Source organism: Excalfactoria chinensis, chromosome 1 (genome assembly GCF_039878825.1).
Source record: "Excalfactoria chinensis isolate bCotChi1 chromosome 1, bCotChi1.hap2, whole genome shotgun sequence".
Classification (NCBI taxonomy): Eukaryota; Metazoa; Chordata; class Aves; order Galliformes; family Phasianidae; genus Excalfactoria; species Excalfactoria chinensis.
In genome coordinates this window covers 13,498,790-13,753,088 of record NC_092825.1, presented here as the reverse complement: position 1 = coordinate 13,753,088, position 254,299 = coordinate 13,498,790, and the positions used below count along the sequence as shown (strand labels likewise).

The 254,299-nt window shown below is 43.0% G+C and overlaps 5 protein-coding genes across 9 annotated transcripts; 3 read left to right on the top strand and 2 right to left on the bottom strand.

Moving 5' to 3' along the window:
• Positions 1-43,044: 43,044 nt before the first annotated feature.
• On the top strand, positions 43,045-107,701 carry LRRK2 (leucine rich repeat kinase 2). 4 transcript variants are annotated; one of them, XM_072326632.1, is made up of 51 exons: positions 43,045-43,401; positions 43,480-43,565; positions 47,618-47,724; positions 51,270-51,358; positions 53,124-53,258; positions 54,869-55,003; positions 57,753-57,884; positions 60,097-60,216; positions 61,338-61,462; positions 62,060-62,139; positions 63,043-63,149; positions 64,231-64,360; positions 65,357-65,481; positions 67,434-67,564; positions 68,780-68,924; positions 69,230-69,369; positions 70,661-70,789; positions 70,887-71,057; positions 72,628-72,883; positions 73,095-73,283; positions 74,862-74,983; positions 75,332-75,401; positions 75,824-76,044; positions 76,507-76,757; positions 78,044-78,192; positions 79,173-79,266; positions 80,288-80,474; positions 80,903-81,084; positions 81,600-81,829; positions 82,840-82,967; positions 84,099-84,317; positions 86,283-86,484; positions 87,104-87,192; positions 88,338-88,525; positions 89,256-89,410; positions 90,298-90,444; positions 90,597-90,788; positions 91,554-91,700; positions 92,019-92,119; positions 92,271-92,461; positions 93,121-93,281; positions 94,067-94,237; positions 95,822-95,922; positions 96,702-96,896; positions 97,990-98,183; positions 98,480-98,552; positions 99,365-99,549; positions 100,661-100,813; positions 101,531-101,739; positions 104,556-104,630; positions 106,271-107,701. In XM_072326632.1, exons 1-51 carry the CDS (start codon positions 43,245-43,247, stop codon positions 106,390-106,392), a joined length of 7,593 nt encoding a protein of 2,530 aa, XP_072182733.1. In that variant the 5' UTR covers positions 43,045-43,244; the 3' UTR covers positions 106,393-107,701. The 4 variants fall into 4 exon arrangements, with proteins under 4 accessions (XP_072182733.1, XP_072182734.1, XP_072182732.1 ...); XM_072326633.1 differs by lacking the exon at positions 70,887-71,057; XM_072326631.1 differs by having other exon boundaries at positions 43,045-43,565.
• Positions 107,702-113,348: 5,647 nt separating this feature from the next.
• On the bottom strand, positions 113,349-132,866 carry ERGIC2 (ERGIC and golgi 2). Of its 2 annotated transcripts, none has more exons than XM_072357920.1 (14): positions 132,744-132,866; positions 131,009-131,154; positions 128,248-128,356; positions 126,402-126,448; positions 125,543-125,613; positions 124,203-124,243; positions 123,043-123,144; positions 121,863-121,958; positions 121,191-121,246; positions 120,135-120,233; positions 118,832-118,929; positions 116,513-116,675; positions 115,520-115,599; positions 113,349-114,813 (listed from the first exon to the last, which is right to left on the bottom strand). In XM_072357920.1, the coding sequence occupies exons 2-14, from the start codon at positions 131,112-131,114 to the stop codon at positions 114,748-114,750; spliced, it is 1,134 nt and encodes a 377-aa protein (XP_072214021.1). In that variant the 5' UTR covers positions 131,115-131,154; positions 132,744-132,866; the 3' UTR covers positions 113,349-114,747. The 2 variants fall into 2 exon arrangements, with proteins under 2 accessions (XP_072214021.1, XP_072214012.1); XM_072357911.1 differs by having other exon boundaries at positions 132,634-132,773.
• A 1,190-nt stretch (positions 132,867-134,056) lies between these two features.
• LAMB4 (laminin subunit beta 4) lies at positions 134,057-186,668 on the top strand. Its single transcript, XM_072326535.1, is given in 33 exon segments — positions 134,057-134,156; positions 143,455-143,612; positions 146,330-146,465; positions 146,929-147,002; positions 147,782-147,970; positions 148,448-148,511; positions 149,016-149,230; positions 154,278-154,398; positions 155,032-155,220; positions 156,303-156,482; positions 157,092-157,201; positions 158,196-158,275; positions 159,330-159,480; positions 161,237-161,422; positions 162,827-162,948; positions 163,423-163,543; positions 164,465-164,642; positions 166,486-166,629; positions 167,525-167,756; positions 168,748-168,905; positions 169,680-169,904; positions 171,605-171,825; positions 173,014-173,110; positions 174,236-174,611; positions 175,088-175,248; positions 178,210-178,415; positions 179,017-179,181; positions 181,042-181,186; positions 183,012-183,219; positions 183,524-183,662; positions 183,887-184,063; positions 185,086-185,239; positions 186,483-186,668. Coding segments are annotated over 33 exon segments (5,322 nt in total). The 3' UTR covers positions 186,623-186,668.
• A 2,936-nt stretch (positions 186,669-189,604) lies between these two features.
• Positions 189,605-238,370, top strand: LAMB1 (laminin subunit beta 1). Its single transcript, XM_072326534.1, has 33 exons — positions 189,605-189,787; positions 189,928-190,097; positions 191,423-191,558; positions 193,417-193,490; positions 195,073-195,261; positions 195,352-195,415; positions 196,665-196,867; positions 198,045-198,165; positions 198,335-198,523; positions 198,884-199,063; positions 199,465-199,577; positions 200,457-200,536; positions 202,207-202,342; positions 204,466-204,624; positions 211,281-211,408; positions 211,909-212,032; positions 212,500-212,704; positions 212,841-212,984; positions 213,073-213,304; positions 214,359-214,522; positions 214,651-214,875; positions 215,572-215,789; positions 216,489-216,585; positions 225,038-225,407; positions 226,983-227,167; positions 228,354-228,595; positions 230,473-230,676; positions 231,057-231,201; positions 231,939-232,146; positions 232,346-232,487; positions 233,282-233,458; positions 234,632-234,791; positions 235,667-238,370. Exons 1-33 carry the CDS (start codon positions 189,751-189,753, stop codon positions 235,801-235,803), a joined length of 5,358 nt encoding a protein of 1,785 aa, XP_072182635.1. The 5' UTR covers positions 189,605-189,750; the 3' UTR covers positions 235,804-238,370.
• Positions 238,371-238,490: 120 nt separating this feature from the next.
• Positions 238,491-251,217, bottom strand: DLD (dihydrolipoamide dehydrogenase). Its single transcript, XM_072326536.1, has 14 exons — positions 251,096-251,217; positions 250,751-250,826; positions 249,483-249,562; positions 247,558-247,626; positions 245,079-245,148; positions 244,615-244,715; positions 244,146-244,289; positions 243,884-243,985; positions 242,744-242,934; positions 241,855-242,025; positions 241,299-241,488; positions 240,745-240,882; positions 239,593-239,682; positions 238,491-239,492 (listed from the first exon to the last, which is right to left on the bottom strand). The coding sequence occupies exons 1-14, from the start codon at positions 251,132-251,134 to the stop codon at positions 239,427-239,429; spliced, it is 1,527 nt and encodes a 508-aa protein (XP_072182637.1). The 5' UTR covers positions 251,135-251,217; the 3' UTR covers positions 238,491-239,426.
• Positions 251,218-254,299: the final 3,082 nt, after the last annotated feature.

Genomic DNA, 254,299 nt, shown 5'->3' with positions numbered 1-254,299 from the left:
GTGCTCGGGAAGAGCGTGAAGGGGGAGATTTCCTCTCAGTCGGCACGGCGGGACGGCGGGCCCTCACGGCGGATCGGCGGCAGAACGGCGCCTCCTGCCGGCGGTGCCCGAAGTGCGAGCGGGAAAGGTCCCGTCAGGGTGAGAGCGCCCGCGGGGCCTCAGCGCCCTCAGTGGCGTTAACTCAGCCCTCCTGCCCGCCTCACTGCTGGGGTGCTGCCCGTCAGCCCAACCGGGAGATGGAAAACGATGGCAATTCGTTGGGTCGCGGCTGTTCTCAGCCCATACGTAGCACTAGCCTCGGGGATTAAAACATTAGGAGGGGAGCGTGAAGTCCAAAGGATGCGCAGAGCCTTTTGCCTCTGTGTCAGAGCATCCTGCGAAACGCTGATGTGCTGTGCTCAGGTGATGCCGACTAAAATGGGTTGTAATAAAGCCATGTAGTGATTGCAGCGACAGCTGCGGCACTGGATGGTTAAATATAGTTCAGCTTCCATGTCTGAGAAGCCTCAACCAGGTAAAAATTGAACATGTTAGCGCCCAGTTGTTTTTAATTGAGATTTGGATATGATGATGTCACTGGTACAAGGGCACTCCTTATTGCTTTCAGCCGTAGCACCAAGCCCAGCACTCAGGCAGGATCCAGGCAAACCGCTCACGTTGTATCACTGGGAATGAGGCTGTGCTGCAAGAAGCTGTCCCCTCAGGCCCAAGGCTCTCTGGGAGCAGGCTGGCTCACATCTCCAAAAGGCCATCAGCAGAGAGATCCGCAATGTTCCAGAAGCCTCCCGACTCACCCAGGAAACACAGCGCTCACTGCTTTCATATGGAGGCCTCAGTAACAAATGTGGGACACAGCGCATTAAACAGAAGACAGTCACAGTAAATCCCCAGCCGGCAAGGAATAGTTACGCAGAATATTGTCACAGCAGCTGGCTGTCACAAAAACAACCTGTCTTTTTAACAGCCACCTCAGAAGCCGGAGACATTCTGTGTGCTATAGTTAATGCAGACTCAGGAGAGCTAACAAAAAGCTTTTCTTCCACGGCAGGCCCAACACAATCAAAACCAGATGTATTTCTTCTCAGATCATGCTGTCAGGATTATCTCTTAAAAGCATTCCCTGAAGAAGCACAACAAAGAGAAGTTCAGATGCAGGATATACTACACCAAAGACCGACTGCATGAGAAAGAGAGAGGATTTGTTTGGCTTTTGTATAGATCTTCATTATTGTGGTCGTCTCTCCGTAGTACCTGGATTTCATGGTAACAGCTGCCTTATCAAGGATTTTACAGTAATGTGTGGGGGTCAGATCCGCAGAAGGATCGGGGTGCCTCTTAGGTGTGTTATTATTCCAGGAGAGTTTAATGTTTAATTGCAAGACTTTAAGATTCACTGCACTGGCTCATTCTGTCCTGCAAGGTCTGTTTGCAGAATATGGTCTGCAAGTCCATATTGTGAAGTAGATCAGAGGACCCGTCCAGCTTTAACAAATTCAGCTTTGTACATTCCAGCATAGAGCAGGAATGATTACAGGGCTGTACTGCTTATATAAGGTTAATACATGGCACACCTCAGATGTCTTCCAAAAAGCTACTGAGAGCTTTGTGTGTATGCACAGACCTCCCCCAGGCCTGAGTATCTGGGAGTTAGATCCCATCTCAGTGTTTATTGGCACTTGAAAGCAGGTGGATTGATGCCTAAATCTCTTGGCTGTTTCAGTCTGGCCAAGATGCACAGCAAGATGCGGGTTTATTGTTTTATAGGTGAAAGCCAAATGGCCTCACATGGGAAATGGGAGACCCAAATCACAGATTCGTTATCCTTCCAATTCCTGCTTTCTGTTTTCTTTCATATATACAGGACCTGATTACAACCAACGCCAGTAGCTGAACAAAAGTCACCGTTCATATACACAAAAGCTCTCCTCCACTGGACTCCTTTACATGGAACTGTAACTTCTTTCTCTCTTGATGTGCAGGGTGACTTTAAAGCCAGTTATTTACCTTCTACCTTGGTTATCTGAATCTGTAAACTAGGGCAACACTACTGACATCCTCTGTAAAACCCATTCAAAGTTGAAGTGCAATGATTTGATTAATAAGGAATCTACTGAATGTATTAGGAAGAAACCGTGTGTTTAATCCTACTGGTCAAGTGTTATAGATAATTTACTTAGCAAGTAGAAAAGTTACAGTATTAGCACTGATGATGGTGCAAGAAGCTGACCAAATGGTGTGGTGAGCAGGACTAAGGAAGTCATCCTGCCCCTGTACTCGGCATTGGTGAGGCCTCACCTCGAGTACTGTGTCCAGTTTTGGGCACCTCAGCACAAGAAAGATATGGAAGTACTGGAGCAGGTCCAGAGAAGGGCAAAGAGGCTTGTGAAGGGCTTGGAGAATCAGCCCTATGAGGAGAGGCTAAGGAAGCTGGGGCTGTTTAGTCTGAGGAAGAGGAGGCTGAGGGGAGACCTTATTGCCGTCTTCCAGTACCTGAAAGGTTCTTACAGTGAGAGTGGGGCAGGTCTCTTCTCACTACTGACTTGTGACAGGACGAGGGGAAATGGCCTCAAGTTGCACCAGGGCAAGTTTAGGTTGGATATTAGAAAGAACTTCTTTACAGAAAGGGTGGTTAGGTACTGGAATGGGCTCCCCAGGGAGGTGGTTGAATCACCATCCCTGGATGTGTTTAAGAGCCGTTTGGATGTGGTACTCAGGGATATGATTTAGCAGAGGGTTGTTGTTGTGGTGTTGTTTCGTGGTTGTTTTTTAAGAGATAGGCTACTGGTTAGGCTGCGGTTGGACTTGATGATCTTCAAGGTCTTTTCCAACCTGAGTAATTCTATGATTCTATGATTCTATATGGTGTGGTGGCACATTCCTTACCCAATAGGCAGAGCTGGCTGCAGTACAGCTGAGGCTGCAGAAGACTTCACACCACAAGCTGTTCTAATTTCATGTAACTTCAGCAAAGTCATCATCTGCGCTCACATTTTGCATAACTGCTCTCTCTTTCATTCTAAATATAGATTTATAAATACATAAACCTCAACAAATCCACTTCAGACCCATTGAAAACGCAACTGTAAGAATCACGTGTTTTTTCTGGAGTTACATTTTCTGTCTATTTTTGCAGTCTCCAGCTTTTCCGTGCGTTACAGCAGGACTGGATTTTTGGCAGGAGAACGGCTCCTTTCTGCCTTTAGCTGTCAAAAGAAAGATCCAGCAAGCTCTGCCTGAAAGTCCCTAATAGAGTGGGCAGCACGATGTGCAGCAGTGTGCCTCCAAGTCCTAGCGAGCTCTGCCTGCATCTGCAGCTACGTGCACCAGCCTCCCTGCAGGCATCCAGGGCTGAGATATGGCACTGCTTTAAAAAACATGGCCCTGCATGTACTGAAAGTAAGGGGCAGTACAAAATGGAGGCTTCTACTATTGTATCATTTGGGGATTTTGACATCCACGCGCCTGAAAAGATGGTTTAGCAGGTTACAGCCCTTATGAAGTCAGTTGTACCCTATAAAAGTTGTAACTGCTTAGTTGTAACATCTGGCCACATCAAAAATCAAGGTGTTGGCACAACGCTACCCACAAGATGCCAGGGGAACAACTGCTCTTGATACACTGTATTTTCAAACAAATAGGTGTCAGCGCTGAATGGTTTGACTGCCAAGGAGAGACCTCTCTGAGCACTGCGGATGGCTGGAGAAGAACAGCTGCTCCCCAGCCAGCCTTCCTCTAGGGATCAGATCATAACCACAGTAATCCATAGAAGATCATAGTTCGTGGGAAAGACACATGCAGGGGGAAGAGAACCATGTGCAAAATATCCACTTTATTAAAACAAACAAAACCAAAGAAAACCCAACAACAACAAAGGAAAGCAAATAAATAGGAAAGGCTTTTAGGCTTATGCATGACTTCATGCTATTCTGCATTCCTAGAGGAGCGATGGCTGACCCAGCATGAGTTCACTGCTTTATAAGCCCTCATCAAAGTAAAATCTAACCTTCAAATTAAAGTCTCAAGAAGTGGAAGCCATATGTTTCAAGTGGCAGGTTAAAAGCTGTCTTTGCTGTCAGCCCTGACGTTGCAGTGCCACCGAGCAGAACACCAGACAGAATTGCTTTATCTGAGGTTTGCAAATGAAGCTGAAAGCAGACGGGGAGGAATTCAGCGGTTGTTTCAGTGAGCTGGTCGTACCCTCTGGATCTGACAGATGGTGAAGCAGTTAAAACTTGTGGTGCTTTTTGTTGTTGTTTGGGATGAGGCTTTTTCTTTGAGGGGAGGGAAGGGGGGGGGGGGGTGCAGAACTGCAGTGGGGGATAAGCAGGTTTGAAAAGGAAAGAGAACTACATGAGTTCCTTGTACAAAGGCGAATTACACATGGAGAGCGCCTAAAGGGGGCTGATATGAGGCTGGACATCATCCTGACACAGGAAAGATGAAAGCCAGCACTTCCCATGGCAGCATAGGAAACAGGCTGCAGCAGGAGCAGGCTGGGACTTTCATCTGCCGTCTTGCTTATTTCTTTCTGCATCTCTACTTCAAAAGTCCTATTTCCACCACAGTAGAGCGGTATCTTTTTGAATCTATCGCTCTGATTTGTTGGACTGGCACTATTCAAATCTGCCATCCGTCCTCTATGAAAGGCTGTGTGGAACTCCCTTTAGAAAGGTCATCCATTTCCCTGACAGGCATCACACCTGCCACAGTGATCATTTTAAATGTGAAATTAAACGCCCATGAAAATCACATTAATAACAATTATTGACTCCTTCAAAGCAACTGATAGCGAATATATGTTAATCTCACAGGAAGGTTAATGCTGTCAGTGGGAAGTGTTGAGCAGCCTCTGATATTCACTACAAAATGATGCCATGAGTCTTTAAAAAGCCTCTGTGAGCTTAGCTGTGACTCTTGCTTAAATGTGACGCTACCCAGGGGCCAGGGACACACCTGGGAGGTGCTTCTGACTCGGTGGCTGGGTGAATGAGGAGGAGTGGGAGTTAAACACACAAGGTCTCTCTCTGGTGACCTTTAAAGGTATTATCAGTCAGTTTTCAACTAATTATGGAAAAACTGTGCACCTGCTTCTCTCTACCGCAACAAATTATGTGCCTGGATAAAGCATATTTGATACCATCCCATTTTTTTCTTGCATTATAAAGCAGGCATTAAGAGGCTTCCCTCAGGTGTCTGTGTGCCAATAACGCACAGGGCGCAAGCAATTAAGGGGCACAGCTGCAGGGTCTCTGTGGTCATTGAGACTTTGTGGGGTGCTGCACAACACTGGAATGTAGCTGTGGGTAGATGCAAGATGTTTAGGAAGGATGGGCAGAGAAGAGGAAGGGAGAGTCATGCTTTACTTTAAGGACCTCCTTGACTATGCAGTACCCTGGTATCAAACTGGAAACGTGCCTGCTGGGAGCTTCATTGTCAAGATCAGAGCGAGGAGGAACCTGGGGATGGTGAGTTGGTGTGCTCCTGACAAACCAGAAGCAATTGATGCTTTCTGCAAACTAAGCATCTCCTGCTTATCAGCCCTTGTCCCCACCTGGGAATCAGTCAACAGCTTATCTGCTGGAAAAGCAGCATCAGGCAGGCAATCCAGGAGGTTCTTGGCTTGTGCTGGTGACATTTTCCTAATACAACAGCTCACACATGAACTATCTATCCCCTTGTGCTGGGACACAGGGAATTTCAGCTGACAGCCCTTTTGGCTAAGCAAGGACCATTCCAAGGAGCTAAAATACGAGTGAGGAATACGCAAGAAGCAGAAGTGGGAGGGAAGAGCAGTGCTTAAGCACTTAGTGGCAAGATCAGAGTGGCTGAAGTCCAGCTGGAAACACATTCTCATGGTGGAGAAAAGCTCATGAGTACCTGATGGCACCCGTGCTGTGCTTCCCTGCATCTGTCATTCGTGCAGGGAGCCTTGGTGCAGGTAACCTGGAGAGACTGCAGTGTGAAGAACCATGCAGTGCAGGGAACTGAGCTGCTGCAGCAGCCCCTGGCAACTGACACACGGGGCTGATTGTGCAGCAGGGAAGCTGTCCTATTTCTGTTCTACGCAGACAACCTGGGCTCAGTGGTCACAAGCTTGCTCTTTGTTATCTTAGGGACATTTATCTGGAGGAGAGAAGGAGCGCCCTGGATAAAGACATGGCTTTGCTCGCCACATGAATGGTGGTTGTTCGGCACCACAGGTGTGTGTGGTGCTCACGGTGCCAGGCCCAGACTGGAGGATGGCACAAGGAAGAGAAGAACCTCAACAGGTGCAGCCATGCTCCTATTGCCAGGAACAGGGTCCCTGGATCAACCCATCCCCAGCCATTTCCAGGCTCTGTCTTGGATCTACTTGCTTTGCTCCAAAACGGAGGCTGGGGTGAATTGAAAGTTAGGCACTTGAGCCTATCAGAAATAAGTGCTCGAGTCTGCTCACTAGCACTGTTTCATTCTGCAGAGCAGAAGGCCTTCTCAGCTGGCCATGCACATCTGCTTCCATGCTTAAAGCAGATGGTGTGAAAGCCTACCTTGGAGTAGGCAACTGGGCATGTTGCCTGTACTAAAGCATTTACTACAGAAAACAGTTATGTCCCTGAGAGGCACAGCCTCGTTATACAGACATGAATGCGAGGTCTCGGCTTACAGCAAACAACATATGGTATTGTCAGTGGAGAAATAAAGCGATACGTATTTAATGTATTAACGTGTTAATTTAAAATACATGAGGTAGTAAAGATGATTTGGTATTCGGTCTCACTCTAAGACATTAGCAGTGCAGTTCTGGATACCTGCACTTTCCAGCTCTGACAGTGACACATTCAGGCGGCTTTCAGTGCAGTTACCACAGGAATGGCACGAACCTGCCGCTAATTGATAGTGCAGGTGGTCTGAAGGCATCCTGAGGAAACACAGCCGAAGAGGTCACATGGAGGTATGTAAACGTAAGGGCCTGGGGAGGTAACACATTTAAGGACTGCATTTTGAGTAGTGCAATTGGAGTCAGTCTTCACAAGAGCACCTTGATGGGACGCTATAAACAGATTAAGAAAGTACAAAAGGTTTTGCTTGCTGAAACTCAGGCTTACAAGAAGCAAAAACTGGAGAAGGGAAAAATTAGAATCAAATTAATAAATAGGCTTGTGGGCTTTTAGAAACACTGAAGATGAAGATTAGAGATGGGGGGAAAAGGACATAGAGAATAATCACATAGAAGCCCGAGCTTTAGATGTTCCTTTCACCTGGGCTGGACAAGGTCAGGAGGTCAGAAAGCAGGAACATTCAAGGCAAAAAATCTGAATAACAATGACGTTTGAAGACAAAAAACCAACCAGCCCTGCTTGTGGTACAGTCTCTATCTGTGTACTGAAACTGGCATTGCTTTAAAATTCCAGCTGCCTTTGTCTGTAGTGTGACGGTGAAGCAGCGCATCGCAGAGCTTCCAGGTGGCCATTTGCTAACACAGACTTCTTCTGAAGCAGGAGACAGACCGTGCTCTTGGAGTGGCACCTATAAGTCCAGTAGATGGGCAGCAGGCCCAGCCTGTGAGCATGCAGCAGAACCCTCCCTCCTGGGCATCACTGGCACTTCCACCAACCCCTTGCAGCTGGAAGGGGGCAGGGAGGCCAGTTGCTGCTCTCCCTACACAAATGACTTCACTGACAACATGGTTTCTCTTGCTCCTCCAAGCAACACTCTGTATAGAAACCAATGTTTTGACAAGTACTCTCACAACAGGAAAATTACTCAGCATCTCAGTGATCCTTCCATCTTCCCCAGTAATCTTGCTATGTATATTACATTGCGCTTTGGGGCCAACAGAGCCTCAGAACAATGTTAGGATTCTGAGCAAACAGTGATATTAGTCGATCAGATCCTGCCCTGGAAATTCAGATTTAGACAAAACCAGATAGTGAAAATGGAGCTGGTACAAAATGTGAGCAGAGTTAGATGTTGTGTTTGATGCACAGTCATTCTTATTCCCCACCAAGGAAAAAGAGAGGAAAGTAGGTAGGCTGTGAGATGGAATATTTCTTATAGACATGCTGGTTCCTCAAATTTGGTCATAAAAGGGAACAGGGAAGTGAGGCGGGTCACTACAGTGTCCCAAATTACACTGGAACTTTCTTTAGTACTAATAATACATCAGCGTCTGTCATTTAAAATTGCTTCATCAGTCATTGCTTTGGGAGTTATGTGAAAGGACAAAACATTTTTGTCACAAAATTCCTGTAACCAGTTGCAAAATAGGGAACTCCTACAGTCATCAAAGAAAGCGTCTGAGATTTAAAGCAAGAGAGGAGATGAGAAGTTCGACCATCCACCTATCAGCAATATTTCCCACTAACCCGTGTCCCTCAGTACAACCTCTGAATGTTTCTTGAGCACCTCCAGGGATGGTGACTCCACCACCTCCCTGGGCAGCCTGTGCCAGTGCCTCACTACACTCTTGGATAAGTATTTCCTAATATCCAACCTGAATCTCCTCTGGCACAACTTGAGCCTATTCCCTCTAGTCCTATTGCTAGTTACATAGGAGAAGAGGCCAACATAAATAGACCTTCTAAAACAGATGATGGATTTGTTTGCAGGTCCTACATGTGAGCAATGTTCTTTCCTCAGGGGCATTACCCCCCAGTACCACCAAACCTCTGAGTATTCAGTAGCACCACCACGCACTGGTGTGTTCCACTTGCACCACTGTTTGGCCCACAGCCTTCCATTTCATTACACTAATGTAAACTACTAAATTCAAAACAACTTCATATAGGAAATAAAAGCTCTTTTATATTAGTAAGGCATGCCTGAAGATGGTAGCAGTTGGGCCTCAAATTTTCCTGTGCCAGCAGAATCATCTATTAATTCCTTCTTATTCAGACATTAAGAATGCTGTGTCCCCAGACTGTCTGTACTCAATGAAAGCAAAACATTTCCATAGTATAATATGCTATCTTCATTTCAAGCAGCAAAATGCCACACCACATGTGTTCTGATGCATTAATTTATCATAGGGGCTAATCCTTAAAAAAATCCAATCAAGAAGTCTCAATAGTTTTAAGGAATTCTACTTAAATGTATAAATAGATAGCAGGTACAAATGAGCCTGAACCTTTAGTTAACAAGAAAAAGGCTCTGTACTTTTAAGTGAAGCTTGTAAATGTTAAACAGTACTCCTGCAAACAGTAACAAACATAATGCCAGGACTGAGAGAGGAGGCAGTGGCAGTGAACTGGGGACTTCTTTTGCAATACATGTAGTACATTCCTCTGGCTGCAGGGCTGGGTGGGACCTTCCTGGCTTTCCTAACTATGGTCAGTTGATGAAAGCACCAACCGATTTCTCTAGGATGACCTGAAATCATTTTTACTGTTCTGATCTGTCTGAACCTGTTTACTGGTCTAAAATCCATCATTGAAGTTCACCTGGCCAGTATTTTTTAATTCACCACTATTTTTTATATCAAACAAGACTGTCTCAATGAAAGTCGATCTCTTTTGGGATCTGCTCTACCTGAATGAAATGACACAGCCAAAATAGAAACCCAATTCTCCTCCAGCATCCCGGGCTACAGAAAGAAACACAGAAGTGTCAGCAGTTTTATCATCTAAATTCTACCAACTGTTTCATTACAATTCTTGTACATGGAAGCTGCTTTAGACCCCATAGGCTGCACTCCAACACCTGGAAAACAGCAACACTGATTTGGAGAAAAGCCATTACAGAGCTTAGACTGCATGAGGTGATATTCCTTCTATCTAATAATATTGGCACTAACATTATTCTGATTCTCAACAACAACATTTTTCTTCCTAGGTTAGTACAAGAATGCGATGCTACAACTGCTGTCATATCAGCATCTGTCGATCCCTTATGGAGATTTTGACTTGAAAGGGAAAACTAACCAAATTTATGCCAGTTGTTTATAGATTATTAGTAATTAAAAAGCATTAAATGATGATTAAATATTGCAGAGTATAAAGAGTGAGAAGTGTTGAGTAACAAGAAATACCACAAGATTTCTGACATGCTGCTATATATAACAGCTTTGGAATATAAAGCCCTGAGCCATTCAAGCCATGGACAATCACAGGAGCCACTGGCAGATGTGATGGTGAATGGAGCAGCCTTACTTGCAGGACTTGTTGGCTGTAGCCAGGTGAGACAACACTGCTTGTTCCAATTTCCTCTCACAGAACAAAGGATGGAACAAAACAATCTTTTATAAAGCTGCCTGATCTCATTTGCACCAGACAGTGTAAACTTATTGGTTTGCACTTATTGGCTTGCACTGATCAGCAAACTTAGCTCACGTGTGGAAACCCCCATCTTCCAAATCACAGACCCTGGAAACCTCACCTCAAAGCTATCATGTTTTGTCTCAACACTGAGGTTTGTCACTCCTCATTCGCACAAGTAAGCATTTATACAACATCATCAGTCACCTTCACAGCTGAAGAGAACACACTTCTTATATTACATAGTGGAAGATTTATTTGACAGTGTCTAATATGTTTTTCTGGCTGTAATTGTGGGCGATGACACAGCTTTTATTCAATGCACATGGGTATCTTTCTCCATGAATACACATTTTTCTTCATAACTTACATTTATGGCTAAAGATAACGTGTAGGAATTAGGGCAATGAAAACAAACTGAAGTAAGCACAGCAATACGGATAGGTGCCATAAATAGGGCAGGTAGCAACAGACTTACAAGTTTGGCTTTGAAAGTAATTCAATACTCTCTAACTCAAAGGAGACCCATATTACACGCTGTCCTTTACCCCTCAACTCACTCAGTACAGCTGCTGAGGCTGCTGGGCTTGGGACAAGGTTTGCTGCGTGTTTGCACAAAATAGAACATTCCCATGCAGTTGCTAAAATTATCATGAGGACTGAAAGGAAATGGCAGTTAACAGCTTACAGTTGCACAAATGCTTAACAGAATTATGTGCAATGCAAAAAAGACACTTCCAAAGCCCAGCGCATCTCCCCTGGTGGACAAACACCCATTATAAACTGAGGAGTTGTAAGAGCTTCTTAAGGAAAAGGCAGTGTTAGTCCTTATGCTTAGATCTTTTGTTGATAGCAGCCTTCCCCATCTTCACTCCTCTTCCTCTCTCTTTCTTAATACACAATCTAAAACATTTTGTATTTGAAGTACAGTGTAATACCAAGCATTGCACTTACACTGAAGTCAGCAGGGTGATCTTCCAGACAGCCAGTACACAAAGACTCTTCAGCACATAACAAGTATTCAGACATCAGAGAACTCTACCCACAGGATAGAAAGAAAAGGATCTTTGTGGTACATAAAGCCAATTTCTAACCTCCTAAGGCAGGTTTTACAGCGTGTTCAGAAGGTAGAGAGATCTGGATCTTGCAGACAAGCAGAGGAATACAAATCGTAAGACTCATTTCTATAGTATGGCCAAGTAGTTTCTAACTCCCTACTGACAATGGCTGCTTATCAGATGTCTCAAGCAAGGCGATTTCACAAACTCCTTCTGTCTGAATCTCATTCTTTCCAGCTACTTGGAGTAAGCACTTTGCTGACCTTACAGTACACATACTCCCTCTTTTAAACCGTGCTCTGCTTCTCACAGGGAGTTACTAGTGACATTTAGTCCTTGTCAGCCTCCTGCTGTAGATGCAACATCTTCCATGGATCCGAATGCTGCCTTGTGCCTTTCCTTTGCAGTACTTCTGCCTCAAGAAGCAACTTCACAGCCATACAAAGGGCCACAGAGAAAGCACCCACCTTGCCAGTACATCAAAGACAGTGGTCAGACTTTCCTGTCCCTGTGCAATGCTGGAGGAACAGCTGAGATGGAGACCGAAAATTGAACCCTTTCGGATTTTTTTTAGTGTGGGATGTAAAAGAGATGTGGGCCGTTGGGTCTAATAGCTCATTCAGATGGGCAGCAAGCAGAAGCATTTAAGCCGTTAGCAGTGGGCAGCCATGTTTTGATCAGCCACAGACAACTCGTGCTCCTCATCATTAGGATAAGAATGAAGTACAAGTTCTGCAAGTGTTGGAGGCCATGACCAAGGTACCTGTCATCAACTTCAGCAATTTTATTCTACTGTCAGTTGCTACAAACATATTTCACCAGCATATTTTGTGCAGACCCACATGATTAATACCCTCTTTCAGTCAGACAGCCAGTACCTGCATGAGCTCTACAGAGCAACACGAGTTCCTCAGCCTGACATTTGGCTTGACTGTGCAAAAGGTTACACCTGTTCAGAGAAAGTGGCCTCAGCTCTTTATTTCCCCGTGGAAATAAAGACCAAAGTCATAACTTGCAATTAATTCTGTATTGACTTTCTGAAAACCCATGGAGCCAGCAGCCTCTTCAGCACCACTATGACAGCTGCTTCTTAGGAAGGAATAAAACAGAGTTAACAGCAGCACCTGGTAGCTGCCCTTACTTCAGCACATTTCTGTTGGAGACGGCAAACAGAGGCCCAGGCAACATTTCTGAATGGACTTTAAAGTCCATCCCAACCAAAACCACTCCATGACTCTGCAGCTCTGGGAATAAGATGTTTTTCTAAATGAGATGCTTTCCTTTGTGGGTAAAGTTAATAAAAATCTTGCAGAAGTGACTGAGTAGGTTTCAGTTTCTGGTCACGAAAACTATTTCAGCCTGACAGTTTCAAAAGAAACCGGTATTAAAAGTGAATTGCTAATGCAGAAGACAGCCTGTGAGGCAAAGGAATTAAACATTTCATGAAAGAAAATGTGAAAAATCAAAATAAGCTGTGGGAGCCAATGTGCAGTCAAATCTTCATTGCTAGGGATGGGAAATCTCCCTCCTTCACAGCAGTGTGAGCTGCCTCTGGGCAAGAGCTGTCACAAACGGGATTTGGGGGAGACTTATTTCCCCCAAGACTGAGCCGGGATAACCATTTTACGTGGGAAGGTTTTATTAGCCAGCATCAAGGCAGGGTGTGGGCAGCAGGGGTGGCCTCTGTGAACAGAGCTCAGCGCTGCCCTGTACCAGATCAGAGAACAGCTCCAGCTATTCCAAAGGGACCTGCTGCTGCCAGAGCTGAGCCATGAGCAATGCCGGTAGTGCCTCTGGGAGAGCAGATTTAGGAAAAGCTAAAACAACACCAGGAAGCATCTGGGAGAGAGGATGAGGAAATGTGAGAGAAGCAGCCCTGCAGCCACCAAGGACAGTGCAGGAAGAGGACAGAAGGTTCTCCTGGCACAGAGAGGGGGAGTTGCCACCCGGGAGGACAATGCTGGAGCAGTTCCTGAAGGGTGGGTCTCGTGGTACTGAGCTGTGCTGGAGCAGTTATTGAAGAGCTACAGCCTGTGGGAAGCACGTGTGGGTTATTTTGGGAAGGATGGCATCCCACTGGAGAGACCTCACATGGATAATGGAGGAGTGGCAGAGATGAATCATGAACTGACCACAGCCTCCATTCCCCTGCACCACGCAGTAGGAAGGAGGTAGAAGAACTGAAATCAAAGCTGAGACTGGGAAGAAGTTGTTTGCACCTCACAGAGTGCTGATACAATTTGTCTTTGAACTGAGAAGGACAAGAAAGTGAGAGAGCCCTCACCTCAAGAGCCATTTGCAGCCCCACACCTCAGGAAGCAATCAGCAAAGTTGGGGAAGGAACACGGAAGGACCACTAAGATGATGAAAGGGAGACGTCAGCTGCCTTGCAAGAAGAACCAAAAATGCTACGGAGGCAGATGAACAAAGATTACAAAACTGCAAAGGTGGAGAAAAAAAGTCAAATGCAGAACTTACCCACCAAATTCCTCAAGCAGAACTACAGACTGCTTCCTGAACACAACAGGAGCATCCAATGAACAGGCAAAGTCTTTGCTGGTGCAAAGCCTGAGGATGGAACTGAGATGTTCCTACCAGAAGCTAATTCCTGTTTCACCATACAGCCAACTTCAGGTACTCAACAAAGAAAACCACTGTAGGGAGAGGGGTGCAGGCTCAGCAAAGAGCAGGATTTGGGGGTAATTATGTATTTGACTTGTGCAGGACACTGAAAGCTGGCGAGGGCATAAAACCCATGGAAAGGCAAAATAGCTTCTTTATGTACAGCCTCATTACTTGGGGTTGGTTTCAAAATGGCCACACAAACAGCGTAAAGCATGCTGACTAGTGACGTACTCAGGAATTTTCTGCTAGTTATTTCAAATACACAAAACAAATGATTTGTAAAACAATAAAACAAGGATATGAACTCTCCTTGCACACAAAACCTCTTTTCCAATAGTCTCAGGTCCTCCCATGTACTGTTCTACTTCAGCAGAACCTTGTTTGCCAAACAAGCAGCAGCGATATATTCAACATGACAACAGTGCTTGTGATTCTGTGATTCAGGGTTATTTGTGTACTGCATCAAGGTAGATAGAAAGTCCACAAGTAGTTGCTTATGGCTTTCTTAATCTCAGTAGTTTTGAAATGTTAAATATATTAAGAAAGTTAGACTGTGTAACAAGAGAAACGGACTAAGCTGACACCCAGGGCTGCTTAGGCTCATCTAGACAAATCAGCAATGAAAGATCTGTTCATCTCAATGTAAAGTATGTTGCAGCAGTAACACCCCAAATGTACAACTTGGCATTGCCCCCTCCCCACCTCACTACTCTGTAATCCATTTCTCTTCAACCTCTTTTAGGTATGAGCAAGCCGCTGACATGATCTTTCAACCTGGTGTACTCCTTTTGGGTTTTCAGCAAAGATTTAATTTATGAACAAGTGGAGCTATGTGTTCTTCTATGTAAGCCCATGCACAGGTGTCCTCCAAAGAGTCATTTTCCCTTATGTTGTTCAGCTGTGATTTTTGTTTTGTTTATTTTGAAATGTTCTCCAATTCCTATTTTCAGTAGTTGATTCCCCTTTTTCAGCCTTGGTAGCCACAGGTCCCAGGTTACCAACCCCAAGTAATGAGGCAGTACATAAAGAAGCTATTTTGCCTTTCCCTTTCCATGTGATCCTGCCATTTTCCCCTGGTTGAACCACAGATTATGCCCAGAAGCTATGCTTAGTATTCTGAGTCTGGTGCTCATTTGCCTCATGATTAGCTCAGCCTAATGTAGCCATATTTGCAAGTTTATAAGGCCAGCACATCCTCAGATGCATCTCCTTTGCCTAGAGACTTGTCTAGCCTTTAAATGGCTTTTCATCCAAATTTAGAGTGACAGGGATGTGTTTACAAACATATATTACATTTTATGTGGAACTGGACTTGTATTTCACTCTCTGGTAATGTTTATCAATTACTAACTTTTATAAATACTATAAAACATACATGACATAAAAGGTAGTAAAAATAGAGGCAAAGACAGACAAAGTTAATCTCCAAAATAAAATGTAAAGTAATAGGACTCAGATCTTTAACCTGAACTTATTATTTCCATTCAGATTACTTAGTATCAGCTACTACTTGAAGATACTGTTTTCTGTCGTTGCTAAGGTGGCCACAACTGGAAACTCACTTTTGGTGAGGATGTTACTAAGTAGTGCTGAAGGGAAGGGAGCTTAGTCACTCTCAGAACTACATGGAACAATGGAGATTAAAAACTCTGTGTTTCCCCTTAAGCTCACTGCCAGACAGAAAGGCTAGCTTTATTGTTGGCTTGTCCGAGCAGAGCATGAGGAAAAGGTCATAGTAAGTGAACCAAGAGGTGCACCCAAGTCCTGACAGAGCAACGCTTGAACTGACAAACAGTCCAGTTCTCAGTAATTCAATATGGAGTGCTATAGGCTTTCCAAATACACATTTACTTGATAGTATGATGGCAAGTCAGTAAGTGTTTCATCTTCCACAAAGTTTTGTGGTAATGAAATTCTCAGTTAAAGCAGTAATTTTATACTTACAGTATTATTACATGCACTACTATAGTACTGTCACATGCTAGATGTTGCCTTTCAGAAAGCATCAAGGCTTTAATTCACATGGCATTTAAAAATAGCAGAAATAAACTAAGAGTTTAAAGCTACAGATATGGCCATGCAAAAAAGCAAACAGCTTAAGAATTCTAGTAGAATTCTTAAGAATTCTCATTTTCAGTGAGAAAATGACCAGCTTTTTGGAAGCCAAAGTGGCAAACTGAAGAAGTCTGGGAAAAAAAGCATTTTTCATTGCCTGCTTTTTGATGAACAGGAATTTTGCATGCAGCAGAAACTTTTTCCATCTTAATCCAGAGCAGGTTAGTACAAGGGTAAAGAACCATTGCCTAATTAAGCCTGGAAGATAATTTTTAGCTTACTTTCACACTTGTGGTATACCAGCTCACATGGGCAATGCTTAACATGAGAGAGCACTTAAGATTTTCACCTGTGGATGTTAAATGTTCTTCTGCCACTGACAGACAGTTTAGAACAATTTCATCTCTCCAGAGAATACAATTGGAAAATAAGTTTTCCATAACCAAGAAAATATATGACAAAGTTATGCCACAAGTTAATGGAGACGGGTCTACTCACACACCTTGATTTTGTGCATTTGTGCCTTTCAGTGGTTTAGAAAGGCTCAAAGTAGCAAAGCAGCTCAACAGTTGAAAGAAAAGCACATGAAATACAAATAGTGACAGGGTAACTTAGCAGCTCTTTCTTACGTAAGTACCTTTCTACCAGTTCTCCATCTATCACAACAATTCAGAATGAATATAATTCACCAAGAGAAGAAGAGTTGGGTGCTGTCTGTTCAACTTGGAAGAAAAGACTACAATAGGGATGTTTGCACAGCTGTAACTCACAGGACCTTGAAATGAACTGTATGAGTCCTACCCAAATGTGCTAGAAACAGTATGTATGAAAGGGAACAGGATGGAGGAAGGAAGGAAAGAACTGGAACCTGAATGCGCTCATTTACAGTTTTGGTTTTCCGTAATTGTTTCTCTTTTTAACACTAGAGTAGGATGCTGAAAATAAGTTACAGTAAGTTTGTGACAAGGTGATTATATCTAATTGGATTATTCATGATTAGCGATACATGAGCAGCAGCAACTATAAGCATGATAAACCTGATTAATAACAAATGTCATCCTCTGAACTCTAACAGTGTGATTCATTTAGCCAACAAGATCAGAGGTGAGCAAGAGATTGTAACTGAAACAATCAAAAATGATTATAAGTGACCATTGATGATTTGAATTTGGTCTGATAAGAATAGCATTTACACAGCATCCAAAACACTGTTAGTGAAATTTTGCAATTACAAATTTACCTGAAATAAATGCTGTATTTCAGAATGTAATATATTGTATTAATGTATTATAAATAACTTGCTGCTCTCCATCCAACAAAGTCTCATGCAGAACTGTGGGCTTCACTATCAGAGATCTAATATGGCAGGCAGCTAAAGCCCCATCAGTGTGTGTATTTCACATATATCCCCAGATCAGACTTCAAATCGATGGCAAAACACCTCAAAGGGAGATGTAGCATTCCTACCAATACCAAATAACCCCTCAGTCTAAATACGACAGATATATCATCTGCAAGTATGGGAGACTTCCACAACAGAAGATTGATCTTTAAATTCATTTCCATTCACTTAATCAAAAGCCACACCTGTAAATGGATTCATTGACAAGAAACATTTCAAGCTGCAGTGGTCAGAAAGCTCAGGCTTCTGAGGAAATAGAAAAGGTCCTACATAAATGCAAACAGGGGTGCTTGAAGATGTCCAAAGTTCGGAACACTGTGATCGTATCCATTGGTACCTTTTAAAGCAGTCAGCATGAAACTGCAATTCAAACAGGAAGTTTATAAAACTATCCAGAAGTGTGACAGCTTCAGGCTTCAGAGAACCAGAAATTCAACGCATGTTTGAGATGTATGGTTCCAATTTCAACTCCGATTGATCTTTGCGTCGGATAAAATTATTGCAGCCCAACTGGCATCTTACAAAAGTGATTTCCAGCTCAGTTCAGAAATATCTCTCAGTTCATTCAACCAAACTGATTGTTCTCTTCCATACAAATTGTGCAATTGGTAATGATGAAGATGCTATCATCCGCTCATTGCTCAGGCAGCATTCTTTCTGTGCTCTGCATCTTATTAAAATCTGCCTTTTAGCCCTGGCAGGACAAATAAGGCTTGTCTGGTAGATAATTTCATAGCCAGCAAAGGAAAAATTCATTTAAGGAAACAGATAAAAATGATCACCTGCTATTCTCTTAGTTTTGTGTTGGTACAAGCTGTGCAGATTTGTACCAGGACTCAACCTGTCTGCTTCTGACCAAATGAGATTTAAGAGCTCCTGTTATAAACTGAGAGTTTCCTCCATTAATGGAACAGTAGGAAGGAAGCTGAAAACATATCCTGACATGCTCAGTACTGAATCAGCATCTGAACAGAAAGGCTGCAGATTTTACATTCTTTTAACCCTACCAGCAGCAAGGGGACCCACAACTTCACAGCACTCCTGGTGGAAGTCTGCAGCTCTCTATTCAGTGAGGCTCAGCACCTCCCTCAGTATAATTCATATGCCATCCTTGCAACTATCAAAATAACTTTTTCTTTTATTTCAAATAAAGGTTGGAAATGCAGAACTACTTCCAAAACTGAAAACCTCCTACTCTTCCACACGAAAACAAATTACAGTTGATCATCTGAAAATACCATAAATTAAAGCATTAAGAAGCATCTTTTCTTCCTCTTGAATTTCCTTCAGTGTCTGATGAAATGGGCTTAAAATCAAAGCTACTTGCCTATTAGCCAGCCCTTTTATCTGTGATAGATCTGTTTTATTATAGACTAATTTGGCAACTAAAGGAATCCTACTTGAACATACATGGACATAAACTGTATTGTCAGACAGAAGCACATCTTGGAGATGAACACGTTCAATATACCATCTCTGCAGTAACTTGCAGAGCAGATGCTTCCTCTTATTGCTGGGTTTGATTCCATTCATCAGTTTCTCATTCTTTACCTTCCTGAGTGAGCAGTGTTTTATTGCAGCAACCTGCTCCCAGATGGTGGTGGTGCTTCTTCATCAGGAAGAAAGTTAAGAGGCTCTAAAAATGATTTGCCTGCCTCAGCGCCATCAGCACAGTCCTTTCAACGTGCAAACTGCCCAAGTGATCTGTGATGCCAAGTCTATAATGAGCTGAAATGAAAGCCAAACTTTATCCCATACACAACAGGCCGTCAACACCAGGTGCTGCAACACACTTGTCAGCAGGTACTCTATAGTATGTTTTGTTACTGCACTGAGTCAACTCGCTCATCAAGAGCCCCAGATCTTCTGTTCTCTCAAGGATGAAATAATTGCGTGCGTTCCAAAACTGCTCTCACAAAAACAGGGAAGTAGAACAGCATAGCTCAGGATGAGAAACTCACAGTGAAAATATTGAAGCAATACACTTATCGACCTAGGCGTTCCCAGTTTGCACCTACAAGGAGACAAAACCACAGTCAATACTTCTGAGAAGCTAAATGTTTCCAAATATCATCTTAGTTTCCTAAGGCTGAATACCTGTACCATATTATCAGTCAGAATATCCAACAGAGATTTTTTTTTAATCAAGCTCAAGGATGGTTCATCTGGCAAACATTGAGTTTCACCTGTTTGAAGTTCATGTGCTACTTAACCAAGATGTGATTTTGCATCAAATCAAAAGCAATTGCTGCTGCCTTATGGTAATATGGCTGGAGTTATTAATGACCTGTCCCCATCCTTAGACAAGGAAAAGGTAGGACTTTCCAAACTGAACTTGTGGTTACGCTTTGACTGTGCTACATGAAACTTAAATCTATAAAGACTTCAGCACTGACATTTGCTGTTGCTATTACCAAACTTTTACTTCCATAGCATCTTCAAGCCTTCCATATAGTAAAATTTTGCTTTAGAAAGCATTTCAGAGTCTTAGAAGAAAAGCTACTATAAAATGAAGTGGATTCAAACATTTACTTTTCAATTGGCTTTACTGCCATACAAAGCTTAGGCTCTAATTACAATTAATTGGCTACTATTCCTTACAGTACACGTTTGTTCTGAAAAGGTAAACTGAAAAATAATTACACACACTGATGTGTGATTTTAAGGTCTCATCATGAAAATGTGAAGGCTGTTGCAGCCCTCCTGTCTTTCCGACTCTAATAAAGCAAACAAAGCAAGGATACTAAAATCTGCTTATACATTCATCTTTCAAAGGTGTGAAGATTAGAAGGAAAAAAAAAAGGAATGGCTCATAAGGGAAAGCTTTCCAGTTATTTTCCAATTAAAATCCCAGCCCTGAAACAGTGCTCACCTTATATAATGAGAACATTAAGGCAAGCTGTTAATTACTTTTTGTTTCTGTGAAAATAGCAAGATATTTTGAGCTTAATCAGAACAGCTCCTCCAACAGGATCATTCCAATGGCACCAGGAGGATCTCTAATTGTTCCCAAAAAGGGGCAAATTACCACATAATTACTGTATAGGTATTCCTGGTTTACTGGGATTGTTAATGTACATGTCATATATCAAAGGTATGAAATATTCCCATAGCAAAGAGACATACAGTTTATTGCTAGATTTGAATATATATATATATATATATAAAAAGTTAAAGAGAACAAATGTGATAATTACTGATTATTACGTGCAGCTTGAGGAGGGCAGTTCGGTCAGGAATTGCTTAACTTTTAACCTGTCCTGCATCAAGGTAACACCTTCCTCCTTCTTTACTGAGAGTTCTTGGTTCGTTTGACAAACATACAAGAACTGAAGCTCAGCTATACCCAGGAGACAATGTCACAGCTATGCTACTCCAGTAGTCCTATAAACACCTGACTAAGAGAAGCCGGCCCTCTATGCCAAGCAAGGCCTTCTTCACACACCTCTGAGACAGTGGATATCCTCCAAAACTCTTACAGCCTATAGATTTCCTGCTGGTGGGCCTGGCTATACAGAGTCTGGAAAGACTTGGCCATCCTCTGTGAAGTCAGGAAGGAGTTAATACATACCAATGGAGGATGCAAATGTTTGCTTTGCCAGCTGAGCTCCCCCATGGCAGCAGCACTAGCAGAGCTGAAGAAGCACAGTTCTTTAAAGAAAGATTTCAAATGTACCAGATGATTAGGGCAATGAACAAGAGCTGTAGGGAGGGACTTAAAATCACTTTGTGGTTCCAGTGCTGTCATATAAAACTGAATTTAAGGAGAGGAACGCTAAAGGGAGCTGTCTGCAGGCAGGTCAAAGGATAACACTGAGAATATAAACAGAATAAAGCTGTAAAAGGACAGTCTGCATCCATCTGTCTGAACAGATTTCTGTGCTGAGTGTGGTTTTGGCAGGTAATAGAGATTAGAGAGCACAGAAGGGGACTCTGGTATCAAAACCCCTTCTCTGAGCCTAAAGCTGCACTTGAACTCTGCTGATGAGCAGAAGAGGATGTCCTTTCCTTCCAGCATGTCACTGCACTGCTCTTTGAAATCCAACATGCTGCAGCTGGCAGCACCACACTTCCTGCATACAAATCTAGCTAAATAACCCGGCTGTGTGAGTTTTCTATGCCAGCTACCACTTCTTCTCCATGCTGACTACATCTGTGTTCAGTAACAGGTGGGGCCACTACCTGTTGTACTACCAATGTTCCTTAACTCCAACATCAGTTTCTGCATTATCACCACACAGACCCACTGCAACTGCTCAGCACCAGCACAACTTGCCACGTGCCTCTCACTTTCAACAAATACCAATAATCTGATACAGCTTCAGCCATAGAACAGAACAAATAGTTTCAGTTGGAAGGGACCCACAAGGATCATCGAGACCAACTATCAAACCATCCGGGACTGACTCAAAATTAAAACATGTCCTTGAAAGGACAACTACCCCTCTACAAAGCCATGGTAGTCAACATAGCCCTGTAGGTGTGCCACGTTGCTTTTTTATTAGCATTTTCATGAATCACTCAGTTTAACTTCTATAAGGCCATAATTTTGTATTGAAGATGGAGCATTACTTATTAAGTAGCTGCTGAATTCTGGCACTGACTGGATCATACCCACCAATCTGCCCTATGCAAAGCGACTGCAATTCCCACATCTTTCAAATAATACTGAAAAATATATATGTAATTAAATTCTGACCCATAATTGCTAGGAGTCTGGATATCTTCAGACTCTCTCTTTTGTATAGCAGACAAGGAACACTGTAAGTTATTACAAACTTGTATTTCATACTTATAACTTCTTTTCCTCTGCTTTTCCTGACTGTGGTGTCCACTGTCATATCGCCAAACTGCTGGCTATTTCCATCTTGCTTTTGTGTCTCCACTGTCATATCTGAGTAACGCTGATTTTGATATAAATATCTTCCCTGTTGAAAAATCAGTGAGTTAACAAAATATAGGTAGAGACTGAGAGCTGCAGCTGAATGGCACACACAGGAAAAGCAGGATAGAAAAAAGAAACCCTTTTTAAATCCCATCCTTAGTCAGAGACATTGCTCACCCATCAGTACGGAAAACATTAGCCCCTCAAGGATTTGCTCCCTACATAGGCATTACAATCTCTCCAGTGAGGCTGCACGTACCTCTACTAAAGAGTATGTCCAAGATATATAGAATAATTGAAGGGAAATAGCTGTATATTCCTAACTTTGTGAAAGCAGTAGGATCTGTTCAGCTGACTGTCTGTAACCAGCCATTAGCTCTGGAGAAGAGGCAATAAGCAGAGCACGTCCACATGAAATCATTAACAAACCACAAAGCTACCGTATGCCATCTATACTATTCTTGTCTAGGTGGAGAATTAGCCCTGCTAGGAAAAATCCTGAACATTTTCTATAAATAACACTGAATCTCCTGGAAGCAAGGATCAGAAAAAGGCTGCGAGGGCTGAACCACTCATTCTGAATTCAGCTGCAGACACATTTCACACAGAGACAGAGGCTTCTGTAATAAATAAATCTATCAGCTTTTTGTACTGATATGCTGCAATAGAAATGGGCATAAAAGCCTAAGTATAATTGATACTATCAGCATTTCAGATCACAAAGGTGCTTTGGGCTTAGTCAGCTATGCAATTAATATCTCCCCATCCCCCCAGATGAATACAAGAGTGGAGAATGACAGAAAGGATCAATGAGCAAAAGGCATGGGGTTTGGTGACAGAAGGGATCACAGAATGAACAAAACAGGGTTTTAGCACTTGCACATAAGCAAGGAAGCTCATACAACATACCATTATGGAATGACCCCCCCAAGCACTTTCTAGGAAGTCTGCAGGCTGGGGTGCCTCTCTGAAATGTCTGCACATGCAGCATGGGGAATAAACAAGATGAGTTAGAGATGCATATGCAGTTGTAGATCTGTGGTCCTTTGTGGATTACAGAGAAATGGCAGGACGGCTCCAATAACTGGAGCATAGCAATAGAGGGATATAGGTTTTTAAGGGAGGAGATGTTACGTCCCAAGTCAGGAAAGCTAAAGTCCAGCTGGAACTGTATGTAGCAAGAGATACCAAAGGCAATGAAAAGAGCTTCTCTAAAGATCTAGGTGGCAAAAGGAAGACTAGGGAAAATGCGTACCCACAGCCCAAAGAGACAGGGACTTCATTGCCAATGACAGAGAAAAAGCCAAGGTGCCGAATGCCTTCTTTGCCTCAGTCTTCACTGGCAGGACTTGCCTCAGGAATCCCAGGTCCCAGAAAAAAAAGTTCAGATGCTTATCAGTGACTATAAATACCAGAAGAGAGGCTGCAGGACAGTGAAAGGACAAGAGACAATGGGCTCAAATGCAAACACAGGAGGTGATGTCTGAACATTGAGAAAATTATTATTATTATTTCTCTTCTTTAATACTGTGTGATTAGTCTGGCACAGGTCACCCAGAGAGCCTGTGGAGTCTCCCTTGTTAGATATATTTAAAAGCTGCCAGGCCCTAGTGAGCCAGCTTCAGGTGCTAGGAGTGACCTACCTAGAGGAGGTCCAGATGACCTCTAGAGGTCCCTTCCAACCCCAGCAAGTCTAAGATACCCTATATCTTTGGTTCCCAAGCTGCTTTGGAGTTATGGAGCTATCAGGACTGCCTATTCTAGTTCTACCTTTCATTTCCTCAGCTGCACAGATACTTCAGGACAAGCTTCCCCCCCAGCATCTGCCCAGCAGATGACATTAAATCTTCGAGTGCCAGGTGATAGCACCCCACACAAGCAAATAGAAACAGACTGCTGGACACCAAGGTCAGATTTGAGTAGTTCAAGCCTCAGCACTGCTTGCAGGAATCAGCATCTCAGGGACTTCTCAAGGCAAAAGTGAATCTTGGACTCTGTAGTCATATTTTGCTCCCATGAATAAATCCAGTCACCTTTGGAAACCAAGTAAATCCTCAGCATCCACAATATCCTGTGATGTTCTGCAGCCAAACAGCACGATATAAAAAAAATATATACTTTGGTCTTTCTTTTTTGAACCCTCTACTGGCTAGTTTTGCTATTTTGCACTAATTCTTACACAGAAAAAAGATAAAACAAGTTCCCTATGCAGTTTGTACCACTCACAGCTTTATCCACATACAACCCAGACTCCTTTATTTTCCAAGAAGAGAAAGTATGGATTCATTGAATCATTGGTTCATTGAATCCTCATACAAGGAATCATTCAATTCATTCCATTCCTTGATCATTATCAGAAAACCAGTCACTTTTCCAGTGCCACTATGTTCTCCTTGAGAGGGAAGGATCAATTATAAAATGCTCCAGATGCCAGCATACCACAGATTATACATTAACATAATCATTCAGTGATGAACGGTTCAATGAAAGAGGACGAGTAAAGGATGTTGCTGAGAGAGGATGATGTTAATTGCATCTACTAAGCCTCACAATTGAGCATGATGGCTTTAGAACTATGAATAAGCCTGGGAAAAGCAACATTCTCCATAAGGCAGTGAAAAGGACTCTTGTGACAGAAACAGCTGCAAAGAGAGGAACAAGCAGCATCTACAGAATGTGCTTTAACCATTCATGAGATCATTCACTGCCACAGGGCTGATGTGCAAGACCACGGAAATAAAGTACAGCTACAATATTCAGTGACTTTTCCAGTGTGTGTACAAGAAAGTGTGAAAGATTTCTATGATTCTATGAACATACGAAGACTGAGGGTATTTCTGCTCCCCCCATGCAGAAGAAAAATATATTAGTCCTTTTTCATCAAGACAGGTGCATCAAACAAGGGACCAAGAAGTTTTATTATCAGTTACTCATCATTTTCACAAACAGGAAGGCAAAAACACCTCCAGATTTTCAGGAGTACATCCACAAAACCTCCCTGACTGTACCACAGCACACGGTCATGTGTTACACGCAGAAATGCTGGCTACTCTTGTCACAGTAGATTTGCTTAACATGACTATGAGAAAAAATGCTCTGTTTGTATAAGAATTCCACATTCTTTATATTTTCAGACTGTTACCTTCATCAGTTCTATATTTTCACCGTTTGCCAAAGAAACTGAAGCCTAAAAATCAGCATGTTAGCACAGAACAGCACCAGCAGCAAGATTTTCATGCTAACTATCTCCAAAAGAACTGCATATAAATCAGAAGGTAAATTTACCAGCAAGAAATGCAGACCTGACAGCAAATACATGATGCATGAAACTCCTCCAAAGAAATAATGATGTTAATTTGCTAAAGATGCTCCATACATTACAGCAATAACAGGAAGCAATACATTGTTTTCTAAGCAAGGCCCACATTTTAGCCTTAGTTAACATTTTCATGTCTAAAGCAAGAAGTGGAATACAAAAAGGAAGGTCTCCAAACAGAGCTACGCTTAAAACAAAACCTCACGTTAACCTGTGTGACATTTACCAAGGAAGTGAAAAAAACAATGCAAGACTGAACAAGAAATACAAGGATCACTGCAGAGAGCTCAGTGAAGCTAAGGAACGAGGATGAATTACATCAGCCTTCTTGTTGGCCTTCTCTTCTCTAATGAGATCGTGTGGATATACTCATCTAGCACATTTTAAGAACCAGCAGTGAAATATTCAGTTAGAACATTAAAAAGCAACAATGTTAATTTTGTCATCAAATCAAACTTCATTCGATATTTCTCTAGATCACAGAATTATCAAGGTTGGAAAAGACCTAGAAGATCATCTAGTCCAACCATTACCAATACTTCCCAGCTAAGATTCCTAGCAGTCTGACAGAAACAATGATAATGGCAAACTAGCATCAATACTTTACTAAACAACTCTTACAGCCCTGGATTATTAGAACTTTGTACTTGAATTCCATGCTTATTCTTTGTATGCATTTGAGTCAACTTAGTGAGTACGTGGTTAGTATATTTTTTTCTATATTATTATTACACATTATTTGGATAATCTTAAATGCTGGTTCAGTGTTTACACACACAATTATTGCTCTAAATAGGTTTCACTTGCAGCAAAGACATCTGTTAGACACTGATGCATTCCCAACAAGTCAAGGTATATATTTTCCAGGTTTAAAACAGAAGTGAATCTTTGAGGACTAGAACAGTGAGAGACTTGAGTGAGGCAACAAATGTCTCATTGCTGCAGAACCTGCGTTCTGGCTGCAGGACTAAAGCCACCCCCCTCTCCATTCAGTGTCTTATGAGCTACACAAGAGAAAAGGGGCAAGATCCAAGTCATTTATTTCATGTCAATGCCCAGAGCTCTCAGGAATAACCAGTTTACAGGATAGAACACCTTATATGTCTCAGGAGTCATTATGAAATCACCTCAACACAGACAGCATTTCTAAACCACATTGTAGGGTAGAGATGGGGAGAATCCGTGCCCAGAGTTTAATTTTGACTACTCTCTTTTACCTACTTTCCAAACAAAAATTAGGGTCAGTACAGGAAAAAAATAAATCCCCTCTTCTCCATCGTGCTTTCTACACCATTCCTGGTCATGTGCCAAGGTCATAAGAGAACACTATTAAGGGTAGACAGGTATTTGCCAAGACACATAGGTATACAGCCAAGGGCCTGGCAGAGTGCTCAGAGGACCACTCAACACCATTCCCGTGACAAAAAAAGTGTTTGGTTTCTTGTATTTAAAGAAAGTGTGAAGCTACGATACACAAACCGAACGTAGCATCAAATCAGCCAGCAAGTAATATCAAAACAGCAAGAACATTTGCAAGTGTTGACACAAGCACGTTGGCACAAGAAGAAGCAACTGAAAGGGTACGACTTCTCTAAGGGCTGTGCATCTGTCAGAAGGTCACTTCTTGACTTTCACTGAGTCATAGCACAGTAGCCAAGCACAGATACATAGAAGGGAAACTGTGCTGTGCATAGCATACACAGTGGCAGTGTAAAAGTGCTGTCCTCAGGACAAAAGATCTAATAACAAACAACCCCGAGCTACATCTCAGCTACATCTGGTCTAGCCTTTGAAAACTTTGGGACAAAGAGGGGCAGACTCACATCCTGCAAGAGAAACTCTCCTTCCACTCACTGAAGGGGCCTCTCAGTGACCTAATAGGTTTGGAACCTCCACCACAGAGGACACGAGTCAGAAGCCATGTATCCATAGGGGGACACAATTCATCTCAGGATGTGAAGAAGTATGCATACAGTGTTGCTATAAATCTTCATATAGTTACAAATAAAGGTCTTAACCTGATATTCAGATCCAACTACTGCAGTATATTTTGTCATCTTTTTGCCAGGGCAAATGACTGCCTGCAGCTTGACTCGGATGATGATGTACCTGTACCTACTTAACACTGACAGTCAATTAAAAAAAAACCAAACACTTCACCTGTGGTAGGTCACAAAAATCAAGCTGAATTCTAAGAAGCTACTAAAGACTAACAGGAAAACGGACAATACTTACGTATGCCATGATCCAGATCTGGATCTATCTTCCATGCTCTATAAGTATTCCGCTTTTTATACTTAATATTCAAAGTTTTCCATTTGCACCAGAGCGATGAAAAAGACAGCTAATTACAGTTCCTTAAATTAAACTAGCTCTGTAACAGACATTTTGGAGGAGCTGGCCTTGCTACAAAATGCTTCAGTCTCACTTTATGACTCCATTCAAAGCCAAAAATGAAGTGTAATTGCACAGTAAAAACCTTGAACAATATCCAGACAGAAACAGAAAACAGGATATGCCAAAATTGGTCAAATCCAAAACCTTCCAGCACACACATTCCAAAATAGCTCAAAGCACTTTTTTTTTTTTAAGCCCCAAAATGATTAAATCAAAGCATAATCAATCAAATAAGAACAAGACTTATATATAGCCATTTCCGACCAACGTGATTAGAAGCCGAAAAGGGAAGCTATAACAACAATAAAGGGAATTTTAACTTCATTTCAACAGCAGCAAGCAATATTGTTACATAAAGAAATAACCTTCCAATAAAATCTTCTCAGCTGGCAAGTACTGAAATTAATTCTCAGCTTCAAATATTCCTTAATCATGGTCAATCCGGAGACATATCACATTCAATCCACTGTTTAGTGAATTACAACTACAAGAAGTTGCACAAAAACAAAATAAGGTTCTAAATTGATTCAAGAAGCCAAAGATATCAGCCTTCCTACCAAGAATGACCAACTTCAGCAGGGCACAAAATATTATTTGGAAGCCTATAACAGACTGATAAGAAATGCCGTTCAGCAAGACTGGAACAAGAAAATTGTCGCTTGGCTGCTGACCCTGAAACTCAGATGACAAGCACAGAACTATACAGAATTGAGAAATTACATAGAAATCTTTGACTATAACAAGTGGAATTAAGACTGCTAGTAGCTGCTGCATCCATGTAAAACTGAATGCTGTTTTGCCCCAGAAATTTCATCAATATTTTTGTAGCTTATTAAAACATCAGTTGTTTCCTGCTTCACTGATATGTTGAAGAGTTATGTGACTAATTTATACTTCTAGGCTCAAAATCTTTGTTCGTGCTCATTTTGATCTGGTTTTAGTCATAAAACAAAGAGTACCCAAAATTGCATGGATTGGGCAGATGTTCTTCTGTGCATGAGTGCTATGAGTTGAGAAATGAAATGCAAATAACTAATGAAGGACCAAGAACTTTTAACCTACAATTAAGGAGTGAGATTATCCTACTGTGAGGACAGGAATGAATTCCTTTATTGGAGCATATACGTATGCAATTTGGTTTTAGCAAATGAGCTGTAACAGAGGAACAGACATTTTGTTGTGGAAGAACACAGTGAAGCAGCTGCCACATGCAGTGTGCTCTCCAGGATCAGACTAAATTTATTCTGGGAATCAAAAAAAGAGATACTATCTACGAGTATTTATAAAGGTTTATCTTACAGGAAGTACAGCAGCTCACGAACATACTGACTACACAGTGTAGTGCTCTAAGGCTATAACATGATGGAAAGTACAGCAATAATAACAGCAAATGAGAACAAACCCAAATACAGCAGTGGTGGCTACAAAATCAAAGAAAGAAAAACTGCTTACCTTTGTAAGGCCTCTGATAGGTAGGGATCTCCAGCAAGATACACTTGTCTCCACTGCCAGCCCTTAAATGAGGTCTGGAAAGGGGTGGATGCTGGTCTCACCCGTTCTGGTCACTCAGGTGCATTGCATACACCTGAGCTTGCATGGGTTAGCCCTGCCTTTCCACCAGGTGCTCTATTACTGTTTCAGGCAGTTCTGCTACAACAGGAAATTCTGGAATAGTCCTGCAGTTCATAAGCATTCCTTATTCCTGTCGCTATTTTCCAAATCGTGCATCTAAACGTGGGTTAATTTTAGCTTGGGGACAGCATTCATCAGCGGGTTGTTGCCATATACCAACAAGAATGAGCAGTGCTTCACAAAGACCTTAAGAATTTACAGTCTTCTTGTAAAGTATATTTTCAGGATGCAAATCTCAGTTTCTACTGTGGAGGAAGAAGAACCTTGGAGCTGCTGAAAATGAGTAATTGATACCTTGCATTGAACAACTACAAAGCCTTCAGGGAAATCACCAAGCTTTGAAGAGTACCTGAAGTCCATGAGTCTTTCACATTAGACTCCCTTATAGCTGCGCAAGCAGATAAAACCAGCTGAGACATAATATTGTTAAACCCAGAAGCTGTGACTGAGAAATGAAATGCTATAGTTTATGTTTTGTGGGACTACTGGCTGACTACCCAAGAGACAAGAACATCACTGAAGTTTTTTGTTGTTTTTGTGGTTTGTTTTTCAACAACTAGATACCTTTTGTAACCACCGCAGTTTAAAGACACTGTCAGCATCAAAGGCGAGGATTAATTTGTTTAAGTTCAAAGTAACATCTCAGCCTACAGCAGTTTTCACGATTTTCAGGCATTTTCCAGTGCACAAAGCTAAAGACAAAACCTAGGTTTGCTTTTTCTAAAGCAGGCTTAGGTGGTGGCAAATCTCTACATTCTCCTACTGTTTAAGGGCAGCTGCATCATAGATTGGGTTGGGAGGGACCTTAAATATTATTGAGCTTGCTGTCTAGGAAGGATCACTGGAAGCAAGCATGCCAAATTCAAGCCAAATCTTCTTTGAGGAACAAAAAACAGAACTAAATAACTAAAGAACAGAGACTAGCTCCACACACAACCAGTCCCTGATGACAAATGTTGTTCAGTGATTGAAGTGAATGACAAATCAGTTCTGAGATAGTTTTGTTATTCTGACAGCACTGAGTAAAACAATAAAGATATCACAGACATTTTCTTTACACTCGTGTTAAAAACTGTACTAAGTAAAACTGTACTGCTTCATTTCCAGAGTTGAAATGCTGTCCACTGATGTGGTAGGAAGACTGCCAGAAAGCTGACCACTGCTAGCTTTGAGAACACTGATAAATGCCCATTACAGAAAGCAGCTGTGCTACTGGAAGCACTCGGTGCTGTACCCTGAGCCAAAAGCTTTTCTTCCTCATGAGCACTTTGATACATTTACCCTTTTTGGAAAGAGGCAAAAGCATGGAAGAACTGGCAAAAAAGGGAACGATCGCTATTTAACTAACCTTGTGGCTTTCATCTTAAAGCTAATGTAATGTAGCGCCACAACAAGAAGTATAGAACTACATAGGTGTGCAGCATTTATGGACTCAGTATCATATGCTTATTGAGCATCACATTATACTGCTCAGTGCATTGACTGAATTGATTTAAACTGTTTTCTGCTAAGCACAATATAGTTTCAACACGACCATCAGTTACGCACACTAACTGGAAGTGTCCTGCTGACTTAAAACACTTAAAGACAGATCTATCACAGTATTTGACAGTGCCATTATCAGAAAGTTGTTTCAGTACTGTGGAGCAGTCAAATCTCATCAGCCATCACTACTGGGAGCAGCAGTGGGATGGCAGGCACTTGGCCAGGCTGACCGAGGGAGGGGAACAGTGCTACCGCAGGATGTGACAGCAGAGCACAATCCTCTCTCCATGCAGGCTCCCAGAAGAGGTCCTGCCTTGGGAAGGCACCAGTTGTGCCTTCTGCATGCTGTCTGTAAAAGACAACAGGAAGCAAGCATGCCAAATGCAAGCCAGAGATGTTTTGGGCAGTAGGAGGAGTGCTCAGAGGGACAAAAGACTGGACTAAGGAATAAAGATCAGAAGGTTTTCCATTGTACCATCAGACTTCTGCTCTAACCCAAACTGTGCAACAGTGAGCACGGTTGGTCTCTGCTGAGAAGGTCATAACACAACCACCATCTATCTCCAATAAACTCTGTGGTGTATGGAGCATCAGCTCACCTTGAAGTCACTCCTGATATGATACATGACATTTCACAGGCCTTGAATACATTCAATTCACTAGTGACAGAAATGTAACTTTTTGCTATTGGTATATAAAAACATTCACAGTGCTGTTACTCCAATAACATAAGATGAACTCAATATCTAGGTCACTCTGTATAGCCTCTGGCATGTTCACACATTATAATCATGGTTAAGATTTCAGAATTTGCTTGTAATTAAAATAAGTCAATTTGGAAAACACTGACAATCCACATTAAGCCACAGAGAACGTACAGCACCCATCTTTGTAGAAAAAGACAGATGTCAATTTATGCTTCTGAAAACTGCAGACCAGTTAAAACAGAAGAACATTCCCACTCACTCACTTTGTTTTACCCTGATTTACCACTGGTGTCACAAATTAAGAACTACAGAAGTCACGTAAGATTAAAATATTGCTTGATTTTAGCAGCACGCAGTTAAACAGAATCTTGCAAAATACATAGTTGGTGCAATTGGGAAGAATATTCGGACAGTAAAATTGATTGAGACTAGATCTGTTCCAATAATCATGAGTAAATGGCACTGTGCAGTGACAGTAGTTTGGAGGACTTAAAACATTCTGTTTCCCAAGCAAATTAAGTTGGCACTTGTCTTGATGCCTTACAGCTGTCATTGCTGACACAGGTTACTCCAAGTACAACCAATGTTTTAAAGCAAGTGCTTGGTTAACTAAGAGCATTACCAACTTGTACTCCTTTATTTTATTTTGAGAATGTTAGGCTCGTGGGTTTTTTCCACCCACTTTCAAAGAGGGAATATAAACAACTCATTTAGAGTCACGGCCTTTCTGCAAACTGAACTACAGAATTTAAACTACTTCAGTATTAGCAGTTCTGCTATTACCTTTGAGTTATTTAACATAGCATCAGAATGCTTGGAGAGACATAGGAGCTCTCTCTGCCTAATTGGCAATCATTTTAGCCACTCACAAATCTGGTGAGTGACTCTTAGAGTAGTTTGAGTGATTAAAACTTCTGAATTATGCTCTTGTAATGAAAAAGCATCTGATTTATAAGGAGTGCAAAAATATGTACAGTACAACTCAGGAAGATCTAAAAAAGTATCTGTATTAACCTTAAAAAGATTTTTCCACTTTGTATGATTGGTTTTGTAATAGTTGGCAAATCCAATCAAGCAAGTTTGTTATTAACTGCAAAATGTATCTTGTGCAGATGTTGAACCCACACAGATAATCACCTATGCAAGAGCTAGGAAGCTTCATCCTTACTAAGAACAACAGATCAATTCAACACCACACAGACAGATATGGAGATGGGAAAAATTATGTAGCTGGATTACGACCTCCATTGGTTCTGCATTCTTAAACTATGCTTCAGGGACTTAAACTGTTGTGTTCCTTTCTTTATTCGTACTCCTTAAAAACTAATGGCAGACAAATTACAGCTAAAAAGACCCATAAAAATTAAATTGGAAAAGGGAGACAAAGATTTAGACACAAGCAAAGTGTTTTGTACATGATCCTGTAAACCTAATGGTGCTGTATTAAATCCAGTTAAGAAAAAAGCACATAAAAATGAAATAAAAATGAATTAAGCAAAAATAAGCAGTGCTACCAAGGTAAGACAGTGTTGGCATCCAACTAGTGAGCAATTTCTGCATGCATGCATTGTAGCATAGCTGAGGTGGTCTGGGAAAGCAGCATAAGGAGAGGGGGTATATTGGATAATATTAAGTAAGCCAATGGCTCACATTTCCTACTACATCCATGTTTGATATATTTCAGCCATTTGAGAGTATTAATTCTTCCCAGCTCTTAACTTTCATGCAACCCTTCAGTGTGGACCCAGCACACAATTAGGCCTGCAAATACTAGTCCCAAGTTTTCAAAGCTCAAACTTCTTCCATATGAAGGGTTGAAGTACCACCATGTCATCCAGATGAAAAGCTGGCAATAGCCACCAGACAACAATACAACCACTTGAAAAGTTATTCCTCGGAGAAAAGATGTCCATCTTCCCTTGAAATCTTGCAGTTTTATTTCTTTTATGCCAGAAAACCGTTCAGCAGGAAAATTATATAAAGTACTACACTAGTCTGACTGTTCTATTAACAGAAAGAGCTAGAGATGCATAGTGGTACATGGCAAAGCAGTGCACCCCAAAGGACAACAGAAGGGAAAAGCATCTGGGAGAAAAGCTTGAATTTCAGGGGAGCAGAGGACAGGAATTTCAGACAAATCTGTATTTTCTCGAGAGAGACCAGAGGAAAGCATAGTTTCATGAAGACAAAAAGGATCAGATTCTATACTGCTGTAAGTACACCCACCACTAGGTGTCACTCCAATTTCAGATATACATGCACAAATCTCACCCTCATTATACTTAACCTAATCCACGAAAATATTCGGCGATTCTAATAACTACCAGTCTCTTCTGAAACATGCAGACGAAGCACTCTTAAGCTTCCTTTACAGAACAAACCAAATGATATTTGCACAGAAATTGTATCCTTAACTATATGGCACCTTGATGGCTAAAAATGATGAGCTGAAAAGCCCATCTTTTAGGCTGTGGCAGGATACCTGGACCCGCTACTGTTTACTGTTTTCATTAGCACCGCAGAGTCCCTGCTGACTACGAGATAAAAGCAGATGAATCATTTATCAGTACCTTGTCCAGGAGACAATCAATTAACTATCATATCATTTCTGAACAGGCCCTGTCTGGGCACCTTCTGTCTTTGAAGCTAACACCATCCCTGTCCAATCACAAAACTTAATAGACAGAACAGTGATGTAACACTGGGAAAGGTATTTATTCAAAACATTATGCCTTCAGTGATAAACATGAATGGGCTTTTAAAATCAGACTTCAGAAAAAGAAAATACGGTCATAAAGTCTGCCATAACTAATTCTTCATTTCTCATTAATATACGATGAGAGGAAATCAAATGTGGAAAAATGGACCCAAGACTGCACTTGGTCAGAAAGAGCTTGCATAGATTCCACAGCTAATAGCTAATGAAGCCTCTGAAGGCTCACCGGCAATGTAAAGCACTGCAAATAAGGAAACAGGAGGGAAGGAAGGTAAAAACACAAGAAACAGCCCAAACAGAAGAACAACATGTTTTAGAGGATCATCCTCACTTTCAGCAAGGAATAAAACAGCCTAATACCTTTCCTTGCACACAGCCTCCCTCTCATGTCAAAAAAGATGAAGCTTCAGTTCTGAGCATACTTAATTCACACTGCAACACAGCCGTTTTACAGCTGAGCCTCTGCCTGTCTGCATTTCCTCTAAATAAGAATTCCTCTTCCTTTGGAAGCCCCTTTGAAGCCTCACCCCAAGTGAAACTCAAGGCTTTGTCTCTCTTCTCACCTTAACCCCAAACCAGAGCATCCCAGCAATGTTCCTTCAGATGATCCTCAGTTTTCTGAACTTCTATCCCATAAACCACTGAGAGGAGTTGAAACAAAGATCAGTTACAATAGGCTCAAACCTATCACAGAGTCATAGAATGACCCGGGTTGGAAGGGACCTCAAGAATCATGAAGTTCCAACCCCCCTGCCTAGCAGGGTCACCAAACTTCCACATTTACAAGATCAGGTTGCCCAGGACCCCATCCAACCTGACCTTGATAATTTCTTTCATGCAGGAAGTTCCTGTATGGTTCAGTGCACCCTTCATGACATTACACAAATTCTGAGAAAGTATGACTTTATTACACACTGGGTGACAAGGCCATAGGAATTGTTACATTAAATCAGAAAACTCTAATTTAGAGTTACAGCCTACGGTCAACATGAAATTCTGCTTCAGAGAAAAGAGCAGAAAGTCTTGAGAGAGATTTATGGCAAAATCGATTCAAGATTTATTCCACAAGGCACATATCTTCAGGTTTTGGAACAGCCTTAACCATTTCAGCTCTGAGAGTTTTGAGGAATATCTTGTATTCCTTGAACTCCACTACAATTTAGTACTGTAAAGCAAGCACTAAGTCCTACAGCATCACTAGGATATTGTGAAGTCGTCATTTACTTCTATTCATATTATATATGTGTAAGCCTTGAGTAATGGCTGTACTCAAGTAGCTGAATATAGGTTTAATGCAGAGAAATAGGAGACAGCGCTGCTCACAGACTTATGCAAAGGATCGTTTGATATTCAGAATAATTTAAAAATGAATACAGTCTGGAAGAACATATACATTTTTGTTTGGTAGATTCAAGCTTGACTACAAGAGTCTTTGCTCATCTTCATCTTTGTTCCGGGCTTTGTTCTGTCACAAATCCCTGTCCAAAAGTTTGACTCCAAGAAACACACCATCATGCTAAGATAATTCCTTGGTGCTTTGGTAGGGCACATGCTGATTACTGCTTATGACTCCACCGCCATCAATACCTAAGCCACACCTCAGCCCATACTGACTCAGGGAACCAAACTCATGGATGGTTCCAAACACCAACCAGTTTAGCTTCATTGTACATATTTACATTACTATTCCAGTATCGGTCTGCCCTGAAGGAATATATTGCTCTGCAGTGTAATTTGTCTTGTATACCTCTACTAGACCAGTGCTGTGCACCCAACAATTTCCCAGGGTGCATTTGGGTATCCAGCAAGAGCACATTTATCACCTCCCTTTGAAAGGTGGTAGCTCTGAGAGAATGAGATGGTGCACACAGGTCACAGCCCTGACATGCCCTTTGCATGTAACCACATCAGAGCTGCAGACACACTACAGCTTCCAGCAGTCCTCCAAAAGGATCCTGGACAATCTCAAGTCTCACCACACCTACATGACATGTCACAGGGGCCAGGCATGACACATTTGTACGTACTACTACAAAACATTAGTAACAATCTAGATGAAACAGCAACCAGAAATTATATGCAGGAATCATATCTTCGTGCCCTCCTGTGTACACAGTAACCCATGTAGACCTCTGCAGATTCACAGCTGATACAGAAATCAGAGTATTCCTTAGTCACAGAACCACAGAATCACTCAGGTTGGAAAAGAGCTTAAAGATCATTGAGTCCAACCATGACCTAACCATACTACCCTAACAGCCCTCTGCTAAATCATGTCCCTGAGCACCACATCCAAATGGTTTTTAAGCACATCCAGGGATGGTGACTCAACCACCTCCCTGGGGAGCCCATTCCAGTGCTTAACAACCCCTTCTGTAAAGAAGTTTTTCCTGATATCCAACCTAAACTTTTCCTGGTGCAACTTGAGGCCATTTCCCCTTGTCCTGTCACCTATCACCAGTGAGAAGAAACCAGCCCCACTCTCACTGTAAGAACCTTTCAGGTACTGAAAGAGAGCAATAAGGTCTCCCTTCAGCCTCATTTTCCCCAGACTAAACAGCCCCAGTTCCCTCAGCCTCTTCTCACAGGGCATGTTCTCCAAGCCCTTCACAAGCCTTGTTGCCCTTCTTCGGACCTAGTCATTTCAGTGTGGCTGCCCAAGACCAGTTATCTGGTTTTACTGATAAAAGATGAGTTAAGGAAATCAGGATTTCTTGAGCAACAAGGCAGAGGCTGAAAATTCATCATGCATATACTCCGTAACTGTTTAAACAGACTTGAAGATTCTGTTGTCTGTGTGGGTTTGTTGTTTTTTTGTTTGTTTCAAACTCCCTGCACAGCACTGTGGTCTCACAAGAACAGAAGCACTGGCAATAACAAATACATTGGTTGAAGCAAATAAGCCTCACACCAGCTATGTCTCACAAACACAATGCTAAAACATCAAGTGGTAAAGCATTACAACTGCAGGTGCCCCTGGTTGTACAGCCAAGTATCACGGTGCACTGAACAGATTTGTTCAAGAAAAAGGAGCTTTCAGAATCTTGGTTAATGCTCCCAGAGTTTGACACTGGGATCCAGAAGACATCTAGTAGCTGACTTAGGATGAGCCACTTCCCTGTAAAATATCTTTTTCCCCACAACTAAGATGGTCCTTGCAAGTCTCAGCGCAGTTAATCTACTATATTGGCAATATGATTTCCGCAGGCATTATGCAGTACTCGATGGGGAAAGAATACTGTTATATTCTACACCAGTCAGGTGGTTCCAAGTTTAGGGAAATGGCTGCATGGATTTAGTGACACCATTTTCTGTTTGCCTGCATTGGACATTACATTTCTCCAGTATATACTCTTCCCCTCACAGTATTTGGAAGTTTCCTCTCAGCTATTTAACTGTCAAGTCCATCTTCCCAGACTTATGACACTAAGCTGCTATCACTGCTTCTGCTGACACCTAGGAGAGATAAGAACCAGGAAAGCACAAGGTCTGCGAGCAGATGAAATAAGGTCTGTGAACTTGTCAGGCTACAGTGAAAACCAATATAGAGCATGCAGATTACATAACACTCTGCTTCTTCAGGCCCACAGCTTCTGGGACACCCTGACAAAACTAGCAAGTTGCAAACATCATTACAAATACAGGGGCAGAAAAGTCAGACCAGATAGAAAGCCAGGTACTCCTATTTCTCACTGTTCTCTTTCTCCAGAGAGAGTGAGGGAGGCAATAAACAAGGAGAGAGGCCACCAAACCAAATACATAGAAAGGTACATACCAGTACAGGCTGGGGGAAGACCTGCTGGAGAGGAGCTCTGCTGAGAGGGACCTGGGCGTCCTGGTGGACAACAGGTTGGCCATGAGCCAGCAGTGTGCCCTTGTAGCCAAAAAGGCCAATGACATACTGGGGTGCATTAAAAAGAGCGTAGCCAGCAGGTCAAGGGAGGTGATCCTCCCCCTCTACTCTGCCCTGGTGAGGCCTCATCTGGAATTCTGTGTCCAGTTCTGGGCTCCCCAGTACAAAAAAGACAGGGATCTCTTGGAAAGAGTCCAGCGGAGGGCCACAAAGATGGTGAAGGGCCTGGAGCGTCTCCCCTATGAGGAGAGACTTAGGGAACTGGGTCTGTTTAGCCTTGAGAAAAGAAGGCTGAGAGGGGACTTGATCCAGGTTTATAAATACCTGGGGTGTGGGAGCTATAGTGACGAGGCTGGTCTTTTTTCAGTAGTGCGTGGGGACAGGACTAGGGGAAATGGGCTGAAACTTCAGCATAGGAAGTTCCGCACGAATGTGCACAAGAACTTCTTTACGGTGAGGGTGACGGAGCACTGGAACAGGCTGCCCAGGGAGGTGGTGGAGTCTCCTTCTCTGGAGATATTCAAGACCCACCTGGACGCCTACCTGTGCGACGTGGTGTAGGGAGCCTGCTTTGGCAGGGGGGTTGGACTCGATGATCTCTAGAGGTCCCTTCCAACCCCTATAATTCTGTGATTCTGTGGCTGAAATCAGCTACTTTACCCATGTATGGTGACTCTATACACAGGCCCTGGTGGGCAGAAATGCTTCTCTGCTAAATGTAACAAACTGCACTGGCTGAGAAGGGAAGCACAGAGGCAGGCTCTCAGAAGGTACAGGCAAAAGTTGGCATGGTGTTACATGGAGGTTGAAGCCTCATCCACCACAACACCAGAGGAACAGAGAACAGCTCCTGTAAAGACAAAAAAAAAAGCACATGAGAAATGGGCCAACATTTAAGTCTGTCTTAATGGCTGTGCTCACACTGCCATGTCCATCTTGCCACTGAAACAAAATGAGGAAGAAGCCAGAGTATTATTTCCCATTACACATGTAACATCTCAGATTTAATTGGTCCAGGAGTATGCCCCCAACACACACACACAGGGTTTGGGTCATCACAGCCCATTTTACAACACAAATGAGATTTAAGTTCAACTGCAAGAAAATTCTCTTCAGCAGTCTAGTCTTCCCTGTCGCGGTTATGGCTTCACCTACAAACAGAATAAGGAAATAACTACTTGCTTCTTACAGGAAATTAACCCTCTGACAAAGGGCAGGCTATAAATATTTGTGTTATATTTAGAAGGATCTACATCTTCACTGGTTAAGTTTTTTCTCAGCAATGTGGCAGCCACTCCTCAGGCATCCTATTACACAATTCCACATCAAACCCTGGATCAATCAGTCTTTCAGCCACATCCATGCACTGCCCAGAAATGAAATCTGTCCAGCAAACACCTGGATTCCACCTGAATGGTCTCTCTGCCAGACACGCTACCAATGAGACCACTGCAAGCGCCCTCCCTAAAGATCTCTAGACTCCCATGGCCAGTGGCACAAAGTTAAAAAATGGAGGTTACTAATAGAGGTGACAAATAAGAAGAAAGACTTCCTGATGTACATGAATCAAAAACACAACAATCAAAGCCAAAGACAAACACTCACATTGCCTTCTATTTTCTCTAAAAGACAAATCTCATTCTTCAGTATGATATTTCACATAGTTCTGCGTTGCCCTCGTGTTCATAAGCTACAGAAGGAAAGAAGTAGGGTGACCTAAAATTGTAATCATCCCATTGATACCACAATCCCCAGTCAGAGCAAGACTGTCACACCTCCACTGCTCTCTGACACCATGCATTTTCTTTTTCCACTTGTGATATGGGACTATGAAATTTGGAAGTTGAGATCTGTTTCTACACACTGCAAGAGAAATTTATCAGTCTCTGCATTAATATATTGTTATGTCATTATATCTGTCTAGATGGTCACACTCTAGAGATAATACATCACTTAATGAGTGTTAGTGGTCCCATCTGAGAGGGTAAATACACAGTAGTACAGACAGAGCAGTGAGTCGTCAGTCTCATTAAAAACAAAAAGGAGAAATAACTCTTGTACACCCAAAGCACACAGCCTCAACAAAAAGCCAGGTGCTAAACAAACAATCCCAATGTCATTAAAAAACACTTAAGGAAACAAGTGCTTGGAAGTGAAAATCATTTGGAATTTAGGGAGTGCCAGAGGAGCTGGTGGAGGGGTAGAGTGACAACATACACAACTAGGGCACGTTGAAGAACCGAATCTGAGATCTCCTAAGAAACAGACAAAACTTCTGAAGTATAAATCAAGACTACATTTTAGCTTTGGTATCTGCTTTCTCTTTTCATTTACCTAATAATTGAGACTGAGGTTTGCTAAACCACTGAAAGTTGTTTGAAGCAGAGTTGACCAGAAAAGAACTGATGCAGATAAGGCTCTTAAATGCATAAGAGCAGAGATTCAACGCATGCATGCAGACTGCATCCAAGACATGAGAATTTATTTCCTTAAATCCACTGACACTCCAGTACGTAACTTATCCCAGTGCATCCTTATACAAACTGCAATGTAAGGAAATCCAGAGCAGCAGCACAGCCAGAAGGAAGTTCAACTGAATTTACAAAGCAGACACAAAATCACCTTCGGTATTTGAAAGTTGTATTAACATGATTTTATCAGTATCATTGGTTATAACTTGTAACTGCAGAGATTCTAAAGCTTACAGGTGATATTTCTGACCATTCTTAATGCTTGAATTAATGGTTTTGCAGTGAGGAAGAACTTCTTATGAGTGAAACCAATCCATTTACTTCAACTTATTTCTGTTTCAGTCCAGATGTAATGAATTCCACACATCTCAAACTATTAGTCACTATTTCATAAGGCTACCTCACATTTTGTTTCCCAGCGCTTTAGAGAGGGAGATACTACCAGCTCATCACTCAACAAACTGAGCCCTAATTAGCAGACTGTAATTGGGATGCCGAGACAATAGTTTCTTTGTGCAGATGATGAGGGCAGCAATGTCTGAGCCTTTCAGGACAAATACACCAGTATCAAGAGTGTTCAGAGGCACCAGCAAACACAGTTGCTTAGAGCTTATTTTGAGAAACTAATGACCTGTAAATCAGCTGTTCAATCAACATCACACTTCTCTATCAATCAAACACCATAACCTGAGCACAAGCTTCAAGCAAATCCATACTCCTACCATGAACTACCATGAACTGCCAAACTGCACTTCCGATTTAACAATTTAATTATTCCCTTAATTAATACTCAAAGTGCATACAACTCCTCCATGTAACATACACAACTTGTACCGCTTTTCTGAAGGTTGTTTACAAAGGTGCTCAGCAGGCTGCTGCCCACATTCCGCTCCCTCAGAAAAGCCGCTGAGGTGCCGGAAGCATTGCCAGATTACAGGAAGATTGCATCAACCACAAGTGAAGCAATGCATGCTCAGGGCAGGAGAACCTTCTTATCTCAGAACAGCAAACTCTCACTGCACAGCTTAGAGTGAAATTTTACTTCTACGGGCAACAAAGGTTTCTTTTAAGCAAACCCACAGACCTAACCAAGCCCACGGGGCCAAAACACTTGGCAAGCACATGCCTTCCTTGGCCAAGGTTAACCTGCTCCTCCAGGCCCTCTGCATCACCTCAGCTGCCTCATGGCAGCCTCACCTTTCAGGAAAGGCCACAGCTCCTGCCCCACCTTCCACTAAGATTCACTGAATTGCAAGGGTTGGAAGAGACCTCTAGAAGTCATTGAGTTCAAGCCCCTGCTAAAGCAGGTTCCCTACAGTAAGCTGCACAGGAAAGCATCCAAGTGGGCTTTGAAATCTCCAGATAAGGACAACACAAGGATAACACAAGCTCTGCATGCAGTCTGTGCCAGTGCTCCCTCACAATGAAGAAATTCTTCCCCACGTTTGCATAAAACCTTCTGCATCCCAATTTGTGCCCATTGCTTGCTGCCCCATCTCTGGCCACCACTGACAAGAGCCTGCCCACATCCACTTGATTCCAGCCCTTTAGATATTTCTAAATGTTGATCAGATCCCTTCCTGGTCTCTTCCAAGTTGAACAGCTCCAGGTCTCAGCTTTTCTTTGTAAGGGAAACACTCCAGGCCCACAGTACCTCTGTGACCCCTTGCTGGACACCCTCTTTCTCACACTGCGGAGTCCAGAACTGGACTCAGCACTCCAGCTATGGCCCCAGCAAGGCAGAACAGAGGGGGATCACCTCCCACAACCCGCTGGACACACTCTTTTTATTGCACTCCTAGAAATCACTGGTCTTTTTGACCACAAAGGCACACTGCTAGCTCATGGTCAACCATGGTCCAGCAGAACACCCAAGTCCTTCCACACAGAGCCCTAGAAAAGGACATTCCCAAACACCGCATCACACGAAGAGGTACTGAGTGGGCTCTGGGCTCCTTCTTCTTCCCTGTTGTGTAAGATACCACATAACAACCCTCACACGACCCTCTGCCACCACCGCGCCCTCCAGGCAGGAGGCAGGGGCGGGATGAGGGGCGGAACCCGGTGCTGCCGCTCTGCCATTCTATTGGACGCTCGTGTTGTCAATCACTGAAAAGAGCGGGCCGCCAGCGTGCGGGCCCTCGAGGGAGCCCCCTACTGGCGACAGCGCCGCTCCCTCCTCACCTCCTTCCTTCCCTCCCTCCCTCCCAGCCGCGGGGTTTGGCCGCGGCCGTGTACCCGGAGCGCGGGGCGGGCGGCGGGAGGGGCGGCCCAAAATAGCCGGGTGAGGCCGGGTGACGCCGCGCGGCCCTGCGAACGCGGCGGGACGGGTCCGCGTCGTTTGCTCTCCGTCCCCACGGGCCGCGTCTGATGGGGTGAGGCGCCCGTCGCGGGGGACGACGACGCGGCCATGGCCAGCGGCTGCCCCTGGGAACGAGCGGCGGCGGGAGAGGAGGAGGCGCTGAGGAAGCTGCTCGTCCGGCTCCGCAACGTCCAGGAGAGGAAGCGGCCGGAGACTCTGGTGCAGACGCTGAGCGACATGCTGGAGTTGGCGGCCCGGCAGAGCGGTAAGGGGCGGCCGCTGCCCGCCTGCCCTCCCGCTCCCGCTCCGCCGGGCCTTAACGCAGCTCTCCGTGTCCCCGTAGCTCCGCGGCTGTTCGGAGGCTGCAACGCCCACGTGCCCCTGCTGCTGGTGCTCGACCTGTACGCGGGAGCGGCCGGCGTGCAGCAGGTAATGGAGCGCTCCTCCTGTCACCGGGCGCGAGGAGCGCTGTGAGGGCGGCGGGGCGCCGAGTCTGCAGGGTCTGTGGGCGCTTCTCGGGCTTATCGTGGAGGCGTTGAATGCGTTGGGTTGGAAAGGACCTCAAAGCCCACCAGTCCCACTCATTGCCGTGGGCTGGATGCTCCCCACCAGCTCAGGCTGCCCAGGGCCCCATCCAACCCAGCCTCCAGGGATGGGGCACCACAGCTCTATGGGCAGCTGTGCCAGGGCCTCACTGCCCCCTGAGTAAAACATTTCTTCCTAACATCTAATTTACATCTCCCTTCATTTGATTTAAAACCACTTCTTGTCCCTCATGTAGAAAGTTGTTCCTCTTCTTGTTAATAAGCTCCCCTTAACTACTGGAAGGCCCACAGTAAGGTCTCCCCAGAGCCATCTCCAGGTTGAACAGCCCCAGCTCCCCCAGCCAGTCCACAGGAGAGGTGCTGCAGCCGTCTGATCAGCTTCTGCTTCTGCTTCTGCTTGGCTGCTCCTACAAGTGTTACCCCATGTAAACAAGGGTTGCCACTTGACCATCTTGGTGCTGAGCTCACAGTGCTGCTGCTGGGCCCATCCCATGAAGTGCAGGCGTGTATTGAGCTCCTGACTATGCTGTGCCCAGAGAGCATTTACAAACTCCAGATGTGTGCGACTCACTCTCTTTGTGTATTAAATACATTGGTATGGTTACAAGATTTCTGGCATCCTTTACTTGCTCCCAGTTCACAAAACAAGTCATTCTGCATATGCCTCTTAAATAATACTGTTGTGTAAGTTGTTGGGGTTTTTTTTAACTTCATAGACCTTAGCTAGTGATCAGAGCATAAAATTCAGATTAAAATATGAAAGGTTCTCTGAAGACTGAATGCTTGTGCGGAGTCTGAAGTTTTAATTTGTTTTACTGTGGAACTGTCAGGTTGCTAGGAAATAAAGAAGGATAAAGCAGCAATATTTTGTTTTTCAGGATGAAGCATATTAGATATGTCACTATTTACAAAACCGCTGCTGAGGAGTTCAGGCAAGGAAGTGAAAAACATGAGAAAGAAGCACAGCCAGGAGCAGATCTGAGAGGGCTGCATGAGGCTCTTAAGAATCCCATTAAAAAGATCATTTAGTTTTCATTTTAATAGTGGTATAAATCTCAACTTAATTTTAGTCCAGAGCTTTAAGATGACTTCTTTGCATTACTCCATTGTACTCAGGCATCACAACAAAGCTCAGAGGCAGTGCAGAGCTCCAATCTGCACAAAATGCCATGGGTGGCTCTTCCTTCACGTTCTGTTATAGTATTTGCGAACACCCACAGTGTCTCAGCAGAGTGCTGCTTTCCTTGCTGCACCCACCACAGCTCACTGCAACCTTTGTGAATACAAAATCTTATGGCAGCAGTGAGCCCCAGTTTCAGTGTAGTCTCTTCATACTGCTAATGAATTTTCATTGAATAAATTGATTGACCCTTTTTTTGCTTTTGGCATTGTGATATAACTGACTCGCATAACAGAGTAAGCACAATGAGAGCCATATCTGAAATGAGGATTTTCTTTGCCATCCCATACTCACCGAGTTGCAAAGCACTGTATGTTGTTGCTGTTCCACTGGCTTGTACAGAGTCAGTTTGCTTAACAGCTCAATATTTCAGGTGTCAGTGCAAGTCAGGCTGTGGGCATAAGCCTTACGGCTCCTTTATAAGTAGAAAGAGACTGAGCTGTAAGGTCAATACCATCATGAAGTAAAATAGACATCTTTTAAGTGAACATGGCAGTTTCATTGTGCAGTTACTGGCTAACACTGACTGCAGTGGGTTAGAAACTGTGGATCAGAGTTTGTACGCACTTGAGGAAAGAGCAGTCAGCAGAGCTTTATTGTGTCACACAGAAGAGTGTGAGCTAATGTCATATAAATTCATTGCATGCTAGAAATGAAAAGGACTTGATTTAAAAATAACAGAGTTTCAGTGCTGCTATCAGCTGTCTGTATGTGTCGAGGCCGCTCAGATGCTTTTAAGAACATCTTTGTGTTCTGTGCCTTTTTCCATTCCCTGTAACCTTTGGTGTTTCTGTTATTTAAAAAATCCCTGCTTGCTTATGTAACTGTAAGTTGATAATAAGCTCTTTGTTATCTCAGGCTGTGATTTTAATATTGTAAAACTGACCGCATATCAGTGGGTCACATGTTTGCTTCTGACTTCCCTGGCTCCACAGTCCTTACAAATGTTTGGCACACTTGGAGTCACAATAATCCAAGCAGAAGTGATCAATAGAAATATCAGTATCAGAGACCATTTTAGTACAGAAGTTACTTCTGTAAAGTCATTGTGCTAATTTTCATTGGGTTCTAAGCTTAGCAATTACTATGGCAGAAAATGGTATTTCAGAATCTTTTTTCAGTAGAATACAGGGTATCCATTAATGGTCACCTCTGCAATGTATTTGCCTTGCAGATTTGATATTTGTTGCTTTGAACAAGGAAAATGAGATGATATATAGCCCCATACTGGGGAGCTTTGGTGGTCGCTAAGACTATTCTTCAGAAGTTGATTGAGACTGTCACGCAGCCTAGACTAATTGTCCTCACTGTCCACAGTAATTGGTTTACACTTTAACACAGAGCAAGTCAGCTCACTGCCTAAGCAGGGGAAGATCATGACAACTGACTCATGGTTAAGCTCAAATTGCAAGTTTGAGTTGAAGAGTTAAATCAGCTTAAGATATTTGGCTCTGCAAATACACACTACAACAAAAGCAAAGCTACTGCAGACAGCGTGAACGTGGTGCCTGTGACCTATGAAGTATTCTCAGAATCCTCTTGCCTTGGGAGCTACATCACCTTTTTCATAGACATGCCAAAGCAGTCATGAAAGCTGCCAAGTTTGTAGTCTATGCTGCTCGTGTCTCTTGTCTTTCATGCTGCAGGATTAGAGATCACAGAATCTCTATGAACTCTGCAGTTACACTCCACAGAAAAGGCCTCTTACTTTCCATTTTTTGGTAGCTGTCTTGTCTTGACCTTGTCTTGCCTTTATATAACTCTTCTGCTGAAATCTGGTTTAATTGTGCGTATTGTTTTTGAGCTATACCTAAATTATAGCATCACGGGTTGGAAGGGACCCCAAGGATCATCGTGTTCCAAACCCCCTGCCACAGGGATTGTTATCTTCTGTTTAAACCCTATTTATACAGCACACAGTTCTACTTCCACTTTTTGTTCTTTTTTTCTTTTCTTTTTTTTTTTTTTTGACATGACCAGGAATGCTTTGTTTCCATTTCTATATGTAAAATCCATTCTATCTTGAACTTTTGACCTTTTTCAGCTCTCCTCTTCCAGTACAGCAGGGTTTTCTTGTTCATCAGCTAATCTTTTTTTTCGCATGGATTTTTCTCAGTGCTATCATCCGCATGTTCAGTTTTATCAGCTTGAAGGCTGATACGCCCAGCGTGCTGTCATAATGATAAAGACCATTGTTCCAGTATCAGGGAACAGGGAACAGATTTCTCCAACATGGACAACCAGAGAGGAGCATTTTTTTCAGTTTATTTATCTTGTTGATTTTCAGCATTATTTTTTGATATTTGAAAGTCCAGGCACTTGACTTAGAGTGACAGTTTCCAAAAATGAATACATCTTTTGTCCTCATCATTTGCAATTAAGCATCAAATTCTTATGGCGAGTGCTGTGCTTCAGTGAAGCTGGAACAGCTGCAATAGTCCAGTGATCTTTAGAGGCCCATGATGGAATACTATGGATCTCCTGTCTTTTTTCTCTCTAAGCATCTCTTATGTGTGTGTTCACTAGCCTCAAGGTGGTGTGTTGCTCCAGGTGATGCACTGTGAATCATTAGCATGTTTTACTTTCACCTCTTGATTTTTTGTGTCCTTTGTCTTGTCTAGTGTTAATTAATTATCTCTCATTTAGCTAGGTATCTTTTCAGAACATGTATCTTCTGAAAGCTGGGGTATTAAAACACAACACTGGGGTTCCAAATGGAGTATCTATTCTACAATAGCTGTATTTTTATTTTACAGATGGGTTGGTCACTTCTTTGCAAACTGATAGAAATTTGTCCAAGCACTCTACAGAACATTGCTCTTAAGGATGTTGGGAAGGACTGGGAAGTACTGGGTGTTCACCAGTAAGTATGTTGTATGCAAAGAGTCTTTCAAAATGTTTTATATCATGGTAGCGTAAATATGCAATAAAGTGTATTTATGTAAAGTTATTACATCAGCTTCTATATAAAGACTTTTATGGATTTCTTTAGGTTTTACAATAAATGACTCGCACAAGCAGGGGTCTTGTCTGTCTGTGTGCATAAATTAACTGATGGGGGGAATAAAGAAAACTGAGCCTCATCTCTGGGATGTGCCCAGTGATAGGATGCATTAGGCACAAATTGAAATAGAGAAAATTCCTCTTAAACATTAAAAAACCCAATCAGTTATTTTTTTAATACTTTGAGATTGATGAGACACTGAAAAGGGTTGCCCAGAGAGGCTGTAAAGTTCTAAGCCTTGGAGATATTCAGAACCTGACTGTCCATGGCTCTGCACAATCAGCTATAATCGATCCTGTGCCAGGGAGAGGAGCTGAATTAAGAGATCTTCTGAGGTCCTTGCCAATTGCAGTGATTCTGGGATGCTGTGGCTGTGAAGATGTTTTATTTTAATAGACAGTATCACCTGGGCAGTTTTGTGTATGTGTTATTCACAAGTATGATGTGTTATATCCACAAGTCTCAAGTGGTATAAATCAAGACAGGGTGTTTCTTGCACCTGATCATAGTTGTCTGAAAATAAAGTATTTAAAGTAGTCACCTCAACTACCTGTGAAGTCAAAGGACACAGTTACCTTCAGAGGATGATTCTTTCCATCGTTGCAATGAGCAATGCTAAAGCAAGGCATGCTTGATTTGAACACGCCCATATCTCTCCATTGTCTGCTGAGGGAGCCTAACCAAAAGTGGTTGTGTTTAGATGGCACGAAGACTGGCAAAGGTTAACTGAAGTTGTTCCGTGACAGAGATGCAAGTATAATACAAACAGGAGAGAAGGGCTTGGTTTGGTGTTCTCTCCCTTTGACAGGTTGCCTTGTTCAAGGCAGATAATGCCATTAAGGAGCTACAGCCCTATGACTCTACGAGTAAATCTTTCTCTGCTTTTACAATCTTCACCATATCCTTCCTTAGAAAGGCTGCTATTGTTATGTCACTTACATGAACTTGTGGTATGTCTGTTGTGGTTTGTTTTTTTTTTAATGGTGGCTAGAGTACAAAGTCAGCAGGGGCATGAACTGCCTTGTTTTTGTTAGAAAGCATATGGGATTTTTTGTTGCTTTTCATGAACAATAAATAACTGAGGTGAAGCTGTACCAGCTAGTTGAGATTTCTTCATGAGGCTTGTTAATTAAATGATTCTGGGTGGTACAGTAACTCTAATGATACTGTTAATCTCTTGGTCCTTAGAAAATTACTCTGGTTTCCAGCTGCTGGAAATGTCATCTGAGATAAAGACATTGCAATATGTAAAAGAGTACAAATTAATAAAACAAAGGAAATGGCATAAAAGCAATAATTTACCACCAGTCCACCAATGTCCAGCCTGTCCGCAAGCAACAGCAACCCTTGGCAAACTTCCCCCAGTATTATTGCTGAACATGACATTACATGGTGTGGGGTATCTCTTTGGTCAGTTCAGGAGAGCTGTTTTGGCTGCATTCCTTCCCACTGTACTGTCCACAGCTGAGTACCAAGCAAGGAGGTAATGAAATCTTCATGCTACTGTTTCCACGTGGGTACGCATGTACACTCATGTCTGCAAATTGACAATGAAGTGCATTGGGAATGCCTAAGACTAGAACATTTTAATCAGGAGGTTAAGGAACCACATTTATGAGTGTTAGTTACTCTACCAGCTTGATTAGGGTGGCTCCTTGTTTTTGTTGATTCATCCCCCAGATACTGAGTCTGTCCATTAGAGCTGTATGCTTGGCCAAGAATTTGCTTCAGGACTCAAGTGCCAGTATCCAAAGTGTGCATACAGAAACTTCAGGGAGGAATCTGTTTAGAGTTTGAAGTGGGGGGGGAAAAAAGAAAGAAGGAAAGAAGGAAAGAAGGAAAGAAGGAAAGAAGAAGAAAGAAAGAAAGAAAGAAAGAAAGAAAGAAAGAAAGAAAGAAAGAAAGAAAGAAAGAAAGAAAGAAAGAAAGAAAGAAAGAAAGAAAGAAAGAAAGAAAGAAAGAAAGAAAGAAAGAAAGAAAGAAAGAGAAAGAGAGAGAGAGAAAGAGAGAGAGAGGAGAGGAAGAGAGGAAGAGAGAAAGAAAGAAAAAGAAAGAAAGAAAGAAAGAAAGAAAGAAAGAAAGAAAGAAAGAAAGAAAGAAAGAAAGAAAGAAAGAAGAGAGAGAGAGAGAGAGGGAGAGGGAGGGAGGGAGGGGGGGAGGAAGGAAGGAAGGAAGGAAGGAAGGAAGGAAGGAAGGAAGGAAGGAAGGAAGGAAGGAAGGAAGGAAGGAAGGAAGGAAGGAAGGAAGGAAGGAAGGAAGGAAGAAAGAAAGAAAGAAAGAAAGAAAGAAAGAAAGAAAGAAAGAAAGAAAGAAAGAAAGAAAGAAAGAAAGAAAGAAAGAAAGAAAGAAAGAAAGAAGCATCTGCATTTAGTTGGATTTTATTTTCCATTCTTAAGATAATCCACACCATATTTTTTCTAGCCCTCTTCTGTGTACCTTGATCATCACAGCTACTGCAGTAGCTCTCCAAAAGAGGAGAGATTTATGTTAGCAACATCATAGTATGGTGAGAAAAGAAATAAAACTTTTAATAAAAAATAAATTTTAAACATTAAGAAATAAATACGAAGAGGAAATCCTGGTGTCTAAGATTAGGCATTAACAAGGCACACAACATCATCATTATTCGACATATGGCCCACTGCTTTATCTTTGATACCTTACCTGAGAACTGACCTATTAATTTCTTCTTGGCTTTTCTTTGCATTCATCGGTATTGTCTAGAGCTTTACAATCTTGTTTATGGAGGAGTTATTACAGATTTGAGGTCACCATCTTAGTAAGCGATGTTAGAAGCATCAACTTATGCTTAGGTCCCTAATATGATACATGCTCTGGATTTTTCAGATTGACTACCATTGCTTGACTCTCTTAGTGTTTAAGAATTCAACTTTATTTGATTCGACTTGCAACATGTCAGAGGTTAATATTTGTGAATTTTAAGTTGGCTCAGCCAGAAAGGAGAGTCTACAATTGCCAGTCTGTGAAACACTTGGTAGTGATTTGTCCAGCGTCACATAAGTGCTGTAGAACAGAGCTTTGGATAGGGTAGAATTCTGCAGGATGCTGTTCAGATCCCTTAGCTGAGAAATAACAAATCCTTCATCATTCACTGCAACTTCACCCTTGCAACAAACAGAACGCTGCCATACCATCTGCAACCTGCTGCACCCCACGGCCCTGCTTTCTGTAGGATAATTCTGTTCTGGGTAACACTTGTCTCCTGTAGAATGAATAGAAGTATACACACTTAATTAACAGTTAAATGACTTCAAAAACTGCAACTGTTCTTGTTTGTTGTTGTTGTTTGTTTTTTAATTAACTTTGATTTTAAAAGTATGTTGGTAGTTCTTTATCTATAACTCTTCCCTTTTTTGTTTTTTTGTTTGTTTTTTAATTTTTAGGCAAATTCTTAAAATGCTCACAGTCCACAAAGGAAATGTAAATCTCTCAGTAATAGGACTAAAAGCATTAAATCTACTCCTGATGTCAGGTATTGTCTGTTTATTTTCCTACTTTCTCTGAGCCTTTAAAACACAGAACTGTGATTCTGAATTGTGTGACCGTATGCTTTGCCCTGGTTTGTCTGTTTTACTCTCCAAAGTCATTTGTACTCATATGCAAAGTAATAACAGTACTGTTTTACACCTTTTTTGAACTAGGCAGAAAGGAATCTTCTAATTGCAAGGCCATGAAGAACATGGCTGATTAATTTTGCCAGCTTGTTATTAGCATAGGCACAAATACTTGCTGTATAATTAAGTTAAATAAGTAAGAGCTTATTCTTAGCGAAGTATAAACTTGGTGGCAGTCTGACTTGATTCCTTTAGTACTGGTTTGTAGACTTGAACGGAATAAAATCACCTCTGCTGTATTTGTTATTCTGCCCTGCAGAGACCTAATCTTACCAAATACTGAGACCTTTTTTTCACAGTCCTAAGCTGTTGAAATTAAAGAGTGACTGCAAGGGAGGCATTCTGCTAGCTTTATTCACGGTAGCATATAAAACTAAATTATTGTTCCACTGATTTTAGAAAACATTAGAATCAGCCTAGTTTACAGAATAAAGACTAGACTTTATTTTTGGTACTTAAAGCTCATCTGGCTGTCCAGTTTTCTGCTAGAAGCAGCAGAATGAGACAGGCACATTCGGAAAATGCTGAATGCTATTGATTAGTCTATTTTTAAGATCGTTACCTCATGAATCTGATTTCCTCTTCCTTTTAATTATAGACTTAAACTCTCATTCCAACTATCTTAATTCAGAAAAATATTTCAAATTGTACCTTGTCACGTTGTCAGAGAAGGCTGCTAGTATTCTTTCCATCTCTAAGCCCAAAAACGTGAATTGCACTCTAGCTGGAAGTGATCAGCCACAATGACCAAGGGAGTTGGGTTTGTTCAGCCTGGAGAAGAGACGGTTGCGGGGTGACCTCATTGCAGCCTTTCAGTACCTGAAGGGAACTTACTCCCAGGAGGGGAGTAAACTCTTCGAAAGGGCTGATAATAGCAGGACTAGGGGAAATGGTTTTAAGTTAAAAGAGGGAAGATTTAGGTTGGATGTTAGGGGGAAGTTCTTTACTAGGAGAGTGGTTAGGTCCTGGAACAGGCTGCCCAGGGAGGTTGTTAATGCCCCATCCTTGGAGGTGTTCAAGACCAGGTTGGACAGGGCTCTGGGCAACCTGATCTAGTAAAGGCATATGTTTGGTGGCCCTGCTAGGCAGGGGGGTTGGAACTACATGATCCTTGAGGTCCCTTCCAACCCGGGTCATTCTGTGGTTCTGTGATTCTGTGAGTGCAAATAGAATTTCATGATGCAGATGGGCAAATGTTATGGTTCACCCTATTTTCTTTGCTCTGTAAATGTATTCCAGCCCTCTTTATTGCAGCAATTTTATTTGTCAGTGAGATTCTTCAGCTTGAAAGAAGTGTCTTCTTGAACTGGTTAATTTTCTACCAGTTTAGCAAGTTGAACTGGCTCATTGAGAGGTCTGACAAGTGCCAGTGCAAAGTGAGAGCAAGAGTATGGAGGGGAAACTATCTTCTTTGCCAGTAATGTTTTAGAACATACCGATTGTATTCTAAAATATGACCTTAAGAAATAGCAGCCTCTTCTGTTCTACAAAAACCTGGATTGGAGCCACCTGAGTGCATTTTAGGGGCAGAATTAAAGACTTTGGGATTGTAATGGTTAAGTACAGTGCTTCAGTAAACATGTTGAGAATGCATCAGCTCAACATATAATCTCTTCTATTTAGATGTAATTGCTTTCCTGCTCCTGGAGGAAGAAGTGGATGTGTTTTCCTTGGTATTTAATGCCATGCACACCTTCCCTAAAAATGAAGAGATCCAGCAACATGGATGTAAAGCATTATACAAGCTTTTTGAAAAAGGTATTTGTATCTTGTGTGTTATTAAGTTAGAAAAATTTATAGGTTGGGAAGGAACTGCAGTTACCTATTTAACTGAAAAAAAAGAGGATTCTTACATTTCAGATTAAGTGTATTAAACGTGTTCTTTGAAATAGTTAGAAAACAGGTTTTCTAGGCAGCATTTCTGAGTTAGATAAATGAGTATGAAAAGTGTTGCTGCATTTCTAACTGATGGGATTCAAAGTTAGGAACAATGGAACAAAGAGCAGTGACATTTGATTTTAATTCTCAACAAGCAAGGCCGCTTATTTAAAGACTGGTAAATGTTAGGTTGCCAGGAAAGTGTGAACAAATCTAAAAACAATCAAATCTATGCACTTTAGAAGACACATCCTTCTGCTTTTGATCCTGATAGTACTGAACATTAAGTATATATCAGTGCATACTGTACGTATCTGTTCTGCCTTTCTTTGAAGGAATTATGTCACTATGTATTTCATTTCCACAAAGTTTTTAGGAACTGCATATGTGTTATGGCCAGCAATGCCATCGTTGTAAGCAGTTTTTCTTTGTATTGAGCTTCTTGCTTAAAAATTAATATTGAGAAATACTACTGCTACAATTGCTGTACTTTTTTGCTTCAAAGACATCCAGTTCTTCATCAAAAGAGACATCCAAAGGTCTCCAGTTCTTCAGATCTCTTCTTTCTGACATCATTTTATGTTGCTTCTTTTTCTAGGTCTTTCTCCCACGTGTGTGCCTGGAACTATTTTCTGCTTTTCTTTCCCTCTTTTACTCTCCCAAAATACCTTCACCCTGCCATTCTTTTTTCTTCAGACTCCATGGATGCTTCAACTTCTTAGATTTTCTGTGCATGCTTTTTGTAATAAGTGCTTGATTCCTACAGATCTACAAACTTCTGGTTATGGAGCTACATACCTTCTTCTCAGTGGTAGTAGTAATACAAGTTCCCTGACTGCCCCTGGCTACTTTAACCTGACTTTCAGATACCTTCTCAGTTATCATAACGTGAATGTTTGTACCTTTATCACAAAACTGATTCAGAAAATGTTTCTGCTAAGAAAAATTAAAGCATGGGGTTTGTTCTCCACCTGGATCACTGCACAAACTGGTTCACTGCATAAACTGGTTCACTGCACAACTGCAGTTGTGTTAGCAGAAATGATAGGGAGCACTTAGGGAAAAACCTTAACCTGTTATTACAATGAAGGTAAGATATTATTAGAGCATGGTTGTAGTCTTTATGGAAAGAACTCCATTATCAAAAAAGTTGATAATTGAAATAAAGTCATGGAGTATATGAAATGACATTCCATCGCCATTTTCACTGTATTCCATTACTTACATTCTGTCTTGGGGAGGAACACCTGAACTTTGTTCTCTGAAAAGGACTGAAAGGCAATTTTGCAAATTAATCATAGGAAAGCATTTAGAAGCCAGAACTCAGTTACAGAAAATGTAGTCTAGAAAAAGCTCCTAGTAAAGTGGCTCAGTTTTTGTAAAAGGAATCTTAATTGAGGAGAATGGAGAGTACGGGTATGGAGTATCTTGTATCAGAATATGAATTATTTCCTTAAAACATACTGTCTTTCTTTTCCTTTTTAATTTAGTTCCAGAAGAGCAGCTGACTGAATTTGTTGAAAGCAAAGATCATATGATCATACTGGAAGTATTTAAAGAGTTTCCAGAGAAAGAAGAGGTGATTCTTCCTGCACTTTATTCATTACATTCCTTAGCTGGCCCAAGTAAGTGCTTTATTGAAAACCATTCTTCCCATATCTTTCATCAACTCGCCTCAGTGCCTGGTAATCTTTCAGTGACAGTGAAGAAAATAAACTTCCATGTCTTTCCAGAGATAAACTGATGTTAATGCCTCAAAAATGGTGACTCATTTTGCCAGAGGGTACAGCTTTGCAGTGAGAATTGGTTGGGAGCTGTCAGGCAAATCACTTGTTTGTTTTCTGTGGGAAATACTGACTTGTGATTTTTAACAAGACTTTTTCCTTCTCAGCCATTCTTATAGTAATTAAATCCCCCATAATGAACATTTCTTCTGCTCAGAATAGGTGGTAACTAAGATACTTATCATAGGGGTTAAATTTCAAGTGCTCTGCCTTTTAAAAATGATTGAATAATAAGATTTGTTTACTGACCAGATGTATATTCAGTGAGTATATGTAGCCTGTAAAAAACATTGCTGGTAGAGGCTATTCCACAGGGGAAGCTTTCCCAGTGCAAGCCAGGCCTCAGAAATGGTTTTTGGCTCAAGCACCCCTCTGAACATTCAGTGATGTCTGCAATGAGGAACACGGATAGCACTGCACACATTGTGGATTCTCGCGGTGCTTTGTGCATCCTGTCCATTTGTATAGGAAGCATTCTGGCCCAGAGAATGCCATAGAACAGGAACTAGGCTGTAGTTTCCCACATTTCGTCAGACTCTGAGCTGTTTAGTTTCTCATTCACAAGCTTTTTGCTTTTCCAGTTTGTGTTTAAAAATTAAGCATTCCTTAAGCCAGAAATAATTGTTCGTTAACCCAGAAGATATTGCCATTTACTAAGGAATAGGGTGCCAAATTTTAAGGACTTTTAAAAGAAATAATTACTTAGACAAAGCGTAACGGTTCCAAGAGGAGGCCATGACAATGATTTGGTTCAAGGTAGGTGTTCTTTTTAGAGTTAGCACTTTTAATTTTTGATGTGAAGGAGTGAAAATAGGGGAAAAAAAAGATAGCTTGTGCATGAATATGCAAAGCAAGGGTACTTAGGCCAGCGTTCATACTCTTGCGCTATCATATTGCACATTACGTGCACGTTGGAGGAGCCACCTTGGAGAAAATTATGCAGTACACACACAAGCTTTGTTTCAGCTCATATGTCATGAAAAATGGAATGGTGGCTGTTTGTTCAAGTGCAGTCCAAGTACTCTGTCTAATCTCAGTCATCTTGGCTGAATGAGAAATTGCTTTACTGCCAGCTGTTCACCAAAGTCTGTAGGGAAGTGATGCATCACATGAGTTTTGCCATTTAAATGTTAGTCATTGGCAGAGGAATGTATTGGCATACATTCTGCATGAATGTATGCAAGAACTTCTTTACCGAAGTGACGGAGCACTGGAACAGGCTGCCCCGGGGGGTTGTGGAGTCTCCTTCTCTGGAGGTGATTCAAGACCTGCCTGGATGCCTGCCTGTGTGACCTGGTGTAGGGAACCTGCTTTGGATGGAGGGTTGGACTCAATGATCTCTGGAGGTCCCTTCCAACCCTTATGATTCTGTGATTCTGTGATCTGTCCAGGCTTCTCCTATATTTAATGGGGAGAAACAGGCACCTCCAGTGGGAATTTTACCTCAGGCTAACAGAGGTACCTGTTATTCCCTGAATTATGGACTGCTCAGATCTCCTTGTCAGTTTCTGTGTTATCCTTGATGTCCAAATTTTGGTGGTTAAGATTAGATGAGACACATTCCCTCTCCTTTTCTCTAGCTGGTCCTGGGAAATGGGGTCTCACTGTGTATGTAGCGCTGCTTTGATCTTGCAGGATGTAAATATGCAGTTAATTATGCTTTCTCTGTAGTCAACAATTTTGGGGCCAGGATTTTGTCCAAGATTATCTACTGCAAGGTTTCTTTCATGCACGGTGTTTTTAGTTACTGCAATGCTATTTTGTTTTTGATTACTAAATGCAAGATTGCTGTCCTCGATAGAAAAGGGTGCATTCCATCGTTTTACTGGGTGGTTTGACTGTCCCATTGATTTATCTGACCTGCATAATGAACTGTAAATAGGGTGAAGTGAGTGAGCCCTGGCACTTGTTACCCAGTGAGGCTGTGGAATCCCTGTCCTTGGAGATATTCAGAAACCATTTGGTCATGGTTCTGGCTCAGGGTGATCCTCCTTGATCAGAGGGGTTGTTTCAGTTGACCTCAGAGGTCCTTTCAATCTCAACCATTATTTGATTCTGTGAAATACAGAATTTGAACTGACTTCCAAAATATTATAGGAACATTAGGTGAATATTTCTATGCCCTCAATACGTAACAATCATTTTGTAGAACTGATTTGAACCAAATTCAGACTTGGTAACTTTCACTCTAAAAACGAAAGAGGAACATGGTTAAAACAAATAAATGACATCTATTAGAAAAGAGAATTCTAGATTGTTTCCCAGCTGTGTGCCCCGTGAAATATTTATCATAATACTGTAATAATATTGAACTTGTATTATAAATCTGTTCCTCTTTAAGACATACAAATGGTTACTGTCCATGAAAGTTAATATGGACTCTGAACTTAATGAATTATTTCCAAGTGTTGAAAGTCATTAATGCTTTCTACAGCAAGACTAAGAAAAAAAATGCCACCCTCTTCTCAAATTGCAAGCAAAAACTGAAACACAACAACTGTTTTCTAAATCTATATAATGAAAGTCTATTACAACAGAATTACTGGGGTTTTTTTCTCTTAAGAAGTAACTTTTGTTTCTTTTTCTTTAGCCAGCAATGTTGAAGTGCTCATGTCTGGAAATGTTCGCTGCTACAATGTTATAGTAGAGATGATGAAAAATTTCCCCAATAGCGAAACTGTTCAGGAAGTGTGTTGCTGCTTGTTGCATAAGCTTACTTTGGGTAAGTTCACAGTTTGTATTTTTTGTCAGCTCAGTCCGACTGTGTAAGAATCGGAATTACTGATGTCTACTGTTAAAGCCAACTAGAGCTACTCTGTATTTCTAACAATAGAAAGGTGTTGAGGTCACACGGTAACAGTCAGTTTGGAGTCTTTTGGTGTTAAATGTTAGTAGCAATGGCAGATGCTGCCCAAAAAGCTTAGAGAGTAAGGAGGAGTTAGCAGATCAGTAGATGTCCCATTCTATATAACATTATTATAGAATGGTAGAAAAATCCTTCTAGGTCTATTTTTTGAAGTGGTAGTGCTGGATGTGTGCGAACTTGCTGCTGCTATGGAATGAGAAGCGATCGCCAGGGCTGTGTTTTTCCTCCAATGTTCAAAAGACCTGCACTGCATTCATTCCTGCTCACTTGTAGTGCCCCTGCCTGCAGCCATGAGAGAAGCAGTTTGCTGGAGTTCCCTTGGCTTTGGTACTTTGTTCATCTCAGCTAACAAGTGCTGGTGTCACATCAAGCAAAATAATAGTGATGTCTAAATGGCATTTGATATACCTCTTTTCAGCTCTGTGCTATCTCTTGCTGTTGTAGTAAGCTGATCTGAGCAGTTGCTGAGGATTATGTAATAAGAAGTTCAAATGAAAATAAAAATGTTTTTCTCTCTGCTGTTTTAAAAAAGACTGTGAGTAGCAGCTGGAGTAGCCTGTGCTGCATGGCAGGTTTCTCATCACTCAGCCAAGGTCTTTCTCATGAGTTAGACTTCCCACTTCTTGCAGGTGGTGGCCTGAAGCTGCTTCAGATGCCGGTAGCACTGCACAAATCCTGTTAATCAAATCAATCTCATCCCATCACCATCTGTTTCCTCTCCTTCATGCAGATATTGTACAGAATACAGATAAAACTTGGGTGCAACCCAGACCAACTTCCACTTCCCCCTCCAGAAAGCCAAATAAACATTTAAAGAAAGCGTGGTGGCTTCTGAGGTGGTATTTGCAGCTCTTTGGCAACAGGTGATGTTACCCTTGAGCAGCTTCCTGTACAAGGCTAACTGAATGGTAACAGAGCATTTATGGGGACACAGCAACGTTGTTGACATGCTATGATCCTGACCTATGTGCAACCAACCTGATTTCATGGCATCTGTCAGCCTGGAACATGCATTTGTCACGAGTAATAGTGGCAGTTAAACAGCCACGAGATCTGTTACTTCTTCTTTCAGCTTAGCAGATGCCTTTCCTCTTGATAAGCTGTCACTCTGGGAGGGATATGGGAAGAGGTGTCCACAGCAGCAGGCAGTGAGGGAAACAAGAGTGAAGTTGGTAGGTTGTCCTTCCTGCCAATCACATGAGACTGGTAAAGAAGTGAGGTTAGCTTTTCTTGTGCATGTAATTCCATTTTTGAAGCTCAAATACAGGTATTTCTCAAGTACTTGAGAAACACTGATGCAGAATTGAATTTCACCTTTCATGCTGCTAGTATGATTCTCATTGTTACAAACTATAGTTAAAATTAAATATCAAAATAGAAACCATAGTTATTGAGCTGTATTTTATCAAGTGGGTGTTGCTGTATTATGCGTAAATAGAGAAGTTATTTTATTTTATTTTATTTTATTTTATTTTATTTTATTTTATTTTATTTTATTTTTCTTACTTTCATTTGTAGAATTCCTTGTATTCAACATTCAATATGTACCATACACCTTGTGATGAAAGCTGTGCTTTAAATACATTTATCATTAAAAGCTAGTTTTTCTACTGTTTATGATGTATGTGTTCTGGATTTACAAGTGTACATTTGATCTATTTCACAAGGACAAAATCAGAAGGAAAGGCAGGGTTAAAACACTCTCTTGGCAGGGTAAATGAAATCATTGCAGGAATTCAAGACCATGATTGCTTTTGCTTCCTGTCAGGAAGTCTGCAAATGATACATAGACTGTATCCTTCTTATTTTGCTGACAGCATATATTTCATTTTGCATTAAACCTCATTCTTTGTATTAAGAAAACATCACAAAGAACTTAGATCCCAGTTGTTTTTTTTTTCTATGTTGTATTCTTTCCTCATATAAAATAATGGTATGTGAATAACCCTAAAAATACTTCGAGTGTTTGGTATACACAGTTTTTGCATTATGTGTTGAGAAAATATGCTAAATGTATTTAAAACTAGTTATGTGTTTATGTTCACTTAATATCCTCATCTACTTTCAGGAAACTTTTTCAATATCCTTGTGTTACATAAGGTTCCAGAAGTCATTGTGAAGGCTGTGAAAACGTATTCTGAAAATGCAAAGTTACAGGCTGCAGCCCTCAGTTGTTTAGCTCTTCTCAGTGAGTAAATTCATTTCTAAATACATAAATACATTACTTAATTAGGAAACAGGGAGATCAGTGTTTTAATGTTTATTATTTAATTTACTGTTGTTCTTAATTCCGTTTCTGTAATGTGAAAGCCTCAAATAAGACAGCTTTGATTTTCTGCATGCTTAGTTAAGGTTTATTTTGTTAATATGATAGGATGACATTCTTGTGTTCATGCCATATTGCCAAATGTTCAGAGCTGGGAAGTCACACTGAGAGATACTAACAGGGCAACCTACTTGTTCATAGACAAACATTGTGTAATTCCTACTTAATAACAAAATTCTAGAAACCACGATGCTAACTTGATGCCATGTTTGCCATGCACAGCAGTGCTCATATTGTGCCACTGCAACACTAAATCAGAGCTTGTGCTTGATTTCTGAAATGAATTAAAATGCTTAAACTTTTCCTTGAATCCCAGTTGCTATTTTTAAACGGAAGTTAGCCATCCAGTGGCAAAACGCTGATCCTCTTAGTCATTGAGAAATACAGAAGTCACTAGAAATGCTGTGTAACAATCCTCAAAAAAGCAAATGTTAGAAATCATCACACAATCCAGTAAGCTTCAAGTAATGTAGTCAGCATTGGTACATTTTTTCTAAAATGCTGAAAATCACAGGTATAAAATGATTTATTTTCCATTTTTTTTGCACTTTGTGGGACCAAATATTTCTCAATTTGTGCTTTTAAATGGCCTCAGTCTTCAGAGTGAAGGTGGCTCTGTGATAGGTGGTTACGTGCAGTTAAATTTTATGTGTGTGTTGCTCTGTTTGTAAATACGTAATATAGCATAACATGTATGTGCAGGTCTTCTCAGAACCTCAACCTTGACTGATATGTAATTACCTAATTACAGATACACTAAAGTACTACCTCAGAAAATTTTTGATTCCCTTTATAGCCCTAAAGACATTTTTCAATTCTGTCACAGAATTTATGTCAAAAGACTTTCCCTTCCCTAGAAAAGCATTAATACAACTAACTTTCCTACATAGACAATGTGAGTAGTTCTATGACTACAGGAGGATTAAGACGTAAATGTTTTGTCTTTACATTAAGAATTGATTGCAAATATCTTGTATTTCAAGCTGAAACGATATTCTTAAACCGAGACTTAGAGGAAAGAAAAGAAGAGGAGGAGGAAGAGAAATTGTGCTGGTTGGAAGCATGTTACAGAGCATTAGAACTGCACCGGAAAAATACAGATGTACTGGTGAGTATTTCTGAATAATAGGGGTTTGGAAAGACTGCCTTACTCATTAAATAAGATGTTTAGGAACAAAGTTATCTCCCCTGTATCCTCAAACAAGCAAGGCCTCAGAGGCTGGATCAGCTTATAGGAAAAAATCTTTCTGTTTTTGCCGTTCTTACCTTTGTTCACCTCAGCCAGTTGCAGTTGCTCTTTTGGATCAAATGTAGTTAAGTGGTTGAGAATTACTACCTGGAATCTTGGTCATATAAACACCTGTTGGCAGCAAAACACAGACCCATCAGAAGAAGACTTAATGTTGATCTAAAATGAATCTCAAAATAAAAGTCAGATAGTGAGAGTTTGACACATGCTTGTAGCTCTGGCCTACCCCAACTGGCAAGGAATGTGCCAGTCAGTACTTTGTTGTATTTCTACATAAAGCCATTTGTATCTTTTTATGGAATTGTAGAATGATTTGGGTTGGATCATCTAGTTCCAACACCCCTGCTATAGGCATAGAATGAAAAACACTCCACCTATTTGGAGTTTTTTAGATTTTATTTTGTTATTCTTAAAACTTATTTCTTTAATCCTTTTGCCTCCTCTTGTCTTCTTTAGGAGGCTGCATGCTGGGCTTTGAAAAACCTGTTTCTTTATCAACGCAGTCTTCATGAGAAAATTGGAGATGGAGATAATCAGTCAGTGTTAATATTTTTATTTCTTTTAGAAAAAAAAAAAGCCTACTATTACACCACTTGAGGGGTCTCATGTTCCAAATTATTTTTATTTTCTTACTTGTTTTATAATACATGATGAAATGCATGGCAATCAACATGGAAAATTTATTTCTCATCAAGTATGCTAACCTCTACTCAAGCCAAATTGCTAGTGTTTTAATAAAGGATCAGAACACAGTCTGATAGAACTAATTTGTACTGTTCGCAAGAAACCTCTTCAGTTGCAACAAGAATAGGGAGTATTAAAGATGTAGGAGTGGAAAATATAGAGAAGATTAGGATATGTTGTGTGCCCCGGTGGCACAGTGGTAGAAGTGCCCCTTGCAACACCAGAGGTCCGGGTTCGAATCCCCCCTGTGGTGCAAGTGGTAGAAGTGCCACTCTGCTACATAGGAGGCTCAAATCCTGGGAGTTGGACTCAATGATCTCTAAGGTCCCTTCCAACTCGCACGATACTGTGATACTGTGATATGAGTATGGAAAAGCAGTGCACGTTCTCCCACAAGTCAGATGAAAGGGCATGGCAGGGGGAATGCTGCTCATCAGGGAGAATATAGGCATGCGTAAGACTTCCATTTCACTTATACTTTTTCTCAGAGTTTCTTCTAATATTAATCATTCCAAAGTTGATAAGTCTGTTTTTTCACTCCTTTCTGCACCTGAAATTACTTGGAAGTCATGATGCAAAATGAATTCAGCGAGATTCAGAGTAGGGTAGTACACACAGTTTGCAAAGCTGTTGCTATGGAAAATCATGAGAAGACAATCTAAAAACTTGCTTTTGTTGCTTAGTGCATTTTTAGCACTCAACTACAGTTGTGCTGTAATATGGTCAATGTATACTGATTTATTTGTCTGTGAAAGGTTGCCCATAGATAGAGCAGTGATGCTGTCCATGCTGATGCACTCCTCCTCAAAAGAAGTGTTTCAGGCAGCAGCTAGTACCTTGGCAGTTTTGTCACAACAGAATGGTAAGGGAATTTAACTATCTTTGCTTCCTATTTCCACTTAAAAGTATTGCTGTGGTATTGAAGAGTGTTTAAAGCGTGGTATTGTTTGAATACAGTGTTCAAATTGATTAGAATATTATTTTGTGTTTTAGTGTAACTTCGTGTTGTGTTCAGTAGGAAATGTATATCTTGCTATGAAAAGTTGCTGTTAGCTAGTATTTAGGAGTCTTATGTGGAATTAAAGAGGTCATTGTTAGCTAACGTGTTGCAATTGCAAGACAATATGAAGAGAGGCTCACCTCTTTGTATGCTTGTTTAAGTATTTGTCATGTTCAAATTTCATCAGCAGTATTTGTTGAAACTCACATGAGTAACCATTGCTGACAATATTTTCTTGCTTCATACAGGGGATTTGAGCAGTCTTGTTGACTTCAGTGAATCAAATCATGTGTAGAAACCTGAGCATATGCATAACAATTTTCAAGATCATTTCAGCTGTGATTATGTCCCCTAACTTGGTTTCCTAACTTTTCAATTTGTGGACCCCCTCAAAATTTTTCAGTGGAGATGTGGACCTCTGGGTAGAGTATTTAAGCCTGCAGACAGTTGGCCTTCTTTTGTTAGATACCACTGACATGGTTATGGACCTCAAGTGGTTTCTAGACTGCACATTGAAAACCACTGACTAGATAGGAAGATAAACACTAACAGTTAATTACCATTCTCTAGGTGAGAAACCATTGTTTTATTGCTGAGTTTCTGAGCCACCTAATATAACATTGTAACAATGAAGAGTTTTGTTATTTAAATAAAAGTAAAGCAATATATTTTCCTTCCTTTAAGTTAACTTTGTGCAAGTAAAGATGGCAGATGTATTTAAACTTATTACTCATCTCAGGGACTGTAATGTTTTTAATTAAGATATGCAAATTGAATTAGGCTTCAGCTTGAATCATTTCCCATTCCAAATGACAGTTCTATAGCATGTATGATTTTGAGGAAGAAAAATCAAAAAGGAAAAAGTTAGAAATTGTGATGTTTTTGAGATCTCTACAGAGAGTGAGAGACTTGCTTATGTGAGGCTTGCTGTTGTGTGTTGTAGTAAATATCAGGAAGACACTTTTGGCTAAAGGAATACACATGAATGTTTTGGATATAATGAGGAAACACCCACATTCTCCTGAAGTGGCTGAAAGCGCCTGCAGAATTCTGAATCATGTTTTTGAAGGAAGGTAATGTACTGAGAAATAACACGACCGCTTCCAAAGTGAAGGTCTGCTGCAAAGAAATGCACTGCTGTAATTGATCACATTTAGTTTATTATCTAGTTCATAGATGTTAGAAATGACAAGGCTGACACTGAATCACATCTAGCCTCTCTTGTTAGCCACACTAAATTCCATTGATAGCTTAGAAAATTCCCATAATACTAACTCCATTTAATAAAAATTTTGTGATAATATTTCTTCTCAGAAGCCAATACTGGCTTCTGCAAATGCTATAGAGCATGAGTGCAAAACAAACCTGTGACTCAGAAATGTTAGCATAGGGTGGAAACATGATTCCATTCCAAGTGTCTTGCCAAGTTTTTCCAGCCTTCTCCAAAACCTATATATATGCTAAGCTGTCAGTGAAAAAATGTCAGACTCAATATATATTCATAGAACTTTTTACAAACAATTTGATTTTATAAAAAAGAAAATTTCAAAACTTCCATAATCATTCTTGTAGGAATAAAATGTTTTATAAAGTAAAAGAAGAAAAATTACCTTAGAAGTGAATTAGTGGCCTTTGGCCGCAAAGGCTTTTATTTCTTCAAAATTTGAGCCTAACGTGATTGATATTTTCCTGTTTATTCTGCATGTATCTGGGAAATCATCAATATTTTATGGCAGTTGGAGAGCAGTAAGTTAGGGAAGATGTATCTTCTCACATAGAATCAAAAGTGAAATATGTAAATCCACCATTCACTCTGAATGAAATATTGTGTATCAGTTTTCTGGACTGAATTGAGAATTACCTCTCAGTTGTCTCAGACTGAATTAATTACATACTTTGCATTCATGTGATGGCATGAAAATAACATATTTGTTATGCAGCTAAAACATACTTAGAGTGTTCAAAAGGAATATTGCACAGTGCTTAACAGTTAAGAAGCAAATGTGTGTGCAACTTAGAAATGCACATACTTAGAGTATTCTTACTCATTTTGAAAATAACGTTTTCAGTTTCCCTCATTTGGATATAATGACAGTAGCTGCATCTGAAGTTGTGAAAGCCATGAGGAAACATGAAAAATCACTCTCTGTACAACTGGAAGCGCTTCGAGTCCTTTTACACTTTATGATGCCTGGTAAGTTGTCTGAAAACATAACTGGTGTGGTACCATACACCATATTGGACAATTTAGTTAGATAGCTGGGTTTTAATCTTTCTCATCTTATGTGACAGCCTTTACCAAAAAATTACTAAAGTTGAAGTTTTAACAGAGCAGCTCCAAATCTTTAAGATTGTACAAGATAGAAGACTTCCCATTCATAGAAAGCAGCAGGCTGAAATTATCGCAGCTGATATCCCATCATCAGCTCTGCTGTAAAGAATGAAGGGAATGACTGTGGAGCCATTGCTGTGGTTGTATACTGTCATCCTAGATCATCTTTTAGTGAGAGCAAGTGGTGATAACGCTATCATATAGTTTGTTCTGGTACAAAATGCAATTGTTTGATATAAAATGCAATTGTTGTGATAGTGTATCTTGAGAGGAACAGCAGAATTGGATCTCTGACACCAAGATAGTGATTCAGAGATATGAAATATACTACTGTACACCATTTTTTCACAGCAAAGGACAAACTAAATTGATGAGAAACCAAACTGAATTCCTTTCCCCCTTAAAAAATCTCTTTAAGGACAATCTACAAATGGAAAAATGTGTTCTTCTTTACCTCTAATAGAGTTTGGGGAAGTTTTTAACTCATGTATACTATTTACTGTTGTGTATCCCCCTATGTTAAGTGTGAGTGTACAGACCCGTGGTACTGATTTCATTTTTCCAGTATCTTATTATCTTTCAGCAGTTTTAGCTGAGTATTTACAAAGCCAATAACTTTGAAACTAGTTAAACTCCTTGTATGGGAGATTGGTAATCACAGCCTGAACCTCTGATTAATCAGCTGAGGCAAGTATGGGGTCAGCTGTGGGAGCACAGGTGAGAGTGATGTAGCTGTGCTCCCGGAAGGGGTGGAGCTCGACTCCATCCCCTCTGAGACCTCATTTAAGGGCTGACTCCCACTAAGGCAGCATCTCTTGGAGATTGCTCACCAGTGAGGACTGCCCCAGCTTCTTCAGCCAAGGCACCACCACTGGTGAATTTTCCTTTACTTATTCCTTCTGTGCATTTGCTACCATCTGTATATTAACAACCAATACACTCCTCTAACATGCAGATGGATTACAGGTTTTCAGCTTCTTTCTATTCAATGAATTATAATGCTGGTACTGCCAAACTTTTTCAATAAGCAGGAGGATTAAGACCTTGTACATCTGTTCTTTCATGTAGGCCAGGGTATTTTTTTTGTGAGAATCCTTCAAATGAGGTCCTCCTAAAATGTAATGAAACACAGAGAGTGCAAAGCGGGCATTGGAATTTGCACATTAATTGTGCAATAATGAGTGTTAAAAATCATTTGGGGTAATCGGAATCCATCTGAATACTGAAGTGACTTTTAAAGGAAATCTCAGGGATTTCTGTACTGCTATTTTACTGCAAGTACTGATGACTACAAGAAAAGAAAATCTGATAGACCATTCTTTGTTCTTTAATTTATGTTCATGTCCCACTGATGTTATCTCTGTGTAAAAATTGCCCTCAGCTGTGCTGCCAAGTGAAGAAGCATGAATAGTTTATGTCTTCTTTATCATGTTTCCTTCCAAGATGGAAGAGGCATTCTGAAGTAATCAGGAACACCAAGAAATCACATAGCTCAAGGAAGTAATAATGTGTTGCAATGTACCCTGGGCAAATTTCTTTAGCATGATTTTACATTTTCACAGCAAGTGCTGAACAAATATATGGAAACTCATTTCAAACACGGCGTACTCAATACTACAGGGTAAATCCAGAGAGGTTCCCGTTTCTGTGAATACAGTGTTCTGAAAACATCATAAAAAATTAAAAGTACACCTGCTGAGTCATTTACACTGTTTGTCCAGTCTAGTTCTAGTACTGGGTTAGTAAAATTGGGTTAATATTGGAGAGAATATTAAATCTGTTCTTCTGATGAAGTCTGCTTTCTGCTGTTTCAGATACAAAGAATGATCAGAACAGTTCTTCCAGAAATATGGGAGATGCTGCTTTCACGCTTACAGTAAAAGTCATTAAAAGCCAGTGTCTGCTGGAGGGAACTCATTCGTTGGTGCTTGGTGCTTTGAACAGGGTATAGTTAAAGCTTCATCCTAATGAATTTTGTCCCTATTTTGCATGTGCAGTGATGAATCATTTGTAATTTTTAGTTCCACGGTCATTTTACGATTGATTTGATCAAATCAGCCATAACCTTCAGTTTCATTTATCGTTGGGGGTTTCTTTTCTTACTTTTTGTTTTAGAGAACATTAGATCATCATCTTTATACAGTAATTCTAACTTGTACCTTTAAAAACATTGCTGTTTTTTTATTTATTTCAAGTGGGCAGTTTGTGATTTTAATGGACTACTTCATACACAAAAGGTGTTCTCATATCTTTGCCTCAACTACACATAGAAATGAGTGGCTTCTGTTGATACATATTCCTTTACTTTCAACAGAGAAGTGATTCTCAGTGATATCCATTCTTTGCACTATTTAATTCCATAATTTTCTCCTGACTTTTCTTGACCTGAAGGTAATAGGAAGCAGGAGTTAACAGGAATTAAATTCTTACTTCAGATTTTATTCATTTTCAGTGCTTTGTGACCATCTTACATGTTGGGTTTTTTTTTATGCTGCTGGTTTGTGGTTTTGGTTACAAGCAGAAGGGCCAGACATTTTCATATTTTTATGAAATAGTAGAGAAGGAATAAGGAAGGAGATGGGCATGAGCTCACCGAAATAATTTTGCAGCACTGTGAGTCATTATGACATCCACGCTTTCAGATCTAGGCCTTAACTAGGTTTCCTCCATGTAAGAGCGAGGAAAAAATGTGGTAAATCATCACGGATTAACTATCGAATTGCTTTATAATGGAAAACAAAGCTTCAAATCCCAATACCTATATTGCAATACCTACATTGCTTCATAACTTCTTTTTGTAACTTTACAAAGGGTTGATATTTGTCACTTGTCCCTTGTTTTCACAGAGCCCCATTTTTGTTTAATCATAAACAAAGTACATTTTCTCACTCTCCTTTTCCTGGAAAAACGGTGCCAACTTGTGAGTGGTTGTAATGAGAGTGAGAAAAAACTTCCCAATCAATGGTAATAATATAGGAAGGTTATAAGGAACTGAAAAAGTAATCGAAAAAAAAACTTTTTGTAATTGTAATTCTAGTTATTTATGGTCATATCAGCTGTAATTTTACATACTTTATGAACAATAATCACTAGCAATTATTATATTGCTATTATAACAAAACAGGCTGTTGACCTGACTTTCTATTCATTTCTCACTTAGTTTATTGGCAATCCTAGCATTCAGAGGTGTGGATTAAAACTACTTACTTCTGTAGCTGAGTGCACTGGTGCTTTAGAAATTTTAACTCAGCAAGGAGCCACTGACACTGTGCTTCACACCCTCCAGATGTATCCAGATGAACAAGGTATGGAAGGTATTTTGTTAGTTGAATGTGAATGATGATGTTGAAGGGGTTTGATGAGCCGTACAATCTTTTACCTGATTATTACACCCTTTAGTGTTGGATATGGAGTAGGTTACATGGCAGGAAGAGGCAGCAGGACTGTCTAGTCTCCAGGTTCAGCCACTCTCTCGTAATGCTTAGCTCTGTAATAGCTAATGGAAATAACTGTCTAGAATATTAACAATAACACTCTACTGAGGCCACAGGTTTATTCCACTCAGAATGTCTGAACAATCAACTATATTAATTTTTCTTTTTTCTTAAAGACATACAGAGTTTGGGTTTGAGTCTTCTGCTCTTTTTGATTACGAGAAAGAGTTTGTGTATTGCAACTATGCATGTCCTGGCAACTGTTCTGGTTTCTACTCTGCGACGATTTAAAGAGGTCACTGAAATCCAGATGCATGTATGTGTTATTTCTACCTACAAAGATTAAAAAAAAAATACAAAACTTTATAAAATTGTTTTGACGTAGTTATATAGTTGAGGCAAAATTATCTGTTTGGCTCTTTTTTATTTTACTGCAATTATTAGATTAGTATAAGCCTTTAAAATTAAGCTGATATGGTTGTCATAGAGGTGGGCTTTGTGGAGGCACATATTAATTGCAGGATATATAAGCTTAAGTTTGGGTGTTTATTTGGCGAACTAGAACAGATTTTTCAGTCACTATCCATCATTCGTTGATCAATAGTCATTTAGTCATTATTATATTCATCACTGTTCTTTGAAAAGTAATAAACACATCTTGGTTCACAGAGTTGTCACCATCAATAAGCTTAGTTTAAGAATTTTAAATAAAAAAGGATGTTACTGGAATTCTAACTCAGAGTGACAGATTTTGGATCTACCTCTGAGTATGGAAACAGAATTCTCTTTCTTCTGCCCTACATACACATTTAGTCCTACTTGTGTGAAAGTTGTTTCCTTTACCTTAGAAACTTTCCCTGTTTATTGCCAGTTAAATTTTTCTGGTGGAATGAAGCTTCCCTATGGGATCTGCTTATGAAAGTTCCTGCACTTCTGTTTCATATCAGTCTGGAAATATCACAAGTGCAGCCTCCTTTTTTTTACTTCTTTTTTTTTTCCCACAGCTTCTAAGTTTTGCTTAGGAAGCAGTAGAGAGACACATCAAAACAATGTGGATAAAGAAGGAAGTTAAATAAAGTCATTTGTTCTCAGTGAGGTTTGAATTAGAGTCCATTGTTTACCCACTTCGCCCTTCAAGGCGAACTTTATTTGCAGAATCACAGAATAATCTTTTTAATTTCTAGCTATATTTCTTCAGTTTTCCTATGCATTTTTTTTTAAAGTCAAGGATTCTGGAGCAAAACATTAGGATATGTGATGCATCTCTTGGAAAGCAGATTGTTTCCTCTGTACAATTTTCAGGAAATCACGAGTATATTTGTCAGGCAGGGTGTTGTCAGATATTACTGTGCAAAATTGGGCTTTTCAAAACATCACTTAATATCTGCTCAAGTCGGTCAGCTAAGCAAGGGTGACACAACAGCTCTAAAAACACAGAAACACCAGCTCTTCCTGCCTTCTCTCAGTTTGTGAGTTATTGCATGTTTGACAGCAAAACATAAAAAATAAAGCGTGTATCTTTAGGTTGCAATTTGATTTTGTTGCACGACTTGTTTGAAAATTGCACATTTTAAACAGTATACTTACAGTTTTTATTGTGCTTGTAGGGATTTCACGCAGTCTTGACAATTCTTGGTTTTTCACCGTGTTTTGCCAAGCTGCTGATACATGAATCTTTTGACACAGTAATCTTCTACCAAATGTCTATGTGCTTCACTAACCAGCGAGATCGACAGGTGTGTATCTTCTCTCTTTTGGCTGCTCCACATCTTGAAAAATGTTGGTGGTTTTTTTTTTTTTGCCCTAACTTTGATTGTTTGTGTTCCCATTCAGTTTCAAAGCCTGTGTTGTAAATGCTTTGCTAAGATAGCTGAAAATGATGATTTAAAAAATATGATGCTTGAAAAAGCATGTATCGAGTACAATAGTATTATGGCTGAATGTTTACTTCTACTGGGAGCTGATATTAATAAGAAGACGAAGACAAGCTCTTTGATCTATCAGGTAATATGTGAAAATATATGCAGATTCATTGCTTTAAAATTCCTGCTTTTGGGTTCCTATCTCCTTACATATAGAGTGGCACTCTCTAAGGCAGTCCAACTGTGACCTAGGTGCTGACAACCATTGCTATTCCTGGTGACTTCAGGCCCAGTTTGATACTCACTGACACACTTTCCACTTCTCTGAGGCTCATGGTTACTCTCACCTTGAACATGTCCACTCCGCTAGCTCAGTTCTGATGCAAGTTCTCTTTAAAGTCATGCTTTCTGCTTCTTTGCCCTGCTTACACGCAAGTACTGACTTAGCTTATGAGTACTTTTGAGGAAGAAGACTTCAGCTGAGACAAGTTCACGCTTTTCAAACTCCCAGGTGTTTTTTTCTGTACTGTTTAGGCATAGATGGCATCAAGCCCATTAGAGCCCAGTTCATGACCTGATCTTCCAAATTCAGCTCATTCTAAGCACTCTGAGGCCAAAATGCAGACAGCCCAGCAGACAACATAAATAGGTTTCAGCGTGCCACAGTAAAGTTCCACTTTGCTAGATCTGCAGTGAAGATTCTTTCTGAAATGCCTGGTGGTGATCTCTCTTACTTCATATTGTACTTACAGATCATTACAGTCATCAGTTCTTTTGCTGATTTAAAGGCTTTCAACTTAGTTTACAGTAACATAATATCTTAGAATGACTGCACACACACTAGCTGCAAAGTGCTTTATCCAGCGATCACATACAGAAACTGAACTATCTGAAACACGCTGGTGTCTTAACTATTGACCCTAGTATTGGCTGTTCCCATCTGCATGTAAGTATTCCCTGCTAATCATGACTGTCTTTAAAAAAATTGTGGAGGAACTGTATGTTTTGCTTTAGTGTCAAACCAAGTACTGCCTAAAGTAAATCAGGAAGTGTTCCTGTGAAGCCTTCTGCCAGCAGAGCTGTCTGGGTTATCATCCAGCACAGATGGATTTTTAACAGACCATCCATCCATGGAGTCTGAAGCAAGCTAATCTGTGTTAGTCAACCACAATGGAAAATGTGGAAGTAACTGGCATTGATTCTAAAAATATTTGTAACTTTCATAATCAACAGTGCTGTGTGTAGCAATGCAGGCTAAGAGACTGGAAGGAACTGAGCTAACTGAAGCCAGTAGGTTTGAGTCCTTAGCTCTAGGCAAGGCATGGTGAGTCTCAGCATTGATGCCCTTTTGTCTGATATCCTGCTGACATGGCAAAATGACCACGAAGAGTGTTTCTTTTCCATTAAACCACATTCAATAACAAAACAGTGTAAATCATTATTCATTTTTGCCTGAAAATTCTGTGAGCTTATGGTAGAAAGTGCAATGATAGAGATCAGGCATTTGCTGTATTTTGTTTTAGACTTCATGAAAATGTGAATTGGTGCTCAAGTGCAATTCCCTAAGCCCTGAGTCATTGGGAGTTGTGTAATTGTAAAGGGAACATAAATCTAAAAACACAGTGAATCTAAAATTGAGGATGTCTCTTACTGACATCTCAGTTGTTGTCTGAGTCCCTCACATAAACTTGTTAATTGTTTTCTTGCATTAGGTTTGTGAAAAAGGAAATAATCCTAAACTGGTGGAATTGCTGTTAGCCAACGGCGCTCGAGAGCAGGATATTCGGAGTGCTTTAACCATCAGCATAAAGAGAGGAGATAGCCAAATTATCAGCTTGCTCTTAAAGAAGCTTAGCCTTGATGTCGCCAACAGCAGTATATGTCTTGGAGGATTTGGTATTGGGAGACTTGAGCCTTCCTGGCTCATTCCTTTGTTCCCAGATAAGCTTACTCCACCAAGAAGACAAAGTGAGTGTACACAGAATTTACTATAGTATGTGTTAATATCTCTTGGTAATATTGTTTTAGATCAAGACGTTTGGTTGAGACTCTCTTCATAGTGCCTAGCTGGTTGCAGAAAGTCTGCAAAACCTTGAAAAGTAATCAAGTATTTGTTATCTTTTAAGCTGTATGCATTTTTCAGAGAACATGTTGCCTTCTTGGTTTCTGATACATATAGATGCAGGCTCTGCACTGGCAAGAATGGTGCTTAAATACCAGATGAAGAATATTTCTGAGGATAGATCAGCAGCTTGTTCTGATTTAAACTTCACCGAAGATGGAGTGGATAAAAACTATGATTGGAATTTCATTTCTGACCCATTAGTGGACACTGTTTTTCCTTCGAGTGATGATATTGACAGTGAAGGTAATTGCGTTTGTTTGCTTTTTAATAGTCCCAGTCTAGTAAACTGAGGTGAGGTCATAACTATGAATCCCTTCAATTATTTAGGGAATTGTAAGACTATCAGCTGAGGAAAAAATAATTAAAAAAAAAATCATTTTTCAGTTGTTTGTTTGTATTTAGCATAAAACACTTCTCATGGAAAATATATACATATACATATAAATATATATACTGCTATCTACAATTTTGTTTGTGGTACCCCTGAAAAATAGTTTATGGTCAATAAGTATATGCTTTACCTGCAAAAGTCGGGCTTTAAAGTATTTTATTTAATTATCCATTCAAAATCAGCTCTTTCTGAACTGGAATGCATTCAGTTGCTTTCCTGTAGAAAGGATGGGATTCATCCAACCATTTTTAGCTATTGACTATCTTGATGCCTGCTTCTGAGGTCAGCTTACATCAGCTGTTTTGATGTCTGTTTCTGAGCAATTCTTGTATGCTTCCTCTATAACAGTGGCAGAGGCACAGGTGCTTCAGGAGCACATTATGTCTCACCATGAAGTCAGGTAACTGTGATTCAGAAATGTGCTGTTCCCTGGTTTGTCTATAAATGAAAAGAGCACAACTAAGTTCAGTATAAAGAATTATATTGTTAACAAATAAATGAGATGGAATAAGTCCTATCCCAAAGGTATCCAGCTGATCAGAAAGTGTAAATGACTAATTCTATGATCAGTCCAACATTGTTCTTGATAGCCACATCAAGAACATGATGTGCCTTTGACTTAGAAAACACAGCCTGTCTATCTGTATTAATTTATAACAACAGTAAGCAGCCTTTTAATTGCCTTTTACTAATTCAGATGTCACTGTCATGTTTTAGAAGTGTTAAAATCATCACAGATGTGGAATTTGAATTTTGTAATCAGAGAATCCTGAGGATTTTTTTTATTCTCTTCTGTTGTTCTCCTTGACATCGTTCAGCGCCATTTTTCATCTCTGTAGGACTGTCTGTATCACAGGCAGATGTTACTGATAGGTATTATTTCCACACAGAAAGTTTTGAAGTCTTGCATAGACTTTGGTGAAAAAGAATGCAGGTTTTGCTAACAAGAGGGCTATTAGGAGTTAAAAAACTACCTCTGAGAGGAGGAACATTAAACCCAGATGACCCCAAATCATCACCAAAGTCAGAGAGGTATTTGATGTTTCATTCTCAATAAATATGGAAACCCAAAAGCATCAATTTAAATACAGATGTTTTCCATACTAAAAAGTTATTGACACTGCAGTAGCACAAAGATGTGTTACAAAATGTGTAATAATATAAACTTGATGGAAATTTTAAGTGATAAATCACCAGTGTAACAAGCTGCAGTTCGTATTCTGATTATGTCAGGTAGGCATGGCCCCTGTGCTCTAAAACATTCTAGGCTGGTTGCACACACAGTTAACGAGTGAGTTCCTGCTGTTATTGATCTTTTGAAATATGTCTCTCCTTTGTATGTCAGCATGTATCTTACAGTTGAATTTGGAGCCTCATATTTAAAACATCATCTTATTTACCTATCTTCCTGTGTTATTTCTTTGTCCTAGGAAGTGAAGGTTCAGTTTTTAGAAAAAAGAAGTCCAATTCCATTGCAGTTGCTGATTTACACTGTAGAGAACTTGCTTTTCAAAGAGGTTCTCCTACTTTACCACGACATTCCTACTCTGTGGTAAGGCACGTTTATATTCTACCACCCCACCTCAGTGAATATCATTTAAGTTGTTAAAAATGCACTATATTCTTTGCACTCTAACATCTACTGTAGTTTCATAGTGCGTGAATCGTAAAGTTTTATAAATTGGTGACTTGTTGTTATTTTTAGTGTTAAAAAGTTCAGTCTCTCTGTTTTCCACCTGCAAGTTCTGATTAAAAGAAACTATATTAAAAGAAACTATATTAAAAGAAACTATATTAAAAGAAACTATATTAAAAGAAATTTCCCAAATTCAGATCATTTCATATATCTGCGTACTTCCATGCCTATTGTTTGTTTCTGTTCTGTTCTGGAATTTTCCAGGGACCTGGCTCAGATTATGAGCCATTAGTGAAACAAAGAAGAAAATTATTGCCTTCAGATGAACCTCCCAGTAAGTAAACTATATAATTTGGCATATATTGGGCTGTTTAATCCTTAATGTTTTTACAAGCACAATTAGATAATATATTTCTTTATGAAGAGGGGGGGGGTATATATTTAAATGCTACCTTGGAGTACAAATAGTGTATGCATACTGCCAAATCTTTTCATGGACTTCTCAAATAATTTAAGTAGAGTTATACAGACTCTGAATAATTACGAGTGCCCTTATTTTGTTGTGCAGTGCATACACCTTTGTCTCTTCCCTGCTGTCTCTTAGATTTCTCTCTCCTCAGAAATACTCATGGATTTGAACTTGATTAATATACAAACGTTTTCTTCTGTCTTCTGCATATTTAGTCTGATTCATCTGAATTTTAGTTTTGTGTTAAGTGAAATGATGCTCTTTTTCCCCTGTCTTTGTTTCTATAGGAGGAATCACAAAAAGCTCACTGCATTTAAGACCATCAGACAGTCTTTCCTCATTGATCTCAGAGAAGGAATGTATTAAATCATTAGATCTTTCATCGAATGAGCTGGAGAACATTGATGCCATCAGCCAGAACAGCAGCTTAACGAGTCACTTGGAACATCTTGATAAACTGGAGCTCCACCAAAACGCTCTTGCAAACATTCCAGAACAACTGTGTGAGGTAATGCTGCATAATTTTATATAATACAAGTTAAGATTAGTTACAGTAAATAATTTATCTTTAACCATTTACTCAAAACAATACCACTCTTGAGTATGGGTGTATATTTTGGCATGCTTCTTGCATTTCTTGTTTTCATTCAGGTTTTAAGTGAAGCTGGAAACAGAAACACTTTTGTGGGTCTGTTTTAAAGTGTTCACATCAGAGAACAGCTTTAGGATGTAATATGGAGTAACATAACAATGAAACTGAGACCTGCAGGCAGTTAGTGATTGTTAAATTGTATGAAATTGAGCTAAATGATCTTAAATAATGCTTATGTTTAGTTCATTAACAAAAATATTACTGGTTACATTAATATTATTGATATTTTCTTCTATTTTTCCTAGTCAGTCAAATGTCAAGTGAACTGTGTAAAGCGTAAATCAGTTTAAAACCTATAAACTCATTTTTTACTTTCAGAACTTGAAATGCTTGACTTATTTGGATTTGCACAGCAACCGATTTACTTCTTTTCCTATTTATTTGCTGAAAATGAACTGTATCACTTATCTTGATATCTCTCGAAATGACATCGGACCTTCCTTTACTTTGGATCCACATCTCAGATGTCCAACCCTAAAGCAACTTAATCTTTCATACAATCAGCTGATGGGCATTCCTGAGTTTCTTGCGAATGTTGCTGAAAACCTGGAACAGCTGTTGCTGGAAGGGTGAGAGTAGCATTCATAAACAGACTATAGCATAACAAACAGCAGAGATGTTTCTGTTATCCAGAATGGTCTCTACTGTAGCGTGGAAAGGATCATTTAATCAACCGTGAAACAATGATGTTACTTTCTGAATGTATAAATCTTTTCAATTCTGTGTTGTATGACAAAGAGCATTATAACATCTGTGTGTCTTGGTTGAATCTAATAGCACTGCATTTTTGTACTAAAAATGTTGTAGTTCAGCATTTTTCTATTACTATTCTGCTCATCCCCAAGATTGTCCATGTTGTCTGCATTTAGCTAGATTGGCTTTATACAGGGTACAGTTCCTGCTGTACTTCGTATTAACCAAAGGTTTTTTTTGTAAGTCTCATTCATGTTATGGATATGTTTTAAATGACAGAAACAAAGAAAATGTGTTGTGTTTTTTTTTTTATTTACCAACACTTTTTATCATACTTGTTAGTGAGTGAATGAATCTGTACCTCTTGGGAATTCATACAAATGATGATGATAGTTCCATATAATGTAGAGGCTGTCTCAAATGCAGCTATAACTTAACTGTCATTTAAGTAAGGATGTCATATGTCTTACACAGAAATTCACAGAGTAAAAATATCGAGATACTTAACTAAACCAACTGGTATTTAATAGGTGAATCAAATTCACAAAAGCATTTTTTGAAATTTAAAATCCGGTTGCATTTCTTCATAAGCATTATTTTGTATTTGCAGCATTGCTTACAGCACATTGCTGCGTGATTCTCTTATCAATGTGTTTTCAGTATCTTTGTTGTTTTTCTTTCCACAATACTTTGCTTGTAACACCATACACCAATCCTAAATTGTGTCCCCTATCTGGAATATATATATATATATATATAAATATATAAATATATTTATATATAATAATATAAATATATATATATTTAAGATTGACAGTCATTCTGTGGTTATAATCCTGCAAATGCACTTTTTTAGTAAACAGAACTGCTCACCAGTGCAATAGTTCTTTGTGTGGGATTGAGGCTATAGTACTTAATCAGGAAATGACACCTTATAGTATACTCAGATATATGTTCTTCATGTTAATTAAAGCAATAGCAATCTTAATATCAATCTTGTTATTGTCTTACCACGAGCACCAACATTTTCACTCACTAGTCAATCTTTATTTAGATAAATGTATTTTTGGTTTACCTGTGTAAGAATGTCACACGAACATGCTTTACTTTCACTTTTTTAGCTAATAGTTTCTGAATAAAACATGGATTTTTCTTATCACAGAAACAAGATTTCATGCATATCTTCCCCCATGTCCTTGAAAGAGCTGAAAATGTTAAACATCAGTAAGAACAATATTTCATCTCTTGCTGAGAATGTGTTAATGGGCTGTACGAAACTGGAGCTGTTCAATGCCAGGATGAATGCTCTTGGTAAGTATCTCAGACCCACCTTCTGGAAACCATTCACTTAATTGCTACTCACCAGCATTTGGAGTCTTGGGAGAAGAGTGAAGGAGAACAGCATATATGCTTGAAGGAGAATAAATAGCACATGTGCTTGTCCTTTTCTGCGCTGCTTCAGCTTTCGTTCACTGCTGGAAGCAACATGCTTGAAGCTTGGTGGATGGAACTGTTCTTGTTATATTTGTAGTGTAAGCTGTAAAAATGGTTGACTAGCTGAGATGTTGCATACTGCTGGGGAAGGTTCAAGGCAGAGGAAATTGTTCAAGGTTAGCTTGAAAATCTATCACTAATACAGGTCTAATAATGTACTGATATATACGTTAAGTATTACTGCATAGTAATAATCCAGCATAGTTTTCTGAATACTGTAGGGTGTTTGATTCACTTGTCTGAACATAGGTGTCGTTTGAGATGCCCTGAAGTATCGCGCTTGGCCTACAGCTTCTGATTCAGAAAAAACAGGTCTTCCCCAGCAGGGGTGCTGTATCATCAAGTCAGGTGCAGATAGCTCAGGTACCACAGAGTAGCTCACCTTCACTAAACCCTCATGTTTAAGCAATTTAGTTCGGTCTCGAATGTATTTCAGTGGCTTAGCATATTTTCTGCAAAGGTTTAGAATTTATTTTGTGAATTATATGAATACTACATAAGTGTAAATAAAGATTATTTCAGTACTTAAAGGCCAGCATGAAATGGAATATAAGATGATGTAATGTGATAAAAGCAAATACATTAACTCTGTTACATGCTTTTCTAATTTGCAAAATTCAGTAAATGAGTTTTAAAATACATTTCAGTTTCTGTCCTGGGCAGTTTATATAAGGACCTGTGTATAGAAGATGGTTGCCTGACCTTTTAGTCTATCTGTGATTTTAGAAAACTGCAGTATGAAAAATAATTTAAATAGTTACGAAAAATAATGGTATTAACTTCTTTTTCTGTTCTAGAGACAATACCTGATTTGTCATCTAGCATAACAACCTTAAAATTATCCCAAAATTGCTTTATTAATGTTCCAGAAACAATTCTTCTTCTACCGCAGTAAGTTGTTCTTTTACTTAGTGAGGTTAATTTAATATCCAGTTCTTGATGAAGAAAATCTTGTGGCCTTTGTTAAGCAGAAAATTCAGCATATTTCACTGATTTTTAGATAATTCTCTCTCTGAGGTTAATTGCTGAGTAGTATCATTTAACTGAAGACAAATTAGTCCATTTTCTTCATTATTTTGGGAAGTGTCAATCCTCAGATTCAAATGGTTATGTTTAGAAATATGTTACTTGACTGTTGAAGCAGACAGTTGTTCTAAGAAGATCAGAATTGATTTAATTAATAAATCATTAAAAAAATACTGGCAACTTTTCCCTTTCAAGAAGTTTTGCAGATTCAGATTTTTGCATGTGTTCACTGAAATTGTTTTTTTTCACTTCCCAAAGATCACAGGATATTTTTTCTCAGAGAATGACACTTCCTTCCTCTGTATGGAATTGTGATAATGATGCATGTGACATTTATTTTGCTGTACCTTCACATTAATCATGTGAAAATCAGAACTTTTTCTAAGGTCACTAGAATGAGGTGGTGAGAGTAGCGCTGGAGGAGATATCAAGTTGGCTGTCTGCTAGATTGGGTAGATGTGAGTGCTGGTGGGGGAGCCGACTGGTAATCACAGAAAGAAGAAAGAGCCTTTCTGTTATCTTAATTGTACGCTTCCTAATATTGACTGTAATTTACTAGCTGAAATATATACAAAATAGATGTGAATGTTTTTTCATGACATTTAATTGACTAGCAAACACAATGAGAACGTATTATATTGTACTTTTAATCTGTATTTTCTTGTTATTTTTTCTAAGGTAGTGAAGACCTGCTTATAATATCATCTTAATAACTTTTGCTCACTGTAGTAATTTCCATCTTCCCATCTACATTCCTGACAGAAAGCTGTCTGTTCTGATATCTAATCCATTCATTTGTTTATTGAAAACCAGTACACTTCCAATTAATCTCAGTTGGATTTATTTCATGTAGTAACTTCTCTCTCCTGTATTTTCATGTTTTCAGTTTGCGATCAGTAGATTTAAGCCAAAACAAGATCATAAGCCTGCCAGGGCCGGTGCACTGGAAATCGTTGAACTTAAGGGAGCTGTTATTTAACCATAATCAAATTGGAGTCTTGGACTTGAGTGAAAAGGCATGTGCATGGTCTAGGCTAGAAAAGCTACACCTGTCCAACAACAAGTTAAAGGAGGTAAAGTGTAAAATTCTGCCTAAAGAAAATCAACTCACTTTTCAGTTTTGGTTGTCAGTGTTCATACAATTTTCCTGTCACCACCTCACATCACTGAACATTCTAGTAGCGAAATGGTGTGTTACTGGGAATAATTCTTCCTATGCAGGAAAATCCCTTTATTCTATTAAACTTTCTGTCTGTAATGTGTGATATAATCAGTTTCCATAATGAATGAATTATGGAGTTCTTTGTATATTAGTGAGGGGCGTTTGGTCTGTTTATTTAAAAAAAAAAAAAAAAAAAAAGAACCAAAACTAAACTACAGCTGTAAAAATACCTAATTTTGTTATATGTTTGTGGTATTCATGCTCATACTAATATATATATATATGTATATATATATATATATTAACAGTTAGTTGTCTATTAAATGTCCTTTTATTTAGATACCTCCTCAGATTGGCTTCCTAGAAAACTTGACTTCTCTGGATGTAAGTCACAATCCCGATTTGAGATTCTTTCCAGATGAAATGGGAAGACTGTCCAAAATTTGGGATCTTCCTTTGGAAGGCCTCCATCTTAACTTGGACTTCAAACATGTGGGATGCAAAGCCAGAGACATCATCAGGTTTGTTTCCCTATAGCTCTCTAAATATTCTTGTTTTGTTTTCTTGGGGTATGTGGTGAGCAGTAAGAGAACAACATATTCGTTTGAGGAGAAGTGCTGGTTTGTCATATGATTTCCAGTACAGCTACAACTCTGCACACATGCACACACACACACACAAAACTGATTATAGTCATTTAAAAAACATGGCTCCAAGGCTTTTAAAATTTGATAATTCTATGAACTGTGCAATAAATGGTCTTCACAGGTTATTTCTAGCATTCCTTGTGTTCCCAAGTACATCACATAGAGTCCATTTTGAGTTAATAACAAAACCAAAAAAGACACATATGAATTAAGCTTTAACTTTCAAACCAGAAATTGGAATATACAGTTAGAATCCCAGTAGTACCAAACTGATGCTGAAAATTTGAAGGAAATTGTTTGTTTTTCAGTTCTTGCTTGGTCTCAAGTTCTGTTGGTTGCTTTTCTTTGTTACACATTTCTGTGAGTTCTGCCATCTTCTTTCATGCCAGATTTCTTCAACAACGACTGAAGAAGGCTGTACCTTATAACAGAATGAAGCTAATGATTGTTGGGAACACTGGGAGTGGAAAAACTACACTGTTACAACAGCTAATGAAATGCAAACGAACCGAGCTGGGCTGTCCAAAAGCTACAGTAGGCATTGATGTAAAAGACTGGATCATTCAAGGGAAAGGCAAAATGAAAAAGGAGCTTATATTAAATGTCTGGGATTTTGGAGGTATGTTGAGAGCTTATTATCCTTCATTTATTAACTTCTTCATTAGCGTGTTGCTTATTCTTAGAGTAAAATTTCAAACTGTAGACAGTGAAATGATGCAAATTCACACCAAGGATGAGGTGACCACACATTCATTAGGGAATTCTGCTGATTGGCAAAAAAGTTCTTCAAATTTAATATAAAGCCTCAGGAATTTCTCATCACCAAAGGTGGTTTGATCATTCATTTCAACCACAGCGCTCTAGAACTGTAATTTCAGAATTATAAGAAACTGCTCTTTATTACCAGAAGAACCATCTTCAATTCAAATCTGTTTTTCCCTTTTGTAGTCAGGGTCTCTCTAGGCTGTACGTTATCCCTGTTTAGTAAGGACACAGAAGACAGTGCACTTAGGGAGAGGCTTGGGGATTTTGGTAAACCTTTCTATGCCTGGGGGATTCTACAAGCACTTCTAAAATGTAGGGGTGGTTCAAACTTTAGAAAAGATATTTTTAAACATGGTCTGTGAGCAGCTCAATACAGCCTGTATCGCAATGCATATGCATGCATGTGAAATGGCTAGCTTCGGTTGTGACACCTGGTGATTTTAATTGCTGAGCCTGTGAATAAGGCTCTTATTTTGAAGTTGGTGAAATGACGTGTAAAAGGAAGGAAAGGGAAAAAGAAGGGAAGGAGCAAGGAAGAAAGAAGTTTACGTTTTGGTGATCAGAAATTCAGTACTGGATTTTGAAAAGAAGCATGATATGCAGCAGCTGTGTCTATCCACTTGTTGAACCTTCTTGATTTAAAGCCAGCTTACATATTTCAACACTGCATTTCAGTCAACGAAATACCACAGAATACCTACCTAAAATTCATAGTTATTGCAGGTTTCCTGTTAGTTTAGATTATTTTGTGCTAGCATTAATTTCATTTGTGAAGTAGTGATCCCTTTTATGTAGTGCTACCTTTTATGATCTGCAGATGCTCAGGGAATGAGGTTCTAAACAGTGGGAATTTTTTATCATTAGGACAAGAGGAGTTCTACAGTACCCATCCTCACTTCATGACGCAAAGAGCTTTATATCTTGCTGTTTATGATCTCAGCAAAGGACAAGCAGAGGTGGATGCTATGAAGCCATGGCTTTTTAACATCAAGGTATTAAGCCATAGATATGTACAGAATGGAACACCACTTTCTGGGGAGTTGCTGTTGAATGCAAGTTAACCTCAAATACTTTTAGAGGGGAGAATAACAAAGAAGCCCTTCAGCAAAAAGAGCTAGTAAGATGAAGCAAGTGCTGAAATGTATTATGAATTGGATGTGAAAGACCGACACCATTTTGGACTTGGGATGGTAGAGTGAAGTGCAGAACAGTTTGTATGTTCTGGCAATATCTTGGATTGACTGATAAATATAAAAAGGGGACTGTATTAAAGGGATAACGAGTTAAGCGTGCTTTTTCTTCTCACCATTGTATTTCTGGGAAAAAAATGGAATTCCATTCATGTAAAACTGTCTAGATGGTGATTTAAAATCACGCTGTTAAGTTTATGCTTATCATCCTGTTGTTAAAAGGAATGATCCCAGGACTACAGTAGGGAAATTGATCTTAGAATCTGCCTGTATATTTTTCTTTTGCTGTGAGAGTTCTTTTGGTTTTTTTTTTTGCTTTTGGTGGAATCCCCACCATGGTGAACATTACTGGTCTTTTCCTTTCAGTCTGATAGTTAGACACAGCCGAGCAATTACATCAGGACTTTGTATATGGGCCCTGTTTGCTAAGCTTACCTTCTTCGTTCTTTTCACCTCGAGCAGTGATAGGGCCAGATAAGCACTGAGGAAGAGCACTTCTGATGTGTTGTCCCCTGCTATGCAGTGCTTGCTGGTGTTTTGTTGTTGCACAGTTCCTCTGACAGCTGGCATAGTACCCTGTGCTTTTCCACTTCATTAGTCTCTTCTAATGAAAAATACAATTGCCTGGATTACTGCCAGTACTATCAATCTGCCAAGAATGAAACCCAGATCTAAACCACTTCCTTTAAAAAGTTCATTCTATAGATTTCTGGTTTTGAAGTTTAAATGTATTCTGAATAAAGGCATGAAATGGTATTTCAGTTGAAGATTTACCCATTGCTCGAACTCAGAAGGGGTACATTTAAAAAGAAAAAGGAATAAACAGTTTCTTTTATCATTGTACTGATAATTTTGTCCAAATTGTTCACCGTTTGCATGCATATAAAATAGCATCAACACTGAGTTAATGGATTATATGGGTATTGCTAACAGGCACGCGCTTCAACATCCCCCGTCATTCTTGTTGGCACCCACTTAGATGTTTCTGATGAAAAGCAACATAAGGAATGCATGAGTAAAATTACTAGAGAGCTGCTGAATAAGCGAGGCTTCCCAGCAATCCAGGATTATCACTTTGTGAATGCTAAAGAAGAATCGGATTCCATTATGAGGCTTCGGAAAATCATAATAAAGGAGAGTCTTCATTTCAAAGTAAGCTGCATACTGTTCGTAACATCAAAAACATCCTGTATTTAGTTAAGTAAACATATTTTAAGACGTTAATTCAATACATTGTTTGTGTGATAACCTTGCCTTTTATAAAGCGCAGACAGAGCAAAACAATGATGGAAAATCACCAGTTTTGGTTTTATTTATTTTTCTACTAAGAAATCAATTTAGCAAAGATGTCAGCTGAGTTTCTTTCTCAAACACTAAGACCATAAACAGAATATTTAATTTAAAATTGTCCGTCTTTTTCTTGTGAATAAATCTGATCAAAAACTACCCATTTTTGTTGGTTAGCAATGTCTAATTTCAATAACAACTATTGCAAGGTTTCAGGGGATCAGGAAATAAGATTCTATGATTTCTGAAAGCCAACTAATTCTTTATTTACCGATCCGATATAATGCTGTGTGATGGAATTGTTAGAAGGAGAAAAGTGAACAAAAGCAGGAAAAGACCCTCTTCTTTGAATGATCCTCCTAGAATGGCGATTCTGCTCATAGTTTTGCTGTCTCTAAAGTCAGCCCTGCCACCCACCCACTTGTTGCCTACTTGGTCAGGGCGTCAAACTCTGAGTGTGAGCAAACAGGTAAAGACTAGTCCAAGCATGGAGCTGGTAGGAAGGCAGGATCCAATCTATAGCAGAAGGAATATGGGTGTTTTTATTTTTCTTCTCGTGCAATACTGATCATATGTACAATGTCATAACATGCTCAAGAGAGAAACTGATATATTGTGCTTCAAAAGTCACAGGCAGAACTTCATAAATCATAGCAGAGACCAGATTACTGCTAAATTTTTGCCCTGATGATTTTAAAGAGCAAATTCTGTATTTATGACTCACCTCACACTGTTGTGTTACCAAGGATGGGAAGAGTGAACACTCTTCGTTTTCCTCTCTGGGGAACCATCAGCTGAGCCACATCTTCAAACTGCCCATCTTCATTCCACTGTTCAAAGGATAGTTAACCAGTGCAGAAGAAATAGTTTCTGTAGCATCCACATGCATTCTGACTATGCTTTAAACTGATGTATAAACTTCCTTATGAAAGTAAGTTAGTCCAAAGGAAAGGAGATATTTTCCATAACTAATGTAGACACTTTGTGAAAGGAGGTACAAGGTACCTGCCTAGAACTTCATCAAAATGAATTAAGCATTAAACATGGCCCTCAAATGCTTTGAGTCTTAGAATTTCCACAAGAAAGTAATTACATTTCTGACACACAAAAATGCCACAATGCATTGGTATGTAACTTCCTTGAGAAACTAAGAAGCCAACTGGGAAATGTTAAGACAATTGTTTCCCATTTCCCCCCACAAAACAACTTATTCAGCACCTGTAGGGAATGAAAAACCTGACTGATTGCTTGCTAATACCAAGGTCAAAGCAGGTGTCCAGGAAGGAACTCAGGCTACAGGAAACAAGAACAGAATCCTTGGCTGTGTCACTCATCTTGCTACATTTATTCTCTTCTGTTTTCCACTGACTGTCACCATCAGTTGACTGTGGTGACTGCTCTTTTTCCCCTGGCTTGTCTGGGGACATTGCAGATTAGAAGGAATGTGATCTTAAAAATTCTTTTATCTGTTGTCCTCTGTTAACATGAGATGCATGGCACTATGTTCATGTAGTGAATGTTGTCCTCTTACTTCAAATCAGAGCTTCTCTTTGTAACTCTTAGATGTCATTCTTTATTTTCCTATATATGTGTAATAGAGCGGTATTTTCTCCTATGCTTTTTCTTTTACAGGATGACATGCATACATTAATTCTGAAAGAATTAGTCCCATCTAATTTTCACAAGCCACTTTAGTCAATAGAAGTGTTCTTATACCTTGCTGCTGCTACAGTTGGGCTAATATACGCAGCTTACATCTGAGTTGCATTATTATTTACACTTTACGTGGATAAATAAATACATTTAATATTATTATTCCTAATTGTGCAGATCAGAGATCAACCAGTGGTTGGTCAGCTAATTCCTGACAGCTATCTGGAGCTGGAGAAGAGAATTTTGCTGGAAAGAAAAAATGTCCCGGTTGAATTTCCTGTGATTGATCAGAAACGATTACTAGAAATGGTACAAGAAAACAAGTTACAACTGGATGAAAATGAGCTCCCTCATGCAATTCACTTTCTGAATGAATCAGGTAAAATATGATCTTCAGTGGATGTTTTGTTAGCAATTTGTTGCAAATCTGCAGCAGATGAGGCTTGTATGGGTTTTTAAATTTCACTCAAGGTCGACCCAGTGTGTTGAACTGAAATGCTGCCCGTGGGTAAAATACTGCAGTTTGATAATCCTCATCATTATGTCATAAAGGAATGTCATGATAAAAAGCATCACTCTTGTAACAACTTATGTGTCTTGTCACTCCCTGGAAATATCACCCTGCTTGTTAGGCTGCACAGTGCCTGAAGAAAGATACAATTGTTGTGACAGCTTGAACAGAATGGCAGGTAACAACTTGTATCAGCACTATACAGAATTAAATATGAAATAATTAACAACATAGAGCATAACCACTTCGCCAAAAATGCCCAAGTCATGTAACAAACCTAACAAAACATCTGAAAATAGAGGTAAAGCTGAACAAACCGTGATTGCATTCTACTCTCTCAAGATACTGATGCAGATGCAATAACTGAGTTTAGTATTCAAATTGATTGTATCAAGTCACATAGGGAAGACAGCCCGGAGTGAGGTAGTTATGGTGCTTAATAGGGAGCATAAGGAATGTGCTGCTAATTACATTGTGTTTTGTGCAGGTGTACTGCTTCATTTTCAGGACCCAGCACTACAGCTAAGAGATCTGTACTTTGTAGATCCTAAGTGGCTATGTAAAATCATGGCACAGGTCAGTCTCTGATTACGTTTTCTATCTACATTCATGAAACTTGTTCCCCTGTACCAAACCACTGTCACTTACCAACAGTTTTTTTTTCATTATTTCTTTACAGTTTCATTATTTAGTATTTCTTTGTGGTTCAAACTACCTGTTTCTTTCTGCTTTCTTTGCATTCTAGACAGCTGCCTGTCTCAGTTTTTCCATTTCTTATGTAATGTGGAACATCATTTAAGTGGCACCAGGCACAGCAATACCCATAGAGTAAAAAAACCATGCACAATAATCCCACAGAATATTGCAATAGGTGAAGGAAAAAGCAGAAACTCTGTATTAAAGTAGTGATAATGGGTGAGGAATGGTCACTGTATGCTTGTACTGGTGATGTAGGAAAGCGAATGATACAGAATCATGTATTAGGATAGAAAAGTAATGGACTGTCTGCTTAAGTGAATTCGTACCTGATACCTTGATTTAGAAACACCACTTTTTGATAAATATTCACATAACCTGACCTCTAAAACTTTACCTTTCGTTCAACGAATGAAATGGAATACAAAAATATAAGTTTGAACCTAAAAGCTGTTGGGATTAAGAGGGAGAGAAGACTGGGGACATGGTGTAATCTGCACTGCTCTGCTTGTGTGAGGTGCTGATATGAAAGATCACTATGCGTATGTACCTTTCGGACTACACTTCCATAAATTAGCTTATCAAATATGTTTCATATAATATGAAATAGTGAGAGTTACTAAAAAACGGGAGCATATTAATGGCTTGGACAGGTTAAATTTTGTCACTGTTGTCTCCTTGCTGGTTAACGTTATGGAAGTCATTGGTTTCACTATGACATGGAGTCTAATTTTCCCCACAAATAATAGACTACCAGATATTTGTGGCGCATGGTGGAAGAACTGCCGCTTGCAACTCCGGGGGCCCGGGTTCGAATCCCCCCAGTGGCGCAAGTGGTAGAACTGCCGCGCTGCTACACAGAGGGTTCGAATCCCGGGGGTTGGACTCGATGATCTCTAAGGTCCCTTCCAACTCGCACGATACTATGATACTATGATACTATGATATTTCAGGGACAACATTAGTAAGGAAAATACGATCTAACAATGACTGTACACCTCAGATTGTTTTCCTTTTTTTGAAAGATTTTGACTGTGAAAGTAGAAGGCTTTTCTAAGTATCCCAAGGGAATTGTAAAGCGCTCAGATGTGGAAAAATTCCTGTTAAAGAAGAGTAAGTTTCCTAAGGTTTACATGTCACAATACTTCAAACTTCTGGAGAAGTTTCAGATTGCTTTGCCATTAGGAGAGGACCAACTACTAATCCCAAGCAGGTAAGCAAAGACCCACAAATGTGCCATAGAGTGTGATCAAAATAAAAACCTCCCATCGGGCTTGCTAGCTTAACTCATCAACAGAGCAATTTGGCATTTGAAAGCATATTACGTACTTATTATTGACTAAGTGCTTTCAGAGGCATGTTAAACTGATCCTGTAGCAGATAAAGCTTTCATCTTTGAATAATAAAATGCTTTGTGAGGAAAGTACTTCTTTAATAGTCATCGTGCTCCACACCAGGAAGATTATAATTTAGCCTCGCATCATGGTCTGCTGACATTACAGATATTTATTGCAAGGTAAATTGAAACTATGAATTCTTATGACTTATTTGCGTGAAGTCAGAACCTGTGGAGGTATCCAGAGGTATCTCTCCGAAACAGCACGGTGATTAAATGCAACCAAAAAGATGTTCTGAATGTGGTCTTTTTGCTGTCTGAAGCAGGTAATGGTTTTTCTGCCTCAGGTACCAATTTCCCTGATGTGTTGAGTAGTGCTTATTTTTCTTAATGAAGAAATTTTTTGTGAGCTTGTTATGAGTTTGGATTATAGCAGAAATTTACTTTATCACAAACAAGCAGAATAAGCAAATACACTGTCTGCGGCTGGATTCCTTGTATTATTCATTCACTAATGAATGCATTTTACATCATAAGTAATGTATGCCATCAGTAAGTTTGGATGAAGTACATCATTAAACAAGGTACAATATTTTTGTTCTTTCAGTTTGTCTGATCACAGACCTGTTATAGAGCTTCCTCACTGTGAAAATTCAGAAATTATCATCAGACTTTATGAGATGCCATACTTTCCTATGGGATTTTGGTCCAGGCTGATCAACAGGTTACTTGAAATATCACCTTATATGCTGTCAGGAAGAGGTACAAATCTTTTGCTTCAAATGCAATAGCAAGCATATTTCCTCCAAACATGAACACGTACATTTTAAAGCTCTAATCCCACAGTTCTATTTTGATTTAGTTATTTTCTGGGCCACTAAGAAATGTAAGAAAAATGGCAGTGGTAATTTTTGTAAATGAGAAGTATCCAGGAGCAATTACTGCATGAGATCTCCATAGTGATGAGCAAAACAAAGTGAAGGTTTAAGAAGCCCATTTCTCTCCTCTGAGTGCTAGAAATAGATTAACTCTTCATATGTGTGCAATATTGTCATTTGATTCCACAAGGAAGATAGGAAAGGATAAGTTTTCTTCACAGAAAGATGGGTTAACCTATTCCCTCTATGTGAATGTCCAAAGCTCTGCATTGGTCAGAAGTGGTGATTTTTTTGTAATTTTTCTCTACTATTTCAGTGTATTGACTTGAGATTTAGCTCCCGAACTTCGCAATTTCATTCGTCTTTGATTTTTTATATGTGATTTGTGAAAACTGGTGATGAGGAAAGTGTGCAAAAATATGCATCTAAAAATGCTACTTAGAACCATCACCTGAGTATAGAATTCCAGTTGCATCTTGCTATACCATATGTGTGTGACAGAGGAACAACTTAAATCACTGATGTTTTTTCACACATGGCCTGAGATAATCTATATTTAAAGCTGAATGTACTCAGGCATTCGTGTAAACCCTGCATTGTTTACCATCTCGTTAAATATTTAGCTTGTAGCTTAGCCTTGTAGAGCTGATGGCCAGCTGACACATACTCGGCATTTGCGGGGCTGTTCTGACTGCAAAGTTGTAGCCTCCATTTTGTTTAATTTGGCACAAGTGCACACTCAGGTTTTTAATCACGTTTTATGTTTTCTAGCACGAGCTCTTCGTCCTAACAGAATGTATTGGAGACAAGGCATCTACTTGAATTGGTCTCCTGAAGCTTATTGTCTGGTGGAATCGGCCGTATTTGACAACAACCCAGACAGTTTTTTGAAAATCACAGCACCTTCTTGCAGAAAAGGTTAATTATTCTTGAGACTGATTTGTGCTCGAGTTGGATTGCAGCTTGGCTTTTTGGTTTGTTGTGCTTTTGCCTTCTGGAATGCAATGTTTAGCTTCGTAATTGTAAGTTTGGCAGATAGAGGCTGTAATTTCCGTTTTGGTTTGTTGAAGGTTGCATCCTTTTGGGACAAGTTGTGGATCACATTGATTCTCTTATGGAAGAATGGTTTCCAGGTTTGCTGGATATAGATGTATGCGGTGAAGGGGAAACACTGTTGAAGAAATGGGCTCTGTACAGTTTTGAGGACGGTGAAGAACACCAAAAAATACTGCTTGATGACTTACTTAAAAAAGCTGAAGAAGGTATATATATGTTTATGACATTTGAAGTACGTAGATACATTTTGTATCCCAGGCATCTGCTTTATAATGTCTGGGTGCTTCGTGTTGTTTAAAAGTGTCATTGTTTCCATAGGAAATAATTCAAAATGTAAAGCAAAAATCAACTTACTCATTTTTTTTTCTTTATTTAGTCCATTTTTTATTTATTTATTTTATTTATTCTTTATTTAGTCTATTTTTTCTTTATTTAATTTTTTTTCTTTATTTAGAGATGTCTGTGTAACTGTACAATATGGGATAGATTGCAGCTGCTCAGTATAGTAGCGTATGAATGGCAACAGTGAAGAGTATTTCTGTCATGACACTAATAATGCAATTTCATTCATGTAATTGAATCTAGCACATAGTAAACCTGTTACTTGATCTTTTGGGATCATGTACAGCAGTAACTTGAAAGGCGGTATTCACGTGTTAACAGAATCCTTTCTTTTTGTAGATAGGAAACACACCTCTGGGTTAATTGGGTGTTGTGACATGGCAACAGTTGCTTTCACATTTATTTAGTACAGATACAGAACCTTGAAAATATTTAAACATGTAAGACACTGTAGAAATTGAATGGGACAGTTGGTGTTCTGTTAAATGTGTATCTACATGCACACATACATGCATGGCCACGCATATATATAGGTATATTCATCGTGTACATTTCTGGAGATCTGTGCATCTTTCAGTGCCTTTTGATGCTGACCATGCCTTTGTACAGTTCTGTTTTGTTTTTCTTAGGAGACCTCTTAATAAACCCAGAGCAGCCAAGACATACCATTCCCATCGCTCAGATTGCTCCTGATCTGATCCTGGCTGACTTGCCTAGAAACATTATGTTGAACACTGATGAGCTGGAATTTGACAAAGCTCCTGAATTTCTCTTGGGTAAGCATTATTTTGTAGGTCTTTTCTTACACTGATAAACCTGATGAAATCAGTTCTGCAACATATGAAAGACAACTTAGAGATTTCTCCTCAGTGGAAATGTATTTTTTAAGGTACACAGAATTTCAGGCTATTCAGTTCTGAATTTCCCATTAGCTTTTATACTAGGACACTGTTTTTAGTATGTTTGGATTATTGATTGCGATGTTTAGCGGTGGATGATCCACACATTTTAAAATGGGACCCTTTCAGCTATTTTTGAGAAATGACGGGTAAGATTTTGTTTTTAATGTTCCTTTTAATGTTGTCTTTGAAAAGGTGATGGTGGGTTTGGATCAGTGTACCGTGCTTCCTATGGTGGAGAAGAAGTTGCTGTCAAGATTTTCAATAAGCATACTTCCCTCAGGCTCCTGAGACAAGTAAGAAATGATGCTTTGTTTGCTGTAGTGCTGCTTGTGGAATACCAACCCTGGTAAATGACTTAAAATACTCAAGTCCCGTGCCAGACTATTTCAAAACATTTCAGATCTGTGCTGCCCACAGTATTTCATCTGATTTTACGATTTTCAGGAGCTTGCAGTGCTTTGTCACCTCCATCATCCCAGCTTAGTGTCTTTGCTGGCTGCTGCTGTCCGTCCCCGAATGCTGGTGATGGAATTAGCCCTTAAAGGATCTCTTGATCGTTTGCTTCAACAAGACAAAGCAAACTTAACTCGAACACTTCAACACAGGATAGCTCTACATGTAGCCGATGGCTTAAGGTAAATGTGACTTCTGTACTGCTGTAAAAATGGGATACAAGTGCAGTTTAGACATACTGAAAATGAAAAGCTAATCTTTTCTTATATCTTCAGCAGGACATTTCTTGGGCAGACAAATACTTGTATTTTTCTGATTGATTATCAGATATAAAGCGCAACATTTTTTACCTGATTTTTGGTTGTGGGTTTGGTTGTTTCTTTCTGGTAACAAGTGGTGCTCATAGAAGTAGAGATATGGCAAAAACGTTGATTGGAATTTGCCGTGTGGCCATGGATTCTGTATTAAAGTATCACAGAAATTTAATTCAGTACATTTTTACTTTTCTGTAAGTCCATGAATGTCCTCAGAAGTTATGGAAGCGTGACCGTGAAACCAGAAAATCTGCAAAATTTGCGTGGAAAGTTCAACTTGTGAGGTTGCTGTCAAATAGCCACTGACACTGCAGATAAGACTTGGCACTAAAATTCCGCAGTGTTTGTGTGGCAGTAATTACTATATCAGAACAATTCTGAAGTTACTATTTAGTAAGGCAGGGTCATGTTGGTGATACTTAAAATTTACTGCAATTTATTGTTGTGGGGATGATACGTTTAATGTTTGTGTGTACATGTATCCCTGAATTATGAATGCTTCTAATAAATACAATTTTCTTTAACAGGTACCTGCATTCAGCAATGATCATTTACCGTGATCTAAAGCCTCACAACGTCTTACTCTTTACCCTATATCCCAATGCTGCTGTCATTGCAAAAATAGCTGACTATGGCATTGCCCAGTATTGTTGCCGGATGGGAATAAAAACCTCTGAAGGCACACCAGGTCTGGAAAAATGCTTTGGTTTACATCGATTCAAAGATATGGTTAATACAGTTTTGTTTAAGTTTGTAAGAAGTACCTCCTATCTACACTGTAGTTGAAATCCCCAAATGTAGTCATGGTCATATGACACATTGTGGTACCAGATTTATACTGTTTTTGTGCTTTAACCCCTTTTAGAAGAATTAAGAATGACAGAATCATAGACTCCTTTGGAAGGAGTCAGAAGGCAGAAGTCTTGCTTTAGTCTTGTTTTAGTGTAGATTTTGAGATATCGCAATTATACTTCTAAGAGTGTTTGTTGTTTTAATTTTCACTAATGCATAGATAGGTCTGTTTTTATTTATTTAAGACAGTGAATACCTGCACTGTTCTCTCACATGAGAGAGGATTATTTAGCATTGATTCTAAACCACTAAACACTTGAAGATCTCTGAATGGTTCCTTTAGGTCCTTTAAATTGTTTATGACATACGGCTTCAACTATTCAGCATTAGGTCTTCAAAAAGACTGCAGACTTGTCTTTCATTTTAATTTTCATTATAGATTAATTATTTTATATGTATTGGTGCAGGAGGTCTGTAATTAATGAACCATCTGCTTCCTTTACATTGATTACTGATACTTTGGGTAGTCTGCCACATGCAAACTATTCCAGCCCAGAAATAGTGTGACATTTTGGGTTTACTTCCTCTGATCTTTTCATCAGTAAGCATTTACTCTTACAAGAATAAAGGTGACTTCAACTTGGTATGAATCATAACTATTAATGTATTATTTATTTGCAGGATTTCGAGCACCAGAGGTTGCCAGAGGAAATGTTATTTACAATCAGCAAGCTGATGTGTATTCATTTGGTTTGCTTCTCTATGACATTTTAACAGGAGGAGGTAGAATAATGGAAGGTGTGAAGTTTCCAAACGAATTTGATGAGTTAGCAATACAAGGAAAGTTGCCAGGTATGTCTTGTTTCTACCAGATCTGGAATGAAAGCGGGCCATTTGCTCTGCCTCCTCTAAAGTAACACTTCTTGGTTTACATTGTATTTGATGGTGAAGTGCCTAAAAAAAACACTTTTTAGAAACTTCTCATTCCACACAGTCTCACGCAGTGAGAAACAGGCATCTATTCAACGTATGTTGGTTGTAATTCCAAGGCAACAAACTGGTTCATTTTATTAAGAAATAGAGATTTTCCACACTTGCAATTTTGTCCTGACCTGACTTAAATGAGCATTGCTAGAGGTATCTTCTGAAACCATGTCTGGACCTGACCCTTACCTACTAATTTGTTTATGCATATCATGTAATGTGTTAAGATAAATCCACTCCTCTTCTTTGATCATGATACATTACATTAAAACATCCATTATCGAGGCGCTGCTTATCTCACAATCTTCAAAAAGACATAAATCCCTCAAAGAGCATCCATCACCTCTAAAGGTTTTAAATAGTAATCCCCTTTAATGTGTCAAGCATTGGAAGTCTCTGCCTTCCTATGTAACATTCTTCAAACACCATATGCATTGCAATATGTGGTTGTTGGTTGCTGAAGAAAGGCTAAGCAGGGTGGATGTGATGTATTCAGCTGAACAGTATAACTCATGGTGTTCTCATTTATTGCCCTGCAATAGAGGATGTGAAATGTTCTTTAAGGCTGAAAACTCCATCTAAGAAAAGGCAGTTGATCTGATACATCTTTTCCATTTGAGAGACAGAGTTCATACATTTTCTACTCTGTAAAGAGAACAGTCCAGTTCGTAATAACGATCAGAAGTATTAATTTCTGGAGATAACACAGCTCCATCTGTATACGTGGTTATCATTTATGTATTTCCACCACAGAAAGGACTGTCTGAGTTCACAAGTAAAACAGAGCCCACTGTTTGCTGAGCAGAATATTTTCATTTGCGGGTTTTATTCATTCATTCCTTATTCATGCTTAATGGAGGACTGGAGTATCTGCTGTACATGTTGATGAGTCAAAAAGAAAAGCAATACAAGCACTGTTACTCATGAGTGATTTGTTCCTACAGTGGTCAGTGCCTATAGTGATAAGATACACAATCAAAGCGCTGAGTGGGGATTTGAATTTCCTTACATCACAAATGCTATTTGGAGTTGCTTATCTGAACTGCTAAGCAGTTTATCGAAAGTTCATCTGCATTAGCAAACACAGGAGAATAAATCTGGGGGAAAAAAAGACAGTAGGAATTGAAAAGACTACAGACAGAAATGACATGCCCTGGAGTGGTCAGCATGAATCATAACATAACTCACACAATCCTTATGAAAAGGGACCGAATCCATTTACTTTAACTGCTTTTAATGAAAAAGACTCTAACTCCGTGACTCTCATTTTTCTGTGATAGCAGATGAGCAGTTCCAAGCTGTTCATTCTGACATTTTGCCTCAGAGCGTGGTATTACTTGGAGCAGTTTGGCAAGAAGTTAAACGAGTTCTTAAAATAAGGAGAAAGTTATTCAGAAGTTGCAGTTCTGCTGTAAGAGGCTGGCTAAGAAATCATCTTATTTTTCATTTAAGATCCTGTCAAAGAATATGGATGTGCCCCCTGGCCTAAAGTTGAACTCTTAATTAAAAAATGTTTGAAGGAAAACCCTCAGGAACGACCAACATCTTCCCAGGTATTACTTAGTGTGTTTATCAGTATGTCTGTGATAGATGATACCATGAAGGTTTCTGTGCATTCTAAAAAGAAATAGCAGGTTTTTGTCAGTAAGAGGCACGATGTTTTTAATGTTGGAGATATTCAAGACCCGCCTGGACGCCTACCTGTGTGACATGGTGTAGGGAGCCTGCTTTGGCTGGGGGGTTGGACTCGATGATCTCTAGAGGTCCCTTCCAACCCCTACAATTCTGTGATTCTGTTGTTCTCCTTCTCTGGAAAGAAAACAACCATGCAATACTGCCTGCCTTTATTACCCAGGATAAACTGTTCCATTCAAATCTACCAACCATTTATTGCAGCCTTCTGTTTCTCCTTGTTTTGCTCTGTAGTGATGATAGTGAAACAGAGCTCAGATTACTTTGCATTTTTTACCAGAGTTATGAAAAAAGGACTTTGTTGTATAATATCAGCACAGATTCTTTACACTGTTCCATGCGTATGAGAGGAGGAACAGTGATGTGGGTCTGAAATCGACCGTCTGTTATCACACATCATGTTGCTCTTTGATGGGAAATTCTGTAACATGCCTTAATCCCACTGATCTCCTTTAAAAATAAGAAAATGAAGGTAAAGTTGCTCATTGAACATTGCTTGTTAGTAACAGTATATAAATCGGCAGACTTGCTGAGATGTTATGTCTGTATTCCATAAAACATTGTTATCGTTCCTTGTTATTTATTTATCCCTGTACAAGCCCTTGTTATTACCGTGTGCATGCTGTGGCTTTCTTTGTAGGTGTATGAGATTTTGAATTCTGCAGAGCTTATCTGTTTGATGAGGTATGTTTCAATACCCAGCACTTCCACAGCAGAGTGCATGGTAGCTGCCAATCAAAGCTGCAAGAAGGCGGGAGTCTGGATAGGCAATGGGAACACAGAAAGAGCACAGCTTTCATTTGTTAACCTAAATACAGATGGACATACTTGTGAGGTATGTGTGAAAGTTGTCCTTTATTATAACCTCGCTGGGCGTTTCAGAAGAGTTAACTGTATTTGAACAGTAGGATATTGCTTCTGGACGGTTCAGCTGTGAGAAATCTTGGCAAGAACAAAGATTTCTTATAAATGAATCATTCTTGCATCCATGAAATGTAACAGAAACACTCTCTTATCCTCTCTCCCTGCCATCCTGTTTGGACTTTTGACTAATTCTATCTTTCCAACACCGTGTTTCTTTCTTACACTGAAATGGGGGTTGGAACGTGATGATCCTCGGGGTCCCTTCCAACCCAAGCCATTCTATGATTCTATGGAAGCTGTTTTTAGCATAGAGGCTGAGACAAGAAGTAATAGATGTACAACCCTTTGTGTCTCCATGTCCCCTAACAATCCAGCTTGTCTCTTAACAATTCCTCTCTTCCTCCTTCTGATACTTCAGGTGATAACCTTCAGCTCTCTTGATTTGCTTTTTGTTCATCCCAGTCTTGTGCCAATAGGAAAGTTTTACTCAGGCTTGATGAGCTGTGATATCCATATGTTTCTCTTCATCTTCCAGAACTGAGTATGACTCATCATCTAAGCTTTTTAAATTGAATTTCCATAAAGTATCTGCCATCTGTTGACTGTGATACATTTGGATTAGTAGAATTGGTATAAATTGTATGCCTTATTTTTCTATTACTAAAATGGAAAGAAAAGTTAGACCTGTAGCTTTAGTGTTAGCAGTTAAAATGAACCAATATTGTGTAGCTCTGTTTGCTTAATGCTCTGATGGCTTTTGAGACCTTCATAATACAGGAATTATAGAACAAGGAGATAGATAAAGTATTTTTTTCAGTGTTCATCTTGGAGATTTTCCAGCGTACCATTTGAGGCAGCCTTCCCAGCACTCTGAAGATAGATGGTACAGCTGAAGACGTGTTCTGCTAATCAAGAATTAGCTGTCATGGAGAACACCTTCATGGTTAGATCCAGTGCCCAGGAAGATTGTACTTTATTTTTGTTACCGGCAATTTAATACTGTTTACCTGCATTGAAAACATAACCGGGTTGTTGAGTGTTTTGTTGTTTTTTTCCTGACTCAGGATATTGCAGATAGTAAAATCTTAAGTTTGGCGTTGGTGACCCTTCCTACTGAGAAAGAAAACTGGATTGTAGCAGGAACCCATTCTGGTTCTCTGTGGGCAGTGAACACAGAAGATGAAACAAGACGGCATCGTCTGCAGAAGATGTCCGATTCTGTCACGTGTTTATACTGCAATTCACTTTCAAAGCAAAGGTATGTGTGGCTTTTAAACATCTTGTGTTATGTTTCAGAAGTGCCGCTGAACAGAGATGTTCAGAAAGTGACAGCGGTACATTCATGAAATGGTTTTGTTCAAACAGCTGCCTATTTTGTCCATGTTTTCACTTACTTTTGAACCCAGCGTAACTGGAAACTACGTTCCTGATCACAGGTGGTGGTAGTTTGCTGACAGGGTTCAGTGAAACTCTGAAGCACCAGCGGTTACTGATTTAATTTTGCCTTACCTGATTTGTGCATTCATTGTTTTATTTTGTTTTCTTTTATTTCAGCAAACAGAAGAATTTCTTTCTGGTGGGCACAGCTGATGGCACACTGGCAGTGTTTGAAGACAGAGCAGTTAAGGTAGTTTTATTCTTTCTAGTCTGTTCTAAAAATGCTGCCAGCAATATGTAGAGCAGTTACTGATAGTGGCTTTATTTCATGCAGCCTATTTTTAAATCGCTTCTGTAAAATTAAAAATCCTTTTTCTGTACGGTCTGAGGGAGCTGCACATAAATAATAAATGTTTTAACCAGTAGCTAAGAGAGGAAAATTATTGGTTGTTTTAGGACTTAACAGTTCTACAACTGTGTGACTTTGATAGGCCTGACTGGAGAGTGGCATTAACAGTTACTATTGACAATATTCTAATCGAGACCATCTCCTTTAGTTATTGCTCTTCTAGTTCCTTTTTTTCTTTTCAATCTACACAACAATTTCCCTCTGTATAACAGATACTTCAAGGAGACAGGATTGTATAGATTCCCTAGAGGTCAAAGTTGTGTTCACAGATAAGGAGATGCCAGTAGCCATTCCTGTCGGCTGGTTCCTGAGGGTTGGCTCCTGCCCGTAGGCAACCTAGGGCAGTTATGGAGCTGCAGTGCACTGCAGATCTAGAATATGGCCTGGTCTGGATTTTCTCCAGGATATCAATGTGGCTTTCTTGGACTGGGCCAGCAGTTATGGAAGTCATGAGTCCCAGCTCTGTCTTATTTCTATTCACACAGGCTGTATTCTTTGGGCATTCATAAAGATCCCTGCCATTCTGCAGAGAGAATGTTTCTGGAGATCTAGCTGTGAATATTCTGTGGGTTGTGTGGCACCGCTTTAACAGTCCCTACTTTGTGTGTCTGTGTGCTCCTTGTTCCTAATGGAGAGTATATTTCTTCCCGCAGTGTAAGGGTGCAACACCTCTGAAGATACTAACTATAGGAAATATTAGCACACCACTGATGTGCTTAAGTGAATCCACGTATTTATCTGAAAAAAATACAATCTGGGGAGGCTGTGGAACAAAACTCATCGCTTTATCTAGTGATTTCTCTGTCCAAAAGCTGATTGAAACAAAGTCAAGCCAACTGTAAGTTTCTTTATGTAACGTCACTTGGCTCTTTTCTTGTTTGTGTCCAAGATTTATGGTGGTACTTTGTTATGATGTCTGGTTCTGGATCTGTTTGGGGTTTTTAAATTCTTCTTCCCATTATTTTCCTTCCATAATATCAACGAAATACAGCGTGCATTAAAACAACATCACTGAGTTATGCATATTCACTGCTGCTTTTAAACAAGGCAAATGCGTTGTTGCTGCATAAAAGATTTATGATGTCAGTATATATTTACAAACTGTATACATGCTAATGAACACTTTTCTCCCTGGATGGCATTTGTGGAAGCTTTGGTTGCTTTACTCAGAGCTACACTCACGTATTTTAAGCAGCATTTCTCCTTATGTGTTGGTGTGGTACATGTGCCTGTCTTTGCCCTGTGTAGGTAAATCATGTGTGACTGCTGACCTCTCTCTGCTCAGGTAGTTTTTGGAACTGCAATTCTGATCTGGGTAAATCCTGCTCTGAAGTTATGGGCCTTTTTCCTGAGCTCGTAATACAGTGTTTGATTTTATACTAATAGAGAGAATTATTCTAGGAAACGAATTTGCTTTGGAAAATAACATGTTAATATAAAGGAAGAAACTAAAACTTTGGTAGAATTCAGTTCAGTGGCAAGATGAAAAGCATGTCAGAGGGATTCTTCAAGCTTTGTAGGAGCAAAACTGTGTGCAGCTTAGAAAATGAAATTGTCAGGAACAAGTAACATCAGGGAAAGCAGCGGTGTTGCTGAGTCTGTTGTCAGGTGTCTGTGATTTGGAGCTGCTCTTCAAGTTAAATTGAAGAGGCAGTGGAATAAGATAACTGATTAATTACAGGGCTAGCAATCGTTTGATGTGTAGATCTGGCATTAGAGCCAAATTCATATGTAGATTAAAGCAGACCAAAAGGCAGTTGGGTGCACTGAGATGAGCAGAGCAAAGTGATCTCAATCTCATTGCTGCTTTTTGGGCTGAGTCATCCTTGGTAAGTGACCTTTATGGTCTTGTGGGCCCTGAGTTACAGACAACTTGATTATATTCATGTTTGTTTTTTTTTCTGCTGGATGTTTTCTGTGATTCTGACTGGAGTTCTTTTCTCGTCTAGGTTCTGTCATAACGCTTACAGTGATGCAAACATTATTTCCATAGCAGTAGATAAATCCATCTACTTGGCAAAGAAAAATAGCCATTTTGTGGAAATCTGGGACAAGAAGACGGAAAAACTTTCTGAACTAATTGACTGTGCCCATTTTCTGAAGTAAGTACTTTATTTCCAACTGATGGCCTGTTGCACGGAAAGCTGACTGAAGGTTGCCTTCTCCAGTGTATCAATACGATGTGCTGGATACATATACCTCATGTTTCTGGAGATAAGGGGCTTGCCCAGATCATTGGGAGGATTTCTTTCCTCTCTTCTGGCCCAGAAAATCATATGGAATCTCATTTCTCTTTTATATTTCACAAGCTGTGATTTCAAAAAGATTAATTTAACTCTATTAAAGAAGAAAGTCTTTTGCTGTCCTTAGCTGATCGGGTAAGATAATCATGCCTTGTGCTCAGTTTCACTGCTTACATCCCCTAATAAAAAATGTCCTCTCTGTACATCAGAGTTTTAGTAGCAGTGACAGCAATTTACATTTGCATTTAAATTGTTCCTCTTCCTTAGTGTTCTACGTCCATTTGATTTTTATGGTGGCGGCTAGGAGGAGCTCTAGGTGTGCTCCTTCTCCTCCCGCAAGCTGAGGGAAAACAGAGAAGTGTATCTGCCTCCTATTTAAAGATCTTTTCCAGCATGCTGGCTGGCTCTTAGAAGTCCAGTAGTTTTCATCTCAGATTGTTTAAATTAATTCAGCGTGGGATACTTGCAGTTGTCTTGATGAATGATCATTTAAAAGGCTGGCACTGAGGGAGACGTTCTGGCAGCTATGGGATGGATGCCACCACAATTTAATACAAATTCTCTCCACGCTTTTAGGGATGAAGTGGAAAAACTGAACAAAGAATCAAAACATAAAGTTGCTTATTCTGGAAGAGTGAAGACAATTTGCCTGCAGAAAAATACTGCGCTGTGGGTAGGGACAGGAGGAGGACATATCCTGCTACTTGATTTATCAACACGTCGCCCTGTACGGGTTATAGATAACTTCTGTGACTCTATTCGAGTCATGCTAACAGCTCAGCTAGGTAAGTAGAGCCATCAAATGACAAGCACTTTGAAATTGGGGACAAGATTAGGATCACTGGCTTCTGTCTGATGTGGTGTTCCAGGAACAGATGAGCATTTTCCGTGTTCTGTTCATTCATGCTATTCTACTGCTGTCATCTTTACTCAGTGTCAGACAGACCCGTGTTAGCTGAATACCAACAGGCTGCCATAGCCGTGCCCACAGAAAGTAACAGCTCTCCTCTGGCTTATCACTGATCAGCACGTGAACACACTCACACTCACCGTATCCTTTGTGCCATGCTTTGTCATAGCTCTCATTGTCCTCTGTCTTATAGGCATTGTCTTAATCTCTGTCTGTCTGTGTTGATTCTCCATCTTAAGTTTTATGCTTTTGGTTTCTCTCCTGGTGAAGCTCATTGCATTTTAATTATTTTTCCTTAATTGTTAATTTCCTGCTTTTTTTCTACAATACTTATTCAAGAGTCACAGAGTCACTTAGGTTAGAAAAGACCTCTAAGATCATCAAGTCCAGCTGTCAACCTGACCTACCAAACCGTGTCCCCTATTGCCATATCCATGTCTCTCATATTCTGCTGTGGATGGGGACTCCCTCACCTCCAGCAGCCCATTCCAATGCTTGATTTACCTCTCCATGAAGAAATTCTTCCCACTGCCCCATCTGAACCTCCTCTGGTGCACCTTGTCACCTTTTCCTCACATCCTATCACTTGTCACTCAAGAACTGCAACTTCCTTCCAGGTGGTTGTAGAGTGCCATGAGTTCTCAGCCTCCTTTTCTCCAGACTAACCATCCCCAATTCCTTCAGTCCCTCCTCATGACACCTGTGTTCTAGTTCCTTCACCAGCTTCATTGCTCTTCTCTGCACACGCTTGAACAACTCGATGTCCTCCTGTAGTGAGGGGCACAGAACCAAACCCAGCACTCAAGGTATGGTTTCACCAGTGCCACATACAAGGATACACCCGGTCCTGCTGCCACGCTGCTTCTGATGCAGGCCAGGGCACTATTGGTCTTCTTGGCCAGCAGGGCACACTGGTGGCTGTCCTTCAGCCAGCTGCCAGCCAGCATCTCCAGGTCCTGTTCTGCTGGACAGCTTTCCAGCCACTCTTCCCTGAACCTGTACCACCACATGGGGTAGTTACGAGCTCGGTGCAGCACCCAGCACTTACCCTTGTTCAATGTCATTCAGGTGCCTTTTTCAGGCTTGAGTCACAGGCGGATAGCAGTAAAGCTGGAAGTGTCCCAGGCTTGGACTCAGGTCGATACATATGTACTGTTCCCATCACCTCATCAGGCTGCTGTGGAGCAGCGAGCTCATAGTGCTGACGCTGTTGTATGAATCAAAAACCTCCATCTTCCTCTGGCTTGCTTTTGCCTGGGACAGCAAGTTCATGTTCTGTTCAGTCCTCAGCTGTAAGTGTGCCAGCTTCCGAGTCCAGATCCATTAACACAGCATTATGAGTCCTAATCCTGATAGCTACAGTATTAGTGCTGTAAAGGGACTCTTATTTTTAGTGTTTTGTACAGATAGATAGAATAGTTACTATAAAAATAAGCTTTCTGCCTCGCGTTGTTCTCATTGATAGGAAGATTATATCCTATAAAGTAATATGGTGTGACTTGAGCCTTGAGTCTCATATGCTTGGCTTCCAGACTACACGGCATTTTTAATCAACATTTTATAGAGAGAACTTAATACTTCATGAGAAATGGATTGGTTGCATTTGCACACAATTCAAGGATGGCAAGGGGCTGATTCATGCCGTTTGATGTGTACTTTTTTTCCTTTTGATCATTTTCTCCCAACAATTATTTATAAAGGCCGGGCTTTTCTCCTACATTCAAAGACTTTGGTTCCACCGTTGTATGCACAGAAGCCCTGGAAATGGCGCCATGGCTGCTGAACCCTTCTTCTTTTTAACGTTAAAACACATAATGGCAATGTAACTATTTTCATAAAAAAAGGATTGTCAGATGTTGAGATATCAATTTTGTCTTTAGTTTACGCGTGGATTAGTGAACGTGCCTTTTTCTAACTCTGTCACTTGACAATTCACATATGACACACAAGACGTCATCTTTAGAGGACAGTTTATATGTAAGTATCTGTAGTTCATTTTGCAGGTGAGAATTTAGACTTCTCTATAGTAAGCAAGGCCCCTAGGCTGAGTAAGAAGCCTTGCACTTACATTCCCATCTCTTCAGTATGAAGTATGGGCAGAGCTGGGTGCAAATAAGGCCTGTTGTGAAACCTCTTGCCACGGGAGATGCACAAAGCTCCCATCAGCCCTCTGCAGTTCAACCACTCCGGCCTCCCTGGTTGTTTTCCATATTATCCCAGAGGTACTTTCTTGTGATCCATCCCCTATTTCTGCTTCGTTCAGAACACTTTCCATGAGCTTGTATCATAGCTGGTTGTTTCATTTGTTTACAACCAAACTGATTGCTGGCGCTTTCTGCTGAGCATTGGAACGTTGTTTGCAGCCTCTGCCTTCACTGTGATGTCTGTTTTCTGTGACTGCTACCTCTGCACACGGCCAATAGCAGGGTGCTTTCTTCTTGGGCTTGTTCAGCAGGCTGAACAGCTGATCCAGGCTTTGAACTCTGGTCAACCCCTACATTAAACAGAGACATTAACTGCATTGTTTATTTTCATGTTTTTTTTCCTCGCGGTGGATGACTGTGAATAAAGGGCCCAAAGCAAAACTGTGGTTTCTGTCATCTTAGCAGCGTTTGTAAGCTCCTCTTTCTGTCCTTCAATTACAAACTTCCCATTGAAATTAAAATCTGACCTTTTATTTCTTTGCAAAAGGGAGCCTGAAGAACGTGGTGTTGGTTCTGGGATACTGCTACAAGAGCGACACCGAAGACGACAAATACCACAAAGGTACCTGAACTGCGCTTTATTAATTTGTATTATTAGTGAAACAGAAACTGTGCTGCTTGGCCACCCTCTGGGGTGCGTTTGGAGAACTGGTGATCAACATTTGATCTACTCTTATGAAAATTACTAGTCGTTTTTTGTCATCGGTTGCGTTTCTGGGCTCCATGTAAACAGTGGCTGCCTGAATTGATCGGATGAAGCTACTCTTTGGAGGGCACATAATTTTCTAGAAAACTCTATTTGGAGAATAATTGCCCGTGTCTAATTGGGGAACGTGTCAAACGGGTTTCGAGAGGGGCCTCCAGGAATACTCAGTGTTATGGGGAACGATGTGGATGAGGGAATAATACGTCTGCTGTTCAGATTGGCAGACAATGCTTAGCTCAGAGGAGCCATGAGCACAGTGGAGGACAGCACTGGAATTCACAGCAACCTTGACAGATGGAACAAATGGTCTGGAAGGAATAGGATACAGTTCAGTAAGGACAGATGTGAGACCTCAAACGTAATTAGGAGGGATCAGCTGTACCAACAGGAGGAAATGGTCGGCTTAAGCAGCGGTGCTGAAAATAAGGTTTATTTTGATCACAGGTGGAACATGAGTCAATAGTGTCGTGTTCCTGCAGAAGGGACAAAAACCTTTCTTATGCCAATAGAAAAGTGGCCTCTCTAAGACATGGGAACTAATTCCTGTGCTCTGCTGAGCTCTGATAAGGCCTCTGCTGCAGGAGTGCATCCATCTGGGACACTGCTGAATGGTCTGAACTATTAGGAATAGTCCAGAGGAGACAAATGCGGCCTCTGGGAAAATGCTGAAGATAAATTACTTAATATAAGGAAAGCATCCAAGAGATATGATAACAGGCTTCAAATATGTAAATAAAGAGGAAGGGAATAATACTTCAACATATTATTCCCTGTGGGTAGGATAAAGGCTAAGCAATTTCTATTACAGCAATGGAGATTTAGGTCACACATCAGGAAGAGCTTCCTGACAATTAGGATAGCGAGTAATGGAACAGGAAGATAAAATCTCCATCTTTGATTTGTTTTGCTTTCTTCCTAAGAACAGTTACAACTGATGCTTGCACTGATGCCCTTCTTCAGCTTTCTCCTGTCCCCGTTTCTGACGCTCTTGATAACGTGGCAATGACAGTGTACGGTTCAACGGTGGCAAGCATAGACGAGCTGACTGCAGTAGAATAACATTCAAACTAAAGACTGAAGAAGCGGCCATTTCAGTGTTTTCACTACCTTCTGAATTCAGTTCTCAGTGAATGGCTTTTGAGCCTTTCTGGGTGTATCTGCTCAGAAACAAAGATGAAACTTTATGCAGGCACCTCAGTATTAGCATTGGCCGCAGCTCAGGTCAGCACCTTCTGGCCCACAAGCACCAGAAATGGTTTTGAAGTGCTTTTAAACAGTTTAAGAGCTGGAATCCAAACCATTGTGCAAGTACAAATGGCTGTGATCCGTAACTTAATTACCGTGCACAGAAGGCATCACACAGCTTAGCTTCCAGGTCCTAAATATTATACCTCAGGCAGACAATTAATGAGCAATTCAAAGACAAGCAGACAAGCAAGACCACTTCTGTTCACACAGTAATTTGTTCTGTTGCCACTGTCTTTTTTTCCCCCCAGAATTACAATCCTGTGTGTCAGTGTGGGACATTAACCTCCCCCACGAAGTGCAAAACCTGAAGAAACACATAGAAGTGAGACAGGAACTAGCTGAAAAAATGAAAAGCTTCACTTTGGACTGAAAAACCCCTGCAAGTGCCGTTCTCTTTTCTAGACTTCTATCCTAACTCACCGTGCAATATTCACAGCCTCTTGTTGCTGGGCTCCTTAACTCAAACCAGGAAAGAAATCTTCCCAAGTCGTTGTGTACTGAGAAGAAAGAAGGGTGTTATTTGGAATGTTTGAAAGGACAGAAGATCATTGAGAATTTCATAACCCAAAGCATTACCACGTGTCTGTTCACTGGTGAAGTTCTGCACAGAGCAGCTGCGACTCGGCTTCAGGATAACTTTGTTCATCTGGTTTTTAGGCCCTCTTAAATTGGAAATAAGCCAGGAGACTGAAAACAGCTCTGATTTACTTCAGTATCTCTATTGAGTTGACACCAGAGCAAGAAGCAAAACTGAAGGCTCTGTTTGCTTATTGCAGTCTGTAAGCATGAGTTCTCTCTGATGACTCATGTTTTATTCACGTCCGAGCTCTTGACCTCAGCCAAACAAAGGAAAACATTATATTTTATACAAATAACTGAACTTAAGGAGCATGTGTGCCCCGGTGGCGCAGCGGTAGAATTGCCGCTTGCAACACCGGAGGGCCCGGGTTCGAATCCCCCCTGTGGCGCAAGGGGTAGAAGTGCCGCTCTGCTACACAGAGGGCTCGAATCCCGGGAGTTGGACTCGATGATCTCTAAGGTCCCTTCCAACTCGCACAATACTATGATACTATGATGATATGATGATGTTCTGACTTCTCACGAGGAGCAGCGCAATGGGCAGGTTACAGCCTTTGCTTCTCCCATGAGCAATTGACATCTTCCATTGCAATCAGTTCCTGTGCAAAACTCCCACCAGAAGTTATTGCCACACCTCCATTGCTGTCTGCCCATCGGTCCAAGCTGCTTCTTACAGCCTTCACCGCATTGAGAAGTGCCTCCATTCCATCCATCAGAAGACAGAACTCATTTTCTTGTCGCGATACCAAAAGAATCCATAGGGTGCTCCTAAACCCAGTGTGGAGAACGCGGAACCACTCCTGAGTTTATTGTCTGGAGCAGAAGGGGCAGCAGCGCCCTGCAGGCTCCCGGCTTCAAAGAACTTCTATAGGTGGACACCAGCAGCTGCCGAGCCCAGCTGTGTCACTGTCCCGTCTGCTGCCCCTTGTGGTGTGTGGACTCAGGCTTCCTTTCAGATCTGTACCCCCGTTTTTTATGCATTCTTGTATTCTGCACCCAGAAGATAATTTGCTATTTATATGGATTTTGTAACTCAGAAAATATATATTATAACAAATACATTATAAAAAGAGATGCTATGTAACGCAGTTACGTTTATTTATGAGTCATTTTGAGATGTAAGCTTTCTACCTTTTTATTAAAGCTGTGCTTTGTTAATGACAGTGTTTGCTCATTGCTCCATTTTCAAGGAGGAGCTTTTGTTGCACTTGATCCCTTCTGTCTACTCTTGTATTTGTGGCCCTGCAGAGGAGAAGCACTGTCCTGAGAGGACCTGTTTAGCCTGGTGCACAGGAGGAGGTGACCACAGGCAATGCTGGCCACCTGCAGCCACTATTGATCCGTCAGAAGGTCACTGAGAAAGAACAACCCACAGACTGAACCTGGCCTATGGGGTGAGCGTTACAGGGCCCACAGAGCCAACAGCAGCCAACAGAAGACAGGAGGTTGCCTGGAACACAGCTCAGCTGGCCACTACTGACCGGCCTCCCCTCCCAGCTGCAATGCGCTCAGCACAGCACAAGCCCTATTGGATGTGATGCTGCCTGCTTACTCAGGATAACACCCAGCATCTGAAAACTGAAGATAATCTTTAACTTCAAGAAAAGCCTCTGCCCATGAGAAACAACTTCCAGCCCAGCTGGGCAGCTTCACACCTGAGCTCAACATTTAATTTACCCCGTGTTGCTCAGAGCCACGCAGCTGAAGGATGTTCAGCTGTACACCTATGGCAGCAGACTGCACAGAGGGAGCCAAATACTTCAGTATTGATTTGGGTATTTTCTGCCTCAGGGTTGTTGACTTCATCACATCCTTATTGGTTGCTTGCTCTGGCAAATTACACAGAGCAGATTCTGCCACACGTTAACTTTACCTTATTTACAAGCAGCCAGGGTTCATTGTACTGTAAACAGGTTACACAGGCTGATCTGACACCCTCTCCAGTTTATATCCCATCATTCCTTCTAATCTGAACTGTCATGCTGGCTGGTGTCCCTCATACCCAGTCCTGCCAGGAAGCTGATCACTGAGATCCTCCCAGAAGCCACACGTGGGAGAAGCGGAGGTGATCTGAGACAGCCAGCATGGCTTCACCAAGGGCAGCTGGAGCCTGACCCATCTGGTGGCCTTCTGTGATGGAGCAGCAGCAAACAAAGGGCAACTGGTGTCAACTACACGGACTTGTACAAGGCCGCTGACGTGCTCCCAACGCCACATCCTTCTCCCTAAATAGGAGAGAGATGGATTTGAATATTGATATTCACGGGCTGCTCTGTGAATAAGGAATCAGTTGGATGCTCACAGCCAGAGAGTTGTGCTCAATGGCCATACAGGTAGAGGCCGGTGATTCTGTGAATCCCAGTGCTTCCTTATGGACAAAGGCCATTTGTCATTGCTGCCACTTAATAACCACACCAACCTACCTGGAGCAAGGAAGACCAATAATCAACGTAGTGGAAACCTCTTCAGACAGGAGAGGTAGCAGAGTGCTGGGGGGGGGCAGGGCAGCGGGAATGCTTTGTAACAGCCAAACAGCTTTGGGCCCAAACAAGCACAGAAGGGCTCAGCGAGTGAGCAGCAAAAGACGGCACTTTGCTCTCAGTCTGCCATCAGAGAACTGCACTAACAGCCCCTCGTCACCTTTTCTGGCCTTCCTGTCAGTCATCAAAAACGTGGCACCAATTCCCACGACTTGCCTCCAGAGGACCAGTTTTTTTATCAGAATTGGCGGGTGCTTTTTCTTCTGTCCAAATCCGTCCTCAGCCCCGCTGGGAACCCATCCCAAGGTGGCTATTCCTGCTCTGCAGTGTCAACAAACGTACCTATAAAACCAGTACAGCCTGTATTTCCCTGTAGCCAAGGACAGGTCCTGGGTCACCCTGCCTGCTGACGGGGCACAGTGACCGCGCTCAGCTCCAGCCCTGCCCACGCGGCCATGGCAGAGAGCCACCGAGCTGTGCACTGCACACTGGTTACATGACTGCGGGCCCTGCTGCTTTCCTTTACCTTGGCATCTCAGCGGTCACAGGCATCTGTTCGTCCCCACCACCCCCAGCTTCTGCAGCACTCCCAGCTGAAACATTACACCTCAGGAGCTCAGCACAACGTGGGCTGGGCACCATTCTCACAGGTGACAGCAGGTGGGAGATGGCTGAGCACCAGGCTGGCTCTGCTCCTGGCAGACATGTAGAGGCTTCCCAATGGCCACCCCGAAGCCTCGGCCTCCTTGGCTCTTCCAGCCGCTCATTGAGTTCCATGGAGGGCCGTGAGGATGGTAAAGGACTGGAGCAGCAGAATGAAGACAGGCTGAGGGAGCTGGCCTTGTTCAGCTTGGAGAAGACTATGGGAAGACATCACTGCAGCCTTCCAGTATTTGTGGGAGCTTACAGGCAGGAGGGGAATCAGCTTTTTACATGGTCTGATAGTGACAGAACGTGGGGGAATGGTTTTAAAATAGAACAGGAGAGATTCAGGTTAATGTTAGGAAGAAATTATTTACTCAGCAGTGAGGCCCTGGCACAGCTGCCCACAGAAGCTGTGGGTGCCTCATTCCTGAAGGCACTTACCGTCAGGTTGGATGGAGCCCTGGGCAGCCTGAGCTGGAGGCAGGCAGCTCTGCACACAGCGGGGGGCTTGGAACCGCATGAGCTTTAAGGTCAGCTCTAACCCCAGCCATTCCATGATTCTAAAACATATGTCACAAAATGATACTTTGCTGAAATCCTGCCAAGGGAAGGCATTTGCCTCCAGCTCTGTCCCACAGAAGGCAAACTACCACCCAAGGTAGGCTTGTAATTTAATGACCACAGAGACCCCAGACTGAACCACCAAAGCTGGTGAAGCAGCTGTAGGCACAAGAGCAGCCACGGCTTGAGCCTTGGAAATGTTGCTGCGTGCTTCAGCTCTGACCCTGTGGAGCCTGGGCAGCCTCTGTGCTGTCAGTCCCAACAGAGGCATCTGGGGTGAGAGGTGATGCTCCTCCCTTCCAGGTCCCTGCACAGAAAGGAAACCCAACTGAGTGCCAGTTTTGCACAGTAAGCAATGCTCGTGCAGTTCCAAGGTCTGACTGCAGGCATCAGACAGCAACAGACTGTGCACAGCATCATTACTCGGAGCATCACCTGTTATCTACCGGGTGTTACATGGACAATGGGAGAAGCCTCCATGGCTCTCAATGCACCTTGTCAGTGAGCCGAACACCACACTTGGGTCTTGTCCATGGGAGGTGCTCAGGATGCACAAGGAAGGGTCAAAAGGACAGCTGGGGGGTAAGTTACTTCTGTACAGGGACTGTGTGGTGGAATTCAAATGCAAAGAGCTCCAAGGAAGAAGCACGAGATTAAAACAGAACCCTCTGGGGAACTTAACAACCAGCAACAAATGAATTCTACGTCAGCTGCTTGGTATAAAACAACTGCAGATTGCTAGCTCAAAAATACAGAGCAAAGCAGGAAGCCAGCATCACCACTGTGACCACTGCAATTACATTCCTCCTGCTTTAAGGAGTGCTGGCACTGTGTTATACAGGACACGGTGCCATATCCTCGCACAGAACTACACAGACAAGGCAAAAGCTGACTCCCTGACCTTGCCATGTCTGTACAGTTAATCGCAGCTGAATCACACCCACCTCTGACAGTTCCTAAGCAACTGTGCTGCCTACCTGGAGCTCAGCTCCACACAGCAGCTCCCGAAGAGCTTGCAAGGATCTCCACAGCGGTGAGTGGGGCGCTGCTCCCAGCCCTGGGCACAGCCAAACCCAACAGAACAGCTCCACCCAACACAACTGCAAGCTGCCTCCTGAGCACAGTGCAAGGGCTGGCACCGCAGCCGTGGTGTGTGGGGCCCTAAACAGAGCCGAGCACCTTGCTAGCTCACTTCTGCAGCACTCAGCACAACAGGTACCTCTGTCACACTTGGTTTTCTCCTGCCCACCGATGCACCTTGCTGTTCCACCTCCTGCTGAGCCATGAAGCAAGCCGGCCCTCAAATGAGCTCCTGCAGGCAACAGGTCTGGCTACATCCTCACCTTTTTCTTCTCTGTTTAGAGATTGTTTGCAAAACATTGCAAGTAGCACTGGGGTGTCACATCCTGATTCAGAGATTTCATAGCGATTTTTCAGTGCACTGCAATTCTGGCTCTCAGGTGATGTTCTGAAGGGTACTCCATCCTGCTAAAACACAAACAGCAGCAGCAGTTCACTGTGTCTCCTTGTGCCCTAAAAACAACAGGGTTACATGAGGAATATCTGCTTACAGTGCCTCCTCACCTCCTCTTGTGTAACTACACCTGGTGGAAAAATAAAGCTGTAATTTCACTTATGACTTTTTGGCAGCACCCATTTCTCCTAGGCCTGGAATAAGTGAAGCATCCCGCATGGAGGGACAGGGTTTCTCACCTGCACCAGGCTGGCAGCTCCCCGCTGCCCTCCCCACCTGCCAGCACACAGGGATGCTGGGACAGCCAACTCCTGGGGGGGCACCCACAGCCCCACACAACGCTCAGCCCAGATGAGGCTCCCAGTGGCACAGCCCTCGCCCCAGGACACAGTCACAGCAGCGGGGCAAATCCCAAACCACTCTAAATGGAAGCAGGGCAGAGTTGTATTTTCTTGGCCCAAAAACACAGCAGAGAAGGACTGGGCAGCCAAAGTGATCTCCCACTGACATGCTGTGAACACGCTTTGCAATGGTTGAAAGCTTCTCCCTTCATTCTCTTGTCACCATTCTAAAATCAAAGATAAAAACACAATTTTGACCTTCTTTCTCAACCCAGAAAATGACCGTTTCCCATCCACTACATCCCTTTTGGGGCACACGCTTCACAACAACGCTGGGATTGACTTCCCTTTCATTCTTTTCATACTACGCCCTTCACTTTTTGCCCACGCTGCAGACAAACAGGACCAAACAAACCTACCATTTCAATCTCCTGTTTTTCCTGGAGCACCTTGCACTGGCTTGCCCAAATTACAGCACGTGGCACACGGAAAGTGGCACCAGCTGGAACAACTGAAACCCTGCAGGGAGGAGGCAAACAGCACCACAGACACAGAAGTCTGGACGATCCCACATTCAGTCTGCAAAGCAGAGCCTCAGATCTGGAGGTCAACCTTAAGTTTTCCTCCACTGTCACACAAGCTTTGTTCTAGAAAGAACAATACAAATACATCATACTGGGATTTAAGACACAACAAACCATTTGGCTCTTTTAGATGACAATAGAAAAGAACATTAAAGTTCTGGTACAAAAAGCCAACTGAGAGAAGTGCCCCCACCAGCGCAGTTTGTCCCACGCAGCTAAAAAACAGGTGCTGGGGCAGAGCACAGAGAGAACCTGTCCCAACGAAAGGAGGGAAGAAACCTCAGAGGGAAATGCCAAAGAGAAATGGGAACCCAGAACTTACAGCTTCTGATCTCCATTCCCACTGAGGGCAGGAGTTTGCTTTTCAAGCTGCTGAGCTTTTACCAGTGTTAAAAACAAAGAAAACCCATCAACTCCCCAGAACAGAAAAGCACCGAGGCTGGCTGTTACCTCACAGACCTGCCTCCCTCAACTTCTGCCTTTCTCCACAGTCAAACTGAGCGAAGGCCCTTCCTCGCTTCCCACACTTTAGTTGGTACTTCACGCAGTTTCTCACTTTAAGAAGCTCTTGGTTCTGCAGAGAAAATCAGCTCAGTTATTTATGCCGTATCCATCACCAAGACCCCAGCTGCTGGTAAATCACGTTAACAAAAGTCAGCAAAACCTGACAGCATCACAAAGACTTTTATTTTTCCTTAGTTAGTCCCTGATAAGGCCAAGGTCAGCATCATCTCACAATCTGTTATTAGATCAGTTTTGCTGGGAAGGAATCACACCAGTGATGTTTTTTAATCCTGGGGAAATAACTGTTTAACCACAGGTGTGTGCCTGTAGTTCAGCTGCAAGAGGATGGTGTTCAGTTTCTCAAAGCACCAGCTGCGTTAATAACACTCGCTCTCAACAGCATCTTAACAATATAAACTGATATTGCTCTTTTTTGTTTATTTTACAAAAACCTTCACGAACAGCAAGGATGGACTCTGTGCGCCCCCCTTCTCACCATCTGTTTGCAGCAAAATGATTGCAGTTCCCTGAAGCCACCTCCTGCATGGAGACCAACCCCACCGCTCCCTGTCTGGACTAGCAGACTTCCCAACCACCTCCATGTTCCTGTGATGTGTAAGTGAACCAAAGCAAGGCAGTACCTGGCTTCTTCTGCTCTCCATACTCTGGATTTACATACCATGGCTTGCACGCTAGCAGCAAAGGTACAAGGAAAGTTGCATTAAAGCAACTTCTTAACTAAGAAAGGACCATATAAAGAGTTACCTGATCTTTTGTAAGGGAGTCAAAACTACGCTCAGATGCCTCATTTAAAAGGCTTCTCATTCCAACTCAAAAACAGCACCATGCACACTGGAACCATTCTCAGAGGCCTTGGCCACTTCCACAGCAAACACCAGAAATGCTGGTTAAGCAGCTGTATGAAAACAGGAGTTCCCCTGCTCTGCATCGTGCTTCTTCCTCTAAGGAATGTGAGACTACACAGGCAGAAGCTACGACCAACAGTATGGCTTGGGCTCCATCTTACTTCAGAGCTGTCTTTAGGATTTTCTAGATTCACTCCCCACTTGTATCTTAGTCCCCACCCTCAACCATTAAAAAAGAACAAGAAAACACAAACCCAGTTTGCAAACCTAAGAGAAAACTCCAGCTTTACTAGTGTCGCTCTCTGCTTGCTGCCCAGCCCTCCACACATCCCAGCTGTTCTCTTTTCTCACTGGAGCCTGCCAGCCTCTTAGGCACAGAACTGAGATCACTAAGCAGAGCCTCCAGTGCCTGATGACAGTCAGAACCATCCAGGTTGACCACAAATACTGTAGTGGCAGGAACGCTCCTTCAGACTCCAGAGGATGGCCCACCACACCAGCCTCACAACCTCCCATGACTCCATATGCACTTAAAAAGACAAAAAGTTACATCAATTGTTGTTTGTTTCTTGTAGAAGCTTCACTTCCCACTGCCCACCAGCACTGTCTCTGCATATTGCACAATGTTCTTGTTATTATAAAAAATGTCTTCTGTATCAAGCAGGAAGAAAGAGAACTCTCTCAGGAGGCGCTAATGTGTACTGTTGTCCGTAGTTAGAGGTAAGTGGTTGCTTGTGTGGCCATCAGGAAGCGGGTCCTAGTCAAAGAAAAACAGTGCTATTAATGGCTTGTCCAGGAACATCATCTCCCCCTTGTCCCAAACACGCATTCCTTCATTCTCAAGTAATTTCAGTATGACTTTCACCTGGCCTCCAAAAATCATATGATCTTCACCATTCAAATCTATTCACCTTCCCCTCCTCTCCTTCCACTCAGGTAACCAGGCCAGCTAGCAGACTTCAACAAAACGGTCAAGAGAAAGACTGAAATCATAACAGCTACCTACAGACTGAGCTGAAAAAATAAGAGTGAAGTAAAATCAAGTATTTGCTGGAGGAACGTTACTATTCATGCCCTGTGAAGGGAAATGTAAAGACTGCTCAGCTCTTTTCACACTGCCTGGCAGCGGCCCACAAACTCATCAGCAGTAACGCCACAGCCCTGCAGCACATACAAGTAATATAGCAAGGATGACAAAGCAATATAGCAGAGAAATCTGTACGAGATTCGGTTTAATTAAATCAGCTCCTCAGCAAACACCCTGCGCTTCCTCATCCGTTCAGTTTTCCAATTTTAAAAGTTACAGAACCCTTCCTAAGATGTATGTCAATGGGAGGCCGACTGTGAGCACCTCACACTCCTCTGGGGCCAAGGCCCAAAGCTGTCCTACTCTGTAACAGCTCCAAGCTCTTATCAGCCATCCTCACGTAGCTGTAACGCTTATTGAAGGCCGTTTTTCTTACCGATGGAGGTCTGTAGGAGCCCAGTCTGAAACGGCAAAAAATAACTTCTGCTACGAATCTCCCAAAGCCATGTAAAATTCCTGTGATGACAAACACGATTTCAATTGTCACCAATAGTAATGCTGAAGTGTTTATGGAAATACTGCAACAAAATACTACATAAAATGAAGCACGACACGCTGCGATAAAGCAGTACGGAAAATGCTGAGAAGACAACAGGGGAAAGGAAACGTCAAGGAGGGAAACAAAGCTGTAACCTCCTGAAATGCATCAATAAAAACAAGAGCAAGGCTATCCAAGCAAATGTAATTCCCTCCATGTGGCCTTAAGGGTGGAAACACATCACAGAGTGAAATCTACTTAAAAGACAGCTCTTAGCTTAAGGCCCCTTCCAATCAAAATCAAGAGAACAAGTAACTTTTAAGCAAGATACCTTATTATGCCTTCACTAACAAACTTAATAGTGTCTTTTGGACTTTATAATTATTATTATTACTCAAGGCCAGGCTGGATGTGGTTCTGGGCAGCCTGGAATGGTGGTGAGACCCTGCACATAGCAGGGGGTTGCAACTCAATGATCTTTGAGTTCCTTTTCAACCCAGGCCATTCTATGATTCTATGATTATTTCCTTTGAAGACCAAACCCTGCAGTACACTGACAAGTTACATGAGGAGTATCTTCCCAATGATATTGGGATTCTATTCAGGTGGAAATGCTATCTCAGCTTTCAGTACTGACTTATCACTGGATGCCAACTACAGAAAATACAAAGAGCATCAGAGGGAAACAGCAGGTACTCTCCAGACACAGCACACTGGGACACTAAAAATGAGTGTATCGTGCTGCAGATTTCAGCACTTAACCCTAAGTCTGCTGGAAGTTCCGGTCTCACCGTAATTTATCCATAATAGAATTACAGTGATCTAGAATTGAACAAACAAAAACCACCCCACAAACTAATAGGACGTAAGAGAGAAAGCACTGATAGTTACCCGTCGTTGAAAAAATTCCCCCAATAATGCCACAGAGCCGTACTAAGAACTGCCAAAAAGGCATGTGTTCCTCTGTCACCGTCACCATAAGTGAACTGATATCGTATTTCATGAATATTCCTGACACTCCATGACTGCCAGCTGCGTGGTTAATTACTCTTTCCTGCGAGATAAAAGAGAAAGACAAGTTAGCTGCATCTTATTAGTAGGAAGGAAAATAACAGAGGTGATGACAAAACTCCTTCGTTGGAGAGCTGAGTCACTGCTGGTGAGAGCACTGGTGTAATATGGTGCCCCAACCCCTGTGTTCTGCACTGCTTCCTTAGAGCTACATTTACACGTCTCAGAGGATTTAATCGCTCGTTCTTCAAACCACTAGAGAAGGTCCCAAACTGGAAGGTACCATCACAGAAATTCGGGAGCTTAATTTAAATGAGGCCAACGCTATTTGGTTTCTCTTCTTGCCTGTTGTGCACTTACAAGCCAAAATCCATTACTTCCACATACACTAGAAGATTAAAAATCATGTTCTTAAGTTTCTGGGATCTGAAAACCCAAATGCAGGCCTCTTCACAATGACTGTCTCAAGTCAAACATGCAGGTTTGTGGGTTTTTTCCTGACTGAAAATAATCACAGACAAAAATAACTTAGAAAAACAAGCAACTTGCCACAACTGCTCTAAGTGGATCGCACAGCTCAGTCCTGATGTGTTCACTGAAACCCTTCCATCCCCATTTTTACAATTCCTTCTTATTATTTGCCCAAATTCTTAAGTAGATAAATCCCAAAGAGGAGAGTGTTTACTATTAATCTGCTGTTAGGGAAGTGCTGATAAATGCACTGCCAGTAAGTCTGGCTGGAAATAAACAAGAGCAGCAGAAAAGAACCTAATTGACAGCAGACAAGCTCAGCCATGTCTAGGCCAGAAAAAGAACACAGACAAGCGAAACTGAACAGAACGGCAATAGATTATAGCTCCTCTTCACCTAGATTTAACATGGTCTGCACTCAAAACACATGCAATAACAGTACAAAACCAAAGCAGACTGCCACTTGACAAGTTGCCTTTTTGTACGCAGTTAATGTTGATGTAAGTTGTTCCGCTGCCTTTATTACCAAAACCAAGTAAAAGGATGACAAAATAACATATCGATTATTGATACGAGTTCACAGAAATTTTACAGCAGTTAAAAATAGGCCACAAAATGATTTCTGTATTTCAATAGCATGGTGACAGTGTTAGTAGAGGGTTGACCAGGCATAATAACAAGGAACAGACAGCTGAAGGTAGTCCAACTAAACTTTGCCATTGACTAAGGCTCGAATTTCTGTTTGCTTGCTCCTCACCCTCTAAATGTTTCCCTAAGCCTTAATGGTCTTCTGAGGTCAAAAGGTGAAAAAAATATCAAGTTAAACAGAACACTCAGAATTCTACCATCAAAAAATGTGTTTCTTTTCCCCAGACCATTCGAGCTTCTACTGCTGCAGATTTAATTGCTGCTTGCTAAAAGCTGCTGAAAATAACTAAGCTGGTATCAGATATCCCGGCAACCAGTGAAGCCTTGCTAGGATTGAATCTTTCTAACACATGGACACAGTACCTCAAAATTCAACAACAGCAGAGATGATTCTGCCTATAGCTTTCAAACTGCATTGACCACTGGCAACTAAACCTTACTGCACTCTTGTTTTAGCCACAGCCAACTGCCTTTCTCTGGGTCTTACACAACAAATACATTAATCTGCTCAATGAATAATTGCCAAGAGCCTTTCCCAGCTCATCTGCTAGGGGTGTTCGGTTTCCAAAGGCAAACACAACCTACTGAAGAAGGAGCAAGGTATGTAAAGCCGCTTCACCTCTATTCACAAGTTCTTCTACTCCAGACAACACATTGCACCATCCCTACAAAATAAAGCTACCAACTAATTTCCTTCCTATCAGCCCAGGGTTTTGTCATTACCTTTCTCCTCAGCTTCCATTCTTAATTAAGTTTTTCCAAAGAAGTTTGTTGTTTGTTTTTTTTTTTCTCTTGGCTTGAGAATAAATAACCAAAACAGAGTTCAGTACGGAAACAGTGAGACACACAGCTGGTACATGTAAGGCCATTTGTCTTACTGACAGCAACCTTTTAAACTGGTGCCTTGTGATTTGCCCCTGGTGCCACACTGCAATCACGATGTTCTTTATGGATTCAGCATTAAACAAGCTCTTAGTAGAGTTTTCAAAACAACAGTGAGCAACTAAGCCTCAGTTCTCACATTTAAGGCCAACTGCTGCTAGATTTTCCCCTGCGTGGTTCTCCCTTATTAACACTTACCCTTTCTGTCACTGAGAATTGATGAGTTTCTGCTGAAATTTTGTATGTATGGAGTTTGGTTGGCACAACTGTGATAAAATACTGGAACATCTGGTTGTCTAAAAGGAAACAAATCTCAGTGTTGAATTAAGTACAGACTAAAAGACCTTTTGAGACACAGTCACAAAGAACTCACACTGTAATTATTAGAACAGTCAACCAACTAAGTCGTTCACACTAAGAACATCATTCAAGGTGTCCCAGCACTGCCAAGCCTACTTGAGCACCATCTGTGTGAACAAAGTTAGTTTCCATGGGGAAGGCCTATGGCAAATTTGTACTCAAGTTCATTTTACCCACGTAATGAAAATACTCATTAAAAGTGAGCCACTTGCATTTTCCAGGGCAGCAGAATGAACATGTTTCACAGTCACTTTTTACATGACATACACTGCAACAGGCATTATTAATCTTGACGGTGGTTCAAGAAGGTTTCAAGTACTTAGTTGTCTATGTAAAAACAAGAGCCCTCCTAAAGTGGCTACCATTTCTTTCTCAATTACAGTCTTCTAGAGAATTCTCCTAAAGCAACCAGCAGACTAAAACATGTATGACTTCTGTCTTCGTTCAAATCCCTAAGAAAACAAACATTGCAAAACTGAAGCAATCTATGTCAATTGCAGAAAATCGGCTGGAAGAGCCAATGGATCAGACTGTGAGACAACACAGCTTTAGAAGGTTCTAGCAATCACCTGCATGTGGGAATGGAAGCCAGAGGATACAAAGTAGGCATCTGTATAAAGCAGGTCCCTATATTCCTGTATTTATACATGGGAAAAGAGCGAGATACAAATCCTTCTTTTAGCTGCCTCACAAAATGTATCACAGAAGTGACAAATCAAACACAGGACGAGAATTTAAGACCCCTGATGTTGTTTGTTTTGCTGCTGGTAGGTTTGGGTTTTTTTGTGTTTGTTCTTTATGTCTTCTTCAGAGGAGGGCTCTATGACCTTCCTGACTAGCGCACAGCTGCAAAATTCCTCACAGCTTGTTCAGGCACACAGTAACTTCAACACAGCTTCTGGACAAAGCTGTAAGTGAGCTGCAGCAGAACAGCAAAGTCCATCAATACTGATATTGAAAAGAAACTGACCATTTAAAGTGCCAAGTCAGCAACTCAACAGCGCCGTGTTCACTATCAAAGTTAGTAAGGCATACAGGTTCTAGGTCATGAAACATTATCATTTTTCACAAATGCTCTGTGTAATTATTGAATCAATATAGAAAGCAAGAGGCTTCTTCTTAAAAACAACAACAAACTTACGATCTGATGCTATTTTTTCTGTTCCATCCAAGGGATTGATAATTCCCGGAATAAGCTCTCCAAATGACAGATGATCTATTCTGTGTGAGAAGTTATAAGCTGAAAAACAATAGAGAAGAAACAACATTTAAAAACTATGAGACTCTGTACTTTCCTCAGAGAAAAATACTCGCCTATTTCTCACAGTACTGAACACTTTAATTAAAATATTTCTCACACCAGAGTGCAGTCCAGTGGATTTGTGGTGACTGCATCAATAAATCCATACCCGTTATTTCACACATCTCAAATTTAAAATATTTAAAAAGAAGCTTAATTTCTGTAGAAAACAAATGCCAACACAAGTTATATTTGTAATCAGCCTAAGAGCTGAAGAGTTGAAATGCAGTGATTGGAAATTGCCTGTTAGGCAAATGCTGAAATTCCACACTTCTGGTTGTTGTACTAGTACTGAAAAGATTAACATTTCATAAACTAAACGTACAGAGGATGCACCAGGTTACTATCAAGTGACAACACTGCTTGATTTTGCTAAGATATGTGAGTTTTACAGCGCACACTTGTGTTCACACTCAGACATTTGGGGGTTTAATTCATTAAACACTGAGTCTGTTTTTCTCAGTAAGTCACCTTTGCCTCTCATTATGTACTACAGCAACAGACATTTACTATGTAGATTCATAAACCAAAAGTGAAGCTTCTAAAGACAAACATAAAAATTCTTAACCACCTGAGAATACCAATGAGAAATTGGTATTTTGGATTGAAATAAAGGAATTTCACAAGCTAGCTGTGTTACAACGTGCATCTGAGGTTTCTGTTATCATTACTACAGAAGCAGCCCAAAGATAATACTAATGATGTTAAATGAATGTGTGTGGGGGGGGAGGCTAATTTACTACTATGTAATAATGTCTCAAAGAGTATTCATGTTCTTCTGCAGCGCCACTGCCCAGCCAGCACATTATCCAGCAACCTATGTTACCGTATGAGTCAGGTGAGTTTGTTCTGAAAGAAATGATGCTCATGTGTATGAAGATAATAGAAAGCACTTACACTCATGGCTTACAAGGGCTGCCAAGTGCGCGTGGCCTCGAGGGTGCGGTATAGCCCTAAAGAAAGTAAGATTATGTTTTACAAAAAACTTGCTTAATGAACCCATGCAGAAATACACAGTTTTCCTAAACTGGGCTATGTAGACTATGTACCTCTCCCTGTTTCAGTAACACCAGAGGAAAAACTTTCATTTATTTATATGTTAGGACTACAACCAATAACCAGGTAATCACCCTTACAATGAGGAATGAAAAACTGTTAAGAAAGCTCCCGAAGAAAAAAAAGTCCAAAGAGAAAGAGGAGCATGCTTAATAGAAATACAAATGGAGCAGTGAGCAAAAGGAAGCAAGGGAATGCAAAGTTCCAGGTTGAGAACTTCAGGCAGGAATAGAGAAGTGATGACAGACCTTATGAAAGACTGAAACAAATGGCTCTGGAAAGAGCATAAGAACTTTGATATCTATGATACAGGTGGTTCAAGACCAGACAGAAAAGACTCTTGGACAAACATCCGCACAAAAACACCAGCTGGAATTCCATGCAGACAAATAAAAACCACGGTTGTTAATTTCAAAGTTAAAAGCATACAGACATACACACATGCACATACTATATACAACGTAGAAGTCATTTTTTAAGATCTTTTATTTTCAGGAATTGAACAGAACATACTTGCCCACAGTTATGTGAAAATTCCCTGCCACTTTATTGACATACAGATGACCGTGAATTCTGCATGCATCTGGAGACTCTAATGAATTATCTTCCCTGTTTAAACAAAAACAACAAAAAGGTACTTGAGAATATTCACTGCCTAGTAAAAATAACATAGTGTACTTAGATTTCTTTTTTCCTGGAACAAAGGCATAGCATTATCACCTACCACTCCATCATATTCTTCTGGAATCACAAGTGGGATGGGTAGGAAGGAGGGAACAGATACAGATCAGCCTGCAGAAATCCATAAGCTTATGTTTATAGCTGTATTCAGAGTTCTGGTCTACAAAACTAACTTGGACAACTGAACAGAAAACAGAGCTATCAACTATCTTGTCACCTTGTGAGTTCCACCTGCCCCAACTTCCAACCAAGAAGTTTCTTCAGAGATTTTTGTTGCTACATTGTATAGAACGAAATGCATGTCACATAACACTGTAGCAAAAATAGCTTTCCCCGTTCATTTTTTATAAAGCTTCCCTCTTTCCATACTTGCTGAGATGGCCACAACTCAGAGCACATCTCCAAATCTGCTTCTCGGAGAGGAAAAAGCTTCTTAAACACACTTCATATATAAATAGCATCTCAAATACTGTGCTAGCAAGTGTTGTGGAGACAGAAGGACTTAATGAAACTGAAGATATCACAGTATCACAGTATCGTGCGAGTTGGAAGGGACCTTAGAGATCATCGAGTCCAACTCCCGGTATTCGAGCCCTTCTGTGTAGTAGAGCAGCATTTCTGCCACTTGAGCCACAGGGGGGATTCGAACCCCGGGCCTCTGGTGTTGCAAGCAGCACCTTATACCACTGTGCCACCGGAGGCACACAACTAAATGGAAAATAAGATTTCTGAGCACTTCTCAGCCTTGCCTCAGAAAGATAAGATGCATTTAGCCTTCAATCAGATTAAAATACGTAAATAGAGTGCTTTTGGTGCTTGCTTTGTTTTATTTAAGGTTTGTATTTTACAGAGAAAGAAATCTCAGCTTACAAGCAATTTTTCCCTTAAAAAATTCTGCAGTCTTTAGATTCAGACAGAGCAAGTTTTCTGTGTGAGTGTAAGGGAAAAAAAAAGCCTACTTAAACTGGGAGGGGAGTGAGAAGAGAGAGGATTAACCCAACTTTGTTCTTACCGTGGTGGCAGTGCTGTAGAAGCACTTTTAAAAGCACTTTTGAATATCACATCTTGAAGAGAGTGCTCTTCCTGCAGCCTGCTCTGAATTAACTGCAGCATCCTAAAGATTGCACAAATGTGAAAGTATGCAACATTAAATCAGAAAATAACTTCACAATTAACCATCAGCTTTAGATGCAGTTTATAAATAGAGAAGTTAGCAAGATCTCATGTAAACATCAAAACATTGCATTAAAATTTGAGAATGATAAGCTCTGATGTTAACAGTAGTGCATTATCAAAATAACAAAGCTCAGACTCCCTAATAAGCTTGAGTTTCTGTGACAGGGCTATCAGCATAATCATCACACATAAACAAGCTACTCCTGTTTATATAATAAACAGTGCATTGACTAAGGTCTGTGAAAGACTCAAACTCATTTGCTCATGCCTGAATGTGCCCATCTGTCACTGTGGTTCAGCACTGACATTTGGATGTCGAGCTATCTCTCAACTCCTAACTTGTGCTATCAAGTATTTGTTTACTAAGGTAAGGTGAGTGAGTACATTTATGTCTCTTGGCTTATCATAGCCTAATCCCACAGGTCAGTCCAAGCCCAAAGCAGGAATTCTATCAGAGTTACCTACTGCAGCAGCCTTCGGGCCTCACAAAAAGCACATGTGCATTGTATGCTTAGACTTGTGTGGAACAGTAAAATTAAACATTTGCTCCATTCCTCCTTCCAGCATCTCAACAATCTTTTGGAGCAGTACAGCTCAAGTAGTAATACTTCTATCAGTAGAAGAAGGTGAGCTATTATGGCAAATAATTCTTAGTTCTTCTCGAGACAGCAAGAAAATCGTTCCATACACAGAAAATAATCTCATGGTACTACACACAGAAATAAACCAGACTCCAAGTATACTTCTACAGGTTTATTACAAGCACATAAAACGACAGCACTTCATTGAGAAACACTGTGCCCATTTTTGTCACAGCAGACATCCCAGCTGATAACAGAAATGAAATAAATTCACTTCTTTTTACAGACTTATCACTCCTAAACTACAAGCAGGAGCTGTGAGACCCAAATTACAGCTCTGTTACCCAACTCAGGTATAGCTTGAGGTCACTTCCAGTACATATAATATAAGCATGCATCTCAGTACTTCAGTTACCTTTGCCATTCCTTTTGTTGCGGGCTGAGATCAAATACTACCTGAAAAAAAAATAACCCAATAAAACACATCGGAAGCACCGAAGTCCCATCCCTGAAACCCAGAAAAGAATTGGGGATGGGAAGTTGTGGGAGACTAGAAGTAAGCCCACATGTGGTACTACTGGAGTTCAGAAAAGGATTTTCTCCTTAAATAATATATTTATTAAGTACAATACTCTTTTGCTTTAAATATAACTTCAGTATCTTTTCCTGCATCCGTAGTAAGTTAAGTTAGCTGTCCCTGCCCTTCTAGCCTTTGACTAAAAGAGGCCAGAAGCAACGTGCAGCAATTTATTTCTAAGTGATGTAATTGACACAAGTGGGTTTGATGCAAACAGTAACAAATTGAGCAGAGAAGCAGATTTTGGTAGACAAAGTCTGTTTCTAGGGTGATCCCCCACTGGGCATGTCCTTAAGACAAGCCACCAAACTTGCTCAGCTCACTCTGTTACTCATAGATACTCATCATTAACATCTGTGTGCTGTCATCAATTTTATGTATCAGTTAACACTGATTGTCATGGTTTTGCTCCTCCCCCTCAGCCAGCCCCTCTCATTCATTCATACACACACACACCAAGTAGCAATTTGAGAAAGAATTTTCTTCCTCACAGGACAAAACTTACATGCAGAATACGCTTGGGTTATTAGGCATCTAATAACTACAGCAGGAAGGTTTCTGATACATTTTGATTAAATGATAAATTACTTTCATCCAGTATAATTACTTTGAAGCGTATTGTATTATGCAAGCAAAAGCACTTTAAGAGCACAAGCTTATGAATTTCCAGTGCCTTCAGTTTGTATTACAGAAATTAAATGGACACATTTAATTTAAACTTGTCAACTCATACTATGAGGATACCATGGTGATTTTTCACATCTTTTTCAGCCACAGGACTCTTCTAGTTCAAAAGCAGCCACATGAACTCTCTTCTGATGTTTAACAGTTTCCCTTCCACGTAAAGTACTTTTAGCACTTATCTCAAGAACTGAGGGATACAAAAATAACTGGCTGTAGCAATCAGCTGGTTAAAAAGCACTGACCAGGGAGTCTGCTATGATCAAACCTACTGTATTCGCAGAGAATGAGTATGCAGAAATCACAGAGCACAGCCTACTTCCTTAGCAGATTCCTGCAGTGAGCACTGCAGACTGCACTCAAGGATCACACAATACTTGGAGACGTTCTGTGCAGCCCAACCGTGGCGAAAAAATCCAAGCCCGCAAACCCAGCAGTGCTTCACACTGAGTAAAGCACAATTTTGTTTCTAAGTAAAAAGATTTGACTAAACTTACTGGTTCATAGATGAGGCCATCGGCAGAGGCAACCATTGTTTCTGCTAAATCCAGAACATCGGCCCCCACATCTGTTTTATAGAGGGAGACAAATATTGAGGCACACAGGTGGTCAGAAACATAAAAAGAAAACTAGAAGTGTTCAAGTTGAGATGAATTTTCACAGTACAGTGGTAACCTTTGGCATGAATTACAGGGGAGAAGTTGGGGGAAAAGCAATCAAACAGCAACAACATAAACCAACAACCCATCACTATATTTCTTGCTAAGAAAGTGCAAACAAAACAAGAAAGAAAGCTGCCAAGCAGCTTACTACTAGGGAGGTGGTGGGGGTGGGACACCACAGAATCCCACTTTTCAACCTATCAAACCTCTGAGTAACATGAAGCAATGATATTCAGTGACCAAAATCACACTTGGCATAGATCATAGAACGGCCTGGGTTGAAAAGGACCAATATGACCATCTAATTTCAACCCCCCTGCTGTGTGCAGGGTCACCAACCAGCAGACCAGGCTGCCCAGAGCCACATCCAGCCTGTCCTTGAAAGCCTCCAGGGATGGGGGGCATCCACAACCTCCTTGGGCAACCTGTTCCAGTGCATCACCACCCTCTGTGTGAAAAACCTCCTCCTAATCTCTAACCTAAACCTCTCGTCTCAGTTTAAGACCATTCCCCCTTGTCCTAAGATGCTTTTTATCTTATACCAATTCTTCCAATGAGTCATATCAGTATACTGCATGTCACCAAGATCAAAAGTAGTCACTTAAATACTTTGAACAACATTCAGTCATACTGAAAACAAATGTATACAGCAAGGAGTGCTTAAAGCGCTGAGTTTTCACCACTGGATACTTACATTGACACCTCATGGCAACTGTAATGTCAATATTGATTCTAAGTTTACTGTAAAGAAAGAAAAGGCAAAAAGGAAATCGACAGTGAATAAAAATACCAAGAGAAATCTTAATTGAATTCTCAGGTTAGTTGCAAAAACAGTCAGCTGACAAAATTCACACCAATAAACACAAGCTGTCTGAAATATGAAGGAACCAAGACAGTTTCAATTATTAAAGCACTGATGACCACTCGTCATTTAAAATACAAAAGTATCAGACCTCTCTGTTGAATTTCAGACCTCTCTGTTAGGAGCTTCAATATCGTGACTACCAGATTTTCCTGACATAGCAGTCTAAGAGGCTGCCAGACTTTTAAGAACGTACCATTTTCAGCATCTGACACATTTTTTAAATACAAAACCAGTGCAATGAGTTACACAATTTAGCAGATCCAATAACGTAGGAGCTACAAATCCAACACTGAGCAAATACTTGAGCACCTTCCTGCTGTTTTGTCCTTAAGTCAGGCCTCTGTTTTTCCCCAGGATGCTGAGGATCAGCCTGAAGAATTGCTATAGTCAGTTCCTAGAAAACACTGCCATCTAAAAAGGAATGCTGGTTTTGCTAGCACTACTTCAGGGTAAGAAAGCTCTTTTCCCACATTTTAACAGCAAAATGCCTTGCACACTAATGTCTTTATCGTGAACTCTGCTAGAATGAATGGAGAAGGGCAGAATAACAAAATATGCCACCAAGAGGCACCAACTTTGATTCTGTGGCATCAACCAGTAATGAGGGCATTCTCTGTTAGTTTTCACAGTGGCTTCAAAGAAGTTTTAATTTGTGATGAATAAGTGCCCTCATTACAGTCACGTTCTGTCAACCCCAGGGATCTCCTTCCAGGAAGGTTAGTAGATAGGAGAAAAAGCAATTACAGAGATACAAGTTTACAGTGGTTTAAGCTGTCGCAGGTCTGCAGGCTCAGTGATTAGCCCGGTCTAACTGGGCAGCCTGCAGCAGGACGTCCTGTGACAGCCTCTTAAGCACCAGACTATACTTGCCTTCTATCACAGTTTCAGTGCAGAAAGAAACCTCTTTTAGAAACCCCTCACATCTGGTTCAAACGAAAATGAAACTTGAAATTTTAATGCCTCTCCCTTACGTTTCTCACACTCGTTATTTTTTTCCTTACAGAACCCTTTCATACTTCTGAAGTACAAGACATCAAATTAATATATTTAGCTTGTTACCACAGCAACTAAGTCAAACAGCTTTTAAAGTTGTTTAAATTCTAGACCTGTGATATTTAGAGGTGCTCAGTATACGAAATCTCCTTTAACTTCACACAGGATCAAGGCTGTGTGGCATCACCTAAGCAGGAAAGGCATGAAACTGATGGCAAACAAATATTCAGTGATCTCAGGGACCGTACCAGGAGCCAAGATCAGAAATCAGTTTGACTTCTTGATAACCCTTAAGCTTCATTTCCAACAGAATGAAAGATAATGACAATATACTAACTGTAAATTAGCATCATGCAAACTTGGAGGGTTGGCATAGCTCCACAAGAGTTATGTATCACAACACCTTCTGAACTGTTAGCAAATAGTTCCTAGTAGGTCTACAGCACCAACACACCTACATCATTTTGACTCCCTCACTGCAGTAATCGTAGTTTTTCTTCTCAATATATTCCAGGAGGAAAAAAAAATATGCTTTTGTCGGTTGATTTGTTGAATCCCCTTAGTATCTTACTTATATTTCAACCACAAATTGCTTTCAAATCACAAGCATATCTCACATCTATTCTTTCCTGAAAGGCAAACAACTTAAATTTGAAAAGAAATTATAAGGAATAAAAATTACCTTGTAAAATCCTTGTCTACTTCATATTCGTATTTCATCCAAGTGTCCCGATACACCGTAAATTCCATTATAGTTAGGAAAGCTATTGTTGTAAATGCTATCAGAGAAACTGAAAGGCAATGAAAAAAAAATTAAGATGGTGAGAAATATTCGGGAACAAACAGGACAAAATTCTAACAGAGAATCCGAGTATTATCAGTACAATCCTAATATCTTTGACTGATTTATACCTGATTTATATTTATAAGCTGCCCTTAGAAAAGAGGAAAAAAAAGCGTTCTCATACCTATAGTACTTTCTTCTGCATAGGAGAGAAAGTCCAATCTTTGCATCAAGAAAGATGAATAAGGGAAGGTTATGAAATCCCTGGAGGATTCATTAATAGGTTAAATATTCATGAGCATATAAACTAAAATGCACCGTCAGAGTTGGTCTGGACAAACAATCCTAACTTCAAGCATGAAGGAAGAAGGTGAGCCTCCAGCTCCCTTCAAACTTCCGCTTGTCTACAGCTTATGTAACTTTTATACTCAGTTTTAGAGCCAGGAAGCTGGCAGAAAACAATGTGTTGAAACAATACACATTGTATACACTATCCAATGAACAGAAGGAGCCCTTATACTACTTGTGGACAGCGGCAGTCAGGACTGCCAACCCCATTACTTTGAACAATTCCAACTCTGATGACAAGCAACTTACTCATTCTACCAACAGCTAAGTAAGTGCAGAACTGATACGCTCATTTTATGAAACAAAACTGTAGTGTACATTTAATAGCATATGTGCCCCACTTATCACACCAGTGGCTGTGCAATGCAAAGGGAACATATCCCTCCTGCACAGTCAGAAACGTGGCAAGCGTGTACAGAAGCAATTGCTACGCACCTTTCTATTAAATTAAGGCTTCTGTTAAGTTGGGAAGCCCTCAGTTAGGTGGCACAGTAGTGATTTGTGCAGTTCCTTTATAGGATAGGTTTTCCATCTGCATTCAGTAGAGTATTTCTGCAGATTCTCCAGGCAACTGAAGAAAAACAGGACTGCTTTTCATAAGCTTCAGTTTACTATACTGTGGCCTATGGCCCAGAGATGAGAGCAGGGAAATAAAGTCACAGTGCTATAGAATCAGAAAAGAAATCATTTATCATTTCCAGCTCACAAACGTTTCAAGATGCCTTCACAAAAAGATGATCATATAAACAAAAACCTTCACATCAGCACACACCATAAAGGCTGGAGCCCCAACAGCTGCTTTTTGTGTCATTCTGAGCAAAGGAATTGGCAGAATTGAGCAGAAGAAGGAAGTTCTTGAGAACAGAACCACTTTTCTGAAGGCTCTCCCAGCCCAGAGCTGGAGTCATCAACCCAAGAGATCTGTCCTTCTTCTGTAATGGGTTTTAAGATACTCAAAGGCTGTGAAGAGAGTCCTGCTACGTTCTGTATCCTCATCTTACCAAAATGTGAGCCTGGTTTCCACGTCTGAATAAAACAGAGACACTATTTTCTATGCTACCACAAAATCTGGGTAAGATGATCACACGCTGTCTTTGATAAGGCTGTTGGGATAAACCATACGAATAATGCTGAAATAACTTCTGGTGCTGAAAAATCTTTAAGGCACCCTTGACCAAAGCGACGTTCTTGTATAGCATGGCACTGCACCAGAAAAGAGGAATTTTTAACTTTGTCTGTTGTAAATTGCAGAAGAAAAATAAAGAAACAACAACTCTTGCTTCATCCGGAAATGGGCTTCTTAAGTTAACAAGGAGTTATTTCATAAACTCTTGGAGGTTATTTTACATACAATAATGCTTCAATTATTAACAGTGCAATTCAGGAAACAGCAAGGTAAAACAGAACTTTCTGATACTTATCTCTACAGCACAAATCATGTAATGACTTTAAAGGCTTATCTGTAGATTGCAGTTGCTTCTTGTACTCTTTGTTCAGCTGAGCTTCAGACATTATTACACACAAGAAGATTTTTGCTTTCTATTTCAAACTGCTAGCAGTTGCCTTCCTACAGGTCCAACAGGGGAAGCCATTTCTTTATCAGGACCACAAACCCAATGAATGGCAACATTTTCTGGTCAGATACACATAGGATGGATAGTTCTTACAGCTACAGTTCTCAGAGAGAAGCTCGAGTGATAATACAAGCACACACACTGGAATGAAGTGTTTTATTCTTCAAAGAGCTTCCCTTACTTTTAAAATCAACTGTATCTCCAAGAGGAGAAGCATTAGAAAGCTGTCTACACCCTGGTGCTCAACTCTGCTGGTTCTTAAGACATCCCTGGACAACTTTTCCTATTTATGAAATCATAGCATTGAATCCAACTTGTATTTCACTCCATACTGACACAGTCTTACCCTGAAACTTTATATTAAAGGAAACAGCTTAGAGAGAATCTGTAAATTAAGAAGTTTTACTATATCCTTGACACAGTGTGTTTCCAGTTGTAATCATTTCAAACAGCTTACAATGAACACTTACATTCCATTCTCTCATCTGTTTAACACAAAAAAGTCTTGCAGAAGATGAACAAAGACCACATCCATCAGGAGAATATAGTATATATTTACATGAAGTAGATTAAGAGATTAAGACATCAGTTTTGGCCAGTTTCAAATGAACACAGGTATCTGCTTTCCTTCTACTGAAGCTAGAACATTCAATGTTAGGCACAGTGATGTGCCTAAGAGCACATCAGACTGAGCTGACAGGCAGCCTCCATCACATGAGCATGTCAGTAAGGCCTACCTGTTCCCCCGCTCGCTGAGGTCTCCACATAGCTTTCAGGAACCTTTGGGAAGGCATCCAACTCTTTCATTAAATTCAAGGTCTTCTTCCGATTCAGTCGCCTCATCTTCAGCACACTCCTCCTCTTCCTCCTTCATATAATCCCTCTGGTTTGAGAATAAGTTGTCATTAGAAGACACAAACAATACTGCTCATCCTCAAAACCAGCTGACATTAATAAGGCGATTAATACCTAAGAAACACATTAGACAACTGGATATTCACTTTTGCTTCAAGAAAACCAATGAAACCGGCACATACATCACTGCATACCTTCCAGCCACATCTACAACATTCAATTACTGATTCATTTCTTTCCCAATGAAGTCCTTATTCATATCAGACATACAGAATTTTAATTAAAAAGCAAACCCCACTCTGAGGTAGGACCTGTAGTAAACTGACTTGACAGTGCATGGAAGTCACTGGCTTAGCAAAGAGTACCTAATTGGTTGCCTAAATCAGGAGGATTTCGAACTGCTCTGGGCCCCTGCATCGAGGCATCGTGGGCACATTATATGCTAAAAGAAAAGAAATGCACATTTTGCATTTTTACTTTTACAGCTTCAGAATTTTATGCTCCTAATAAGATTCATTCGTTCTATAAAAAGACCACCAAAGCAAATGAAATACCAAAGCATAGCTTTGGCCTTCAGAATCCTTTTTGTCCATGCAGCGAGCTCCATTCTGCTTGGAACCAATGAAACGTAAAGCAGCACGATGCTGAGAGCAGCAGCCTGCCCAGGAAACAGCCTTAAACCATTTCCCAACTGTGCAAACACCCTCGAAGCCCCATCCTGCCAACACACGATGTGTTTTAACAAGCTGGCACCGCTGCTTTCCCCCTAAAGAAACGCTGCCCTTTGCCCAGATTTCTGAAGCCAAGAAAACCATCGTGCATCGTGAAGAACACATCACATCATCATACCCTATTCGAGGCAGCCAAGCGAACCTAGGAGGGAGACATTCCTCATCACTGCGTTGTGGAAAAACGTGTTACTTCCTCCCATTCCAAGAGCATGCCAAGCCCCAGCGAGGCCTGCTGCAATTTCTGCAGGGCTGTTCCCTACTCTTGTCCCTTCCTGCTGCTCCCCTGTTGCTTCGCTATTGAGAAATAACGAAGGAATAGGCTTTTCTGGAGATGGAAGTTCAGACACCAGGACTCGCCACTGATGTCTGCCATCTCCTCGCTACACAAATCCGCTTCAGATCTCAGTGTGGACACAGGGCTGGGCAGCGCAGCCTGCCGGGACCAGCAACACAGCGCCGTGCTGGAGGAGGCTCAGAGGGAACGCGGGCAAAGATCGGCGCTGGAACGGAATCTCTGATATCCGGCATCGAAAAAAATAAATACCAACGTTTGGGAAACGAGGTCGCGTCCTCACCACCCCCGTACGGCCGCGGCCGAATGGATCGCCACAACCCCACGTGGTTTACTGAAAACTCGGGCAGGGAGCTGCAGGCACCGCGTCCCACAGCCAGCCGAGAGCGGCTCCGTCCCGCCCCACGCAGGCCCCAGCCCCGCAACCAAAGCCCTCACGCCCCGCCAGCCGCCTTCCGGCCCGTCCTGCGCAGCCCCGCGCTACCTCAAGCGTCTCTCGGCGCTGCCCGGCGCTGCGGGCGAAGCCGCGAGGAGGAGGGAGGAGGAGGAGAAGGAAGGAGCCGCGAGGCGCTGCCCGCCGCCCGCCGCGCTCACCATGGCCCCGCTCCGCTCGGCCGCCGGCGGGAGGCGCCCGCCCCGCGCGCATGCTCAGCGTCCTCACGGGCATGCGCGGAGCGGCGCCGCACGGGGAGCGCCAGCGTGTGTGGAGAGGAGTCGTTCCTAATACCGACCTAAACCCACCCTGGTGCGACTTAAGGCCTCTTCAGGCAACTTCACCTCCGGTCCTATTGCTGTTACGCAGTGAAGAGGCCAACCCCCACACCTCAGCACAGCCTCCTTACAGGCGGCAGTAGGGAGTGTGCGTACAGGTTTGCTCTTCGCTGCTTAGAAGGAAATCAGATCCGTGACAAAATAATCTCACCCAGCCTGCCGAAGTGCACGCGATTTGAAGGCAACTTAGTTTGTCTTGGCAACGACAGCATTTGAGAAGGAAAAGAACTTAAAAGTGACAAGGGAGCAGGAACAAATCCAGAGGGTATTTCTTTGCTTTTTAGGGGTAGGAGGACACCAAGCTTTGAAGAAGGAAAGGAGATACTGATCTTTTTATGACCATTTTGGAAGCTGTAATACTAACTGGACAACCGGATCAGAAAGCCATAGAGAAAAGCAGGTAGAATATAGTACAAGAGGCAGATGACAGGGCCAAAACCTAGCTTATCTGTCTGTGTGCTCTCCCATCTCCGACACAACAGCAGGCAGCTTTAGCTGCAGTGCTTTCAACTCTCATACTGACGTGCCAGACTGTAATTCAGCAGGCAGGGATTTTGCTTACTAAGCTCCACTTTCCCTCGAAATGCCCTCAACAGCGAGGACTGGAAAGAGCATCGGATGGACCTGGTTATTAGCTGTGCCTTAGAGATGCACAACAGCTGTTCCCAGCCAGCTTTGAGATAAAGCAATCCAATCTGCTCGTGGATTTGGCATTAGTGCCCACGCTACACTGAGAGGACTCTTAGAAAGCAGCACAGGTAACAAAGCTGCTCACGGCTTTGCATCATCACAGTCACATTTGTATCCACAGACGTTCCTATAGGATTTTATGGGTGGGGGAAAGCAATAAGCGTTTTTCAGAATTTCAGAGAAAATAAAGATAGCGTCGTGCCAATGCTATCTGATGCACATAACACAAGAAGCAGGACAGACAAACAAACAAGCATGGGATCATGACATCCCTGGGATGTTACACTCTGAATGCAGCACATTTAAGACCAAAAGCAGGTGCAGAGAAGATGGCAGGACAACACAAGAGAGGAACGAGTCGGAGATGAGAGCAGCTGCTTTACCGCAACGTGGTAACCCCGAGGTGGCATTGGAGAAGGAGGAAATGCAGGTGCAAGAGGGCGAATATGGAGATAAGGGAATGGGAGTGGCTGGAAGGGGCGGATGGGGAACAAAGGAGGCTGGGGTGCTGCATAGGGATGGGTGGGGGAACACAGTGCTAAGGCTGTAATGGCACAAGGGACTGCTGTGAGGATGGCGAGGCTAATGTTTTATGGAATCTAACATTATTTACCACTGCAAATCTACTTAGAGGAAACTAATCCTAATTCTTCTTTGAATATTTTTGTGACATTTTAAATGTAATTTAATTCAGCTGCTAATGAGGCGCCTACTGTTCACGCAAAAGGTAGGATGAGTACTGTGAAAGCTGCGGCTAAAGATGTTACAGTGTGATGTTGTTTTTCCCTTCTCCCAAGAATTTAAATTGTTTGGTGTAGACAGATAACTAACGTGAAGTTGTGTCTTTCATTCGGCAGAGATTTGCTATACGCTGTTGATAGATTGGAGAGAGGCAGGGAGGAAGGGAACGTGAGTCACTGAGCTGAATTCATGCCTGGATTACAAATGTCAGTTTGTGAGATGATGATCATCTGGTTGGTAATAAATCCTGATCTATCACCACTTGGCTACTTTTAGTAATTAGATCACGATCACAAAACAGAAATATTTTGATAATTGGAGAAGTTACATAAAGTTATTAATCCTTTGGCTTCTTGAATTGTCTAAACGCTCAGCACAGGGCCTGCAACTATGAGGAGGCAGAGACACACCACAGTAAATTGTGACCTTCGGTATTTCTTTGGGTTTAATGTTCTGTTTTCCATTCTCTGGAACACAATTCTCCTGAAAACAAAGAAAGAAACTCATACAGTCATTAACAAATAGGCTTCCTGAAGTTTCCTTGGAAATCATCATAAGTAATGGCTTTTTGTTTACTTTGCCATGTCCCAGTATGAAACTGTAGTTCTCTAAAAGTGTTATCTGGTGTAATGGAGGGACAGGAATTATTTGCCTTTAATGAAGAAAAGGGCATTTCTGCTTGTTAATTGCATAAAAAGCATTAGATCTGTTTCAAGGATCAGGAGAAGGTCAGGATAAGCACATGTGAGTTCATGTTGACAACAACTGTTAATATTAGTAGTTCTGCTACAGTCTTACTAATACTCATCGAAATGGTTCAAGGTTTTGTGATCCTTATGGTGTTATCAGTATACAAGTAGTATAAATGTCAGTAAAATTGGTGCTTAATCAGTAAAATGAGTTTCTCGTAATTTATTGTGCATGGTTAAGTGTGCACATTTGATTGTTTGGGCTCTATAAGAATTATATCTATAGAAGTTTCTAGAAGATGATTCCTTTGATGTTCTGCCAAGCCTAACAGGTCATAAGAAAATCTTGGCAAATCGCTGTAAAGGATTTGCTTGATAAGAAGAAAAAATTGTTTTGTTTTCAGTAATAAAGAACTTTAACTGCGTGGTTTTTGCTGTTGTGTCTTCGTTTTCTCTAACAAATTTAATATGGTTGATGAGATGTGAACCTAGCAAAAATAACTTTAAATTAAGTTGTATCTACTCTTAAGTGCTGTCTGGCAATCAGCAGAACTGTGGTTGGAGTTAATTTGCAGAGCACTTCTGCAAGGCGGTCTGAAGGGGTCAGGGTATCCTTATGAGAGCACTGCAACGCACCCAGGGTTTCTAAAGAACCCAGCTTTGAAAAGACACAGCATTCTGCCCAGACCAGTGCAGGCAGTGAGTGGGGAACCCATAGCCAAGCTTGTGGGTAGCCCTGTGTTCTTTCTGCCTCCATTCCTGGATGACAATACATCTTTTCCTGCTGAGATTACTGGATCAGTCTGTTTTCTCTCCTACCCTCTCAATCCACAATTTCAATTAATTGTGACTTCCCCACACCTCTGGGCCTTTTCTACCCAGTCTTCTGTTGTGGGCTGCTTGTCTTTCATGATGAGTAGACTGAAGTGCCACCAGTCTTAAACACCCATTCCTTTGACTCCGCAGCAGGGGGCTTGTGGCAGCATTCATAGACAACCCTGTGGGGAAGGGCTGGCATCATGGAAGGAAGGCAATTGCTGTTGAAATGTGCTCCTCGCAGATGGTCAGCAAGGGAGGATTTGCTTCTGCCTTCTGCTAGAAAGGAGCTGACTCAATGACAGTGTTTGAAAGCAAGAGGTCTTTCCCAATCTGCAGATTTGCTGCTGATATTTGCTGAACTTGGCTGGGTTTCTGACTGCCTGGTAGTGACAACACTTCACTTCTATGTGACAAGGAGAGAACAGGAAGGTGAAGGAAGATGCTAATTTTTCTGTTTTCTCCATCTGCTATACTTAAGTCCTCAAGAGAAGGATAAAGCAGAGGTTATGTGTTCTAGATGGTGGACAAATCATAGAATTACACGTAGTTTTTGGGCATGCTGTGTTATTGCTGTGCTACTCTTACATCACTTGTGTCACTGGAGACCATGACAAAATCTAATCATTCTTTTCATTTATCTTGTGCATGATTTATGTGTGATACTTCCTGTATTTATGCAGATTCCAGATGTTACAGGACAGACACAGATACAGCTGAACACCTGAGAGTCAACCAGCCATCATTCTATCATACTTTTAGGTAATTAGCATGTGTGTGTTGATAGATTTAAATACTCCCCGGAAGCCTTTGTATTAAGTTTAACTTGGAACTGAGGAATGGAAAATATCCAAAATGTCAGTTTATTCGTATGCATTGCTAAGTTAGGAAAAAGAAGGTAGGTGTAGCAATCGAGGCTTTTATGAGAGCATGGTTGTAGCACATTGCCAGGTACTGTATTTGTCAAAGGTGTTGGTGAGTATGGGTAGAAAACATCAGATTTTGCAATTGTTTTACCAGGCACACCATCCTACTACTTTCATTTTTGTTTTCATTTTCCTTCCTTCTCATTTTTGCTAAGCAAAGTGAACATTTTATTCTGGGACAGTCTGAACCCAAGTATTTTATGTTTCAGTTCTTGTAAAAAAAAAAAAAAAAATAAGGACAGGCTATGAGGGCTGCCTTTTTTCATTTCAGAAGCCCTTACTTCAGCTGCTCCCAGGACTGTGGAAGAGCCAGCTTCCCTTGTTGCTTGTGGCTGCATGGTTGGTGCCAGCATGTTCAGGGATGGTCTCCAGCCTCCAGCTCACGATGGTTCTGCACTGGGTGATCTTGCTGCTACTGTTGTCCTCTAGTGGACACATTTTTCTCTCAGTTATTTTCTCTCCTCAAGTTCATGTTATCATCCTTCCCATCTGTCAGGTTCTCCTCCCAGTACTGTACCTCTCCTGGGTTATTTTTGTTGGAGGCTCAGGGAGCTGACTGTTTTCCTTCTACTTCTTCTCATGACTCTGCTCCACTAGGTTCTGAATTTAATTCCCTCTGCTCCCTCCCACACGTCTTCACTAGCAAGCAGGTGACAGCATGGTGAATTTCTGTTATTTTCTAAGCCTCTAGGTCACAGATATTCCTCTGGGGAATAAGATCAGGGTCGTTTCTAAACAGCACAGTCATTTAACCTCTGCAGAAGAGTTTGTTTTACCAAAATAATGAAAATAATTTAAGCTGACAGGTACAGTAGATCTAATAATAGGTATCTAAAACAGACCGTTACTACAATTATAAATATGAATAAAATTATCCATTTTCCCATTGGATTTAGGCGGAATCATTATTTCTGGTTAATAGGCCAAGTACATTTGTTTGTTGACAGTCCAAGTTTCCTAGAAATAGCACTGTTCAGTTGTGCTGCATGACCCCTCCAGTTCTGAATAAACTAATAGCAATCAAGGTTTGTGCCACACTTATCATCCTGACAGTCCCGCTGTCATCTTGGAAATGGCAAGACCTCAGGAGATATCATGAAACATTATATATTGGATATATATGTATCTTGAACAGCACTTTAAAAATTACAGTGATGCTTTAAAGCGATACAGTTTATCACTCTCTCTCTTTTTTTTCTCTTCAGTGTTGATTACTGCCATCAGCAGCGCAGTGCCCGCCAGGGAGATAACATTCAAGTTGAAACTGGATTTCTTGTTTGTAGAGGAGAAAAAAACAAACTTCAAATACCAGACTTGCACACAGAAAGTGCAGGGCACCACGGGTGCTGTGCCTGTTAGAAAGTGAAGAAGTGTCTCATGACTTACAAGTATGCTTTACATCCTTTTGAAATGTGGAAAAGCTCATCTAGATGATGATTAAAGAAAATTTTAACTGTAGGAATTTGCTCCAGGATGCAAAGCTTTCCTCATAGTGGGGCAGAGCATATGTCGCTGAGTTTTGCCTCTTGGTAAATTGTTTGATCATTTGCTGTGCCATACACTTGGTCATAACAATGTTATTTCTGCCCGTGCCTTGGGCTCTTTCACAAAGATCACTTCTTTCTTTTTCAGAGCAAACAAAAATGCATGCTCATCTGCTGTCCTTAGTGCTCTCTTGATCAAATATGTCAAATGAAATATCCTTTTCTGAGCTTATGCTTTATTCTGCCTTTATTATCCAATGCTACATTCTGTCAGTATGTGGAATACAAAAAAATATACGCTCCTTGCCTGAGAGAAATGATGCATCAAACAAAAGGAATGATGAAAGAAATCAGAGCAGAAATGAATGAGAAAGATAGAAATGTAGCGAGATGGTTTTGTTTTTCAGACCATTTCATCTGTGATTCTGGCTTAGTTCTTTATGGGTGGGATTCATCTCAGTGCAATCAGTTTAAAACACAGGAACACGGCCTGTGCTATAGAATGGGGCTGCACTTACCTAGGGGAAAGCAGTAGATACCTCCAGAGGGTGATATATCCCCTTAGGTAAGTATCTAAAAGATGTGGTAGGGTGGACCCTGCAGGAGTCCCTGTCTTTTTCCCCTGCCTCCAGGAAGCCCAGGTAATTTGCTTAGAGGAAGTGCCTGTTTTGCTGTTGGCAAGAAATCTCCCAAGCTCAAATTATATCATAACTTTAAAGAAAGGCATAGTTATTTGTATACTTTTTCTGACAGTTTTGTCATTTTTATTAAAGGAGAGGAAAAAAAATCATCCTATACCCATAGAGGTGTTTATTATATTAGTGGGAGAGTGGTGCCCACCTACATGGGCTGGTGCCACACTCTGAAGCATGACTGGGGCACCAAGGCTGCAGCCTCTGCCCATTCCATTTCCTCACTGCTGGTTGGTGTCTGTGAAATGAAAATATGCCCAAGTGCTTGCAGTTCCTTTCCTTTGTGTTAAGGATATTCCTAAGACCTAAGAAATTACAACTGTAAGACCTGTGATGACTTGAAAAATCACGCACCAATGCTATCTACCCTCCAGCCACCATGGGACGAGTGAGCGTTATAAATCCAGATCCTTTACCAGGGGAGAGATTAAAGAAGTGAGATAGAAGTTCCTTAATCTCTGCCTCAAGCATTTTAAAACCTCTTTCTTCTTCAGGGTCCAACATAAATCAAAGCACAGGACCAGCTATATTCTGGAAATAAATCTTCCTTCATATTTACCTCTCACATAACTTCTCTGTAGCAAAATCTGAATTCCCTACCAAATATGCTGATAAAATGTCAACCACTCTATGATTTAGTAGCATCACAGTAATAATGCTTTCTTCAGTTACGTGTCATTCTTTCACAATGCATTTGACATACTGCTTGCACATAAAAAGTAGAATTAATATCTTAATTTATCTCTTAGTCTTTTGCTTTTTTAAAAATTTTCAAACCCATAAAAATAAATAATGTAATATGGAGAAATTTAAATAAATAGCTGGTCATGTATGAATACAAACAAAATACAGATTAAATTGACCTAAAAAAAGTCTCCCACAACTAATTTCCACATATGGTTGTGGAAGATAATTTCCAAAAATGTAAGTGTATGCATTATTTCTGCTGGAGTGAGTTCTCAAAGTAATAGCAGAGGACACAGCACTGAACACTACAGTATGATCGTCCATCTGTTTTTTGTTTGCTGGCTTGTTTTTCTAAAAGGATAGTAACTATCAAAAGAAAAGCAGCATTTAGTTTTCTAAGACATATTTTGCACATCTAGAAAACTTTCTGTTTGAGGTTGTGATGCTTTACAGACAGCCGTGAATTAGGCCTTATAAGCAGACAGAGGAGGACTAACAACAAGTAGATCAAAACTAAAACTATGTATCCAAGGTGATATACTGTTCTGAAAATTGAAATCAAGGTGCTACGGGTTTGACCAAGCCATCCACAAATGTCTGCTGCTTGAGCACAAGTGGGTGAGCGCCATCTTGGAGCTGCTCCTTCACAGTGCTTCTCAAGATGGCGGTGTAGGCCCTGCGCCACACTATAGGTGCAGACACTCACTGCAGGTGAGGGTACAGACAAAAACGTCTGCTGAAAGTCAGCACTGGGGCTGTACTCAAGCTGTTGTGTCTTTAGCTTTTGGTTGGGAAAAAAATAAGTGATGTTCATGCCACTGATCCAGAGTTTGAGCTAACTTGAAGCTGACTTGTTACATCCACATGGGCTTTGGTCACAGCTTTTGAGCAGCTTCATTTGCAGTCACCCTGAAGACCAAACCCTTCTCTTTATGTTGCTTTGCACCCCTGTTGTAGGACTTGTTTTTATTCTGCACTCAATTAAACTCAATTAAATTACTAATGGACTTCTGATGCTACGTAGTGGTGTAGGATCTGAGATGTGGCTGCAAAATGGGACAGCTGAACAGTTGTTCAACTACACAACAATTAAAGAGTTGTTTTTTAAGAATTCTTCTCTTTAAGTTGAAAGAACCTTTTTTTGCCTGCCACAATATTCTTTCACTGCACATACTTGCTAATGCCAGAAGCCCCATCACAGTGACTTCACAAATCACCCCCTTGGCAGGTTGCAGGCCAGGTCTCATTCTCACCTACACCTCGGTGCCTCAGGGGACACGCGATCTTGTTCAGCTGAAGTGCACAGGTATGCCTTTACTTGCTTCCCGCATTCTGAGCAGTTGCTTCCAGCTGAAACACTCGGCTGCTTGAAATACAGGTAAGACATCTCCAGTATTTAACTTTCCTGCTAAGTGTGAAACTGAAGTGTGTTGGGGTTTTGCTGGTCTTTGTTTGTCTGCTAAAGTGAGTCATGTTTAAAGAATATCATTGGTATGGAGTGTGAATGGGACAGTAATTACAAAGATGGTAGATTACTCCTGAATGCTGAAACAGCCACGCAGGCATGTCTGTTCTCTCATGTACTGATTGGAGTTGTGTGAACCAAGCCTATTGTGGAGCCTGTAAAATCTGAAATACTTTGAATGCCTTTGCTTATGTATACAGTTGCTCTGTTCTAACACAGTGGTGTTCTGTCTAAGACGTTTTGGGTGTGCTTGCATGGGGGCACCCCAGCAGCCACGGTGGCATCAGAACATGCTGATTTCATCAGTGCCTACAGATGGAGAAAGAGGTAGAAGACACAAAAGTGAAGTCGGGCTGTAGTTTGGAAGCTCTACATGGTGGAAGGATGCTGGGCCATATTTTCCATCCATTTCTGCCTTCATTTTTTTTCCAATAGAGTTCTTGTGTTAGCAAATGACAACTTCCTCTGCAAGAATGTTAGTAGGAAGGATGCGAAGTAAAGCCACAGCAATCCTCCCGTGGGTTCTAGCTGAGGTCTCCTCCATACGAGTCTTTTGCGTTGATAGTAGCATTATCTATTTTTCCTCACTGCACTTAAATATTTGGTTATACTTGTATCTCTAATGAGACCAAAATCTGTACCATCTGACTTCAGGCATTATTCAGCAGCATCTATGTTAGGATTTCTGGCTTTGTTTGAAGTCAGTGCAAAGAAACAAGAACTTAGAAAGAGTTAGATCTCTGCAAACAGCTCTGCTGAATCTAATTAGGACTAAATAGTTTATATTTGAATACCACGGAAGTTTTTCTGATAACGCTTAATTCTATTTTAAACTGTATATATATGTTTTATGGTCTTTTGCAAAAGTATATGTGAGGTATCCCTCTGCTTTGATCCCATTCCGTAAAAGTCTGTCATGAGAACAAAGTCAAGACCAGCATTTGTTTTTAATCTCGATGTTCCATCCCTTTGCTAAAAGACAGCTCTATGAACGAACCCCTCCCCACCCCTCATGTGCCCTGGGGCAAATGAGCATTGTGTGACCCACTGGCTCTTCTCTTCCAGCCAGATCAACCTGAGCTCCATGCAGAGACATGAGGCTTGGCTGGCCCTTCTGTTGCACCTCAGTAAGTATATACAGTACAGTTATTTGGGCCAATTTTGAAATATTATCATGTCATTTACATGTTTCTTCAAGACTTCTAGGGTACTTCAATTGTCTACACAATTGAAATGAGTAAGACTGAGAGTCCTTGCTCCTCATGCTCCTGCTTAGGAGCTCTGAGTGTTGTGCAGCCTTTAAATACAAATTAAAGGTATGTGTTGTGATTAAGCCCGAATCAGCTCCTGAAAGGGACATCCAGTATCTGCTAACAAGCTAGTACACGGTGAACCTGGATAAATAAATAAGGGCAGGTTAACCAAACATACACATTGCTTTATACTTAGCAAGTCAAGTTTCATTTAGTGCCTAAAATATAGCCTGAGCTGTGAACTCAAATCTGTCTGTCACTGTACTTCGTAGAAATATTCATAGTAAGAATCATAATCATAGTAAATATATTTAGTGCTGTAATTGCATTACTGCTTTTTGTGCTCCTGTGGGATCTTCATGTATTGATTGTATTTTTTTTTTTTTACTGTACTTTTTATAACAAGTTGAGCCAAGTAAAATTGAGTAGATGAAGCCTCCAAGGTACCCATTCCTGTTCAGAGTTTCAGGATAGAACTTGTTTAAAAGGACAAGCCCTGTAAGGGAAGTCTTGACATACTGGAAAAAACTATATATTTAAGATAGTTTCAGGCAAAATAAAGCCCAAAGTATCTCAAAATTAGTTACAGAATTTCAGGTTATTCTGTTCCATTATTAATGACCATTCCATGGGTTCTGAACAGAAGGTGCTGGGCCTCAGTTTCATCAATACAGCTTTGAAAACTCAGCACAAACCAGCAGTATGAATTAGAATCTGGCTCTGCTCACAAAGTCAGTTGCAACACCTGTGATTCTGCTGCAGTAGTGCTGAGTCTGGGTATGCCAGGATGGGATGCTTAGTACATTATTGCTCCTAGCAGATTGGCATGTTTGATGGACAGCAAAGTGCTGAGGGTATGGTTTAGTGTACATTTGCAATATGCTAGCTCTGTTTTTTTAGTGATTTTGCAGCAGGTGAGCTCATGAGTGAAGCTCTTCCAGATTCTATCAGGTGATATGATTAAGGACGGGAGAATAGACAGAAGGTAATTTACTTTTCTGCTGATGTTAGAACATCACTGATTTTCTTAGGAGAGCATTGCTGAGGATGTGAACCAGCTTAATCTCTCGCTGATTTTCTTCATCTCACAGTGCTGGTGGGACTCCGGCAGGCACAGGATGACTGCGGGGCTGGGTCCTGCCATCCAGCCGTTGGGGACCTCCTCCTGGGTCGCAGCAAGCAGCTAGTGGCCTCTTCAACCTGTGGAGCGAACAACCCCCAGAAGTACTGCATTATAGGCTACCTTGAGGTTGGTTTGCTTTTTGTTTTTAATAAACTGGATGATCTTTTAGGTCTTTTCCAACCTTGGTGATTCTATGATTCTATGAACTGAACTCTCCAGACTAGCAATGTTCTTTTCTGTAAAAGAAAGCTGCCCAGACTGGGAAGCTTCTCCTGGACTTTTCTGAATAATCATCAGATAGCACAAAAGAAGCCTGGTGGAAGGCTGTGCCACGTTGTAGCACATATGGAGGATTTGGCAAAAACAGCAAACAGCCTTCAGTGATGCACAGCTTCTCCAGAGTGAGAAACATCAGTGAGATACAAATGAGCACAAGGATATCTGAGGGAGATTTACTTTGCCAATCTTTCCCTGATCAGAGATGAAGACCATAGCTGGCGTGTGTGTGTGTGTGGTTAGCGGTCTTTGATGTGCCTTTGCATCCCATACAGTGCTGAGACCTAAAGCGGCCTTTTGAGAGATTCGTGCCACATCCTCACATGTCACTTGATGTGAAATAAAACCAACATTGATGAAAGCAGAAAAGCTATGTCTGGGAGATGGAGAAAACACAATCTTTGGCCTTGTAGGTGGATAGGCAGACACAAAATGTGGGCAATCAAACAGATTCCTCCTGGGGAAGCACCTTTGGGGAGCCTATGTGTCCATGAGATGTTTGGAACCAGTGGCCAGCAGAAATGGACTTCTCTTGCTACACATCCTGTTGGATTTGGCCCTGCTGAGCCAACACATCCTCTCAAGCAGGAATATTTTCACTAAATACCATCTGCAGACTGAAGAGGAAGTTAATAAAATACCATTTCATTTATAAGCAATCAAAAATATTTAGTTTCTGACCTTCTGGCAAAATGCTGTGAAGTATTTACAGAGTAAAGCTCTGCCGCACTGAGATGACAGTGAACACTGCTCCCAGTTACTCACTGCAACGGCATTTTTCTGCAAAATGTAAACAGCTCTTTCCATTTCTGAAAGCTGTTTTGAGATTCTTTTCACCTTTTGCAGTTTTTCCCCAGGTTGTCTGAACAAAGGAATCCTGGGCACTCTGTTTGTGGCTGCGCTCTGAGCCTTGGCACAAAGAGCCATCTCACTTCTGGCCTTTGGCTGGAGGACTTCCTTCTTTTTTCTTTTTGAGATGAGATCAAAGAGTGATAAAAAACTGATATTTTCACTTGCCTGTACTTATCCTTTGAATTATGGAAATACAGACTCATGAAAAGGAACAGCTGTTCCTGCAGTAATCCCTGTGATTTACTGCTGCCTCAACACATCTTGGCCCCCACTGACTGCCTTCTGAAGGCAATGCAAGTTATGAGTTCTGCTGCTTCCCAAAGCTGGATTATGCTCTGGCAGTGTCACCTGCTGTACCAGCTCTCCTTCTATGTGTCTGCCATCCAAAATATGTTACAGAATACCACTGAAATCGGTACTTCTCACTGGTACTCCTGAAGGCAAGCCAGGAAGCTTTGCATGCTTCCTTCCCATACTCCCCTTTTGATGACCTGTGTAATGACAAGGGAACCATGGCAGGAACAAACCTGGTTTATGAAGGTATGCCAGCCAATACGGCAAGCTGCCAGAAGCCCAGACTTGGTTGGGATGCTTTAATGAAAATTCAGGTTGAAAGAATTGGAGTTCAACTTCTTTGCGTTTGAAAAGAAGCACTTTTAATAACTGTGCCTTATTTAGAATAATGCCTCTATTTGTTTCTAAGCATAGGTTAAATGGATTGTAGCCCTGTGATTGGGCTTACTACTTACACGTGTTTGGAACGGAAAAGAAAATGTACTTGGTGCTACAGAGTGCAAAGCTGTGTGCTTCCAAGGCAGGTGGGATCTGGCAGACCTGCCTGCGAGGATGTGCACGTGCCTGTCATTTGGGGCACAAAGAGGCTTTTGTGGTACAACCTTAAACATAAATGGAATGAGTGTCACACAGTGTGTGAGCCAAAGCATGGGTGTATACAGTACCAAATGCTGAGATAATGGGAGTGCTCCTTATTGGAGCTGTGTAAAAAGAGGTGAGTGGTTTTTATGCTTCTTCCTTGTCTTACAAATTGTAACTTCATCGTACGCCACAAAGTACAGTGTAGAATGGCTGAATATAATATCTATTTTTCACAATATTTAAAACATATGGATTATAGCACATTTTTGAATTCTCATCTGTAGATTTATTTAAATGTAAATAATTCCTAGGTGATTTCATAATACAGAGATATGCAAATGGTTCCTATGTTTCCCAGCACGTTCTGAGTGTGCTGGGCAGGCACCTCTTCCCTGCTCCTGTTCTGGTCACAGAACTGCCTTCTGCTTTCAGCCAATCTGTCAACCTTGGACGAAGTGCTGAACTGGTGTCTCCTCATTCCCCGCTGCTGCTGACATTCCAGGTGCTGCTGACATCCCAGTTCTCCCCCCTGCCCACAGAAGGCACTGGTTGTGTTGATGGTATCAGCCCAGACCGTTCACATGCTGCCTGGACCCAGCCTTCCCTTCAGCTTCTACAACTTCATCTGTCTGCTGCTCCTGGCCAATGTGCCAAAGAGAGAAAAATACAGATAAAAGACACAGGGAAGGCCCCCTCAGGCCTTAAGGAGTCAGTCTTCCCCTGCAATGCCTCTGTTGCCTGACTCCTGGCCGGAGCCTGCACATGCACAAATACACGTCTACCAAATCTTTCAAGAAGAGACCAAACTCATCCTTTATTCTGCTCTTTTTGTTTTCTAGGCTGAACAGAAGTGCTTTGTCTGTGATTCCAGGTATCCATATAATCCCTATACACAACACAACAGCCACATGATTGAAAACGTTATCACAACTTTTGAGCCAGATAGGAAGAAAAAGTGGTGGCAGTCAGAAAACGGTAAGTTTCCTTAACAAAACGCTGCTGCTTGTGGTTAGATTTTCTTCTGCAATTATTATTCACCACTTGGCCTTCGTAATGAGGTGGGATAGACCCATTTTGCATGAAGAACACCCCGTATTTTTATTAGTTTGTGTGTCTGTCAGAAACAAAGAAAATCATTGGATGACTTTTAAGAAATTCATGTGGTTACAGGAAGGCATACACCCAGAACCTTGCCATCACCGTCACTTGCCATCTGAATGCTCTGAACAAGACCTTCAGCCATTTCACAGCTCCCAGCACTGCAGGTCCCACTGCTCGCACAGTCCCAGATGGAGCTGACTTTGTGCTCCCAGGATGCCCCAGGGAGCCTGGCTGCCTTGGCTGGAAAAGGCATCTGTGAATTCCCCAAGGAAAACTGTCTCGGCAGCCCCTCCAATGTGTGATTTGTGCTCTTCACTTCATTTTCATTCCTTTTCAGGTGTTGACCATGTCAGCATTAGACTGGACCTAGAGACTTTATTCCAGTTCAGCCATCTTATCCTGACCTTTAAGGTATTACATGCACATCTTTTACCACTCCTTTTATGTAATTTTATACACTAATTCTTTAACCACAGGAATAAATTGCTTAGGGAAGCGGTGAAAGCACCATCCTCAGAGGTTTGTGAGAACTGGTTAGATAAACACCTGTCAAGTATGGTTAAGCTGTAGATGATCCTGCCTTAGGGAAAGTAGATAGGCTGAATAGCTTCTCATTCATGTGCCTTCTGGTCCAATTTTCTATAAATCTGATAATTAAATGTGAAAAATAAACTATGAAATTAAGTCCAAATACTTTAGACATTTCTAACTGAGGGGGTTCTTTCAACTTTAATTCTGTCTTCTTAAGCATACCCACTGTGATCCGCTTAGATGGCTACATTTTTTTTCATTTCTCTTTAACAAAATTCCTGTATTGTTATTGTGGATTTCCTTACTTAAAAAATAATCTACTTATAGAATAATCTCCTGTGCAGTCTGATCTGGTAGGTGGCAACTCTGCTCACAGCAAGGGGTTGGAACTAGATGATCATTCAAGACCCCTCCAAGCTAAGCTGCTCTGTGATGCTATGATTCTATATGGAAGATTGCCCCTCTTCTGCTGAGAGTTGAGATGAGGAATGTGGCTTCTTCAGTCTCATGTAAATAGTACAGTATGCATGCAGGCTCTCAAACACAAAAATACAGTTGGCAGCTGTTGGTATCCCCCAAGCAGGGCCATCAGTACAGTTATCCCCAAGCTGTCTTATCAATGCCTCATTAAGGAATTCTTGAAATAATGTTTCTTGCAGACATTTCGGCCTGCAGCAATGCTGGTTGAGCGCTCCACAGACTTTGGTCAGACCTGGAAAGCGTTTAGGTATTTTGCACAGGACTGTGCAGCTTCTTTTCCCAACATCTCTTCTGGTCCATCAAAAGGTGTGGGAGACGTCATTTGTGATTCAAGATATTCAGACATTGAGCCCTCCACTGAAGGCGAGGTACTGCTGAGAGTCGGTGACTAAGATTGTACACAGCTAGTTTTCTGGAGCTGAGTGTCTCACTTTTATGTCCATCATATTGACTTACAGAGGTCCTGAGTCAGGAAGTGCTGTTGATGTTTCAGACGTAAGAGGGGAAATCATAGCATTTTACCCTCAGTTTAGTATCCAAACAAGCTCATAAAACAACATGCACAAAGCCTTCTAGTGCTCTTTCCAGTTTTCCCAGTTCACATGAAAGCCCTTCCTCGTAAGAGTTCTTGGTTCCCTATCAACCTCTGCCACTGAAGGGCTTTTTGCCAGCCAAAGCTAGTCTGAAATGGTGAGAGAACTTGCTGAATTGGGGCCAAGACATTTGTTTTAATTTGGCGGGATCAGTAAAGTGACATCAGTAACAAATGGATCTCAGATGGCAGAGTTTATATGCAAAAATAATATCTTCCATGACTTTTAGAGCTGTTTTAATCTGTTTTGCAGGTTGTTTTAAAAGCTTTGGATCCTAGCTTTGAAATAGAAAACCCATATGTGCCATATATCCAAGGTAAGGACAAGGCAAGTTTTCACCAGTGATTCTTTACAGGTGTTGCTTACTTTGCACACCAGAAGGAACAAAAGCTCAACTGGTGTTAATAATGACATTGAAAAGTATGTACCAAAGGATCATAGGAAGGCGTCTGTACTAATAAATTTTAAAAGGACCAGTCTTGTCCCCTAGCCCTACAGACAAGTGACCCAGCTCTGTACAGCCCATCCATGCAGCTAAACTGTCCTTCCTTCTTGGACCAGATGGCCTAATCATCCCTGCCCTTTGGGTGTCTCTCATGAGTTCATGAGGCGCTGGCTGGGGAAGCATTGCTTATCCAGATGAAGGCTGTACCAGGGAAGTTGTCTGCCAGGAGCAAGTCACTTGTCCAGGCCCATATCAGACCATTTAAACTATTTCTTCAGTACGGGGGATTTACTGGATGTTTTATTCAAGCTGTAAATTTGACTCTCTTCATTTTCAAGTCATCTTGGGCTCCTGATTTCTTTTCTTTCTTTCCAGAGCTCATTACAATGACAAACCTAAGGATCAATTTTACCAAACTCCATACCCTTGGGGATGCTCTCCTTGGAAGAAGGCACGGTGATCCCCTTGAAAAGTATTACTATGCTGTCTACGAGATGGTTGTGCGGGGCAACTGCTTTTGCAATGGCCATGCCAGCCGCTGTGATCCCATACAGAATCTGCGGGGTGATGTCTTTCATCAACCCGGCATGGTGCGTAATTAACGCTATTAAGTCCCTACCTGGTGTTTTGGTGGAAGGAAGGAATGGAGGGAAGGAGAGAGGAAGGAATGGAAAGATAGAGAGAGGGAGAGGAAGGAAGGTCACTGATGAGCCCTGGATTAACCATTTGCAACTCCAGTGTTTTGATACAACTTCTTCCTTCGAAACTATGGGCCAGGTTTCTCAGAAGCTGTGTCTTTGTTGGCATCAGCATGGTGTTTCAAAAGCAAGTGGGACATGACATGTTGATAACAGCAACAAAATACCAGAGCTGTAATGGTGCAAATATAATGCAGTAAGCAGCCTGTGCTGTGTGCAGACTTGACTGGCTGCTTGTTGGGTGAATTCCATGCTCCAGCTGGGCTCGGGGGCTCTGCAGCAAGGACAGAGACACTGTGTCATAGGTTACCCTAAAATCTACCGGCACCCATGACAGGGGTATAGACGGCCTGCAGGGCCGCTATCCCAAAAGGAAAAGAAAACAGGGAAACAGAAAATAAATACAGCGGCAGCGATCTAAGGAGGCACACTTATTTACTAAATACTATATCGAAATACAGAATAGCACAATATAATACAATATAATTGGAATTAAGGCTAACAAATCAAGTAAAATAAGAGAGAGTGAGTCCCGAAACCGAGAGGCCTACTGTAACTCTAGGCAAAACGGCTGGAACGCTCCCACACGGCTCTCCCCCTGGCTGGCAGGATCCAAGAGAGCGAGTCCAGCACTGAAGTGAGATTATATAGTCCTGGTCATATGACTGACCGTGGTGCTCCCTGGGACATTCAGTCTTCTTTTGTGAGCAGCAGATTCGTCAAAATTATCTATGCTTAACATGATGTTATGATGTGGAATACTGATAGCAAAATTACAAAATTGCAAAACCATGACATTCCACCCCTTATTCTACATCATTACATTATGCTTATTACACACACACACACACATATAGTTGTGAGCATTCAGCAAGCTTATTGTTCTTAACAACTTATATCTATTTTCATGCAAATCCTTAAGCTGAAAATAAAACTCCGTAACTTAACACACCATTATTTACTAAATCGAGGAAATGGCAAAACTGCCAGAAAGAGGAACATGATAACGGTGGAGGGAAGAAAGGGAGAAAGGCAACACTAGCAGGGCGTCCCCCACATCAAGGTGCACTCATCCTTTCCCTAAGCTACAGGGCCACTGCACAGAGGACTTCTTGGGACTGTCCTCCTCTGTCTCCATCACTGGATGTCAGGGCAGGAGCCCAGAGCATAAGCAGAGGGGAGAAGCAGACCAGCATCACTGCTGGTGGTATGGCCATCCTCCAAGTCATCCATTCCTTTCAGTGGAACAGAAGCATCAAGGAGAGGCTCAGCAAGAAACTCACCAGCAGGTGATCACAGTATCACAGTATTGTGCGAGTTGGAAGGGACCTTAGAGGTCATCGAGTCCAACTCCCGGGATTCGAGCCCTCTGTGTAGCAGAGCGGCACTTCTACCACTTGTGCCACAGCGGGGATTCGAACCCAGGCCTCCGGTGTTGCAAGCGGCAGTTCTAGCACTGCGCCACCGGGGCACACGATAGTGCCAGCAGCTTCACATCCTGGCCTGGAGAGTCCAGCTCCAAACCCTCATAGGGGAACAGCGAACTCAGGCCTCGTGGCTGCAGGATGACCCCCCTCACTGTGGGGTGGCTCACTTGGCACATCCACACCATCCTCACCATGGGCTTCTGCTTCTTGCCCAGGTGACAGGGATAGGAGTGGAACTGCTGGGGCAGTGTCTGGAGTACCATGCCTCCATAGAACTTGCTTCTCCAGCCCTAATATGGTATTTCGGGCGATAGCATGGGGTACTGGTACTGCGTATGTTTCAAGCCACCCAGTGGTTGCCTCCACCATGGTGAGCACATAACGCTTACCATTGCGAGATCATGGCAAGGTGATATAATCAATCTACCATGCCTCCCCATATTTATATTTTTGCCATCGCCCTTCCCCCCAAAAAGTTTTCATCCTCTTGGCTTGTTTAATTATGGCGCATATTTCACAGTCATGAATGACCTGAGCAATAGCATGCATAATTAAGTCCACCCCTCGGTCTCTGGACCACTTATATGTTGCATCTGTTGCTTGATGGCCCGAGGTCTCATGGGCCCATCGAGCTAGGAATAATTCAATCTTGTTCTACCAGTCTAAGTCTATTTGAGCCACCTCAGTTTTGGCAGCTCGATCAACCTGATGGTTATTTTGATGTTCTTCAGTAGCCTTGCTCTTAGGCACGTGAGCATCTACATGGCTCACCTTTACAACAATGTTTCTTATTTGGGCAGCAATGTTTTTCCACAGTTCAGCAGCCCAAATAGGTTTACCTCTTCGTCGTTGCCAGTTGTTTTGTTCCCACTGCTGCAACCACCCCCATAAGGCATTTGCCACCATCCATGAATCAGTATAAAGATGAAGCATTGGCCACCTCTCCCGTTCAGCCACATCTAAGGCCACCCCTCATGCCGGACAGCCGGGCCTCCAGTGGGCTGGATGGGGGCAGTGCAGTTCTCCTGCCCCATGGCCATAGCGGTGGGCGCCTGCTCAGCCTGGAAGCGCACCAACCCCTTCCAGATATGGAACAGACCCACCGGGAGAGCTGAGACCGGTGACGTCCGCTTGGGGTTGCGCTGCTCCGCTACAGGCTGCCTCGCCTGGGCTCGGGAAGGAGCCTTGCTCTGACCGGAGGTTGTTACACTCAGACTGGAGGGCGTCGTGCTCAGACTGGAGGGCGTTGCGCTTGGACTGGAGAGTGTCATGTCCGGACTGGAGAGTGTCACGCTCGGACTGGAGAGTGTCACGCTCGGACCGAAGGGCATCTCGCTCAGACCGAAGGGCGTCTCGCTCAGACTGGGGTGTGTCTTGCCTGGACCAGAGGGCATCAAGTTCGGACCGGAGGGTGTCACGCTGATATAGGAGGTCATTTCTCTCAGCTCTGAGACTCTCCATCTCAGTTCTGAGACTCTCTATCTCAGCTTCAGAAACTTTTTCCCTCTCTGCCTTTTCAGCTCTGAGACTCTCTCTCTCAGCTTCAAAATTGAATAAGGCCCAATAGGCATTAGCCAGGCCCCAAATCATTTGTGCCTCCTGAGATCTGCCTGTGCCGCAACATTCCTGCCTCAAATATGCGATCAAGCTCTCAGGATTCTTCAAGTGTTCAGGAGTAAAGCTCCATGACGCTGAAGATGTCTGCCTTTTTAAAGTCTCCTCAAAGCCTCTCCACACCCCCTGCCACTCAGTATTCTCTGGTTCTGGGGAAGACTTCCTCAGAATGTTATAAATCCAGATACTGAGTGAGATTAATAAAATAAACAACAGTATGTTCAGGGAAATTAACAGTGTGGTCAAATGGGCGTTCAAAAACTGCATAAAGGATTCAGGGAAGGGACGAGGAGCATACAGCACCCTGAAAAGCAGTTTTACAAGCAGTTTTAACAGAGCACACATTTTTTTTTTTTCCTCTCTTCAATAACGAGATAGCAGAGCTAAAAGTTTACAAAATATTCTGGGGTATTGGCCGTCCGCCTGGACTTTCAAGGTCAAGCTCCCAGGTGCAGAAACGTAAACTTTAGATAGCTCCTTAACGAAAAAAAAACTCGTAGCTCTGTAAAAGCTAAAGGAACAGCAGGGAAAACAGCAGCTTTTGCAGTTTTTGCCCACTTTTGCCCCTTTTTGCCCACTTTTGCTGGCAATCTGCCCGCATTCTCCACCAATTATGTCATAGGTTACCCTAAAATCTACCGGCACCCATGACAGGGGTATAGACGGCCTGCAGGGCCGCTATCCCAAAAGGAAAAGAAAACAGGGAAACAGAAAATAAATACAGCGGCAGCGATCTAAGGAGGCACACTTATTTACTAAATACTATATCGAAATACAGAATAGCACAATATAATACAATATAATTGGAATTAAGGCTAACAAATCAAGTAAAATAAGAGAGAGTGAGTCCCGAAACCGAGAGGCCTACTGTAACTCTAGGCAAAACGGCTGGAACGCTCCCACACGGCTCTCCCCCTGGCTGGCAGGATCCAAGAGAGCGAGTCCAGCACTGAAGTGAGATTATATAGTCCTGGTCATATGACTGACCGTGGTGCTCCCTGGGACATTCAGTCTTCTTTTGTGAGCAGCAGATTCGTCAAAATTATCTATGCTTAACATGATGTTATGATGTGGAATACTGATAGCAAAATTACAAAATTGCAAAACCATGACACACTGGCACAAACAATGGCCAATAATGCAAAGCTAATGCATGAAAAATTGATTATTAAAAAATTCAGAGGGATGATTTCAAATTCTTTACTTGTGGGATAAAGAGATCAGATTCCTTTCTTTGGCAAATACGTTTCTCAGAATAGACATGTGCAGGGAGAGACATAGAAAGAAAAAATGTTGATGTCTCCACTGGTGTCACTAGAAGTACCAGAAGAACAATTAAATATTTCCCGGCAGCTTTAAAACTATTGGGTTAAAATTTGTAGGTATTCTGCAAACTTTTCCTCAAATAAATGAGCATTTTGTCAGCTGAGGGAGCCAAAGAGCTTTGAATTCCCCCAGTCCTGCTGGTGTACCTCAAGCAGATCTCTGTTGACTATATTTGCAGATAAGACATTTTATAATAGCATAAGCAATTCAGTAGGGGTTATAGCTCTTCTCATGAATACAGATGTAGTACAGATGTAGTACCTGAAAGGATATAACTTGATTTAGGAGTTCTAATGAAGTCTAGCGGCTATTCTGTAGCATTGAGACTTACAGTAGTAGTGGAAGAAAATATCACTTTAAATCTTAATGGAGGAAACAGAGCAATCAGGAACAGATTACGCCAGCAGACATACAGGAAACATTATTTTGATCCACATCTGTTTCAATTGGGAGATGAAAGGATGCCTTTATATTTTCCTTTCATAAAACTGAAAAGAATCTGCTCTGCTCTCCTCTCCTCTCCTCTTCTCATTTCTCATCACCGTATTTTATCAATTCTCACCCCCTTGCAGGTGCATGGGCGATGTATCTGCCACCACAACACTGAAGGCTTGTCCTGTGAAAGATGTAAAGATTTCTACAACGACGCTCCCTGGAGACCAGCTGAAGGGGCACAGAATAATGCTTGCAAACGTAACTCAAACATTCTTTTTCTCCTTTTTAATTACTGGGGGGTGGGTGCAGCACAGTCCCAGCACACTGAGCTATGGGATGGTTTCTGGGATGGAACCTTTCCCATGCCTCATCTAGAAAAACAGATGGATTCATATGTCCATCAGTGTTGTTGCCCTACAATGTGAATTTTCACATTCTTATTTTTAATAAAGAAAAAAGAAAAAAAAAAAGACAAAGGAAAAAATGCTGATGCCAAAAGATTGTTTACTGCTTAACTCAGAGTCTTTCTTGCAAATGAAACAAGCATTTAGACAAGGAAGGCTGAATTAGTTACTTACACAATGAAGGACATAAAGAAATAATAGATGAAGATCTGTATCAGGTATTTTAGCTATATAGCTAGATCTTAGAGGTGTTCCCCATTCTGTATCAGGCAGACACACCTGCATGGGTTCTTCTCAAAGTGTAGGCACGGCCCAGTTCTGGCTTTTGCCCGTAGTGGTAAAGTGCAAGGTCTGGGAGGCTGTAATCTTATTATAACACTGTAATTATATGGGTAACAAGTAAACCTGTTGTAAAGGTAGACACAGTGGTGGCAAGACACAATAGGAACTGTGGTGTTAATTATCCCCCATTTGTTTCTGGTTGCAGGCTGTAACTGCAATGGCCACTCTGGCAGGTGCCACTTCGACATGGTTGTGTACCAGGCCAGTGGTGGGGTCAGTGGTGGGGTCTGTGAGGACTGCCAGCACAACACCACAGGGCAACACTGCGACCGGTGCAAGCTCTTCTTTTACCAGGATCCACACAAAGCCATCTCGGACCCTCACGCTTGCCTCCGTAAGCTTCCTTGTTTTAGCTTCTATCTGCTCTGATCCCTATGGCATCCCCATACTTGTATGTGGCTGTAGAAGTGTTTCTGAACCTGTAACTTCCAAACTACCTTACAGAATATCTGCACAACACTGTCCTTGAAATAACATTGTACAGGAAGCTGCATATTCCATCTCACTGCTAAACTGAGCTTTCAGTCCAGCAGAGACATCATCATAGAATCATAGAATCAAAGAATAGCTTGGGTTGAAAGGGACCCCAAGAATCAGCAAGTTCCAGCCCCTCTGCCACAGGCAGAGCCAATCTCATCTTTTCTGAACAGCTTCAATAGAGAACAGACTAGCAGTAGTGCTGTTGCTTTTGTGATAGTCAGGAATTGCAGGAGTGAAATGCTGGGAGGAGGAATATCCTTTCTAGATATTTGTCTAATATTTAAAAATAAGCTTTCAGGCATGCAAGCCCATCTTTTGAAAGGTTAGTTCAGTATTACCACAGGATAGGAAAGATGTTTTGAGTATAATTTGTCATAATTGATTGGCATAGAAAGCTCTTAGGGAGCTAAGGGGAGATTACCCAAGGAAATGTGGTAGCTTTTAGCAGTGCAGTGAAAAACAGCCTGAACAGAAAGTGAGATGTGTCACGGTGGCAGTGGCCCCTGCTAGTCCCATCCTTTCGAGCAAATTACTCAGTCATGGCCAGTTCAGGCCATCCCTACGGAGGGGACTCCCTGGTGGTACCCTCCTGTACACTACAGCTTTCACAAAAGCATCCCCAGAAGCACAGAGCCTTGCTTCTCCCCAGGTGGAGAACGTCAAGAGTGGATGAGCAACATCCATTTTTACCTAAGGAGAAGGGTAAATTTCTACCAAAGTGAAGAGTGTAACTCCCCTCCAGAGAAAAAATTGACCTCTTGAAATATTTCTTAATAGCGATTGTACTTTAAATGTCAGGCCACCAGCACAGCAGGTGTGGATGGACATCTCTAGTCTTCACAGCAATGCTGAACTTTAACAGCTGCAGTTGTACAGTTGAAGTTTCATGCCTATATCTAAATATGCTTTCCTATGTCCCTTTGACTCTGCCTGTAGCTTGCAGCTGTAACCCAGAGGGCACACTGCATCACGGTGCTTGTGAGAGCCACACAGACCCTGTGCTGGGAACGGTGGCAGGCCGGTGCCCGTGCAAGGAGAATGTGGAGGGCGTCCACTGCAACAAGTGCAAGGCCAACCACTTTGGGCTGAGGGGCAGCGACCCACTGGGCTGCCGGCGTACGTAAACTACCACTTTTGTTCTTCTTCCCAAAGCATTTTTAAGAGATGGGAGTAGTTAAATACACAGATGCACACAGTAACTCATGGATACTCTATACTCTCTATGTTACAAAATACCCAACTGGCTGCTATGATCTCATGTCAAGGGCATATTCTTGGTCTTCAGAAGACACTTTTGGCTCTTTCTAAGAAGCCACAGTCAGAACTATGATTTTAAATGCATTTAAAATCTGTTCATTGGGAGGTAAATGTATTGCTTTTAAGGAAATAGGAGAAGGAAATACCACCCCAATCTGCACACTCCACTCACATTTTTGTTTCCACACTTGAAACATCAGTGATATAAGATGCACACAGGCCAGAAACAAACCTTCTGAGATCTGAAAGCACCTTCTCACTGAGGTGCCCATTACACATTTTGCTTCTTCTGCCTGGTGCTTAAATTCCTTAGAGAGTATTTTGGGGCTCTTCTTGCTGCTAAACACTTTATAGATTAAGGGAAATGCTGCCTGGCTGTGATAGCTTCCAGCCAGCTGATAGACACATCCTACTCCTGCTACTGTCACCAGGGCCAACTGAGGCAACCACACATTTCTCTCCCCACAGCCTGCAACTGTGACGCTGCCGGCACTTTGCCTTTCTCTGTCTGTGACCCTGCCACTGGGGAGTGCCTCTGCCAGCAGTTCACCACGGGCCGGCGCTGTGAGAAATGCGTTGTATGTGTCTGGACAGTTTTTGTTGTTCCTTTTTGCTGTGTCTCTTTGCATGTTGTTTTAGAAGTCTCCTCTCCCATCTCCTGCCTTCCTGTGGGCTCTGGCATGGCATTTCATCAAAGGAGAAAATGACACTGGCTCTGTGTATGTGACATCATTTCTCGTGTGATGAGGCTATTTAGGGAACATGGGGACCATCTGGTTTTTACCAAGGAAGTGTCTCCACCCTGGCATGGGAAAGCTTCAGGGCTTGTCTCTTTGAGTTTGAACTTCCACTGGGCTCACTTTGTGTTCATGGGCTAGAATTGTGCTCACCAATGAGGAAGGCAGTGAAGAGCTGAAAACAGCCTTTGTTCAGAGTCTGAAGATGCCCTTAGATTCAGTCACAACCTCTCCTTAGCAGTCTCTGGATGAGGAAGAGATATGAATGGAAAAAAAGCATCCTCTGTGCCTTAGGCTGTGAAATACTGCCACCCTGTCCTGGTTATCTGTGGATTTAGCTGCTCTCAGAATATGTGCAGTCAGTATTCTCACAAAAAAGCAGGAGCTCATAATCTTTTTCCCTTCATCATGAAGGAAACAATCACTGCCAAAAAGGTAAACAATTAGATTTAGTCAAAATACAAGTTAATTTTACTGCTATACTCTTCCGTTTTGCATGGACACATTCATGGACACATTCGAATATTTTTTACTGCTTGTTGAAGTTAGTGCAATCAGTTCACACCAGAAGCAGCATTCAAAGAAAGGAAAGGAAATGCAATGTTATCTTTGCTGTTTCCAGAGCAACCCATTTGCACAGATGGATAAATACCTGGTTCTTTTCACAGTATCTGAGCACCCACCCATGCATTTTGGTATGAGCATCAATCTCACATGGCCGAGCACAGGCAGGCACCGCAGGAGAAGACGAAAGCATCAGTCATCCTAAGGAATAAAATACATTGTCTTAAATACTTGCTATTAAGAAAAATCTTTCACTTACTTTTTACACCAGGAGGGATACTGGGGTCTTGGCAAGAGCGTGTATGGCTGTTCTCCATGTGACTGTGACATCGGTGGATCCCAGGATAACTTGTAAGTTAATGTTCTTCTTCAAGTTTTGTCTCATTTATAGTTTTCACAAACTCTAGCATTAGATTTTCTAGCTAGGTTGATAGAGTCTCAGTACTCAATGGGAAAATAGGCTGTAGATGTAGTTTCATCACACACAAAGAGTATAAAGTAATGTTGAGATCTTAGAGATCTAGCTGTGATTTTAAGGGGGATTTATCTTCTACCTTCAAAGCCAGTTATAGATCAGCTAGAGTCAAGATTAGTTTAATACAGAACACAAGCTGCATAGTTTGAGAGAACTACTGGTCCTAATATCAGTAGAAATTAGAAGGTATAAGTGACATTTTTAACTTAGCCTCCTTTCCACACTTCAAAAGTTTGAAACATCTCTTTTTTGGGTCTTTTTACTATTATTATTATTATTACTATTATTAAGCCTTGGCTCATATTCAAAACATATTAATTAAGAGTCCAGTTTTGTTTCACATAGACTTCCCCAGGACTCTGCTGGGTTGAAGTCTTACCTGTTAGATACATTCAGTGCTGCAGAACAGATGCTCAACTTCCTTGGCTTGTATTTGTCAGCAAGAAATCAAAGCTAGTCATCATCTGATGTGTGAAACGAGAACATAGGTATGCGAAAACTACCATATCACTCAAATCAAAGATGCTAGTGACCTCATGTCCTCTTTCTAAAAGTATGTGGGATAGATGCTTAAGAATGGATATGGTGATAGGTTTTAAAACAAGAAACTGATACAGAAATGGCAACAAATGGTCAGAAAAGAAAGGGATCTGTGCTTCTGGTTATAGAATGGGTGGAGAAAGCCATGACATGTCACATCTCCTAAGTGATGAAACAGAATTAAATAAATGCAGCATTGGACAGAGGGAACAGAGAGAGAGAGAGAGAGAGAGAGAGAGGTTGTGGTGGGAAGAAATGTAATAGTGGAGACAGTCCCACTGTGGAAGAAACAAAATGGAGGTGAAACAAGGATGAAGCTGAGCTGCTCTCATGCTGAAAGAACCCAGAAATGCTGCACTCACATCCTCCCTGTACCAACTCCTGCTCCAGGTGCTCACCAGAGGATGGTCAGTGCAAGTGCCTTCCCAACATCGTGGGCCGCCAGTGCAATGAGCCAGCCCCAGGCTACTTCTTTTTGCCCCTGGATTATTATATCTATGAAGCTGAGCATGCAGTGCCCCTTTCTGGTTCTGCACCCTTGGTACGTAGTTGGCTGTTCAGGCATCATATGGAAAATAGATCCATATGATGGTTGATGCAAAGCAAGTCCCTTCCTTGACCATCCTCGATTCTTCTTTGCCTCCTATTTCTTCCATAACTGTGGCTATTACTACATGCTGTGGTGACCTACGAAACTATCCTTGGTGCTCTTCAGGTATGGGCTGGTCTAGCAGAAATCAGTGAAATTAATGATTTAAAGTGTTAAAGTTGCCAGCAGCTCGAGGAGAAGCTATCACAAACTTTGGTTCTTCTGGAAAGTTCTAACAAAGGAAGGACTAAATTGCTCTCTGCTCCATTGGACTCATTCCTGCTGCCTTACATACGGGAACTGATTGTAGCCTGATTTCCTTAAGAACTTGGCATCCATCCATAATGTTTTTAGAACATTTATTTATTTATTCCTCAAAATTGGGGTATATTTTCCCCCATGCATAATACACGTCTCATCTTGCTGGAATGCGTCCCTTCCGCTGCCTACATTTTACTAAAACATCTTCTCCAATGTTTTGTCCAGAAACTATGAAGAAATAATAATTAAAAACAAAACAAAACCAAAAACGTTTATGTGTAGGTCACATCCACAAATATTTAGCTATAATCACAGGCAGCATACATCCTACTGTCCAGTAATTAAATGGAAAACAGATGTCTGGGACACAGATTATGAGAAATGCAACCTAACAGTGAGAGAGTGAGGGAAAAGGGTTTCCAGCAGTTGCTGGGCCATGCTACCAGGTTTCACACAGCAGAGAATAGAGCTTGTTTTAAGTATAGGGATTTCCTGTTAGCTGCTTACCAACCCTTCAAAACTGCTGAGACAATGCTGTGTCCTGTCTCATTACTTTCTACTTCACAGGTCAAACCCACTCTCCCAAGGTGTGACATCTATTTCCAGAAGCAAGGATATGAGTTCATGATTGAAAATGGAAAGATTGTGCTAAACAGGAGCAAAAAACGAAGTGTAAGAGAAGCAGGACTAGGGCAGGTAAATTACTGCTTTGTTATGTATAAAGATTATACCAAATGCTAACTTCAGTCTTGCAACAGAGGGAAAGGATACATCTGTGCATGTAGAATTGACAGTCCTCTACATTACAACCCAGACACAAGTGAAATCAATTCTTTTAGCAGGCAGCTGAACTGGATATTTTATAATTCACACAGATAGGCTTGTTTTGCTATGTCCAGTGCCACAGTAGGCACTGAAGGCTCAGATTGAATTAGTTGTTTAGAAAGGAAGATCCCCAAGGAAGCTAAAATCCCTTTTTTGTTTTGTTTTGTTTGGTTTGCTTTGCCTTCAAGACATCTACAACATTTAAGTGTACCTAAATGTTAACATGGCACCTACTGTGTTTAAATACTCTATTGTTGCAAGTCAGCTTAGTCGTCGTACATATTGATATTTATTTATTCAGCTTTTAATGGAAAGTCTAGCCATGTACAAAATTAAGTTCAATCTGTTGAAGGTTTGCAATGTGAATGCTGAGAAGTATCAAATATACAGAGATGGATGGATTAACCTGATCCTTCTTATTCTTGTTTTCCTCTGTCTGTGATGCTAAACTTCCCACATTCGGGAGAGTTCTTAGCATGCAGATCAAGAGTGTGTGCAGAAACAAGGCTGACTGCTGTCTGAGATAAGTAATTAAGACAGCAAAAATAGTTCCTTTCTTTTTTCCAAATTTGCCTGTTTATAACTTGGCTGTGACACTGACAATGTCTGCATGTCTTTGCAGGGCACAGCTGAGCGAGGACAGGACCCAGCCCTGGAGGTGGTTTTCAGGCAGCCCAGCACTGGCCGACCTGTCACCTGGACGGGTCCTGGCTTTGCCCGTGTCCCCAGTGGAGCTGGGCTGAGATTTGCCATCAGTAACATTCCCCTGACTATGGACTTCACTATCGCAATCCGTTACGAACCTGAGGTACTGGTGATGGCTTGCATGTCTTGTGATGTCGTGACAGTTGCATGGTCTATTTTTCCAGTTGTAGGAGGTGGCAATTCCTTCTACTCTTTAAAGCTCTTTTCATTTAAAATGAAAATTGCTTGCTTTCTAATGTTTATCAACATATAAACATTCACTCTACTGATTCCTTTAACCCTCTCCACTCGTATTTAGAAAAACAAGTGTTTTCTTAATATTAGCCAAGGTGTCATTGTCTGGAGATCCTCATTTGGAGCCCCTGCTTGGACTGGATTTCTGTACATGTATCAGACAACAGGAAAATGCTTCTGCTTCAGATGGGAATTTTGTATTTTTAGCTGAGATTTTCTGGGGAGAACAATGGGAACACAGGCAGGAGAGGAGTGTGCTGATCTGTACATACACAGCAGATGTTTATCCAGGGCTTTTGCAGTCATTCACCTTCCCATCTGCACCAGCTGGGCTCTAAGATGTGTGAAAACCTTAGAATATTAGCCAAAATCTTATTTTGTGCCTGGACAAAATTTCTCAGTGATGAAAGCATGTCTAGGGAGATCCATTAATCCAAATCTGGTTAAATCCAAGTCTGCATCTGTGTGTTCAAAGATGCACGCAAGTATATTTTCCCTACGAGTATTTATGCATGCCTTCTTCTTTCTCTTCCCAGCTCCCTGGGACAATCCCCCCACTCAAGATATTCCTTCTGTCTACTGTATTCTATTATTTGCTGCTATTCTGAGGCAAACAAAACTCCCATTGACTAAAAGCACGAGAATAATTTTGAAGTGGGCCGGTTTGATGTTGTTTTTTCCTTCTCAGGACTGGATGGAACAGCTGAATCTTAAAGACTTTCATTGCGAAGTCATTTCTGTTTGTTGTTCCTTATTAGATGTGAGAAGAGGCGTATGGTGAGGGATATCTCTCAGACAATGCTGGGTTGAGAAAGGAAGCAGCTCCAATGGCTTTAACAGTGCTGTTTTCATCTGCACCGGCTGAGGTCCCATTTCCATTACTGCTGTTCAGATACAATGCATTTTTCTCAAATAACATTATTTTTAATACTAAAAGACAAAGGGAAAATCTATTTTGTCACTGCTATGTGCAATCATCAGATGGCTTTCAGAAACTATGACAAGGAGAAAGTGAGTTTTTCAGGTACAATCATAGAGTCATGAAGGTTGGAAAAGACCTCTAAGGTCATGTAGTCCATCCATCAGCCCATCCCTACCATGCCCACTAACCATGTCCTTCAGTGCCACATTGACCCTTTTCTTGAACACCTTCAAGGATGGAGTTCCACCACCTCTCTGGGCAGCCTGTGCCAGTGTCTCACTACTCTTGCTGAGAAGTAATGTTTCCTAATAAAATTATGAAATTTTCATAACTTTTGCCTTTTGTTCATAGACTTTAGAGGACTGGTTAGCAAGTGTTGCTGTCCAGCCCACTGGTGTTTCATCAAGTCAACACTGCAAAGCCAGCGGCTTTTCACAGGAACCTCATGTGTTTGCCCTCCCAGCTACAAAGAGGTCGGTCTACTTCTGTTTGTAGATTTTCTGTGTGCAGATCTCTCACTCAAGCATTGCAGTGCAATAAACCTGTGGGAAAGTGGGGTTATTGCAAACACATGTGTGACGTTTCCTGCTGCTGCTGCACGATAACACATTGCAGCCTGGAGGAGTGCAGGAAGAAGCAGATGACTCCATTCCAGCCTGGCAATGTTTTGCCACAGCCAGGAGAGCAGCCTTAGGCCCTGCTGGGACTGATTTCTTTAGTGGAGGTCCAGCTAAGGCTATGTCAATATAGGAAGGGAATACTGACCTAAAGACTCCATCCTAGCCTATTTTCAAAACCATTTTTTCAGTTTGCACTCTTTATTATCTAAATAATAGAGAGTAGGAGGGAGGGCAGGGAGAGCTTGCAGCACCCCCCAGCTTGCCCTGTCCTGCTCTGGGGGAACCCCTCTGTGCTGGCTGTGACAGTGCTGTGTCTCTTCTAACCAGGATTGCCCTGCTGCAGACCCCAGTCTGCCTGGAGCCAGGAACCCAGTACTCCGTGGATGTGTATTTTTCTCAGCCCTCTGCCTCTGACCCAAAGGCTAAACTGTTCATCTTGATTGACTCTGTGAGTAACGCTGTCTCAACTCCCAGGCGGTTGCATTTATACCACTTTAAAATGTTTTTTTGTTTGGTTGCTTTTTGTTTGTGTGTTTATTATGTTAAACAGACCTACCCAAACATTTCAAAATCGTTTATGATGTGTTTTATCAGAAATTCAGGGAAGTGTGCTTCTCTTTGTTTCCATTGGTATTGGCTTCCTATGTTTATATATGGAGAGACCGAATTATATCATTTAACGTTTTTATGGAGCAATACTGCAGCAGCTCATCAAGTCAGAAGTGTCGCATGTGTTAATAGGCAGTGTATGTACCTCTGTTGGTTGCTCATTCATTACGAGCACACTGCATATGCCAACAAGATGCTGTGGTTAGGGACACATTCTTCAGTTCTTCATTCACCTAGAGGTTTTGAAAATCCTCATAATACATCTGAATCCAATTAGAAAAGCATGGATATATTTAGAGACGAGCCCTGACACTGGGAAAGTAAAATTAGTTCTATATTTTCCTGGGAATTGTGTGCAGACATTTTCCAAGTTTCCAATAAGGCAGAAAGTGGGTGTTGGTTTGGGGTCCTTCTCTTGAGAAAAGCTGGCCATACTTGGACACAGAGTCCACAGCTAATTTATTTTCCCTGTCACAGTAGTACAAGTAAAATGTTTGTCTGGATGCTGCTTTTGGAGTTGTAAACATGTCACCTCTTAGCAGCAACGTTTCTGACCTTGTACCCGAGGCCTTACTATAGCCTGACTTCTTTTATTTGAAGAACTTGGGGAATGTCTAGACCTTCAGAATAAATGTGAATTTAGAAATGCAGAGCTCCAGGCTTCTGTCCTTGCCATGCGCAGCATCATCAGAGGATGTGGGAAATTCTGGTTTTCAGCATATCTAAGCAAAAATATTTTCCTTTCCTCTTAACGCCAAAGCTTGGACTTATTCCCAGAATCAACTCCATGGAGAACTTATGCAGCAAAAAGGATTTAGATGACTACCAGAAGTACCACTGTGTTGAAATTGCATCAGAAGTCGGGCCTCATGTGCTGCCCGAGGCTTGCGCCCGGCTGATAGCCAGCATGTCAGCTCGCCTTCACCACGGTGCTGTTGGTAAGGCCTGCATGCAGGCAGATGCCTGGGCACTGCTGTTTTCCCTTCAGTTTGTAGGACATTTTGTTGAGGTTGTGTACATCAATGAAGCCAATACGAGCATACAGTATATCCAACCCTAAGCATGCCGCAAACATCTTTAAGTGTCTTGGCTATTGAAAAGCCAAGGCTGTTGAAGCCTATTTCACGATGGGGCAATCACAGAATCACAGAATTGTAGAATGGCCTGGGTTGGAAGAGGCCTCAAGAATCATCAAGCTCCAACCCCCCTGCCACAGGCAGGGCCACCAACCTCCACATGTAGTACTAGACCAGGCTGCCCAGGGCCCTGTCCAACCTGGCCTTGAACACCTCCAGGGATGGGGCATCCACAGCCTCTCAGGGCAGCCTGTTCCAGGACCTCACCACTCTAAAAAGTAAAGAACTTCCCCCTGATATCCAACCTAAATCTTTCCTACTTCAACTTAAAACCATTTCCCCTTGTCCTGCTGTTATCTACCCTCTTAAAGAGTTCACTCCCCTCCTGTTTATAGGCTCCCTTTTAGGTACTCAAAGGCTGCAATTATGTCACTCTGCAGCCTTCTCTTCCCCAGGTTAAACAAGCCCAGATCCCTCAGCCTGTCTTTGGTCGGGAGGTGCTCCAGCTCTCTGATCATCTTTGTGGCCCCCTGGACTCATTCCAACAGCTCCCTGTATTTCTTGTTTTGGGGGCCCCAGACCTGGATGCTGTACTCCAGATGTGGCCTCACAAGGGCAGAGCAAAGAGGGACAATCACCTCCTTGTCCCTGTTGGCCACCCCTCTTCTGATGGAGCCCTGGCTACCATTGGCCTTCCAAGCTGCAAGAGCATACAAGCAATGCTTGTATGCTTTCTGAAGAGTGCTGCATCAGGTTCACCAAATGGCCAAAGCAGAAAGTTTGATTAATTTTGGCCGGTAGAAAATGACATAGGATTTTAAGCCCCCTCCCCAGATAATGTGGGCCAGCTGGATGCTTGGTAGGACTCCAGACACAGCAGCATACAGGCTGATGTGCTGCAAGATGTTCAGTAAGAAAACCTCAGCAGGATCCCAGAGTAAGGGAAGTAGCAGATGGGATTTGAAGCTTTGGAAAATGTCCAGAACCACTTAAGTTTGGACTGCACCGACTCCCCTGTAAATCTGCTTCCCACAGTGATGGGATTCTCACCTTGGCTTTCTAGCTCTGACATCTGAGTGTCCTGGACAAACATTCCCTGTGAGTCAGCAGAGCAGCTTCATTCAGCAGGATAGTCCAAGGCGTCCAGAGGAGACTTTTAAAGGTCATCTAGTCCAGCTCCCGTGCAACAGGGACACTTAGAGCCAGATCAAGTACTCAAAGCCCTGTCTAACCTGACCTTGAATGTCTCCATGGACAGGGCTTCCACCACATCTCAGAGTAACCAGTGCAGTGTCTCAGTACCCTTGCTGTAAAAAACTTCATCCTTCTATAAAGTCTAAAAGCACTGCTTGCTCATCATGTCCAGTGCCAAAGCAGGATGCAGGTTTATATCAAATACTTCTAGACTTCAGGGTATCTCTAGATCTATGTAGATCTACTTTTCTCTACACCTCTTTCTGTCCTGTCCCAAATACAGGCTGAGTCAGTGCCCTGAGCACGGTGTTTCAACACCAAGACTTGTGCTGGTGATGCATAATTGCGGTAGCATCAAACAACCCAAGCCATGGCTGTTGGTAGTTAGTGAACCTCTGATGAGGGGTCGTTAGAATCTTCCCTCCAAGTGCAAAACCTGCAAGATTTTTACAACTACCACACTCTTTTGGTTTTCAACCAAACCTGACTTGATTTTCTTTCCTGTTGACAGCATGCAAGTGCAATCTCCAGGGCTCGCTGAACGCCAGTTGCAGCAGACTGGGCGGCCAGTGCCATTGCAAAGCCAATGTCGTGGGGCGCTGCTGTGACACTTGTTCTGCAGGCAGCTATGGCTTCGGCTTCCATGGCTGCTACCGTGAGTACTCAGCACCCAGCACTGACACCACTACCTTCACCCATACTTGTATCAGTATTTGGCTTTCTGTGCACACCCCAGCTCTGTAGGGCTTTCAAGCCGCTATTGTTCATAGAAGCATAGAGTCATAAAGGTTGGAAAAGACATCAAAGATCATATAGTCCAACCATCAGTCCAACCCCACCATGCCCACTAACCCATACCCCTCAGTGCCACACGTCCACATTTCTTGAACTCCTCCAGGGGCAGTGACTCCACCGCCTCCCTGGGCAGCCTGTGCCAGTGCCTCTTCACTTTTTTGGAGAAGAAGTTGTTCCTAATATCCAACCTGAACCTCCCCTGGCACAGCTTAAGGTCATTCCCTCTCATTCTCTCTGTTACCTGGGAGCACAGGCAGACCCCCACCTCACCACAAGCTCCTTTCAGGCAACTGTAAAGAGTGATAAGGTCTCCCCTGAGCCTTCTCTTCTCCAGACTGAACCATCCCAGTCTCAGACCTCTCACAGCTTTGGTGTCCTTCTCTGGATACAACACATTCCAGGGTCTCTGTCTTGTGGTGAGGGGCCCGCAACTGTACACAGTGTTCAAGGTACAGCCTCACCAGTGCTTAGTATATAGGGACAATCACCTTTCTGTTCCTGCTGGCTGCACTATTTCTGATGCAAGCCAGGATGCTTTTGGCCTTCGTGGCTACCTGGGCACACTATCAGCTCAAGTTCAGCCAACTGTCAATTAACTTCCCCAGCTCCTTTTCCTCATGAAGCAATACAAAAACAACTTACATATTTAACAACGTTGCCATTCCCCACTGCTTGCCCTTCCTTCACATGGGATCAGTGATGACTGGTTGATGGGAATGCGCTGAAGGTACAGCTTTGCTTTTGGTGTTTTCCAGCATGTGAGTGCCACCCACAGGGCTCAGTGAGCTCGCTGTGTGACCAGGTGACAGGGCAGTGTGCCTGCCTCCAGAATGTTGATGGCCGGCGCTGCAGCCAATGCCTGCCTGGGTATTTTGGGTTTCCCCGCTGCCGCCCTTGCCCATGTCACGGCTTCGCAGAGCTTTGCCACCCAGTGACTGGAGAGTGCCTGAACTGCAGCAGGTTTACAGCTGGAAGCCACTGTGAAAGGTGAGGGGATGGGCAGCACTGCACAGCTCACATGTAACCAGCTCTCTGAATACATGCTTTGCTGGGGCCTCACCTATGTTTCACCAATGTATCAATGACCTTAGCTGGAATCATAGCTAAAACAAGAGTTAAATTGGGTCTCACTCCTAAATGGCAAGTATCCATTTTTGGATAAATGTAAGAGGGAAGGTTTGTCCTCTGGGATGGGCAGAGGCACAGCATGCACACAGCACTGCAGTGGGCTCCTCTTAAGACTGCATTTGGGATATGGGTGCTCTGCATGATGTGCTCCCGGACCTGTGCAAGGTACTGGACCTGCGATACCATTTTTAAATTGCCAAGAGGCTTAACTAGAGCTGAATATTCATTTTAGCACCTACAGTTATCTCCAAGGAGCTTAAATAAACGTGCCCTGTTTGCTGATTCATATCATTTCTGTATGACCAGCAAATGACTTTTCCCACGTGTTTCTATCCCCACTCCAAACAATGCTCCTTTTTAACTCTATGCTCTGGTCGAGGTACAGAGTTCAGAGGGGACATCAGAACTGAATTCATTGGCTGGTTAGTTCAGTTTGGCTAGATTGTTCCATGCCATTGCCTTCTAAGAGGATTTTACAATGAAACCCATTGAGCTGTTCATTTGGATGACATGACCTTTAGCTATTGTGCGTGTAGGTAGCAAGTGGATAAAAATGGGAGAATGAAACACTTGCTGCCCTGTACATCCACAGGAGATCCACACCCCAGGATGAGGATAATCAGAGCCAAGACCTTTAGCCCGGCTTTTATAAATATACAGAATTGTGTTCCCATTTGCTATAGTAAAGCAGATTAAAGATCAGTGATGCTTCAGAAGCCTCTGTGTTGCCTGTCTGTCTGGACAGACTACAGCCTCAGAGAAGCCATCAGTCACTCCAGATTTGCAGAACATGGCAGACAGAGCATGGGTGATTTCAATATATATATATATATTTTGACTGCTTTGACAGATGCATCGATGGCTATTATGGAAACCCTTCCAACAGAGAACCCTGCCGCCCATGCATGTGTCCAGGAGTACCTACAAGCAAGAGGTTCTTTGCACATTCCTGTTACCAGGACTCCCAGACTTCACAAATAGTCTGCAATTGTCTTGAGGGATATTCAGGTAAGGAGCAAAATAAAGACGTGCTTTGATGTCATGCCCAAAAGTGACTGTGTCACTGTTGGAGTGGCTGCTGCAGAGAGGGGCGTTCTTGGGTGTCCCAAATGCAGCTGTTTATGCAGCAAACTGATGCATTGCTTCCAAAGATCCCATTGACTTACCTTGAATTTCCATGGGGAAAACTTGAAGCATTTTCTTCCCCTGTTAATTATGAACATCTCCTGCAATGGAGCTAAAACCAAACAATTGCTGTCATCTTTTTTTAAGCCAGGTGCCTTTCTAAGTCAAGAGCAGCTTTGCCTGAGGAAAGGCTGCCAGGCCAAAATGATTCTTCTTGTTACTTTCCCAGGGGACTGTTGTCCTCACAGACCTCTGATATCCTTAGTTTTGAACGTTCTTCCTCTTGTTCCATCCCGGTGAGGCTCTTGGTCACTCCTGTGGCACCAGACTCACCCTTCTGGAGACTGGGGAAAGCTCTGGATCTGGGAATAGTGATGAAAGAGTAGTCTTTGGGCAAGGATGAACCACTGCACAAGGTCCCAGTGGCACCAGATTGCCCCTTGCAGTGAGGAGGGTGCATTTCCATCAGATTGCAATATGAAAGATCTAATTTGAACTGATCATAGGATTATTAAAGATCTCAAACAGGTGGGTATTTCACATTGGAACTGGGCATTTGAATAGCCAGTCTGAGCCTTTTTGCAGCATTATTAGAAACTGCATGATCCACTTGAAGTCTCATTAAGCAGCATATGTTTGTACCTTCCTGTCTGACAGGCAGCCGGTGTGATGAATGTCCTACCGGGTTCTACAAAATCCCAGGAAGCCCAGGGGAGGAATGTGCACCATGTCCCTGCAACAACAACATCGATGTGACAGACCCAGAGTCCTGTAACAGGGTCACCGGGGAATGCGTCAAGTGTTTGCACAACACCCATGGAGCAAACTGCCAGTTCTGCAAACCTGGGTATTTTGGCTCAGCCCTCAATCAGGACTGTCAAAGTAAGTGGGCAACAGCACTGCAACTGCATATTGCCAGCAAGAGAAGTTATAAAGAAATTAGGCTTACAGGGAGAGGTTCACCCTTAGGGGGACAGAAAAACTGAAGTAGGCCAAATATGCGAGTACTGAAGAAATTCCTTCCCAGTGCTAGAAATAACTGTTAATATGGCATCTATTAAGTTCTCTGTTTTTCATGCAGGTCTGCCTAAATCTTATGCTGAATACTGAATCTAGGAAGTGCTCACCTGAACTGAAAGCACTATTCTGTGTTGAAAAATAAATGTGCATTCATCCCAGTCAGGAAGAAATTAAAATTAAAGGAATCAAAGATAATTGTTTATCCATGTTACAGGCTGATGCCAGCTAAGCAATGCTCAGTTAACCAGATGATCCCCTGCTGAGCTCCCTGCCTTGCCAGTTGTTTTAATGATACAGCTAGACAGAGGCTGCTCAGGCAATTTAATAGTCCTCATGAGAGCACTGCCAGTAACAGCATTTTGAGCAGAAAGGAAGGAGTAGAAATAAATGCAGAGCATAAGTTTCCCCTCAGAGTTTACCAAAAGTCATTTTCACAAATGTTAATTGAAGACCTAATTTGTACAGGCCAGAAAACATAACTATTATCAAGAAATCCTTTTTCTGGGAATCTCTGAAATACAGTTCAAGCCCATACCTCATTCATCTTCGGAAGATGTCAGATAGAAATAACTTAGCAAGAACTTTTGGCTCCTTGCAAGGAAGGCTTCTTATCTTACTTGGCTTACCCTTTACTGGGGTTTCCCACACTGTAGTGTCTACTGTAAATCAGCATTTCTTTATCCAACATATTTAGCACTTCATGCCAATAAGACTCAAAATTCACTACAACTTCGGTATTTTGTGCCTATATTAAAAGTAGTTAAAGCTCTCAGTAAGTTTGTTCGATGCTGTAGACAAACCACAATAGAAAGAGGAGGACTTGGGAATAGTCCTAAGCGGATAAAACATAGGATATATGCCAACGGTGTGTGTTTGCAACCTGGAAAGCCAATTGTATCCCGAGCTGCATCAAAAGAAGTATGGCTGATAGGTTGAGGGAGGTGATTATTTCCCTTTGCTCCACTCTCATGAGGCCCCACCTGCAGTACTGTGTTGAGGTCTGGGGCCCCCAGCACAAGAAGGATGCGGAGCTGCTGGGATGGCTCCATGGGAGGCCACAAAGATTCTCAGAGGGCTGCAGCACCCCTCCTATGAAGACAGGCTGAGGGAGCTGGGCTTGTTCATTCTGCAGAAGAGAAGGTTCCGAGGAGACCTTACTGGAGTCTTCCAGAACTAAAAAGGTACTTATGAGAAAGGTGGAGAAAGACTTACCTGAGCGTGTAGTAACAGGACAATGGTTTTAAACTGGAAAATGGCACATTTAGATAAGATATAAAGAAGAAAAAGTTCACAATGCGGATGGTGAGATACTGGAACCATTTGCCCAAAGAAGCTGTGGATCCTTGGAAGTACTAAAGGCCATATTGGATGGGGCTTTCAGCAGCCTGATCTAGCAGTAGGTGCTCTTGCCAATTGCAAGGGATTGGACTGGGTGGTCACTAAAGATCCCTTCCAGCCCAAACCATTCTGTAAGCCAACAGACTGTGCTTCCTGTACAGTTCTGATTGTCCGTCAGCCGTTTGTACCACCATCTGCTGTAGCACTTGTCCTTCTCTTTCCAGTCTGCAAGTGCAATCCTGCAGGTGTCCTCCCTGCCACGTGCCCAGGTGGGGATACAGCCTGCCTGTGTGACCCAGCCACTGGAGCTTGCCGGTGTCGGCCCAACGTGGTTGGTACAACATGTGACCAGTGTGCGCCGGGCTACTGGAATCTGGCTGGTGGAAAAGGATGTCAGCTCTGTGACTGTGACACAAAAAACACCCAAAGTAACCAGTGTGACCAGGCAAGGAAATTACTCTGTTCTCTGGGAACTGGGAGGGTAATGTTTTGGCATAACATGGTTGGGACTTTCTCATATGAGAATGGATTTTTGCTATGCTCCCCAGAAACAGCAGGTCTTTGGGAATTTGCAGTTGGTGTAAGCTGGCCTGTAGCCATTATATCAAATGCGCTGTTCTGATACTGTGGCTTTACTTGTAAGCAATTACTCTTTGCCTGCATGTTTCCTTTTAAAGTGGATCACAGAAATACATGAGAAAATGACGCAAGGAAAAACTGCCCCATAAGTGTACATGCAGGGAGGGAGGAAGTCCAGACTTGGACCTAAGAGTCTTGCATGTGTTTGGTTTTTTAAAGGTTCCTTCTCACAGAGAGCAGTGGCCATTACGTCAGTCATGCACCATCAATCAGGCTACTCCTGTATCTTTTCTTGTTTTTAATTCTTGGGCACTTTCTAGAGCAAGAAGGTGGAAAAAATAAAACAGTCCTTCAGTATAGAGAGCTAAAATTGTGGTCCATGGAGACAACAGCCATTTTGCTATTGATTTCATGGCACCAGGACCAAGCTCTTGCTGATGTGCTTTCACATTTTCCTTTCAATATGCTTTCTGTTTGCCCTGGTTTACTTAGTGGAGCTATCCTTTTCCCTACGAAATGTAGCCCTTAACACAGAAGAACTACTACTGCTTGTCTGAGTTGTTATCAGAGCTGTAATTCCCTGCAGTCCAATTTCAGTGCTGAATTCCAAAACAAATTTTTCTAGGGCAATGTGCATAACGTACCCTGGAGGTTTTCCACTGCAGCATATATATCATGTAGTTAAAAGTTGAAATGTTAAGATGAGTACTTTGTTCCAGCAAAAATAAGCTGTTAATCTTTTCCGCAAAGGAAGAAAAAATCCTCTCTCAGATAATAGCCAGAGGATGTTCTCAAAGATCAGACTGGACCATACGAAGCCTCTCATATTAGGAAAGAAAAGCCAGCTCTCAAAGTCAATCTTTTTTAACAGCCTTCAGAGATGCTAAAGGAAGTTTATCTTGTTAAACTGTATTCAAACAATGTGCAGAAGCAGTGTCACTATGGTCCCTGTGCAGCTGTATAATAAAAGTCACAGAGCAAAAAAGAAACCCAGTAAATAATGTGTATGCAGTCATACTACATGGGTAGTTGTTAAATCTTGAACTGTTTCCAGCTTACAGGCCAGTGCCAGTGTAAGGTAGGCTACGGTGGGAAACGCTGTGATGAATGTGAGGAAAACTACTTCGGCAATCCCCAGAAGCATTGCATTTGTAAGTATTATAACTGGGTTAGAAACTGCCTCAAAATAAACGTTTCACCTTTATTCATAGAGGAGACAGAGCGTATATCCAGAGAAACAGATACATTTGTGTGTATGGAACAATTAAGTTGTTTATATTGTTTGTCAGTGTTGTTCCTTCTGCAGTTTTGGAACCATGGAATCTCGAGCTGAAGAAGAGCCATTAGACAGGCCATCCCCTTCACTGTGACATGAATATTGGCTACATTCTGATATTTAGAAATGGGCTGTGCTGGATGAAGGCTGTAGTGTGTAGTTCAGCTCTCAGCACACACCTCCCCAGCCCAGGGAGCACCGGGGTGAGGTATCAGAAGGGATTTATCTCACCTGACATTAGCTGTTCCAAAGCCTAGTCTAACCTAGTCTGAGCTCCTCTGATCAGTGGCGAATTTTCCAGGCAGTGAAGGTAGTTAAGTGGCTCCAAATAGTGATTTTTGTCCAGCTTTTGCTGTTCTGATTGGGTATTAGGGAAGCATTCCTCAATGAGAAAGTGAAACAGGCTCCCCAGGGCATCGGTCACAGCCCCAAGCTGCCAGAGTTCAAGGAATGTTTGGACAACGCTTTCAGACATAGGGTTTGAATTTGAGGTGGTGCTGTGTTGGGCTCGATGAACCTTGTGTGTCCCTTCCAACCTGGAATACAGTGTGATTCTATGAGTACCAATTTAGGTTGATTTTTAGGTGCACCTTCATTGGTGCTTCTCTTCATTGCCAGTGAAGGAGCCTAGATGACTGACGCAAAATAGATGGTGGCCTTTGGGTGGCTGAAGTTAGCTACCATCTGTTTTTCCCTTCAGTGTAAAAGAACAGGGAAGCAATGCTAGAAGAGCAGAGTTGGGCACAGTGGGGGAACACTCCAACTTGTTCCAAGTAGAAAGATCTAGTAGAAACCCATCAAGAAAAATAAACCCCATACATTAGAGTCCCATCCAGAAAGGTAATGTTGTCCCTTTGCAGATCCATCCAAGCAGGCTCAAAAAGCAGCAAAGAAAACCAGTTTCTGTTTATTGTGTTAGAATATATAATTGTGCCTTCTGTATACCTTACTCCTGCAGAGAAGGAACAATTGCATATAACTTGCTGTCCCTTTCTTGCAGCATGCAACTGTAACGCAGAGGGAACCAGCTGGCCCCAGTGTGACAAAGCTACTGGTGTGTGTAACTGCCGTTCTGGTGTCACCGGGCGGTTCTGCGACCAGTGTGGCCGTGGCTTTGAGAAAGACTTTCCCTCTTGCCATCAGTGTCACCTTTGTTTTGATGAGTGGGACACTGAAATTACTGCCCTCGCCCAGACTGTTCAAGGGTTAATGAGGTTTGCTGCAAGCCTAGAAGATAAAGGAGGACAGATGCCCAGCTGTGACATGCGATTCAAAGCCTTTGAAGATGCCATTTCTGAAATGGAAAGAATTCTGAAACATCCTGTTTTTTCATGGGAGGCACTCTCAGGCATCAAGGATCTTCATGGCTACGTTCGGTAAGGGCTCTGCTGCCCCACTAGAATCCCTTGGCTGACAAAGCAGTCTTTCCCCAGGTGTCACCAGCCATGCCCTACTCTTCAAATCCCTCTTCTGATCAGAAAAAGATGCTGGAGCACTAATCTGATGCTTTCAGTAGATCCATGAACAAAATAACCTGTATAGATATATATAGAGAGAGATATATGTGTCCCTTTTTATTGCAGGGAAATTGAACTAGGTCCTTTAAAGCCCACTTTCTAGTCTAAGGATTCTAGGATTGTTATATGATTATTTCACACACTGACCCCCCAAAGGCATACAAGTCAATGTTGGAATTTTCCAGTTCCTAATGGTTTCCTAAGTAAGCCATTACAAGTCGATGTTTCTGCTTGTTTAGAAATTTATCTCTTGTCCTTTAAAATAGTGCGTACCTCAGGTCTGGTTTAAGAGCAATTCAGTCTGACTTCTTCATTAACTGTCCCTTCCCTTGTAGACAACAAATTACACAAATGGGTCCGATTCGCAGTGTGCCGTATGAATTTCCCGACCTCACTGAGAACATTGAAGACATTGGTGAAGAAGCTGATCGTGTCTATGAACTTCTACAACAGAAATTAGATCTGCATCGCACTTTTCATTACTTGAGCCTCAAAGGTAAAGCAGCCAGTACTGAAATAGGTGAAAGTATGCCATGAAATTTCACAATGCTTTTCTCACCACTGAGCCATACAACATTTCAAAGACCCTTCAATTTTAGTTCCACGTGGAACCCAAATACTACAAACTTTATCATAGTAACTTCCCCAACTTCCTTTTGTGTTAAAGTGCTTTGATTTCTAGCATCCTAAAGTTCAGGTGCAGGTATATGAATGATCATATCAGTCAAAAATCCCATGAGCACTGATGTTTCCATCAGGATTTAAAGGCCACCCAGTTTCACTTTATAGATTCTCATGTCATACAGTAGAAAAGCAAAGGATGCCATTTTCCCTGTTTCTGACTCCTATTGCTCTTAGCAATACTTAAAAAATGTTGCGCAGCAATGGTTTGTTTAATTAGAGCAGAGAGTCATAGAACAACTTCTCAGTGTTCCCATGGGAAAATACATGACTTTATGTGGTAAGGAACTGGCTCTCCATCATCACAAAATGTGAAAACAGAACTGAGTTCCTTGGCATTTTTTAAATAATTACTCTGTCTGTGCTTGAGCTAAGTATAGTCTCCATCAGCTGCTAATGGCAGTAATAACAATGTCACAGGCTTCATGACTTCTGGGAAAAGACGGGAATGTATGATTCGGGGATCTTGATCAGATACTAACTAGATTCTACACTCCACCATCTGACCAGAAAGGTGGCTGCTAAGGTATGAACCCCCAGATGTTACAGCAAGCATGGAAGATAGATAGAATTTAAAGGCAGTGCGATCCTGCTTCAAGATCTTTCATGTTTTGTACAAGTAAGAAGACTGGACTAGACAAGACCGAAATAATGAAGGAAAGATCAATAGTATATAAAGCCAAGGGAAAGGAAAAGGGATAAGAGAGATTCATTAATGTTTAGGGCTTCTTTGCACTGTTACACTTGGCAGTGCCTAGGGAACCAGTCTTCTACTCAAGTCCCACACATGCAGTCAGCACAGCTATCACAGGCACCATGTCCTAACTCGACTGGGTCTTGTGCTGACTCTGAGAAGGCAGGAAGGCAAAGAAACAATAAATCCCAGAGAGGTCAGCGGATGCGCAGCTGAAGCATCTGCGGTGCTCTCTGGTCACATTCCAAGGCTTTTTCATCTCTTGGCCTCCAGAGGCAGATAAACAGCCCTATAAAAAGCACACGGGGTGCAGGGAGGAGAAGACATTGAATTTAAGCTGAATTGTTGGTCAGGGCCACAGATACTTGTTGGTCCTGCTACCAAGCATCTAGCAGCACAGAACTGACAGCTTCCCCAGTGCCTGGGAGAAAGCCTGGTTCCCTCATCCCTTCATCATTTCAGGACAATTCAGGATATGGCCCTGTCTGCTTTTCTACTCATGCTTTTTTGTTGGCACAAGGAAATGGGGCAGAGCAGGATGGAAGATATGCCAGGTACTCTGTCTGGGGGATATTTGATACCTGTGCCCCAGGCACATGAAGGGAAATGGGCTCCTACCTACCTCTCTTTGTAGAGGTTTGTAGAGGAAGTGAAATGAGAGTTCAGGACTTTTCTTGAAATGGGCATGTACTCAGCTGCCTGGGTTGGAAGTTTCAATGGTTAATCATGAATTGAGCTCCCTGGAAAAAGGAAAAAAAGACGTGTGTTCTTAAAAGAATTCTTGCAGTTTATGAAATCTCATTAAATTGCCTCTTCCCAGTCTTGTTCCCTGGCTTTGCAGCCACTGTGGCATTGTAATGTGGTGAGCCCAGATTCCTGAGCTGTAAATCAAGTCTGTGCTAAGAAACTGTGTTTAACATAAAGGAACTTGGAATCCCTACAGCTCCATCACAAACCAAGCGTGAAAAATGTGTTTGGGCCATTTAACGAAGAGTTGAATCACTGTAAAATATTCCTGCAATGGAATAACTGCATAAAAAACAGCCTCTTGCTTAGATAGGGACTTAGAGTAGCCTCTCGCCAGGTACTCTGTATTAGGATCTAACTTTAGACTGTATGTTGTTTCCAAGAGGTGCAAGATAAAACAAGTAGTCCTGGTTCCACACAACTAAACATCCTTCTGCTTCAGCCAAAGCAAGACCAAGAGCTTTAGGGCCTGGTAAAAAGCAGGCAGGACTTGACCAGAGGGTTCTCACTGACTTCAACTGGAGTTGAGTCATTACCAGGCCAGCAGGATGTTAATCAGTGACCTCTAATGCTTTTTCACTAACAAAACATCAGTTCTGGATCGTTGCACATACTTGTGCCTGGCTATTTGGGGAAAACTTAGGGTTCCCTGGAGATCTGACAGCAGTAACTTTAAATTGCATGTTTTGCAAAAGGCCCGGTTCCTTTCTTTAGGCTATTCAACTGGGGAAACAAACAAACAAACAAAAAAGTAATGTTCTCCATGGTTCTGAGACTCTACTTGAGGAAAAGCTTACACTAAGCAAACAAGAAAGCATCTGTTGCCTGCTCTACAGGCTTATCATGGAAATGCTTTCATTCTTTTCAGTACATCAACTCTGAAACCGTGTTTCCTCAGAGCCACAGAAAAGTCATACATTTCCATTTGTAATCTAAATTTTGGCCCAGGAGACTTTAACTTTTGGGTGCCATGTTGAAAATGGGGAGGATGAATGCTTCCCTAAGTCACACTCACAGAGCTGATCATTTCAGTTTTACAAGTGGCAGGAACAGATCTGCCTAAAATTCAGCTCTGAGGAATAACACAGGATCCACTGCATTGTCAGCTATTTTAGCAAGTGTTATGCTCATCAATAACTACCCCTGTTTGGTATTTGTCTGAGTAAAGGATTAGAAAGCTTAAATGAAGAAATGGCAGTTTCTGTCCATCCCTTCTGTCCCACATCAACTGCCAGTAACAGACCTGTCACTCACCATTGGTCCAGCACTCAAGTAAATGCATGAATGCAATCAAATGCAATCAGTTGGTACTCAACGCTACTTCTATTGCTACAGAGGCCATGAACAACATTAGGGAACACTCCGAAGAATCATTCCTGGCAGAAGAGAAAGCTCGTGAGACAACCCCAGTGGTAAGGCACTCAGAGCACACAAGGCAGAGCACGCTCACTATGATACACAAGCAGCCCTGGGAAGGGAGCAAAGTGATGGAGCAGCTCAAGCTGATCAAGATCCCTGACATCCAACACTTGGTTTCAAAGGTAGGTACTGGGGGTTTGTAATGGGAACTAAATAAGAACTTCCTTTTTCTGCTGCTAGTTGTTTTTTATTATTATTTTAAAAGAGTAATTACATGCATATTAAACTGGAGAAGAGCAGTTCCCTGGCACAGACCTGCTGTCACATCAGATGCAGCTGTAATTCCCAGCTGTGGTCACTCCCACCCTTCTGGCAGCTGTTGTTCCCAGGGCAGGTGCAGCACCAGGGACTGTTCAAGCACTTTCTAATATGAAGGGGTCTTCAGTGTAAATTCAGAATTCTATCCAAAACTAACTGGATAGACTTGGATGCTCCTTGGGCTGGATATGCCATGGTATCACGGTAACTCTTTTGCCACACAGTAAAACAAGGGTGTCTGTATAACACATAGAGCCCAACAGATGGCTGATGGAAGGAGAGGTTTAGAGCCATGAGCTGCCATTGCATCCAGGGAAGGGATCCTTTAACTGGCAGTGGCCTTATCTTTGGAGATACCAGACTATGTGTCTTTGGGAAAATCCCATGCATTGTCCAACATCCTTCAACCAAAGGTGTATCTCAGATACCCAGAGAAGTCCTGACAAAATGTTTTCCTTATTGCAGATCTGCGGGGTGCCAGGAAGCCATTCCTGTGCTGCAGCAGCCTGTGGAGGAGGCCCAAACTGCAGCGGAGCTCTTCCTCTCTCCTCCAGAGCATTCAGGAAAGCTGAGGAGACTGCTGTCCTGCTAATCAACTTGACTACTCAGCTACAGGACCCTGAGAATCAAGTATGTGTATCAAAATTACATTTGTTGAGTGCAATGCATGAAGGATGGCACTGCTGCCTTTGTGAAGCCTGCTCTTCCTCTGCTCTCCCTGGATTCTGTTTTATATTAGGGAGGAAAAAGCTGTTTTAGCACAGACTTGTGAATTCGAGAAGCCCAGCTTGCTTCCTAAACATATTCCCAAAGTCAGAGGGAAAGATAAGATGGGGGTCTGGCCACCACCTTCATAGGGATGGTGTTGGCTACATCACAGCTAGTCATCTGCACTCCTTTTACAGTAAGTGTAAAGTCAGGCAGCTCCAGCTTCATTTTATCCAGTCCAGCTATTTGTCTCAAGAAGCCATATTAATTAATTGAAGGTGCTTTTTTTTGGTGTATTTTGTTTTACTTTTTTTCCCCACATTAGATGGACAGCTGGCTTAGGTTTGGATGGCTGACTTGTAGATAGCTAAAATGAACAAAGATGAAGTAGTGAGCCCCAAATCTACAAAAAAGCATTTGCTCCTTGGGCAAAGAGCAGTGAGTGACCTGGTGATGGACTCCATCCCTACGCCACAGACATATGATTCAGTGCCAGGAGTATTAGAGTCCAGTCCCACCAAGGGACAGTGTCTCTAACCATGCCTTCCTCAAAGCTGCCAAGGTCTCATGGGATCATGTTGTCCTGTGCCAATGCACATGGTGACATTAGGTTAATATTGTCTGTATTTTCACTGAGAAAGATTCAAACAGTAATATTTGCCAGCAGCCCAAGAATGGACCATGTTTATCCCATTAAGACTGCTGTGCATACCATTAAGCTCAATATATACAATTTTATGTTACTTTTACATTTACCACTAAGGAATTCTTGCAGATAACTTCAAGCCAAATATTTTGTACCCCCTATAATGTTTATATGGAAATCAAGTATACAGCTGCTCCAATTTACTTCAGAGGAGCAGTGAAAATAACTCAAGGAACATGTGGCCAACACAACACGTGCAAAGGAAGCAAAACAGACAAATCCCCAAACGACAGTTTGTTCTCATTAACAATCAGAGAAAATGCCTGTTACACTGATAGGCAAAAGCCATTTCCCAACAGAAACATCATTCTGCACTGCTTTGTCCCCTCCCTGCAGGGTGCCTGGGCATCCATTTCCTCCTTTAGAATCCACACCACACTACTGCACAGTTAGCGGGTATAGAAATGAGCAGTCAGGAGACCCTGAGGCCCCCAAACATGCAGGGACAGCAGGAATGGCCCTCCCACAGATGTTGCGAAAGAAGAAACAAGGTTGTTTTTCTTGCTGCTTGGGGAAGCAGGGAATTTCTTCTACCTGCACCTGAGCATTTCCTTAGAGCAAAGCACAGCCCACAGAAGAGCACAATACTCTTGGAGCTTGATAATTAAATTAATGCTCTAAGTTAAATAATCACAGATATTAATTTAATTGGCAAAATTTAACTTTTAAAGACAAGAATTAATTTCTAGTTTTCTTGTTGTTGTTGTTTTTAAGTGTGTTTTAACAGCAATTACAGCATAGAAAGGCAGATTGAATTATGTGCCTTTTCTGTAATGAATCTGATCAATGACATATCACAGTATTGCAACAGAAAACAAGTCAGTGCTTTTCCTTTAGAAACAGTTTGGTGGTGGTTGCAAAGAGGAAAAAAATACTTGATTTAGGCTTCTTGTAAGGCTAGGCAAAGGCCACGATGCAACAACCTCAGGAGCTCCCCAAAGCAGCCTCCTACTACAGGCGTTCCAAAGCCACACCAAGTGACTCCACATGGTGACTCTCACACCTCCATAGTGTGAGAGCTCACCTTGCCAAGCAACGGACACAGAAAACACAGCTATTTCTCACAGTATCTCCAGGTTGAAAGCATCAGAAAAATGGCAGAAGACACCAAGCTGAAAGGCTCACACTTCAGTGGGGAACTGGAGAGAGCAAAGAATCAGATTAAAATTGACCGAGAAGTCACAAAGGAATTCATCAGAAAAGTGAAAAACTTCTTGTCAGGTAAGTATGCAAGAAAGCTCTTTCTGACTTACTTTTCTTTAGTATATATTCAAGTGTACTGTAAGAATAGATGGCTGGAAAGTGATTGAGCTGCACACATATCAGATTTCTTGACCCCCTCCAAATCTGTGCATCCTTTTTCAATTTCTTTCTCTCTAGTGTTTCTGTCTCCTAGAGGACAGCATTTTCTTTTATTTTCCCCATAGATTTCCCATGTTCTTATTGTCATTTTTTCTTAATTTGCTTAAATTGAAGCAGGCAAGAAATTCCCTCAGTTCCTGGGTTAGCTGAGTAAAGGGCTACTGATATAATTTCATACAGTGTATGACATCCAGGCATATTCAGTTCATCCTTCAATTGTTATTCCACCCCCTTCTTCCCGGCCCATAGGAGCTCTCTGTAGGGAGCGTGGGAATTAGGACACAAACTGCTCCATCCTCTCCGTAAAGCTGTAACTCGAGGAATCAAAGGATTCTGGTAGAACTTCAGCCCTCGCAAAAAATAACAAAACAATATATGCCCCGAACCCTTTTCCACACAGGCAAATGTAAAGATGTTTTGTTGCCTGTTAGATTTTGGGTTGGTTTTTTTTAACCAGATGCACATAAAAGGACTTGAAATGCATTAGTATTTTCTGTAATCTCTTGCATGTAGCTGATCTCCTCATTCTCTAAGGACTGCATGCTGGCAATCCTTTGGCATTCACGCCTCTCCATCCAAACAGCAGTGAAGGCTGAGGACAGAGGGCTCTCTTTGTTAAGGAATATTTAAGGTATTTTACAGAATTTGAAGGAAAAACTCCATTTAAGTCCTCAGTGTTCTCATGTTTTTGTTTGGTAACAAATGACAACATCATCCTTGGCCTTCTTTTATGTGTTCTTAGAAGACATACGGCATTTACTAATAATTGCAAAAGCATTTCCTTGTGATTTTTTTGTTAGTAAATTGAAGTTTATGCACCGTGGCAGATGAAATGGATACAGTTACATCAAGTCTACCGTACCATACAGAGACTTGCATGGTAGTTTTAGATGAATGTACTTTGACAGAAAACAGCTCTCTGAAACGCACAGCTGTTTACACTTGTATTTAATTCTCCATCAGTTGCATTGGAGCGTTAGCACAAACACGTTCCAACTCCATTATCACCCAAGGTCTTGTCCACAAAGGGAAGTGAGTAGCAAAAAGACATGATGATGAGACACTGCAAGGCACTGGCTCCTCCAACCCAGAGTACCTGCCCCTCTGAGCACTGCTAGTGCTGCAATGGGAGTACTTGGAAGGAGAGTTGTAAAACATATTTTTCTCACTCTGATTTCCCACCCTATCTCTGCCCAGCCCGAATCCTTCTCTGCAGCTTAGCCTTCCTCATTAACCTGCGAAGGAACATCTTTCTGAGCACTGTGGCAACTCCAGGGAATGGATTACCCCCACAGGCCGGCTTGGAAAGCCTCACTCACAGCCTGGTCTCCCCAGTGCCTCTTTGATCTGGGGGCCAAGGGCGAAATGGGCTCTGACACATTTGGCTGCACAGCGCACCGACTTAAAACCCTCTGTGGGTTCAGTTCTGCATCAGAATTTTAATAACCCAGTTCAAAGTGGGTTCAAATCCTCAGTTCAGCCAGTTCTGACAACACTAACAGCACTACCTGGAAGCGTAATATTAAATCACAAAATGTTGGAGGTAATTCTCTTACACTCTCGCTGTGCTTGTCAGCTTTATTCTGCCACATAACTCGATGTCTAGGCAACCATAATGATCCTTTGCATTTTGCTGGGAGGAAGCACGTGCTTCAGAACTTCTCAAGCTCAATTTCTGTTGCAGATGAGAGCGTGCCTCCAGAAGACATTGAGCAGGTGGCAAGTTATGTCCTGCAGATAAACCTTCCCCTGACTCCTAGAGAGCTAACAAGCTTGCTTGGCAAAATCAGAAGCATTATGGCCCACTGTGAGAGGTACAAACTGAACGCAAATAAGAGAAACAGGAAAATGGAAGTGGCTCAGACACTGCTGGTGGAGGCACGGGCTGCTGAGTGAGTAAGCTGATCCCTTAACAATGTGCAAACTGCAGCTGAGATGGCACTGTGGGCAGGACAGTCCCTACCCCAGACACTTGCTTTCCTTGGCAGCAGCGTTCTGCCAGGCAGCTCGCAGCATCCATCCTCTCCTTCAGCACAGCAGTTGGTGCTCTCCCACACAAGGCCCCTACCAGTGTTTTGTTTTAAGGTTGTCAACTTGAGGGAACATTTCTGCATGTGAGCACGGGTGCATTTCAAATGTGTTTGCTCTGGTCTCAGCAACACAATACTACACGTGCTTTCTATTTTTCCATTCTAGCAAAGCAGTTAAAGCTCTTCCCCCTGTGGACAAAATTAATGATGAACTAAAGAATGTTGTGAGCTCCCAAGGACGCTCCAAAAATACCCTCATGAAGTTAAATGAAGAGATACAAGGAATCAGAGCACAAATCTCACAGGTATCTTGCTGTAAAGCTTTTAATGTATTATTGAGTTTACCTCAATTTTTCTTCAATGTAGCTGTAAAATAAAATCAAAATATGTCTCAGATACAATATCAATTCCATAACATGTAAGGGGCTCCTCTTGTCTGTCAGTTGCCATTCATCTCCTTCATTACCAAGCTCTGCAGGTGAGATGGACAAGGCATGAGAAACCACAGCCTCCAACTGTTCTGTTCCAGGCTGGGAACCAAATGAACAAGACAAGAGATGAACTCAATGACTTTTCAGCAAAACAGTCCAATCTGGAAGATGAAATTACCACACTGCAGATGAAAATGCAGATGAACAGGAATCAAGCTACAAATGTGAGAACGGGGGCAGAAGCAGCATATGAACAAGCTCAGAAAATTGATAATGTAAGCCTTTCTGTCTCACATTAAAGGAAAAAAAAGATTCCTTGCATGTTTGATGGTATTACTGACTCAGAAGTGTAATTGTGTTACCCCTTTTAAAAACTCTGCTAAGTTTTCCTTATGCCAGGCCATGTACGATTCCTTAGGTTATGTATCTTTTTTACTTTAAGGTTTCTAGCAGCTAGCACTTCAGTTTGCTTGAATTAAAGAAAACATACACGTTTCACTGGCTACTCCGTGACATTTTTCCTTGCACTGTGTATAAGACTCAAAGTCACCATGGGCACCAGCAAACACAACAGAGCAAATCACAGAACCAGATATTAAAATATGTGAGCGATGGAAGCGGTCTGGCTATTTGTCTTGTGCTGCTCACCATCAGAGAAAAAGCCGGTGGGAGTCATGTGGAGGTTGGGGTTGGCTGGGTGCTTCTCAATAGCTCCAGTTTCTTAAAGAATGCATTGAGGCAGCTGGAAATTGCTAAAATGCTGCATGAAGAGAACCAGACACCCACAGCTCCAAAGGCAGAGCACAACTGAGCATTCAGGTTGTATGAAACTCCTAGGCACCCTAACTCAGCACAAAATGGAACTAGACAATAAACATCCCAGCCAAAAAAATGTTTGTTTTTAAATGATGCTACAGGTATTACATACCTGTAATACATATTACATACGAATTACATACGAATCAATCCTCATGGCAAAAATGAAGCTTATAGAAAAGCCCTATCAAAAGAAATAAAAACAGTGTAAGCTTTAAAAATCTTTAACCATTTTTTCTTTCCATCTTCATCCTTGCTGACATTCTAGATTCCCCCGTTGGCACTTTGTTTCATCAATGTATACATGGCTTGGTAGATCCACACTTATGGTGGATTTTTTTAAGGTTTAAAAGATTGAGAGACTTCAAGTTTGGTTCAAACACGACTTTTCCACACATTTTTATTCTGTTTTTGAATACCCTTTGGTATGCCAGGTTAATTATGAGATGCTCCTAAACCAAGTAATGGGGTTTTGTTACAGGAATTCGCTGACATTAAAAGGAAGTACACCATTCTTCAAGACAAGCTGAAAGCAAAGGGACCTCCAAAAGTAACTCTGGAGAAAGTGAAGCAACTGAAGGAAGAAGCAGAAAAACTGGCCGAAGAGACTGAAAAAAAAATTAGAAGAATAACAGGTAATGTTCTCCTTTCTGTAGCAAGCAGAGGAAATAGAGGAAATTAAACTGGAAGCCTTTCCCACTGATATCAGCAGGCCAGGTTCACCCGAAATAGGGTTTAAAATGGATTAACTAGTGAAAAATCACTGCTTGAACCTTCACTAATAGTTTTCCAGTAGTTGAATTGGTTTGGCTAGTGGGTTTTTTTTTTGTTGCTGTTGTTTTCTTTTTTGCTTTTGTTTTTGTTCTTTGACGTGTTGGTTGCAATAAGCAGAGGTCAAGAAGTGTCCATAGTGAGACTTGCAATGATTTGATTCAGGCAGTGTAAAAGCAGGACACGTGCAAAATCTGCGCAGCCTGTCTCAAGCTCTCAGGGATGGGCTTTAAAAATGTAGCTGCAGATGTAGCCAGGAGCTTTCATTTGGACATTTGGACGTTTCACCTTTCCACTGTACTCTGCCTTTTCTTACACTACCTGGATGACAACCAAGAGCTGCAGGTAGGTGTTTTTCCATGAAAAGAGAAGATGCACATCCACGTGTAGGGAGGCTGCAGGGCAGACTTCCAGTACAGCTCTCATAACTGCACACAGAGGAGCTAATTCTGCTTCTAGTGAAGGTCTGGGCACCTCCACTGGGTATCCTTAGGCACAGGATGCTGTTCAACATCCGAAACTGCCATGTAATGTCAGCAGAACTGAAGCAGAAATTGCATCCTAGGAGCAAATCCTTCAAGACAGGAACCAAATAAATATCTTGAGTAGGCACTTTGAAAAGAAGTATTGTGAGAATTTCAGCCTCTCCAAAGGCCTGTGCTTTGGGAACAGGCGGCAAATAGTGTGTTACTGACTCACTGCCATTATTTTCTCATTGGTGTAGCTTCACAGGTACTAGGAAAACACTTCTGTAAAGGAGGAAGACCTAACCCCATTACATTCTAATTTTTTAGGCTTTGCACACATTAGTAGCTGCAGTGCCCCTCTGAATGTTTCCAATTAAACCAGCTGCTTTAAGAGCTAAACGTCCTGCTCCGTCATAGCTGACAGACAAAAGCACATGCTGAGAAATGAACTGTTTTAAAGCTGTCATGTTTTTCTCACTGTCCAGAAGCCAGGCTTTTCCCTCCAGTTGCATATGTAACATTCTCCATTTGAAATGGGCTTATTGCCTCCAAAAATGCTGGAAAAAGGAACACTGTTAATCCCTGGATTTTGCTTACACAACAAATACATGCATTGCTGCATGTGACTTTACTCTTACAGATTTGGAGAAGAAGCTTCAGGACCTGAACCAAACCAAGCAAGACAAGGCAGAGCAACTCAGACAACTAGAGGAACAAGTGATAGCCATTAAAAATGAAATCACAGAGCAGGAAAGCAAGTACTCAACGTGCAAAAGCTAAGGGCTGGGCAGGTAAAGTGCAACAAAGGCCTTTGTATTTACCACCTCATGAGCACAGGGTGGCTGTCCTCTGTATATAAGTCTGAAAGTGTGTACAGAATTCTGGTGTGGGGAATAATGTAACTTTCTCTTGGTTTTTAGTCTGTCCGAGTCTATATGGAATATAAACAACTTTTAATAAACTTTTAATAGAACACCCAACTAAGTAATCGGGATAAAGCCCTGAAGGGAACTCAAAAATACAGAGCTGTCCACAGCCCGAAACTTCTCATTGCAAAGGCTGGAAATCATAGAATCATTAAGGTTAGAAAAGACCACTAAGATCATCTAGTCCAGCTGTTGACCCATTCCCACTGTGCCCACTAACCAGTGTCCCATGGTGCCAATGTCTTATCAGGTAAGAGGTGGAGCCACTGTCCCTGGAGGCGTACGAGAAACATTTAGTTGTTGTACTAAGGGACGCAATTTAGTGGGGAAATATTAGTGGTAGGTAGACAGTTGGACTGGATGACCTTGGAAGTCTTTTCCAGTCCTGGTGATTCTATGCTGTTAAGATACACAGACTCAAACTCTAAGGTCAAAAAAGGAGGATTTGTAAGAGATGACCAAACAGCTGCCTCAGAAATGGCTCCCAGCACCCTCAGTCACGTTGCTGAACCCCCAAGTGCTTGAGGCTGCCTGCAGACCAGGGCAAGGCCTTGCTGAGACAGAGCAAGCCTGACCCTCTGGGGGATCCTCTATGCTCACCAAAACCACCAGGAGAGATGGGTGACAGACAGCAAAGCCCCCAGTGCCCGCTGGATGGCAGTGCACTGATGTTTAATGCCAAAATCGACTCTGAAATCAGCAGAACCTTTTTTGTGTGCGTTCCTAAGAGGCGGCCCACGTTTTTCATTAACACACTCTACAGCTTGAGGACCGCCCCAGCATTTCGGCCTAAGCCACAGAGCTGAAGCTCTGAAGAAGCTTCTCAGCAATTCCCCTGCACGTGGTGCTTCACAGCAGTCAGGTTTCACACAGCAGCCCCTTGTAGCCATACAGAACACAGGATTCGTCAGAAATTTTAGTTTAGAATTTGTTTCTACTATAAAAGGTATACAGGACTTACGTAAGGTCTACAGGAAGCCTTCACTTTTAGAAAGGCCAAAGGGAGCGAGGCCTCCATTTCAAAATCCCACCCTTGGTACTCCTGGAGCTGAGCAGAGTATCTCCAGCTTTCCCTCAGTAGATAAAGAGAGAGAGGTGATAAAACAGGCCTGGAGATGAGATGGATCCGTAGGCAGAAACTTTTTAAAGAGTTCTTGTAACGTCAGTCTGCGTGCACATGCTTGATTTGGATCAAGCCCACTCGTTTCAGTCCTCCCAACCCCACTTCTCTTTCTTGTGGAAACAAACACCATTTAATCAAAACCATGTGAAATCAAACAGATATTCAATCAAGCAGGATCTTGTCAGATGTTTGCTGGGCATTCAACCACAGCCGTGCTACAACAGGCGGTAAATTGGGTCTCCCTGAGGTCAGAGACATCCCTGAGCCAGGCACACAAGCAGCTCTGTGGGCACACTCAGCCTGTGTCAGATCCAGAGAGGACAGCAGTTCAGAAAGACCATGAGAGAGAGAGAGAAAAAAGGAGGGGAAAAACTCAATAAAAATGAGAAAAATATGTGACAGAAAAGAATCCAGTGGAAATGAAACACCGCTATTGCACACAGACAGGAAGGACACTGCAGAGCACCTTCTGCCCCTTACTGCTGGAGCTCACCAGCAGCAGAGTAAAGCATTTCCTAAGTAGGACAAATGCAGTTGTTGTATTGAAAGTAACACAAAGCCAAGCTGTGATTTGCATGACAGGACTGTGAAATTCTATGAGTTCCGTGTATTCAATGACCACATTGCCAAAAGAGGTTTAGAATAACAATCCCTCAATACCTGCCCTGCCAGCTAAGAATGGTTTAATTTCCTGGGCATCTTTAATGAAATACAGCCATAAGCCCTTCGGTGGTGAGCTCTGGGTTATGTTCCAGACCTGATGTTTAACCTTTAGGGCAAGCCACTTGGTATCTCTCTGTTTCTGCTTATCCATCTGTAAAACGAGAGCGAACATATTTACCTACCCGGCAGGGTTTTGTGGGACGCAGCCCGCCGCACGTTTCCATTCAGGGACTGCAAACAGTGAGGGCAAAGTGTTCTTGAGGGACACCGGTACCTGGCAAAGCTTTACGCACCGCCTGTGTGTGCACAACACACCTTGTGTGCAGAACTCAGGACCCATCTCAACATACTGAGCCCACAAGATCCTCCATTTCCAACCTCACTGCTTTCCCGGAGCAGCAGTCGCAGCAGAAGGACAAACGCTCCAGCTTCAGCCTGCGGCTGCATTGCACAGGCAGGCAGCAGAGCTCCCGCTGCACTAACAAACTGCTCTGCTCTCCTCAAACCATCCCTCCACCATCCCGCTGCAGCGTGTCTGGAGCTAAGGAGAGGCAGCCGGCGGCTCCTCTTCGTACTTTGTGGCCATCGAGCGCCGCACACGATAGCTGTAGCCCTTCGCTGAGCCGTGGCCCCGTCCCGCGGGGCGGCCAGCACCGCTGGCAGGCAGAGCGGTCTTTAAGCCCCATTCCCACACTGTATCTCGGCTGATAACATCTATGCGGAGCGTCGCCCCGTCGGGGACGCTCACCCCCACACCGGAGCACGCTCCCTGCACGGGCTCCCCTCCACTCCCACTCGGCTGTCAGCTCGCGAGCGCGGCTTTCAGACGGTTCTCTGCCGCCCTCCGCCCTGCAACCCGGGACCGCTCTCCCCTGGCCGCTCCCCGACACCCCGTTCCCCCACCGCCCCCTCCCCGGCTGTACCGCAGCGCCGGGGCCCCTCGTTGGGAGGGGCCGCGCTGGGCCCGCCCCGCCGTCGGGCCGGGAGCGCCGTGCAGCCGGGCCCGGTCCGGCCCCGCGGGGGTGGCGGGGCGGAGGGGGAGGGCCGGGGGCGCCCAGCGGCGCGGAGCCGCTCCCCGGGAGCCGCGTGGAGCAGCAGCGCCTGCGTGCAGCGGCGGCTCTGAGGCTGTCGGCGGCGCGGAGCTTCCGGAGCGGGGGTCCCGTCCCGTCCACACCCGTCCCGTCCCGGCGCTCGCCATGGGCCGCCTCCCGCTCTACCTCTGCTGTTGCATCGGTAGCTCCCGCACGGCCCCGCTCCCTCTCCTATTCGCGCTCCCGCTGCCGTCGGGGCACGGGGAGCCCCGGTTCCGCGCGGGGGGCTGCCCTGGGCCCGGCCTGACGGCGCTGCCCCCTCCTCTCTCTTCTCTCCCTCAGCGCTCCGGGTCGCGGCGGCTCAGGAGCCCGAGTACAGCTACGGCTGCGCCGAGGGCAGCTGCTACCCCGCCACCGGCGACCTCCTGATCGGCCGCGCCGCCCGCCTCTCCGCCTCCTCGACGTGCGGCCTCCGCCAGCCCGAGCCCTACTGCATCGTCAGCCACCTCCAGGTGAGCGGCGCCGTGCCGAGCCCCGGGGGGAGCCGTGGGCCCGGGGAACCCCGCGCCGTCGGAGCCCCGTTGCGGGAGCATCGCCCAAGGCGACCCGTACCGTGAGGCGAGTCGGTGGGACGGAATGGGCCGCGGTGAGCTCCGGCAGTGCTTTCCCTTTATTTCAGCCTTGCACGGAGCCGTCTAGACAGCTTCCTGATTGCAAGTGGTCTGTAGTGCTCGGCGGCTGCGCCCGTAACCTGATTATATTTGTATGGGCTGCGACGGACGGGACGCGAGTGGGGCTGTCGGGTCCATCCGTGGGGAAAACAAAGGCTGTTTCTGCTTAAGCTTAAAAGCTGTGAGTTCACCGGAGATGGAGGATAGGAATGGAATTTCGGCAATCGGCAGCTTGGTTATACGGAAAGTAAAGAGATGGCCCCGGGGCAGGGCTCCTGCGGACACAATGGGGGCAGATTCTGCCACTCTGAAGGAGCACCGCTCCCTCCTGTGCCCGCAGTTACCCAGCCTCCCCTCCCTCGCTGCGCTGCAGGGGGTGACGCCGGGCTCAGCCTTGGGGTCAGAGTCCCGGGGCATCAGCACCCTGCTACAGCCAAGTAACAAAGGCGCATTGTTGGGTTTTGCCATCCCCAAAGTGATGAGGTGCCGAGGTGTGATTTATGTCCAGAAGCACCGCTTGGGGAGTTTAGATGTGCCGGCATGGCTGATAGCGCTGCCTCACTCCATTGTCTGTCTGATGTATCTCTGCCTACTTCTGAGCTCTGCCGGGCTGCGGGTGTGGGAGCATCCCCTGGCCATGGGGCCGAACAAGACCAGTCCCTATGCTATGTGGCTTTGCCGCTGCTTAGGCACATGAATGAAGTTGCTGAATGCCAGTGAGCCCTCTGCATGCACTGGAGATGCGATTTTCACACTCCACATTTGAAGAACTCACATCCCCAAGTGAGGTCCTAAGAGCCAGGGCTATTTCACACGTGTGGCTTCATGTGCACGTGTTTCAGTTCAGGGATTTCTGCTGCCTGTGTTTGGGAGCTCTTCTGCCTGCTGACAGGGATTTCCTGAACCTTGCAGCTTAGATAGGAAGCACAGCACCCATAAAAGTACAGCTTTATGAAATTCCTGGCATATTTTCCGTTTGGCGTTTTGCATCAATTTATAAAGGTAAATACACTTATCAATTAATTGAGAAACAAAGCACCACACCTTCGATGCCTCCCACAGGCAAAATGCACGGAATGTAGCATGAATGAAAAATACTCTTATCTGCAGGAAGCAACTATTGCCCGTGGATAAAATCAGTAATGCTGGTTATCTTGTTGTTCCAGGAGGACAAAAAATGTTTCATATGTGACTCTGAGGAGCCCTTCCATGACACTCTCAATCCCGACAGCCATTGCATTGAGAACGTGGTCACCACATTCGATCCTAATCGCCTGAAGCTTTGGTGGCAATCGGAAAATGGTATGTTGTGTGTCTGGGAGCTGGGTCTCAGGCGCTGGGTCTCAGGCGCTGGGTCTCAGGCGCTCTCCCTTTGTCTCCGGTACCTCTGTGTTTGCTGTTAGCTCAGGGCTGGTAATTACTGCTGAGAGAAGGATCACGCTGTTAGCTGAAGGCTGAGTAAAACGCTGCTTTTGTGTGTCCTGGAGCGGCTGCATATCCGTAACGAAACCCTGTGAGCCCTCCAGGAGTGCTGGAAAGAGCTCTCCTGCTGCTTGTGAGAATCCTTTCCTAAAAAGAGAAGTTTCCCAGAGCAGCTTCAGACCCGCCTCCTGTCTGAGCAGGAGAGTGGAACAGCCCTTCCAGTGGTGCAGATCCTGGCCATTGCTGCCAAGGGAGGGCTCACTGCGGGGCTTCCCCGCACTGCTGGGGCTGCCAGCTGCCGTCCTGCTGCCACGAGCCCGGGTTCCTACTCTTGTGTGCCAAGCAGTTACACTAATGCCAGAAATGAGCCGACAAGCTAAAAAACTCGACAAGTTGCATGTTAGTTTGGTGGCCTTTATTTTATTTTTTGCCCTTCTTCTGCCCTTCTGGCTTTTATGGTTTTGCTTTTGGCATGCTTTCCTATAGAAAGGAATCATCCTGCCCTAAAGCCAGATGGACGGGATGGGATTTCTGTAAATGTGCTGGCAGGAGCTATCTGGCTCTGTTAAAATAACATGGTAATATTTGTAACATTTCTGTTGCTTGGTAGAGAAAAAATTTCCTTAAGTCCTTTTTAATCATATTTGAACCATATAGATCAGACTACTGAACCGCTTGTCCCTTCTGGTTCTCTTCTAGCGTTCCACATAATTCATGTTTTTTGCAACAGGCTTGGCAGCATCCACACAGCAAAGTTCTTAGCTCATAAGGTCATGAAAATGTCCTTCAACAATGAAAAACAAACGATTCTTTCTGTCCAATTCATGTTTTCCTCCATTCAGGCATGCAGCAGAAGGGACCACTGCTGTACGCTGCACGTCAAGTCACAACTGGTTGAAAATTTAAGCACTTTGTTGGTTTATTCTTTTCATTTCTTACCCTTCCTCCTCTTTGTAAATCTCACTTGATTTTTTTCTTAATATTTCTGACTGCAGCGTAGTTGGTGCCCAGCTGCTTTGCGAGCTCTTCTTGCATGACAGAATAATATTTGCAACTTGCTGTTTCTGTGCAGAGTCCTTGACCATAGGTAGTCACGCTGCACCATTTGAAAAACATTTTGCTCATCGTGATTTCCAAGCCCTTGTGACTGCAAAGCAGGGCTGGGGTGGTTGGTTTGGGAGCATATATAAAACGATACTGTAAAGAAACAGTTCCTGTGTCCAGATGGACAGAAGAGTCCAGAGTGAGTGAAAAAAGGTGGGAAGTGCTCCCCACGAGGTGAGATGCTGGATGTCAGGCCTGCAGAGGCTCACAGCTGGCTTGCCACCCTGTGGCTGCAGTGTGTGCGGACAGCCTGGGGCTGGGCTTGGTGTCCTCACCCCCACCAGCCTCCCAGCACTGAGCTACGGGTTGGCCATGTTCTATAGCCACCATTGTCCTGCATCTGGTGGTGTTAGCCATGTTACAGTCTGAAATGAAGGCAGTGCAGGCTCATGATTTGAGTACAGCGTGTTTTTGCAGGTGATGCACAGTAATTCCGTGTGTAATGCAGTCTTCAACAGGTCCTTAGTATCTCCTTGTAACTTGTTAATGCTCTATATTCCTTTTTGACGTTAGAGCTAAGTGGCAAAGAAGAGAATCCCAGTGTCACCAGAGCATAGAACATGGGTGAAATATTGATGCAGAGGCTGGCAAGTGTCCTTGCTTGCTGCACAGTTCTTTTTCTCTGTTCTTGCAGGTCTGGAAAATGTGACAATCCAGCTGAACCTGGAGGCTGAGTTTCATTTCACTCATCTCATCATGACCTTCAAGGTAAGGATCCTGCAGCCTTACCTGCGGTGTGAGCCCTGTGCAAAGCCTCATGCGTCTCCTAAAGACAGGGACATGAGAGTCCTTCACACCCTTTTGGTGCTTGGGACATGGGTTCTGTGTGAGCTGGTTAGCCTGATTTTCAGATCTGTCAACCATTAACTCCTGAAGTCGCTCAGCTGTGACTTTGTGGCTTGTGTTGTGCTTAAACATCGAGTGTGTGAGGCTGCAGAAGGGATCATACAAAGTCAGGTCATTTGTTTCTGTGGTGCTTGTGTGTATAGAAGATCATTAGCTAAAGCATTAGTAGAGAGGATTTAAAAAAAATAAAAATTGGCTGTGTTATCAGCTTTCATTTGGCAAATGGGAAGGTCTTCAGGAAGAAGGAACATCTGTACACAGAGTGCCTTTGTTTCTCGCCAAACAGATGTCTTGGAATGGCAGATTATGTCCTGTACATCCTAAATCACAGGCAAGTGCTAGCAGCAGCCTTCAGCTCAGTTTAGGGACTGCAGGTCCTGCAGGGCTAAATCCCTGCTCTCTACATGGCAAATCTCTTAGTTTATGCGGAATTGTAGGGGTTGAAAGGAGATCATTTAGTCCAACCTCCCTGCTACAGCAGGTCCCCTACCGTAGGTTGCACAGAAAAGTGCCCACATGGGTCTTGATTCTCTCCAAGGAAGGAGAATCCACAGCCTCTCTAGGCAGCTTGTTCAGTCACCTCTGTGACCCTCTGCTGGACTCTCTCTAGAACATCTTCTCTAGAACATGCCAGTCTTTCTTGCACTGTGTAGCCCAGAAGTGGGCACAGCACTCCAACCGTGGCCTCACCAAAGCGGAGCAGAGGGTGAGGATCACCTCCCTTGACCTGCTGGCTGTGGTGTTTATAACACATCCCAGGAAATCATTGGCCTTCTTAGCCACAAGGGCACAGTGCTGTCTCACGGCCAACCTGTTGTGCACCCAGGTCCTGTAAGTAAGTAGGGGTGACATTTTCAGCCAGGAAGCAGAAAAAAGATTAAAATAGTTTCCAACCAGGACTGAGATGACTTTTTGTGCTTGGCTCCTTGATGACCTTCTCTGAATCCGTACTGTTAATGAAGCGACTTATGGCTCTTCCTGATGCAAGGCAGGTATTAATATCTGCATTCTGAAATGCAGTTGATTGAAATTTTATCATCACAGACCCATGAGGTCTTCTCTGCAAAAGATGAGAGGAGGTGTGGCAAGGAAGAAGGCTGTGCTGCTTTTCACATGCAGTGGAAAAAATCCCTTTGTCTCTGGAGCCCTGCTTTAATATCTTAGTTTCGAGAAAGGATTTGAAATCTGAGAAACTTGTAACTTTGGGCACTTACGTGCTTGATTGCTGAATGCAGCCTTTTCTAAAGACAGATGGTCTGTGGTTTAATGTGCCTTACGTTGAAGAACTGCCTCTGACCAGTGGAGGGTGAAAGGGCAAATACTCTCTGCAGAGAGAGGAGAGATGAAAATCCAGATGTGTTGATAGCTCACAGTTAAAAGTGCTCAATGTAAACGTGAATAATAGTTAACAGAATACAACCTCCTTTGGTTTTCTCGTTACTAGACATTCCGCCCTGCTGCAATGCTGATAGAAAGGTCATCAGACTTTGGAAAAACATGGCAAGTATATAGGTATTTTGCATATGACTGTGAGAGCTCGTTTCCTGGGATTTCAACTGGACCCATGAAGAAGGTGGATGATATCATCTGTGATTCCCGATACTCCGACATTGAGCCTTCAACTGAGGGAGAGGTCAGAGGGTTTTTTTTCCATACGCTTATTGAGCAGACTTCTGTACAAATTCAGATTCCCTGAGCCTTCTGTTGTACTGTTTTTCCCCAGGTCATATATCGTGTTTTAGATCCTGCTTTCAGAATTGAAGATCCATACAGTCCAAGGATTCAAAGTATGTATGCAGTTATCTTCTAAGCTCATTTGGAAGTGTTTCTGTACTTATTTATTTACTATTAAAAAAAACCAAAAAACAAACAACAAAACAAAACAATCCATAATTAACGTAAAACATCAGCTCTTATAATAATTTTGAAGTCATATGAATGCATTCTTGGTATGGTTCCTTATTGGTTCAGGAAAAGAGTTTTGTTTAAGGAACCCCCTCTGCAAAATACATGGAGTCACCAAGGGAATCCTTGGAGTGTTTTCAGAAAGCAAAGAATCAGAACGACAAATGTACTTAGATCATTTTGCATTTTGAGGTAAAACCAAGGGAGTCCTGTTTTATGATTCAGATGTTCTAACTTCTGAAATATGACTTTTGAGTGACCGGCCTTAGTAACACTGCATAGCTGGTCCACACAGGCATGATCATAAACTAGAAATGCCCATAGTGGGCGTGTGGAGTCATTACAAGCAAGGAAAGCAGAGAGATGTACAGACCTGTTGCTGTGGTGTGGTCAGAGTTTAACCTCTTTTGGCATTTGGCCTGAGTAGGGAATGGTAGTGCCTTAAACTTGACCTCTAATTTCATTTTCCTTCTTAGTTTCAGTTCACGTCCTTCTGTGTAAAGTTAACCGCAGTAGAAGAAAATATCTGAAGTAGGAGACAGTCTGCTAGTTGCTGTATTGGTTGAATGTTTTTACCCAAACTTTTAAAGAAGGAAGAGGCTGCTTTCATCAGCTTAAGTTTGCTGGGAAAGTTGGATGTATAAGAAAGAGGAAAATATTTGTGTCTTGTTTCCATCATAGATTTTTGTTCAAAAGACTCATAACTCTTAAAGCTCTAAGTCCACTTGTCAACAGTTGCTTAATATTGACCCCCTCCCTTCCTCCTGCTGTCCACATCTTACACTTCAAACCTCGAAGTGTCTAGAGAACCAGTATCTCATCTGGTGGGGACTGGTGTACGTGCTTTTTTGCCTGTAGTGTAATGCCTGTAGTATGCCTATAGTAAAACAAGCCAGTATTTTTATTTAAGCTTAAAATAGCTTACACAGTGTCAGCCTGTAGTAAGTTACTGCAATTTTTAGAAGTGGGGAATATGAAGTGATATAATATGTGGCATGTGAGAGCTGAAATTAAACCTGATCTAATCTGCCCGTAGGAAGTGTGTTTGGGAAGTCATTGCTGGCTTCCTCCCATTCAGTACCGTATCTGGTAAATAACTCCAAAACATGTTTTTTCTGGTGTCCCCTGCAGACCTGCTGAAGATCACAAATCTAAGAGTCAAGTTCACCAAGCTGCACACACTGGGAGATAACCTCCTGGATTCAAGGATGGAGATCAGGGAGAAGTACTACTATGCCATTTACGACATGGTGGTGCGCGGGAACTGCTTCTGCTATGGCCACGCCAGCGAGTGTGCACCAGTGGAGGGCTTTGATGAAGAGGTGGAAGGAATGGTAAAGAAAGAATGAAAAACATTGAAGTCATTCTCTTTAGCAGCAAACCTGTCATCTGTCCTTGCTGACATTAATCAAGGACAGAGAGTGAAACAGTGAGATAGTTTTAGCATTCATTTTCTAATTATGCTACGAGCTGATGAAATGAAAAGGCAGCAAGGCAGAAAGGGAGTGTTTCTGTAAGGGACAGGAGATATGTGTTTGTTGAAATCATTGCCCTAAAATTGAAGTAAAGAGTGGCCTTAAAGGTAGAAACACTTCCGTGAATCAAACAAGATCTGCATTTGTATCAGTCCTTATCAGCTGAGAAGCCGTTTGCATAGCTGCAGCCCTGATTACTTTACAGCAAGCTCTGTAGGGAAATCCTGATGCCTGCCTTGAGTGCTGTTGTCTGAGTGTTGCATCCCTTCTTGGTTCTGGGTTTTCCCATGATTTTTGCCTAATGAGCGGTAATAGCAGGCATGCTAATGAGTGAGTTATTAACTAGATGAAAATGCAGAGGCATAGGGAAAAACTGTGTTCTTGCCTCAGGGGCTGCAGGATGTGAGTATTCCCCATTGCTCCGTGTTCTCTGCCAGGGTCTCCACCTGACAACAGCCCGTTGCCTTAGAATTGTGGCTCCAGTGCTGGTAGTCCCCATCACCAAAGGCAGTTGCTGTCACATCCACACTGTCTGCTCAGTGTTTCTGTGTTGATGACAAAGTCTTGGTCTGATGGATGAAACCCATCCAAAATGTGGTTATTGTTCCTTAGAGAAGCAAGGTTCGGCAGCAGTGGGCTAGAACTGACATGCTGATGTAACTTGCTGCATGTTAATATCTAATTAACAAGTAATAAACAGCTAATTATTAGCTCTAAGATTTTGTGATTATTTGGGTGGAACTGTGCTGTCCTTGTTTGTGCCTAAAATCATTTATTCACGTGTAAGTTCCAGTAAGGAAAGGACAGGTTTGTTATGAGGATATTTTTAACCTAAGCAGACAAGATACACTTCAGCGGCCCTTCATTTCCACTTACCTGCACTGTATGCATTATAATGCAAAGACTCCAGAAGTATTTCCACTAGTTGTATTTTGAGTGAATAGGAGGAGCGTGGTTTTTTTCTCCACCCTCCCTAATAATCAACTATTTCTCCAATTACTTATATATATATATATATGTTTTATTTTGATGACAGGTCCACGGGCACTGCATGTGCAGACATAACACCAAGGGCTTGAACTGTGAGCAGTGTTTGGATTTCTACCATGACTTACCTTGGCGACCTGCCGAAGGCCGCAATAGTAACGCGTGTAAAAGTGAGTTTGGGTAACATGCAAATCTGAAGCCTGGTGTTGCTTGCTTTTAGCATTATGCATTGTTGCGTGAGCAACTTGTGGAATTTATGACGATGTGTCAAGTTCTGCATGTTCTTCAGTTGACTCATCTCCTCTGATTTCCTACTCTCGATTTTCATCTTTGTCACAGAGTGTAATTGCAATGGCCACTCCTCACAGTGCCACTTCGACATGGCCGTATACATGGCGACAGGGAACACCAGCGGAGGGGTGTGCGATGACTGCCAGCACAACACGGTGGGGCGCAACTGCGAGCAGTGCAAGCCCTTCTATTTCCAGCACCCAGAGAGAGACCTGCGGGACCCTGACGTCTGCGAGCGTAAGGGCGGCCTTGTGTCCGGTGGGATGGATGTGGGGCCTGGGCCATGGTCCTCAGGACTTGCTGTGAGAGATTTGGGATTTATCATAGCTGTTGCGCTCTTCCCAACCCCTTCCTTCATCTCAAAGCTGCTGGAGGGGAGCTTGGAGGTTAGCATGGAGGAGTTGAGTGAGCCTAGCTGCGTTTTGGCTTTTTCCTTAAGAATCTGCAAATGTATTTGGTGGCTTCATGCTCAACTTGTGTCATCTCTTCTCCTTGTGGTACCCATACTCTATGCTGCAGCTGAGTTTAAATCACTTAGTGTGAGACTTTGCCTTTTCTGTTGTAGCACTCAATAAGTGTGCAATGCTTCCTTCTTAGCTTGTAATTGTGACCCAGCTGGCTCCCAAAACGGTGGCATATGTGATCGCTACACTGACTTCTCTACGGGCCTCATTGCCGGCCAGTGCCGCTGTAAACTATTCGTCGAGGGGGAACGTTGTGATCTCTGCAAAGAAGGTTTCTATGGACTGAGTGCCGATGACCCATCAGGCTGTCAATGTGAGTAAAAACATATGTTCCTTTCTGTGGGAACAAAAGCTCTTTGAGGTGCTGCTAGCCCTGGGACAGGGTGGTTTTGTGGAGTTGTTTTTCTTTTCCTTTGTTTCATGTTTTGCTAAAGAAGAAAACATTCTTGTAGATCTGCTGTAGCTTGGTGTCTACTCTCTTCTAAAACTGATGTCCCCGGTTGGTCTTGGGGAATACATAGAGTGGAAGTAGCAGAATCCTGTTTCTTTTTAAGTCTATAAGCCAGAGGAGTTTTACTGGGATGGGTGGTGGGCGAAGTGTGCAATTAATGTCTGACCTGGGAAATTAGGGGAAGCTTTAATATAAATATTTAAATTGGATACTGTAGCTGAAACCTTGTGTTTTGACCTGCCTGTTTGTGTTTCCCAACCCAGCTTGTGCATGTAATCCTCTGGGTACCCATCCTGGAGGGAATCCTTGTGATTCAGAGACAGGAAACTGTTATTGTAAGCGCCTGGTGACAGGAAAGCAGTGCAATCAGTGCCTGGTAAGTAGATTACTGTAAAAATAACGAGGAGACAATGGTGTGAGGGTTGCTAGCAAGCAGGCGCCTGGCTTGCAGACTGGGTGGGCACCTCAAAGTGTCGGGAGCCATGGAGCTATGTTATGGGCAGGGAGGTGTGCGCTGGGTGTGAGTTGAGGCAGGTGAGAACATCTGGAAATTAATTCCTGTTACTTCAGTGTGTTTAAGGAGTAAGATGTTAGGATAACTATTGTGGTTGCTCTGCGAAAACGCGGGTCTGGAGCAGTTCTGCGTGAGCCCTTGTTAGGGTTAGAGATAAAAGATAACTGAGAAGCACAAGATAACATTTTCTATGCTAGCCATTTCTTAGACAGGGATTAATTGCTACACATACATTTCCATACAGTGTTTGTGTGTGCTGGAGTGTTGTAGAAACATGCTGTCAAATAAAGGGATATGTTTGTATAAACACTGACAGGCTCTCTTATCTGACAGTAAACTATGGACAAGCTAAACAAGGCTGTCTGTCCTCCTTTCCGCTGAGCAAGCCAGAGGAACAGCCTTACATGGGCACAAAGCCCTACTGGCCCCTATTCTGCTCTCTGCTAGGGTGCGGTGAGCTGGGCTTCGTGGGTTGATAGCCTGCACCCATACTGGTTTAAATGGTGCAGTAGGAGTGAAGCAAAGGAGATGGAGTCCTTTGTAAGTTATTTTTTAAAGCTCAGTGGTGAAGGGTTTTATTTCTAAAGCCCCTGGGCCAATTGGAGGAATGGAGGAGGGCAGATGGAGTTTTGTTGGCAGTTATGGCTTTTCAAGGGGCCAACTAAGAGTGGCTGGTATTGTGCAACGCAAAATGCGCTTGTGGGGTGTATGTAGTTACATCAGTGGTATCTCCTCCCACAGCCTGAGCACTGGGGCCTGAGCAATGACATGGATGGATGTCGACCCTGTGACTGCGACCAGGGAGGAGCACTACATAACAAGTGAGTCCCAGCCCCAGTCCTCTCCTGTAAATCATTCAGCACAGCGAGGTTTGTTCCATGTGCAATCACAACACCTTCATAATTTCTAGAGGGCAGTGTTTGGGATCATCTTTCTGCTCCTGAGTGTGGAAGTGGTAGATCTTGATTGCTGCAGGGGGTGGTACAGGTATCTGCACTGAGCTGGCTCTTGGTCTGGCCTGCACATTGACCCTTTAGTCAGTCTGTCTGTCTGTCCATCAGCACTGGAGAAGCATGCCAGCAATGCAGTACTGCTGCACTGCTCCTGCAGCACTACATGGGGCACGTAGGTCCGCACGTGTCCATTGAGGAAGTAGTGGTTGTTCAGAAAGAAACTTGGGTTTTTGAGATGCGTCCATTAGTAACAGTATGAGAAGTCTTGGCTTAAATATGTGTCAGCGCAAGGGTTTCAGGTAACCAGACCAGTCCTCTCATCAGAGCAGCTTCCCCTACATTGGGAGCATGACTTTTCAACAGTGACATATTTCTTTTATCGCTTCTCTCTTTCCTTCCCTCCTCAGACCCCTTGAAATAGCTTGCTTTTGTGTGAAACCACAGCAGTTTCCCAGGGGAGTGGATTGATGCCATTCTCCTGAGCTCTTTCCCCTCTGCTGCCTGGTTGCTGCTGCCTACAACACCTGGGCAACCATAGCTTGCCCCAGGCTCGTTTCCATACAAAGTGCAGCAGTTGCAGCTTGTGCACTGGAGCTGTTAACATCCCTAGAGAGGGAACTTTCTTACTCCCCTTCTGGCATCTGAAAGCAAACACTGTTGAAGTGTATCTCTGTAATTTCAAAACTGATTTCAGGTAAAAACTACTTTCAGACTGGGCTTGAAAAAGCCTGGAGATTTTCCATGGAAACACAGAAGGTTTTGATTTTAGGGAAGGTTTCTGTATTAAATTGAAATTAAAGGTAAGGGACGTTTTTATTGGGCCAGGAAACCTTCCTATGAAAAAGTATGACAAGACCCTATCAAAAATAAAACCTACCCCTGAGTTCTTTGTAATACAGAGCAGATGCAGGAGCAGTGAAGCTACAAAGAGTCATTTTGGAATAAAGCTATGCAGAGAAAATGGCTTGTTACAAAAGGAATGGACAGACCTTCTCCATCCCCCCAGCAGTGTTGCAGTCTGTCCCACATCTTTGTGTCCGTCCAAATCTGAATAAGCTATGTGTGGTTCTGCCCTCAGCAGAGCTGCCTGTGGGCAGCCTCTTGGAATGTACTTTGCCAAGTACAAAAGCAGCTCAGTATCTCGGGCATGCAGAGTCGTGCATGTTCTTGCTCTGCCCAAGCCCAGATGAGCAGATAGCTGCATGCATGGCCTACAGGCCTGGAGTCAAAGGGCAGACTTGCCTTTTGGCTATGTGGCTTTGTAAGCAAGCAAAGCACTCCCAGAACCGCTATGTGGCCTCAGGGATCTGTAACATTCAATCCTCTCGGTATCTAAACAGGGGAAACCACATGCAAGCTGTCTGTGTGAAATGGTCTTGGCCTGTGTTCACTCCTTGCTCGTACCCAGGAGCACAGCTGGAGTGAACCATGGCTGTGCCTGGGACCAGGCTGATGTTCTGTCAGCGCAGAGGAGCCAGCTGTAGCAGCAACGTGTCATAGCCAAGTGGTGCTGTACATTCATTGATTTTCTGTTTTAGCTGCTCAAGTGAATCGGGACAGTGTGAGTGCCGGCCCCACATGTTCGGGCGTCAGTGCAACCAAGTGGAGCCTGGGTATTACTTCATCTCGCTTGACCACTACATCTATGAGGCTGAGGAAGCCAACCTGGGTCCTGTGAGTAGCAGCTGGAGTGTGCTGGTCTGTGGGAAAGCTCTGTTTCGCAATTTGGGTGTTGGAAAGAGGCTGTTTTATAATGTCAGTGTTGCGCAAAGACAATGTGGAATTGTGCCAAATGGAGTTCTGTCGGAGCACTGCCTGTTCCTCCTTGTTTAGTCCTATCGATAAATAATGTAGTATTTTAGAGCAGGAAAACTGCCATTTTCCTCTTTTAATCTGTTTCTTTGCTGATGATTATATAGTTCATTTTCTGTCTGCATCCATCTTACCCATTGCATACGCACCCACCTCTCTTTGCCCTCTTACCTCAAGTGTGGTGGAGCACCAATGCTGGATTTTCCTCTCGTTGTCACTGACACCTGGAGGGAGCAGCACACAGGTTCCAGCACTTTGCTGTGTCAGTTTCTGTACATTAGTGACACTTTTTTAATCAATGACTAAATAAGTGGTTAATTGTGCAAAAAATTCATTTGTAAGTAAGGTTACCTGTAGTTTGTTTTACTGGCTCATGAGATCCATCAGGCTCTCTGGCTCCTTCCAATCCCTGGACACACAGCCTTGCTTTTAATTCATTTACAGAGGCCAGATGATTACATCAATTACTTTCGCCTCCAGCAAGGAGAAGGGCCGTCTTCTCCTGAGATAATGAGTGCTCTGAGGCACCAGATCCTAGTCTGCCTGGGGTACTGTTTCCTAATTTACTTGTTTCAGGCAGAATGTCAGGTTTCAAGCCAGGGCAGAGCATTTTGCCTGCTAGGTATCTGTGCTAGATAGCATCGAGCACAACTTGGCCAGCAGCAGGGTGTGCTTGCTGGCACGTGTTTGGGTGCATTTGTCTTTCCAGCTGAAGGTTCCAGGTATCTGGGGCAAGGAGTTCAGCCTGAAAAGCTGCCTCACCAAGCCAGGAGGTGAGCTGTTGCTTGTCTTTGGAAACCTGTGGACCAAACCATTTTAAACAATGCTGATATTGGGGAAATAAATCTTTGTTATTAATCTGGTGACAGAATAAGATTTAAATGCTCAGGTAGGGACCCAGCACGAGACAAAACAAGATGGATGGAGCTATAGGGGTTTTCAGGCAGTCACAAGTCCCTGTGCATAATTCCTGCACGCTCTCACTTACATTCCGCCTGCAGTCCTTTGTGGGAGCTCCATCCCTTTGTTCAAAGCCAAAGGCTAACCATGTATAGTTTGGCTCACTTCAAAGGGTGTGAGAATACATGAGGGGACATCCTGGAGTGACAGATATATTGACATTTCCTTTCATTTATCCCTTTCTACTGAAGCAGCTTTCATAGGAATGCTCAGGATGTTGTTTTATAGCGAGAACTATTCATGGATGCAGATATATTTGAAACAGGAAATTTGGACATCGCAGATTTCCACTTTCTATTAACTTTTTCCTCTTCTTTGCTAAACATAAAAAACTGACATCTCAGACTGAGAGGAGTAGCCAGCATCAGCTTGGATGTTTATTGTCTAGAGGTGTTTAGGATCTCTGCTACTTAGGGACATCCTATTAATGATAGCTGTGACTTGCTTTCAGATGTTATCCCAAGCAGTGGTTTGGTTTGGCCAAGCCCAATGTAATCAGGAAGCAATTAGCACTCAGACTGGGAGTTAGCAGAGCACTTCTATGCCACTGCAGTAAATCCTACTGCTACAAATGTGGTGAGTTATTACGTTACAGATACGTAATGTTATTACAGCAGTCCAGTTATATCCTGCATTGGTACACATCTGTGTAGGGTGAACTGGGTGCTGTAGGTGGTCGGTGAGTTTCTCCCAGCAAGATTTTAGATTTTATTACCCTCAATAGCAGGTAAGGGGATGAAGACTCTTGCGGAGTTGTTTTATCTTTCTTTCTGTCAATACACAGTCATATGGAAGGTGTGTCTGCCCATGACAGGGAGCTGGAACTAGATGATCTTTAAGGTCCCTTCCAAATGGGAAGGCAGTGGTGTGCATGCACACATCTCTTAAAGGAGAGAGCTTGTATTCTCTGGGATGCAATTGACGTGGCAGTCCAGAAGTAATCCGTCTGCAGAACTTAATGTACTCCAGTGGGGCTCACAAATTCTGTGTACTGGTACTAAAATCTCTCTTTCCTGTCTCTGTAGGGAGTAAACATAATTGAGCGCCAGTCCACACAGGACCGTACACCATCGTGGACAGGCATAGGATTTGTGAGGGTCCCTGAGGGGGCTTACCTGGAATTCTACATCGACAACATTCCCTACTCCATGGAGTACGACATTGTGATCCGCTATGAGCCCCAGGTGGGTTATTGCTCTCTGACACCTGCTTGGCATCCCAGTGCATGGCCAGTGGGAGCCCAGGGCTTCCTGGAAGCATCAAGACTTGCAGACAAGGATGGGAGCTTAGTTAAGTGTCTGAGATGCTGTATGGGAGATTGGTAATCACAGCCTGAACCTCTGATTAATCAGCTGAGGCAAGTATGGGGTCAGCTGTGGGAGCACAGGTGAGAGTGATGTAGCTGTGCTCCCGGAAGGGGTGGAGCTTGACTCCATCCCCTCTGAGACCTCATTTAAGGGCTGACTCCCACTGGAGCAGTATCTCTTGGAGATCGCTCACCAGGGAGGACTGCCTCAGCTGCTTCAGTCAAGGCACCACCGTTGGTGAGTTTTCCCTTTACTCATTCACTTATATACCTTCTGTACATTTTGTTTCCATCTGTACATTTAAAACCAATACATTTGGCGAGCCAGGCAGGAGCCTGCAAATATCGGAAAAAAAAATGTCTTTCCTGTGGAATGTGTTTAGCTGGTTCAAGGGGGAGAAGATCACCCCCTTAGGGAAAATCCTCCCTGGACAAATACCAGGGTTTGAGGCATCCCCATATTTTCAATTAGCGACGATTATAGAACAATGGGGGCCCTTACGGGTAACGGGCAATATGTCCCCTTACCATCTAACTGAATACTTTCAGGGGTTGCAAAAAGATATTTTGACAACCAAAGAAAGGCAAATGGCTGCATCCATGGCTGCTTGGCCTTTATTGAATGCTTTAAATCAGGCAGAGGTTAAATCAGATAAGATTGAACATGAAAATCAATTATTAAAAGCCCGCATTGAAAAATTGGAGGGCGAAATTAATCTATTAACGGGGAAAAATTCATCATTTTTTTCAAACACCCCCCAAATTAGATATATTACAATGGATGATAGTAAGGATCCTGAAACATCGGATCAAACTAAGGTCACCAAATCTGACCTAGAAGAGCCACTTAAGACGGACTTATTAGAAGTCCGTCCTATGGTAACCCAAAAAACAAAAAAAGTCCAGGAGCGACCAGCAGGGGTGCCTCCTGATCAATGGACCCCTGCTGACTCCTATTTACACGTAACAGCACGTCCATATACACCCACTGAACTTATGGATCTAGTACAGCGCTTCAGGCAAAGACCAAGGGAAAGTGTCCCAGCCTGGCTGTTACGATTATGGGACTCGGGAGCTGAAAGTGTAATAGTTAGCGGCTCCGAGGTATCTAAACTAGCAACTATAACAGTCCATCCTGCCCTGAGGCAGAGATTGTACTCAGGGTCCCAGTTCCCTGAAGAGAATCATTCGATCGTAGATTGGATAATGGCTGCCTGCCGTATGGTATGGTCAAATAAAACAGACATGCCAATACATACAGGAATGTGGTCTTCTATGGAAGACCTACAAAATTATATCCGGGAACTAGGCATGCGAGAGGCTGTCTATGAAGATGTATCTGTTAGTCCGGACATGGTGAAGTTTTCCGCGGGAATGAGGGACCTAATCTTACAACAGGCTCCCTCACATATGTATGGAACATTGGTTTCTATATTGAATCCTCTAGTGGCCGCAGAGGCAGCAGTCCAACATGCTGCCCAATTGGTAGCGGACCTGGGGGAAACGGAGCGCCTAAGAACCAAGCGCAATATTAGAGTAATTGAAGATCCTGAAGTTTTTCCAATAGCCCGAGCCAGGAGATCGGCTCCACGAACCCCTCGGGCGGGACCCATTAGGGTGTCCCGAAAACAAATGTTTAATGATCTACTCCGAGCAGGTGTTCAATTTGCCAAAATTGATGGGCAGCCCAATCACGTTCTGCTTCAGTTGTGGAAACAGCTGAAGGATGAACAAAAATTTCAAAACCGCCCCAAAAGACCGGGGATAAGGCTTATAGAACGACGACCAACAACAGTTTGGAATCTAGAAGACTTTATCGTGCCAAATAGGAAAAAGAGGCCACCTCAGGTGCCTCGGGTCACAGTACCAGAGGCATCAGAGGTAAAAGACCTGAATCTGGCCCAGTTTATGGCGTGATGAGGGACGTCAGTCACCCTAGGGCCTCTAGACGGGACCGGAGGCCCTATGTGGAATTGACAATATATTGGTCCCGAGAAAATGTGCAGAAGGTTATGGCCCTCGTTGATACGGGGGCGGAAACATCTATAATTTATGGAGATCCAACAAAATTCAGAGGGAACAAAGTAATGATTGGAGGCTTTGGGGGACAGACCGTTCCAGTCACCCAAACTTGGGTAAAATTGGGGGTCGGGCGCCTCCCACCACGGGAGTACAAGGTATCTATTGCCCCAATTCCGGAGTACATATTGGGAATTGATATCTTGTGGGGTCTGGCTCTCCACACAACAGTGGGAGAGTTCCGGTTGCGGCAGAGATGCATTAGTATCCGGGCAATTCAGACAATATTGAGAGGCCATGCAAAACATGAGCCTATTTGTCTGCCCAAGCCACGTCGGATTACTAATGTAAAACAGTACAGACTCCCAGGTGGGCAGGATGAAATAACAAAAACAGTGCAGGAATTAGAAAGAGTGGGTATTATAAGGCCTGCACATAGCCCGTACAACTCCCCAATATGGCCAGTGCGAAAATCGGATGGAACATGGAGGATGACAGTGGATTACAGGGAATTAAACAAGGTCACGCCGCCCGTTCATGCAGCCGTACCCAATATTGCCTCCCTAATGGACACACTAAGTAGAGAAATTAAAACGTATCACTGTGTCCTAGACTTAGCGAATGCATTCTTCAGTATTCCGATTAGTGAAGAATCACAAGACCAGTTTGCATTCACATGGGAAGGCAGGCAGTGGACTTTTCAGGTTCTGCCGCAAGGGTACGTGCATTCACCTACTTTTTGTCATAATTTGGTGGCGCGTGATCTGGCTAAGTGGCAGAAGCCACATAATGTAAATTTATATCATTATATTGATGACCTCCTGTTAACATCCGATTCATTAGAGGCGGTGAGACAAGCAGCAGATTTATTGATAGCTTATCTGCAAAAGAGAGGGTGGGCTATAAACCCACAGAAGGTGCAAGGTCCGGGGTTATCTGTAAAATTCCTGGGAGTAATTTGGTCCGGAAAAACCAAAGTACTACCCAGTGCAGTAGTGGATAAAGTCCAAGCGTTCCCAGTCCCTACAACATCAAAACAGCTACAAGAGTTCTTAGGTATATTAGGGTATTGGCGCTCCTTTATACCTCACTTAGCTCAGTTGTTGAGGCCATTGTATAAGCTTACCAAGAAGGGTCAATCGTGGAACTGGGGGAAGGTAGAACAAGATGCTTTCCAACAGGCAAAGCTGGCAGTTAAACAAGCCCAGGCATTGGGTATATTTGATCCGACCCTCCCAGCTGAACTAGATGTTCATGTTACCCAGGATGGTTTTGGCTGGGGCCTGTGGCAACGCCAGAGTTCTGTTCGAACCCCCATTGGATTCTGGTCTCAGGTTTGGCACGGAGCAGAAGAAAGATACAGCATGATTGAAAAACAGTTATTGGCTGCCTATTCAGCGTTACAAGCGGTAGAGCCAATAACGCAAACAGCAGAGGTTATAGTTAAAACTACATTACCGATCCAGGGGTGGGTAAGAGATCTAACTCACCTTCCTAAGACAGGGGTGGCCCAAGCACAGACGGTAGCACGATGGGTCGCCTATCTAAGTCAAAGAAGCAGCTTGTCTTCGTCTCCACTCAAGGAGGAATTACAGAAGATCTTAGGCCCAGTGACATATCGCAGTGATACGCCGAAAGAACCAATGGTCGCTCCACCAGAGAAGAGCCCTGTTCAGGAAGGAAGATATCCTATTCCTGAAGATGCCTGGTATACGGATGGGTCCAGCAGAGGCAACCCGAGCAAGTGGCGAGCTATAGCATACCATCCCTCTACTGAGACAATCTGGTTTGATGAGGGGGATGGTCAGAGCAGCCAATGGGCAGAATTACGAGCCGTGTGGATGGTTATAACTAAAGAACCTGGTGATGGCATCCTGAACATCTGTACGGATAGCTGGGCCGTGTACCGGGGGCTTACTCTGTGGATTACGCAGTGGGCTACCCAGGAATGGACTATCCACGCCCGACCGATCTGGGGGAAAGACATGTGGGTAGACATTTGGAATACAGTCAAACACAGGACGGTATGTGTCTACCATGTCTCTGGTCATCAACCCCTGCAGTCACCAGGAAACGATGAAGCGGACACACTGGCCCGAGTTCGATGGATTGGGAATTCACAATCCGAAAATATTGCCCGATGGTTACATCAGAAGCTACGGCATGCTGGACAAAAGATAATGTGGGCAGCTGCTAAAGCATGGGGGCTGCCTGTACAGTTATCTGATATCGTCCAAGCATGTCAGGACTGTGACGCTTGCTCGAAGATGAGACCAAGACCGTTGCCTGAAACAACATCCCACATTGCTAGAGGATATAGTCCTCTTCAGAGATGGCAGGTTGATTACATTGGGCCCCTCCCTCGGTCTGAGGGGGCGAGATATGCCCTGACCTGCGTTGATACTGTAAGTGGACTGCTGCAAGCCTATCCCGTACCAAAGGCAAATCAAGCATATACAATTAAGGCACTCACTAAACTGATGTCTGCATATGGGACACCTCAAGTCATCGAGAGCGACCAAGGGACTCACTTTACTGGAGCGATGATACAGCGCTGGGCAGAAGAGAACAACATTGAATGGCGATTCCATCTGCCATATAATCCAACAGGGGCAGGCCTTATTGAACGCTACAATGGTATTCTTAAGGCTGCCCTGAAGACAGACTCCCAGTCCCTGCAGGGGTGGACAAAAAGATTATACGAAACCCTGCGGGACTTGAACGAAAGACCTCGGGATGGCAGACCCAGTGCTCTGAAAATGTTACACACTATATGGGCCTCCCCTCTTAGGATTCAAATTACAGGTGCTGATAATGAGGTAAAACCGCAGGTTGGTAATGACAATAATCTTCTGCTCCCTGCCCCTGAGAATCTAAAACCAGGAATCCATAAGATAAATTGGCCCTGGAAGGTGCAAGTAGGACCTAAGTGGTGTGGCCTACTTGCACCTTGGGGGAGACTATTGGAGGTGGGAGGTTCAGTTACCCCCTCGGTGATAGGTACATGGCCTACTGACATCGTGGTCAATACTCCGGTCTTTATTGCTAAAGGGACACCCATCATGTCCCTATGGCAGATCAGGACTCCTCCTCTGGTGCCAGATATAGTTATACAGCCACAGATATCTGGCCAGAGGGTATGGTATCGGAGGCCGGGACATAATCCGGTGCGAGCAGAAGTATTGACCCAAGACAAGAATACGGCCTGTATCTTGCCCTGGAGGGCAGACCTTCCTCTCCTGGTACCCTTGAAACATCTGTATTACTCTCCCTAAGATTCTAAGCCTCTAGGACCATCAGAGAACAATTCGTGTGGACTGATGAAACGCAAATGGACCTGCACCTCGAGATGGCTTGTCTCCAGTAACATCTATCAAGCACTGGCCCACGGAAGATCGTGAATACCCATCCAATCATCATTTGAATAACATCAGCATTCGGTGCGACGGGAAATTGTATCAGCGTCGCGTTGGGTCTCTGTGATAAGGGAAAACTCACCTAATCATTGGTTCACGCTGTGAAGGGGTGGAGTGTATGGGAGATTGGTAATCACAGCCTGAACCTCTGATTAATCAGCTGAGGCAAGTATGGGGTCAGCTGTGGGAGCACAGGTGAGAGTGATGTAGCTGTGCTCCCGGAAGGGGTGGAGCTTGACTCCATCCCCTCTGAGACCTCATTTAAGGGCTGACTCCCACTGGAGCAGTATCTCTTGGAGATCGCTCACCAGGGAGGACTGCCTCAGCTGCTTCAGTCAAGGCACCACCGTTGGTGAGTTTTCCCTTTACTCATTCACTTATATACCTTCTGTACATTTTGTTTCCATCTGTACATTTAAAACCAATACAGATGCATGACAGTCCAGGAGGATTTTTACTATCTGGTGTTGTTTACCTTACAGTTTTATCCAACATCATTGTGTGTTGCAGCAGATGCTTAATAAGTAAATTGAAAACTGACAAGGCCCTTCAGGACAGATTAGAATATGAATTTGGTATCAGCCAGACAGACTTGCAGAGAGTAGAAATGCTGCTACTGTTACATGCCTTAGGAGACAAATTGTCCATCTTGGATACTGAACACCTGCTGCCAGGAGTTTGTGAGTAGCTGTTTTTGATTGTTGGTGTTTCACAGCAGAGGGAGGTCAAGAGAAATACCCACCCTAACAGTTATTCCTTACCTTAAGTTTGGCAGCAGCCAATCATGGAGAAAAGCTGGCTCAGGTCTGGGATGCAAATGTGAGGGGAGCAGAGGTTAAGGCTCCCCCAAGCCTCCCCACTGACATTATGCTTTGAGTTGTGTTTTTTTAGGATGGGGAGGGGGTGGTGCACAAGAGGAGACTGGAGCTCCTGCCTCTCCCTATCTCAGCCCAAGCCCACCACTGGGCAGATACCCCAGTGGTGCTTGGAGCTGCTGCCCCTTCCTTTCTGCAGCTGTTCCTCACCTCAGTGCTGGATGCTTCCAGGAGCTCACAGCCCTTGCTTAACATTAATCAGCCTTTCTTTTTTACTTCATCAGTTGCCGGATCAGTGGGAAAAAGCTGTGGTCACTGTGTCGCGCCCAGGCAAGATTGCCGCAGGTAGCCGGTGTGGCAACACAGTTCCTGATGACGATAATCAGGTTGTCTCATTGCCACCTGGCTCCAGGTTAGTATAACTGAGTAGACCAGAACCAGAAAAAAGGCCAGGTTACAAACTGACCAAAAGCAGGCTGCTGTGAGTCATCTGTATCTTCATACCTTCCCCTGCAGTTCAGAATGAATTTGTCAGAGTGGTCTCAGTGCAGCTGAAACAGAGTTGTTGTCAGCTTGCCTTGGCCTCTATGAAAACAGAATTTCATTTCCAGTGTGTTGTATAAAATGAATTTAGTATTGTGTCTGTAGTCTCAAAGCTTTTAAGTTTATTCTTCTTGTCTGAAAAAAAAGGTGTTTGCAGAGCCTGCGACGTCGCTATTACTCTTTACCTTGCTGATAAGCTTTTCCGGTTCTGACTTGCACAGGCCTCCAAAACAGCTCCTTTACATTGCACCTTTTGTTCTGCCCATTCTTGGCTGCTCGCCATTATCTCAATTGCTTTATGGGGGCCACCTGAAATGCTTTACAGTGCTGGGTGTTTCAAGTGAGAAACGTTTCCTGTTCCCAATCCAGATATGTTGTTCTCCCACGGCCGGTCTGCTTCGAGAAGGGGCTGAACTACACCATCCGGCTGGAGCTGTCCCAGTACTCCTTGGTGGAATCTGAGATGGAGAATCCCTACACACTCATCGACTCTGTGAGCAGAAATTTCCTGAGGGGTGCTTTGGTGGAAAAGTGTTTTTAAAATCCCAAAAGCTTGCATTTCTTTTGGGATGCATCTGTGTAAATTCAGGATGCTGTCTTACGAAGTTGTTGCTTAAGGCTGAGTCCAGGTTTTGAACAGGTGTTTTCAGGCACAAAGCGTGCACATGGCTTTTCTGTGCACATAGGCTTTGGTTGTCTTTTACTGGACCACAGAGGCAGACTTTTACAGTGCATCAAACTCCTGAATGGGTAGAATTGGTAGATAGGAAAACTGTGCCACAAAAATGAGTGTAATAGTTCTGTATAATCATTCTGTCACTTCCCTTACAAATTCTGTCTACCTATTTGATTTTTTGGACTATGAAGCATAATGGAAGTGGGATAGTAGCATGTTCTCACAGTTTTGGTGGAGGCTATTTACAAACAGTGACACATTGCCACTATGAAATTCTTCTGTAGCTTGTCCTCATGCCGTACTGCAAATCACTGGACATCTTCACCGTGGGAGGCTCAGGTGAAGACGTGGTCACCAACAGTGCTTGGGAAACGTTCCAGAGATACCGGTGTCTGGAAAACAGCCGGAGCGTTGTGAAAACCCCAATGACAGATGTCTGCAAGAACATCATATTCAGCATTTCTGCATTACTGCATGAGACTGCCTTGTGTACGTAACTCCCTGCTTATAGAGCAGACTGCACCTGGAAGCTTGATGGTGCTTCCTGGTGTGCCCGTGAAGTGTGAGGTGTGTGTGTCCTGCACCATGATGCTCACTGCCCTGTGCTTCTCTTCTTTCTGCTCAGCCTGCCAGTGTGACCCCCAGGGCTCACTGAGTTCAGTGTGTGACCCCAGCGGAGGACAGTGTCAGTGCCGTCCCAATGTGGTTGGAAGACAGTGCAACAGATGTGCACCCGGCACCTTTGGATTTGGGCCGAGCGGATGCAGGCGTACGTGAGATGTCATGCCCAGGGCTTGGGCTGCTGATGGCAGAGCACTGGCCTCCCAAATGCAGCCTCTTTTCCACTCTCCTTGCAGCTTGTGAGTGCCACTTACAAGGCTCGTACAACTCATTCTGCGATGCGGAGACAGGCCAGTGCCACTGCTTCCCTGGTGTGTATGGGCGGCAGTGTGACCGCTGCCTGCCTGGATTTTGGGGCTTCCCCAGCTGCCAGCCCTGCCACTGCAACGGCCACGCCGATGACTGCAGCCCCTACACTGGGGAGTGCCTGCACTGCCGGGACCACACGGCGGGCCCCAACTGCGAGAGGTACTTGTAGCCTTGGCTGGTCCATTACTGCATTCACAGCTGGCAATGCCTTTGCTGTGAAATGCAGAATGTGTGGGGGGAAGTGAGTCCTTATGACAGAGGAGTGGAGGGGGGACAACACTGCCCATAGCTTCCCATCTAGCACCAGGCTTTCCCCACTGAAACCCTCCTGAGAATCATAGAATCATTAAGGTTGGGAAAGACCTCATCTAGTCCGACTATCAACCCAGCACCACCATGCCCACTAAAACACATCCCTAATTGCCTCACAGAATCATAGAGAGGTTTGGGTTGGAAGGGACCTTTAAGGGTAGCTAGTTTCAACCCCCCCACCCAAGGCAGGAGGCAAGGACACCTCCTCCCTCTAGACCAGGATGCTTACAGCTCCATCTAGCCTCTCCTTGAATGCCTTCAGGGTGGGACAGCCTGTTTTAGTGTCTCATCACCTTCACAGTAAATAATTTCATCCTAATATCTAGTATAAACCAACCCTCTTCCTATTTAAAGCCATTTCCCTTTAGTTTAAAACCATCTACCCTTTTTTGAAAACCTCTGGGATGGTGCCTCCCTGGGCAACCTGTTCCAGTACCTCTGCTCTTTCTGAGAAGTGTCTCCTAATATCCAACCTTACCCTCCTGTGGTGCAACTTGAGACCATTCCCTCTCATCCTATTGCTGTTACCTGGGACCCCCACCTCGCCACAGTCTCCTTTCAGCTGTAGAGAGCAATAAGGTCTCCCAAGCCTCCTCCAGACAGAGCATCCCTGAAGTTCCCTCAGCCACTTCCTATCAGACCCCTGTTCCAGACCCTTCAGTTCTGTTTGCCCTTCTCTGGGTGGGCTCCAGGACCTCAATGTCTTTCTTGTAGTAGAAGTGTCTGCCACAGGTCTCCTGCTGTTAGTCTGGCATAAGACAGCTGCTCAGAGCATGCATTGTGCAGGAGGACTGCAAGGGTCTATTTGCCCTTGGGTTCTTCACCCTCTTGCAATGTTTGAGCTTAAGTTATCCATCCATCTGCCTGCAGTCCCCTGCATTCTGTCTACCCGTTCACACAGGTGCGAGGCTGGCTACTACGGAGACCCCATCCTGGGCTCAGGTGACCACTGCCGCCCCTGCCCTTGCCCTGATGGCCCTGGGAGTGGACGCCAGTTTGCCAGTGGCTGTTACCAGGACCCTGTCACCCTGCAGATTGTGTGTGTCTGTAGCCCAAGATACATAGGTAGGCTGCCTGTGCCTTGAGCGCAATCCAGTCAGCATCTCCCCATCTAACAGCCCTTATTGCCATTTACGGGGCTGTGCACTCATGAGCCGTGATGGTAATTCGTGTTGTGCTGCTTGTTCAAACAGGCAGTCGCTGTGATGAATGTGCGTCTGGCTTCTTTGGCAGCCCCGATGAGGTTGGCGGCGCCTGCCAGCCGTGCCAGTGCAACAACAACATCGACACCACCGACCCTGAAGCCTGTGACAAGAGGACAGGGACATGTGTCAAGTGCCTGTACCACACAGAGGGTGAAAACTGCCATCTCTGTAGGCAGGGCTACTATGGGAGTGCCCTGCAGCAGGACTGCAGAAGTGAGTGGGGAGATGCACCAAACAACAGCAGCCACCAGAGCTCTTTATAATTGACCCAAGACCCTTGGGGGGGGGAGGGGGAAATGGAATTACCTCCTGCTGGGCTTGTGTGCAGCTGTGTGTTCAGAAAGGGGAGTAGGGGCAGAGTTTGCATGTGCTGAAAGAATGGGGCTTTGGATTGAGGAGCGTTTCTTGCCCTCTTGTTAGTGCTCTTTGTTTTCCTCTTATCTGCAGATCATCCCTGGTGGGGTGAGATTTGGCTTTTGTTTACACAAAGATTCCTGCAGATGTGGCTGATTAGCAGGAGCTTGCCTCGGAAGCTCTCTCTGCTTCCCCGGTGGCCCAGCACAGCCCTGCCTGCTCTTCTTTACAGCAGGAGTGGGGTGGGGACAATTTGCTGCTGCTCCCCATCCAGCGCAGCACACAGGTCCTGTTCTGCTGCATGTGTCACTGCTCTGAGCAGATCTGACTTGCATCAGGCTTAGAGGAGCCAGGAAGACCTGAGCCTCCTTCGTAAAGGAGACAAGAAGAGTAGGAAGGCTGGAGGTCTGCTCAGGGTCACTGTGGTCTCCAGCCACAACACATGCACTGGAGCAGTGGATGTAGAAGTGGCCATCTTGGGACCTAATGGCCGTAGAGGGGTGCACACTGGGTTGCCGTGCCACACACCCAAGCTGCCACTTCTTCTCTTTGCAGAGTGTGTCTGTAACTACCTGGGCACTGTGCGGGAGGACTGCGATGACGCAGAGAACTGCCGCTGCGAGGCGGCCACGGGGCAGTGCCGCTGCCTGCCCGGTGTGGTGGGGCAGACCTGCGACCGCTGCGCTCCCCACACCTGGAGGCTGGCCAGCGGCACCGGCTGCGAGCCCTGCGACTGTGACACTGCCCGCTCCCTTGGGCCGGCCTGCAATGAGGTGAGGAGCCATGAGAGGAGGTGAGGAAGATGCAGGGAGCCATGAGAGGATGTGTCCGCCAAGCGCTGGTCCTGAGCCATGTGGTGTTGGAGCCGGGGGTTGCCTTGCTTGCATGGCAGCCAGGGGCTGTGGGATGAGGTGTGAGGGACATAGGGGATAAAGTTAGCTTAGATAGTTGCACCGTGTTGGCCATCACCACAGACTGCTGCCCAGAACCAGTGGGAGCGTGGTCAGAGGTCTGGGGCAGCTCTCCTGTGAGGAGAGGCTGAGAGGACTGGGGTTGTTCAGCATGGAGAGAAGAAAGCTCCAGGGAGACAACTGTGATCTTTCAGTACTTAAAGAAGGCTTGCGGGGGAGACAGAGGGAGACTTTTTGCCAGGGCCTGTAATAACAGGACAGTGGGAAAAGATTTTAAACTAAACTCAGAGGGCGGTGAGACCCTGGCACAGCTGCCCAGAGAAGCTGTGGGTGCCCCATCCCTGGAGGTGTTCAAGGCCAGGTAGGATGAGGCCCTGCACAGCCTGGTCTAGGGGGGATGTTGCTGCCTATGGTGAGTGAGCTGGGTTCAGTGATCTTTAAGATCCCTTCCCTGGCTCTGCCAGTGATGTCCATGTGTGCCACAGGTGCTGGGCTGGGGAAGGCAAGAATCTTTGGGCTGTGGTGACCACACTGAGGTGTCTGTATCTCTGTTTCTGGCAGTTCACAGGGCAGTGCCATTGCATGCCAGGCTTTGGAGGCCGGACCTGCCGGGAGTGCCAGGAGCACTTCTGGGGTGATCCAAGTGTGGAGTGCCGAGGTGAGTCCAGTACCGTGTGCTCTTCCCACCTCAGGAGAGAGGGAGATTTGCTGGGGTCCACCTCAGTGCTTTGGTGTCTTCCTGGATCACATGCCTTCCTGGAGATGTGGCAGGAGCCTGGTGTATTTTTGTGGCTCACTGTGTGTCTTATTGGTCTCTTCCATAGAAACAAACCTCTTTGTTTAGAAATGAATTGTTCTCTGACCTTTACTTTGCAGTGCTGGTAGGTAGACTAGCGTGGTTAGAAAACCCTTGTTTGGGTTTGAGGATTGATCTGGAAGCATGTTTCTTTGTGTCTTGATTTTACTTAGTAGAAGACTCCCGTCCCTGTTTACATCTTGTTAGGGAGACTGGTTGAAAAAGTGAGGTTTCTGATTTAGGAGATTTTCCTTTCATTTCAGATGAAAACAGGAGAGAGAGAAGAGACCATACAGCTAAGTTAGCCATAGCTAACTCTGTAGAACACAGTGCCATTAAGTCAGTTGTTTAGAAAACTGGATTCTCTCTGTCCTTTCATTATAAACAAGTCTGTTCATTAGCTGAAAAAGAAACTTCAAACACTGTCCAGACCAGAACAAACTTGTATCTCTGATCTGTTCAAATAGGAGTCTTTGCCAGGAGGGTTTGCAATTGATTAAGGTATTTTTTCCTGCAGGGAAGAATGTGCTTGCTGTGCTCTTAATAAATCCTTTACAATAGGACACCTTAGCACCCATTATCTGAGCAGGTAGGAAGGTCACAGGTACCTGGTTGATGCTGCAGATGAAAGAGCTGGAGAATTGTCCTGATTCCTGAATACATATTAGGTTTCTCTTTTTGGAGGCTGCATGTGTTCTGGCTGTGCTGGTTGCCTCATGTTGCTGTGGGGCAGTGGTTATCTCCTGGTATCAGCTGTCTCCATCAGGGTTTATTGATGGAGTCCATCTGCACACCTTATCAGCAAGATTTTGCTGCGTACCAACATTTCTGACCTCTCATCAAGTTTCTGCTGCTTTTTGAGCATGTGGAAACCTGCTTTTAACCTTTCTGAAGTAAAAAGAGGATGTATTCCTTGGAACCTATTTTTTTCCACGGAAACATTACGCTTTCCTTCAAATCCATTGCCTTTTCTGCTTCCAAGGGATGGCCTCTGAGGAAGCAGAATAACTTCTCAGCCCTTGTTCAGTCCCAGCTGGTGGAGCTCTGGCAGCGATACAGCTGCTGCGTGGGAAGGTTGCAGCTTTCTGAGATAAGTGGTTTGCAGGAGACCTGGACAACTGTGCTGTTAAAGGAATTACAGAGCAGTGCCCTTGGAAGATAATTTCAGTGAGGCCTGCAGCCAAAATGAAGATGGAACTGAGGTAGAAGGAGATTTGTGACAAAGATGAGTCCTTGCTCAGTCCAGGCAGCCCAAATGGCCATGTTTTGGGAAGAAGACACTGACATGGACTGGGAGCTGTCAGAGAGCTCTGAACTATGTGAGTACCAACAAACAAGCTTCACTGCAGTCATCAAGCTGATGTGGAGTGTGAGCATCATCTCCACAGTGGGAACTTGCAATGTTCTGGGCAAGCAGCCTCTGCCCAAGGATGGAAATCTCAAGGAGGTGCATTGCTCGGGGGGTGTCAACGTGTGACCTTTTCACAAGCTGCCACAAGTTGATCTTGCTGAGAAATCAGGGCTGTTCTGCCCTGTGACATCCTTCTTTGTAAAGCAGGTGATGGTGAAAGTGGAGATGGGAAAGGCTGGAGGTGTCCTGGTGCTGCAGTCAAGCAAGAGGTTATTGCTCTTGGTCTGGGTGCTTGCATTTGCAGCCTGAGCTCCCTGCACTGGAGGGAAAGCATCTCTTGGTATCTCCCCTCTGTCTTGCCACTGATGGCAGTAGGGCCAGACCAGTGGGTGCATGCCTCCATTTGGGCAGCACTGCAACCCCTCATTACTGGCTATGGTTCCGCCACCCATGGGGAACACACACTGCAGGGAGCACCCTGGAGTCCGTAGGACTGCTTCTCTGCGAACTCCTTACTCCATACTTAAATAAAAAGCGCAATGATTTTTCACTTAATTTAACATAATGCCTAAAAATGGCATAAAAGAGGTGCAGAAGATGAGGAAAATCCCATTGCATCTCACAGCCTTGTGCCAGGTCCGTGTGAGGAATGCAGTGAGCAGGAGCTGGACTGAGGGTCAGAGCCAGCCCATTTGCAAATCTCTGGCCGTTGCTTCATCTGTGGGCTGTGTGCAGCTGTGTGTGTGTGTGTGCGTGCACATAAAAATTCTTGCTAAGTTAGTAAATAGTAGGATTACAAAGATTGCAAATGAAACTCAGGTCTCCTGAGAATTGTGCTGGAACTTTTCCAAAGCCTGGCAAGCAGAATGCAGGACTGGGCATGTGGAGCCTGCTCACTGCTAGGAGGCTCCAGGCTTGTGGGAAGCCTCTGAGATACGCTGTGGCTGCCGATGCAGCTCGAAGAAGGTGCTTGCAAAGTATATATGTGAAGTTTATGTGCTTCATGTAATACAAAGAAATGTCAATTTTAGTATCGTTATTTAGTATCATTAGTGTCAGTTTAATAAATGGAACAAACAGACCACAGTCGTGAAAGGGCAGCCTATGGGATTCAGAATTCAGTTGTGCTGCTCTGTCCCCTTAATGTGAAGTATAAATGCATTGGTATTCTTCTGTGTTGGATTTGAGTATCAAGCATTTCCATAAAAAAATAGAATCTAGATGAGCTAAAATGAAAAAGAGTGATGTTTTTATTGAGCACTCATTACAGATATTGGCAGAAAGTTGCTTTTTTCAGTTTTAAGTTTTTATTAAGTACCTGGTGCTGAATTACCTGTTCATTGAAAGTTATCCCATTGTGCTTTAGGGTTAGGCTCCACACGCTTAATTTAACATCTGAGTCTTAAACTGGGCAACCTGTTCCAATGCCTCACCACCCTCACTGTAAAAGGCTTTTTCCTTATATCCAACTTAAATCTACCCTCTTAATCTTGAAGCCACTTACCCTTGTTCTGTCACCACAGACCTTGCTGAGGAGTCTGTCCCCTTCTTTCCTATAGCTTCCCTTTAGATACTGAAAGGCTGCTTCCAGGTCTCCCCACAGCCTTCTCTTCTTCAGGCTGAACAACCTTATCTCTCTCAGCCCGTTCCTATAGCAGAGGTGTTCCATCCCTTGGATCATTTCTGTGGCCATCCTCTGGATTTGCTCCAACAGGTCCGTGTCTCTCCTGTACTGAAGGGCAGGATCACCTCCCTCACCCTGCTGGCCATGCTACTTTTGATGCAGCCCAGGGTACGGTTGGCTGTATGGGCTGTGAGGGGGCACTGCTGACTTACGTCCAGCTGCCATTCACCAGCACCCTCAGGTCTTTTTTGGCAGGGAGATGAGCAGATGTTTCATCTCCTTTTCCCTGCAGAAAGTCAGATAAACACTGAAGGAAATACGACTTGGAGTTTTTTCAGTTTAAGTTGACCTGTGGTCAGAATACTGTGATTTTTGTTGGTGGTTTGCAGGAAATTGCCCTTTCGGCCCGCTCTGCTAGTGTGCTAAAATGCAGCACAAGTCTGTTAATTCTAAGCTGGGATCTTATCTTAGCACTCATACTGAGAATGAGGATGCTGAGGAGTTAGCGATATGCTTGCAATGTAATTAGAGTCGGTAGGCAATGATTCAGAAGAAATTAGCTAGCTCTGCAAAGCTTTCAACCTTACAAATTACTGAGTGGTTTTATCATAGTGCTTCAGTACCAGCGGGAAATGATGCCAAGAAATCACTTTTGAACAAACCCATTGGTTGTTGTTTTTGTTGAGCAGTTGCCATTCATGCTCTCCATCCCTCATCTCAAGCAGTAAAGAAAATATGTCTGCAGAAGTGATTCCTCTTCAGTTTTGTGTAGGATCACTGATGACTCTTGCTTGTTCCTATCATTGTGCACGAAGGCATTAAACACCTTGACTACCCTTTGTCCAGCCCTTTCATCATCCAGTAGATCATCCTGGCTGTAGTAGCAATATACTCTTTCGCTGCAGTTGAAATGGAAGTGAATTGCAAATACTTGAATCAGTGGGAAAGGTAGCACAGCTGTCATTTGCTTCTTTGGGATTTCTCCCCTTATGTTTCTACAAGGCCGCAGTCAAATGTGAGTGCTAGTTTTGTGTTGGAGATCAGGAAAAAAAACTACTTAAATGAGTCCATGGAGATACTATGAAAATTCTGGATCCTTTGTGTGTGCCTGTGTGTTCATGTGTGCACATGCATGTGTGAGTAGAAGCCATACAGTGTTCTGTAGTCAGAAATTGCTTATCAGCAGATCTGAGCGGAGAATTTGGCTAGAAGATTTTCCTGCTAAAAATGTGACTTTGTTGAAATTGGAGAATGCCGCAGCAGAGCGTATGACTGAGTTAAACACTCCATTAAAGAAAACAATACGTCCAGTTCCAAAATGACATTTCAGAACAGAAAGCTATTGTTTGATTTACTAAATGCTTCTTTGAAAACCCTCAAATCCTTGGCTAGTGATTTCAAAAGCTTCTTTTACTCCCCTCTATTTTCCATGGGAGGTACTTAAGTTTCCTGCTTTGCTTACCCGGGGACAGATTTGATCCATGCCCAACACTGATCTTCAAAGCAAGCGGCCAGTCTGCATTAACTTGCAGACCTTCACCCTGACCCTCTTCCACCCCTGTCAGCGAAAGGAGAATAGTCAGCTGTTTGTCTTGGAGGCCATTTCCAACCCAAATGGGTTAGGGCATCTCAATGTCTTGTAGTAAAACTCTGCATCTGTGTGGTTTTATAGTACAAAATAAACTAGTTTTTCCAATTTCCAGTTGCTAAAGTACTCTAGTCTGTTAGACACAGCATTTAAAAGGAGCTTACAAGACTTTGTTTTTTCCCCATTCCAAATGAATGACATTAAGTAAAGCCATCCATCACTTGCAACTGAATGATACCTAAAAGACTTGTGCATCCCTAGATGTACCTGTGTGTTCCTTGGTTTTCTTGGGGGGAAAAAAGAAGATAACCAGGCATGTGCTGGCATTAGCCATGGTAAAGCTCCTTGAATGCTGTATCAGAGTAATGAGTGTGCTGGTTAAGCCAAACTCTCCAGAGCCCAGCTGAACTCTGAAGGGTTTGACTTCACCCTGTTGGAGTACACCAGAAGCGAAACTGCTGTAACAGAGAGAATCCTTGGCAGGCACGCAGTGGCCATAGGAATATCTGGAGATTAATGAGCAAAGCTGTGGAGAAACAAGAACTGCTGTGGCTACAGGTGATGCTAGGGGATTTTCACCAAGAAATAGGCTGGGTGTGGTGCATTGGATCATTCTGGCATGGCATTCATTTCATATCTAGGAATCAAGAGGTCTCCTGTTTTGATTTCACTGACGGTGGTGATCAAATATCACATGAATCCTTTTGTTGGATCAGCATGTGGAATAGCCAGGGCCCAGGAGACAGGCTTGTTTAACTTGGAGAGGAGAAGGCTCTGGGACCTCATTTTGGTCTTCTAATATACAAAGGAAGTGTAGGAGGGGAAATGGCTGTTTACATGGGTTGATAGTGACATGACAAGAGCAAATGGTTTTAAACTGAGACAGGAGATTTAGGTTAGATATAAGGGTGGAGGTTTTTCACACAGAGGGTGGTGATGCACTGGAACAGGTTGCCCAAGGAGGCTGTGGATGCCCCATCCCTGGAGGCATTGAAGGCCAGGATGGATGTGGCTCTGGGCAGCCTGGTCTGCTGGTTGGTGACCCTGCACACAGCAGGGGGGTTGAAACCAGACGGTCACTGTGGTCCTTTTCAACCCAGGCCATTCTATGGTTCTATGCTAGAGAAGTTGGAGATGGTAAAGGTACTGTTCCGTGGGGCCTTGGAGAGCAGAACAGCTCTCAGGGATTTCTGGCTGGCTAAATATCCTTATTAATGCAGTGTCTAGAAATGGGGCTCTGACATCTGATGGAGGTGCCCAGAGTCTGGCTGGTGAGGAACAGAGCTGGTTCCAGCAGTGACTGGATGCTTCACTAAGGCCATTCGGACTCTGAAAGAGTCACTCTGAGAATCTCAGATGTCTCCCATCAGTGCCACAGTACGGAGCTGTCTGTGGGCTGTAGCTGTAGACCATACCACAGATGTAGAAACGCATCCAAAATGTACAAAGCATCAAGAAAATAATGTACCAGAATCTCCTTTTTCCAGTGCTGGGAGAGACTTTTTCTTGTTTCCCTTTACCTGATTTAAAAATCGAGATTAAATTACCATCATTTTTACCTTTATTTTCAAAGCTGGTCCTGTGTATGGATAGTGTCCTGGGTAGATCGTAAAGAAGGGGAAGTCCAACACTTTTGAAAGCTGTTTGGTACGTGCCACAGTCACACAGCTGAACTCAGGCAGAGCCAGCAGTGCCTGCTTCTGCCCTCGGTGCAGAATCCTAAATGGAGAGATAACCCGTAGTTGTGTTTCTGTTCACCTTGCACAGTTTTCTTGTGAGTCCCACAAAGCTCAGTTTGGACGTTTCATAGAATTCAGGAAATGTGATGATCTTCCAAGTGCTGTGCTGCATTGAGAGCACACGGCTCTCTTCGCTATTTGTCTCCTCTCCCGATGGGCAGCCATAGAGTTTGAGCTGGAGCTGTGTGAATGTGTAAGTGCTTGACATCTCCCTCCACACGCTCAGCATTTTCAGGCTCCAGAGATCTTGTAATCCACGTTACCATGTAAACACTACTAAAGCCGTATCAACCGCCTTTCCTGAACATGCAGGTATTCAGAAGTAGAATCACCAACATGAATTAATGAATTTATTTATTCCGCTTTAAGCTTTTTAAATCCACACGTAAATACAGAGATCTGATTTTCCTGCAGCGCGTATTCGGGTAACTTGATCACATCCCTGAGAAAAGCCACATGTTGTTTCCCCTCTTTCTGTGCCGTGGAATGTGGACAATTCATCATTCTACCCAGAGCCTTATTAGCTGTCAGAAGGGTTAACTGACCTCCTGCAAACAGGAACTCTGCAGTTTGCCTGCAGGGAACATATCCCATGGCAGGCTGACTGCTTAAGCACTTTGGATGTAAAGTAAAAACAATCTCTTGTGTCGGGGTATAATTCAAAGAACAAAGGGCCATTTTGCTCAATTGTGCAGGCAGCAGGAGTTATTTTTGCCTCTTGCCTCTCATATTCACATTGTACAAGAAAGTCGTTTTGCTGAGGACTGATTTGTTGGGCTGAGACTCTTTGTGCGGTTCTTGAACTGAAGACCACCACTGTGTTTTGAGTTGGAGCAAACAATGCCCAGTCATGAAAACGGCTTTGTTTTGCCCTTTTTCTAAGGGGCACACTCTTGGGGTGCGTGAATTCGATTATGGACCATTTTGAGCCATGAGCCTCCTTCAAGGACACCTGGTAAATGGATGCTTAAGTGAAGGCTTTTATCAGGTATTGCAGTCCTGGAGTGTGTGCTTGACCTGCTTCAGCTTCCCATTGCCGTGATAGCAGGTAGATGACCTGCATATTTTCAGAGTCTCTTTTTATTCTTTGCGGCATCTTTTGCTGAGAGCTTTGCAGGCTGGTAGTTTTCTCTGCTGTTACCTGTGTAGTTAAGGAGGAGATGGCAATCAGCCCCTGGGCAGGCCTGCCCACAACAACATACATCATTTTGTGTCTCTCTGCTCAGTTTCTTACTGCCTGATTTTTACTCATCTTCTGTATAGGCAGAACGTCAGTGCTGGGCCAGGCACTCAGTGCTGCACCCCAATCCCTACACATCCCGCCCCCCAAATACTTCCAATACTTCCCACCTGAAGCCAGGCCCCAGCCTGCGTGCTCTATGCTGTGAGCCTGTGGATTGGTCCTGGACTTCTCTGAAGTCACCTCGGCTTTTAGGACCCACAACGTCTTGTGGAAGGGAGTTCTGCAGCATAGCTCACCACTGTAACCAGCTATCTGCTGGTGTTTGTGGGGGGAGGTGCAGGGGAGGGTGTTTGTTTCTCAGTGTGTTGCATTCCTCAGTTACTCCCTGCTGCTGTGCTGGGAGAGACAGTGACCGGTTGTTCCTTATTCACCTTCTCTATTTTGACCATGTCTTGCTCTTAAATCTTCTGCTGGGTGCCTGCCCGGCGTTTCTTTCCCCATCTGGGCAGCCTTGCTCCACTTACCCTGGTAGGAATGAAACGGGATCTGTCGGTGGCTGTTGGACTGGTGCCCCAGCACTGCAGGATGTGCCCACCCTCACCCGTTGTTGGGCTGTTTCTGACATGTGCGGATGGGCTGCTCCCGCCCTGCCCCATGGCTTCTGCCCTCCTGTAATGCCTCCAGCTCAGCCCCGGTTCCCCATACCCAAGCAGACACAGCCACAATCAGCTGACAGTAACCCACAGACCCACCTCTGTCCTCATTTCACCATTCCATTCCATCTGCTTTTATGTTCCTCAGTCCTCACAGTGCCCTTTTCTCTTTCCAGCGTGCGACTGCAACCCCCGTGGCATCCAGACCCCGCAGTGCGACCGCACCACAGGGCAGTGCATCTGCAATGAGGGGGTGGAAGGGCCGCGCTGTGACAAGTGCTCGCGGGGCTACTCGGGCTTCTTCCCCGACTGCGTGCCCTGCCACCAGTGCTTCGCCCTCTGGGATGTCATCGTTGGTGAGCTGACCAACCGCACCCAGCAGTTCCTGGATAGGGCAAACACCCTGAAAATCACGGGAGTCGTTGGCCCCTACCAGCAAACGCTCAGCACCTTGGAGGAGAAACTGGGTGAAATCAAAGCCATCATCACTCAAAACCCGGCTGCTGAGCCACTGAAGAACATTGGGAATCTCTTTGAGGAAGCAGAGTGAGTACGGTTGCAGTTAGGGTGGGTAAATCCAGTTTGGGGAGGGGTGGGAATGCTGCCAGATTGGTACTGAGGGTGCAGGTGGAGGCTGCACGCTGGGTTAGAGGGCACCCTGGCAGGTCACAGCATGGCCCTGTTGGAGCATCTCAGCATGGTACCAAGCCCCCATACCGTGAGCAGAAACCTGGCTGAGAAAGAAGGCAGGAGCAGCACAGGCTGCACTGGGCAGCTAATTACCGGCTGCTCATTAGCACCGAGCTGCTCATGCTCGCTTTGCGCTCCCCCCGGGGCAAAGGACAAGCACTGCTATTGTGTGAGAGAATGAAGAGGGGAGAGATTAAATTCCTGGATTTCCGCCTGTAGCCGATGGGGATGGGGTGGAAACTTCGGGCTTCTTTCTCACTCTGAGCTTGGGGTGGGGGAAGCAGCTGCTTGGTCACAGCACTTGTTTCCATTCTGCTCGGGGTCAGAGCCTGTATTTTGCTTTAGAGCTGAGCATACTGAAGGAAGGGGGTCTGTGCTTTCACAGATGGGGCAGTTGTGCAACTGCTAGAGCTTTGTTTGCACATTGTCAGGGGACTGCACAAAGCAAGTGGGAGAGGATCAAAGCACAGACATCTCAATTATGGACGGGCTTGTACCCTGCAATCCTCTCTTCAGCTGAAGAGCCCCACGGGGCTGCTGCTGCTGTGTATGGGCTCTGCACTAAGGGAGCACCTGTGGAGCTGCTCTTCTCTAACCAGCATGTTAGAGCTCCTTTCTGGCTGTACAGAGAAAGAAGTATTGGATTTTGAAGGGCTGCTGGCAATCAGCAGCCTGCTGAGCTGTTGGGGGCGATGGAAATTGATCACAGAGGTTAAATACTGCCCAGTTCTCTCAGCCTGAGCAATTGCAGGGTGTGGAGGGATCGCCATGGATGGGAACAGTATCCTGTGCCCAGCTCTGTTCTGCAGCAGCTCTGCCTTGTATTGTGTGGTTGTCTTTCCTTTTAGGGTTATCCCAGCAGCTGAAGCCTGCTCCTGAGTGTACTAAGGCCGTGCAGGAGGTTCTCCTTAGCCCCAGAGAATGGCTGATGGGAAGGGATCTTTACAGAGGAACTAAAAGAATCCATTGTATTAAAACCAAACCATTTAACTGTTTCCCCCCTCCTCTTTCTGAAGTTCAGATCTGTCCCATGAGTTCATAGTAATCAAAACTGCATTTGTAGTCGGGGGGGGAAGCAAATTATGTATGGATCATAGTAGTCAACTCTGACCTATGCAGTTGCCATGGTACAAGAGCATTACACCAGCCCTCTGGAATCTGCCTCCAGTTAATCTTACACAAAGCAGCTGTTTTCTGAGCAATTTGGTGCTTTGAGTTTATAAACGTGCTGTAGATTAAAAAGTAGTTTTGTGTGATAAAGGAAACAAAGCAGCATTCTAGGTAAGGCATGTTGTTACAAATCACAGCTCTGCCGAGGGAGGCCGGGCCCTGCTGTGGGAGCAACATGGCACGGCTCTAACACTGCTGAGCTGAACGGAGCCTTACAGCCCTTCCTCTGCCCCCACTAAGTGCTGCTCCTCTGTTCTGCAGCAAGTTGACAGCTGATGTTACCGTTAAGATAGCGGACATAGAAGCAAGCCTCTCAACCTTAGCAGAGAAGAGCAATAGCACCGATGCTGACCTGAGTGTGTTGGAGACAGATGCCAAAAGCCTGGATCGTGTGGTGAAGGAGCTGGCAGAACAGCTAGAGTTCATCAAGATCTCTGATGTTCGGGGTGAGTGTCACACGGAGGGGGGAGAAAGCAGCGGGGTGGCTGAAGATTTAATTAGTGCATGGTTTATCCCAGGTTAATCTTCTAACATGTAATGAAACTCAGTTCTTAGAGGGCAGCTTCTCACTGTGCATTAGTGGAGTTGCTGATGCAGCAGAGGCTCTTTTTTGCCCCCTCACCCCTTCCCTCTCTCCCTCTGTGCATTGCAATGCCGGCTCAAGTTCCTGGAACTTCAGAGACTTTAAGACTTCGATTAAATACATTTTAGATGGGGGCACAGCAGTTGGAAGTGAAGCAGATTCCAGGATACAGCCGCACCTTTCGGCTGCTCTCCCCAGGCTGTTAAGTTCTGTTTGAAAAACTCCCTGGCCCTTTATGATAGGAGTGCATTGCAAGGGCCCAGTTCTTCCCAGGAGAGCAAACCTTCGTGCCCGCTGGGATGGCGCCACGCCAGGCTTCTGTCATGGTCAGAGTTTGCTGAGAGAGGCAGGCTGCCGAAATCTGGGGAAGTTTGGAAAGCTGACCTAATTCCAACTTAAAGTATTTATTTGTTTTTTAATTTCCTGCTTTGCAGGAAGTCTGAGGTGGTTCCCAATGAATGTAGGGTTTCACAGAATGAGGCAAAAAAGGCTGTAGGAACTGGGGAGTTCCTGCCTTGTGGCACTTTGTGGAGGAGAGCTGCTCCGAGGTGCAGAGTGTGGCTGCTCCTGTGGGGTCCCTCGCATCCTCCTGGGGCCTTTCCAGCTGTTGTCCAAAATGTACGCTTCCGTAAATCAGTGTCTTTCATCAGGAAGTTGTTTCTTGGGAGAGCTCTGAGCAGCTTCCAAGCAGTGACTCCATACACCAGACATCTATGCAGCAACAAGAACTAACGGCGTATGCATGTCCTTAGAAAATGGAACGTTGGGTCTCCATTCACCCTCAGGGCAGAGTTAAGTCAGTTCCTGTGTCAGAGAGCTGCTTAACTTTTAAACCAGCAAACCTCACACACTTTCAACCAAAAAACAATGGAGTGTTCAAACAACAGGACAAATTTTGTCATCTTTACAATAGCACGGAGTGCAGCTAAAGAGGCTGTTGTTTGCTTTGACTTGATGCTAACCCAGATGTGCCATCCGCCAGCCTCCGTGATTTAAATTACTTGGTGTTACTTAACAGATTTCTGAGCGGCTCTGTCTGATTTCTGCAGGAGCCCTGGACAGCATCACCAAGTATTTCCAGATGTCCTTGGAGGCAGAGGAAAGGGTCAATGCTTCCACTGTCCACCCCGACAGCGCCGTGGAGCTGTCAGCGCAGACGCGGCAGGAAGTGGAAGACTTAATCAATGAGAAGGAGGCCCAGTTCAAGGCTAAGCAAGAGGAGCAGTCACGCCTCCTGGATGAACTCGCTGGCAAGCTGCAGAGCCTGGATCTCGCCGAAGCATCAGCAAAGGTATTTGGCTGAGAATTCCTGGGATAAAACCTACAGCAAAAGGTCGGGCTTGTGAAGAAGCAACAGGCAGGGAGAAGTTGTTTAAGATGGACAGAGAAATAGTTTGTTCCTACAAAAATGCACATTTCATTGATGATGGGGTATTGTGTGGGTTCCGAGACACCTATAGAGTATCAGTCTTTCACGTTCTCCCTCTTGCTTCTAGAAGCTCAGCCCTGACAGAGCACCTTTTCATCACATCTGACACCAAATCCCTTTGCTGTGGGCAGATCTCTCAAATGCAGTAAAGTTTAGTGAGCCCACTGGACCAAGAGCCAACCTCTTAAAACACAGTTGACATGCTTGCTTTTCCCGGCCTGCTTCGTTTTTGCAGCATTCCAGAGTACACACCATACCTGTGCAGCACTCCTGCTCATGCTGCCCTCCTTGGTATTGCCACACTCCCATCCTTCTGCTTGGAACAAAGCAGAATTTACAGGGAGCTGGAGTCAAAAGGGCACAGTCCCCGTTGAAGCTGCCTGCTCATCTGTAAATATGATCAAGGGTAGTTTTCTCTGGGGCGAGGCAGGGTGTTCCTTCAGTTTCCCTTTGAAGGCAGCCGACTGCATTCAGAGAACAATCCCACTTGAAGTTCCACAGAAGGGAGAGCTCATTAACTCCTCTGGGCAAGGCTGGGCCTGTGTGAGAGGATGAGGTCTTCACACAGTGAATTGTCCCCGGTCCTTTACAATGACAGCCACCCACCCCAGCCCTCCGCCTCCTTTTTCTTGGGGAGAGAAGAAAGAGGCATCTTTCTGTTTAGTTTCCCTGCCCCTACATTCCTGCCTAATGTGCTCTTTAAGGACCGAAAATCTTGGTTAGATGTTATCAAAGCAGTAAACACTGAGTTAGTTGCTCGGAGGTGCAATCATGGGATGCAGAAACAAAATCTTTTTGCTTTCTAGCTACTGCTGGGTCGTGTGCCAAACAGGTAAAAGGGAATCTGTTACACTTCACAGGAGCCAGCTGCAGCTAACTTGGCACAGCCCCTCAGTGTTCCCAGAGAGATTCTTGGCTGAAAGTACATCAGCCAGAGACTGTCCTTTGGCATAAGGAGTGGGGTGGAAAGGGAAAAGAACCTCACAGGAATAAAGGATTTTCCATCTGGCTAAAACAACTTCTACTGATTTCATTGTCCAGTTGGCCACAATAATGGATAAGCTCAGTAAAAATTGCCAATTAAAGTAGTTTTACTTCAAAAAAAACCAGCAACAAAGTTGGTCTCTGCTGATTTCATTGTCACAAATTGGAAAGCATTGTGACAGAGGTGACATTTGATGGAAGGGAATGGGACAGCTTTTTAAGAGAGGTGAGGAAGTTTCCTGTTCAATATTTTATTTCTTTGCCTTTGCCTCTCCCCTAGGCAGCAAAGGAAAAGAGCTCACCCTGTACAGAATGTGTTCTATCTTAAAGAAAGCTGCAGTATTTCCTCCAACAGCAGTAAGATGGGCTTCAAACAGAAGGAATACAGGCAGTAGTAGCTTCTGGCTTGTAAACCAGAGCCTGAAGGCAGCTTTCTGGTGAAGCTGACAGGCAAAAAAAGCAGACAAAGAAGGCAGAGCTGCCCTCAAGCTACTCCAGCAGGTGGGAGCTGGCTGGCTGCAGTCAAGTTAAAGGCAGGGAGTTGTGGAAAGGGCATAGAAGAACTAACATCATGCAGGCATGGACCCGTCTGCTCTACTTCAGCATCATTTGCTATCATAGAATATGTAAAGTTGGAAGGGACCCATAAAGATGGTCAAATGTCTTTAGTTGTGCTGTGGTATTTAGGATGCCATCCCCCTCACGGCTCAGTAATAAAACTGAGGCTGTGATGGCTGCCCTTGTCTCCTTCCCAGATGTGTGGCACTCCAGTGGGAACCTCTTGTGATGAGTCAGAGTGTGGGGGGCTGCACTGCCGGACTGATGCGGGGCAGAGGAAGTGTGGAGGACCTGGCTGCGATGGGCTGGTCACTGTCGCTCACAACGCGTGGCAGAAGGCCATGGACTTTGACAGAGACATCCTCAGCGCACTGGCAGAAGTTGAGCAACTCTCCAGAATGGTAATACATAAATCAATTGTTGTGATACAAAGGCAATCTTGCAGCGGTAACCCAAGTTTAGACACTAGTTGACAAAGCATGTGCCTGGCTTACTTCACAGTCCTTCTTTCTAGTTGCATAACGTCATCAAACTTGTAAAGATACTCAGACCTCAGCTTGCTGAAGTAAAGTTTCATGCGTTACTCCAAACATTAGCAGGAGTTGTTTAAATTAGCACTGGTGGTGTGGATCACAGCCAGCTTTTAAAAGTGTTCTGTGAGTTTTATGAGAAGAAGCATTTCTCATTACTGTTACCTCTGCCTCCAACTGAATTTCTGTTGTAAATCAGGCCTGAAAGCATCGCAAATATGCAGTCAAGCCCTTTACTTTCTTCTCTTCAGGTTTCTGAAGCAAAGCAGAGAGCTGATGAAGCCAAACAGAACGCACAAGAAGTTCTGCTCAAAACCAACGCTACAAAAGAACAAGTGGACAGAAGCAATGAAGATCTGAGAAACCTTATTAAGCAGATCCGAGACTTCCTCATGCGTAAAAACCTTAAACTCACATTCTCTCTTTTATTTCTACATCTGTGAAAACTCTTTCTGGCATCGTTCTCCAAGTGGTAACACAATAGTCATCATCTTCCTTGGCCCTTTTCAGCCAGATTTAGTGGGTATGATGAAATCTGGGAATGAGAAAACCAAGACAATAGGAAAGAAAGGCCGATCTGTAGCCCACTGTTTCGTTCCTTTCAGCTGAGACCATTGTGCTTCTCTAACTTGCCAAGTGTGTTCCTAAGTTCTGGCCAGAACAACACAGTGCAGTTAAAGGGGAGGACAGTCACGGTTAGAAACTGTGAGGTTAACTCCATGTGAGAAAACGGGTTAAGGTTAAATGAGGGCCCTTTTCATTGCTGAGTGGCAGCATGGCAAGCCCATTCCTTCCCTGTTTGCACAAGGCTGAATATACTGTTAGCACAAATACATTTATGTGCATTGGCTTCCCTTCCTCTGGGCTTGCAGCCCACCACAGCCCCAGCACAGGGTAGCTAATCACTGAGATCAGCAAGAGGCTTCCAAGAGAAAGAGACTAGGAGGGCCTTTGTGCCTGCTGGGCCTCTCCTTAAAGAGAAGTTTTAATACCCTGACATACTGCAGTCTGGAGAAGGAAGCTTTTTCCATGATTTTGCTTTTTGAGGGAGCAGGTGGACAAGAATGTTGAATACTGAGGCCTGACAGCAGGGGGCTTTCACTCACAGCTGTGTCGTTTCTGCCTACCTGTAGAAGACAGTGCTGACCTGGATAGCATTGAGGCAGTGGCTAATGAAGTGCTGAACATGGAGATGCCCAGCACCCCCCAGCAGCTGCAAGCCCTGACAGAAGACATCCGTGAACGTGTGGAAAGCCTTTCTGATGTGGAGGTCATTCTGCAGCAGAGCGCTGGAGACATTGCCAGAGCAGAAATGCTACTGGAGGAAGCTAAAAAAGCAAGGTATGCAACCACATTTTGCATTAGGTATTTACAGTCACTGGGAACTGGAACAAGATTACTGTTCTACAAGGGAACACAGTTTACCTTATCAGAAAGCAGATTCCCCATTCCTCCACAACGGGGCAAAAGAGACCCCTTGCAGTGTGTGACCATTGCAAAGTAAAAGCACTTTTAGTGCTAACCTAGTTTTGCTCCACAGCAAAGGTGCAACAGATGTTAAAGTCACTGCAGACATGGTGAAAGCAGCACTAGAAGAAGCTGAAAAGGCTCAAAACGCAGCTGAAAAAGCCATAAAACAAGCTGATGAAGATATTAAAGGAACTCAAGACCTGCTGACCTCAGTAAGTTATCTCCACATATGCTTTCAGATGCAGAAACAGGAACACATCTGATATTCAGAAACCAATATAAGGATGTCTAAGGAAGGCAAATCAAAGTCTGCACTTAAAATGAGTCTAAACCATTCAGGCCTTTATTATGTAAATATCTTAGTAAGAAAATAACTAGTGGTCTACATGCTTAACAAAGCAGAAAGGTTTTTCTCACCCCATATCATGCACCACTAATGTTACATGAGTGGGACCACAGCAGGTGTGCCAAGATGCCTATGAAGTCACACATATCAGTCACTTGGCAGTAGTGTATTGGCATAACCGTGCTGTCTAGCAGTGCCATTCACTGCAGCAGGAGAAAACTGATGCTAGATTGAAGCGGTAATTGCTGTAATTGTGTCAGATAACATATTTTCAGGCTTTAACTCGTAGCTTTCATGAGACCTTCGTGCTAACTCTACCCATTCGGTTTGGCCAGCTTAAGAGATGGACAACTTCAGACATTTAGCACTGTCATTTGATAATGAACTTGTGAAGGTCTGTTTGCAGACTAAGCAACTCTTGCACGTGTAATGCAATCAGATCATTCTTAATGAAGCTCCCTAACGCTTCTGAGGACTTCACTGTACTTCATCTTACAGCAGTGGGCTGTTTTACCCCAATTGTCTACTTTTAACAAAATGAAACACTTCTTAAGTATCGCATCTACTCTGTGACCCAGCCAGTTGATCACAACTTACTCAGAAAGCTTGTATCATGTTCAGAGTCTTTGGAAAGCGTGTCTTTGTCCCTCTTCCTGTTAGATTCAATCTGAAAATGCAGCATCTGAAGAAACACTGAACAATGCCACTTTACGCCTGTTTGCGCTTGAGAGGAGCGTTGAAGACCTGAAGCAAAAGGCTGCTACAACTTCAGCAGACATGGGCAACATAGAAGACAAAATTGCTTCTGCAAAACAAAATGCTGAAGAAGTTAAACAGGTGAGAAGTCTGGGATAGATACTAAAAGAGAACCAACAAAACTCACGCTGGGGCTGAGTAGGTGAACACTGCTGGATTCCTTTGATCCACTTATCTTGCTGGCTGTGTGCAGGTGACAAAAAAAAAGTGCCTAATGCACTTAGTGAGGTGTTTTTTACTCAGCCTGTTACTAAATGGAAAGAGAGAGAAGCATCAGGAAGTTGTCAGGTTCTAAAACAGTTGCAGGAAATACACGTCACTGCCACGCATCAGCCTTCCACAGGTTTGTTTCTGTCCCTCAGCTTTGCTGTCTGCCACAGATCAACTGGCAAATATAGATGGAAAACAAAATGGTTTCTACAGTGACGTTCAGGCCAAACAAACCCTAGTTGGGCATATACAGAATCAAGTGGCAAGAATAAATCCTTAGCTCAGTATAAAACTAGTCTCATTTCTAAGTATTGGAGATGCAGAATTCACTCCGACCATATGGCCTAATTCCCAGTGTCTGCTGTACACCTTCGTAATACCAAAAGAATGTTCATTAACAAAACAATCGACAAATCTGCCAAAGGAAGTTTTCGTTGCTCCAGCCTTTTGGCTGGAATTAGCCCATCGGTCTCAAGAGACGTTTTCTGCTAAGAGGGATGTATTAACCATGTAACAATTACTTCCAAACACTGAGTAGTATTTCAGGTGGCCGTCGGACCCCAGAGGGCTCAAGTATTGCAAGACTGTTAACTTGCTTACTGGTTGAATTCATCTGTGCTGTAGAACTCCTTTAACCTCACAGGGAAAAAGCACAGCTGAGAAGTGAACCTGATGTCATCTCCAGCACCCTCACCTTCCAGAGCCAGGCAGCTGTTCTTACTGAAAAGGCAGCAAGGGTGTCCCTCCCCCACTGCTCCGCTGTGTTAAGGACTGGGACTGCCCTGAGTCCCAGAGTTGTGTAACTGCAGTGCATGCTGAGTGTTAGTGTTAGAGCTGTAGAACAGCCACAGATGTGCCAGACTGCATTGATGAGTCTTTGCGCTGACTCTTCAAATTTGGAATATTTAACAGGAAATCCCTTGGCCCTGCTGCTGCTTTTGTTACCTTAGCTGACACTGTGCTCTCTTTAGTCTGGATATTGAGTTACTCCTTCCGCATTGTCTTTTGGGTGGCTCCATCTTGCGTTTCTATCTGGAACGACAGGTCCTCGACACCGAGCTGAACAGCAAGTACAAAACCGTGGAGGATCTCATCACCAAAAAGACAGAGGAGTCGGCTGATGCGAGGAGGAAAGCAGGCATGTTGCAAGAGGAAGCGAAGGCATTGCTGGCTCAAGCCAACAGCAAGCTGCAGCTGCTCAAAGGTAAGGCTGTTCTGAGGAGGTAAGGTATTGCTGTCGAATACAAAGCATTACCGTGCTGTTAAACCATCAGCAGCAGGAAAAGAAAGTTAATTCTTTGGTGCTGAAGTTTGAACTGCTTCTTGTATTTTTATGGACACAACCTAATTGTGAATCACAGGTTTGTATTAAAGAGAGCAAAAACTTACAGAGAGACACAAACTTCTGGTGTGGCACTTATCACTGCTCAGAGAATCACTACACAGAAGAATTGGACAGCATAAGTAACCACGATTAGGACGAGGACAAACCCATTCAGCAACACCAAAAGCAGTCAAACTCCTGACTGACAACCAACACCATCTTCAAGCAGTTCCTCCACACACACCCTGGGAATGCAGTTAAATCAAAGGGCAATGAGGATCCAGCAGGTCCAGCTTACAGATGAAGTTAACACAATGGCCAGTTAAAGCTGATTGAAACAGGAGGCAGCAGCCAGCCCATAACTGCCAGGGAGGAAGCAAGGTTTTCCTTCTGTTTTTGCCAGGCCAGGAGCCCATGCTTCCCCTCACTTGTCCTGCACAGTTTACAATGACTCACTGAATATTTGGACTGTAACAAGCCAAAACTTCTCACATCAACAGAAGAGGCTCCCAGCAGCAGGGAATGGCGGTTATTGTCAACACGAATTGAAGCGCACTTTTTGCGCTTGGAGAAAATTACTTTGGTAATAAGTAGAGAAACAAAAGGTGCCATTCCAACCTTTGCTACTGTAGGTCAGATTTTCTTCCACAAGAAAATAAACTTGAATGGCAGTTTTTCCATAACAATTGTGATTTGATATTTTACCACGTTAAAACACACCTAATTGAGCTGTTTTTCTCTTCCTTTGCTGACAGAATTGGAAAATACATACGAAAACAATCAGAAAGTTCTGGAAGACAAAGCCAAGCAGCTGGTGGAGCTGGAAGAGACCGTTCGTTCCCTCTTACAGACCATCAGCCAGAAAGTTGCTGTGTACAGCACCTGCTTGTAAATGGGAGCAGGAGACACTCGTGTTCAGGATGGGTTTTAACAAGTATTACACCAGTTGTTTTTGACATTACACTGAGACCTGATAAAGTGAACAGATTTGATATTGACTTTTAAGTCACAGAACCAAAGAGAAGTAACTTTTTGACATTGAAAATAAACAGTACTTTTGTATCACTGTATGTACCTAGTATGACTCATTAAGTTCCGTGTCATTTTCAGTAGCTGAAACTAATCCTTGAGCTCCTGCAAGTCTTGTTTTTAAACTAGCTTAGAGATGTCCTAATAAAATACTGCTTCCAACTACATCATTCTAAATCAGAGCTCTAATTACTGTGATGGATGGTAACTCAAAGTTAGCAGTGAAAGAAGAAATAGCTCCCCTCTCATGGTTAGGTAGCATTTACACTGTAGTTCTCTACCAGGAACGTTTACTCTCTGCATGATATTGCTTTTGGCTTCAAGCAAGTTTCATTTCACTGTAACACTTGTGATTTGTGAGGTGGGAATAGAGGTAAGTGCGGTGTACGTTTCAAGAACCAAATTTACGTGGCAAACCGTGGTTGGAGGGAAAAATCAGCCACCTGTGAAGTTCACAGGGCACTTAACATGAATCAGTTAAGGAGCTCTACACACACACTTCATTGAAGCAGCGCACTGAGGCTCCCTATCAACAGCTCGTACTGAACAAAAGACACACAGGACTTAAGAAAAAAGGCAAGAGTGATATACCCAGTTCACCATAAATTGTGTAACTGAGCTCAAAGCTTGTGCAGAACGGTGCACCTTCACTAGCTGCTCAGTACTGCACAAGTTGCTCTGCAGCATTCACCAGTGACGTACACACAAGGCAGCATCCCCAATGGCAACGTGCGTTCACATGCACCGACTGCTTACTGACACGAGAAACACGTTTGGGTAAATACTTTCTCATCAACAATTAACCTCACATTTAACCAAGGTCAGAAGTTGGTGAGGGCAACTACAGCACTACGCAGCGCCACCTGTGCCAACCGAAGGGCAACACATTGAAGTAATTTTCCTCAATGCAAATGCTAGAAGAGAAAATCCAGCACAGGCACCGATTACTGCAGCAGCATCATACGCTATTTCACTAAGCAGCATTCAAACTAACTGCCATCAGCTCATTTACGGGGAGCTCACTGACATGATCTTATTTCTGTCTTTACAAGCACTCAACTAGAACAGAAATTGCAAATTGATGGACAGGTTTGGGTTGGGAGGGACCTTCAAAGCCCACCCAGTCCCAACTCCTGTCATGGGCTGGCTGCTCCCCACCAGCTCAGGCTGCCCAGGGCCCCATCCAACCTGGCCCTGAGCACCTCCAGGGATGGGGCACCCACAGCTCTATGGACAGCTGTGCCAGGGCCTCACTCCATCTAATTAAAGAATTTCCTCATAATATCCTGGCAGAGCACAGAGGGTCATTGTTGGTTGTTGTGCAGAGTCCAATTGGAGCCCTGTAACTAGCAGTGTTCCCCAGGGGTCAGTTCTGGGTCCAGTCTTGTTCAACATCATCAATGACCTTGACAAGGGGATAGTGGCCACCCTTAGCAAGTTTGCTGATGATTCGAAGTTGGGAGGATTGGCTGACACCTGAAGGCTGTGCTGCCATTCAGCGAGACCTGGACAGTAAGAAACCAGATGAGGTTTAACAAAAGCAAGTGTGGAGTCTTGCATCTAGGTAGAAATAATTGCATGCACCAGTACAGGCTGGGGGAAGACCTGCTGGAGAGGAGCTCTGCTGAGAGGGACCTGGGCGTCCTGGTGGATGACAGGTTGGCCATGAGCCAGCAGTGTGCCCTTGTAGCCAAAAAGGCCAATGGCATTCTGGGGTGCATTAAAAAGAGCGTGGCCAGCAGGTCGAGGGAGGTGATCCTTCCCCTTTACTCTGCCCTGGTGAGGCCTCATCTGGAATATTGTGTCCAGTTCTGGGCTCCCCAGTACAAAAAAGACAGGGATCTCTTGGAAAGAGTCCAGCAGAGGGCCACAAAGATGGTGGAGGGCCTGGAGCATCTCCCCTATGAAGAAAGGCTAAGAGAGCTGGGTCTGTTTAGCCTTGAGAAAAGAAGGCTGAGGGGATCTAATCCAGGTTTATAAATATCTGAGATGTGGGGGGCAGAATAGGGAGGCCAGACTCTTTTCAGCACTGTGTGGAGACAGGATAAGGGGAAACAGACAGAAACTGGAGCATAGAAAGTTCCACACGAATGTGCGCAACAACTTCTTTACGGTGAGGGTGACGGAGCACTGGAACAGGCTGCACAGGGGGGCTGTGGAGACTCCTTCTCTGGAGACATTCGAGACCCGCCTGGATGCCTACCTGTGCGACGTGGTGTAGGGAACCTGCTTTGGCAGGGGGGTTGGACTTGAACTCTGGAGGTCTCTTCCAATCCCTACAATTCAGTGATCTAATCTCTATCTTCCCTCCTTTAGTTTAAAACCAGTTCTCTGTCCACTTCTCAAGCTACTGGCATAATGAAAAAGGACAATACCAGCACACACTAAGATTCTCTTCAAGGCAGAGATTCTAATAAAATGAAGTGGCACCCTGCAAAATGAGATCTACTGGCACTGGGCGCTTTCCCTTTACATGGTATTTGTTTGTGAGTCGTCTCCTACCCACCAACCTGGACACTAACAAGTCAGCAAACAAAACCCAAGCCGATCCTCCAGCAACGTTAAATATTTATTAAGCTCTCTCGCTACAGGAGAGACACAGAGAGCACAAAATAGAAAACAGGAGAGAAGGAACTGTCTGAACTGTGTGGAGAGCTGACACCGCAGCCCTTACAAGTGGAAGGTGCAGAAGAATAACCCTCACATCATCGCACTTAACAGCAAGCAAGGCTTTGCTACCCATTTGCTTATCATTTCAAGGTTAAAGAGAGTTGGACAACAGAAGCTTTATGAACAGGAAGTAACAGTAAGAGTAGTTTTCCTTCAGTCTTTCATTTCTCCAACACTTGATTTTTTCCCCAGTGAGTTTTCAATATGAAAACATGATGTGTGGAGAATCACACATAGAGTGATTTTATCTTAAAAAAGTCAACACAGAATGAATCAATTTACACGAGTCCCTCTTCTCCCCAGATCCTAACGCTACTAGATCAAAACTAATGTTGGTACTCATATGTAAGAAGGTTAAATACTTATTTAATCCTTTCACAAGGAAATACATTTTTGTGCGGAAGTGACAGTGGCATTTTAAGTGCCAGAGGCATGTTAAGTGCCAGCATTCAATTGCTTTAGTCTATCACTACTTCAAATAAGAACACACCAGGTATGCTGGACACCTGTACAGAGCTGTGAGCAGCACACCTGATCATCCCATGCAGCAGCAAAATGTTTGGTTTTGAAGGAAAGAGTTCCGTCAGGCTGTTTTTCTGCAACATTCATGATGTAAATAAACATGTAATATGAAGTATTTAATTTACAGAGACTGGATAATTCCTCTTGTTCCAAACTCTACTTGTTTAAATATCTGATGCCTAAAGTGAAGAGATTCATTTAATTCAACCCTAAAATCCTCAAACTCGCCTTCCACAAGGGCTCGCAGTCCGTTTTCAGACGCACTATGGATGTTCGAAGAACTTCTCTTTCTCTTTAGAAGTTGATAGCTTTGCCGAAAGACGCCGCTAAGTTCGCTTCCCTGAAGGCTTCTGACACCGTCTGCAGAGAACAAACCAAAGGTACAAACCATTAACACCTACACATAGTTACAACAAGTCTGTGCAACCCCTGTGTTCAATAGCTGCTGTAAAAAACTTACCGGATGGGCATGGCAAACTCTGGCCACATCCTCACACGATGCTCCATACTCCATAGCAAGGGCTGCTTCGTTAACCATTTCACCAGCACCCTGCAGTTTAATGTTTGTCATTAGATCTTTATGCAATTGTCTTGTTTCTCCTGAATTGCTAATTAAGAAATATCCAGCTTGTAAAGAAGCATCTATTGCTAAAAAGAAAAACCCTAATATGACCAGCACTTTGCTTCAGCTGTGTTCTCGTGCCAGCCCAAAGCACTCCATCAATGTGGTGGCTAAGCTAAGCTGAGCTTAAAATTAATGCAAAACAGAGCACTTGCTCTCCCACTGCTGAGGTTTGGGTAAAACTTCTTATTTTGCAGTGTAAGCAATTTCCCATTCAGGTCTACTGTCAGCACTGGGAGATCAACGCTAACATTCATATCCTTCCACAGCAATAATGTCACCTTTGCATGAAAACAGGGAAGACTTTCAGTGTCCAGCACTGTTCCTACAGAAAACTGTTTTCCTAAAGAAGACAGTAGAGAAGGACACGTGGAAGAGTTTCAGCATCTCTCTTCAGGGGGAATGAGAGGAAAAAAAACACCAGAGCACTTAGAGCTAAGAAAACCAAAACCAAGAGTGAGATCAGTGTCTAGTTACAACTTCGGGCTGGGGCAGAGAGGAGAAAACAATGTTTTTCATTCATAGAAATACTTATTTCAAATATGGAAGAAGATTTTTTCCCTTGAAATGAAGCTCCCTCAGTTCCTGAGCCCAGACCTGACTGCAGCACGAAGCTGCTCAGTCTGCAGAAATACAGAAACCAGAGAAAAAAAGAAAAGCAAAGAAACCCCCCCAGTCTGCTCAGCTACCCCAACTTCCACAACCTGAGTCAGATTCTGCTGTTGAGTATTTGGAAACATTCGGAAAGATGAAACCACCAGAGAGACTGAATAACCCTCGGTACTTCCAGGGAATAGAAGAGATAAAGAAGGAAGAAGCTGTGCCCATTGCCAAAGTAACTGCAAACAGGGGCGCAGGCAGGAGGGCAGCAGAAGAGAACAGTAAATCCAAGTGATTGTGCAAGACAAGTCTTCCTTTATTCAAGCACCACATGGCACAACGAACCACCCTGAACACTACCAAGACAGCAGCACGCTTCGCAATACTCACTGAGCCCAAGATGTGTGCGCCCAACATCCTGTCTGTTGACTTCTGACTCAGTATCTTCACCATGCCCTCTGTGTCGGCGTTCGTCTTCGCTCGACTGTTTGCAGCAAATGGAAACTTCCCAATTTTGTACTCCACTCCCTACAAAACAGACACCTTTGTTACTGGCGTGGAGTTAACGATGGAAAGCTCAACAGGAACGATGCAGCCATACAGGTGGGTAACTATAAAAGTAGGTCTAAGACAAAACTAGAAGGCAAGCGAGACAGGCACAGAACAATGTATGAAAATAACTAACAGGTATGAAGAGGTATCAGAAAAGGAAAAAATAGCACAGAAATGGTATTATCTTCACAAAACAGAAGTTATTAAAGAGGAGTGTGGTCCTTTGTGAAAGCGGCATGCAGGAAGGAACCGTTCAGCCACACACCCTACGCAATGAATTCAGATAGAGAAATTCTCATGTCAGAAGTAGCCAGATAAAGCAACAGCCATTATCACACTATGAAACCATATCCAAGACAGAAGAACAGCTTTGTCCAGGAAGAAAACAGTACCTCTTCTTTCAGCTGTTCTTCTGATTTGCCAACCCAGGCCACTTCAGGGTGAGTGTATATGACAGAGGGCACGCAGTTATAGTCGATGTGAACTGCACCTCCAGCCATCCCTTCAACGCACAGAATGCCTTCATCCTCAGCTTTGTGGGCCAGCATAGGTCCAGCAACTACATCACCAATAGCATAGATGCTATCAGATCAATGAAACAAAATTAGATACTGTTCAAAGATGTACTAACACACCTCAGCTACCCCACAGAACCGTTTAAAACAAGACTGGAGTTTTCAGCAAAATCAGATTCAAATACCTATGCAAAGAAGCAACCTGGAGACCATGGGAAACATCCACTGAATGAGGACACTTCAAGAACCACTGCCAGCAAATCCTGACTTTCAAATTACAGAACTTTAAAGGCTGACTAAAAGCCCTCAGCTGCTGAAATAAACATAAACTGAGCTTTTCCTTCAGGAAAAAGAAGCTAAATGAAGCAATTTTAAGTGTCTTAAGTTTAAAGTTCTGCTTTAAAGAAAGTAAAAAAGATTAAATATGACTTACTTTGGAATTTTGGTTTGGAATCTGTTATTGACTGGGATCCTCCCCCTCTTATCAAGTTCAATTCCAATGTCTTCGAGTCCGAGGTTTTTTGTGAACGGCCGCCTACCGATGCACACCAGGAGCACATCACAAGTTATGACTTCTGCTTTGCCACCAGCAGCAGCCTCCACACTGCAGACAAACAAGAAGCAAGAATGCTAAGAGGTAAACCCACAGTACTGTATTTCGCTGACTAGTGATAATAGGATCCAGATGGTGACCTAGTGGCTGAACCTGGCACCCCAATGCTTGCCTTAGGTCTATCCCCCACTTCTTCCTTGCAAGGCTTGAAAAGCAGGAGAGGAATCAAGGGGCAGCAACTCTTACTAATTTGTTAACAACTCCTAGATACAGAAAGTCAGGTTATGCATCTGTGACTCAGTGGCTCAAATCTGGCCATTAAAAAACGGTCTAGGATGGCTTAATTTATTTCTAATTAATCTTTACCATGCTTATCTACAGACAGGGAAGAAAGGATAAAAAAACTCTTCCAATAAGCACCAAAGTACTGATAACAATACGAACAGTCCCATTTATGTTAGTTATACCAAGAGCAAAGAACTTCCACAAAAAGCACAATTCAGGTTTCTCACTAGAAAACCACTGGTTTTACACCAGCACACCAACCCAAGCCAATGGAAACTCTCCTGTATAAACAAGTTTGATTTCGATAAAGCCAAAGTTCCAAACACACTAAGTTATAATACAGGATAAAAATGAGACTCCACTGAAGAATTAAGTTTCATTTCTTCCCCTTTCAGTAATAATATCAGACTGCTTTTGAATAGGCTTGAAAGACTGAGTGGAAAAATACAACTTGTTTCCCATTGGTTTTATGTTCAATACTTACGCTACATCAATTTTGCCATCTGGTTTCTTGGTGGCGCCAGTAACTTTGGTGTTTAGCTTAAATTTAAGTCCCTGCTTCTGAAGAATACGTTGGAAGTTTTTAGAGATCTCCATGTCAATTCCCATTCCACCAACGTGGCCCATGAACTCAACAGCGGTCACATCCGCACCAAGGCGCTGCCAAACTGAACCCTGCGGTCACAACAACACAGTTAATGGAAAAGTTTTCTGAAGGAAAACTCCAGCTTTCTTTACTGCAATATTTACCATTTAGACAGGAAACTGCGAAGAGGGACAACAGATAACAGCAAGCTTATCAACATTTGAAAACCTTTACAGTGTAGGAATAATAGTCTTTCTGAAAAGATGGATTAAAAATCAAATAATTGGAACGTAGCTCAGAGAACTCAAAATAAGATTTCTGTGGTGTCCAAATACCAAAGTAAAGAAAAACAAGAACACGTTATAGACAGTTTATGCAGTACAATATAACTACTGCTACTTCTGCATGTATTTACAGCCATAACCACTACCATCACCTTCCCTAAAACCATGTCCATTTTGTCTTCATTTACACCTGCCCTGCTCAACAGCCAGCTGAGCAGTGGCAGCTAAGGCAACCACTAAGCAGGTCTGCATATTTTCAGGCAGCTGCCGACCAGCAAAATCATGTTCTTCTTGTACTATGCAGGTATGAGGCAAAAAGACTCAGACCTAGACAGAATAGAAAGTCTTCACTCCTTCTGTTATTAGATGCTTGCAATTCTACCACAAAATATTTTGGGGATTAACTGCTACACGCAGGTATTTAGCATGGTTTCAAGTTTATTTACATTATAAGAGGAAGTTTTCTTATCTATATACAGAACAAACTTCAGTGGAAGTTAAACAAAAAACCAAACCCAAAACTACAGGGGCCTATACGTTCCCCCCTCATTTCTCCACTTAGTTAACGAGCTGCAGGAACACGGACCCAGACACTTCCTAGCTTCTAAGGGATGAAGAAAAAAAAGAGCTAGCATGTCAGTATGTCTGAGGTTTTAACAACATACGCTAAATCATAACAACAGCATCAAATATAGTGACAAAATTACACTGTTATTTATAAATAAAGGACTAAGAGGTTTAAATATTCTCTTACCAGTTCCACACCAATGACTCCTGCACCAATGACAACCATCTTCTCAGGGACTTTTTTCAGGGACAGAGCACCAGTGGATGACACAATATTATCTTCATCAATCTAATGGCAAAGAAAGCCACAAAGGGAGACTTTACCATCTCTTTTATACATCATACGTAGGACAGAAGATGAATTCCAAACAGATGCAAAAATATTACACATTAAATTATGTGGTTATTTCACACTGAAAGGAAGTAGCACCAAGATTTCAAATACGTACGGTAATTCCAGGGAAGGGAGCAACTTCTGAGCCCGTAGCTATGAGTATGTTCTTTGTATTGATAACTTGTGTGCTGCCATCATCTTTGGTTGCAGTGACTTGGTTTTTGCCAGTTATTTTCCCAAACCCAGATACATGTACAACCTTTAATAACCAAGGACACAGAAAGTTAAGGTTTAAATTACTTACATAAGTTATGCTACACTTAATCTGAATCTCACCAGAACGAAGCTGCTAATGCAAACCTTTGCATCGGCATCCAGAACAAATCACAAAGCCAATGCTGTCCTTTTAAGTAGACCCAAGAATGAGCTGTTAATTTAAAATACCTTAGGAGGGAAGCATTTGGTCTGCTCTTGCCAAATCCCCAGTCACATAAGTTTATGTGGCAAGAATGTAAGAATGAAAAAGCAACAAAAGCAAGAAAAATATATATATACTTTTACTTCAGTAAATAACCCAAACTAACCTTGTTTTGTTTAAATAAATGAGCAATTCCACCTGTTAAGGCCTTCACTGCACCGCTCTTCTGTTCCATCATCTTCTCCAGATTCAAGCGGATTCCTGTAACTGAAATCAAAAAGCTTCAATGGAGCATTCCACTTTTATTTATAGGAACTAACCTACAGTGAACAGCTCTCACAGGGAGATGCCCCAAAACGCCCCCATTAAACATGAAAGGTCATGTTTAACAATTGGTACGTTACAAAGCAGTATTAGTCTTTTCAAGTGTAACTTCTCCAGCCAGCAATCAAGGAACAGACACATTCCTAAATCTCCAGCTGGCAGAGAAAGGATATTGGTTGCAAGTCAACGCAGTTTTATGACCAACCTTCCTACAATTATAGTAGTCAGACCTGAATCGCTCACATTTGTTTCTTGACAGAAACCATTTAGCTCAATAGGCACCGACAAGTTGCTCTGCACACTCACTTTCAATTCCTCTGTTAGCGAAGTCTTTTCCATGGGCCAAATGATAGAGGTGCGAGTTGTTCAGCAAGGCCTAAAACATACATACAAAGATGTAAATGGGACACAGCTGCAACTGGATTTTTTACCAAAATATTAAAAGAAATGAAATTCTTTGAAAAACAACCTCTAATAAATCTGACATTAGTGTTTTAAAAGGTGTATTTCAGATACACCAACTACGTGCAGAAGCTCTTACTGAGGTGTAACTTGAGAAAATACATGTAACAAAAATAGAGTGTAGTTAAGATCACTCCTACCCTTTTTGCTCTTTTCACTAGAGAAAGTGGAAATGACAGTGCTCAGAATAAAAAGGTAGGGACAGACTCTAAGCAAAGGAAAACAGTAGATGGCTATGACTCAGTAGAACTTCTCCATTAACTCAGAAAATCTGTCAACAAAAACAGCAGGAGGATATGGAAAAGCTGGAGGAGGAAAGATGTCAATATCAGTTAAATGCTGTTGCTGAGTTGTGCTGAAGTTGTTACAACTGTACAGCCAGACAGCTTAGAGCCAGTTCAGGTCACTGGATTATCACAATTCAAAAATAAAACCAGAGCAGTTTCTTTCTAAGTGTACGTAAAGATCAGCAGCTTGAAATACAGAATGTCCAAACTATAACTTGATTAGAAACTGCAATATAAAAAGGGATCACAGAATCACAGAATGGTCTGGGTTGAAAAGGACAACAATGACCATCTGGTTTCAGCCCCCCTGCTGTGTGCAGGGTCTCCAACCATCAGACCAGGCTGCCCAGAGCCACATCCAGCCTGGCCTTGAACACCTCCAGGGATGGGGCATCCACAGCTTCACTGTTCCAGTGCGTCACCACCTTCTGTGTGGAAAACTTCCTCCTAATGTCTAACCTAAAGCCCCTCTGTCTCACTTTAAGACCTTTCATTTTTGTCAGTAATAACGACCAACTTTCACCCTAGAATCTATTTGCCCATTTTATCTGTCACAGCCCTGAATCTGTGATAATCCAAAACATTAACCACAGATACAGCCCCTGCGAAAGACCTCTGCAACTACCAAGGAAAGAAGTGATCCATGTTCAATGTATTTTGAGTGACTTTTTTGGAAAGAAATATCTGAATGTTTGTTATTGCTTCAGCTTATGTTCCCTAATAACCACGTCATAACAAGTTTCCTGCCACTGGAAAAAATTCTGAATGGCATCAGAACCACTTCCAAAAGAACTTGGATGGGATGAAAATAATCAAAGGCTGAAGAAGAACAGTCACTTCAAAAGACATCAGCAGAGCACCATGCTTGCATAGTCATGCTGTGCTGATCTACAACTAATTTCTGAGTTTTTCCTCAATATAAGTTCTGAATTCCAGCAGACATGATACTGACATGTCTGGGCAAAGTGAGTCTTTCCAGAACTTTGTACTCCTTCTGTATTCTACAGTGGTTTCTTCTAGGCTGCTGACAGAACCTCTAGCAGCAAACAGATTAGAAATGCAATATCGTTCAGGAGGGACCTTCATAAAAAAGCTGTCTGTTTCAATAGGCAGCACAAAGCCAATTACCAATACCTTCACCTGCTACATGTTAATGAGGAAGACTTTCTAGCAATAGCACTGTTCTTATAAGGCTCTCATTTCGAAGTTGCTTAAAACACGACTGACAACATCCAACATTACACCCAACATTTGGTACTCAGGAATTTCTTATTTCTCCTTTCTTTCAGAGCACACAGCCTTTTCTCTCCCCACTGGCACTACTGCACTCAAGCACCACCAGCCCCATTTTCCAAGTCATCTTTTGGAGGCAATGAGAATACTATTTTTAACTTACATCACTATTACAAGATCTGCTATCAACGAGGCCCTTCCTACAGTTGTTGGAGAGAGACCGTTATCTTCAAGCACGGCACATCCCATCAAAAAACAGTTACTTTTCATTGGTGTCTCCAATGCTGTAATTTATTGCTGTAATTTAGATTCACATTCTCTACCTCTAGTTATTGAATAAGCTACAACGAATCATTCCTTTACTCTAAGTGCAACATTCTAGACAAAACTACAAGCATGTTGAAAATTGACTTGAAAGGACTGAGAATTCCATACAGCAGACTCTAAGACAAAACCACCTTAAACTGTATTTAAATAACATTTAAATGCTGTATTTAGTAAGTGGTTACCACACAGACTTACCAGCTCACTGGAGAGAAGATGCATCTGCACATACCTCTTGCTTTAATCCTTCTCCCTCTCATTTAGGAAACCCCCACAAAACACAGTTTATAAACAAAACATTCCCACTGAGTTAATAAGTATTGCAATCCTTTGTATTACTTTTATTCATGGAAATCATTTTGTTTAAAAAAATAACTTGCAACCAAGTATGTCCATCTTGGAAAAAGATAAGTAGGGGTTTGTGATGCATGTAGGAGCTATAGCTGTTAATGAAGTTATGATAAGCAATGTACCCTTACCTTTGAAGGAATACATCCAACATTCAGACAGGTTCCACCCAATGTTTCATTTTTTTCTACACAAACAGTCTGAGGGAAAAAAGGAGGGGAGAGCATTGTAAACCTTTCTGCAACAAAGAGACGTCCCTTCCTCAGTGACGAGCACAGAACAAACGCACCAAATAAGAACCTCTCGGTTTATGCTCCAGGGAAACAAATTTGCAGAGAAATGACTCCCCAGATGAAAGCCTGTTGTCATTTAACTTGCTGCTCTCGTGGTAAGCAGCAGTAACAGTACCATGAGGAGGACTCAACATCAAATCAAAGAACCACAAGGAGATCAGCTGATCCCCAACTATCCCACTTTCTGTTTTAAGCACACAAACATAAATTGATCCAAGTGCTTCAACAGCTGCACTATGGATCAAACAGCACTAGACTGCTCTCACCTTTACTTGATAAGGCTTTGCCTCATCCACTTTAGATTAACTTCACTGACGAGGCCAAGCAATGTTGTTCCAAAGCCAACACTCAAGGAACCTTGTTGGCAATAACACGGAGTTACTAGAGTGCTGTAGTGGTGATACAAGGATTTAAGGCTTGTGCTAGCAGAGGAAGCAGTACAGCTGAAGGTTCATATTCAGTAATTCAGTAGAGCACCCTCAAGTTATTCCATGGATGACGTAACTACAGAATTTATCTATTTGCCAGTCCCACAAAAGCATCTTGTTAAGTTCCTTGGGGCAGCATAAACACACAAGTTTCTTTAGCGCTACAGGTGACGCATGCAAGCCTGCCCAACCAATTCTAGAGAAGGAATAAAAGCTGTTTGCCAGGACAAAAAAAAAGCAGAAAACAAGCACTTTTTTTTTAAGCCTTCTGCTATATGGTAAACTATTACTAGGCAAATATGTGAAGGTCTTGAGTAAAGTGTTGCTCCAAGAAAAGCAGGTTTCTAGCTACAGTCTTAAAAGAAATAAATATGAAACTATATGACAGATCATCTAAAACTCAATTGAGACTTGTAGCAATGACCACCTTTTGTCCGGGTCCTGATAGCTCAGTGACAACATATATACATGCAGGAGAAAGCATATTTATTAAATCAAGACCAAAAACTCGATGATCTCTAGAGGTCCCTTCCAACCCCTACAATTCTGTGATTCTGTAATTACCTGCACTAGTGTCAGAAGCAGATGTAAAACTTAACTGACTCTCAAAAAACTCTATTCTGGTACTATGACACATTAGGTTAAAGTATACTCAGAGGCATCAGTGAATTCCAGCTGTTGGAGGAATAACCAATGAGGGACAACACTCAGAACTACAAAAAACTGAGGCTGAAGGGACCTTCCCTGGAAGCCATCTATCCAAGTTTCCTTCTCCAAACACAGCATCAAAGCTGTCTCAGATGGCGTAAGGCCTCGACAAGCCAACCCCTGAAAATCTATAAGGGCGAAGGCTACATGCAACCTGGACTTGTTCCAACATTTCACTGAACTCTTCTTGTAAACAGGAGCTTCTGTCCTTGCCAGGTGGTCTCATCGCCTTGTTTTTTTTTCCATGAAGTCCTGCTGTCTTACCTCAGAGGCACTGGGATGTACCAGCCAACAGAGCACGCACAAGTACATTTAGCAATGCCTTCTCAGATTATAAAGTACTTCAGAAAAGAATGATGCAATGCCAGGAGAGTAAATTGGTCTTGGGTTAAGAAGTCAAAAGAAACAGCAATTCTGCTGACGTCTCACTCATGAGTGAAAATGAAGCTTATGAGCATACTAATTCCCACTTCTAAACTTCCAAATGGCCAAACTCCTCCAGTGGCACTAGGAAATCACATCAGCTGAGTACTGTTTTGGTACTCCCCCCCCAACAGAATCACTGCACGTTTAATGTTGTGGAGAGGTTGAAGAGTGTTCAAAAGGTCTCAAAAGGTCAGCTCTTACCTTAAAGCCAAGCTGAGCTGCTTTGATTGCAGCAACATAACCTCCCGGGCCAGAACCAATAACTGTGACATCTGCATCAACTGCAACAGGGAACATTAGAGTTATTCTTTCCAGTAATTAAGACTGCAGGGCCAATTTATTCCTGAAATTATCCATATTTGGATATGCCAAATAATGGAGAGAAAATAATAAAAAAAGCTATTAATAATTATGCAATTTAATATACTAGAGAAATTGCACTTCACAAAATGACTTTCCAGACAAAAAGCAAAGGTTGTGTAGAGTTTGTTTTTACAGTTTAAAGTTTTAAATTTCACAGGGAAAAGAATGTAAAATGAAAGTAAGCAGATGGGATGCATCTGACCCATCCCTCCTGCTATGAAATCTGTAACCCCAGATGTCTGAGCAGTTTATTTGAGCATTTTACCAACACAATTTCTTCTGTTGCTTGTCACAACAGATACATGAGCAGTGCATGCCATGGGATTATTAGATTATAATGCAGAAAATATGGCTGATGTAAACTTCTGTGCAACCCCTATTGATTATGAACACAGAAGAAGCTATGAACTTTGTACCTCATTTGTTTCTAGTAATCACAACCTCCTCTGCAATATTAATTACTGCCGCTGTTCTTACATTATGAAGTTCAGCTTCTAGCAGAGGTTTTCAGATTTAGCAGAGGTTTGTTGTTGTGGTATTGTTTTGTGGTTGTTTTTTTAAGAGATAGGCTACTGGTTAGGCTGCGGTTGGACTTGATGATCTTCAAGGTCTTTTCCAACCTGAGTAATTCTATGATTCTATTTATACCTTTATTTTGATAGTAAATCTGACAAAGAAGCATTTATCATCGAAATGGCTCAGGCTGTCAGGAACCTTAAAGCCCATTCAGTCCCAGGCTCCTGCCGTGGGCTGGCTGCCCCCCCCACCAGCTCAGGCTGCCCAGGGCCCCATCCAACCCGGCCCTGAGCACCTCCAGGGATGGGACACCACAGCTCTATGGGCAGCTGTACCAGGGCCTCACCACTCTTTGTTTCCTAATTTCCAACCTGAGCCTCCCGTGGTACAACTTCAGGCCGTTCCTGTCGCCCTATCGCTGTTAGTGGGAGCAGAGGCCAATCCCCACCTCACCACAACCTCCCTTCAGGCTGTACAGACCAATCCACATCCACACGCCGAAGCAGCCCCCGGCACCGCCCGGAGGGCCGGACCAGCCTGCCGGGCAGCAGCTCTGCTTTACGTTCTGAGGTATACCCGCAGTCATTTACCTTGATCGGCGTAGGTCCTCTGTGGCACGGCACAAACCCCCTGGAGACCATGATGTACTCGATCAAAATGGCTCCTCTAGAAGAGAACAAGGCACGGCTTTAAAAGCTGAAGTTTGATCTCGAAGAAAAAATAAACGCTGAGCCACACACGGAACGCGGCCCTGCGGCGAGCCCACGGCCTGAAAGCGGAGAAGCCCGGCCAAGCCCGGCCAAGCCCAACCGCTCCGCCCGCCCCTCGGCAGGGGGGGGGCTGGAGTGAGGAAAGCAGGCCCTGGCCCGAGCCCTCCGGTTCCTCCCCACCCGGCTCCCGCCGCCCGCCCCTCGGCTCCACCACCGGCGCCGTACCCGAGCGAGCGCGCAGGAGACGCGGCCCCAGCGCTGCATGGCTACTGCAGACACAGCCCGCGCCCGCCGCCGCCCCAAGGACTCCGCGGAACTGCGCAGGCGCACCGGGAACGGGCGGCTGTACGGAAGCCGCAAGGAGACGCCTGGAGCAGGAGGCGGCGATGCGGGCTGGGGGTGGGCGTGGCCACGGCGTTGTGGGCGGGGATATGCAAATGATGTGATGAAGCGGCAGGGGGCGCTCGGCAATTGGCTGAGCAGGGCAGGGCCGCCCGCGGGGCGGCAGCATCGCTCTGCTGTGGAGATCTGCTGAGAGGGAGGTGTATTCATAAATGCCGGGTTTCGTTATTATAGAGGACTTAAATTATTGAGAAGAACCTACAGGAAGTAGAGCGATCGTCCTGTTAGCAGTGTATAGCTGGGCCTGTGGAAAATGCGTTAGGAAATACAAAGGGCTACAAGGATCATCTACTAGGACTATATAGCCTGGAGGAGACACGGGAGTATCTCAGCAATGTCAAAAAACACCTGAAAAGAGAGGGCAAAGAGGATGGATCCAGGCTCTTCTCAGGGTGCCCAGTGTCAGGACAAGAGGCCATGGTCACAAAGTGGGACACAGGAGGTTCCCTCTGAAGACCAGCAGCACTTCTGTGCTATGCAGGTGGCTGAGCACTGGCACAGCTGCCTGGAGGCTGTGGATCTCCTCAATGGAATATGTTTATGCACACGTGTATTTGTACTCAGAGAGATCAAGATGATTATCTGTCTAGTCAGAGTATTACACTGACACTGACTCAGGAAAGCAGAACTGAAAGAGCTACCGCTGCATCCAAGTGATCACTATCAGTGTCCTGTATTTTGAAAAGCCATATTTAACACAAAACATGTTTTCAGGTGATTCCTACCATCTTTTATGTTGTACTCCTCTTTTTGGTAAGAGTGAGCATCATAGCATGGCAAAGTACATCCAGAAAGAAGCAAAGGTGGGATTTTGTTCTACAGCTTTGCCCAAAGCAAGATAGTGTATTGCTTTCTGGGCTGTTTCACCAACTGATCTGCTTAGAACTTCCTGTCACTGGTGAATTTAAGCAAGGTGACAAGTAAGAAATCTACAGCAAGTCCAAGGCCACAGGGAGTTGCTCTACGTGAGGTTCTGCACTAAGCAAAGAGATGACAATGTGTGGGCAATATGGGAGAAATAGGGTGGAGGAAGACAAGTGGGACAGGTCCAGGTGCAAAATAGCAGCATACCTGCGTTTCAAAGAGGACGCAGGACAACTGTCTCAAAAGCATATCAGGAATCCTGGAATGTACTCTGTTCTGTTGGTATTTTACAGAGATCTGTAGCTCCCAGCTGCTTGCAGAAGAGTTAAGTGTTTGGGACATTCCTTTGTTGCTGGAGCTTAGGGGAACACACGTAGGCAAGCAGGCATTGGGTGCACAGAATTGCTGCATTTTTGGGTTAGAGAGGGGCTAGACAGAAGTCCCAGCCTCCCCATAGGGCTCCAGATCTGGATCTTCTGGCAGAATCCATTTGGGTTCTCTCCCACCAAATGGTGCTTGCACAAAAGGTCATTGTTCCAAGCTGTAACCTTGATATACGTATGACCTCCTTGCATGCCCTGGTTAAACACCCAGCACCCTGCCCCGGCAGCATCTTGTTATGGAAGCTGCACCTCAGCTGCCTCACCTGAGGGAGTGACACTTTGCATTTAAATGTTAGGCACCTACTGAAGCCATCTTCCTAAAGCAAGTACCTAAATTCCCTGCATGGTCAGCAGGTGTCTTTGAAAATAAGTCCCCAGGAGATACTGTCTGCCTAACTAATATGCATGCACTAAGGCCAACGCAACCTTGCTTGGGGCCTTCAAGGATTCCTGCCTCTGCTTTTATTATACCACAAAAGCAAATGATCAGAGTAGATGTGTTTCACCCCTCTGTAGTTATCAAGAAGTCAGACACCTGTTTTGACAAGTAAGGGCACCAATGGGAAGTGAAGGAAGGCTTGTGGTTTGAGAGGGTTATTCATCTCACCCCAAGGTGGGTGTCAAGGGTTGTCATGCGAAGGTTGGCCACAGCTGTGCTCTCTGCTGAGCATAGAAGGAATGCAGATCACCTACATTAAACATCTGACTTTGAGATAGACAAAGCTGGCAAGAAAAAGCTTGTCCCATTAAAGAGGGAATGCCTCCATAGCCATGGAAAACTCAGGAGCTGGGTGGACATCTTGAGTTGTTAGGCTGGGTCCTTCCCTGCAGCGTCACAGGTATACAACCCTGCTACCACTCTGCGAACAAGAAGGGATAGTGCCAACCTTAGATGTCAGTTTGCTTCACTTGTATTAGTCCTGTGCTTCAGGAAGAAAGTGGGAGCTCTGTCTCTGAAGTCCTTTCCTAAGATTTCTTTCCATCCGACTTCCTCTTGGGGATTATTTTGCAACCTCAGTGGATAGCTTTGCATACCAGTAAGTTCGTGTACCTTGTGAAATTTGGTTCCCCATGCTTTATTCAGTTCTGAAAACTAGTGACCCGATAGCTATGAGCAAAGAATGCAGACGAGGCCAGATGCAGCATACGGAAGCTACGTCTGAACATGAGAAAAAGCCTATGACATTTCTATTAGGTTATGTAGGAGAAATAAATGACTCTCTGCAGTACGGAATTGTGCAGTGGCCATAATTCAAAGATCTGAAATGGGAATTAGGATAAGATGATGCATCAGTGATTCTTTCCATTTCCTGTACTGAATTTGTCATTGCCCATTTAAACTTCTTCGCAGACATATCATACCAGAGCTGGTCATAAAGTGCCAGTTAGTTTTCACATTAAAAGAAATAAAGAAAAAGTACTTTCATATGTTTTAAGCTCCCATTTCATTTTTCAAGTCTTTAACAAAAAAGCAAAGCCAGAAACACTTTGTATTTTTAAATACCTGTAAAATTCGCTGATATTATTACAAATGAAAAGTGTAAATTTAAACAGAGGTGGAAAGTTTCCACAAAACATCTCGTGTTCACTAAACTCTCATGTCTGTGCCATATCATAGCCATTAAAAAATGCAGTGACTGCAGTATTTCACTTGCTTTGATTCCAAGTGCTCCAGTAAACGTGGTAAGCCAAATAAACATTAAACCTAAATAACAAGGCAGTTAGCTTGCAGACGCCCTTCAAGAGGTATATCTTACATCGAAGAAATGGCACACTTCTG

What these genes read in the sequence shown, in the direction of transcription:
- ERGIC2 (XM_072357920.1), bottom strand. Translation starts at nt 131,114, where the DNA reads ATGAGGCGACTGAATCGGAAGAAGACCTTGAATTTAATGAAAGAGTTG. An exon ending in GTAGACAAGGATTTTACAAG is followed by an intron (nt 126,449 to 128,247) that starts GTAATTTTTATT and finishes CTTTCTTTACAG; the next exon opens with TAAACTTAGAATCAATATTG. An exon ending in TTTCACATAACTGTGGGCAA is followed by an intron (nt 121,247 to 121,862) that starts GTATGTTCTGTT and finishes TACTTTCTTTAG; the next exon opens with GGCTATACCGCACCCTCGAG.
- LRRK2 (XM_072326631.1), top strand. Translation starts at nt 43,245, where the DNA reads ATGGCCAGCGGCTGCCCCTGGGAACGAGCGGCGGCGGGAGAGGAGGAG. An exon ending in AGCACCTTCTTGCAGAAAAG is followed by an intron (nt 90,445 to 90,596) that starts GTTAATTATTCT and finishes GGTTTGTTGAAG; the next exon opens with GTTGCATCCTTTTGGGACAA. An exon ending in AATACAAGGAAAGTTGCCAG is followed by an intron (nt 94,238 to 95,821) that starts GTATGTCTTGTT and finishes TTTTCATTTAAG; the next exon opens with ATCCTGTCAAAGAATATGGA.
- LAMB1 (XM_072326534.1), top strand. Translation starts at nt 189,751, where the DNA reads ATGGGCCGCCTCCCGCTCTACCTCTGCTGTTGCATCG. An exon ending in CCTACACACTCATCGACTCT is followed by an intron (nt 212,033 to 212,499) that starts GTGAGCAGAAAT and finishes ATTCTTCTGTAG; the next exon opens with CTTGTCCTCATGCCGTACTG. An exon ending in GAGGAAGCTAAAAAAGCAAG is followed by an intron (nt 232,147 to 232,345) that starts GTATGCAACCAC and finishes TTTGCTCCACAG; the next exon opens with CAAAGGTGCAACAGATGTTA.
- DLD (XM_072326536.1), bottom strand. Translation starts at nt 251,134, where the DNA reads ATGCAGCGCTGGGGCCGCGTCTCCTGCGCGCTCGCTCGG. An exon ending in CGCTAACAGAGGAATTGAAA is followed by an intron (nt 244,716 to 245,078) that starts GTGAGTGTGCAG and finishes TTTTGATTTCAG; the next exon opens with TTACAGGAATCCGCTTGAAT. An exon ending in GAGTTTGCCATGCCCATCCG is followed by an intron (nt 239,493 to 239,592) that starts GTAAGTTTTTTA and finishes TGTTCTCTGCAG; the next exon opens with ACGGTGTCAGAAGCCTTCAG.